A 288358-nucleotide genomic window follows, 5' to 3' on the forward strand; every position below is an offset into this window, starting at 1 on the left:
GTACAAAAAAAGTGTGTGTGTGAAATCATATGGGACTTAACTGCTATGGTCATCAGTCCCTAAGCTTACACACTACTTAACCTAAATTATCCTAAGGACAAACACACAAGCCCATGCCCGATGGATGACTCTAACCTCCGCGGGGACCAGCCGCACAGTCTATGACTGCAGCACCTCAGACCGCTCGGCTAATCCCGCGCGACGTGAGTGTGCATTCGAAAGGACTTGCAAATTACTTGCACGAGGTACTGTAATATTTTTAATTGTTTATTTTTGCTTTGCTCCACAACGAAGAGCAGACATTGTTACCTAGAACACACAGAAAAACATAACGTCGACACTATCACTTCACATTTATGATAAACATCAATGAAATTCATCATGATTAATAACAATAAATAGAAAAATATGTTGCAACAATACACTGCTTCAATTTTCTTGTCTTGACCAATCAGGATCAGATATTGTGAAAAATTAAGTGTTGAAAAAAATTTGTTCATCAATTGACCTTTAACAATTAGACGATAAATATTATTTTTAAAAATGTTACTAGAAAGAGTCACTGCAGAGAACTATCCACAAGTAAGGCATCAACTCTGTTTCTGTCCGTGTTAAGAAAACGTGAAAATCTCTCTTAAGTACGAACACCAAGGTTGGGTAAAATTTGTGCGAACACTGAATCACCAGATATTGTCTGAGTCATAAAGAGCCAAGTCGTACTTTAAAGATGTCTCAGTGCCGTGAGATCACAAGATACCAGCCAATACAGGGAGAGTTTAAACACAGTTACTTTTGTATATCCTGTGAGCAGCTGTCTTCACACTTTAAATACACTGTAAACGAGTTAGCACACCAAGTGATGCATACTTTTTTTCTGTGGTTATCGAGGACCCACAGTAAATTATCAGCTAAGTGAGAGCAGTAAACACTGTCACAAGTAGCCTTCCGAGGTGTTCGAAGTTCACGAAAAACGAGTCTGTCACACGAGATGTCTGTGGGGATGAACGTTGATCATCGACATGTCACCACACCAAGTGCTATAGATAACGTCAGAAATTGCCATATGACGAGTTCAGCAACCAATCTGTACAGTGCTTGCTCTGGACACTGTCAGCAGTCTTTAGGGGAACAGAACTAAGGTGCAGCATACCAGAGCCAGTTGCTCGTCAGATCGACGTCACAATTCATAGTCCACATCGACGATCTGGAGGCAACTTGCACCATCAATTAATCAGAACGAGCGCTGTATGTACTATCAGAAATAACCATCTCGTGGGTTCAGCAACAAATGAGCATACTGCATGCTCTGGACATTGTTGGTTGTATTCCATTGGCAGAGCTCCAGTGCACCGATGGTCAGGAGGAGGACCAGCTGATGCAGATGTCAACGGCAGAATTCAGTCCCAAGTCGACGACCCGAATTAGTCGAGCAGCCAGCAGAGCAACATTATAGACGCACTCGGAAACTGACATCTCAGGAGTTCAGCAGTGAGTGACTACATGTTCTAGCGACTGCCAACAATCTTCTGGAGCACAAGTCTGGAGTTCAATGATCGCCAGAAGAAGACCTCTCAGCTCCAGAGGCCTACATCAGCTACAACGTTCCACATCGACCATCCTTATATTGGTCAGCAGTCAGCATAGCACCACTGATGGTTAACCCCAAGTGCTGTAGACACAGTTAGATATTTCAATTTGAGAAGTTCAGCAACGAGTCAACACAGCAAGTGACAGTTGTATCGACTGTCATCTGGGGGGGGGGGGGGGGGGGTCAGGACTTGGGCACACCGATCACCGGAGGAAGACCCGTCTGCTGCAGAGGCCGACGTCACCACTCACGTCCGTGGTCAATAATGCCGAGGCGGTCGAGCAACCAGCAGAGGCCGGCCGGCGGCCTGGAGACGGTGTCCCAGATGGCGCGGATCTCGTGGGCGGTGAGGCTGCCCGTGGAGAGCGAGGCGCGCGCCAGACACGGCCTGGTCAGCCAGAGCGGTGACGGAACGGCGTCGAGGCCGGGCACGTCGTAGCGCGTCAGCCCTGCGGTGTCAGCGGCCACGCCCGTGGTCAGGACGTCTTCCAGCGGCAGCAGGGGCGTCTTTAGGGCGGCGCGCAGCAGCGGCCGCAGCGCCGAGCCCGCCACGGCGTAGCTGGGCCCCGACAGGTACTCGGGCAGCGCGTCCTCCGGGTACAACCAGCGCGGCACGTACCACTTGTGGTTGGGTGAGCGGAAGGGCGGAGGCCGGCGCAGCAGCCGCCCCACCAGCGGCCACCCCCGCTCCGCCGCCCCCGCCAGCACGCGGGACAGCGCGCGCACGTTGAGCACCACGTCGTCGTCCACCTGCAACAGTTCACAGATGCACTTGCTGGCGCTTGCTTCCATCGACGCTGAAGAATGGCAGGACAAGGTTTAACACATGGACAACGAATCTTACTGGCAGAGATATCAGGCCTACGTTGTGTTTTTATTGGCTTCACTACCTGATTAGTCACAATTGTCTGGTTAAATATTTTTATTTTACTAAGATGGTATCTGTTCTTTCGGACATGTCCGAAAGAACAGATACCATCGGTGACCAAGCAGCTCATTAGAATGAAATTACAATGAAATGAACACCCTTAGCTGCTTACAGGCCTTGACATACGTCAACGGGGACAGATGAAAACGTGTGCCCCGACCGGGACTCGAACCCGGGATATCCTGCTTACATGGCAGACGCTCTATCCATCTGAGCCACCGAGGACACAGTGGATAGCGCGACTGCAGGGATTTATCTCTGGCACGCCTCTCGTATGTCAACGCCTGTAAGCAGCTAAGGGTGTTTCATTTCATTGTAATTTCATTCTAATGAGCTGCTTGGTCACCGATGGTATCTGTTCTTTCGGACATGTCCGAAAGAACAGATACCATCTTAGTAAAATATATAGTTAAGGCTCACCGGCCACTTGACCATCTTCTTCTTCTGTGCGAATGCACAAACAGTGCCCAAACTCTTACCGGAATCGGCAACGCGCCGCGAGTAGTGAGTATAATGGGCGGGGGCACTACGAATGTAGTGCGGGACAATATGTTGAGAATGTGGGTTTCGCGGGAGGCGTGCCAGAGATAAATCCCTGCAGTCGCGCTATCCACTGTGTCCTCGGTGGCTCAGATGGACGCCGGCACGGTAGCTCAGCGTGTTCGGTCAGAGGGTTAGCTGCCCTCTGTAATAAAAAAAAACTGAGTTAATCGATCAACAACGAACTTAAACAGATGTCTTACGACGTCCGCCCCGAGCAGATACAACGAACAAAAGCGAACAAAATGAGATTAAAAAAGAAAAAAAAAAAACAAAAAAAAAAAAAAAAAAGATGGATAGAGCGTCTGCCATGTAAGCAGGATATCCCGGGTTCGAGTCCCGGTCGGGGCACACGTTTTCATCTGTCCCCGTTGACGTATATCAACGCCTGTAAGCAGCTAAGGATGTTCATTTCACTGTAAATAGTTTTATGTCGCCAGATTCCCTCCCCTACCCAACGAGTAGGTGGTGTAATAAGAGGGTCACTCCAAAAGAAATGCACACTATTACTACAAAAGAAATGCACAGTATTTTGTAAAAATACAGTTTTCATTCTGCACGTGTGAAAGTTTTACAGGTTGTATATATATCCTTCCCGCTTGTTTTCAAACTTAGTTCAACCTGTTCCCGTGAGTGGCGCCATCACAGCATGTCTTCAAGATGGCTGCTACACTTTACGTTCGTCAGAAGCAACGTGCTGTCAAAGAATTCCTGTGCTGTGAAAACGAGACATTGGAAACATCCACAAGAGATTGAAAAAGGTGTATGGAGATGCTGCTGTCGATCGCAGTACAATTAGTCGGTGGGCAAGCAGGTTACGTGATGAAAGCGGGCACGGCGATATTGAGGATTGTCCTCGCAGCGGCAGGCCTCGTACTGCACACACTCCAGACAATGTGCAGAGAGTTAACGAATTGGTGACTGCTGACACGCATCACGAATTGTCACGCTACGTCGGGATAGGGGCAGGAAGTATTTGTAGAATACTGAAAGTGATGGCGTTAAGAAAGGTTTGTGCCAGGAAGGTTCCCAGGATGTTGACAGTGGCTCACAAAGAAACAAGAAAAACGGTATGCAGCGAACTTTTGGAACAGTACGAGAATGGTGGAGATGAATTTCTTAGAAGAATTGTGACAGGTGATGAAACATGGCTCTGTCATTTTTCACCAGAGACGATGAGAGAATCAATGGAGTGGCATCATGCAAATTCACCCAAGGAAAAAAAAAAAATTCAAAACACACCTTCTGCTGGAAAAGTTATGGCTACCGTGTTTTTCGATTCTGAAGGACTCTTGCTTGTGGACACCATGCCAAGTGGAACCACCATAAATACTGATGCATATGTGACGACACTGACAAAACTTCAAGCTCGACTGAGTCGTGTTCGACCACATCGGAAAAAGCAGGATTTTTGCTGTTGCACGACAATGCATGGCCGCATGTCAGTCAAATAAACCATGGAAGCGATCACAAAACTCGGATGGACAACACTGAAACACCCGCCTTACAGTCCTGACCTGGCACCATGTGACTCATCTCTTTGGGAAACTGAAAGACTCTCGTCGTGGAACAAGGTTTGAAGATGATGACTCCCTTGTGTACGCTGCCAAACAGTGGCTCCAACAGGCTGGTCCAGAATTTTACGGTGCTGGTATACAGGCGCTGGTTCCAAGATGGCGTAAAGCAGTTGAGAGGGATGGAAATTATGTGGAGAAATGAAAATATTGTTCCTAAAGGATGTATCTACACACTGTAAAACTTTCAAACATGTAGAATAAAAGATGGATTAAAAAAAAATAGTGCGCATTTCTTTTGGAGTGACCCTCGTATCATCGGAACTGTCACCAGTCAGACAATGATCCATTAGCTATTTGCTCACACGGGTGGTGGGCCAGACCAATCCTCAGGATGATACCATAGAGTAAGTGATATGTGTACCAAGTATGGAAGAAATTACCGAATGAATTTTCCCTCTACAGCATGGTCACAAAGACACATTTCCCGCATATAATTACCAACATAAACTCCTAAACTTAAACAACATTAACAACAGTTCCTCAGAGGATTTACTTGATATATGAACCATCCAAATAATGTCTGTGCACTGTCATTCTCACAGCAAAGGATATTAAGCTCGTAGATTCCATGAAACGTTTTTCGGAGCCTTGCTGGGGTATTTTGTTTGAAAGCTTAACACCCAGTGTCTTTCGCGTCGTTAGTGGTGTTGTAGCGGTTTTGTAGAACGATACCATTTATGAGCCTCCCCCCCCCAACTGAATATCAAAGGTGGTGAAGTCTAGACTTCGTAGTAGCCTGGACACTACATGTGAGATATTCGCTGTGGAGGTTCCCAGCAGTTTTGATCTGCCACGGAGATTCCAGATGAACACACATTCATCTGCAGAGCGAAAATTCATTCTGGAAACAATCCTCGATACTCTGGTTTACCATATCTCTGCAGTATCCTTTCTTCCAGCAGCACTAGCCCACAAGGCATACTGGAGAACTTCTGTCAAGATTGTAAAGTAGGAGATGAGGCACTGGCGGAAGTAGAGCCGTGAAGGCGAGTTGTGAGTCGCACTTTGATAGCTTAATCTGTACAACACTTTTCCACAAAAGGCCAAGTTACCTGGTTTTGGAGTCTCTCTGGCACAAGGTTGGTTCAAATTATTTGATATATATCCTTTGCGTGTCATCTCTGCCTGTCCCACACCACTCCACCCCCACACTCATCCTTATGGGTCACTTGCCATTGGGCTACTGGAGCTGTCATCAATTAGTCTAGCAATATCAAAATGACCGATTCACATCGTTTCCGAAAATTTTAACATACGAGAATAATGTCTATTCGAGCTCCACTCCCAGCTGTGCTAGGAATGGCTTGACCCTGACGCCAGTGTGTTTTCCAGAAAATAGGTCGGGTTTTGTACACGGATTGTTGATTTAGCTCAAAGTAGTAGTTCTGCAACTTCGTCGCATATTCTTTTCATCAAAATAAAGATCAGTCGTCAGCTTCACAAAAAATTTTAATTCCACTTTACCGGCTTTAACAGATTAAACTGTCATCTTCAGAAGCCTCTATCAGATTTCTGATGACACACTAACCCGTTGGAAACGGTAAAGGGATTTTTTTTCAGCTGACGAATGATTTTTATTTTCGGGAAAATGAAGTTTTATGAACTTGCTCTAGGTGCTCTAGTGTAGAGCGTGCGTTTCACCACCTTGCCACCCACATCCCTACAGTTAGAGGCGCCAACGTTGTCTTACCCCAAATTTTTCGTGTGTAGTAAACCACATATACAGCAAATATGGATGAAATTTCTCCACAATTCCCAAAGCCACACTAAAATGTCACGTTTGCTACCCCACTCCCGCAAGGTCATGACTGTCTTAATTCTGTAGCGTATTTTCATGCAGTAAGTCACATTCTTATCAAATTTGGCTGAAATAGCTACAAGTGTTCCAGAGTTATAATTATATGTCATCACTTTCCCATTCCAACCCCCACAAATATCAGCGACAGGCATGTGTAAACCTACGTTGCCTCCTCACTCTACATCTACATCCATACTCCGCAAGCCATCTGACGGTGTGTGACGGAGGGTACCTTGAGTACCTCTATCGGTTCTCCCTTCTGTTCCAGTCTCGTACTGTTCGTGGAAAAAAAGATTGTCGATATGCCTCTGTGTGGGCTCTTATCTCTCTGATTTTATCCTCATGGTCTCTTCGCGAGATATACGTAGGAGGGAGCAATATATTGCTTGACTCCTCGGTGAAGGTATGTTCTCGAAACTTCAACAAAACCCTGTACCGAGCTACTGAGCGTCTTTCATGGGGAGTCTTCCACTGGAGTTTATCATCTCCGTGACGCTTTCGCGATTACTAAATGATCCTGTAATGAAGCGCGCTGTTGTCCGTTGGATCTTCTCTATCTATCAACCCTATCTGGTACGGATCCCACATTGGTGAGCAATATTCAAGCAGTGGGCGAACAAGCGTACTGTAACCTACTTACTTTGTCTTCGGATTGCATTTCCTTAGGATTCTTCCAATGAAGCTCAGTCTGGCATCTGCTTTACCGACGATCAACTTTATATGATCATTCATTTTAAATCACTCCTAATACCTACTCCCAGATAATTTACGGAATTAATTGCTTCCAGTTGCTGACCTGCTATATTGTAGCTAAATGATAAAGGTAAATGGGCATCTTTAAGGTTTCATCCAAAGTCACTAAGCACGATAGTCCAGAAGCAGTCCGGAAATTCAATAAACGAAGAAACAGGACAAGAAATTTAGTACCAACAGCAGTTTTTGTTAATGGCACAACGGTCACTGACCGCAAATATTTGCTAATTCAATTATCAATTTAGAGTGTTTTAGTTATTTTCAGATTATCTATATACAGAAGTGTGCATATGTTATAAAAATGTACCTAATGAGAGGCTATCAACTTGAATAAGCAGTATCATAATACACACACAGATTGCAAAGTTAGGAAAACCTAACTGTGCTCATGAAGTCAACAGACAAAGCTATTGAAATATGTATCCATAAATGGTATTGTCACAAGAATTAAAATAATGATAAAATAGTAATCAGACACGTCCCGTAATGTCAGGTCGTCGCTTGGATTCTGCGCCTACAACAGCAGTGCAAACAGCTGACTGTCGTGGCCGCTAGATGTTGAAAGAAGCATATCAAATCGCTATTTTGTTTATTGGACAAGTTATAGACTACTTGTAGGCATTACCTTTTATAATATTTACGGTAGTTCATGAACATACTTTCGTTTAGCCTAGGAGCGTTTACTAATTTTATTACTAGTTTTATCCTTCAGTTCCCCATTTTCATTCTCTCTTGACTCCATGCCGCCAGCGGTTAGTCGCATCTGGTTCTGGCATGCTCGCTAAGCCCGAGACTTTTTTATCGTTTGACAAGGTGCTGAATAACTTAACTGTATTGCGAACAGCACATACATTTATTTGCAGCTACATTCCAGAATTTAAACTGGTATCTCCATTTGACTCCTGTTATAACTCTAGCTTCATTTTAATTGCAATTTATGTATTATGTTTAGTCGTATGCGGGCGTAGTCAACGATTGCATTTTTAGCTTCGAGCCGTTGCGAACTGTGTTTGGCCAACGGCATCTAGCGGCCATGCCCCGTCACCTGATTGCACCGGTGTTGTAAGCACGGTATACAAGCAACGACACGAATTAACGGGACATGTAAGGTTACTATCTTATCATGATTTCATGTGACAATACCAACTGTCCCTGTTGATACATTGTGGACGTGGGCCAGCGGCTCGTCAAATATTTAACAAGCAAATATTTAACAAACAGCAGTACAAGTTAAAAAGTTATTTTATTTTTGCTACGAGTTTTGGCAATTCTATACGCCATCTTCAGACCCCGTATGCACCTCTAAAAAATTATCGATATTGGCATACTGGGGCTGTTTTTTGATGTCGTGAATTCTCAAGTGCTTCCTTCTAAGACGTGACTACAACTCAGAACACCAATTATAGATACATATTTTAATCTCTTTCTTTGCTAACTTTATGAAGACAAGTATTTTTTGCTAACTTTACGGTCTTCGTATATTATGATAGTGCTTATTACAGTTGATAGGCTACAATTAGGTACATTTGTATAACATATGCATACTTCTGTATGTAGATCAATCTGAATATGATCAAAGCTATCGAACTGTTAATTGAAGAAACAAATATTTGCTATCACTAACTGTTGTGACATTTATAAAAATTTCAGAACACTGGATCGCTGTCACCTTCACAGTGACCTGTAACTCCTCAACAACGGTAATATTAATAGCTGGGTTTGTGGTTGGACGTTTATAGTAAGTTTGTAATAGCAGAAAGTAGTAGCATTAGTTACTTTTGAATACATCGTGGGAGCAGACAGTGATCAATATTATTGCTAATAGTTACTATTAAAATGAGTCTTGATCACAAATTTATTTATTCTGGTGACCGGTTTCGACAGTATTTTAGTATTTTGTGCCGGCCGTTGTGGCCGATCGGTTCTTGGCGCTTCAGTCTGGAACCGCTCGACCGCTACGATCGCAGGTTCGAATCCTGCCTCGGGCATGGATGTGTGTGGTGTCCTTAGGTTAGTTATGTTTAAGTAGTTGTAAGTTCTAGGGGACTGGTGACCTCAGATGTTAAGTCCCATAGTGCTCAGAGCCAGTTGAACCATTAGTATTTTGTACGATTAGAATTTTTAATTATTTATTTATTTATTTATTTCTTAATGTTAATCAGTGCCAGGAATAAATAACGTACATGGGCAGGACAAAACGTTGTGGCAACACTGTTACATTTCATATCAGACTTTACGGACAGACCTTCACCGTATTACATACCCTCAATGTAGTCGCCCCGTACCTCTATCACCTTTCCGCACTGTGATGGAAGCTGTTGTACACAGTCAGCGCATCCACCTCTCTCGATGGCACTCAAGGACCGCTCTATGGCACGGATGATGTCTTCTGTTTTGTTGTAGCACCATGTAGGGGTTCCTTCACTTTGACGAACAGTTCGTAATCGCACTAACTCATATCAGGTGAGCACGGTTGATGTTCCAGTACCTCCCATCCCCACATACGCAGAAGCTCTTGCACGGGGTTCGCCGTGGGGCATCGTGAAGGATGATGGGATGCAGAGCCCAAAAGTAACATTGTGGTGCGCCCCAACAACGCGCCGCTTCACTCAGGATCCACACACATTGATCGCGTTTCCTAAACATAGTGGCCTTCCGCACTTTCACACAGAACACACTGCAACTTACTCAAAACCAGCCGTCTCCGCTATCTACACTACTTCAACTGACCTATCAGCTACAGACAGCGGGCATGCCATGTGCTGCCCAGCATGTTATGGCTGTGTTGCTACTACTTTTTATTCAACCCATGTATGTATACATTTTTTTAATTATCTATGAAGATGTTAGTCATACGACCTGTGTTAGCTTCTGTGATAACAGGTGAAATTATGAAGGTGAATAAATAGAGCTCGTCCTAAAGCTGAGTAACTCCAATCTTCTATGTTGTCAGTGTTATGGTAGAAAGTAGTGACGCTGAGCTGGTGTAAAGAATTCCCGGAATGTTCAAATGGCTCTGAGCGCTATGGGACTTAACATCTGTGGTCATCAGTCCCCTAGAACTTAGAACTACTTAAACCTAACTAACCTAAGGACATCACACACATCCATGGCCGAGGCAGGATTCGAACCTGCGACCGTAGCGGTCACGCAGTTCCAGTCTGAAACGCCTAGAACCGCACGGCCACACCGGCCGACCATTCCCGAAATTTTTACTAGTGTTCTTCCCCAGTATCTGAAGTACTCTATGGCATCACATCGAGTGGGATCATGGTAGACTCTTAACTACGATGTGTCTGACAGACAGAAGAGGTTAAGCAGATGGACCCTGTATGGTATTACAGACGAGTAAGGTAAGTGATGGGCCCAGGTTTCGACATGTGTTTCATTCTCTCTTCACTTAAATCAACAAGATCACATCTCTATACAGCGTAACTGCATGTCGCTATCACATACACAATACGCAGACAGAGATTACACGTAATTATAGGTTGGGGGATGACAACGGGAAATGATCTACCTGTTATTCTAGCTACTTATTATCGCATTAGGGTAACAGACAGTTTTAACTCTCATGTTGTTGTAGATTCAGACAATACAAAAACATTTTATCGTGCACAGGTGTCATCTTTTCATCCAGAGTCTTCCAATGTATCTCTGGCATCTGCCTTACCTGCGATTGGTTTCTTGAGCTCTTTCAACTTTGAATCACACCATACATATACTCCAAGCCATTTTATCACTGTGTGCCTCACATTATCACGAAAAGCATCATGAAACTTCTCATTCTTTCCACAACGTCATTTATATACATATTGTGAAAATCAATGGTCCTAGTACACTTCCTTGGAGTGAGACGGAATTTACTTTTACATCTTGATATCTCTCTTCATTAAGAATGGCATACAGTGTTTTGTTTGCTAGAAACATTTCAATCCAACCACACAGCTTATTTGACATTCAGTACAGTATTTTATTCATTAGAAGGCAGTGCGGAAATTTGTCGAACGCCTACCGAAAGTCAAGGAACATGGCGTCAACCTAGGTGACGATGTATAATGCTTTCTGGGTCTCATGGACGAACGAAGCGCTTGGAACCCCTCTGGATTCCTACGGAGGGGTTTTTTCTGTCTCCGGAAAAGTCATAATACGCGAGGGGAAAACATGTTCCACAATCCTACAACATACCGACGTCACTGATACAGACCTATAGTTTTTTGCGTATGTTCGGCTACCCTTCTTGAAAACGGTAATGACCTGCTCCTTTTCCCTACCACTAGGAACGTTTCGCTCCTCCAGTGACCTGCGTTACACTGCTGTTGGAAGGGAAGCGAATTCTTTCGCATATTCTATGTAGAACAGCACTGGTGTCCCGTAATATACAGTGGCTTTTCCCCTTTTCAGCCATTTCAGCTGATTTTATATGCTGTGATCCTTTATTTCGATATAGGTCATTTTGATGTATGTGCCACGATATGATAATCCCTAGTGAAACTTATGTAAAAAATGCATATAATACCTCTTCCTTCTCTCTGTCATCCTTAGTTTCGACGTCAGTATGGTCACAGAGTATGGACACATGGCCTTCGGTCATTTACTGATTTAACTTAAGGCCAAATCTTCTTAGGGTTTTCTGTTAGATCGTTGGACAATTTTACTTTAGAATTCGTCGAGTGTTTGACGCACGGCTCTCCTTACGCTACTTTTGATTTCGTTTAGTTTGTGAGGTTACGGCACTCTGAGCAGCTTTCAAACACGGTTGTCGAACCACGGTGGGGCTTTGCCATCCCCCACAATTTTTTCTCCGAATATGTATTTGTAAGACGCAGTGTGTAATTTTTTTGAAGTTTGTTTACGCTCAACGTACAGTCCTGAAGATGAATGTTTCATGTTGACCGCTCAGGTAAACAGAAATCCATTGTTTCTAGCACTAGCTATCCAGAAATATCTTCCTATTTATTTACATTCCTATTTATAGTAGTTTTCATTCGGACCTGCTGGTTACCAGCAGATCTAAGGTGTTACCTTCACGATTCGGTTCTCTGATTAGCTGTTCGAGATAATTTTCGGATGAGGCATTGAGAAGAATTTCACATGATTCACTGTCCCCCACCCCCAATGATTATAACATTCCTGTCCATAGCTCGTAAGTTGAAATCTGCTTCTAATATTATAACCAGGAAGTTTACTCAAAATCTTAAGTTTTCCCTAAATTTTCCGCCACTACTGCTTCTGAGGCAGTCTGTCTATAAAAGCAATCGATATCCATGTTTACTCCACCTTTAACAGTTATCTTCACCCAAAATTATTTCGCATTCGGAATCTGTACTAGCCTCATTGGGTATTATCGTGTTATTTACAGTTTTAATCACTCCTCCTCCACAGGAGTTGAACCTATCACTGGGATATACAGTCCAGTCGGAACTTGTCATTTCATTGTTCATGACTGGTTTCAGCAGCTTTCTGTTCGTACTACTATGTGGTCGTTATTACCATTTATAAGTGGGATTTGTTCTGGGCCTAGGGAAATGAGGACGTCTCTTACAAGTGTGGCCGCAGCCCCGGAGTGGAACGGACGAGCCGGCAGCAACGTACAAATGAGAACAAGCTGTAATCTCAAATTTGGCGCTGTTATCTATGAGGAAGTGTTACCTGATAAAAAAAATGTAATATCCAGTCATGTCTGTACGAAATAATCTGGTCCAAAGGTCGGTTTCTAGCTCATCATAAGGAAAATTTTAAAGTTGAACATATTTCAAAACTTAAAAAAATTGTAACCTTTAATCAAAGGATTAATGAATCACAACTGGTATCAGACATCTCATACAAATATCTGCGAGTCCACTAGGTGCGGAAAAGGATCAAGATTAGTAGAATATTGGAAAACTGACGTTTGCCTACAAAACAGCTTGTAAAACACTTGTGTGCCTCGTAATGGAATACACTTTAAGTGTCTGTAAATCAATGCAGATCCGAGAAGCCAGGGAATGTTCGGCGTATACAGAGACGTGCAACGTGAACAGTCGCCCGCATGTTCTGTGATAGTCTAAGATAAATCAAAAATCTCAAATCGGTATCTACTTAGAAAATTTGAAGAATATTTACCAAGCGGGGAATATTCAACTTTTCAAGAATAGCTTCCGCAGAGACCATGACACGAAAGAAAACTCACCATGTAGTCTGCGATTAAAAAGGCCTACGTATCAGTTTTATCCTCCTATACAGTTGACGACCGGGTTAATCCTGTTCATGATTTACTCCAATTTTACATCACAGAGAATCTAATGACCTTAAAATATAGTCCGCACAAGCTTTTATGAGAAATGTCTTTTGTGGAAAAAATTTCACTTCTCCAATTTCCTGTTAATCAACAGTAGCCCGCCACTTTCTTTATCCAAGGGTGAACTTGAGCAACTGTCCTTGCAGCGTGAAACAGAAAACGTTTAGGAACTCAAGGTACCGAAAGACCAACCAAGTACTTATCTTGAGTAATGAGTCATTGCTTGCCGTGCAGGTAATAAGCAATATCTATTTTTTCACGTTCGAGAGAATCTAAATTCTTACTGTTTGCTATTAAGAAGTAGTATTAAATCAAATTTATTGTTTATAAAATAGTGTATAAATAACAGTGGAGCACTTTTCCTGCTTTTTTCACACAGTCCATGTACACTTAACGCAGCACAGGTAGTAAACTCTTGCATATTTGACGAACATAGCAGGTCTTCTCCGACAGATACTTGGATTACAGCTATAGTATTGCATGGGCGGTATGAAGATGGTATGTCTGCTATTACATCATCAAGCTTTATCTTTTCATCGTGTCTTCAACATGTAGTAATGTGCGATTGAGGATGAGCTGTGTGGTCTTTAAACCGCTCATGAGGTAAAAATGAAGGTCGAAATATATGTGGAACAATACGCAATGTGGTGTTGGTGAAAACGATTCCTCGTATTTGGCGAAAATCCTCCGAGTTTCACATGAGAACAGTTTCAGTCTTGCCACATCTTATTCCATATTTTGGAGAAAAAGGCCTGTGGCTGCACTACGAGCAGTGTGATCGTTTCGAAGTTGAAGGTCTGAATCCAGAATTCCTGCCGTGAAAGTAGTAGCATGATACTGCTGCTCAACAAGGAAATTACCCACCACCACCACCTAACAACAGGTAACTGCTTAACCGCCCTGTAATATTCGCTGAGCTCGCTATAATCACGTAGGTGCTCTTACGCGTAAGACTGAATGCTCACAGCTTATTTCCATCTTAATGCTCTGAAATTTTGCATGTTACATGTCGCCTCGGGTAAATCGGTGTTTCGTGGGTTTCTCCTGTCTGAATAGAAGAAGATGAGGAGGAGGAAGAAGTGATTTTGTGGCGACACCAATTGGAAAAATTGTCTATCATTTCTCTGTACGCAGGGAAAATTTGTTACTTTGGCTTACATTCACAAGCAACTGGAGCAACCAGCTATTAAAAATCAGGAAACTGTAACGACAACTTGAACAGAGACAGCAGCTACACCCTTAGCAGTGTATTGAAACGGATGCTTGATGCTGATAAGCAAGGAAGAAATCAGCTCACCCACTGTCTAGAAAAATCAACATTGCTACCAATGTTCTACAGTCAGAGACAGTGACATAGCCTCTGGTATCATACGGAAGTTCCAGCACTCTGTGACATCTCTACGACATAATTCGACCACCTGAAGCACCTAATGAGATCCTGGTCCAGGATGTGAACGCCCAAAAAATGTCAACCTGCCGCCATGTCATCCTCTGCCTTGCGGCGTCACGTGGATTCGGTATGGAGGGACATGTGATCAACTCCCCGCTCTCCTCACCGTTTTGCAGACTTTCCACACTTTGGAACAGCTACTTCTCATTAAAATATCTCCTCAATCGGCATCACGAGACTGAGTCCACGACGTATCAATCCACTCACGAAGGAGGAATTCTTGGCAGCACCGCGAATCGATCCCGATCCCGAATCGTCCGCATGGACTATTTATGAATATTTTTGCATGACTTACACTACAGGGTGTTTAAAATGACTTTAAAACTTTGAAAATTCATATAAATTAATTTATAGTACCTACAGAGGTGACTGTAGTGTCAATTTGTAGGGAAATACATCAAGTTTTGTCTCGCAAAGTTTCCTAGTGCCGAAGTGCGGTAGTGGCAGTTCCGTTAAAGATGGCTGCCTTCACTGGACCAGAGTGTGCTAGCTATGTGTTTTGGTTTGAAGAATCGAAGTCGGCGACAACAGTTCAGCGTAATTGCCGTACCAAGTACGCTGAAGATCCTTCTAGTAGGCATACAATTTATAAGTGGCATAAATGTTTTGTAGAAACGGGGTGCTCGGTAAGACATGGCAAAGATTAGATTAGATTAGTACTTGTTCCATAGATCATGAATACGACACTTCGTAATGATGTGGAAAGTGTCAGGTTAATAAAAGGTTAGTTGGGTTTAAGTAGTCCTAAGTTCTACGGGACTGATGACCATAGATGTTAAGTCCCATAGTGCTCAGAGCCATTTGAACCATTTGATTAACAGGTGTGATGGGCTCGTCGCAAGAGCCAAATCTCACATTTGTCAAAATAATCAAAAGCCAATGTGTCTTTTTGTGTATTACTTCTTTGTACCCAAAAGCACCGAACGTATTCTGATATCGCATAATTACATCACCTCTTTCCACTTCATCAGTGGAAAAATTAGAAAGTACGTAATTTATTTTAAGAATGTTCCAGGTTTTCTCTTCGGCTGGACCCACAGCGTAGTGTTTCATAATATGACCTTTTATAATGAATAATTCCAAGTCAAATGCAAAGTAGTGTTTCTTCTTTACTACAAACTTGTTTCAGCTACAGCTCCATTCCCAAGCAAATCTCTAGAAGTTCCAGTTGGTGAGTCTTCTTTCATTTATAACAGCTGTAAATGTCACTTTACATATATACTTACGTCTAGTTGGAATAGGCTCCCATATTGCGCCAGTCAATGAACTATCGATTGTCTAGATGTTCCTAGATTGTTAAAAGTCAGGTAAATTCTATTTGTATAGAATTTCCTTCGTGAAGTTATTTTGACAGCTAGCATGACTGTTTATTCTCGTTGATGTTTTACCTTTACTGTATAATCTTTGCTAGCCAGTGATGATATGTTTCATTGCTATAGCTCTGTTATGATCACATACATACATTACTGGACTGTCAAAGACGTAGCTTTTACTGAAGCTTGACGTTTGGTGAGGAAAGATGGCGACATCGGGAAGTGTGCTATACCAACACGATTTTCTGAAACGAAATAACGTTGTAAGATTTACGAATTGGTTTAAGAAATTCCTGCAGTTGAGCAAATATTTGCGTACTAGTTGAGTTATGAGAAGCGCATCAAGTACGTATACACATGTTTTAAGCAGATTGCACTTTTCGTAAGAACACTCAAATGAAGAAAGACACTTGTTATCGACGACAAATTGCACGTTCTACTTATAGGTGCAATTTCATAATGAGTATAGTATTCGAAGAAAAGCAAGAAAAGCAGATGATGATCAAAACAGGATGAAAGCACATCATTAAGCTACGTCTGTTAATACTAGATAATTAAACTCCCACAAAAACTATTCAAATACTGCCGGGATTTCGGATAAAACAAAGTTTAGTGTCATTATTTAGGCTTACACACAGCGCAAAAACAAAAACGCGCAAGATGTTTCTAGTTATGTTTGCTCTGAAACATGTTCCTTTCTTTTTATCTTCCGTCTGCTGTACAAAAAATTACCGCCAAACGCGACGCATATATGAACCATTGTGTCAAAACTCTATGGGTAACGTAGTTTTATCAGTTTATTCCCATTTCTTACCAGTATTTTGTCTGCAAACAAAAAGCTTTTTGCACGTCGTTTGCGCTCGGTTGCTATTGCAAATTACTGGCTTCAGTGACACCAGTGATAAAGTATAAGATATTTCCAGTTTAACAATGTACGTCTATGTTGCCAATTTAGTACTGTATGTCTGTGGTTATGATTTGTATCTATGATTACCTTTTGTTTTTTGTTTACTGTCTACTTTTTATACGTTCTTCTTTTCCAAAATTTCAATAAAATTTTCTAGTTAATTTTCATCTTTAAGATTGGTTGGTTCATTAAAAATATCATTTGGATGACTGTGTGAGCGTATATATTTATAATTCTTCGAATATGTTCGTATCATGTCTTTATGTTCTGTGTACCGCTTGAAATGCGTTTTCGATATGTTTTTTGGGGTATAGGTAAAAGCTTAATTCACTGCTGTCGCTTTCTTGTGTGTTTTTTGAATCGAAATCTAAAATTTCATCCAGTTTGACCGCAATAGGATTTAATGCAGTCGTCACACGAAATGTATGTGCCTGCGTTGCTAAAGTCGGATATTTTGGTTTTTCCAGATCGAACATTCGTTTTTAGATTGTTTTTGTTCAGAATGCTAGTTTTATGGTAGTTATGTATAAGAATTAGTTTATTTCATTCGTTACGTGTTCCAAGTATATTGTCGGTATGTATGTCACTTTTCCTTTAATTTTGATTTCTTTTGTTACTTTTATGTCGAATAGTTTAGATAAAAAGAGAATAGAAGCTTTCGAAATGTGGTGCTACAGAAGAATGCTGAAGCTTAGATGGGTAGATCACATAACTAATGAAGAGGTACTGAATAGAATTGGGGAGAAGAGAAATTTGTGGCACAACTTGACTAGAAGAAGGGAACGGTTGGTAGGACATGTTCTGAGGCCTCAAGGAATCACGAATTTAGTATTAGAGGGTAGCGTGGAGGGTAAAAATCATAGAGGGTGGCCAAGAGATGAATACACTAAACAGTTTCAGAAGGATGTAAGTTTCAATAGGTACTGGGAGATGATGAAGCTTGCACAGGATGCAGTAGCATGGAGAGCTACATCAAACCAGTCTCTGGACTGAAGAAAAACAACAACTTTTATGTCCATTTGTATGGTTCGGCTTTTAGCTTTTGTGTGTTGTTCATACAGTTTGAACTAAATTTGGATTGAAATCCTTTTCTTGAGCTGTATGTTGAAGTATTGTTAGCTCATTTTGTATTGCTTAATGTTCGACTGGCAAATTGATTATTCTATTTATCATTGAATTGAAGTAGTCATACTTTTGCGATTCGCCTGACAAGATCTTCCATTAATTATGCTGTTTACGGTAGTTGATTTTTTGTAGATTTTGCAAGCACGATCGTTGTTACTGTTGCACATTTTAATATTGCGAAAATTTATGGGCCGGCCGAAGTGGCCGTGCGGTTAAAGGCGCTGCAGTCTGGAACCGCAAGACCGCTACGGTCGCAGGTTCGAATCCTGCCTCCGGCATGGATGTTTGTGATGTCCTTAGGTTAGTTAGGTTTAACTAGTTCTAAGTTCTAGGGGACTAATGACCTCAGCAGTTGAGTCCCATAGTGCTCAGAGCCATTTTTTTAGAGCCAGCCATTTGAAAATTTATGGATTTATTTGTTTGTTTCTGTTTTCAACCTAAGTTTTACTTTTTATGCAATTCGTGAGTTCTTGATGAATTTGTTCGATGTCTTCATCATATTCATTCATTACCACTTACGTGCCATCTTCATATTTATGGTAATATCTAATTGTGGTGAGTAATGGCCTTTGGGAGCCGAAAAATTATTCCTCCAGTGTGATGATAAATTTGTGGGCAACTGTACCAGCAACACAGTTTCCCATAGCCACTGCATCAGCTTGTGTGTACATTTTGTGATTAAATTCAAAATAATTTTCATTCCAAATTACTTTTAGCAGAGCTATGATTTCATAGGTTCCTGCGATTGAAGTTTTTCTAGGTCTTCGAAGGTTACCTTTCATAATTTCTATTTTTTCCTGTACGGGTTTGTTTGTATATAGCTTTGTACTATGAAAGGAAAGAATTCTGTGATTTTGTGGTCTTTGTATATCTTTTATGCCATGTGCTAATGTTCTTGAGTTCTTTATGGGATACTACTTGTTGTAGCCATATAGCTTGATAAGGAATGTGTTAGGTTTTTTCTACTTACAAGGTACGCTCGGCAGTGAGTACGATTTATAATTGGGCGATTTGAAGTTAATTCTTTGTGTCTCTTAGGTTCTGCGTGCAATTTTGGAGTACGTGGGTACATAATGATTGAAGCTTTCCTTTCCCTGGTTTGTTGGTATTATAATACAATGTTTGATGCATTTCTTTGCTTGTGCAGCATACTTGATGGGGTAGTGTGGCATTTCTGCAACGTTGTCTTCCAAAAAAGTAATTTTATTAATATATTCACTATCATTTATAATAACTACAGTGCTAACCTTATCCGATTTTATTGCTATTGCATTTGTGTTAGTAATTCCTGATTTATGCTGTTGAATGTATTATGTTCAGTTTGCGTTTGTCATATTATGTTATACTGTTGCGAAATAGCGGTCCAAGATTTTGGATACACCTGAAAAACCGAAGCACAATGCATCAAAAAGGCAACGCAAGTGCCACACAAAATATCAAATGGATGCTACGTACATCTTGGAAGAATGAGAAATATACATGCACAAAAGAAATTACCGAACGATATTCTTCACGAAAAAAGATCTATCTTAAACATAACAATTATCTAGAAAAGTTTATTGAAATTTTGGAAAACGAGAATGGCTAAAAAGCACACATTAACTGAAACAAAAGATAATCATAGATACCATCACAACAGAATTATAATATTTATGACTCACATCACTGACTAGCGAAGATTAAACATCAAATGTAAATCATCAACGATAATAAACTATCATTCTAGCTATCAGAAGAATTTCACTAACAGAATTCTGTAAAACTACAACTTTCGTGACACACAACAATCTAGCAACGTATAGATAAGTAATGAAATATGGACATCTATGCCATCTGGACGTAAGTACACACACACACAAACTGGCCTTTATATGCATCTGTTACAAATGTAAGTTGTCTCATCAACTGTAACATCTAGAAATTTACTTAAGATTGGCGCTATAGCCGAAACAGTTTGTAGCAAAAAAGAAAAAAAATACTAATTAAAATATTTACAGCTTACCTGGAATTATTCATTACAAAATGTTCTAAGTGCTATATCCGGGAGCTGACTGGTTCCATGTGCCAATAAGAAAATTTTTGTTGGTAGTGTCATTAATACAGAGGCACTACGTTTATCAGCCCTAACACAAGTACAGCCATACAGCAGTAATGTTTTAGCAAGTGAAACTGTACTTAACAAAAACCGTTTCTCACATCTCTTTTTTGCAAGAGAATAATACAACAATTACAGAAATTTACCCCAAAACTCCCTGTGATGTTGAGGGTGAAATGGCTTTATTTAATGTTTTCCAGACACATTGTTTTGTCTAGCCACTTTTCCAACTTTTTTCTACTTGTTTGAAACCCATATTATCTCCTACTACAGATATGTTTACTGATACAAACAAAAGCTCACATGCGCCCTTGCTTACTACACCAACTGCGCGTCAATGAAATGGTGAAGACCTTGCCGGCAGGAGTAGCCGAGCGTCTCTAGGCGCTACAGTCTGGAACCGCGCGACCGCTACGGTCGCAGGTTCGAATACTGCCTCGGGCATGGATGTGTATGATGTCCTTAGGTTAGTTAGGTTTAATTAGTTCTAAGTTCTAGGTGACTGATGACCTCAGATGTTAAGTCCCATAGTGCTCCGAGCCATTTGAACCACTTTTGAGAAGACCTTGACGCATGCCACTTTGAACTCCAGAGGGAAGCATTAGCCGGCACAAATACTGTGAGTCATCTAGTAGTGAATGTTTTAAATATTTTCTCCGTGAGTTCGTACTTCTAACGAGTCTGGGAACATGCAACAGTGTACCGAGAACACTACAGCACTGGAAACACTTTTCGTGAAGAAAACAGCACTTCCGTTTAGTACTTCCCTTCTTCAAATAAACACTACGACATCAATCGGTGGCTGTTTAACGCCGGACGTTAAGAAAGTTTACAGAAGACTCTTCAATTTAGAAGAAGACAGGCAAGAATTCCTTACTTTAAAGAAAACCTACAAAATAAACGGAACTTATTTTTTTAAACTAATTTATTCACATTCGAAGCACAAACATCCAGTCCCCTTCAAAGGACTCGCTATTTGCACTAAAACTTCTCTAATCTTCTATTTCATTTTTCAAAACACTTTTAAATTCATTTTTCGTGATGCCTGACAGCGACTCCGTCTTTTTCTTTCTCCATCTCAGCGAAACGCTTCTATTTCATGTGTCTCTTCATTCTAGGAAACAAAAACGTCGCAAAGCGAGGTCGGCGTGAGAAACAGGGGTCATAACAATTTTGGGCCACAATTGTCGTACAAACAGGGCTGTGCTAGCAGGTGAATTGTCATGATGGAAAAACCAGTTACACAAATTAGGCCCCTTCCGCCGCACGCTACTGTGGAATCTTTTCACGGCTTTCAGGTAGAAAGCCTGGTTAAGTATCCGACACTGTGGAAGAAACACTTAATCGGTGAGTCCTGTCATATCGAAAAAACAAATCTACATTCTTCTTAGTGTTTGATTTCACCTGACGAGTTTTCTTGGGACGAGGCGAACTTTCAAGTCTTCCACTGGTTTGATTGTTGCTTTGATTCAGGATCATAAGCATAACACCAAGTTTCGTCAACTGTGATAATTTTGGAAAAAAAAGGTGTGGATTATTTCAGGACTTCTTTCAAAGCACAGCATGCTTCCACGCAACCTTGTATTTGTTCTGCTGTCAGCAGTCGTGGCACGAACTTAGCAGCCATCCTTTTCGTTCCCAAGTCTTCTGTCACAATTCGTTGCACTGAGCTCCATGTCACTCCCGACAGCTCCAGAATTTCTTCAATGGTCCGCCGTCGACCTTGTTTGATGATTTCAACATTTCCATGTGTTCGAACAGTGGCACAACGAACAGACCTAGGTTTGTCATCAACTGACATTTCACCATTTTTGAAAGGGAAAAATGAGTCAAGCACTCGAGTTCTCCCGGTAGCATCGTCCTCTAAAAAAATGGTTCAAATGGCTCTGAGCACTATGGGACTTGACTTCTAAGGTCATCAGTCCCCTTGAACTTAGAGCTACTTAATTCTAACTAACTTAAGGACATCACACACATCCATGCCCGAGGCAGGATTCGAACCTACGACCACAGCAGCAGAAGCGCGGTTCCGGACAGAAGCGCCTAGAACCGCTCGGCCACAGTGGCCGGCTGGTCGTGCGTGTACTCGGTCCACAATATGTACGGCTCAGCGTGGTAATGCAGCCAATGCTTCGTGCCGAGTTCGGCGTAAAGTTGAGAATGCAGCATATAGGGGAAATTAACCACCATCAAAAACTTCAAAACGTTCCTGTGTCCAACTGGTGTAGGCCGCACGACGACGCCATTGTTAGTAGACGAATGACCGAATCATTCTTTGCATAGCTTGCGCGAAAATCCTGCAAGATACAAATAATATGACCGATACAAGTATCTTAGGGAAGTACAGCGTAAGATGCAATGGTAAGTAATGACTTAACACGAAAACTGTTCAGTCATTAACGTCGACTAACAATGTGCCGCCGCCGACTTTGTTCCAGCCGCGATCCTCGGAAGACACACCACACAAATTGAAAACCATATAAAAGTGACATTGTTTTTGTTAGAAATAAAAGGCAGAATAACTGACTCCATACTATATTAAGAAAACCTAATCATTTACATAATAATCTATACAATGAGCACAGCAGAATGCCGTCCGTACCTTCAGAGAGCAAGACAACGAAAGACAAATCTTACAAGAGATAAAAAACATCCGAAGTACAAAAACACCAGACGAACGAAATTAGTCTAGTTATTAGATGTAACGTTTTAGGAGTCTATACACACACGTAAAATTTAAAGTAAATGCATCGTTTACAGACTTATTTCAGAAACAGGTCACACATACTAAATAGGATGAAATAAAAAGTAATAATGTCTCCCACAAGTCCAACCCCTCGTCCAAGTCGTGGGAGATGGGCAACGGCACAAAGTAGGGGACTGCCTATAGGGGCGATGTACAGCGGGGACTTCGTGTGCCCCAGGACCTCTACGGTAGCTGGGAAGGCCCTATGGGAACCCTGAAACGTGACGGCTAACGGGTCTCTGGTGAAGCTGCGATAGGCCTAGCAAGCCAGTAGTGGATAAATCAACTGCTTTCAAAAAGGGAACATGCCTCGGATCACGGAACGGATTTACAGGAAACCGACCAAGCAATGGAAAAGGATTACGAGATGGTTTACGACTGGGCACCTTAAACGTAAGGACTCTAACTGGGAAGTTAGGAGGAAATTGGACATCTTGGGACTTGCTGAGACTAGGTGGAGAGGAGTTGGTGAAAAACCACTAAGTAAAGGATGTAAACTGTACTGGATAGGGAATGAGAGGGGAAGAAATGGAGTGGCAATAGTGGTCAGAGAGGGTCTGCAGGAGGAGGTGGAAGGTATCAATGATCGAATGATAAAAGCCAGAGTACGAGTGAAAGGAAAAAGCATTGAAATCATCCAAGCATATGCCCCACAGGTGGGGTGTACAAAACAGGAGAAGGAGGAATTTGAAGATGACATGCAAAAGCAGCTAAATGGAGGTAATCAGATTATAATAGGGGACCTCAATGCACATGTTGGCACAGACAGGAAAGGATTCGAGGAGGTAATGGGACCAGAGGGCTGGGGGAACCGAAATAGAGAAGGAAAATTGTTGCTGGAATTCTGCAAGAGGAATGGACTGGCGATCGCAAATTCCTGGTACAAGAAGAGAAGTAGCCACAAAATAACTTGGTACAGTGGAGACTGGTACCAAACTTCAGTAGTAGACTATGTACTAGTGGATAGGCAGATGATAAGCAGCCTCACAGATGTTAAGGTCATTCCATCTGAGGCCTTAGACAGTGACCATCGGCTGTTGGTAGCCACCCTGAGAGAGAAAAAAGATAGGAGGGCAACAGACATACAGGAGAAAAGGTTGAAGACATGGATGCTGAAAGAGGATGAACGGAGGACCCAGTACCAGACACTGATCAGGAAGAAGCTGCCAAAGGAAGATCAGAGAACAGTGGAAGAAGAATGGGGAGATTTTAAGAGGGCTCTAGTTGAGGCAGCTGAAACTGTGTGCGGAAGAACTAGCGCAAAGAGGAGAAGTAAGGAAACCCCATGGTGGAACAACATATGTAAAGAGGCAGTACTTCGAAAGAACAAAGCCTTCAGAGAATGGTTCCAGACCCGAACAGAGGAAGCTAGGGTAAAATATAAGGGAAGCAAGAAAGCGGCACAGACCATAGTAAGGGCGGAGAAGAAGAAGTGGATGGAAAAATGGACAAGAATGTTAGAAGAGGACAGTGAAGGGAACAAAAAAGTACTTTACACCATGGTAAGAAATAAGAGGCACGACAGAAGCGAGTGCCTGAGGATCATGGATAATAATGGAAGAGTTGTGGAGGAAATGCACGAGCTCAAAAAGATTTGGAAGGAGTACTTTGAAGATCTGTTGAATGCCGTCAAGCGGGTAACTAACAGCGATGGAGAACCTAAGGCAGCAGACGATTATAATAGTGGGGAAATTGATGACCTAACTTGGAATGAAGTGGAAGAAGCCATAAAGAGGATGAAAGGGGGCAAGGCACCAGGTTGGGACGAAGTAACAGTGGATATGATACGAGCAGCAGGAGAAGTAGGAACCCAGTGGCTATACAGAGTGCTGAGGGTGGTGTGGAAGGAGAACAGAATTCCTGAGGATTGGAAGAAAGGAATTATAGTCCCGATCTTCAAGAAAGGGGATAAAAGGAGATGTGAGAACTACAGAGGAATCACCCTGCTATGCCACTGTGGAAAAATCTATGAAAAGATCCTGGAGAAGAGAATAAGAAGCAGTATTGAAAGTAGACTGCAAGAGGAGCAGTATGGTTTCAGACCGGGGAGATCAACAACGGACCTCATATTTGCGGTAAGGCAACTGCAGGAAAGGCACTATGAGTACGGGAAGGACTTAATCATGGCCTTTTTAGATATTGAGAAGGCGTATGACAGTATCTATAGGGACAAGCTCTGGGATGTGCTGGACGCAAAAGAGATAGATGAAGAGATAACACGAAAAGTCAGAAAAATGTATGAGGGAAGTGAGAGTTGTGTGAAAGTGGGGAGGGAATGTACTGCATGGTTCAAGCTGGAAAATGGGCTGCGACAGGGAAGTGCACTTTCGCCTTTATTGTTTATTATTGTTATGGATGAAATCCTACAGCAAGTATCAGATGCAATTGGATATCATATAATGAAAGCAGTGCTTTTTGCCGATGACCTGATGTTATGGGGAAATTGCGAGAAGGAGGTGCAAGAGCAGTTAGATGTATGGGAGGCAACGGCAGCACAATATGGAATGCATTTCTCTGCAAAGAAAAGTGAAATAATTGTCACAACAAGGAAGAAGAATAGGCCAAATGTGGATATAACTTGTGGAGGGGAAAAACTACAAGTGGTAGAGAACTTCAAGTACCTGGGAAGCATGATTGAAAGTAAGGGGGGAAACGCAATGGAAATAAGTGAAAGGTGCAGAAAAGCAGGGCAGTTCTTCAAATGCATTAGGGGGCTTATTTGGAGCAAGGAGGTGCCACAGAAATCCAAGGGAATTATATACCGAACCTACTTTGTCCCCATATTGGCATACGGAAGTGAGACATGGGTAATGCACAAAAGCGACAAAAGTAGAATACAAGCTAGTGAAATGAAGTTCCAGAGGAGCAGGTTGAGTGTAACAAGACGAGACAGATTGCGAAATGTGTATGTGAGGGAAAGACTAAAGGAGGAACCAGTACAGGACAGGATAGAAAAATCAAGACTGCAGTGGTATGGACACATGAAGAGAATGGATGAGGGAAGAATTCCAAAGAGGATGTTTGATCTGCAACTGGAGGGGAAAAGGCCCAGGGGAAGACCAAGAGATAGATGGGTGAAGGGAGTGAAGGAATGTGTGACGAGAAGAGGAGAGGAGAGGAGAGGAGAGAACTGGACGAAGGTGGAAGAGGGGGAATGGTGGAAAGACAGAACACGATGGAGAGGCTTGTGTTCCCGACAGACCCAGCCAGTGGCTGGAAACTGTCCAAGATGATGATGATGAAAAAGTAATAATAGAAGTTGCTACTGAGAAATTCTTTTGCGAGTCGTTTGCTTAACAAATATTTCATTATGAAGAGATGTTTTGATTCATCGATGTTCACAGAAGGAATAACTACTAGAACTTTATAAAACAAATGAACGTTGGGACCCGATACCTGGAACTGAATGTAGCCATTACAGTTCATCACATGACTTCGATGAAATCCACGAGTTTGATTTGGGGGATGATTTAATGGAGGCTCAGATTTTGTAATTATCGACCCGAAGCACAGAAAACGTCACACACCGAATTACGATCGCCGTTTCATCCAGGATACGCGGAATAGCGGAACACCTTTCGAGAACACGAGAAGAATGCCATTCACAGGGATTTCCATTCAAAATTACATCTACCCAACTCCATCTACACACTTAAGTGAAATTTTATGAGACACTTACCTTGACGACGTAAGAGACTTGAGAGCAGTGGTCAGCCGTCCACTTGAGCATGAGCAGCGTCTTTACCGTGAGGTTGTCGTAAGTGTCCACCATGTCCTCAACCAGCATGTCGCCGTTCACCAGTGCCTCGGCTATTAGCTCTTCCTGCAACAGAACACAATGGTCAAGCGACTGTGTCACACTTCGTTTTTATGACCACATGTTTTCACAAAGGTCCGACAGTTGTGATACACTCTGCAGAAATTTTTTTTCTGATAGCGGGAAGTCGACGTAGAATGTATGATTCACCATCAACGATACTAACTGGCTCACACATATATTTTACACACATCCTTCTTCCCTCTGAGTGCCCACCTCTTCCTAGCCCCATCTCTGTCCAACTCCTCCCCCCTCCCCCACTCTGTACATCTCCTCCTTTCCTTCCTCCTTTTCCACCTGATCACTCTCCCTCTACACCTTCTACCTGCCTCCTGCCCCCCTCATCCCCCTTCTTTGTATATTTCCTCCTCCCTCTTTCTGTGACCATCATCTCTTCTTCTCCCTATCGATTCCGTCCCCTCACCTTCCACTGTCGATATCGTCCTTCTCCACACTCTTTCTCTTACCTCCTCCTCCTCCTCCTCCTCCTCCTCTCTGCCACTGTCTGTCCCCTCTCCCTATCTACGTCCTTCACCTGATCTTCCCCCCCTCCTAGCGATCTCCTCCTGCTCCTCTAAATGTCCATCCCCTGTAGCCCCTCTCTGTCCTTACCCATCCTCTCCTCGCCTATCTCTCTATCCATCTCCTGCCCATTCTCCCTACCCATCTTCTATTGCGCCCTTTAACTGTAAAATCCCTCCTCCCCTCACCCCATCTGTCCCCTCCCATCCCCTCTCACTGTGCCTCCCCTCCTCTCCCCTCATAAATCCCCTCCTGATCCCACCTCACTTGATCTCCCTTTCCCCCACTCCCTATACAACCCCCTTGCCCCCTCTTTTTGTCCATCCCCTCCTCTATCGATCTGAACCCTTCCTCTCCCATAGTCTACTACGTGTGTGGTACCTGCTAAAAGAGGTCGATAAAGCAGGCAAATACTAGTCCCGCAACACATGCTCGGGGTTGAAAACACATTTGTTGTGCCTGAGGTGTAGGCTGCAATTCAAACCAGAACAATAAGGTACGGCAATACTACTCCCACACAACACACCTGACAAGCAGGGCTGTCTGTATATGAACGTCAGAAAAACCATTTCTGCCAATATCTCAGCTCCTATGGGATCTAGGGGTTTCTTGCCTGCACAGTATTGATTCTCGTTGTTCAAGCAGTATATGTGGTAAATTCGGTAGAAGATTATTTACTGGTTCATGGTGAGATGCTGTACATAAAAGCTTACATTCTGTTTTAGACACACATGTACTAGCCTCTACTCCAACACCTCACTTGCATACATGTTCGACACATATATTGTACGCAACTCCTCCTGCCACCCTTTCCCTGCACACCACCTCCTAACCACTCTTCCCATACACCTCCACTACCTCCTGACCAACCTCCTTTTCTGCTCTCCTCCTCTGTGTCAACCTCCTCCTCCTCCTCCTCCTCCTCCTCCTCCTCCTCCTCCTCCTCGTTTCTCCTATCTATGCCCATCTCCTCCTGCCCCCTCTGCTTGTTCATCCAAAGCAGATTGACACTACTCCCACACAACACGCCTTCATTCATGGTAATCTACACATCAAAAAGCAATAGGAAATGGTTTTCAAAAATTTACAGCTACAGTCTTGGGTCAGGTTACCCCGGCAATTTATTGCGTATTATTGTCGAAACAATATAGTAGATTTACCAGAACCGACATTTTCTCCTGTCTTTAGCTTCTTTCTATTGTCCTGTTGATTATATCTATTAACCACCAACTGAACCTCGGCTACAAGAGAATTAATTACATGCCAGACGCGGTCGGGACAGCAGCTGACAGGTAGGTGAACGACAAACCTCACCACTTGCAGGAAAACAGAGAAATCGTCTGCAAAAGTAATTATTTTGCCACACCTCTGCAAATTAACCATCATTAGTATTCAAGCAGTCATCTGCAGCAGCCAACAACCGATACAGTTTCACTATGTTTATTAATTCGTTTGCAGTCAGTAATTCAGCTTGGGTCTTAAGGGAATGTGCCTATCAACTATGAGGCTAAATCAGAAAGACTTTGAGTCTATTTTCTTTTAACCAAATAATGGCTGTAAATGCGAAGTCAACATATGCATTCCCAGCGTAGTATTTTCTTGGTTCGTATCAGCCTTATCTGCCAGTAGATCCGCCGCACGGCGCTGCTGTCAGTTGTTAAAGATGGCGGTAGTGATACAAACGTCCACGGCGTTAGAGCGACGAATTGTGATTCGTTTTCTATGGGGCAAGGGGTGAACGCCCATAGAGATCTACAGAGAAATGCAGACCACACATGGGGAAAACTGTCTGGGATTGAGAACTGTGCGGCGGTGGTGGTGGTGGTGGTGGTGGTGGTGGTGGTGGTGGTGAGAGTTCGACAAAGGCCGTGTAGTCTTGCATGACCATGAGCAGTCGGGAAGGTCGCGTTCGCCGCTGACATTTCCTGGATGGATGCAATGGTGAAGCAGATCAGTGTGTATCCATCACGGCCATTTCCCAGAACTTGGCATATCGTATGGGAATGCTTAAGACTTCGTTCACGGATCATTAAGGTACTGGGAGGTTTCATGTCGGTGGGTGCCAAAGCAGTTGGGTGGACTGATGGAAAGGAGGCGAATAAGGTCTTCAGTGAATCATCTGGAACGTTACTCCAAGGAGGGTGAAGGTTTCCTGGGCCACATTGTTACTGGCGATGCAAAGTGGATACTGCATTTCACGTTAGAATACAAGAAACAGAGCACGGTGCGTAAACTTCCCAGTTCGCCTATGACAAAAAGTTCCGTTCAGCGCCGTCTGTTGGTAAAGTGATGTTAACGGCCTTCTGGAATAGCCATGGACCGCTCCTGCTGGATTTCATGCCACAACGTGCAACCATCAACGTCGACAGACACTGCTCCACACTGTCACGTCTCTGGCCAGCCATCAGGCGAAGGCGGCGAGGGGTTCTCGATGTCAACAACGTGATTCTGCTCCACGACAGTGGGAGACCACATGTGGCAATCAGAACTGCCGAAAAGCTCTGGCAATTTCACTGGAAGATGCTGGACCACCCACAATGCATTCCAGACCTCGCCCCCCCCCCCCCCCTCTCCACCAGTGACTTCCATGTTTTCGGACTGCCGAAGAAGTTCCTGGCAGGACAGCGATTAACAAGTAACGATGAAGCCAAGACAGCAGTCCAACAATGGTTCTGTAGTAAGCTGGACGAATTCAACTGCAGCTGCATCTCAAATTTAGCGCTGTGATGGGATAAACGCGTGAATCGGCAAGCGAACTATGTGGAAAAATAATGTAAGGTACATAGAATAGGGATGCAATAGGGCTCCTATGAATCTTGGGAGAAAGGTTTATTGAAAAAGGAAGAGACCTATATATGTGCTTCATCGATCTACAAAAGGCATTTGACAATGTGGTTTGGTACAAGCTGGCGACTATAATGAGGGAAAAGGAGAGTGGACTGGACAACCAAAAGACTTGTAAACTCATATCTTAATTAAAAAGTTTCAGTTACAGTGAGAGGAGAAAGTACAAACTGGATCGGACTAAGGAAAGGAGTAAGACAAGGATGCTGTCTATCCCCTACTCTTGTCAACCTCTACCTGGAAAATATGACTGACCAATGCTCATTAGATGACAAAGGCGCAGAAATTGGAGGAAGAAGAGTAGGGTGTATGAGGTTTGCTGATGACATGGTCCTTCTAGCCACAGGGGAAAAAGAATTACAGGATTTGGTGGACACCATTAAAACTAACGGAAAAAAAATATGGAATGAAAATTAACACAAATAAAACAAAAGTATTGGCACTAGGAGGAAATAAGGAAATAAAAATTATGCTGAATGGAGAAATACTGTGCAAAATTTTAAGTATCTTGGAAGCAGGATAGACACCGACTGGAAGTGCACCACAGAAATTAAAATAAGGATAGCAATGGGAAAAAGAGGCGTTTTATAAGAAAAGGAGAATTTTCTTCAGCGGTCTGGACAGAGAACTCAGGAAGAGACCCATAAAATGTCTTGCGTGGAGTGTTGTTCTATATTGCGCTGAAACATGGACTATGAGGAAGAAAGACAGAGAAAGGCTGGAGGCTTTTGAGATCTGGACATGGCGGAGGATGGAAAGAATAAGTTGGATGGACAGAGTAAAAAATGAAGAGGTATTGAGAAGAGTGGGAGAAAAAAGACAGTTACTAGATGTAATAAAGAGAAGAAAAAGAAATTGGATTGAGCATATATTAAGAAAGAATGACGGACTGATCAAAACAGTTTTAGAAGGTTATGTGGAAGGGAAAAGGAAGCGAGGAAGGAAGAGATTCGAGATACTGCAGGACAGGATGGACGGTACAACATACAGCAGCCTTAAGAAGGAAGCAATAGATCCTAGAAAATGGAGAAGCAAAGGACCTGCTAATATAGCAGATAACTGATGATGACATAGAATAGTATGTATATTTGTCATTACTTGCATGTATCTTACTTTGGCGAACAAAAAATACGGGCGAAGTCTTTCTGATTTGCCCTCGTGATTTTCTGATTCAGGTTTTTACATTTAGCACACACGGGATTTTGCAACGTGCCTTCTCTGGCTTACGGCAGAGTTTTGGCACCCACTGTGTGGAGAGGAGTCCCGCATAGAGCTCGGCCTACCTGCAGCCGGCCGTCGCCGGAGTGGCCCGTGACGAAGAGCAGGCGGCTGGAGTCGCGCAGCGCACGCCCCCACGTCGCGCGCACGGCGTCGCGGCGCTCGCGGTTGGCCACGGCGGACGGGACGGCGAGCAGCAGCTGAGGGGGCGGGCTGCCGGCGCACAGTCCGGCCGGCGGCGGCAGCAGCGCCGTGGGCTGGCCAGGCCGCACGTAGCGCGCCGCGTCGCGCGCCCCCTGCCCCCGCAGCCACTCCATACGGGCGCCAGTCCCCGACCCCGGCCCCGGCCCCCAGTTCTCGGCCTCCGTCTGGCGCAGTGTGTTCACCGCCACCACAAGCAGCATTGTGGACACCGTGATCATTCCTAAGACAAAAAGAGGTCGTAAATTTGTGCAACATGTTCGAATTTCACAAACGGATAATTCACAAACGGGTAATCTCCCACCAGATCTCATCAAATTATACCATAATAGTATACTTACATCAATAGTGGGTTACGGCTCGGGAGTCTGGGCACACAGACTCACGAGGGTGGTGCCTGCCATGACAGTGAGAAAAGTCGAGAAGAACGTGATAATGAGATCAGTGGGAGCATACAGGACTACGCCGGGAGGAGCCCTGTTAGTCATAATAGGGCTTTGCCCCCTGGACATCAAAATTCGGGAACAGGCCGCTTGGGCCAAGAAGGGGAACATAGAGAAAACAGAAGAGATTTTAGGCATCAGGGCTGGGTACACGGTTGAGATCGGAGTAAGAGGAGACCAGTTATGGGAAGAATCCTGGGAAGCTGAAGAAACCGGACGTAGAACTTTTGATCTTCTTCCGGATGTTGGGGAACGGATGGGAATGAAATACTTCGAACCAACCCGGGGACTATTCCACTTTGTCACTGGTCATGGATCCTACCCGACATATTTATGTCGATTCGGAAAAAAAGGCTACACCCGCGTGTGACTGTGGTGTTCCGGAGGGTACTCCTGACCATGTCGTTTACGAGTGCTCCCTTTTCAATGATGTAGCTTCAATGTTACGTGACCAACTGCCACACCACACCACAACATATACAGCTTACTTAGACAACACGACACTTTTCAGACCATCAACAAATTGGCAAACGTGGAATCACAGAAAGTTTTAAAGGAACATCTGAGAGACTTGAATTAGCAAGAATTTGAGAAATATTTAAACACCTATAGAGTCTGGTACCCTATTCCCATACCACCTGAGCGTGGACAGGCCGACTTCTACCGTCTAGAAATCCGCCGCGTTCGAGACTTAGGGGGAGTGGGGTGCAACGTTACCGATTATGGACAAGCACCGAACTTGACTTTAGGATAGGATTAGTTGTAGGACTTAGATTTAGGTACTATGTCTAGGAACCTGCAGCGACTAACATCTTGGCCTGCCCAGTGTCAGGGGCGCGCTCATTGGGTTTAGCTCAATGAGCAAGGCTCTATAAGTAGGTTTATACTTTTGAGTGACACATATGTAACGCTGTAGGCATTAGTAACTAGTTAATAGTTAGGTTTATTAAGTAATTCACATACAACCAAATTCAACTAGCTTTGCCCATTGCAATTATCCTGTAGCTCACTTTACTAATTAGTTACTTAAATATAACAAGATTTAGCTCCAATTGTAAACATTGTATCACCATCTGGACCCACTAATCATATAGGGTAGTGGGTTAAAAATTGTATAATTGAGATTTGGAAATACAGGTTTTTTTTTTTTTTTTAAAAAAAAGATAATCTACACTGGTATACATGCCTAACATCATGTAAGGCCCCCGCGAGCACGTAGAAGTGCCGCAGTACGAAGTGGTATGGACTTGACTATTGTCTGAAATAGGCTGTCCATAAATCAGTAACAGTATGAAGGGATGGACATCTCTTCTGAACAGCACACCGCAAGGCATCCCAGATATGCTCAATAATGGTCGTATTTGGGGAGTTTGGTGGCTAGCGGAAGTTTTTAAACTCAGAAGAGTGTTCCAGGAGCCACTATGCAGCAGTTTTGGGCTTGTCAAGTGTCACATTGTCCTGCTGGAACTGCCGAGTCCGTTGGAATGAACAATGGACATGAATGGATGCAGGTGATCAGACAGGATGCTTACGTACGTGTCACCCGTCAGAGTCGTATCAAGACGTATCAGGGGTCACACATCACTCCAACAGCACACGCCCCCACACCATTATAGAGACTCCACCAGTTTCAATAGTCATTTGCTGACACACAGGGTCCATGGACTCATGAGGTTGTCTCCATACCTGTACACGTCCATCCGCTCGATACAATTTGAAACGAGACTCATCCGACCAGGAACATCTTTCCAGTCATAAACAGACCAATATCGGTGTTGACGGGCCCAGGAGAGGCGTAAAGCTTTGCGTCGTGCAGTCATCGAGGGTACAAGAGTGGGCCTTCGGCTCCGAAAGCCCATATCGATGATGGTTCGGACGTCGACACTTGTCGATGGCCCAGCATCGATGTCTGCAACAATTTGCATTTCTGTCACGGTGAATGATTCTCTTCAGTCGTCGTTGGTCCCGTTCTTGCAGGATATTTCTCTGGCCGCAGCGATGTCAGAGGTTTGATATTGTACCGGATTCCTGATAATCGCGGTACAATGGTGTAGTGCTCAAAGGGCCAAAGGGCCAAAATAACCCCACTTCATCGCTACCTGGTAGACGCTGTGTCCCATCGCTTGGGCGCCGACCGTACCACCACGTTCAAACTCACTTAAATCTTGATAACCTGGCATCGTTGCAGCAGTAACCGATCTATCAACTGCACCAGACACTTGTTATCTCATATAGGCGTTGCCGACTGTAGCGCGGTATTGTGCTTGTTTACGTATCTCTGTATTTGAATACACACGCCTATACCAGTTTCTTTGGTGTTTCAGTGTATACTAATTGTTAGCAACATTCTCGGAAATTTCTTGGCCGCTTTACTTCTAATTTTTAAACGATAGTTTAATAGACTTTCAGACAGACATAGGACACTTTTTTTTTTTAAGTGTTCAAGTGTCTGTGTGGAAACTTTTCAGAATACGATATGTCGTAAACAACTCACATTATAAGCCTCCAACAATAGCCCTAACATTTTATTTTACCCTACTTTTAGTTTCTTAATGTCTACAGGCATTGCACCATTTGAAAAAAGTGTATGTTCCACAAAAATACGCTTTGTAAGTATTATTACAATCTGCTGATTGACTGATAATACGAACCACTGAAAACCATACATGACAAACATTACGAACCACTCAAAACCGTACATCAATAGCACTTTCCATTTCCACAATATCTGGTGTCTAAGTTTTAAGTCATTCAGCCTATACATAGGGGGTGGACCATTTTAATCCATAATGGGGAATAACGCGGCATAGAGATGAGATACACCAAAATGTTTTATATAATAGCTTTAGACGGCATAGAGTGTCACGCACTGCTACTGATGGCCGTGACCTGGAACATGAAGACTTTCAAGGTGATTTCGTAGTTAGTGTCTTTTTTTTAATGGGGACCATACCATTTTAGTTAAATCTGAAATGAGCGGCCCATTTTACATATAAAATGATGCTTTCTGAACAGAAAGAAAGTTCTTGTGGAACAAGTTCAGTTCGAGAAGGCAATGAAAATGGGTGAAAAACAATTTTGAAGGTGGTTATCAACAGCCATCAAGTAATGTATAAAATGCATGTTTGACCATCAGCTGTTTTCATTTTAAACCAAAATATCAACCAGTTTCAGTCTTGGACCATCTTTTCACGGATAAGGGTTAAAGTGTTTTAAGGTCAGTTGATCTTCTCTTCAGTACTGCTCTGTGTACATTTAGTATTGGTATGTTTGCTTGTAGAGAGGATATAAAATGTAGGCTGGCAATGGCAAGGAAAGCGTTTCTGAAGAAGAGAAATTTGTTAACATCCAGTATTGATTTAAGTGTCAGGAAGTCGTTTTTGAAAGTATTTGTATGGAGTGTAGCCATGTATGGAAGTGAAACATGGACGATAAATAATTTGGACAAGAAGAGAATAGAAGCTTTCGAAATGTGGTGCTACAGAAGAATGCTGAAGATTAGATGGGTAGATCACATAACTAATGAGGAAGTATTGAATAGGATTGGGGAGAAGAGAAGTTTGTGGCGCAACTTGACCAGAAGAAGGGATCGGTTGGTAGGACATGTTCTGAGGCATCAAGGGATCACCAATTTAGTATTGGAGGGCAGCGTGGAGGGTAAAAATCGTAGAGGGAGACCAAGAGATGAATATACTAAGCAGATTCAGAAGGATGTAGGTTGCAGTAGGTACTGGGAGATGAAAAAGCTTGCACAGGATAGAGTAGCATGGAGAGCTGCATCAAACCAGTCTCAGGACTGAAGACCACAACAACAACAACATGTTTGCTTGTAAGTCCTGTGTCGTATACTAATATTCATGACATGCTCTACAAATTATTTAAGTAATGACAAATGTAGTGTGCTAGCTTAAACCATATTAACCGTTATCCGTGAAGATGGTCCAAGACTGAAACCGGCTGATATTTGAGCGTAAAATAAAAACAGCTTACAGACAAACACGCATTTTTTTTTTTTTTTTTTTTTGTGGTTTTAGGGCGCACAACTTCAATGGTCATTAGCGCCCTGAAACACGCATTTTATACACAGGAAATGGACGCGGTGCCGGCGTTATATTGTAACAATTTATGTCAATAACAGTCTAGTTTACTTATTAAATTTGAAGCAGATGGCGTGACTATTAATTATCATTACGTATTGGTATTGCGACAGATCGTCGCACAGTCTGTTCTGGTGCTCTTGTCCAGCGCCTCTGGCAGAGCTGCGGTCGTGTAGAGCCAAAGTTCGACGATGGAGAGGTGTCGCCCACGTCTGCGTGCTGGAACGCTGGTCTTGTTTCGCCGCTAATTTGAGAGATCGTTCGTCAAGACTGCGACGCTATTTCCCTTTATTTTATTCACATAGCTACAATGGCTGGCTGCACTCCAAATGAAATCGTAGACGTGATTACCATTTTAGCAGACTGTCAGGGTGTTTACGTCCATGCGCCCACAACTTATGCTGAACGTTTTCCCAACAGATGACGGCGAAGTAACTTCACCATTCGCGATCTCACTGATACTGCCCGGCATGGACGGCTAGATTGTGTATGTCGACGTCATGAATGCAGGGAAAATGATAATCACGTCGTGGCCGTTCTTTCAGTGGTCCAGCTAAATCCTCACATCCGCTCACGGCAAACTGGATTATCGAAGTCAACGGCTCTCAGAATCATAAAGGCGAAGAGATTTCATGCGTACCACACCACGTATAGAAATAACGCTTCGGATGTTGGAAAAAAAAGCTTTGCATTTTACCGCTGGGCCCTGCGATATCAAGAGTAGTTCACATCAGTGGTGTTTTCTGACGACGCCACATTTACAAATACTGGTGAATAAACAGGCACAACTGTAATTACTGGTCGGATGTCCATCCACACCGGTACACACGTCCTGACAATCAACATCGTTGAGCCTTAACGTCTGTTGCGGAATTGTGAATGGCTATCTGACTGGTCTATTTTTTAGTAGTAATGTAAATCAACAATTTTTTAGAAATGTTGACTGACCATTTAACTGGCTTTCATGAGGACGTTGATTTATGGACCTGTCAAACAATGTGGGTGAAACTGGATGGTGCACCTCTACATTAGTCATGAATAAGGACATTTTCAAACGAAAAATATACACACCAGTAGATTGGTCCCAATCCGTGGCCCGCTTCTTCACCCTATCTAACTTCTGATTTTTATCTTTAATGATATTTGAAAAATAGTTGTGAGCAACGGCTGACAAGAGAAAACGTGATGGGACAAACCAGGAGAGCTTATGCAGGCATTCCACGAGATTTCCAGCTTTTCATTGTCACACGTTTCCTAACGAGAGTTAATTTGTCCATTGAAGCAAATTATGGTCATTTTGAGCACATACTCAATGGTTAATTGCGAGGTACAAAGTGAATCAAGCAGCGTGAGGAATGAGAGGCGTAGCGACTCAGCGACTTTTAAAGCAATGATCAAAGCTTTATTTACGTTTGTTCAGTTTTGCAGATATCAAAATTGTTGTAACGTATTTATTTTTGCCAATAAACTCGTTAGTAAAAACTTAGAAGTTCAAATTTCTCTTCGCTCTTTCGAAATCCGAAGTAATAAATAGGCGTTTCCATGAAACAAAACTCACGCTTCGAATGAGCTTCGATGATTGCCTTTAAGATCACGGTTGTTGGTAATGATAACCGACCCCTTATCCCCTGCTGGAATTGCCAAGTCCGTCTGAATGCACATTGGACATGAACGGATGCAGGTGATCAGACAGGATGCTTACGTACGTGTCACCCGTCAGCGTCGTATCTAGGCGTATCAGGGGCCCTTTATCACTCCAACTGCACACGCCCCACACCATTACAGGGTCTCCACCAGCTTTAACAGTCCCCTGCTGACTTGGAGAGTCCGTGGATTCATGAGGTTGTCTCCATACCCGTAAACGCCTATCCGCTCGATACAATTTGAAATGAGACTCGTCCGACCAGGGAACATGTTTCCAGTCATAAACAGTGAAAGGTGGCTACACTGAGCCACTGCGCCAGAGATTGCGCCAAAGAGTATTATTAAGCCGCCTCCACAGTGCTTGTCGAGTGCTCGTGGTAGTCAGTGCCTGTCGAGGACTCGGAGTAGTCTGTGCTGAGATGATGTAGCAGAGAGTGTTTGTTGAGATGTGCTAGTAGGCAGTGCTTGCCGAGATGTGATATTGGAGAGTTCTGGTTGAGATGTGATAGTAGAGAGTCGGTGTGAGATATAATGTAAGGATTAGAGTGATTTTCATCAATGTAAATGAGGTAACTAACTCCGTTTCTTTTTATTTCAGTGTCCTAAATAATGCGTCATTACAGGTTCAGTCAACAAAGCATCTGGCGTGTGTTCTTGTATTAGAGTTTAATTCTGCTTTCCTTACGCAATTATAGTATCTGTAATTTTCTTTTATCACGTCAGTAAAATTGGTATTTAAAAATTTGTCTTGTTGGAGAAGAACCGTGCCAGATGTGTACGTTGAGTCACACTCCCACACACAGAACAATTACACTTGTGCTTTGGTTTCGTAGGTTTCATAGTTGCTGGGGACTTAATTAATTAATTGTGTTAACGAAAATTTTCATTTCATTCTTTGTTGTTGTTCTTTGCAGTCAGATAGCGTAATAATACTAGTCAGGGCCAACCGATTGCGAAACAGCGTAATCGGACATAACAGCTACGAAAAATAAAAAGTATTTTCAAATTTATTTAATTAAGCCCCCATGCAACAGTACAATGTCGATGTAGACGGTCCCAGGCGAGGCGTAAAGCTTTGTGTAGTGCAGTCATCAAGTGTACACAAGTGGGTCTTCGGCTCCGAAACCCATATCGACGATGTTCTCTAAAATGGTTCGCACGCTGACACTTGATGGCCCAGCATTGAAATCTGCAGTAATTTGCAAAACGGTTGCGCTTCAGTCTCGTTGGAAGATTCTCTTAGCCTTATTTTACCGGGTTCCTGTTACCGTGAAATGGTTGTAAGGGAAAATGCCCACTTCATCGCTACCTCGGAGAGGCTGTGTCCCATCACTCGTGCGCCGACTATGACACCGCGTTCAAACTCACTTAAATCTTGAAACTTCCTGGCAGATTGTAACTGTGTGCCGGACCTTTGCCTTTCGCGGGCAAGTGCTCTACCAACTGAGCTACCCAAGCACGACTCATGCCCCGTCCTCGCAGCTTCACTTCTGCCAATACCTCATCTCATTCGGGCACTTAAATCTTGATGACCTGCCATTGTTGGAGCAGTAACCGATCTAACAACTGCACCAGACACTTGCTGTCTTATATAGGCGTTGCCGACGGCAGCGACGTATCCTGCCCGTTTACATATCCATCTATTTGAATACTCATGCCTATACCACTTTCTTTGGCGTTACAGTGTGTATTTAGCGATTGCGAAGCATTGCTGGGTTCGCTAATACACAGTATGTACAAGAAAGAAGAGGAGGAAGTAAGAACCTAAGACCAAGAAATAAGTTCTTGGATGAAAAAGAGTGTAATACTTATTTTGAAGAGATGCAAACTAAGTAAATGAAGTAGCTGTCGTGGTTGTTACAGTTTTCCTCGTAGCAGATAAAAGAATTCCTACCTGCCAATCTTCTGCCCACAAATCGTGGACACATCGGACTCTTGTTTTCGTACTGCAGATATTTCTGCTGCAATAATAAATGGTATTAGAAAGGGATAGATACAAACAAATACCATACAGGCAGTTAAAGGTCTCACTATGAACTGATCATCAATAATAGTTGGAAATGCAAGGCAGTCTTATTGTATCAGTCGGTGAGCTGCTGTTCTGCAGGAAAATTTAATGACTTAAAAAAAGAAAACCAGTACACGGGAATGGGGGTGGAGGTGGAGAGATGAATACGTTCCCAGGAGCTTTTCACCGGCTGGGTGGAAAGACTTCCTGATGTCGAGGTTGGTTACCTGTAGTGGCACCAGAACGACCGTCTGAGAGAACTGTCTCCCCCCGTATGTCGGCAGCTCAAATTGAAATGCAGCGGATCGGAGACTTACCGATTTACGCCGTATTGTAACTTTAACTTATTGATTGATATTAAAACTAATCCTCTCCCATTATCTGATGGTTCTGTACCTGGGCAACACAATGGTGGCTGTAGGTGGTTGAGGAAATTTTATTACCATTAATACTATAAAAGTGTATTTGTGTATGTTCCAAATCTCCTCCTAAACCACTGGGACTTGTCAGTCAAACCTGTTGCAAATATAACTTACTGTCTAGGAAGAACCATTGTGGCCTTGAGAACCTTCCCTGTCTCACAGGGGTGGGAGTTGAGAAGTATAGTACCTCACGACGCGCAAACAGCTCGAATATATTCATCGACTATTTGAAAATAAGAGCACGTTGTGACTTACAGCGAACTTTACATGTAATTTCAAACCTTTACGATACTTCCTCGCTGACACATCCCATCTAACGATGTAAGGGGGGGAAAAAAAAAAGTTGTCAATATAGTTTTGCTGCTCATGCAGTACAATTGCCACCTCAGGCATGAGGTTTTTACGTTGTTACATCTTTACTGCTAACTCTATCCTGAACACATTCTTTCAGACAGTATTAACATATACCACTGAATGTATGAACGTACCGGTGAAATTTATATGATTGTAGGACACGTAGTTCAGGAGATATGACGTCATAACATTGAGCTGCATGGAAAAGTAATAGAAAGGCCAAATTCGCTAGAGATACAGGTGAAATATGCGTAAAAATATGAGTGAAATACGTTAAATGTGTGTGAAATATATGTGACAAGTGCGTATGTGGGGAAAGTCGCAGGTAGGAAGTTCCTCCTGAACCCCTGGATCGATTTCAACCAATCTTCGCACACATATCACACATTACTTTGTATCTAGACAGAAATACTGTGCAGTAAGAACCAGCAACCTCCTATTGGGGTGAGGCTGATGAAGTGCAGGGAGAGGGGGAGATGGACAGATGGTGGGAGAAATGGACAGAGAAAGGGGGTAGGACGAGATGAACAGAGAGAGAGGGAGAGGGAGAGAGAGAGAGAGAGAGAGAGAGAGAGAGAGAGAGAGAGAGAGAGAGAGAGAGAGAGAGAGATGGACAGAGGGGGAGGGAGGGATGAGATGGACAGAGGGGGAGGGAGGGATGAGATGGACAGAGAGGGAGGGAGGGATGAGATGGACAGAGAGGGAGGGAGGGATGAGATGGACAGAGAGGGAGGGAGGGATGAGATGGACAGAGAGGGAGGGAGGGATGAGATGGACAGAGAGGGAGGGAGGGATGAGATGGACAGAGAGGGAGGGAGGGATGAGATGGACAGAGAGGGAGGGAGGGATGAGATGGACAGAGAGGGAGGGAGGGATGAGATGGACAGAGAGGGGAGGGAGGGATGAGATGGACAGAGAGGGGAGGGAGGGATGAGATGGACAGAGAGGGGAGGGAGGGAGGGATGAGATGGACAGAGAGGGAGGGAGGGAGGGATGAGATGGACAGAGAGGGAGGGAGGGAGGGATGAGATGGACAGAGAGGGAGGGAGGGAGGGATGAGATGGACAGAGAGGGAGGGAGGGAGGGATGAGATGGACAGAGAGGGAGGGAGGGAGGGATGAGATGGACAGAGAGGGAGGGAGTGAGGGATGAGATGGACAGAGAGGGAGGGAGGGAGGGATGAGATGGACAGAGAGGGAGGGAGGGAGGGATGAGATGGACAGAGAGGGAGGGAGGGAGGGATGAGATGGACAGAGAGGGAGGGAGGGAGGGATGAGATGGACAGAGAGGGAGGGAGGGAGGGATGAGATGGACAGAGAGGGAGGGAGGGAGGGAGGGAGGGAGGGATGAGATGGACAGAGAGGGAGGGAGGGAGGGATGAGATGGACAGAGAGGGAGGGAGGGAGGGATGAGATGGACAGAGAGGGAGGGAGGGAGGGATGAGATGGACAGAGAGGGAGGGAGGGATGAGATGGACAGAGAGGGAGGGAGGGATGAGATGGACAGAGAGGGAGGGATGAGATGGACAGAGAGGGAGGGATGAGATGGACAGAGAGGGAGGGAGAGGGAGAGAGAGAGGGGGGGGAGGAGCATATAGTGATATAGAAGATTGGAATACAGAATTCCCACTCTTTTCCTGATCTGATAGTTAGGGCCTGTGAACACACGCATTCTAAAGAGAAAACTTAAGGAGCTGCAAATTTAATATAAAGTAAAATATTGACTAGTGCCACACAATTTTGCTTTATATACTCGCCATACCACTATCTATACACACACATTAATTATAATTATATATTCTAATTTACTTTCATTTCTTTCAGTATGAGTTCATTCCTCTTAAATATTTTCTTTTTTCTTTTGCTTAGTTGATGATCTAAAACTGCCTGATTGGAAAATACAGGGTGTTACAAAAAGGTACGGCCAAACTTTCAGGAAATATTCCTCACACACAAATAAAGAAAAGATGTTATGTGGACATGTGTTCGGAAACGCTTAATTTCCATATTAGAGCTCATTTTAGTTTCGTCCACCTACGCTCAATGGAGCACGTTATCATGATTTCATACGGGATGCTCTACCTGTGCTGCTAGAACATGCGCCTTTACAAGTACAACACAACATGTGGTTCATGCACAATGGAGCTCCTGCACATTTCAGTCGAAGTGTTCGTACGCTTCTCAACAACAGATTCGGTGACCGATGGATTGGTAGAGGCGGACCAATTCCATGGCCTCCACGCTCTCCTGACCTCAACCCTCTTGACTTTCATTTACGGGGGCATTTGAAAGCTCTTGTCTACGCAACCCCAGTATCAAATGTAGAGGCTCTTCGTGCTCGTATTGTGGACGGCTGTGATACAATACGCCATTCTGCAGGGCTGCATCAGCGCATCAGGGATTCCATGCGACGGAGGGTGGATGCATGTATCCTCGCTAACGAAGGACATTTTGAACATTTCCTGTAACAAAGTGTTTGAAGTCACGCTGGTATGTTCTGTTGCTGTGTGTTTCCATTCCATGATTAATGTTATTTGAAGAGAAGTAATTTGAGCTCTAACATGGGAAATAAGCGTTTCAGGACACATGTCCACATAACATATTTTCTTTCTTTGTGTGTGAGGAATGTTACCCGAAAGTTTGGCCATACCATTTTGTAACACCCTGTATATTTCATATTTCCCACATTTTCAGCTTTCACTGACAAATCATCAGCACACTTCTCTAGTTTGGCAACTGCAGCTTCCTATCTCCTGTTTTTGGGTTTTTAATCTTTCTATTTCATCTTCTAACGCTTTTCTTTTAGAACATTGCATTTCTGTTTGTCTCAGTTTTTTTGTTCTTCTAGATATATTGTATATTTTTGCCTGACATTAACAGCAGATAAACGAAGTTCCTTGCTCACTTCAAAATTAATCCCCAGTATGCTTTAGGTGATCAGTTATTACACTCTGGGCAATAAATGTTTCACTTTTCGTATTCTCCACTTCTATTAATTTGTTTGATGAGAAACGACATTCTACCTCTGCTTGACCATGAAATAGCTTTGAAAGCTTTGGAGTCAAGAACTTACTTAACGAAGAATCAAGTCTTTCCTCTGAAGGACTGAAAACTTTGAAAAGAAAACAGATTACAGTAAACGTCTATGTGAGCAAGTATCATCTATCAATAGCCCTTCACACTCGCCTCTCTAATAACTTTAGCCTTCATGAAGTTTCTTAGTGTCAATTCCATTTTAGCATAACGATCAAAGCAATTTAATGTAATTTGCCTTGGATCTAAAGAAAGTAATCTTCAGACCATTAGAGTGTTAATTCGAGATTTTTTTAACGAGATTTTAACTAGTGAAATCCAAAAATAGTGAGCATCCACATGATCTTAAGGACATCTTTCTCTGAGACTTTTTTCTCAAAAAGTAAAATTTCTGCTATCAAGTTCCCTGAAAAGACTGAACTAATTTTATTAATTTCTGTATGAATAGATTTATCTTCCAAATCAAGTTCTTATAGTTAGTTTGCACAGGTCAGTTTATCCGTGCATTCTTCTTTTATTACATTAAATTCTATTACATTAAATTCTATTACATTAAAATTTATAAAATGGTCAAAAAAAGTCTGCTTAGATCCTCAGCACAAAAGGCAACATTGGATTACTACTTTGATACTTTTCTAAGAATGGAGTTAGCACTCTGGCAATACAAAAGAAAAAATTAAGTTTCACAGTAATCAAATTATCTTTGGTAGCTTTTTCTACTGCCTCATAAGACTCTGAACCTGGTTTGTTAAATTGATTGTTTTCCACACAAGAAACAAAATGTTTCAAATCCTGCCATATCTATAACGTCGTCTCTGCTGGTGGAACATTTTCAAGCCACTTATGGCCACAAAATTTACATGGCTTTTTCTTACTGGTTGAAATTTTTAAGAAACCCTTTCTATGTGATGGAGAATCCTTTAACAGCCAGTAAAGTGATGAAAAAAAGAAATTATCTAAATTCCACCCCCCTCTCCGTCCCCACTGTCGTTCTGAAGGTGACTAGAGGGGTGGTGCATTACTTAAGGTATTGGGTCCAAATCTTGTCCACCTGACCATTTAGTTTTAATGGCATTCAGCTGATTCGCTTACGGTAAATGCTGATAGGATGTCTTGTCGAAAACTGTGGTTGTTTTCCGTCCACATTTTCGCTGCACACTATATTCTTCCTCGTTTCTAAGGACCTCGTCGTCAACAGAATTTAAAACCCTTATCTTCCTGGAGTCACATTACCACTTCTAGGACGTTCTCGCGCTGACGTAACAGACCTCTCATGAATTATGTAACTCTTCTTTGATTTCAGTTCTTTTTAATCCAACTCAGAACGGGTTTTCTACGAGCAGTAGACAATATTGAGGGCGGTTATTTTATAGGTAACCTGCGTCGTTGCTGAACTGTAGTTGTGATGACATGATACCAATTAATAAGTGGCCTTCCTTGGACTTCCTTTGTGGGTGGTGAAGGTGTAATTTTACCTTTATTACAATCCTGATAATGGCACTGGGCTGCTTGTCCTTTGGCCTTTGCAGCATGTTGGAGGACAGCTACTTTGGTACTTCAATAATCGCCTGAGAGACACGGACCCGGTGCCAACGCTCAGGAGCTACTGATCCAACATATTCTAGCTGATGTGGTGCAGGTCCTAGGGTTTCTGTTTTGTCCATGAGCTTACACGTGTGTTGGATGATTATTTCTTGGATGGTTGGTTGCTTAAGTTCTTCATGTAGGTCACCGGTTCTTGCCCACCTGTTGTTCGTCTCACGCTGCTGTTCGTCTCACGCTGCTGTTTGTAGCCAAGTTAAATTCCCGGCACCCGCTACGCTCGTTGATGCTCTTGTTTTTCACACCTGTCACTGATATTCCGTGAAAGCAAATTCTCACCGTTTGGATGTGGTGGCCGATGAGATTTTAATAAACGGATTGCCGGACCTCAAGCGTTATTTAAATTGAAACAGCTGTCACAGTTGAATAGGTTTTATGACATCTTAACTTCGCTACATTTCATAACTACGCAGTCCTTAAAACTTGGCGTTTGCACCACGGTTACTGATCTGATAGTACACACATCAAAAAAGTTTTGCATCACCTCGGTTCCAAGAGTTCCGGAACCTGTACAGAAAATTGCAATAGAGATGAACACAAACATCACTTCCGCCCTTTTTATTGCTCATGAAAACGACACATTGCCTGTTGTACCACCATACAGCGAGACCTTCAGAGGTAGTGGTCCAGATTGTTGTACACATCGGTACCTTCAATATCCAGCAGCACGTCCTCTTGCATTGATGCATACCTGTATTCATCGTGGCATACTATCCACAAGTTCATCAAGGCACTGTTGGTCCAGATTGTTCCACTCCTCAACGGCGATGCAGCGTAGATCCTTCAGAGTGGTTGGTGGGTCACGTCGTCCATAAACAACCCTTTCAATCTATCCCACGAATGTTCGATAGGGTTCATGTCTGGAGAACATGCTGACCACTCTGGTCGAGCGATGTCGTTATCCTAAAGGAAGTCATTCATAAGATGTGCACGATGGGGGCGCGAATTGTCGTCCATGAAGACGAATGCCTTGCCAGTATGCTGCCGATATTGTTGCAGTATCGGTCGGAGGATGGCATTCACGTATCGTACAGCCGTTACGGCGCCATCCATGACCACCAGCGGCGTATGTCGGCCCCACATAATGCCACCCGAAAACAGCAGGGAATATCCACCTTACTGCACTCGCTGGACAGTGTGACTAAGGCATTCAGCCTGACCGGGTTACCTCCAAACACGTCTCCGACGTTTGTCTGGTTGAAGGCAAATGCGTCACTCATCGGTGAAGAGAATGTGATGCCAATCCTGACGGTCCATTCGGCATGTTGTTGGGTCCATCTGTACCGCGTTGCATGGTGTTGTTGCAAAGATCGACCTCGCCATATACGTCGAGAGTGAAGTTGCACATCATGGAGCATATTGCGCACAGTTTGAGTCGTAACACGACGTCCTGTGGCTGCACGAAAAGCATTATTCAACTTGGTGGCGTTGCTATCAGGGTTCCTCAGAGCCATAATCCGTAGATAGCGGTCATCCACTGCAGTAGTAGCCCTTGAGCGGCCTGAGCGAGACATGTCATCGATAGTTCCGGTCTCTCTGTATCTCCTCCATGTGCGAAGAACATCGCTTTGGTTGACTCTGAGACGCCTGGACACTTGAGAGAGCCTTTCCTGACACAATGTAACAATGCGGACGCGATCGAACCGCGATATTGACCGTCTAGGTGTGTTTGAACTACACGAGCCGTGTACCTCCTTCCTGGTAGAATGACTGGAACTGACCGGCTGTCGGACCCCCTCCGTCTAATAGGCGCTGCTCATGCATGGTTGTTTACATCTTTGGGCCGGTTTAGTGACATCTCTGAACAGTCAAGAGGACTGTCTCTGTGATACAACATCCACAGTCAACGTCTGTCTTCAGGAGTTCTGGGAACAGGGGTGATGCAACCTTTTTTTATGTGTGTTTCATTTCATGACTGTATTTGAGACAGTGCTCGGCAACAACTGATTTGCTTACAACTAGACGTCTGTCGTAGATGTAATACACACGACTTAAATGCAGCGGTTCGAAGCCTTACTGATTTACGCCATATTGCGACTTTCTTAATTTAAGTGATCGGTTGATGTTAGCACTAATCCGCCCCACTGTCCGATCGTCCCATATTTATTCAACAAATTGGTGGCTGCAGATGGTTGAGGAAACTTTATTACTATACATATTACAGAACTGTATTTTATGTGCTTCAGAAAGATGTGCGCTACAGTATGAACTTATTTTGGAAAAATAGAGTTTAAAAATTTTTGAAATCCTATCTCAAACGCTCGAGGAGGAGGAGGAGGAGGAGGAGGAGGAGGAGGAGGAGGAGGGGGGGGGGCGCTATGAAGTTTTTGCTCCAGTTCGGAAATATCGTAGATTCGGGCCTGTCTATCGTCACGAATCTTCGCGCTATCATACGATACACGCAAATGTAACCAACTATTGTCGGCTATCGTCGCGATTATTTGGGCTACGCGTACCAGCTATCGCCCTGCTGGCGGGAACTTTAGTGGGTGGCTTAGCACCCTAAGTATTCTGCTACTTGGACGGATTAGCGCTGCTCATATCGACCGTTGTGATCGGACCGATTACACATTCTCACAAGGGAACCTCCCCATCGCACCCCCCTCAGATTTAGTTATAAGTTGGCACAGTGGATAGGTCTTGATAAACTGACCACAGATCAATTGAGAAAACAGGAAGAAGTTGTGTGGAACTGTGAAAAAATTAGCAAAATATACGAACTGAATAGTTCATGGGCCACATAGGCAACATCATGGACAATATGTGCTCAGGAGCACCGTGGTCTCGTGGTAGCGAGAGCAGCTGCAGAGCGAGAGGTCCTTGGCTCAAGTCTTCCCTCTAGTAAGAATTTTACTTTCTTTATTTTTGCATAGTTATTATCTGTCCGTTCGTTCATTGACGTCTCTGTTCACTGTAACAAGTTTAGAGTCTGTGTTTTGCGACCGCATCGCAAAACCGTGCGATTAGTAGACGAAAGGACGTGCCTCTCCAATGGGAACCAAAAACATTTGATCGCAAGGTCATAGGTCAACCGATTCCTCCACAGGAAAACACATCTGATATATTCTATACGACACTGGTAACGGCATGTGCGTCACATGACAGGAATATGTTGGCGAATGGGTAAAAAGATTCTTCTACCTTGCCCGATTTAGGTTTTCGTGTGGATGTGATAATCACTTCCAAAAAAGTGATGAAAACATAAGAGTGTCACATAAACTGAAAATAAAATTAAAACTTTCACTCGATGGAAGAATTGAACCAAGGACCTCTCGTTCCGCAGCTGCTCACGTTACCAAGAGACCACGGTGCTCCTTCCTTCCTAGTGTCCTTGATGTTGCGTATCTTACAATGAACTACTCAGTTTGTATATTTTGCTTATTTTTTCCACAGTTCCGAGGTCGGCTTCTACTAGTTTTTCCATTCGTCTGTAAAGAATTCGTGTTAGTATTTTGCATCCGTGGCTTATTAAACTGATAGTTCGGTAATTTTCATATCTATCAATACCTGCTTTCTTTGAGATTGGAATTATTATATTCTTCTTGAAGTCTGACGGTATTTCGCCTGTCTGATACATCTTGCTCACTAGATGGTAGAGGTCTGTTACGCCTGGCTCTCCCAAGGCCGTCAGTAGTTCTAATGGAATGTTGTCTACTCCCGGGGCCTTATTTCGACTCAGGTCTTTCAGTGCTCTGTCAAACTATTCCCGCAGTATCGTATCTCCCATTTCATCTTCATCTACATCCTCTTCCATTTCCATAATATTGTCCTCAAGTACATCGCCCTTGTACAGACCCTCTATATGCGCTGATGACCTCGATGTTGAGCGCCCATAATGGAGAACACGGAAAGTGCCATCACCCGACTTCCCACAAACTTCGCTCACTGGAAGAGGAGTCAAAATAAACGAACACGTGCCTCGGCTTAACCGTAGATACTCGACCGTTTCTGAGAAAAGTTTTCGACGTAATTTAGATGCCCTTTAGATAGCGATAATATCGGCTGAAAGAGCGGCATAGTAACTAGCGTCGCGGTAAACAGTTACCTTTTCTACCGTTGAAAGTTACTACACGAATGTTTATCAAGATAGGGGATACAAGAACATTATATTAATCGTAAAATTAAAACTGGGTTTCACGCTAAGTGTTACACATTGATTATGTAGTACAGTGTGTCAAACTCGAAAGAGGCCCCACAAACATGTGTAGTAATTCCGCTGAAATTGCGACGTGTAATTTGTGGCGTTTAACGTGGCAGCACCGCACCCTGTAACATTTTTTAACGCTAGTGTGTTCCCGCGCGTCGCTGTGGCTGAAACTCAAAGTGTTCGGTGTTTAGTGACAGTGTATCGCTACTCTAAGACCGCAGGTTTCTTGAGAAACGATGTTGGGTAACTGGTTCCATTAAGTATGTCAGCAAATATATGCTGAACGTTTTGGTGACGTATATAACGCCTAAACGCTGGATACAAAGGTCACTGAACAATATGGAGAGCAGTGGAACGGTACTGGATCTGCACGACTGGGGACGGCAGCCATTATCGGAAGTAAAAGTGACTGACGTGAAACGACGATTGTTGGCTTCTCCTGCAAAGTCTGTTCGACATTTATCTCGGAAATGTTGAACGTCGCCGGCCGAAGTGGCCGTGAGGTTAAAGGCGCTGCAGTCTGGAACCGCAAGACCGCTACGGTCGCAGGTTCGGATCCTGCCTCGGGTATGGATGTTTGTGATGACCTTAGGTTAGTTAGGTTTAACTAGTTCTAAGTTCTAGGGGACTAATGACCTCAGCAGTTGAGTCCCATAGTGCTCAGAGCCATTTTTGTTGAACGTCACGGCGCACACGTCACAGAGCTGCGTACGAAGCCGGCATGTATCCCTACAGATCTGCAGGAACTGAATGTCAATGACAAACTCATTACATTTTGCCTTTGGTTTCAGTAATTTATTGCCCAGAGGAGAGGAATATTGCAGTAACATGGCTCAGTGATGAAGTGTGGTTCCATCTCTCTGGCTACGTAAACTCTCAGAATACACGTTTGCTGTGTAATGAAAGCCCACATGGATGTTCGAGTACCCCCTACATTCACAGAAGATTGGCGTGTTCTGTGCAGTATCACAGCGTCGCATCATCGAACCAATTTTTTTTTTTTTTCGAGCCTACTGTAACAAGTGCAGTTTACATCGAAATGTTTCGGAAATTTGTGAACCAGACAGGCGATGAAAAACTTACCCTCCGCTGGTACCAACAGAATGGCGCCACATTCCACAGGTCTCGAGTGACCGTGGCTGATGTCGAATCATTTTTCCCCACTGGAGTAGTTTCGGAAGGAATCTGCCCCCCCCCCTCCCACCCTCCAAGGACATCTGATGTAACACCACTTGACTTTTGCCTCTGGGGTGACCTAAAAGTGGTTCAAATGGCTCTGAGCACTATGGGACTTAACATCTGAGGTCATCAGTCCCCTAGAACTTAGAACCACTTAAACCTAACTAACCTAAGGACATCACACATTTCGAGTGGGGAACCCTATATATTACTCCTGGAAATGGAAAAAAGAACACATTGACACCGGTGTGTCAGACCCACCATACTTGCTCCGGACACTGCGAGAGGGCTGCACAAGCAATGATCACACGCACGGCACAGCGGACACATCATGAACCGCGGTGTTGGCCGTCGAATGGCGCTAGCTGCGCAGCATTTGTGCACCGCCGCCGTCAGTGTCAGCCAGTTTGCCGTGGCATACGGAGCTCCATCGCAGTCTTTAACACTGGTAACATGCCGCGACAGCGTGGACATGAACCGCATGTGCAGTTGACGGACTTTGAGCGAGGGCGTATAGTGGGCATGCGGGAGGCCGGGTGGACGTACCGCCGAATTGCTCAACACGTGGGGCGTGAGGTCTCCACAGTACATCGATGTTGTCGCCAGTGGTCGGCGGAAGGTGCACGTGCCCGTCGACCTGGGACCGGACCGCAGCGACGCACGGATGCACGCCAAGACCGTAGGATCCTACGCAGTGCCGTAGGGGACCGCACCGCCACTTCCCAGCAAATTAGGGACACTGTTGCTCATGGGGTATCGGCGAGGACCATTCGCAACCGTCTCCATGAAGCTGGGCTACGGTCCCGCACACCGTTGGGCCGTTTTCCGCTCACGCCCCAACATCGTGCAGCCCGCCTCCAGTGGTGTCGCGACAGGCGTGAATGGAGGAACGAATGGAGACGTGTCGTCTTCAGCGATGAGAGTCGCTTCTGCCTTGGTGCCAATGATGGTCGCATGCGTGTTTGGCGCCGTGCAGGTGAGCGCCACAATCAGGACTGCATACGACCGAGGCACACAGGGACAACACCCGGCATCATGGTGTGGGGAGCGATCTCCTACACTGGCCGTACGCCACTGGTGATCGTCGAGGGGACACTGAATAGTGCACGGTACATCCAAACCGTCATCGAACCCATCGTTCTACCATTCCTAGACCGGCAAGGGAACTTGCTGTTCCAACAGGACAATGCACATCCGCATGTATCCCGTGCCACCCAACGTGCTCTAGAAGGTGTAAGTCAACTACCCTGGCCAGCAAGATCTCCGGATCTGTCCCCCATTGAGCATGTTTGGGACTGGATGAAGCGTCGTCTCACACGGTCTGCACGTCCAGCACGAACGCTGGTCCAACTGAGGCGCCAGGTGGAAATGGCATGGCAAGCCGCTCCACAGGACTACATCCAGCATCTCTACGATCGTCTCCATGGGAGAATAGCAGCCTGCATTGCTGTGAAAGGTGGATATACACTGTACTAGTGCCGACATTGTGCATGCTCTGTTGCCTGTGTCTATGTGCCTGTGGTTCTGTCAGTTTGATCATGTGATGTATCTGACCCCAGGAATGTGTCAATAAAGTTTCCCCTTCCTGGGACAATGAATTCACGGTGTTCTTATTTCAATTTCCAGGAGTGTGTTATATATATATATATATATATATATATATATATATATATATATATATATATATATATATATGTATATATATATATATGTGTGTGTGTGTGTGTGTGGTATTTTCAGCGGTTGCAATATTTTTTGAATTCTCGTAGTAATTCTATTTTATTCTTACCGTTATTCTACAGGAAGATTCGATGCATTCCCTTGGATGATACCGATCGTAAAAATATTCGAAACACAGAAATTACGACCATTATAAGCATCGTGCTACGGCAGATTCGCCACAGTGACATTTCTTCGTACGAATCGTACTCTGGGAAGAAAAGTCGTTAATATTGCTGAAGATTTCCCGCGCTGGCAGTAATGTCGCGGCGATCCACACATAACGGAGCGCTTTGCCGAAAACTTGCGCTGGTAGTTGATTATGAATCGAAACAAACTACAGGAATTTCAGTGTAAACAATTTGAAATAATTTTCTCATTCATGTATTTTTTGTTTTTAAAATATTTAATCACCAGTCATACAGGTAGTAGATGAATAAGGGCAACGTTATTTCAATATACATTGGAAAACATTCGTGGAGTGATCTTCAAAGGACATGCGTGGATAAATGAAAAACAGAAATGGAAATTATCTTCGGGTTTCGAACATGGGACGCAAAAGCGTGAAGACACGACGCTAGCGACTATGCCACTGCTTGAGCTGCACATTTGCATATTTCCTCGTTAAAAGGCACACAAACTATCTCAAAAAAATTAACCGGCGTTTTCTCAGGAACTGTCTAATATCTGCGGATAAGCCTGGACTAGTGTCCGCTTAATTTGACCCTTCTTCCACTGAGCGAAGTTTCTAGGAAATCGTGTTATGGCACTTGTGCTCTCGTTGTAAGTGGCGAAGATACACGTTTCCGTTGGACACAGTAAGGGGAGAAGCTCATGCGAGATAATGAACAAGTAAAGGAAAGCTCCGTGTTCTGATCCTGATACGCCAACCGGGACCAACCGACCGACATGTCATCCTCTGCCAACGGTGTAACTGGATTCTTTATGGAGGGCCCTGCGGTCAGCGAGATAGAAGTAGATCACTGAAGGGCGCGACCGCGCGAAAGAGCGCAGTTGTTCGCCACGGACTTTTCCTAACGTTTTGCGTGCGATAGAGCAGACTGCTACATGACGTGGCGCAATGCCCATCGATTTTCCAACACAGTGCGCTGGCAGTGACGACGCTTTTGAGTCCGAGAGGACAAACGGCGGACCAGTCCAGACACCTTTTTGTAGTGAGATAACGCGTAATTCATTCCCAAGCAATCAGAGGTACTATACTTCGTTCATAGTACGAATACATCTGATGTAAACAAACACAAACGCGATCATTAGTCAGCTGCTGTAGCACTCTTACACTGATGTTACTACCCTCTTTGAAGTAGGTCTTATTATTATGTTAGTGCAAAGTAAATTTTAAGATATCGTAATGTATTAACAGCCATCAACGCTTTTCTTTATCACAATTTAGGCACGTAATTTTTATTTCAACATTCACAGTCTGTAAACAATAGCTGTGGTCTGGTTACTGGTGCTGTTAATACGTTCTGAGACATGGCTGGCGCTGCTTGCTGCACTGCAATGAAAAACGCACGTTGAACACTTAGAACGAGCTTTTATTGTTTTTTTGCGTGTTTATAGAGAAAATCCGCTTTGGAGTTTTCCGAGAAACTTCATACTGAATTTAAAGAATTTTTTGTTAATGAGGTATGTGGCTTAATTGGCAGCGTTGGAGAACGGTATTCTGATATTGTGGGGATTGCTGGTTTGAATCTCGCTGTGGTATATTTTTTATTCGAATTTTTCGTGCAGCTCTAATACCCACATCATTTACATTGTAAGGTGTGTGTCAGAACTCCCAAGACACTGATTAAATATCACATTGAGTACCGAAAACATTATAGCCAACTTAAGGCTCAGATATAAATACTAACAATCTGAGGGCGAAACAAGAGAGCGCGCTTCTAAGCATTGTTGTGAGACGCGGTGTGTGTGTGTGTGTGTGTGTGTGTGTGTGTGCGCGCGCGCGCGCGCGCGCGCGCGCGAGAGTAAAATTTCAGTAGTATTGGTCGTGAGCTCGGAGACAGTGTGTCACACGCTGCCCTCACGTCGGTGATGGCAGATTTTACCACACTCAAGGCCTGATTTCATTTATGTGGTCAGGAGAGATTTAGATGGCTTAACTACGGTTGAAGATGGAATTCAAGGTAAAACGCGCAAGCATAGCGTAAACCGCAATTGCAGGGTTAGGTTCGTGACGTAAGTCCGAGTTTGCAATAATCCCATGTTTTGCTTGCTCCTCATCCTCCAAATAATAATAATTATTCTCCACATCTAATTCATATACATGCTGCAGTTATTAAATGTTAATGTATCGTTGAAATTTAAATAATTTGTTAATCTGGCACTCAGCCATTATTGATACAAGGTCATTGTCAGGCGTTTCGCCATCGTTAATACCTGTCAAACTATTATTGGTCATGATGATTTCTGAAGTTTTTAAACAGACTTAATTTATGAAATCCCTTCTGACAAGCTATTTAGTAGTTAACAGGACCCAAGCTAACTCCATTTTATTAAATTCATTCTTAAGTGATAATAAGCTTTAGCCGCTGCTGCTGCGAATTGCTGTAAACCACTTGGAAAAAGGCAGTCATCTAAAGAGGTGAGTGTAAAACTTCCAAAAGGAAGACACTGACACGCAACATGTCATGTACCCTAATCCAGTAAATTCCGCTGCTAAAGTCTGATAGTTTAACCAAATGTTAAAAAGTTTTTCATGTAACGATCCGTTGAGGGCTTAAATGGCAGTGAAACTGACAACACACACACACACACACACACACACACACACACACACACACACACACACACACATACACCCGCGCGCGTTCTGCAGGCTAGATTCCCATTAGTGATAGCTCAGGTTGCTTATGTAGTCCAGTTTCACAGCAAATCTATTGTTGTTGTTGTTGTGGTCTTCAGTCCTGAGACTGGTTTGATGCAGCTCTCCATGCTACTCTATCCTGTGCAAGCCTTTTCATCTCCCAGTACCTACTGCAACCTACATCCTTCTGAATCTGCTTAGTGTATTCATCTCTTGGTCTCCCTCTACGATTTTTACCCTCCACGCTGCCCTCCAATACTAAACTGGTGATCCCTTGATGCCTCAGAACATGTCCTACCAACCGATCCCTTCTTCTGGTCAAGTTGTGCCACAAACTTCTCTTCTCCCCAATCCTATTCAATACTTCCTCATTTGTTATGTGATCTACCCATCTAATCTTCAGCATTCTTCTGTAGCACCACATTTCGAAAGCTTCTATTCTCTGCAGATGACGAAGAAATTGAAGAAATGTATGATGAAATAAAAGAAATTATTCAGATTGTGAAGGGAGACGAAAATTTAATAGTCATGGGTGACTGGAATTCGAGTGTAGGAAAAGGGACAGAAGGAAACATAGTAGGTGAATATGGATTGGGGGACAGAAATGAAAGAGGAAGCCGCCTGGTCGAATTTTGCACAGAGCACAACATAATCATAACTAACACTTGGTTTAAGAATCATGAAAGAAGGTTGTATACATGGAAGAACCCTGGAGATACTAAAAGGTTTCAGATAGATTATATAATGGTAAGACAGAGATTTAGGAACCAGGTTTTAAATTGTAAGACATTTCCAGGGGCAGATGTGGACTCTGACCACAATCTATTGGTTATGACCTGTAGATTAAAACTGAAGAAACTGCAAAAAGGTGGGAATTTAAGGAGATGGGACCTGGATAAACTAAAAGAACCAGAGGTTGTACAGAGATTCAGGGAGAGCATAAGGGAGCAATTGACAGGAATGGGGGAAATAAATACAGTAGAAGAAGAATGGGTAGCTTTGAGGGATGAAGTAGTGAAGGCAGCTGAGGATCAAGTAGGTAAAAAGACGAGGGCTAGTAGAAATTCTTGGGTAACAGAAGAAATATTGAATTTCATTGATGAAAGGAGAAAATATAAAAATGCAGTAAGTGAAACAGGCAAAAAGGAATACAACCGTCTCAAAAATGAGATCGACAGGAAGTGCAAAATGGCTAAGCAGGGATGGCTAGAGGACAAATGTAAGGATGTAGAGGCCTATCTCACTAGGGGTAAGATAGATACCGCCTACAGGAAAATTAAAGAGACCTTTGGAGATAAGAGAACGACTTGTACGAATATCAAGAGCTCAGATGGAAACCCAGTTCTAAGCAAAGAAGGGAAAGCAGAAAGGTGGAGTATATAGAGGGTCTATACAAGGGCGATGTACTTGAGGACAATATTATGGAAATGGAAGAGGATGTAGATGAAGATGAAACGGGAGATACGATACTGCGTGAAGAGTTTGACAGAGCACTGAAAGACCTGAGTCGAAACAAGGCCCCCGGAGTAGACAATATTCCATTGGAACTACTGACGGCCGTGGGAGAGCCAGTCCTGACAAAACTCTACCATCTGGTAAGCAAGATGTATGAAACAGGCGAAATACCCTCAGACTTCAAGAAGAATATAATAATTCCAATCCCAAAGAAAGCAGGTGTTGACAGATGTGAAAATTACCGAACTATCAGCATAATAAGTCACAGCTGCAAAATACTAACACGAATTCTTTACAGACGAATGGAAAACCTAGTAGAAGCCAGCCTCGGGGAAGATCAGTTTGGATTCCGTAGAAACACTGCAACACGTGAGGCAATACTGACCTTACGACTTATCTTAGAAGAAAGATTAAGGAAAGGCAAACCTACGTTTCTAGCATTTGTAGACTTAGAGAAAGCTTTTGACAATGTTGACTGGAATACTCTCTTTCAAATTCTAAAGGTGGCAGGGGTAAAATACAGGGAGCGAAAGGCTATTTACAATTTGTACAGAAACCAGATGGCAGTTATAAGAGTCGAGGGACATGAAAGGGAAGCAGTGGTTGGGAAGGGAGTAAGACAGGGTTGTAGCCTCTCTCCGATGTTGTTCAATCTGTATATTGAGCAAGCAGTAAAGGAAACAAAAGAAAAATTCGGAGTAGGTATTAAAATTCATGGAGAAGAAATAAAAACTTTGAGGTTCGCCGATGACATTGTAATTCTGTCAGAGACTGCAAAGGGCTTGCAAGAGCAGTTGAATGGAATGGACAGTGTCTTGAAAGGAGGATATAAGATGAACATCAACAAAAGCAAAACAAGGATAATGGAATGTAGTCTAAGTCGGATGATGCTGAGGGAATTAGATTAGGAAATGAGGCACTTAAAGTAGTAAAGGAGTTTTGCTATTTGGGGAGCAAAATAACTGATGATGGTCGAAGTAGAGAGGATATAAAATGTAGGCTGGCAATGGCAAGGAAAGCGTTTCTGAAGAAGAGAAATTTGTTAACATCCAGTATTGATTTAAGTGTCAGGAAGTCATTTCTGAAAGTATTCGTATGGAGTGTAGCCATGTATGGAAGTGAAACATGGACGATAAATAGTTTGGACAAGAAGAGAATAGAAGCTTTCGAAATGTGGTGCTACAGAAGAATGCTGAAGATTAGATGGGTAGATCACGTAACTAATGAGGAAGTATTGAATAGGATTGGGGAGAAGAGAAGTTTGTGGCACAACCTGACCAGAAGAAGGAATCGGTTGGTAGGACATGTTCTGAGGCATCAAGGGATCACCAATTTAGTATTGGAGGGCAGCGTGGAGGGTAAAAATCGTGGAGGGAGACCAAGAGACGAATACACTAAGCAGATTCAGAAGGATGTAGGTTGCAGTAGGTACTGGGAGATGAAAAAGCTTGCACAGGATAGAGTAGCATGGAGAGCTGCATCAAACCAGTCTCAGGACTGAAGACCACAACAACAACAACTATTCTCTTCTTGTCCAAACTGGTTATCGTCCATGTTTCACTTCCATACATGGCTACACTCCATACGAATACTTTCAGAAATGACTTCCTGACACTTAAATCAATACTCGATGTTAACAAATTTCTCTTCTTCAGAAACGCTTTCTTTGCCATTGCCAATCTACATTTTATATCCTCTCTACTTCGACCATCATCAGTTATTTTGCTCCCCAAATAGCAAAATCCTTTACTACTTTAAGTGCCTCATTTCCTAATCTAATTCCCTCAGCATCACCCGACTTAAATAGACTACATTCCATTATCCTTGTTTTGCTTTTGTTGATGTTCATCTTATATCCTCCTTTCAAGACACTGTCCATTCCAACTCCAGCTCCCTTATGCTCTCCCTAAATCTCTGTACAAATCTATTATGTAGTATGAAAAAGCACGTCTTTTTGTTTCTAATTACATATTGCACCCAAAATTCCAGTTTTCATTGCAAATAAAAATTCTTGATTACCGATCTTTTGATTCTGTTGTTGGTCGCCTCCTTATCAACGTAGCAGATGACAGTTCCGGCATTCAAATTTATTCCTTGGATTTCGGTATGGAAGAGTTCAGAGATAACCATGATTAAGTAATACCTTTAGTAGGTGCAATATTTGACCATTCGGTGAAATCCCTGCAATACCCTTTTACATCACAAATAGCTCACGCGGAAAATTTAAGTTACGCATTTACATCACTCTTGTTTTTAATTACAGCACTATGTTATCTAAGAACGATAACATGTTTTCCGTTTGGTCCTGTAACAAGCGTACTACCGTTGTTCTACCCGCAATTATTTCACTGCGTATAAAAATTAAATGACATTCGAAGCTATACTGTTTCTCTGCTCATCTCTTTTTACGTCATAGCTGCAGGTGTTCCTATCACCGAAAATTAGGTGGTCTAGCTGGCTGGCCACTGATATCGAAGTTAAATGCACCGGTGAAGCTGTTGTCCCGCTACATTATCGCAAAGTCGATGTGCGTGTAAAGCATATCATAAAACGTTTTATTATCGTACTTAACTGTACTCGATACAGCTTGGCTTCCGCTCCACGTGAAACAGAATCAAGTGAGATTACAGAATCTAGTGAGATTGCAGCAAACGCCAGAGAAAACGTGGTGTAACGTTTACATCATGTTTATTCTTATAATAAACGCAGTGTAGTGGCGCAATGAAAGATCGTGACACGATATTAGCCGCCCTCTGCTTGCCATTTATCGTTCCCTTCAAGTGTGTAACTATTCTGTCGCGGAAATTCGCGTACGTTTAGCGATTGATTCTAGTCTTACCCGACGGGAGTTCGCTTCTTCAACCTAGCAGACACCTCCACTAAAATTTTTTGCGAACATTTTTTCTTAGTTTCATCCGAATTCTTGTGCCTCTTTTTACGCTTTCAAATTCACATTTATGTAATTTTCATGTCAGGAACAGGATTGCAATCATCTAAAACTACCGAAAACACAAGGAAATTGCCGTTAACAAGAGAACAGCCCAGCGGAAGCCATTCACTAGATTAGTGGTTAAGTCCTGGTGATTGCCATACTTAAAATATTTGGGTAACAGTGCACTGTGATACAAAATGGAATATGTGACAACGGTTCTAAAAAGGTCGGATAGGAAGATAATTAATAAAGATTATAATAAAGGCAAAATCCATGACTGATCATGATGATGAAGTTAGTAATAACAAATGATATCTTTCATAGTCAAGCAGGAGGATGGCGATTGTCAAAATCTGATAATTGAGAGAACATACAGGTAGCGTTAATTATCGTTTCTCTACTGTTTCCTTCTTATCGCTTGCTGCTGGACTGAAGAACGAATTTATATCATTTACCCTCCGAAATGTGAACTGTTGCCAAAGGTGGCTTAGGCTTCAGACAGTGCCCGCGTTATCACTGAGTTAAATCTACACCCGCGTAAATACTCCACAAGCCACAGTAAGGTGCACGGTGGACGGTATCTTGTACCACTCAACAGCTAGGGGGAATGACAGTTAACTCGAATTTGCATTCCAGCCGTAATTTTTTTATCAATACTATTTCTGTAAAATTAGTGAGTAGTGTTCCGTCTGTAAAATTTGTGAATAGTGTTCCGCGAGAAGAATGTCGACTTCTGAGTTGCTATGATGTCTTCCTCTAATCCAACCTGAGTAGGATCCCAGACACTGGTACAGTACTCTGGAATGGATCTAAAACAGATGAAGCGGTCTTCCCAAAATTCACCCAACAAACCGAGGTAGACCACTCGCCTTTGGTACTATCGTCCTACAGCTTTGCCACATTACTCCCAGATATTTAATAAAAACGCGACTGTGACAAGCAGCAGACTGCTAATGCTGTATTCGAAAATTAAATGTTTTTCTTACTCATGAATTAACTGACATTTTTATGGATTCTCAGCTGGCTGCCGTTCATCACACCAACTAGAAATTTCGTCATCTTTTATTCTGAAGCCATTCAACAACCATGATCTTTCCGTACATCACAGCGTCATCAGCAAATGGCTGCTCACCCTGTACGTGGGATCATTTGTGTATAAACAGAGCAAAAGTGGTACACTCACAATGCCCTGGGTCTCTCCTGACTATATCCTTGTCTGATGAATTCTCGCCGTCGAGGACAACGTACTTTTCTATTACTTAAGAAATCTTCGAGAAACTCGCATATCTGGGAAACGAGTCGGTGTACCTTAACCTTCATGAACAGTTCGGAGTGGCGCACCGTGTCAAATGCTTTTCGGAAATCTGGAAATATTTAATCTACCTGTTACCCTTCATCCATAGTTCCCAATATATAATGTGAAAAAAGAGCAAGCTTAATTTCGCACAAGCGGTGTTTTCTAAATTCGTGCTGACTTGACAGAATCTTTTCTGTCTCAAGGAAATCTACTACAGTCGAACTGGGATTATGTTAAAGAATTCTGCAACAAACACATGTTAAGAATATTGGTTTGTGGTTTTGAGGATCTGTTCTTTTACTCTTCTTTTAATCTTCTTCTATACAGGAGTCACCTGCGCCTTTTTCCAGTCGCTCGGAACTAGGCTCTTGCCCAGAGATTCGCTATAAATGCAAGCTAAGAAGCAAGTGGCTAACAGCGTGAAGTATTCTCTCTAAAACCGAACTGGGATTCCATTCGGACCTGGGTAACTTATTTGTTTTCAGTTCCTTAAGCTGCTTCTCTTGTCTATTATTACGTCGTCCACGTGGGACTCCGTAGAACTGCTAACTATAGTACGTTTGTACGCTTTTACTGCGTCAATGATAACTTACACACGAAATTTAAAAATTTAGCTTCGTTTTGCTATCTTCCATTGCTACACTAGACTGTTCAACGAGTGACTGGATGGAAGCCTTTGACGTACTTTGCGATTTTACGTAGGACCAGAATTAGAATTTTCTCAGACTATTGGCAGGTGTCTCATTGTCACAGTGAGTCCTAAGGAAGGTAACTTACGAAGTGAAAAATGGGGATAGTTGTAGCTAATCTGTCGATTGACCTCCATGGCTCCAATATTTGAGTTGACTGTCACATATTAAGTGTCGGATTATTTTATTGAGATGACAAGGTTTTAATACCAAGAAGTTTCATTTTCCACATTGTTGTCAAGTTTATAGTCAGAGAGAGTATGCTTCGGTAGCCAAACTTTGTTTGGAACGTCTCATACTTTAGTGTCAAACGTTGCATTTCATAGTCCCCAGTTTGACGAAACGCTAGAATTCTAAAACAATAGAGCGATCAACTTTATTCTCAACTACGTAACTGAGGTAAGAGACTATACCGTAGTTACAGATGCACCAACTGAAAACTGAGCACCAAAGGTTAATGACTGTGGGATTTCATTTGGGTGACCTTCCTCAAGTTGCTTTCATTTTTATTTTATCTTACATAAGCATACAACCCGAAAGGCTTATTTTATTCATCATAAGCGGCTTTTTTTCGGAGTATAGCGTGTGGTTGTACAGTATATATTAGGAGAACATAATACTTTGTGTTCTTTTCTTGTTGTAAACGTAGAAATGTTTTTCTTAAGGATTTCCTCATTGGCTTTTGCCTTAAAACACAGTTCTGATTAGGAAAGCCAGGAAGAATGATCGAAAACATGGGTTTAAAAACCCGTGAAGGAAAGTAACCAATGTATGTGTGCAGTACAAGCTCGATTCCATCCACAGCTGACAATAGGAGCAGCAGTTCAAAAAAATTGTTCAAATGGCTCTGAGCACTTGGGACTTAACATCTGAAGTCATCAGTCTCCTAGAGCTTAGAACTAATTAAACCTAACTAACCTAAGGACATCACAGACATCCATGCCCGAGGCAGGATTCGAACCTGCGACCGTAGCGGTCACGCGGTTCCAGACTGAAGCGCCTCACTCGGCCACAGCGGCCGGCAACAGCAGTTCACAACACAGCGAGAAACAAGGAAACCTAATTATTCACACACATTTAGTTATTATGTTAAAGCTAGCCAGTCACTACACTAGTTACATAATCTTTTATGAAAATTGCAAATATAGAAATTTTTTATTTCACTAATCTAAAAGAGAAGTCCACTTTAAGAACAACAAACTATTAGTTATTGTAGTACATACATTCTTTGTTAAGCAAGGACTATGCCATTTATCTTTTCATTCATACAGACGCATGTATTAGGTTTTAAGGTTGGAAATAAGTAAGCCTATAAACATAATTGACTTCAAATGTAGCTTGTGAATTCCTGGCAGGTTTGAACACACTGCCAGAGTGGGACCTGAAGCCGCAAATGCTCGATGAACTGACCTGTTCCAGGCACACGGCTTGACCTAAAGCGTAACTTCCACCAGTATCTCCCTCCTACATTGCAAATCCACAGAACTTATCCTTACACACGTAAGATAAACTTGGGTAGAAAGGATACTGCGGAGAAATGGCAGATCAATAGCATAGTGGATTTTTTCCAAAATAAATTTTTACTCTGCAAGAGAATGTATGATAATCTGAAATTTTATGGTGAATTAAAACTGGGTTCTGGGCCGGAAATCGAACCCGGAACATCGTCTTTCACGGGAAGGAAGAAAGTACACTTACCCAGAGCATTCAATGGTTGAAAGAGGTTTCCGGAAAGGAGATTGGTTCAATAGAAAGTGGAAAATTGAAAGTGAGAAGCGGCGACAGCAGTACGTAACTTGTGCTGGTGGTAATAGTTTTATTCATTCTCAGAAATCTTTTACAAGCATATTGGACACGTCTTGGTATTGCAATCTAGGAATAAAATTAAAGTAAGAACCATGCTGGCATTTACCTTTAGTAATTTAAGGAAACAGAGAAAACGTAAATCAGGATAGCTGGAAGATTGGGGTCTCGACCCTCCATAATACAGTGCTGCTCTGTTTAAAACAGTGTAGCCTTATTCTGTTTGTTCGTAGTGTACAGTACAGTTTTGCTAGTAATTTAATAATGTTAAATGGTAGTGCTACACTTTTCTTTCATTTGTAACTGCCCGTCACTGTACACACTATACACCCATTGTTTCATGATTTAACACTAGATACACTACCAGTTGACTTCAGGGCCATGGCGGCGATGTCTTGTTTCCGTTTTGTGTGCCGCAACTTCCCATTCGCTAGCCTGAAATAGGAGTCAGACGTCGAGCTCAGAAAGACAATCGTAGTACTACACATTGCATTACGAGTAAGTATTTTTTCCAGAAAAAATAACGAAAAAATGCAATGTGAAAGTGTTAGTAGAATGTCAAATGTTTTATAATATTTATTTATTTGTGTGTGTTATACTTTTTATGAAAGCCCTACTCTGTGTTATCTCAGTAATCCTTCAACATAGAATTTATTGCCTAAGAAGCCCTTTCTAAGTATGTTCGTTTTAGCAATTTCTTTAATCTCCTACGGCATTTTGATGCACGTTTATTCCTTGGTACGAAATGCTGTTTTGAATTTTATGTTTATTCTCCCTTGGCAAATTGAAGTTCAGTCTAAAACTTGTTCCACGGCCATGGACAGGGCTGTTTGCGCAGTTGTTATCAACGGTGCAGTTAAAATTCATAGTGCTTTAAACATTTGAACAGCTATTTACAGTGACCCCCCTATGAACCATGGACCTTGCCGTTGGTGGGGAGGCTTGCGTGCCTCAGCGATACAGATGGCCGTACCGTAGGTGCAACCACAACGGAGGGGTATCTGTTGAGAGGCCAGACAAACATGTGGTTCCTGAAGAGGGGCAGCAGCCTTTTCAGTAGTTGCAGGGGCAACAGTCTGGATGATTGACTGATCTAGCCTTGTAACATTAACCAAAACGGCCTTGCTGTGCTGGTACTGCGAACGGCTGAAAGCAAGGGGAAACTACAGCCGTAATTTTTCCCGAGGGCATGCAGCTTTACTGTATGATTAAATGATGATGGCGTCCTCTTGGGTAAAATATTCCGGAGGTAAAATAGTCCCCCATTCGGATCTCCGGGCGGGGACTACTCAAGAGGATGTCGTTATCAGGAGAAAGAAAACTGGCGTTCTACGGATCGGAGCGTGGAATGTCAGATCCCTTAATCGGGCAGGTAGGTTAGAAAATTTAAAAAGGGAAATGGATAGGTTAAAGTTAGATATAGTGGGAATTAGTGAAGTTCGGTGGCAGGAGGAACAAGACTTTTTGTCAGGTGATTACAGGGTTATAAATACAAAATCAAATAGGGGTAATGCAGGAGTAGGTTCAATAATGAATAAAAAAAATAGGAGTGCGGGTTACCTACTACAAACAGCATAGTGAACGCATTATTGTGGCCAAGATAGACACAAAGTCCATGCCTACTACAGTAGTACAAGTTTATATGCCAACTAGCTCTTTAGATGAAGAAATTTATGAAATGTATGACGAGATAAAAGAAATTATTCAGGTAGTGAAGGGGGACGAAAATTTAATAGTCATGTGTGACTGGAATTCGTCAGTAGGAAAAGGGAGAGAAGGAAAAAAAGTAGGTGAATATGGATTGGGGGAAGAAATGAAAGAGGAAGCCGCCTTGTAGAATTTTGCACAGAGCATAACTTAATCATAGCTAACACTTGGTTCAAGAATCATAAAAGAAGGTTGTATACCTGGAAGAATCCTGGAGATACTAAAAGGTATCAGATAGATTATATAATGGTAAGACAGAGATTTAGGAACCAGGTTTTAAATTGTAAGACATTTCCAGGGGCAGATGTGGATTCTGACTACAATCTATTGGTTATGAACTGCAGATTGAAACTGAAGAAACTGCAAAAAGGTGGGAATCGAGATGGGACCTGGATAAACTGAAAAAACCAGAGGTTGTAGAGAGTTTCAGGGAGAGCATAAGGGAACAATTGACAGGAATGGGGGTAAGAAATACAGTAGAAGAAGAATGGGTAGCTCTGAGGGATGAAGTAGTGAAGGCAGCAGAGGATCAAGTAGGTATAAAGACGAGGGCTAATAGAAATCCTTGGGTAACACAAGAAATATTGAATTTAATTGATGAAAGGAGAAAATATAAAAATGCAGTAAATGAAGCAGGTAAAAAGGAATACAAACGTCTCAAAAATGAGATCGACAGGAAGTGCAAAATGGCTAAGCAGGGATGGCTAGAGGACAAATGTAAGGATGTAGAGGCTTGTCTCACTAGGGGTAAGATAGATACTGCCTACAGGAAAATTAAAGAGACCTTTGGAGAGGAGAGAACCACTTGTATGAATATCAAGAGCTCAGATGGCAACCCAGTTCTAAGCAAAGAAGGGAAGGCAGAAAGGTGGAAGGAGTATATAGAGGGTTTATACAAGGGCGATGTACTTGAGGACAATATTATGGAAATGGAAGAGGATGTAGATGAAGATGAAATGGGAGATAAGATACTGCGTGAAGAGTTTGACAGAGCACTGAAAGACCTGAGTCGAAACAAGGCCCCGGGAGTAGACAACATTCCATTAGAACTACTGATGGCCTTGGAAGAGCCAGTCATGACAAAACTCTACCATGTGGTGAGCAAGATGTATGAGACAGGCGAAATACCCACAGACTTCAAGAAGCATATAATAATTCCAATCCCAAAGAAAGCAGGTGTTGACAGATGTGAAAACTACCGAACTATCAGTTTAATAAGTCACAGCTGCAAAATACTAACGCGAATTCTTTACAGACGAATGGAAAAACTGGTAGAAGCGGACCTCGGGGAAGATCAGTTTGGATTCCGTAGAAATGTTGGAACACGTGAGGCAATACTAACCTTACGACTTATCTTAGAAGAAAGATTAAGAAAAGGCAAACCTACGTTTCTATCATTTGTAGACTTAGAGAAAGCTTTTGACAACGTTAACTGGAATACTCTCTTTCAAATTCTGAAGGTGGCAGGGGTAAAATACAGGGAGCGAAAGGCTGTTTACAATTTGTACAGAAACCAGATGGCAGTTATAATAGTCGAGGGGCATGAAAGGGAAGCAGTGGTTGGGAAAGGAGTGAGACAGGGTTGTAGCCTCTCCCCGATATTATTCAATCTGTATATTGAGCAAGCAGTAAAGGAAACAAAAGAAAAATTCGGAGTAGGTATTAAAATTCATGGAGAAGAAGTAAAACCTTTGCCGACGACATTGTAATTCTGTCAGACAGCAAAGGACTTGGAAGAGCAGTTGAACGGAATGGACAGTGTCTTGAAAGGAGGATATAAGATGAACATCAACAAAAGCAAAACGAGGATTATGGAATGTAGTCAAATTAAATCGGGTGATGCTGAGGGGATTAGATTAGGAAATGAGACACTTAAAGTAGTAAAGGAGTTTTGCTATTTAGGGAGTAAAATAACTGATGATGGTCGAAGTAGAGAGGATATAAAATGTAGACTGGCAATGGCAAGGTGGTGGTGGTGGTGGTGGTTGTTGTTAGGATGTTTAAGGGGGACTCAACAGCTAAGATCATCAGTCCCCCGGCAATGGCAAGGAAATCGTTTCTGAAGAAGAGAAATTTGTTAACATCGAGTATAGATTTAAGTGTCAGGAAGTCGTTTCTGAAAGTATTTGTATGGAGTGTAGCCATGTATGGAAGTGAAACATGGACGATAACCAGTTTGGACAAGAAGAGAATAGAAGCTTTCGAAATGTGGTGCTACAGAAGCATGCTGAAGATAAGGTGGTTAGATTACGTAACTAATGAGGAGGTATTGAATAGGATTGGGGAGAAGAGAAGTTTGTGGCACAACTTGACTGGAAGAAGGGATCGGTTGGTAGGACATGTTTTGAGGCCTCAAGGGATCACAAATTTAGCATTGGGGGACAGCGTGGAGGGTAAAAATCGTAGAGGGAGACCAAGAGATGAATACACTAAGCAGATTCAGAAGGATGTAGGTTGCAGTAGGTGCTGGGAGATGAAGAAGCTTGCACAGGATAGAGTAGCATGGAGAGCTGCATCAAACCGGTCTCAGGACTGAAGACCACAACAACAACAACATTTACAGTGAGCTAGACTACTGTTTTTGGTTATTCTTATGGCCGTTTTACTGCAGTTTGAAAATTATGTTCATATTTTGTGCATTTGTTCCGCGGAAAAGAATGTCATAGCTAAGAACTGAGTGCACATATTACTAGTATGCAACTAAAAGACACTAGCTGCTACACAGTGATGGCAAGATTCAAAGGGCATAACACGCTGATGACATTCTGTTTGGAAAGTATATTTGTGTGTTCACACCACTTCAGCTGAGAATCAATATTCATTCCTAGAAATTTTGGATTTGTTTCACAGTGAATAGTGGTGACAGATATATTTTACTTCCTTCTTCAAAATGAAATTCATGGCACTGGTTTTCGTTATGCCTAATATCACTTTACTGCTTAATGACCAATTGCCAAATTCTTTGAGGTATTATTTGTTTTCTATGCAGTGAGTTAGTTTCTTTCCCCAGTGACTATAACACTGCTGTCACCCGCGAAGAAAATTTTTTCTTCATAACTAACACTACTGGGAAAGTCACTGATGTGCAGCGTGCCCGCAGTTAAAAGTTCCAGTTTCAAAACACTTTTGAAAGAGAGCCACAGTTCAGAATGCAGCCAAATTTGAACAGCATATTGTTGACGCAAGGAGAAACGGCAAGGAACAAAAATAAAATAAAAAATAAAGTAACGATAATTTTAACAATAGATGGTACTCTAAATGTGTAAACGTAAATTATGTCGACTATAAATGACAGATTAATCACAATACGACGGCTACAGTTTGAGTTGCACATTACACCATCCGTACTGTTTAATATGAATGACCGCACAAGTTAAGCAGTCAACAATTGTATTATTGTTTGTTAGGTCAGCCGATCCACCATGTACCACATCATATGGGAAAAAATCGGTTATTTGTCTGGAGGTCAAAAACTTACATCCAGTTTTTAATTTGTCCTCGGGCAAAAAACGCATAGAAAATTACGTCCGTTTCTAATTGTCGTGAGACTCGCGCAAGACATGTACAGTGTATTCTCCACCGTTTTTGCCCCAAGTGTAAATGGAGAAACAACATGCTCCACAACAGATCGGGGTGTCTCTGGAGGCCGGCCGTGGTGGTCTAGCGGTTCTAGGCGCTCAGTCCGGAACCGCGCGACTGCTACGGTCGCAGGTTCGAATCCTGCCTCGGGCACGGATGTGTGTGATGTCCTTAGGTTAGTTAGGTTTAAGTAGTTCTAGGGGACTGATGACCTCAGATGTTAAGTCCCATAGTGCTCAGAGCCATTTGAATTTTTGTCTCTGGAGGTCAGGTTCAGAATGCGCTGCGCAATGCGTACCTTCAATTCAGCTACGTTCATAATCGGAGCATTGTGCGCAACGGCTTTCATACAACCTCCCAGCTGCACGTCACACGGATTAAGATTAGTTGATCCGGACGGCTATACTGTAGGGAAATGATGGCTGACAATTCTAGAATTTCCGACATGCCTATGCAGCAGACGCTGCACTGGCTATGCAATGTGCGAAGGAGCGTCATCTTGCATAAATATGATCCTACCCACACATCCACGGTATTGAAAGGTTGGAATGACGCTGACTCGAAACGGAATCTCCTAATAATTACCAATGGCGGTAGAGGTAATAGGACCCGCAGAACTCTTCCTCCCCCCCCCCCCCCCCCCAAGTAAATGGCGTTCCAAGTTGAACCATCCCGTCAACTCACTGCACCGTCACGTTTTTAGAATGAAGTGGTACTGGTTGATGTGCGTGCGGATTTTCCGTTGCCCATATTCTGCAATTCTGCGTATTGTCATGTTCTTGGAGAATGAAATGGGTTTCCCGGCCGTAGTGGCAGAGCGGTTCTAGGCGCTTCAGTCTGGAACCGTGCGACCGTTACGGTCGCAGGTTCTAATCCTGCCTCGGGTATGGATGTGTGGAATGTCCTTAGGGTAGTCAGGTTTAAGTAGTTCTAAGTTCTAGGGGACTGATGACCTCCGATGTTAAGTCCCACAGTGCTCAGAGCCATTTAAACCATTTTTTTAATGGATTTCGTTTGTCCATGGAAAGCTACATGGCATTCATTGACTACTTCCGTACCAGGAAGAAATTACAGAGCTAACGTTTGTCTTGCTGGCAGGTCAGCAGGAAACAAACAACATCGTGTTCTGCCTTACGGCATGTCCGGCCATGGGGGAAGCCTCGTCAGAGGTCCGCCGCATTAGCGCCTAGGGAAGTGATTCCAGTGGTGGAAGCAATTACTTGCTTGATATTGCATGGATAGCAAGGCAGGATATTTCGTACGATTTTATGCACAGTGCTCGCAAGCATGTCCAACGTTTGGGCAATTCTACATCAGCTCGATGTTTATACACCACCGCTCAACCGTACCTCCAATGCAGTCGCCACATTTTTGACAGACGTCGGATCAACTGCTTTCCTCCCTCTGCCATAATGCACTTCAAAAGAACCTGTCTTTTCGAATTTTGTAATCGTTATCTCCTGACTCAGACATTGGACCAGTGCCTTTTCTCATACCCTTGAGTGTCCGCAACTTCTGCAGGACTACTGGTGCAGTCATCGTTCTTGTATAAGATCTTTACCAGCAGCGCGCTATCCTTCATGGAGCCAGTCATGTCGGGCATCTATGACGCAAATTGAGGAACAACTGTGTGTCACGCATCTGTTGGTGTGCATATTCTGATGTTTACGGTGCCATCTATTGGTCGAATTTCCGTTAAAAAAAATCTGTTCCATGTCGTTTCCCCATGCGTCAATAATATACTATTCCAGTTCGGCATCATTCCGAGCGGTGGTTAACTTTCAACTTCGTTTTGAAACTGGAAATTCTGTTACGGACACCCTGCGTATCAGGAAAAATACTGAGCCTAATACGCAACCCTAACGAACTGATGCTAACGTGTAAAGCGTTTCTATATTATATATATATATATATATATATATATATATATATATATATATACAGGGTTATTACAAATGATTGAAGCGATTTAACAGCTCTACAATAACTTTATTATTTGAGATATTTTCACAATGCTTTGCACACACATACAATAACTCAAAAAGTTTTTTTAGGCATTCACAAATGTTCGATATGTGCCCCTTTAGTGATTCGGCAGACATCAAGCCGATAATCAAGTTCCTCCCACACTCGGCGCAGCATGTCCCCATCAATGAATTCGAAAGCATCTTCGATACGAGCTCGCAGTTCTGGCACGTTTCTTGGTAGAGGTGGTTTAAACATTGAATCTTTCACATAACCCCACAGAAAGAAATCGCATGGGGTTAAGTCGGGAGAGCGTGGAGGCCATGACATGAATTGCTGATCATGATCTCCACCACGACCGATCCATCGGTTTTCCAATCTCCTGTTTAAGAAATGCCGAACATCATGATGGAAGTGCGGTGGAGCACCATCCTGTTGAAATATGAAGTCGGCGCTGTCGGTCTCTAGTTGTGGCATGCGCCAATTTTCCAGCATGTCCAGTTACACGTGTCCTGTAACGTTTTTTTCGCAGAAGAAAAAGAGGCCGTAAACTTTAAACCGTGAGATTGCACAAAACACGTTAACTTTTGGTGAATTGCGAATTTGCTGCACGAATACGTGAGGATTCTCTACCGCCCAGATTCGCACATTGTGTCTGTTCACTTCACCATTAGGAAAAAAATGTTGCTTCATCACTGAAAACAAGTTTCGCACTGAACGCATCCTCTTCCATGAGCTGTTGCAACCGCGCCGAAAATTGAAAGTGTTTGACTTTGTCATCGGGTGTCAGGGCTTGTAGCAATTGTAAACGGTAAGGCTTCTGCTTTAGCCTTTTCCGTAAGATTTTCCAAACCGTCGGCTGTGGTGCGTTTAGCTCCCTGCTTGCTTTATTCGTCTACTTCTGCGGGCTACGCGTGAAACTTGCCCGCACGCGTTCAACCGCTTCTTCGCTCACTGCAGCCCGACCAGTTGATTTCCCCTTACAGAGGCATCCAGAAGCTTTAAACTGCGCATACCATCGCCGAACGCAGTTAGCAGTTGGTGGATCTTTGTTGAACTTCGTCCTGAAGTGTCGTTGCACTGTTATGACTGACTGATGTGAGTGGATTTCAAGCACGACATACGCTTTCTCGGCTCCTGTCGCCATTTTGTCTCACTGCGCTCTCGAGCGCTCTGGGGGCAGAACCCTGAAGTGCGGCTTCAGCCGAACAAAACTTTATGAGTTTTTCTACGTATCTGTAGTGTGTCGTGACCAAATGTCAATTAACGGAGCTACAGTGAATTTATGAAATCGCTTCAATCATTTGTAATATATATATATATATATATAGTGTCATTCGTCATCCACTCTACGTATAAACCTATGGCAGCTTAACTCTATTAGTCTGAGTCTGTAATTATCTCCTGTTGACTACCAGGTATTATTCTTTGTTGTTTTCAGTTGGATTCTGTGACAGTTTGTAAAATGCCAGATTCTTAACTTCGATCAAGATAACTATTTATTCATTCCACAAATTTATGCTTTCATTTCCTTTCCTGCACACAGATGCTGTTTGTACAGCGTGACACAGAATAACGGGAATGTCTGAAAGTAGTAGTGGCAGCCATGGGCAGGCGACAGCAATGCGGGTTCGTGCCAACGAGTGAGCAGTCCGCCATTTCAGTAATAATGGATCAGTGGAACGGGCAAAAGCGTGCTTTAGCCATAAAAATGGTTTATAAAAACAATGATAGTTTGGCAGCGGCGCAGAGTGAGTTCCGACGTTTTTATAATCGTCGAAACACGCAATAAAATGTTGCATTACTAACTTTGAAGAGACTGGATCTGCCCTCAAGAAGAAACTAACAGGACGACCAAGAAGTGTGCGTTGTCCAGCGAACATTGATGTTGTACGGGAGTCTGTGTTATGGAGCAAGCAGCAGTGGCTGGAATGTCCCGGGAGGGTGTTCGCAGAATTCATCATCTTGATTTAAAATTTCACCCGTAGAAACTACAGATGGGGTAACAACTGAAGGACAACGATAACCGGTTACGATCAGGCTTCTGTCAACAAATGATACCGAAAATAAACAATGACGATGAATTTATAAACAAGTTGTGGATGTCAGATGGGGCACATTTTCATCTCATAGGTTATGTGAACTACCGTTACTGGGCAAACACAAATCCTAATGACTTTCATTAGCGCCCTTTACACGCTAGTTAAGTGACAGTATGGTCATGGGATTATCGGACCGTAGTTTTTCGCAAAGGAGCAGGGAAACGCAATAACTGTCAATGCCGATCGTTAAGTGGAGATGTTACGAACTTTTGTTACACCTGCATTGAACAACTTTCCAAACGTTCAAGAAGCTTGGTTTCAACAGGACGGAGCGACATCACACACTGCACGCCAATCAATGGCATGTGCGAGAATTGTTTGGAAACTGTGTGATCTCACGATTAGGTAACATTACCTGGCCCCCTAGATCGCCAGGTTTATCCGTTTGTGATTTTTTTTCCTGTGCGGCTGCCTCAAGAGCAAATTCTACACGACTCGACGAAGACCCCTGGATGAGTTAAAACAGAGAATTCGGTATGCAATTCACAGTATCCCATCTGAGATGTTGCAACGATTAATGAGGAATCTCAACAGCAGATTTCACGAATGCACTGGAGGACGCCATATAAATAACGTAATTTTTTGAACATGATAAATGCTATCAATGTTTCGTAAACGGCAAAGTTGTAAGACTTCAATTACTGTGAATGCAATTTCTTTCCTTCGTCGCTTCTAGTTTTACTGGATTTTGGAAATGTTCCAGTTTTTCTGTCACCCTGTTTAAAGCTTATCATGTTATCTCATTCTTAGTTTATATCTTCTGTATCTTGACTGTCACTAGTACACATTTTATCTGTTTTGGTGTAATTTCTTTGCTGAAGTGTCTTATAACAAATGGACTTTCCACTGAAGTTTCGTCTTTAATTTCCTAGATCGGTGTTTCACTCATGGTGTTTTGACATTCTGCATCTACATGGATACTCTGCAAATAACATTTAAGTGCCTGGCAGAGGGATAATCGAAACACCTTCACAATTCTCTATTATTCCAATCTCGTACAGTGCGCGGAAAGAACTAACACCTATATCTTTCCGTACGAGCACTTATTTCCCTTATTTTATCGTGGTGATCGTTTCTCCCTACGTAGGTCGGTGTCAACAAAATATTTTTGCATTCTGAGGAGAAAGTTGGTGACTGAATTTTCGTGAGAAGATTCCGTAGCAACGGAAAACTTTCTTTTAATGATGTCCAGCCCAAATCCTGTATCATTTCTGTGACACTCTCCCATACTTCGCGATATTACAAAACGTGCTGCCCTTCTTTGAACTTTTTCGATGTACTCCGTCAGTCCTATCTGGTAAGGATCCCACACCGCGCAGCAGTATTCTAAAAGAGGACGGACAAGGGTAGTGTAGGCAGTCTCCTTAGTAGACCTGTTACTTTTTCTAAGTGTCCTGCCAATAAAACGCAGTCTTTGGTTAGCCTTCCCCACAACATTTTGTGTGTGTTCCTTCCAATTTAAGTTGTTCTTAACAGTAATACCTAGATATTTAGCTGAATTTACGGCTTTTAGATTAGACTGATTTATCGTGTACCCGTAGTTGAACGAATTCCTATTAGCACTCATATTGATGACCTTACACGTTTCATTACTCAGGGTCAACTGCCAATTTTCGCACCATTCAGATATCTTTTCTAAATCGTTTTACAATTTGTTTTGATCTTTTGATGACTTCATTAGTCGATAAACGACGGCGTCATCTGCAAACAACTAAGACGGCTGCTCATATTGTCTCCCAAATCGTTTATATAGATAAGGAACAGCAAAGAGCCTTTAACACTACCTTGGGGAACGCCAGAAATCACTTCTGTTTTACTTGATGACTTTCCATCAGTTATTACGAACTGTGACCTCTCTAACAAAATCACAAAATCACAAATCCAGTCACATAACTGAGACGATATTCCATAAGCACGCCATTTCACTACAAGCCGCTTGTGTGGTACAGTGTCAAAAGCCTTCTGGAAATCCAGAAATACGGAATCGATCTGAAATCCCTTGTCAATAGCAATCAACACTTCATGTGAAATATGAGCTAGTTGTGTTTCACAGGAACGATGTTTTCTAAACCTATGTCGACTGTGTGTCAATAGACCCTTTTCTTGGAGGTCATTCATAATGTTTGAACACAATATACAGGGTATCCCAGCTATCTTGTCCACCCAAAATATCTCAGCTATTGGAAAACTACTTTCACCGGTATCAATGTAGGGCTGGGGCCCAATGGAAGTACATATTTGGAAACAGTCTAAAACGTAAGCATGTGTGTTTTTAACACAAACTTATGTTTTTAAAATGGACCTCCTATATTTTTTCTTCAGCAATCCATAGCATGACAAAGCACATACACAATGGCGTTGATTGCATCGCAATGTTACGATTACATCCAGAGATATTAAGACGCGAAGTTGACGCTTGAAACACCCGACATGCAATGCTAGCGCACATCCTGAGGCTCAGGCGTGAACCCCATGCTGCCCGTAATCGCGATGTGATTGACATGCGTAATCACACTTCCATACTTATCAAGAGGGAATATTGCGATGCAATCAGCGCCATTGTGTATGTGCTTTGTCATGCTATGGATTGCTGAAGAAAAGATATAGGAGGTCCATTTAAAAAAACTTAAGTTTGTATTAAAAAAACACATATGCTTTCGTTTTAGAATGTTTCCAAATATGTACATTCATGGGCCCCAGCCCTACATTGATAACGGTGAAAGTCGTTTTCCAATAGCTGTTATTGTTCCAGAGATATTTTGGGTGGACAAGATAGCTGGGACACCCTGTATATTCCATAATCCTGCTGCATATCGATGTTAACGACATGGGCCTGTAATTTAGTAGATTACTGCTACTACCCTTCTCGAATATTGGTGTGACCAGTGCAACTTTCCAGTCTTTAGGTACGGATCTTTCGTCGAGCGAACGGTTGTATATGATTGTTAAGTATGGAGCTAATGCATCAGCATACTCCGAAAGGAACATAATTGGTATACAGTCTTGACCAGAAGACTTGATTTTATGATGTGATTTAACTTGCTTCACTACTCCGAGGATATTTACTTTACGTTACTCATGCTGGCAGCTGTTCTTGACTCGAATTCTGGAATATTTACTTCGTCTTCTTTTGTGAAGGCATTCCGGAAGGCTGTGTTTGGTAAATCTGCTTTGGCAGCACTGTCTTCGATAGTATCTCCACTGCTATTGCGCAGAGAAGGCATTGATTGTTTCTTGCCGCTAACATACTTCACATACGACCAGAATCCCTTTGGATTTTCTGCCATTAAGTTGTGCCTGTTAACAGAAAATAGTCGGGATTTATATCGGCGCATTCATTTACCTGTGTGTGTGTTATCGATGTGCCCGTGAGTGTGAGAGAGAGAGAGAGAGAGCGCACCTCACTTACCCGAGTCATGCATTAAGATATCAGTTGATTAAGGTTTTTGGTTTTTGTGGAAATTCTCCGTTCGCGTTTTTACCTTTTCGAATGATTGTTCATTTTGTGAAGCATAGCATTGTTCGGACCAATGTTACGGGTGAAGATCGCGAAATTTTATTCTGTCCTTTTGAATACATATTTCATTCTAAAATCGTTGCCTTGACATATCATTTCATAGGAACATTTACACACCTCGTCCCACTGTTAAAAAGAATACCACATTACACCGTGTGGTATGCAATGGTTTAATTATAGTTTGGAAATTTTATTTAAAAAACAGAGGTCTAGCATAGCCACTACCTGTTTGCTGTTGTGCTTCCGAGAAATCTGCAACAATGTTGTCAAGACGCGAGGTAAGTGGAAATTTTGATTAGGGCTAGATAGTTGTTTTACGTCAATTGCTCATTGAATATGAAGACAAGTTATATTCAGGCAAGTTAAAAGTTCAATCCACATTAGGTTCTGTTTAGTCAAAGGTTAGCATACGAGTTTAAGTTGGACAGAAGTTTGAGAGTACATAGTTTTAGTAAAGCGTAGACTTTTTATAGAATGGGAGGTAATTCTGGGTGAAATTTCATACAGAAACACACAGAGGGAAGCTTACACATGCAACGTCTTTAGAAAATATTGTGCTTAGCTATGAAGTCTATTATTTATTAATATCCTGTTGCAGTAGTCCACTGTATATCATTATTTAGTTTTATAAAGTCGTTGATCTGTCTTATCTTTGTTTCAGTGATTATAACAATAGTTTTTTTTTTCTTTCTTTTAAAACTTTAGTGCCAGGTTACTGGTGTTAGTCTTTTATTCCAAATATGTTCCCTCTTTTTTCCATTTGCCGTTCATTGGCAACTGGTCCATCCTGTTGGAGTGTCTGTGTGGAGTCCAATAACAAGTACATTTATCCATACCGTTGGTGATATGCTCATTTTGAGCTCTTCTTTTCGTTGAGGCATTTTAATTCTGCTCGCCTCGGTACTGTGTTGCCTCCTGTACTTCGCTCGCCATCGATCCATGTCCAACGTTGACGTTTCACGAACATCAAAAGTCGCTTTACGTGGACACTGTCACCTCTGTTTCCTTATCAATGCCAGAAAATTTAATAACGGTAATGGCAAGTCGTCATGCATGTCTGAAGACATTTTTCCATTAAAAGTCTTCATGTTCGGAAAAGGAACAATGGGTACTGCTTTTAACGCGGATGTCGCTGGAATGATCGATGTAGCACTACATTCCATATCACTTATTTCAAGACTCATTTAGTCACGCACTATAGCGGGTGATCCTGATAACTAAATGGAAAAACATCGAAGAGGCTTAGAGTTTACGTGTACAAGCAGAGCATCAGCAGAACCATCTGGAGAATGATTTCAGTACGGAAACAGCGTGGAGGAAGCCTCATCGGACATACTAAGTTCGGAGACAGATAAAGATAATGCGCAACTGTTCGAGCCACTTATCAAAAAACGATTAGACTGTTTCCTGAATGCTTCCACGAACATGTGGCAGTAGGCAAGTGTAAGGATAAACACATATGTAGAGAAATGCATGGTAAGCAATCTTGAGTAATCCAAGATTCCTTGCTGATTACCACTGGAACAGAATACTTAGTCCGCCTCTGTAGCTGCGGGTTCGATCCCCGGCTAGGCCGGAGATTTTCTCCGCCCATGGACTGAGTGTTGTGTTTTTCATAAGTTCGTATCGTCATAACTGACATTCCACTATTGAGATGGCTGTCTGCACAAATCCATAAGGCCAATAAATTAAAAACAGAATATGTACAAGGGCCCCATGGCGCTGTGTTTTTCTTTCATTTTTATTCCACTCGTCTTGATTTCTACCATTTCTATATTTTTCTGCTGTTGATAAGGTTTTAGAATTTAGAAGTAGATGTTTAATACTGTAACTTCAGTGTCACGTTGAAAGAAAGAGAGAACATATGGAACTGAATGTCCTATCTTGGAATCACCAGACGGGGGAGTTACTTGTATCAGCAATCACTAAATGATGTAATCTGAGATCTTAAAATTTTGTCTCCAACATCAACCAAGAATCAGACTCGTTTCGATTACGAGCATATTATAGCCAAAGGGAAAAATCCTCACATCTGAAAACCAAGTGAAAACGACGTGGAAAATTAATTACGGAAAATCAGCCAAGGTGTGTGACCAGACGGAAAAATCAGTCAAGGTGTGTGACCAGAAAGATTGTAGAACTCTTCACAACAAAACACACATTCCGCTATTGCAGATATAGTACGGCCCCTGATCGACGGTAGAGACTAACATAGAATTTTTGGTTTCTCCAACGAAACTTCTCTGTGCGACGATCACGCACTCGTATCTCCAAATTGGACAACTAAAGTTGAATGACATTGAGATCTGGTGACCGTGGTGACCAAGCAAGATACGAAAATTCACTCTCGATCTCACGAAACCAGTTCTGAACTATGCGAGCTGTCTGAATAGGATTCTTGTTTTGGAACACAGCATGTACCCTATCTATCTATCTATCTATCTATCTATCTATCTATCTATCTATCTATCTATCTATCTATCTATCTATCTATCTATCTTCATTCGTCCAAGGATCGTGTACAGCGTTTGTGAAGGTAATACAATGGAAATCAATGGGTCAAAATATACGACACGCAGCAGATGTAACATGCCTTTTGAGGATAGGGTAGATAGTCAAGGCCTTGGCAGACTAAGGCTTAGTGATCTACGAAAACGGAAAATCCAAGTTAGAATGACCGGATAGAGCAACTCCATACTCTAGAATTTGATGTCGCTTTCTTAACAGATACACTGCCTCATTCGGGAAGTCCTTGTTGTATAGTATTCCTTGACTTAAACGGTTTCAGTGACCATTGAGGGAACGAAAATTGTACTATGTGATGGGTCTGATCAGCCAAAATGGTTACATAATCCTTTGCAGTGATTTAGTGTTGTCGGGTAGCATGGAGCCCATGAAATTCGACGATAGGGATGCCCAAATCACCATCGAACCCGCGCCATATTTCACTATTGGACGTAAACTCTGCTAGAAGTTCCGTCTGTTAGTGGCACAGACGACTAGCTGTGTAATGGTTTATACATTTTTGTCTTTACAAAATTGTGAACGTTGTTTCTCATTATTTGTATGAATCATTTCACAGAAAGCTCTAATAACCACAAAACATTGACTGTGTAGTGTGAAATAAAACGCATATATAAAATTTTTTTGCGAAGATGGCAGAGCTGTAGTGGGTAGACCAAAGAGAGTGTAGGGCATCAACTAATTAGTTATACGAAAGTCTGCTTTAATTGTGGCAAGGGTAAATAACTTACGGACTTGTTTGATACAGCAGTGAATGCTCTATATCTTCAAGTGTTATTCCCGCCTAACACTTTTAGTTCCCAGCGTTCCCGATAGGTGGTGTGCGCGTGTGAATTCATCGTTCATCATTCAGTGTTATAACGGCGCAGAGCGTGCGTAGTGTTTTATATGGTTTCATGAATCAAAATCCGCTACTGCAGTTCAGAGACAATTCAGGACTAAGTATCAGAAGCGAACACATCAAAAACGAAATTTTATTAACTGGTACAATCGTTACACCGAAATGGCTGTGTATCATGTATGAGACGCCGGATCAGGGTCGGCCAGCAGTCTCTGACGCAGTAATTGAAAAAGTTAGACAGTCTTACATTCGTCGTCAACGAGGGGTGCTAGCTCAGAACTGGATATGCCTAGCTTTACGGAAGCACCTGTGTCTCAAACCCTCCAAATGGGAACTGTTGCAAGCTTTAAGAGAAAGTGACAAAGAAAAACGACCTGAGTTTGTGTAGATATGCTTAACAAAATGTAACCTGAAGATTTTTTTAATACAATTATGCTCAGCGACAGAGCCACTTTCCATACCTCCTGTAAGGTGATGTTCGGATATGGAAAGAGCTGAAATCACGTCACTTAATCGAATATGAGAGTGTCTCGTCGAAGGTAAACGTTTTTATTTACGCTGTAAGCTGTAATAAGATTGAGAGTCCTTTCTTTTTTGGGGGAGTCAACTGAATCGTATCTGGACATACATGAAAATTATCTAGTGCCTCAGTTACAAAGGATATTGACACAGAGCTTATTTTCTAACAAGATGGCGCGCCACCACATTATCCTCGTGAAGTTGTCGCGTATCTCGGTAGGAGTGCTGGCCGCTGTGACCGAGCGCTTCTAGGTGCTTCAGTCCGGAGCCGCGCTGCTGCTACGGTCGCAGGTTCGAATCCTGCCTTGGGAATAGACGTATTTGATGTCCTTAGGTTAGCTAGGTTTAAGTAGTTCCGTAGGACTGATGACCTCAAATGTTAAGACCCATAGTGCTTAGAACCATTTGAACAATTTTTTCGGTAGGAGTGCCCCAGGGAAGTGTGATAGGACAGATGTTTTCCTCTGTATACATGAATGATTTGGCAGACAGTGTGGGCAGCAATCTGCGCTGGTTTGCTAATGATACCGTGGTGTTCGCTAAAATGTCGAAGACGACAGACAAAATTTCCACTTGGTCTGATGACTGGCAGCTAGCACTAAATGTGGAAAAATATAAGTTAATGAGGATGAATAGGAAGAACAAACCTGCAATGATCGGTTACAGTGTTGCCAGTGTCCTGCTTGACGAGGGTCAAGTGGTTTAAATAACTGGGCGTACCGTTGCAAAGTGATATGAGATGGAAAGAGCACGTGAAAGCTGTGGTAGGGATTATTGGGAGAATTATTGGGAGAATTTTAGGAAAGAGTGGTCCACCTGTAAAGGGGACCGCATATAGGACGCTGGTGTCACCTATTCTTGTGTACTGCTGGAGTGTTTGGTCGGGTTGAAGGAAGATATCGAAACAATTCAAGGCGGACTGCTAGATTTGTTACCAGTAGGTTCGAACAATAAGTTCGTGTTACGGAACTGCTTCGGGAACTGAAATGGGAATCCTAGGGGGAAGGTGACACTTTTCGAGAAACACTATTGACAAAATTTAAAGAACCGGCATTTAAAGCTAGCTGCCTAATGATTGTACACCCGCCAACATACATTGCGCCGGCCGCGGTGGTCTCGCGGTTCTAGGCGCGCAGTCCGGAACCGCGCGACTGCTACGGTCGCAGGTTCGAATCCTGCCTCGGGCATGGATGTGTGTGATGTCCTTAGGTTAGTTAGGTTTAAGTAGTTCTAAGTTCTAGGGGACTGATGACCACAGCTGTTAAGTCCCATAGTGCTCAGAGCCATTTGAACCATTTTGAACGTACATTGCGCCTAAGGACCACGACGATACGCTACGAGAAAGTATGACTATACGGAGGCATATAGATAGTCGTTTTTCTCTCGCTCTATTTGGAAATGGAACAGGAGGAGAAATGACAAGTAGTCGTACAGGATATCCTTTGCCACGCACGACATGGTTGCTTGCGGAGTATCTATGCAGATATAGATAGTACCGATTTGGAGTGGGCTTGACAAAACAACCTGGCCACCATGTTCACCTGATTTAACCCCAGCGGACTTCTGTGTACGGGATACATTAAAGATGGTGTTTGTTCCTCTGCTTCCGGGAAACGTCGACGAGCTGCTACAACGAATAACACAAGCAGTTGTCACCATACATCAAGACTTGCTTTGTAGGATTTAGATTAAAGACGGGGCGTTTCTCGTGTTGCAGAATGTAGCCACACTGAACATTTGTAAATGAAACTTGAAGATATACTGTATTCAGTACTGGTATCAAACATTTCTGTAAGTTATATACCTTTTTCACAATTAAAGCTTACTTTTGTGTAACTACTTTATAAACATCCTATATTACTGTTAAAAGAGTATATGTAGTGAGTGGATGAAGGTCGTGTGAGGAAGAGCGCGCGGTACAATGCTTTGAGGACAGCACGTATTTTGTGTTTCTAATGGTTATTCCTTGGGATATCAGAAAGAGAGATTTGCCACTAAGAATTGTTTAACACGACAGTACCACTAGTACACCGAGGAAGGGAATTGGAAAATGTCCGTCTGCCACTACAGTTACAACGTCCCTGACAACAGCCCAGCTAAGTTCGACATCTTGTAACCTGCAGCTTATCAATAACCATTTCCATACTTCTTCCGACACAATTTCGCTACAAGATATCCAATGAACTTTCTTTTGATTGACAATTTTATTTCCCATTATCATAAAGTAATGTTGGTCATTACTTGATGTTTCTCACTTTAAGATGTATGAAGTGGCTTCAGAAGAATGGTTGGCCACTGAAGTAGTATAGTAGATTTCATTATCTGTACGTTATCAGTTTTATTAATATCAAAGTTGCTTAATGAATGATTAATAGTGTAGTTCCCCTGAATATTAATGTGAGTCGTAATAATAATAATAATAAACAATTATGATTATACCATACTGTCGTTCCGTAATTCAGTGCTACTGTATATTAGCAAAACTCACGTCAACGTTCAAATTAACATTGATATTCTTTTTATTTCAGTTTCTCATTTCCGTGCACGTAAAACTACCGCGTATACTTAAAAATTTCTGTTGTAACACGGCACTGAATATCCGATGCTCGCAGTTAATTTTCCATTTAAAGAGGATAATTAAATAGCAAATCATGACGCCCGCGCTTCAAAGCCAGCACACAAAGAAAAAGACATAAAATAGCGAAAACCGAAGAGTTCAAGTAAGTAATAGGATGGATAGAATTGACCATTGCTGGCAAAGAAGCCGTCACAGCTAGAATGAAGACTGTAGTGGTGGCCTGCTAGCTGACCAGAGGTTTTTCCAACATAAGGAGCCGTCCGAGTTGTTAGCGAACATCATTCTTTGTCTGGCCCTTCGAATTGAGGCACTGCGTACAACAGAATGACTCGCGATGTTCAGGAAAGGTCTGAACGAGAAGTTAAAATCCAAGGAAGTAAAGATCATAGGCCCAGGAACGGAGATGAGTTTAAATGGCGCCGTAACAACAAACTGCACTGGCGTTCGGAAAAGATACAGCTCCGCCACCCTCGAAAAGACGTTTGTATTCAACAGACGCAAAACGAGAATGATCCCGAATGCACTACTCAAATGGAGTGGGACCTGTTTTCTGATACGATGATGGAGATACGGTCAAGGCCCCGGTGTCAGCAGAGAGAGAGAGAGAGAGAGAGAGAGAGAGAGAGAGAGAGAGAGAGAGAGAGAGAGAGAGAGGGGGGGGGGGGGGAGGGGAGGGAGAGAGAGAGAGGGGGAGGGAGGGGGGGGAGGGAGAGAGAGAGAGAGAGAGAGAGAGAGAGAGAGAGAGAGAGAGAGAGAGAGAGAGAGAGGGGGGGGGGGGGGGTTCGTCCTTCAAATACTATGGCCTGTCTGATATTTTGTAATTTACCCACGGCTGGATAAATAAGGAACGAACTAATAAAAAGAGCCTTGGTTCATCCAAATTTATTAGAATTTTCAAGAAATGAGGATCACTAATGCAGACATCCAGGATCGTGACAGAAGTTTAAACGCGTAGACGTTTGCAAGGAATGCCAAAACTGAAGAGATTGGGCTGAAGAAAGAAAGCAGGTGCGCAGAAAAACGAACGACATACTGGACGAAGGTTGAAGAGAGAGACGCCTGAAAGAACTGTGTCCTCAGCTGACCAAATTTAAGGAAATAGATTTCACCTTTTTCATAGTACTTACTTAATATTGTAATTAGTGTTACTATGTTTTCTCCCCCGTTACTGAAATTTCTCCGGGTTTGTAAAGAAGTCCTTTCGGCTACAGCGTAGCGTCATTATCTCGTGAAAAGCGTGCAGGCCGTCGACATAAGCTGCAGCGTTGGTGTGAACAAATTTAGAGCGAATATATTTGAATATTTTAAGTGAACTTTGGCAAACATTATCATGTAATAAATTACATGATGCAGTAAGCCTCAACCTGCTATAAATAATGGCGATAAATTGGCGTACCTTGAAATATAGTTTATTGGTGAACAAATATTTGAAGAAAATGAATCTTCGATTGGTTGCTGCTTCCACTGAAGTCATTCTAGATTTTCTGACAGTCGCAGTATTCACCTACGTGCAGAATAGAAAGGGCAGAGGGATCAACACCTCAGAGGTGGATTGTTCGAGTAGACCTCTAGCAGTCTTAGCTTAGCTGCTTGAAGGAAGTATGAACAGAGCAACCTCAGGTTCTGCGAACAGGTCGCAACGCCATTCCAGACTAAGCGGAGACGAAGTCTCCAACCGCATTGGCGTAATGCCAGTAGCAAGGTTTCCTCGTGTCAGGGAAGAATGGCAGCATAATTTTTTCACGGCACAGTCAGTACTTACAAACGTAAGTCTTTGAGAACATGTTACACAACATGCCACTCACGAAGAACAGACCGAGAAGTTTGCTTAGCAACATTACCAGACAACCCATGTTATGAGACCCATTAAGCAACACCAAAGCACGTGTGTAATAGTTCAGAATGGCCATAGTGTTATTACTACGGTTCCTTACACAGCAACCGAGTGTTTAAATAGCATAAAACACTACGAAATAATTTGAAATCCAAAAGAAGTCAAAATCATTTGGATAATACGTTCACTATCCTACAAAGCTTGTTGAGAAGAATCAGTCAGTTCGAAAATAATAGCAGAACTCTACGATGTAACACCGGGCTCAGAAGCAGCCTCGAGTATCCGCCGTTGCACAAGTGGCAGCGTAGCAAGCATGCTAGAAATATTTGACGACATCCCTGTGAATGTAAGGTGCTAACAGATAATTTAAATTTAAAAAGCCAACTGCAGTTATTTCTCCTTGACATCTCCTAATCCATAGCCAACATTCTGAACAGATTATAAATGTACATGGTTGCATTACGTTTATTAAATGTTATTGAAGATTAGTATTGAAGTAGAAATCCACGAACGTAAATGGCCACCATGTACCTATATTTTCGCATAGAAAATGTATTTTAATTTGTAGACCTAATTGTACATTTCGTACAGCAGCGAGTTATCGAAAAACATCAACGATGAAACACGCAGATATTGAGTTAACATGAAAGAGATAACATATCGTAGTCTTAGATAACAAGAGATAAATGTGTGTATAGTCCTTTAACAGAAAGTCAAATCAAAACGAGGCCGATGGAAAAAAAGTAATTCGCTTTTATTTCGAAGGTAATCGCCTTAGCTGTTAACACATTTATTCCACTACTGTGAGACAAGATGATCAATGCCGTCATGGAAAAACGTTTGCGGTTGCCTATGGAACTGTAACTGCACTACATCGTCGAAAGCAAATCTACAGTCAGAAACGTCTTTCTTCAAGGCTCCAAAAATATGAAAATCGCACAGGGAGGGGTCATTACTGTATGGAGGTTGCTTACACTACGCTGCAGAAGTTTCGCTGGGGAGTACTTACACATCCTCCCGTTGCCTGTCTCTGCAGTTTACATATTTTTGAGGTCTTGAAGAATGACATTCTTGGAGTCGCTATGCTTTGGACATAGAGGTGCATCCCATGGATTCAATCATGGTTTCGTAGGCAACCGCAAATATTTTTCCGCAAAGGCACTGACCGTACTGTATCACAGTTGGATCAAACAGTTAAGGCGATTACTTATGATATAATGAACAGTTTACTTACTTTTTTCGAACTATAATTTTCATTTGACTGCCGCTTTTAATTTAAAACAACAGCTAGTTTTATGTAAAATAGCTAAAATATTCTCTTTTCTTTCTAGAAATAGTCTCCGAGGTCTAATTTTGTTAACTACAAAACCAGATGATTTTATTTGTGCAGGTTAACACCAAACATCCGCCACAGGTTCTGCATTTAACAAAATTTTCAGGCAGAAAGTAAATTATTGGATATAGCACTCAATGTTCCGAAACATATCTGCGAGATGGAAAAATAAATCAACTGGTTTCCTTAAGGCTGAACTTCTACGCCAATTTCCATCGCAAGTGCAGAGCTAAAAGGAGGGGCGTTTTGAAATCCACTCTACTGAGGCGAATTTTCAGACACTACTGCAACTTCGGCAAGAGGTTTCCTTGTTAGTCTGCACACCTGATAATACTTCCATAGAAGAGTTCCTAACACTTTATATACGATGTTGAATTTCTCTTTTTCAGAAACGATTTTCTTGCTATCGCCTGTCTGCTTTTTATATTCTCCCTACTTCGGTCTTTGTCCACTATTTAGCTGGACAGGTAACAAAATTCATCTACTATTCTTACTCACATCTCCAAATTTAATTCTCTCAGCATGGTCTGATTAATTCCACGACGTTCAATAACCCTTGTTTCACTTTCATTGGTAGTCATCTGATAAACTCTTTTCAAGCTACAATCCATTCTGTACAAATGATCTCCCAAGTCCTTTTCCATCTCTGACTGAATCGCAATGCCATCGGCAAAACGCAAAGTTTGTGTTTTCTCCCTGTACTTTAATCACCTATGACAATCCTTTGTTTCTTTTAATGCTTGCTCATTGTGCATATTGAGTAAAAGTGGGATTAGTTTACAACCCTTTCGCACTCCCTCCTCTTCTACTGCTTCCCTTTTATGCCTTTCGACTCCTATAACTGTAGTCCGATTTCAATCCAAGTGGGAAGTAACCTTTTCGCTCCCTGAATTTTATCTCGCATACCTTCGGAGTTTCAAAGAATGTATTTTAGCCAACATTATCAAAAAGCTCCATCTAAATCTACAAATTACATAAACGAAGATTTGCCTTTCTTTAACCTAGCTCCAACATCATTCGGAGGATCAGTAATGCGTAGCGTATTCCTACATTTCTCATGAACTCAAACTCAACGCTGTAACGTTGCATTATACAATAATTATATTACTTCACATGTAACCGGGACTTTCATATTCCAGAATAAATAACAATGATCGTACATCATACTGCAGAAAAGATTATATCAGTCGTGGGGACGCATATAGCATTTCGTGCGACGAAGGCGTTAGTGCTATGCAAATACCGCTTTAGTCATATAACGCACGCACATGGCGTGTTAAACGAAACAACTCAGAAACGCCTAACTGAAAAAAGCACTGTCGGAATCGAATTACTTGCATTTACTTATATCACCTACGTAATTTCCATTACCCGCGAAAGTGTTACACCCAAAATTATACTACGTTCGGTGTACACTGAATATGTAGATTGTGTGTGGAGTTATTGCACACATTACTTAGAGTAGTGTTATTAGCGAAATTAAAGTTAAGGAAAGTCATGTGACTCATCGTCGTCATGCACGAACAGTAATGTCACGTTCCCTCAAGCACTGTTCATTTCGTTAACAACACTACCATAAGAAGTGCGTGCTTTACAGCCCCGCCTAGTCTGTGCGTTTGCATCGTAAAATAAATGTAAGCTTGCTATCGTTCTGCATGTATAAATATCGCTTTGGTACGTTATTCATCTGTGACAGATGCACGTGTACACAGAATAGCATTATGACTCCTTCCATCCGACACCACCAATTACGTTCAGGCCAATTGAAATAGTGATTACGGTCTATTTCGTTACGCAAAAGAAAAGTGTCATAAACCGTTTGAATTTGTGATATACTTGCCACTAATTTAGCTTGTTTGGTGTACCGTTGACCTACTTTTGTGGCAATATATTAAGGAGGGAGGAGGAGTAAATTTTTCACATTTATTCCTGGTATACTTCACTAAATTGCCGCTGGTGGCCGAGCGGTTCTAGCTGCTTCAGTCTGGAACCGCGCGACCGCTACGGGCTGCCTCGGGCACGGATGTGTGTGATGTCCTTAGGTTAGTTAGGTTGAAGTAGTTCTGAGTTCTAGGGGACTGATGACCTCAAATGTTAAGTCCCATAGTGCTCAGAGCCATTTTTTAACTAAATTGCGATCTTTACTTGGCTGGTGCTCCGAAGTACTGATGACCCAACTTGTCCGTAATTAGAAGTATCACTACAGTTCTATCTCTCTCTCTCTACTTATGATGTCGCTCCATTGACTAGCGTGATAATGCCGCTGTTCACTGATTCTATGCCTTTCCGCTAGCATAACATTGCCCAGAGTTGCACATCACTGCTGAAGTTAATTTTTGGTCTATAATAGCTCTCCCTTTTAATACAGTTAAGACTGATAGGAAACAGTTACTTCATGAAACTTCAGGAAGTTTGGCCCCTGTATGTATAAAGCAGCCACTTTTTGGCACAAAAAACTTGTCACCAAGGTAGACTTTGCTTTGTTCGCTAGTTTAGAGGAAGTAGTATGTTATCTTCTAGCTGCTTCTCAGTTCATGTACGTAAATGCTGTTACCAAAACCGTCGTAACACTATCTTATTGCTCTCACTGATTCTGGTGGTGATGAAATAAGTTGTCTGATAAAAAGATCTCGACACTTCTATGTTACGTGAAGTCTAACGACAAAATGTAACGAGAGGCGGACGCACCAGTATCTAAGGATGCAGGAAGTAGTGTGTTGTCAGTAGAGAGCAGTACCAGCAGAATGCGTGGGTCAACACGGCACTGTGACTTCAAACATGGGGTAGTCATTGGATGTCACCTGAGTGGTGGTGGTGGTGGTGGTGGTGAGTGGTTTGTGGGGCGCTCAACTGCTCGGTCAATCAGCGCCCGTACAAAGTCCCAATTTTTTCACACTCCAATCTAGCCACTATCACGAATGATGATGGTGATTGTGAAATGATAAGGACAACACAAACACCCAGTCCTCGGGCAGAGAAAATCCCGAACCCGGTCGTGAATCGAACCCGGGACCCCGTGATCCAGGGGCAGCAATGCTAGCCACATCACCTGAGTAGAAAACATGATGTGTCCGCCGATGGCGGTACAGGATGTGTCCAGGTACCAAGGACTGAAAAAGCTTATTTATCAAAGAATAATAGCACGTCTACTCCGACACGGACAGAAACATAGCATAAAATAAGTCACTTCTTGAAACAGAACAGCAATCCTTCTGGCGGCTGAAGGCCAGTTAGACTGTCACAGAATCTAAGTTCATTAAACACACGCGTTATAAAAGTACAAGTCCCGTAGGAAACACAGTGTTAAAGTGCAAACCGAACGAAAAAATTGTATGTCCAATACGGAACATGTAGCCGTTCGAAAGTTAATAATTCACAACTCTGTCACGACAATAGAGTCCCCGCCTTTTTAGGCGAGGCGTCCACGAACACTATATCCACAGCTGGCAACTCCTGGGGTGCAAAATCAGACGTGAACGGCAGCCACGTTGTGGAGGTAGCTCTCAAGTGAGAATCCTGAGTGATGAAATCCTTGCGGAATCGGCGCCTGGCCCAGGAAACGCGCTCGGAGCGAAATGGTCTGGTCTCACCTGAGCGCAGCCCTGAATACCACTCGGCACTAGGATAGACCCTGGTCTATTTTCGAGCAGGTGTCTTGCAGGGGAAAATAGGTCAGTGCGACCTGGCTCTAGCAGCCATCGGTCGACTTCTGGCGGACGCTAAGAGCATGGCCGTCTGTCTTCTGGAAAATTGTTCCCTGTGTGTAAGGCACCTTCCCAGCATTGGTGTGATGTTTGTTGCTGACACCATAGGCATCAAGCCTCGCTACAGCAAAATCTAGTAGGGAAACTTCAATCTTTCTAAGGCTGCCAAAGTCTACTACTAAGTACAGGATCGTCTAGGAGTAGCGTCTTTGACTAAAAAACAGAACATTTTTGGTCTCAGATTCGCCAGCGCTGCTTAAACTTTGAACAACAGTCATTATCAATGGTGGACGAAAACTTCCCGCCAAAGAAGTCACCCTTTTCCTACCAACGGCCTTGTCAAAGAGGGCAGAGAGGCAGACAGTGGTTCAGGGCACTCTCTTGCCCTCAGGGTGGAAAACTGCCTCTAAGAAGTGGAATGGCACACAAGCTGTATGAACAGGACATGTGGAGAGCAACTGAAAAAGTGTCATGATATTCTCTCCATTGGCAAAGTGTTCTAGAGTAGTCCAACATTCGGATCTCTAGGAGGGAACGACCGGGTGGGAGGTCATCACGAGAAAAACATGGAATAACCAACGTCGGAATACCATTCCATGAATCGGAGCATGGTATGCCAGAAGTTTCAACGTAGTAGGAAAGCTAGAAAATCTGAAAAGGGAAATGAACAAGTTCAGTTTGGATATAGTTAGTGTCACTGAAGTGAAAAGGAAAGATGGTAAGGATTTCTGGTCAGATAAATACAGAGTAATATCAGCGGCAGCAGAAAATGGTGGATTAGAACGCTGTTGTAGGAGAAGAAATCGAAGGAAGGGTTTCGGGAGAATATTGGCTTGGAAATAGTGATGAGGGAGGGGAAAGACTGTGTTTAACAATAAATATCATATGGGAATAGCGAATATTCTGTTCAAGATTCACAAGTGGAGCAGGTATACGTGGGAAAGAGCGCGAGGCATAGGAAGATTCCAGTTGATAACATCTTTTAAATGGTTCAAATGGCTCTGAGCACTATGGGACTTAACATCTATGGCCATCAGTCCCATACAACTTAGAACTATTTAAACCTAACTAACCTAAGGACATCACACAACACCCAGTCATCACGAGGCAGAGAAAATCCCTGACCCTGCCGGGATACACTTGGACGGTATTTTAGTAATGATGAAGAGTAGACTGAAGGTCAAGAGACTCAGCGGAAGAATCAGCAAGGAATGAAATGGGATACTGCGGTCCTGAAGAATGATTACACGCCCTTGAAATTCGCTAAGGATGTGAATACTGTGATAAGGAATAAGGAGTAGGCAGTTCTGTTAAAAAGGAGTGAACGTCTTTGAAAAGGGCAACCACATATGCTGGACAGACAAGTGTAGGTACAAGGAAGGTAACTGCGAAGAAACCTTGCTAACAGAAGAAAGACTTCAACTAATCGACGAAAGAAGAAACTACAAAACATTCAGGGAAAGAAAGGAATACAACGATTTAAATAACTGAGAGTGAAATAAATAGAAAGTTCAAGGCGGGCAAAGTGAAATGGCTGCAGGAAAAATTTGAACAAATCGAAAAAGAAATGATCCGACTGAGTACTGACTCAGCACACAGAAAAGCAAAACGATCCTCGGACACATTAAAAGCAAGGGCGGTAACATTAATAGTGGAATTCCATTGTTAATCGCAGAAGAGAGGGCGGATAGGTGGAAAAAGTACACTAAAGTCCTCTATGAGGGGAGGACTTGATGTATTAGAAGAAGAAATTCAGGTCCATTTGGAAGACATAGGAGATCAAGTATTTGAGTCGGAGTTGAAAACAGTTCTGGAATGCTTAAGATCGAAAAAGGCAGAACGAATACATGACCTATAGGAATTTCTAAAATTAGGCGGGGGTGGGGAGTGGCAACAAAACTACTATTCAAGTTCGTGTGTAAAATCTATGAGACTGGCGACATACCATCGGATTTTCAAAAAGATATCATCCACACAATTCCAAGAATACCAAAGGTAGGTAAGTGTGAGAACTATGGCACAACCGGTTTAACATTTCATGCATTCAACTGCAGACAAGAGTAATACACAAGAAAACGGAAAAGAAAGTTGTGTAACTGTTAGATGTATGTTACCTTGGATTTAGGAAAGGTGAAGACACCACAGACGCAGTTCTGACATTCCACTTGTAAATGGAAGCAAAACTGAAGAAAAATCAAATTCATTGGAATTGCTGGAAAGACGGGTAATACATAATATGTACCAGAACCAAGTAGGAATAATAAGACAGGAAGACTGACAACAAAGTGCTGGGATTAAAAATGGTGTAAGACAGGGATGCAGGCTTTGGGCCCTACTGTTCAATACATATATCGAAGAAACAGTGGTGGAAATAAGACAGAGATTGAAGAGTGGTATTAAAATTCGTGGTGAACGGGTATCAGTGATAAGATTCGCTGATGACATTGCTATCCTCAATGAAAGCGAAGATTACAGGATCTGCTGAATGAAATGAACACCCTAATGAGTACAAAATGTGGATTGAGAATAAACCTAAAGAAGACAAAGGAAATGAGTAGTAGCAGATATGAGAATACTGAGAGACTTAACATCAAAATAAATGGTCAAGAAGTAGATTAAGTTTAGGAATTCTGCCACCTTGGAATCAAAATCACACGTGACGACCGAAGCAAGGAGGACGTACAAAAGCAGACCTGTATAGCCATGACTGCATTCCTGGCCAAGAGGTCTACTGGTATCAAACATAGGTCTTGATTTGAGTAAGAATCTTCTGAGACTGAACGTTTGGAGCACAGCACTGTATGGTAGAGAATCACAAACAGTGCGAAGACCGTAGCACAAGAGAATCGATGATTTGAGATGTGGTGCTACCGGAAAATCTTGAAAGTTAGGTGGACTGGTATGGTAAATAATGAGTAAGTTCTCCGCAGAATCAGAGAAGAGAGGAATATATGAAAAACACTGGAAAGAAGAAAGGGCAGGATGATACCGCATTCGTTAAGACAACTGGGAATAACCTTCATAATACTAGAGAAAGTTGTTGAAGATAAAAACTGTGGAGGAAGACCGAGACTGGGATATATCCAACAAATAATTGAGAACGTAGGTTGCAACTGATACTTTAAAATGAAGAGGTTAGTGCACCAGAGGAATGCGTGGTGGGCCGTATCAGACCAGTCGGACGACAGATGCCTCAAAGCAAAAAGAAAAGGGGCCTGCATGCATGCGACAGCATTAGTTCATAAGCGGTTACTTAAGGTTTATTACCATTTTTAGTACCAAAAGCTGAGGGGCGGATTTCAAGATGGCTGTGTTGAGCAAATGGCTGTAATTTTTACGACATATTCGTAAGATCGGTCTCTAACAGTCTTTAATATTGTCCAGATAAGTTATCCGTTTCCGAGATACAGAGGCTAAAAGCTAGCCTACTTGTACACGCAAGATACAGACGTGAAATCCGATATGAGCCGAAAACTTAGTTTATAAAGTGACGTAGCACAGAGAAATATTCTGTAAAGTGTGCCTGTTATCAGAAGTGTTCTGAGGAACTCTTAATACTGAAGCATATGTAAAACTTTTTATGCCTGTAAAACTCTGCCTGAGGTGTAAAATTAGTTTTGCGTTATTTTAATTTCATGTAAGTGAGCTATCGAAATTTTATTGACACGAGTTCTTTTCATTTGAGTAACATGCCTTGCTGTAGCAGAAACAGAAGAGAACCAATGGAAAAATACTCGTATCGGAGCACAAGAGACAAATGTGCTCCTGTTTAGAAGACTGGCTGCTGAAAAGTGGCGTTGCAGATGTCACATTCTATCTACCTCAGCACCTTTAAAATTTGCCCAAAAATTTCGGCATACAAATATATTCGCGATTTTTTATGACGAGGGAGGAGGAGGAGGTGGTAGTGGTACTGGGAAAGAGTCTGAAAGTAATAAATACTAGACGGTTGTAGATAGTAGTAGCAAAGAAGACAACGGCAGTGTGGGCGAAAGAGAGGGACACTGTGTGTAATGTCCACACAGCAAATACCCTCTACCACGCTCCAATTAATCATTTTCAATCAAACCATCCACATTCACTCACTTTGGAAAAGTTATCTGATCTGATTTTCTCGTAATATATGCGGCGACAGCTCGTCGACGCCAAAGTATTTTCTAGTGCGTTTATTCTTTGAAATAACAGAGATGCATATATGCGTTCTCCATGGTTGTTAGAGGGTAACTGCCAATGAACATTTGTGCCGCTAGCGGTTTGTTTTGAAGAGAAAGAGATTGTAAAAGGAAAATAATTACGGCGTGGAACCACCGGAGATCTGAACATGTAAGAGAGATGAATTTAATACACGATTTCCTCCATAAATAAGGTTTGTGACTTTTTTGTTCTGGAGTGAATGAACGAATGAGTTTTTTCTGAATCACTTGTTGATCACGTTGGCCCTGTAATTAGTGGGGAAGTTTCAGCTGTGTCGAAGAGAGCCTGCAATCACTGAGTCTGTGTTAAATCGTCCAAAAAGGCTTCGTACACATCTGGAATTCGCAATCTTTCGTAAAAGGAACAAATTGTCCAAACGATTGATTCTCCCGACTGACTGCAGTGTTTAACAGTAATAATAAATGTAAAGATCTCTCACAGCAAGCAAGCCGCTGATTACGAAGACGAAGGACTCCACCAAAGATTCCATTTGCCTGATTCCTTTTATCCCTATACCACGTAATGAAATCTTATATTAGAAACTATACATAGATAAAGGAGAGAGAGAGAGAGAGAGAGAGAGAGAGAGAGAGAGAGAGAGAGAGAGAGCGCGAATGAAAATAGAGATAATACTAATAATCCTCCATTAGTCTAATTTTTCGCCTGTCTTATCACGGATCAGCCGAGAACTGGGAGGGCCTTACTTTACTGTATAGATTTGTGTGTGAAGGTGAAGGTGAAGGGATCTTAAATGCAACAGATACACGTCTATACAGACAGGACATTACACAGAGATAGCGGCTAGCTGCATTCATCATCTATTCTTAGATAAAGAGACGGCAACTTATTATCCGAACATTTTAAAATGTTAAAAGTGGTAGTGGAACATAGTTGACAGTGGCAGAATGTGCCAGGAAAAGGGTGCAGGAGAAAGCCAGTGGGAGTGGAATAAAGAAAAAGTGGATGTGGTTGAGAGCCAGTGATAATGAGAAACAGAATCTACAACGGGTCAGAGGGGCAGTTTGGCAATTAAGCATTTTATGTCAGTGTCTGTAGCGAAATATCCTGAAATTACTTGTAGTCTAAATTTTAATCAGTACCCGAAATGGAATAATAATATAATATAAAAGAACATGTAGATATGTAGATTTCATGTAAAGGCTTTTGTGAGGAGACAAGATATTTTTAGATCAACATAATGGTCTGCACTATTGCAGAAAATGAGCCCATGACTGATATTAGTTACATTAGTTTCTTAGATCATTTAATGAACAATGTTGGCGTTCACACTTTATCACGTTCAGAAAAAAATGTTATGACTTACGGTTTTTATGCCATGGAGCGGCATCAGTGGCGCCAGAAAACAGCCTTTTTAGCGCAATGATTACTTTTATTTGGAAGTTTCCAACTTAACAGAATATTGAGCGGCAGCTTAATAGATTAAGGGATATTGCAATTACTAACAGTTGCACGCTGACCACGTACAGGTAGAAGATGAAAGATAAGTTTACTACAATTAATGGACGCAATCATCTTTGAGAGATCTGAAGGCAAGTAGTCGAACAAATACGTCACTCACTTGTTAGGGGCTCTGACAACCTCTCCGTCGAGCGCCCTAAAGTCCAAACACACACAAAATACAAACATGCTGCGGCTATTATTCTGATGACATCGCGCTAGAGCGGCCAGGAAAATCAATATAAAGTTTCCACAGTACTGACATACTGACGGCAAGAATCGTTCACGATAATAAAAAAAGCGACTAATACAATTAAACAGGCATATAGAAACTGAAAAACGGTTGAGTCCGTATGTGAACCCAATGGAAAACATTTGGGATGAATTAGAATGTCTACTTAGCTGCAGGCCCTAGCGCTCAACATCTCAACCTGGTCTTGTTTCGGTTCTTGAGGAAGAATACCTCATTTCAACACGTCGTCAAACACTCGTCGAACACCTCGGCTGTTGAAAACTTTGAAGTCACAAGCAGAATACGGTCTTTTAACTCAGAGTGTTTCGAAACTGTTTGCGTATCCCTTGTCTTCTGAAATCCGCAAAGATGGAAGTCGTATTGATTTAAATCTGGGTCACCAGAAACACCTCATACTGGCATCCATTGGCACTGTTCGCTCTTGCTGTGTCGTGCATGAAATGATCGTAGGGTTCTTCGCTACTTTTGAGTTCTCTGGTATACAGGGAATACCGAATGTCACGCAGTAGGACTCCACAACGCGATTCCTTGTATCCTTACGGTACAAAGATGCCCCTCTCTCCCCTTACGGTACAAAGATGCCCCTCTCTCCCCTTACGGTACAAAGATGCCCCTCTCCCACCTTTACGGTACAAAGATGCCCCTCTCCCCCTTTACTACGGTACAAAGATGCCCCTCTCCCCCCTTTACTACGGTACAAAGATGCCCCTCTCCCCCCTTTACTACGGTACAAAGATGCCCCTCTCCCCCCTTTACTACGGTACAAAGATGCCCCTCTCCCCCCTTTACTACGGTACAAAGATGCCCCTCTCCCCCCTTTACTACGGTACAAAGATGCCCCTCTCCCCCCTTTACTACGGTACAAAGATGCCCCTCTCCCCCCTTTACTACGGTACAAAGATGCCCCTCTCCCCCCTTTACTACGGTACAAAGATGCCCCTCTCCCCCCTTTACTACGGTACAAAGATGCCCCTCTCCCCCCTTTACTACGGTACAAAGATGCCCCTCTCTCAAAATTTCGTTCTGTGCATATTTTTTGGAAGAAAATGGACGTCAAAGGCTATTTGGCAACATTAATCACACGTATGACAGATATATACAAATGGTGCAAATGGCTCTGAGCACTATGGGACTAAACATCAGAAGTCATCAGTCCCCTAGAACTTAGAACTACTTAAACCTGACTAACCTAAAGACGTCACAAACATCCATGCCTGAGGCAGGATTCGAACCTGCGACTGTAGAGATATATACATTCAATTTGTGTAGTGAGTAGGGTTTTGCGGGTTCGTTTCTAAATCAGGGTATAATTTTTTTTTTTATTTCCTAACTGTAGACTGCATGATAAGGTAACCGACTTCTTAATCCTTGTAGCATGTCTTACACAAGAGACCTTCCAATTATTTTGCACCAATGCAGAAATCAGAGTACAGTCATTTTCACTTTTATGCAACGAATTCAGAAAAAAACATGATAGCAGCGGGTGGCTATAAGTTTGGACAGAATGGCGGTCGCTTTGAGCATCTGCTCCGAAGCCCACTGACGCTACTGGCTCTGGGAGCCACAGCTGTCATTCCCATGACTCAGTAACTAGAAAGGTTCATTTTAGGTGACCTAACGGAAGTGAAGGAGTGAGTTGTATACAACGTTCATTTATTAACATTCTTTTATATTTAAATTCTGATTTTACTGACAGTCATCGATACTTACTAGTAAGAGATTTATGCACAATATTCAAATTATTTTCATTACATCATTTTAACAATAGTAAAATCCTGAGGCAGTGCATTCGAAGCACTTCGTTCGCCAACAGTGAGAGCCAGACGGAGCGTTTCGGCTTTGTTAGTTGGAGTAGAGATGAGACATCTAAAGAATAAACACCAATATTCGGCATCCTCTGAAGTTAGTTAGCTGCGTGTCAAATGCACAAGAAATGCGCACAGGATCACGTTTGTTTTTCTTTTTTTTTTGTTTTCGTTATAGTGTTGTAACTACATATTTCTATTATCCATCCCATTCCCTTAAATGGCACAAAATACATCTATCATATCTCCAGATGTGTTTACTCATATTCAAGAATTCATCTATGGTATAGAAGGAGTTGTCAAGGAGGTATGATTTCAATTTGTTTTTGTAACTATTACTGCTATCTGTCAGACATTTTATTTCATCTGGTTATGTATCACAAAGTTTTATAGCAGCATATTTTCCCCCCTTTCTGTGCCAAAGATAGTTTAAGTAAAGGATAGTGTAGGTCTTTTCGTTTTTCTGGTATTTTAATCATGAATGTCGCTGTTGATTTTAAACTGTTCCATGTTGTTGAGAAAAAATTCATTACTGAGTGACTGTACTGTGAAGCAGTTGTAAGAATTCCTAACCTTTTAAACAGATGTCTATAAGATGAGCGACTATGAATCTCGCACATCATTCTAACTACTTTCTTTTGAGCAGTGAATACCTTTTGCCAAAGTGTTGAGTTGCCCCAAAATAATATTCTGTATGACATCAGGGAGTGGAAGTACGCAAAGTATGATAGCTTACTAATTTCTACATTCTCAAAATGGGCAATTATTCTGATTGCAAAAGTAGCTGAACGTAGTTGCTTTAGGAGATCAAAAATATGAATTTTCAAATTCAGATCCTCATCTATATGTACACCCAAAAACTTAGTATGCTCTACCCTGGCTACTGATTTCTTTTGATGTGTTATGTTTATTGAAGGAATTATACTTTTTGCAGCAGAAAATTGAATGCACCTTTTTTTTGTTTTTTTCTAGTTCAGAGCGAGCCCATTCGCAGAAAACCAATTAATAACTTTTCCAAAGACCTTATTTGTATCATTTTCTATCTGATTTTCTTTTACTGGATTAATAATTATGCTTGTATCATCAGCAAACAGTGTCAGTTCAGCATCTTGTTTCACATAAGAAGGGAGGTCATTCACATATATCAAGAACAGGAGGGGCCCATGAGGAAATCTTGTGGAGCACCTAATGTAATTTCACCCCAGGTAGATGAAGTGGCAAACTCCTTTTAATCACTTGAAGCATATAAAAGAGACTTTTTGCCTCCTGTTCTGGAGATATAACTTAAACTACTCATATGCTGTTCCATTTATACCATATAATTGTAATTTCTCTAACATAATTCTTTGTCCTACATATCGCTGTCCACGATTAATGGAAAGAAAAATATTTATGTTTCGAAATAATGGTGCAAAAAATTTAGTTCTAAAATTCAGATTGTTACATATGATTGCACGTATTATTGAACCTGTGAGGAGTTGGTTTTATGAATTACTAAAAAATAAAGGAAAGCCAAATTTAATTCTGAATTACCTTAGTAAAACTTTTATAAGATTGTTGAAACCTTATTTCTCCACATTATAAAATGACGCTCAGCATTTGCAAATATAAAATAAAGTTTTATTTAGTTTTTGTCATTCTCCTCCTGCAAATGAGGCAACATTTTTTCAGAGCAGCGGCGATCCCTCCTTGCATACAAGCTGAATGACCAAATGATGAAGTTGTTTAAACTGCTGGACCAGGAGTGGGACTGAGTGTTCTGCTTCCTGTATTTACACCCTTAAGGATTCTATTTTGACGCCATTTTTATCGATGAGCCCATAGCCTTCCGTTCCTGATGAAAACTTTTTCAGATGCTGCGACTTTAATCGAGGTTTTAAGTTTAAGGTGTTACCAGAGATTTGGAGTACCTTCCAACAATAATTGTATTTTTATCATCGTTTGATTTAATATGCTTCCACACTTGACTTTTGAGAGTAGTTTCCTTTTTTTCTTCACACTGCAAACTCACCAATATAAACACACAACGAAACGAACAATACAAACAAAACAGGTTGTGAGAATAACACTTCAAACATTTCAATCAACCATGCTTTTAAATGAGACGAGGTTGCAATTGCCCAAAATTTCTCTACGAACTGGAAAGTAAGAAACTACGTACCCTTCTTATGTTGTAAATATTTCAATATTAAAAGAAAGTAAGCTTGAGTTTTCTCTATTGTAAATTAGATAATGATAATGTTATTACTCGGTTACATCGCCACAATATAACCAAGTTACCGATATATCAACTTGATAAAATATCCATTAAAAACATCGGGTAACTGATTCGGATACATCGATCTTTCGATATGTTTCTGTATGACATTCCAACCCTCAGTTGGAGTCGAGCGTGCGACGTGGTTGGGTCACCACGCACTTACCAGTGGCTATGCGTTTCGGTGTAGGCAATGCCGCACAATGCAGAGCAAATAGTGTGAGCAGGAGTTATTGTATTGCGTGTTGCATATGAAGTTTCGTTAACTGTTTGGACATTGTTACGTGTACGAACAACAACATGTGACTGTGGTCCTACACTTAACATCGATTGTAAGCAGTGTGCAGCTTTGTCCGCTAACTTATTCCGTCTAAATATAGCTGATAGCACCCCTGAACATTAAAGTGGGCTTTTTATTCGGTTGTTAGAGTCTTAACACGCTCACTATTAACTTTCTTTATAGCCTCACGTCAACAACAGCTAGACATCACGACCTATGTGCTGTCACTGTATCATGTTGGTAGACAATAATTAGAACTTATGTGTCTTCTACAGTGATGCGGTAGAATACACATAGGATCCCTCTGCATTCGAAGTACAAATTTGGACATGTGCGTGTAATCTATAGTAATATCGAGGAGGGAACATGCAGGACCAGCGCTAAGACAATTAGTGTGAAAAGCATTACCGCATGTTTCCATTAGGTTGCAAAGGTTAACTAGTTTCCAAAAGAATTAGAGCCCACCATAATAGCTACCTATGTACATTTTGTCAAAGACACGCTCTCATATGTATTGAAAATAATATTACTAGTCTCTCTTACTAAATGTAGTATGTACGTTTAACGTCTCCACATTGATAAGTTTCGTAATTATTTATTTTATCTGATTTTTACTGTTTATGAATATTTCTAAGATGCCTGAGTAATAACTATAATGTTCAACATTTTTAAAAAATTATTTGTAGTATGCGTATCGTTTAACAAAATAGTGTATACTACAGCATTTTTTCGGCAGATCGAAATTAGAAAATTAAAAAAAATAGGCCTAGGCCCGGAATCAAACTCTTACAATTCGAGTATACTAAAGCAAAACTGTGCTCACCACCCGAACTTGGGCAACAAGGCTGTATTCGTTAAATTAAGATTCTTGTCGGACATGTGATTCCGGTGTTGCCAAATGATCATTCCTTGACATCCATTTCTGCCAAAAATATGCACAGGATGTAATTTTCTAAGACATTTTTCTACCGTCAGCATCAAGGAGTAGGGCTCCGGCTTCTATGCAGGTCTTTGTTCACTTTTATTCAGCTGAAACACTGTTCCCATAACCATCAGAAGGTATGGTTGAAATGGCTCTGAGCACTATGGGACGTAACATCTATGGTCATCAGTCCCCTAGAACTTAGAACTACTTAAACCTAATTAACCTAAGGACATCACACAACACCCAGTCATCACTAGGCAGAGAAAATCCCTGACCCCGCCTGGAATCGAACCAGGGAACCCGGGCGTGGGAAGCGAGAACGCTACCGCACGACCACGAGTTGCGGACTCAGAAGGTATGGTCGGCTGGAAAAATATCGGTCCAATAATGCTTGTGGCACTAGTTGCACACCGCGCTCTTGTTTTCACATCATCTTGAGTAGTAGTTCCATGGCCGGAGGGGGGGGGGTTACTATCCCCTGAGAGGTAAAACGAAATATTTCGAAGAATAAAAACAAAATGGCACGATTGTGTTCCGGTATCGAAACTAAATTATTTCTAAAACTTTTTACTATGATCACTATTTCGTAAGACCAATACTGATTACAGGAGATACCAATAATCAAATTTTTCCAAATACTAGCATTAACAACGTGGTGGAGGTTTCAGCTTTTGAAATAAATGTATGAACAATGTCTTTTTTTATACATCATATAGTCCATCTACAACACACATACTTTATACTTTGTGTCATGTGTGTACGATAGTAGAGTGTTGGGCTCCTTACTTCTGAACTGACAGAAGACTTGAGGCTGCGAACGATGTGTGTCTGACAACCACCACCACCACCACCACCACCACCACCACCACCACCACCACCAATAATAACAACAATAATTATTATTATTATTATACTCTGTAGGCCTCTACGGCAATGTAGCCATTACATTTTTACACACATACGTCACAATTTTACTATCGTACACACGACACACAGTATGAAGTATGTGTGTTGTAGATGGACTACGTGATGTATAAAGATGATGATGTTCATACATTCATTTCAAAAGCTCAGACCTCCACCACGTTGTTGACGCTAGTGTTTGGAAAAATTTAATTATTGGAATCTCATGAGCGTTCAGCAGCATGTTGAACTGTATACGCTCAACGTTGACGTTCAATGCACGGTCCGTGTTCCGACGGCTTAACAATGCGCTGAGCTTGAAGGGATTAGAGTTAAGATTCACCAGGTGTTAACGACTACAATGCTGCCGCGGTGGCGCGTCGTCGCGGCCAAGGTTGGAACAGCTGTCACGGATATCCTTATCAGCGGGCTGGGCGTGGGGGTGTGTCAACGGAGAGGCGGTGACTACAGCGACCTCCGGAAGCTGCAGTGACTAACGGTGGACAGTCAAGTGAAGTTGACACCCGACTTTCGAGAAATGTGTACAGTGAAGAGAGCCAGTGGCTGGTATACGTGTTGTAGATGTGAAGTATGTGTTGCAAGCTCCGATATTACTCGGTGTGGCCGTATGAGTACAAGGGAGTGCTTTTGTATTGTCTCTTGTCTCCATGCTGATAGTGTGTTCAACTGTTGTACATAGCTGTAAGTTTTCCGAGTTTTATGTAGTCGTAGTCGTCGTCGGTGTTCGTAGGCTTGGTAGCCCTGTTAACTGTAGCAGCAGTAAGATGCTGGTGGAGATCCTCGGTACGAGAGGTAGATCATGTTGTGATTTTATTCATTTACTAGCTTAGCACCCGCTGCTTCGCTTGTGTAGACTGTATGGTATGCAGATTCTTTATTGTTTTTCTTTAATCGAATTTTTACGCTGTTCACAAATTGCACCACCATCCAAGCTTTTCGCGGTAATGAAAGTCATAGAAGCATAAACTTTTCCGAATGTACTTCTGACCAAAAAGCGATTCTGCTAGCTGGAGTCAGAGGTCCTTATTATCTGTCTTTTGAATTCTTGTGGTGAAATTTCCAAAGAAATTTTCATCTCTATTTCTTTTAGAGTCAAATACAAATTTTCAAAGATTTAGCTTTAAAAAATGTTTGAATGACATATTTTATAAAAATTGTCATCTCCTAATCGCACCCTTAGGGGTTGAACTTCCTAAAAAACAATTTTTTAAATTTCTGGCCGAGAAACCAAATAATTTTCGCAGTTCTAACTACAAAATAGCCTTAACAGCGACCCATTTTCTAAAAACTTTCCAGCTCCTATTTCACTGGAATTCAGAAAAAACCTTAATAATCGATGCTTACGGCATAAGCTCAACCACGTTCCAAATTTGATGTTTCTATCCTTAGCGGTTTTAGCTGGGCGATGACATGTCGCTTAGGATACTTCCCTTTATGTATAGAAAATGAAGATTGTACAGTGCTGATACGATTGGTTGCTGTCTGCTTGTGTGCCTAGGAGTTGAAACACATTTGAGTTGTGTATATTTATGTATTATATTGCTTAAGATCTTTTTATTTATAATATTACTGTGTTATGGCAACTCTTACATATGTATTAGCTCTGGGTAGAATATTTTTGATTTATTGTTAATTACCCAACATTCTATTTATGCTATAGTTTGTGAGAAAAACTTTTGTTCATAAATGTTCTAATAACGAAACGAAAAAAAAATAAACGATTAAATGTTTTGTAAAATCATTTATCTAAAAGTGAGAAATAAAATAATTAGAGAAACATTTTACACGTATTTCATTGATGTTCGGAATCATGCCCCTTTTTAATTAGAAAAAGTGCGTGAGCAAGAACAATGACGACGGCAGCACTTTTAAGATAGACGTTACTTCTTGCGCTACTATCATTCTCTCTCCTGATATTTGAAGGATTCTCTATTGAAACGTTTTTAAGATTGATAAATTCTTGGAATTTTTTTTTACACCTTCGGGCATAGAAAATATCAATATGTCAAGGCCACATAGCAGCAGACTGCTCGGTCTACATTGCCCCCTGAGAAAAACCCCCAGTACACGTTAAAATTCTAAGACTGTAAGTCATACATTGAACTTTAAATTCTCAGGCGGCACGTCATTTGCTGTACATGGTTTGAAACAACATTCAAAGCCACACGAAATGATGTTCTAATTGCAACCTTACAAGCACTCATCTACATACTTTGCTGTGATCTGCAACCATAATTAGGTATCATTTGATAGGTTGTACATCGTATATATGAATATTTTAAGAGACTGACACTGTCATGTACACCTTGTATGTAATTGTTAACGCTTTTTCATGAAAAGCGACGGAGTGTCTTTATTATCATAACGGGGTAATGAATAATGCCTATACTAGGAGAGGTTGAAACGCCAGTGGAGATGAAACGGCAGGCGGAACTCACGCCATGGGTGGAAGGCCCGCACAGGTGTGTTGGTCCTGCTTAAACATAGGAAATAGGAAGACAGACGTTGGGGCACCTGAGAGCTGAAGCACAACAGAGCTGTAGCCCTTATAGCGGGCCCGGATGGATAACCGGGAACTCTGCAAATCTTGGATACAGCTGAGAGGAACGAGGAAGTGTCACCTTGGAAATAATGCAGGCTGGGTTATTTCCAAAGATTTTTACTCAGAAGCGTACCATTGTACGAGTAAGGGTATTCCCCCACAAACTTTCCGCGCTGGACGATAAAAGACTAGAATACGGTTTGTCGGCGTTCGGAAGAATCTGTGGAGAGGGACAATATTCCAGGGTTTCGAGAATATGATTCGCCTTCTGCAGTTACGAGAGAGAGGAGCCGAGTCTTGCTGGGAAGCCAGTGGTGGAGAGGAAGAGGTCTTCCGTTTTGAGCGCCCTTGTGTGATGGTCGCTCAATATCAACTTTGTTGGTACAGGCGGACTTGCTGTCTTTGCTCTCAGGAGAGTTATAGTTAGAATGGTAGGAACTGTACTATTGCGAACTTATATAAATTTTGGACTTCGGCGCCACGTTGGAATTCGTCGTTGAGTGCGCAGCGTTCAGTGATTGAGAGCACTACTTCTGCCTATACTTACGTTGAGACGTTATTTGAGCTCCATCCTTGTGGCTGGGAGTTCGCGTTCCTCGTCTGTAGAACACAGAGAGGAGAAGACAGTATCAGAGTATATTAGTCAGAGAACCGCTTTCTGCCGTCCTAGTGTTTGAAAGAGTTTTATTTTGTGGCTGGAGTTCTTCCATCGTCACAGACGTGTACGAGAACCATCACTCCAACGAACCAGACGCAATACATACAGTGATATTGCTAATTGCTTCAGTTTGTTAGGAATATAAAGCTAAACTGTTGTGGTCACGCTAGTTTATTTCCACTGAGTTTCACACCATCGTAGATCATCTTTGAAAGTAGTGTCTTCTAGTGTTTGGTATGTAGATGATGTCAGTCATTGCGCGTTATTTATGTTAGATCGTGTGGCCATAAAAAGGGGCAGAGTTGGGCAAATGATCAATTTTTAGTCAGGAAATATAGACAATTGTGATATAACGGGTTGCTTTTTAATCTATAATAAATGTATAATAAGAAACAACGTTTTTATCATTTAGTAATATTAGTTGCCTTAATAATTAATTTATGTTGAGGTTGTAATTTATATGTTAAAGAGCATTAAGAGAGCCTAATATCTGCTTCAGGGGGTAGTCAGGCACGGCCAAATCTTCATTTTAGTGTTAAATGCGCACATGCATTTTAATATATTTTATTTCTTATTTTTAGACAAATGATTTCACAAAACATTTGATTTTTCTTTTCAAATTTTATGTTATTATCAAGTTTTGTTTAGAAAGCATAAGATACAATATATTTAAAGATTTATTATTATTATTATTATTATTTCTTTACTTTCTCAGACGTTAAGTCTAGTTAAAAATGGGACGTGACGCGGACCTTGATCAAGCGTCACTTCCTTTTAACTGTACGGTATATGTTATATGTTATATTGCATTTAGGAACTTTCGGGTAATTGAACATGTATCAATAATTACGGATTTCTGTAATTGTATATATAAGTTTGGATGTAGCTGTATTGTATTGATGTAATGGTGGATATTGTGTGGTATGACTCCTGTAGTTGATAGTATGATTGGTATGATGTCAACTTTATTCTGATGCCACATGTCCTTGACTTCCTCAGCCAGTTGGATGTATTTTTCAATTTTTTCTCCTGTTTTCTTTTGTATATTTGATGTATTGGGTATGGATATTTCGATTAGTTGCGTTAATTTCTTCTTTTTATTGGTGAGTATGATGTCAGGTTTGTTATGTGGTGTTGTTTTATCTGTTATAATGGTTCTGTTCCAGTATAATTTGTATTCATCATTCTCCAGTACATTTTGTGGTGCATACTTTTATGTGGGAATATGTTTTATTAGTTCATGTTGTATGGCAAGTTGTTGATGTATTATTTTTGCTACATTGTCATGTCTTCTGGGGTATTCTGTATTTGCTAGTATTGTACATTCACTTGTGATGTGATCTACTGTTTCTATTTGTTGTTTGCAAAGTCTGCATTTATCTGTTGTGGTATTGGGATCTTTAATAATATGCTTGCTGTAATATCTGGTGTTTATTGTTTGATCCTGTATTGCAATCATAAATCCTTCCATCTCACTGTATATATTGCCTTTTCTTAGCCATGTGTTGGATGCGTCTTGATCGATGTGTGGCTGTGTTAGTTGATACGGGTGCTTACCATGTAGTGTTTTCTTTTTCCAATTTACTTTCTTCGTATCTGTTGATGTTATGTGATCTAAAAGGCTGTAGAAGTGGTTATGAAATTGCAGTGGTGTAGCCGATGTATTTATATGAGTGATTGCTTTGTGTATTTTGCTAGTTTCTGCTAGTTCCATAAAGAATTTTCTTAAATTGTCTACCTGTCCATAATGTAGGTCTTTTATGTCGATAAATCCCCTTCCTCCTTCCTTTCTGCTTAATGTGAATCTTCCAGTTGCTGAATGTATGTGATGTATTCTATATTTGTGGCATTGTGATCGTGTAAATGTATTGAGTGCTTCTAGGTCTGTGTTACTCCATTTCATTACTCCAAATGAGTAGGTCAATATTGGTATAGCATAAGTATTTATAGCTTTTGTCTTGTTTCTTGCTGTCAATTCTGTTTTCAGTATTTTTGTTAGTGTTTGTCTATATTTTTCTTTTAGTTCTTCTTTAATATTTGTATTATCTATTCCTATTTTTTGTCTGTATCCTAGATATTTATAGACATCTGTTTTTCCATCGCTTCTATGCAGTCGCTGTGGTTATCCAATATGCAATCTTCCTGTTTAGTGTGTTTTCCCTCGACTACGCTATTTTTCTTACATTTGTCTGTTCCAAAAGCCATATTTGTATAGTTGCTGAATACTTCTGTTATCTTTAGTAATTGGTTGAGTAGTTGATTTGTTGCTGCCAGTAGTTTTAGATCATCCATGTATAGCAAATGTGTGATTTTGTGTGGGTATGTTCCAGTAATATTGTATCCATAATTTGTATTATTTAGCATGTTGGATAGTGGGTTCAGAGCAAGGCAGAACCAGAAAGGACTTCATGAGTCTCCTTGGTATATTCCACACTTCATCTGTACTGGCTGTGATGTGATATTATTTGAATTTGTTTGGACATTAAGTGTGGTTTTCCAATTATTCATTACTATGTTTATGAACTGTATCAATTTAGGATCTACTTTGTATATTTCCAATATTTGTAGCAACCATGAGTGGGGTACACTATCAAAAGCTTTTTGGTAATGAATATATGCGTAATGTAGCGACCTTTGTTTAGTTTTAGCTTGATATGTCACCTCTGCACCTATTATCAGTTGCTCTTTACATCCTCGTGCTCCTATGCAACAGCCTTGTTCTTCGTTTATAACTTTGTTCCGTGTTGTATGTGTCATTAATTTCTGTGTAATGGCTAAAGGTAATATTTTGTATATTGTTGGTAGGAATGTTATGGGGTGATATTTAGCTGGGTTTGCTGTGTCTGCTTGATCTTTAGGTTTCACATAAGTTATTCCATGTGTAAGTGTTCAATAATTTAGTTAGATGTGAATGTGTTGAGGTGAACTTCTTTAGCCAGAAATTTGCTATTTTATCTTTTCCAGGGGCTTTCCAATTGTGAGTAGAATTAATTGCAAGGGTGACTTCATCTTGCAAAATTGTCACTTCAGGCATTTGTGGTATCATCTTGTATGTAATTGTTTCTGCTTGTATCCACAATGCATGCCTGTTATGTTGTACCAGGTTTGACCATATGTTGCTCCAGGAGTGTTCCATGTCTGTTACGTTTGGTGGATTGTCTATTTTAACGTGTGTGTTATCTATTGTCTGGTAAAATTTCTTTTGGTTTGTGTTGAATGTTTGGTTTTGTTTCCTTCTATTTTCACTTTTTTTTATCTTCTAAGTCGTTTGGCCAATGCTTGTAATTTCTGCTTCTTTTCATCTAATTGCTCTATCGCTTTTTGCTGTGAGCTTTTACCTAACCTTTTTCGTTTTGTCTGATATTTCATTTCTTATAAATTGTGTTAGCTGTCCAATGTCTTTTCTCAGTTTTTCTATTTTGATCTGTAGCCTGTGTTGCCATGCTGGTTTTGTGGGTTTCTTCTGTGTGTTGGTTGGTTCTGATCTCTGCCTAGTGTGTATATTTAGTGTAGTGAGTGCTCCTATATATACCAGTAGTTGTAACTCTTCCATAGTTGTGTTTTCATTTATTTTGTTGTGTAAGATTGTGTTGATAGTTTTTATTGTTGTTTCGACTTGTGGGTTATTTGGCGGTCTATGCAAGAATGGTCTAATGTCTGTATATGTATCTTTGTATTCTATATATGTCAGTTGAAATTTTTCTTCTATATCTAACATGTGTGTCACTTCGTGTTCTATTTGTGCTTGTTCTGGTGCCTGTCTTAAGATTTCGTTTTCCTCTGATTGTTTAACTGATGCGTGTTGTTTTTTGTTTGTTTGCTCTGAGATGTTTGAGTCCATTACTGTATTTTCTTCTTCTTCTTCTTCTTCTTCTTCTTCTTCTTCTGATTGCACATTATTTTGTTCCAGTATTTGTTGTACTTGTTTGATGTTTTCTAATTCTGACTGGGGTATCCTGTTATTTTTTATTATTACAAGGATCTGATCAGCTAGTCGTTGTTCTGTTAAAAATTTTAATTCTGGGTATCTGGTAATAAATGTTGTGCATACTTGTGATCTGTATCCAGTTGTGTTGGTTCCTAGGTTTGTTGCTTGGTAATAACAGAACATGAGGTGTCGATTAACTTCATCTGAGCATCTCAACCTCTATTTGGATTTGAATCATTTTCCAGTTGGCTAGCAGTATCGTTACCATTGTGGGCGGGCATAGTGTTCAAGCGTCGTCCCCGACCAGGACGGCGATTGTCCGAGGCTTCTGTAGTTCTGTCCTGAACCAACTAATCACACTAAAAGGGGGGTTAGCCCTATTAGTGGTTTGTTCTTTTCGTCGCCTTTTACGACTGGCAGAACATACCGGAGGCCTATTCTTTTCCCGGGCCTCCACGTGGTTTATTATTATTGTTATTATAGCGAGTATACAGATGAAGAGAAAGCAGAGGTTTCTATTTAGGTTGTGATCTGATATTTAGTTTATTTTTTTGAACACGAAAGAAAGAAATACACAATTTCTAAAGTAATAAGAATTGGAATTCCAACTATTTCAGCTCGAGATCGCGACCTTCATGGTCACCTATCATCGAAGAGCAGATCGATCGTAGCTGTACGAAGTCCTTCCGTTCTGAAGTGCTGTTCTCCGCCTAATGGCTGATGGCATCTCAAACGCGACTACTCTTAGATAATTTCTGGCGAAGGGCACCCATGGAACAGTTGATCTTCGTCATCGAAAATCACAAATGTAGGCCAAATATCAAAACCTGCTTAAAGTCACATAGATTTGACTAGTTACGAATATTCGTTTGCTCAAGTAGATTACACCTGTAGACAAACTAAGCCCTTGTAACTTTCGAGCATTTAATCGCACAGCTCGAGTAGTCGCTGGAATTTCGTGCTGTACTTACCATTGTAATTGCAGCTGATCTGCATTCTATGTTTACCAGGCATCACTGTTGATCGGCCAAGCTTGCACACCTCAGGTGATGCTCGAAACATTCTTTAGACTCTACCTAAGATAATCCCTGATATAGCAGTGCTATTGCTAGCTACCGACAGCTAAGCACGTTAAAAATCACACCAATGCAAATTTTCATGCGTGAAACAGCTAGGCTTTAAAAAGAGCAACTTTTTGCCACTGATTTGTATTCCTAGCGTCTTCTCGAAACGTTCTAAATTTAGGACTTCATATCGAAGGATGCCTTTTTGACAGTTGAATGCCACAATAAAGTAACTTTTTATGTGCAAAATGGCTAGATCTCCAAGGTATGAACCTTATGACAGTTTATTTACGTGGGCAGTAGCAATTGTTCGTGAAGTATTTCAATTTTCCTTGAGTCACTAAATTTTTGTTAATTAACTTTAATTCTTTCAAGTAATTAAATCATTTACCAAAAACTACGCGTCGCGCTCATAGGTCATCAGGTATACATTTTATAGCCCAAGTTTACTGGACTTTTTTCCCTGTTTTGGTCCATACCACCACTTCTGAAAGTCGCCTACCCGACAATTTTAGCAACAACAGTAGCAGTACGTATATTCCGCTGTCAGAGGTATCAGAACGGTTTTCGCTTATAACTTTCAATTCGTTAGTTTGCGGTACAGGGACCCTTACCTCAAATTAATACATTTATCCTTAACCGTCATCCTAGAAAGTTTGTAACACAATCATCGGATTACACTGTATATACGGGGGACACGAGAGAAGCCTCCGCGAAGGATGTGTCATTAATAACACATTCGAGCGTCCCCTGGGCAGCGGCTCTAAGCCGGCAGATTATCTCACACCGGAAGCATCACAGTATACGATGCTTCTGACACGATTAAATAAATTAAAACTGTATACACACACATATTTACAGGCGCCAGTGCCCATGATTTTGACTATCTGTAGCGTCATTGGATGAGGTTTCCGGACACGTGTTCCTATGCAGAACTTAATCTGCTAAGCCCCTCCACAACCTGGAAGTGTTTAATATGAATTGTGAAACACCTGTATATTACTGCCTGACAGGAAAAGTAAAGCGCATAGTCGAATGTCAGTATACCTTCGTACACCTCATCGGGGGTGTATGTAAATGAAAAAGTTGCAATTATCAGAAACAGCTAGAACGGCCACCAGACTGCATTAGTGCTGGTAGTTGTTAGTGCTGTTAGGCCTGGTAGGATATACAACGGGCCTCATAGCCGCCGTATGTTGAGTCATCACTTTGAAGAATACAGAGTGTTTTAGAGGGTCTAATTGTGGGTCTGCAACTGGCCCGGTGGTAGAATTGAGAGATATAGATTTGTGAGTCATTTGGGTGTGACAGTGGCTCAATGCCGGGCTGCAAGGGAACGTGAGAGCACATATACTTGTCGTAAAACTTCCAGGCGTTCGTATGTGACAGCCACAAGGGAGAACTTCGGCCACAGCCTTCATCAGTAAAAAGAGAGAGACACACCATGCATACACACAAGCTAGCACACCTCATGCACACATGACACCTAACTCCAGCATCTCGGGCGGAATGTAACTATCACGTGTGAGCAAGCAGCAATACGGATGGGGCGGGGAAGGTGAAGGGAGAGTGGTGCACGGGTGGTGAGACTGGGTTGATTTGGCGGAAGAGACCAAACAGTGAGGTCATCGGTCTCACTGGATTAGGGAAGGATGGGGAAGGAAGTCTGCCATGCCCTTCCAAAAGAACTCCACTGGTATTTGCTGAATCGATTTAGGGAAATCACGGGAAACCTAAATCAGGATGGCCGGACGTGGAATTGAACCATCGTCCTCCCGAATGAGAGTCCAGTGTGCTAACCACTGAGCCACATCGCTGGGTCGGGTGGCAAGAGAAACTAACGCTGTCTAGTGGAGTAAGTAAGTCTCTTAAAAGTGTAACCGAATGTTTATGACATTTCTTTATTGAAATATTGTTGTAATACATTATTTTAGTCCAGGAAGTGGTCAACTTGAATCAAGTCATGTCTGTAGAGCTTAAGAACGACGTGGGGATGGCCCTCACCCAATGAGAGTTGGACAGTGACGAAACACTGATGGAGTCAAGTGGAGATCGGGACTTTCAGAGTGATGAGCTCAAAGAAGCTATTCTAGTCACTTTACGTCGAGCTCTTGAGGAAGGTAGACCTGCCTCAGGTAACGTGAGTGGTTCAGTCGCATAGGTGATTGATTATGGGCGGTGAACAGCCACCACCAAACCTTAGCTTCTGAAGGGACTTTATACATCGAGAGGTCTGAATGCGTTCGGTTTGATTCATGGAACTGAGAATAGAGTATGAGTTGTGTATTGTGTGTGGAACGGGGGACCTAGAAACGACGGAGAGGCTTCGTCCCCGCCGTAGCCCTCAGTGCTACAGCAGTCCACTCACCCTACCACCGCCCCACACCGAACTCTGGGTTATTGTGCGGTTAAGGTAACGAAATCCAAAGGCGCGTTTTGGGAAGATCTTTGGTGTGCAGCAACATGTCCACTGCATTTTTTGTATTACGAAAGTTTGAACATGATGTCCAGCAAACACAGCACGTTCGTTTCCGAAGCACTGAAACTGAAATGGTGCTGCGTTTTTGTCAGCCAATCACAGTTCACGCCATCTGATCTCGCTAACCAATGACAACTGATATTGAGAGCATAGGACATACGATGTAGCCAGCCCATAACAACAGCTCTGTTGAGCAGCGCGGACAGACGAATAGAAAAAGTTAACGGTTCAGATTAATAAGCATAGAGTCTAGCTACAAGGAAAGCTAAGCTTTCACATAAAATATAGATTTTTTTGCATGTGTTACCCATTAAATGGTATCAAACAAATGTGCCAATAAAATTTTAAATAATGACAAACGTCTGGTCTTACGGGTCCGAAATTTTGCTACGTGGCTGCTCTTCAAAGTGTTAAGCTTTGAACGAGTCAAATGCTATGCGATTTAAGAAATTCATCGCTGATTCTCATACGTAACTTAATTCATCTTGCGTAAAACGAAATTTACTGTGAAAGTAAAACTTCTCAAACCACCATTCGCAATACTTTTCCGCGATCTGTTGAAAATGTAAACAGTTGTGGCGTCGCGCTCATCGAAAGTAGTTTATTTTTACGAAGGATTGCATCATCTTTGTCCTAAAGGCTTTGACACACTCCTGCTGTCGGCAGAAGTTAGTTTGCGCACTGTGTTTTGTTGTTAATGGAATATTTCCTTTGCAACTTAAGTTTTGTTTTGGTATTTTTCTCTCTTTTACGTTTAACAGCTGCCTACTATTCTTCACTAAAAAAATTCCCGTTTTTCCGGGAGATTATATATATATATATAGTGTGTGTGTGTGTGTGTGTGTGTGTGTGTGTGTGTGTGTGTGTGTGTGTGTGCGCGCGCCGCCCCCTCATCACTAAGTGTGCTTCTAAGATAAATAATAGTAGTGTAGAGGTTTTTATTTAGTCGCAGAGACAGACCTCGCGTATTAAGACATTCATAACGAGAGAGCTCCGTGCTTGGACAAGATTCATGACAGCAGCTCGCGTCGTCTTTTATGCTGTCCAGACGTGCTGTAATGTTGCCTTTGGAGCATCGCGTTCTGGGTAGCGGACTGAGGACTGCCGCGGATCTGTCGCAAAAGCTGGCTTGCCAACTCGGCACGTCTTCTGCGGAGACGCCGCGCAGAACCGGTTGTGTCTGCACGCGAGGCCTTGACGCTCGGAGAAACTGACCGAATGGCGCATCTCGAGGAACCTACGGCATCGTCTTAAAACGATAACCACTATGCAGCACATGGCGCGGAGAGATTCACTACAGTTGCTTTCATTTATGAAAGCATTAATCACGAAGGTTAGGAATATCTTTGAAGTTTTTTCCGCGAAGCTAGTAACCCCTACTTTTCAGAATTTCCCGCCGCGTTACAGTCATTTTCCTCTCTACATTACCACATCTTCAGGTGTCTCGAGTGCAAATCTATATTTTCTCATTGTCTGGATTCCTACAAAACTGGACAGACCGCAGCATTGTTCGAGTGCAAACAGTGAGAAAAATGAAGATTTTTGCTGTACACCTTTGACAGGAAAGCTGCTAAAAAAATCGTGACCGCAAATTCAGAAATCTGAGAATAACGTTAAAAAGAATTTACCACAGTCCCAGCATATAAACAAGTAATAAAGCTGCTTTATTTAAAACTAGCACCAGTATCGGCTATTTATGCCCATATTCATGTAAGTGTCATTTTGCACTGCGACTAGAGATTTTCGAGCTGAACAGGACCCTAAAAGGTAGTGAAAACGACATTCTCCGGACGATAATAGGAAGTTTCGGTTGGTCGCTTTGTCAGAGGGGTCTCAGCTGTCCATACGGTGTTCGGAAATTACCGTTAGAAACTACTAAGACTTGTAGAGGGGAGTGAATACAAAATAATTTGAACTGGAACCCATGTCCGGATACTTACTGTTTCCGTCCTATGGCCGTTTCAGTAGTAGTAGTAGTAGTAGTAGTAGTAGAGGGGTTTTTGGGCGCACGACAGCAAGGTCTTCAGCGCCGGCCGTTTCAGGTCTGTGGCCGTTTCAGGTCAGATGTGTAACGTGTCCACGTCTTCTGAGGGAAAGAGAAAAACTGTCAGAGTTGCTTGTCCCGGTACGCAACAGGGCAGACAGAATGACATGTACTATGTCAGAAGGTCACCTGATGTCACTTAACGTCGGAATTGCAAGTTTTAACTTACGAGACTCTTGTAGAGACAGAGGAAGATCTGCTGGCACGAGTTCTGAGCGCTGTAATAGAAACTGAAGGCACACCAGATGGTATGACGAGGGTGTACCAGAGCTTGCTTCGTAGGTGCAATTTCTGTAACACTGGTGATCGCCACATCGAGCCACTGTTATAATGCATCAGTACTGTTCTGTACGGACGGTCTGCTGTGTTCTTTTTGTTTTGGAATAATGTAAGCATTTAATGTTTAAGTGTTAATACAAACAAATATACTTAGGTGATAAAAGGATTTTTCGTTATGTTTCGTTTCGAATTTTTACCTAATTAGTTATACTGCTTCACGCCTAATCGAACGTCTCAAGCAGAAGCGGATGAGAAACATCTGGACTGAAATTGTGGTAGAAGGGAAACGGCACGTTTTGGGACATCATCATCATCATCAATCATCATCTAACAGTTCCAGTTTCGCGGGTACTAGTAATGAGCCTCTTTCGCTTCGTCCTGTCCAAATACACCTGTTCACGGAGATCATCATCCACTGTCCATCTTCTGATCATTAGATCAGCCTCAAGTCCATCCATCGGGTTCAAGGTCTTCCATGAAGTCTTTTCCCATCCACCTGTCTTTCCAAATTGATTTTGTCTGTTCTAGTTGGCTCCATTATCATCACAAATCTGACTGTAGGGCGCGACAGATTCATTTCCTGAACCCGTTAATATCATACAAATTCAAGGGTTCAGCTGGGTCTGGCACAGTAAATGAAGAGTCAGACAATATAGCTGTAGTATCGTGGATACTCAATGTTCTCTAATCAGCTCCCTAACGAGATTTTCCACATTCTCTTTCACACTATCGTATGTGATGTTTATTGCCGTACACCAACCAATATTGGTGTCGTTTTTTCAATAATTTCATCTGTGGGAGTGCTTTTGATTATTACACAGTGCTGGACCCCTGTTCTTTACAACACCTGTTTCGAAGAGTCTTAGCGGGATGCAGCACCATCCGGAATGCTGACTGAAGGTATCTGCAGTCTGTTCCCAAATCTAATTGACTGGGAGACCTAAATGTCAAATTCCTAGAACTTATGAGTGTCTGAAAACCTAACCAGTGTGAGTGTTGACATGCCATATTTTTTCATACATTATACACACATAAATGGTAATTACGCTGCTTGCCTGAACTATGTATGTGTTGGAGTGTAAAGTTACCACAGGCAGTATTCCGATATGTGCAAAGAAATGGATGGTAAGTGAACAGAAAATATCTGATAAAGGAGGTACATATTTTCCAATTTTTACATCGAAAATTGCAATTGCAACGCATGTCCAGCCATAGGGGTATGAAAGATTTTGTGTGGAAAATTATGTCCAGTCATAAGGAGGATATAGATTTATGTGGGAAATTTGTGTTCCCAGAACCACAGTTGTCATGAGGAGGCATTTCCAATACTTCACTCATTGTTCAATGTCACCAGACTGGCACTGCAAACATAATATTGAATTGTAATTAGATTGATAAGTATGTGGTTGGTTTCCTAGGATGACACTGCTTGGCTTTGGGAGGATGGCAGACATAGCCAGAGGCCAGAGTGATGGGACATTCTGGCTTAAGGTGTGAGCCACCAATGAGCCTCCCAAACTGGTCCTGCAGGGTACAAGGGTGCAGTTGACCCAACTGTGTACCCCTCTGGGTGGCTGAATAGCGAACTAGTACTCAGTATCTGTTGCGCAGCCTTGTGAGCGAGTGTGTTGAGAGTATTTACATGGAAATTTGAGAAGATTAAATATGGTGAGTTTTTGCACAGGACGATTATTCCTGCCCATGTAAATTGATCAGCTAACTGCTGGACAGTCACAGCGATGGTCTCTACAGCCACTGGGCATCTGATGCAGCTGGAGATGTGCGCCTCAATGTCAGTGTGGCTGGTGCAGGGTGCACGTCTCTAGTCCTCTCCCAGCCAGTGGTTTGGCTGCAGCTACCCGGCAGTTGGTAGACTCTGCAATGATGGTCCAAGTGAAGTGTATTAAGGCAGTCATTTTTGTAGTACCATGCATCTGCTCAGAGCTTTTAGCGGATGCATTTTTTAGAGTGTTATTTCAGAGATTACTGCAACTTCTGGTTTGCACACCACATGAGCCAGCCCTGTGTGCAGGCCAGATCCTGGCATGTGTACCCTGCAGTTGGTATGAAGACTTTGTTTTTTGATAGATAAGGGTTGTGGTGGTTGAGGACGGCCCTTGTGTAAACACGTGTTGGTGCATACATGATCCTGGATATATGACGAGTTTCTTTCCCTGCAGATTCCAATATTCTGTACAGTCAATCAATATGATGAGATATTTCCCACTACATATTCAACTGATGAATTAGAAGTGTCTCAGTATCTCCGGGGAACCGATGGGTTGTGGAATCGATGAAGTAAGGATTTTAACCTAACTGCACCAGTATCCACCGATAGGTTGTGTGGTGATGTCAGAGTGGAGGTACCACATTCGAGTTATTTCCCACCAGGGAGGAGCCTTGTCTCTGGCAAACTTACTAAATAAAGAATATGCAGTAATTTATTACTGATACTGATTTGAATTTCTTGTCTGAAGATCCTTTCTCTCCAGCACAAAGTCTTTTTCCCACCGATTTCCAGATGACCAAGGGTAGAGGTGAAGTGGGAGAGGGGAGGATTCTACAGAAGGGGAAAAGTAGCTCATAACTGAACAAGTGTCCCTTTTCCTAGAGGGGTGGGGGGAGGAGATGGGGGATGAGTGGGGTGGGTGGTTTCTCAGGACATGTTATCCCCAGGAGGTCATGAATCAATTAGCATAACAATAGATATCCCAAGGAGTCATAAACCACTTAGCAGAACAGGTTAAGGGATGGGTTTAATTGATCACTTTAATTAGTTAGCCTGTCAACTTGATATGAAAGTGTGTCAGGACTGGTTTTACCCTACTACTCACACAATGGTTCTTGAATCACTCTTCGACCAAGGAGAAGATATGTATCCTTGAGGACTGGGTGATTGGCAAAATGTTCCGGCTGCTGTTTACAGAAACTTGCCGACCCTGTCGAAAAATAATCGTATGCGTGTCACATTGAAGTATAGTGCAGCACTCAAAGTTACCTGTCCTATGAAATATGTAACATTTCTTGAAGACTCTTCATATATTTTACCTTTTGTGTTCCACAACTCTGGTCATACATCTATGATAACTGATAAGCCGAAACAACATGACCACTGCCCACCGCGACATTGGATGCTGTCTGGTGGCGATCCAGACATGTAACGAAAATATGGGGGGGGGGGGGGGGGGGAGGGGAATCATCCTAGCGAAGATATTGGCTGCAAATGGGGAAATCCATTGAGATAAGCGACTTTGTCGACGGCAAGGTTTTTATTATACAGGGCCTCTGAACGAGTATCTCGAAAACGGCAAAGATGGTTGAATGTTCACGTGCTACTGTCGTGAGCATCTACAGAAAGAACTAGAAGGGCAGTTAAAATACCAGTAGGTGCTAAATGCTTGCACATCCACGACTATTCACAGAACGTGGGGTTCGGAGGCTTCTCTGCTCTGTGAAATAGGATACTTCGTGATCTGCGACATCTCTGCCGAAAGATAATCGTACATTGCTGAACATGGAGCTTCGCAGTACACCATCCCTACGTGTTCACATACTGACCCAACAACATCGTCAATTGTGGGCACAGCACCATCGAGATTCGATCGTCGATCGTCGGAAACATGTCGGTTCTTTTAGTGACTGACAGTTTATCCTACACTAGGTCGATGGTCGTCTTCACAAACGCCATCGAGATTAACGGCGGCTCTAAGCGTGCAGCGCACCGTGGACGCAGGCTGTTGGGAGCATTATTATCCTGTGGAAGACTTTGTCCTGCGCTTATATGGGACCTGTGGTAATAATGAAGATACGCTGACAGCTACGAATCCCTTGCATCCCTTCATACTTTATGTCTTCCCGACGGCGATCTCTCCTTTCAGCAGGGTAAGTGTCCATGTGTCGGAGCCAGAACCATGCTGCAGTGGTATAAGGCGCATTATAGTGAACTCGGGTTGATGTCTCGGCGACCAAATTCGTCTGACGTAAATCCTAGGGAACCAATCTGGGTCGCTCTCGGTTGCCATCAGTACGTACGCCAATCAGCGTCCCTATTTTTACGCGAATTACATGACCTTTGTTTGGACATTTAATTCCACATACTCCCTAAACCTATCAACAAACTGTCGGATCCCTGATACGCAGACCAAGTGATGAGTTTCGTTCAAAAGACGGACAAAGAAGCTTCTAAGTAGGTGGTCATGATGTTTTGGTGCAGCAATGCATTTAGTTTATTCTAGGATTCATTTGTCCATTTATTCATGTAGCCCACACACAACTCGTGATCTCTTATTACGCTGGGAAACTTACGAAACCAAGCAAAATAGTGCAGTGCCACTGCTCGGACGATCCGGCACTGCAGCGATGTTGGCTTGAGAAAGAGGAAGCAAGGTCGAGAGAGAGGGGAAGCAGTAACAGACAAGGACAGAGGCAGAAACGGCCTTGCTGTACCAAATATCTCCCACAACTGACGCATAACTTCGACAACACCTATCTCGGCATCTACCTACAACAGCCTGCTCCATTAGCAATATTGCCTGACCATCCGGAAATATTGGCCTGTATTGTAGCCACACTACAGCAACGTTGTCGACAACGCTATTACAGCCACACAATGCGATAAAATATAGCCCGTGGACACGAATATTTAAGGATAACTTGAAAATTTGGAACCACAATCGTCGAACTATCTTACACTACTGCCCATTAAAATTGATACACCACGAAGATGACGTGCTACAGACGCGAAATTTAACCGACAGGAAGAAGATGCTGTGATATGCAAATAATTAGCTATTCAGAGCATTCATACAAGGTTGGCGCCGGTGGCGACACCTACAACGTGCTGACATGAGGAAAGTTTCCAACCGATTTCTCGTACACAAACAGCAGTTGGCCGGCGTTGCCTGGTGAAACGTTGTTGTGACGCCTCGTGTAAGGAGGAGAAATGCGTACCATCACGTTTCCCACTTTGATAAAGGTCGGATTGTAGCCTATGGGGATTGCGGTTTATCGTATCGCGACATTGCTGCTCGCGTTGGTCGAGATCCAATAACTATTAGAAGAATATGGAATCGATGGGTTCAGGAGGGTAATACGGAACGCCGTGCTAGATCCCAACGGCCTCGTACCACTAGCAGTCGAGATGATAGGTATCTAATCCGCTTGGCTGTAACGAATCGTGCAACCACGTCTCGATCCCTGAGTCAACAGATGGGGACGTTTGCAAGACAACAACCATAAGCACGAACAGTGCGACTACGTTTCCAGCAGCATGGACTATCAGCTCTGAGACCACGGCTGCGGTTACCCTTGACGCTCAACGACGAACCTGGGTGCACGAATGGCAAAACGTCATTTTTTCGGATGAATCCAGGATCTGTTTATAGCATTATGATGGTCGCATCCGTGAACGCACATTGGAAACGTGTATTCGGTGAACGCGAATCCATACTGGCGTATCACCCGGCGTGATGGTATGGGGTGCCATTGGTTACACGTCTCGGTCACCTCTTGTTCGCATTGACGGCACTTTGAACAGTGGACGTTACATTTCAGATGTGTTGTGACCCGTGGCTCTACCCTTCATTCGGTCCCTGCGAAACCCTGCATTTCAGCAGGATAATGCGCGACGGCATGTTGCAGGTCCTGTACGGGCCTACCTGGATACAGAAAATGTTCGACTGCTGCCGCGGCCAGCACATTCTCCAGATCTCTCACCAATTGAAAACGTCTGGTCAATTGTGGTCGAGCAATTGGCTCGTCACAATACGCCAGTCACTACTCTTTATGAACTGTGGTATCGTGTTGAAGCTGCATTGGCATCTGTACCTGTACACGCCATCCAAGCTCTGACTCAATGCCCATGCTTATCAAGGCCGTTATTACGGCCAGAGATGGTTGTTCTGGGTACTGATTTCTCAGGATCTATGCACCCAAATTGCGTGAAAACGTAATCACGTATCAGTTCCAGTATAATATATTTGTCCAATTAATACCCGTTTATCGTCTGCATTTCTTCTTGGTGTAGCAATTTTAATGGCCAGTAATGTATTTTGGCTACGTGCGCTTTAGACACAAATGCAACTGTGTTTTGTTGACTATTGAGATCGTAAGGCAGATTATTGGGGATAAAAACGGTAACATCGTTCTGTTAGCATCCTGGACAAACAGTGAATGAAACAGAAGCAGGAAGTATCTGGAGATAGGCTATATAAATCCTTACCAGGCTTTCGTGGTAAGATTAAACTGTAATACAGTGACCGTACTAGGGGCATGATCCATTTTACAATGCGCCTAGAATTACAGAGTTCACCTGTTAAGTTGTGCCGTCCTCAGGTTTCATTAATAACCCTCATGTCCGTACTGTCAAATAGAATTAGTTCGCACCTGCAGATGGACAATCCAATTACCGCATTCGTAACGCGGACTGCCTTCGTGCCTTCCGGACACATCGTGTCAACGACTCTCACCCACGAACTGACGCTTGACATCACAAACGAGACCCATATCGAGCACCTGTAGTGTAAGTTACAAACTTGGACAGATGCTGTGTGTTCTCTCTCTCTCTCTCTCTCTCTCTCTCTCTCTCTCTCTCTCTCTCTCTCTCTCTCTCTCTCTCTCTCTCTGTGTGTGTGTGTGTGTGTGTGTGTGTGTGTGTGTGTGTGTGTGTGTGTGTGTGTGTGTGTGTGTCTGTTTGTGTTTTTTCTGTGCGAATTTTTAGTTTTTACACAGCCGTTTACTGAAATCCTGGAAGTACATATGAATATTCCTGTATGTCTTAATATCCATCCCCTCTTGGAAAACGAAACGGCGGAAAATACTGTTTTCGAATTGTTACTTCTGGCCAAGACATTAATTAAAATAACCATACATTAATGTTTTTTACATGAAATTGCTAGTGAAAGGGCAACAAAGATTACCTCAGATAGCGAGAAGGGAAACTGTTGGAACGTTGCCTCAGCATCCTGCTACTCAGCTGATACCCCAAGATGATTTCTTGAGGGGAATTTGCCGAGAAAGGCTGCATCTCCATCTGTATTATGAATTTGTGATAACACAGTTTCTTTCCTCATCTCTCACCTGCAACATAAAATTATCTTGATTTAATACTTCGTTGCTAAGCATTTAAACATTTGATTATCCTGTATAGAAGTACACGAAATAAGTATTAAATTTTTTCTTGTAGGGATCGGCAGCTTCTTTTAGCTCATAATTTGTCAATCTTCGTTAGTTTATCTGATCTCCATGGTACTGCACTTTAATTACTCCTTATTACAGACAATACACAATATTCACTCATCTCGTTGGTTGTAATTTACATTTTCTGTAAATACCTCTTCACTCTATTAGTTTATTTGGCGCAACTGTATCGCAGTAAGGATGAAGTACCGAGAATGCTAAAACGAACAGATAGCAACCAATGTTGGACTTAGTAACTCTAGTATTATCGAGTTCGTCAGTATAGAAGGTAGTAAAGTGGATCTGCAGTCTGTTATGATTACCTGGATGCAAGTGTATTTGTGACATACAACATTGATGCTTGTGTATTTAACTGCATATTATAGCAAAAATTTGGAAAGCATCAGAAGGCGAAATGCTATAACTAAGTTTTTGATCAGTGCCAGAAGATCCATTTATATGACCAAAACTAATAGCAACTTAATAAAGTTTTTGACAATATCTGATGGTGTAACTGTATAAATATGCCTTTCGTGAAACACACAACTTTGGAGCACCACTCTTACGAAGAGAGAGAATTTGTATTATACCGTAATGGAAAAAGAATTCTGAAAACTGCTACCGAAATACTCTTAATTCATATATAACGTAATATACAAAATGCTATAGGCAACATTTATCAGGGATGTAGTTATAGAAGGGCGTTATACATTAACAGCCAGAAGCAGCCATTGTAGGATACTTCAGTGAAGTGTACTCACTATCAATTATACTTTGTGGCATTCTGCTCAAATTAATGACTACGGGAATTATTTTTACATTACATGACATGGATATTACGTGAAAGTATCAAGTTTGAGAAGTGTCACTGTTCTTTCTACTAAGTAACTGCTGTTTTCATGTATTACTTGATGCCAACTCTTAACTTGACTGCTTCCACGAAACACTATCAGTTAACTAAAAGCTATAAAAAATTTGCAGTTAACTAGAATTTAGATTCTGAAGTCCAAATACGTGGCGACAGAAAGAGTGATTACTAAGGAACTGTTTATTTTGTAATATCTAAAGATTTTTCTGTTTCGTGTCCGATGTCTACTGGCAAATTTCTGACAACTTCAGCAACACAATACAAAATTACATTCTGGACCCTACAGAGGGAGTCATAACCTGTGCGAAATTTACTTTTACTGTGAGTATTATGGTTGTCTATTTCACAGTTTATTCTAAATCCACTTTCGTGAACCCCCCCAAAAAGCATTTGAGAAGTTAGTGTAAAGATCGCAACGTTCCTCAAGTGACTTTTGTATGATGTTTGGTTATAGGATTTAAATATTATGAATGGATGTTTCTGTAGAATAAATATTGTTTCCAATTTATCTATCTTGGTAAAGAATTGTTTCGCAGTATGTAAGGTATTCTGGGAAGCCCATCTTCTGGTCAACACAATGTGAGAGATTTCTAGGTGCAAAGTGGTTAGAACTGAGCCTTTTTAGGTAACTTATCCACGTGCTGGTGTCACCTCAGTTCTTTACCCATCTGGATGCCTATAAATTTTAGAAATGGCGTTCCATTTAGTGTTTATCTATGTATCTCTGGTACCTATGAGCAATATTTACACTGAAACTTCCTGGCAGATTAAAACTGTGTGCCCGACCGAGACTCGAACTCGGGACCTTTGCCTTTCGCGGGCAAGTGCTCTGCCAACTGAGCTACCGAAGCGCGACTCACGCCCGGTACCCACAGCTTTACTTCTGCCAGTACCTCGTCTCCTACCTTCCAAACTTTACAGAAGCTCTCCTGCTGTGGGTACCGGGCGTGAGTCGTGCTTCGGTAGCTCAGTTGGCAGAGCACTTGCCCGCGAAAGGCAAAGGTCCCGAGTTCGAGTCTCGGTCGGGCACACAGTTTTAATCTGCCAGGAAGTTTCATATCAGCGCACACTCCGCTGCAGAGTGAAAATCTCATTCTGGAAATATTTACACTGATCAGTCAGAACATTGTGACCACTGACCTACTATCGATACAAATCCGTCCAGGCGACAGCAGCGTCACCTTGCTAAGAATCACTAACAGACACCCGCAGGGTGCATGTAGTATCAGTCAGCGTGCTGTCCACGTGTAGAATGGGAAAAGCGTGCGGTATCGCAGTCTGACCGAATTTAAACACACTGACGGACATGTAGGTGCGGTGACTGATGGCCTCGCGGGATTCGGTCTCCGAACCTTGACGGTGTCTGAGTTCCCATTCGAAGTACCTCAAGATGTGGTCATTGCCGCTTTCTAAACATATGGCAACGTTTTGGGTCACCTCGCGGGGAAGTGGCAACTCTAGCACCTCGGAAACTGCACGACTTGTCGAATGTTCGAGTAGTGCTGCGGTGATTGTCTTAAACACGTAGCGAAATCAAAGTGAAACCACGTCCAGACTTCATGGGGTTGGGTGGCCATCCCTCATTACAGATGTCGCATGTCACAGGCTGGGCAGATTGGTAAAATCGGAAAGTGGCGAAACTTAACATCGGACTGTATTACTAGGCAGAGTACAAGTATGTCTGAACATACAGTGCACCGAACACTCCTAATGATGTATCTCCGCAGCCGACGACCCATGCATGTAATAACGTCACCACCACGACGTCGGCACGTGACCATCGACACTGGACGCTGGCGCAGTGCCAGAGCGTTGTAAATCCGCTGTCTTCCAGGGGAACAGCACCTTGATACCCGTACTGCAGGATGGAGACAAGCTGGCGACTTCTCCATTATGCTCTAAGGAACATTCACATGGGCATCTGTGGGTCCAGTGGAGTTCGTCCAAGGCACCGTGACGGCCAAGGGTTATCGTACACTGGGTGGAGACCACGTTCACCCTTTCATCACAATCAGGTTTCAACAAGATAGTACAGTGTCACAATACTGGGAGGGTTGTGGAGTGGTTGAGTGGTTTAAGGAACACAGTGGCGAGTTCCACTTGGTGTGATAGCTCCAAAGCTCGCCAGATCTGAACCCGATCGAACATATGTGCGTTGTGATTGAACATCGCGTCAGAGCTCATCGCCCACCTCCCCGAAATTTAAGGAAACTAGTGACTTGCTTGTGCAGATGTGGTGTTAAGTCCCTCCAGCGACCTGCCAAGGCCTCATTGCTTCCATGACATGACGCGTCGCCACTTATCTGTGTCAAAGGTGAACATACCGGCTATTAGCTTGATTGCCAACATGTTCTGGCTGATCAGATGGTGTTTGGAATTGCATAACACGTCACTATAAGATTCAGAATTAAACGTTTTTTGTATGAACTAGTTGTGAAAATGTTTCATTTTTCTCTTAACTGTGGCTGGTGTGAATTACGTTGTGTCAGTTATCCGTATACTTTGAAGTGGTTCAAATGGCTCTGAGCATTATGGTACTTAACTTCTGAGGTCATCAGTCCCCTAGAACTTAGAACTAATTAAACCTAACTAACCTAAGGACATCACACACATCCATGCCCGAGGCCGGATTCGAACCTGCAACCGTAGCGGTCGCGCGGTTCCAAACTGAAGCTCCTAGAACCGCTCGGCCACTCCGGCCGGGATCAATATACTTTGAGTCATCAGTAATTGTTACAGTTGCTGCACTGCTCTCTGATAATTTTGGTAAAGCATTTGTGTTCGTCGAGATGAGGCACGGAAAGTACTGAACCTCGCAGTATGCGATATTTAATACTTCTTCCACTCTAGTGTTATTTCTGTTGTCGCTGTGTTGATATGATTCTTTTCATACGAGAAAGTACCTTCACGTTTTCGCTTACCTTGTAGAATTTTACTATACAGTCGATAAACTTGGCAAGATCACATAAAATACTAACAGGGTAATCTTTCGTGCATAGTTCTGCTAGAATGCGAGAGATCATATACTGTACTGCTGTACAGAAACCTTAACGGAAATGAAAATGAACAACTGTTAAAATGTTGGCAAAAAATGGATCAATATTAATTATAAACTAGTTTCAGAACAGGGTCCGCAGGTAGAGATTTCTGGCTGATCTCCTTTATAAAAGGGGGTTCTAATACTGTATATTTCAGTCTTTCAGGAAAATCGCCTTGATTCATGAACCACAACGAAGGGAACTCAAGGAGCGCTTTCCAAGTCTCTTTCATAGCCAGAGGAGCTTCTCATAATGATTTGTGTGGATTTCTAGATATGGAAGGAAGTTTCTACGAAAATGATACTCTTATGAGTAGGGGCAGCAGAAGTTCCATCGAACAGTTTGTGGTCTCCGTCTCCGTGGCGTTTCATGGAACCACGTCATGGCGAGTTGCACTGTCGATGGCAATCTGTGAATCGCATTAATATGTTAAGCCCGGTAAGCTACAGAAACTCCAAGGTTTTGTTTGTTATACACGTGAGGGAGTGCTACTTATTTCTTGCCTCTAATATAGATTAGTCAAAATGCCATAGCCTGTTGTTCTCCAGAGGCGAAAATGCGATCACTGGTCATCAAAAAATAATGTTTGAGTACAATTTGCGTCTAGTTAATGAAGGGTCATAGTATTACTTTGATTCAAATTTAAGAAAACTGAGGAAGAAGATAACCGACGGAAATGTTTTAGATTAAATTAGATACACTTTTCTCGAGATCCATAGTGATGCTACCCTGAAGTATGTAGAACTAGTAAAAATGTTTTATATTTTGAACCAATTTTCACAATACCGGTGAATGTAAAATACAGTTAGATACATCCAAAAGCCGAAGGATGAACTTATACAATGGGGCAGCCAGTCCACAATCAACTTCTACGGTTTTAGCTGTAAATTGAAATCTTTCTTCTTCATGTTAATCCAGTGTAATAAGGGGTCCGCTGTGCTCAAGATTTACCAAGTCATGGGATACCTCCAAATATCGTGTCAGACTTCCTTCGGCCGGTGGAGTGCAGCAACTCGACGTGGCATGGACTCAACACGTCGTTGGAAGTCCCCTACAGAAATGTTGAGCCATGCTGCCTTTAGCTGTCCATAATTCCGAAAGTGTTGCCAGTGCACGAATTGACCACTCAATTATGTCCAAAAATATTCGACGAGATTCATGACGGGCGATCTGGGTGGTCAGATCATTCGCTCGAATTGTCCAGAATGTTCTTCAAACCAGTCGTGAATGATTGTGGCCCTGTGACATGGCGCACTGTCATCCATCAAAATTCCATCGTTCCTTGTGAACATGAAGTCCACGAATGGCTGCAAACGGTCTCCCTGTCCGCGAACCTAACCATTACCTGTCAATGATCGGTGCATTTGGACCTTAGGACCCAGACCATTCCACGTGAACACAGCTCACACCATTATAGAGCCAGCACCAGCTTGCACAGTGCTTTGTTGAGAACCCGTACCCAAGGTTTCGTGGGGTCCACGCCACACTAAGTCTACCATCAGCTCTTATCAACTCTGTACTCATCTGATCAGACCACGGTTTTCCAGTCGTCTATGCTTCAACAGATTTGGTCTCTAGCCCAAGACAAGCACTGCCGTGCTGTTAGCAGAGGCAGCCCCTTGGTCATCTACTGCCATAGCTCATTAACGTCAAATTTCGTCACTTGTCCTAACGGATACGTTGGTCATACGTCCCACATTGATTTCTGCGGTTATTTGACGCTGTATTGCTCGTCTGTTAGCACTGACAATTCTACGGAAACGCCGCTGCTCTCGATCGTTCAGTGAAGGCTGTCGGCCACTGCGTTATCGATGGTATACTACTTGCCATTAAAATTGCTGCACCACGAAGATGACGTGCTACAGACGCGAAATTTAACCGACAGGAACCAGATGCTGAGAGATGCTAATGATTAGCTTCTCAGAGCATTCACACAAGGTTGGCGCCGGTGGCGACACCTACAACGTGCTGACATGAGGAAAGTTTCCAACCGATTTCTCATACACAAACAGCAGTTGACGGGCGTTGCCTGGTGAACCGTTGTTGTGATGCCTCGTGTAAGGAGGAGAAATTCGTACCATCACGTTTCTGGGTTTGTTAAAGGTCGGATTGTAGCCTATCGCGATTGCGGTTTATCGTATCGCGACATTGCTGCTCGCGTTGGTCGAGATCCAATAACTGCTAGCAGAATATGCAATCGGTGGGTTCAGGAGGGTAATACGGAACGCCGTGTTTGATCCCAACGGCCTCGTATCACTAGCAGTCGAGATGACAGGCATCTTATCTGCTTCGCTGTAACGGATCGTGCAGCCACGTCTCGATCCCTGAGTCAACAGATGGGGATGTCTGCAAGACAACAACCATCTGCACGAACAGTTCGACGACGTTTGCAGCAGCATGGACTATCAGCTCGGAAACCATGGCTGCAGTTACCCTTGACGCTGCTTCATAGACAGCGCCGCGATGATGTACTCAACGACGAACCTGGCTGCACGAATAGCAAAACGTCAGTTTTTCGGATGAATCCAGGTTCTGTTTACAGCATCATGATGGCCGCAACCGTGAACGCACATTGGAAACGTGTATTCGGTGAACGCGAATTGGAAGCGTGTATTCGTCATCGCCATACTGGCGTATCACCCGGCGTAGATGGTATGGGGTGCCATTGGTTACACGTCTCTGTCACCTCTTGTTCGCATTGAAGGCACTTTGAACAGTGGACGCTACATTTCATATGTGTTGCGACCCGTGGCTCTACCCTACATTTCAGCAGGATAATGCACGACCGCTTGTTGCAGGTTCTGTATGGGCCTTTCTGGATGCAGAAAAGGTTCGACTGCTGCCCTGGCCACCACATTCTCCAGATCTCTCACCAACTGAAAACGTCTGGTCAATGTTGGCCGAGCAACTGGCTCGTCACTATACGCCAGCCACTACTCTTGATGAACTGTGGTATCGTGTTGAAGCTGCATGGGCAGCTGTACCTGTACACACGATCCAAGCTCTGTTTGACTCAATGGCCAGGCGTATCAAGGCCGTTATTACGGCCAGAGGTGGTCGTTCTGGGTACTGATTTCTCAGTATCTATGCACTCAAATTGCGTGAAAATGTAATCACATGTCAGCTCCAGTATAATATATTTGTCCAATGAATACCCGTTTATCATCTGCATTTCTTCTTGGTGTAGCAATTTTAATGGTCAGTAGTGTAGTTAATGCCTGAAATTTGGTATTTTCGGTACACTCTTGACACCGTAGATCAAGTAATATTGAATTCGCTGACGATTTACGAGATGGGATGTCGCATTTACCGTCTGTTAACTCGCATAGTGCGGCAATGATCACGTAGAAAACCTTTACACACGAATCAGGCGAGTACAAACGACAGCTCCGCCAGTGATCCGTCCTTTTATACTTTGTGTACGCTATACTCTCGGCATCTGTATATGTGTATATCGCCATTCGACGACTCTTCGTCAACTCAGGGTGTTTAACTGTGTCGTGACACTTCCTGTCGTCGCAGTAGTGTGCGCTACCTGTTTGAATTTTGTTAAGTTCAATCTGTGTGCGATCCTGTTTTAACTGTTTGTGTATCTTATTTCCTGAGGCATAAATTGAGGACCAGTCCAGCATCTGCCTAAGGTTAGTGAACTTTCATGTAAAATAATTTCCTCTGTTTTATTTTAAAAGTTTGATGTTATCAGTGCCCTATTGTGAGTTAACGAAAAGCATTTCGATCTCTTAAGTATATTGTCGAAAGAGTCAACCTTCAGGAATTGTGAAACGAACCATGTCCTCCAGGACCGCGCACCCCACAAAGGGAGCAGATTCACGACGAGATGGGGAAAATCACAGGCGTCTATTGAGTCTTAAGCGCTGTAGTGTGCGAGTGAGACGAGAACCCACGTCATAGGGAAAGTATTAAATATGGCGGACCTAAGATCGGCCATAAGGGGAAATATTTATAAAAATTATTCAATTCTGTAGTTATTCGGGGAATCAAGCCACAGTAATTTTAATCTGCCATCGTCCATAAATTTTCAATGTGATCACAATAAAACTTTAATATTGATCATATCTGTAATATTTTAAGATTTACTGTCAAAGTGAAATTAACAAGTTTTGTGGCAAAAACCTGAATGCTAAAATCTGAACGCTTTGATCGATCTTAACGATCGACATTTCATATAGAAGCGCATCATTAAAATGACGAAACGTTGTAAATATCAACTCCGTAACTTTGTTTAAAAGATATACTAAATTTAAATTATCAGTATTTTCACTTAAGCGTCAGATCATCATTTCCTCCACATAAAACACATTGAACGAAGACAGCATGACACCTTATTGAATCATTAGGTACTAGAATATTTGTTGTAAAGTTTAGTGCATAATAGTTACTTTTGTTCCTTATTTATTTACCAGGAAGTACATTGGCGCAAGGCTACTGGCCGTGACATTCAAAGTTAAGAAGGAAACTATTTGTTTTATGTAAAAGAATTTAACGTTTATTATGTAGTGGATATTATTGTCACTATTTTGAACGTGAAAGTTGTCAAGCCTTGATTATTTAAATGTATTAAGATGAAAAGTAACATAGAATAAGCTATAGCCAATCAGATGGACGGCTTCAGGAAACGGAACTGCGCTAGTCATTTGAGCGAAGATGTTCAGCGCGCGGAAAACGCGGTCGGAGACGGGCAGAGAGGGCAGTGCTGGTCTGTACACAAATGGAGTCAGTTCGGCTGCAGACGCGACAGCGGACAGTCGGTCTTTAGGCAGCTAGGAAGTGAAACGACTTAGAAAATTTCGCGTTCTGTGGTATCGCGGGACTTAGTCTCTGAGCGGTGAGCAGCCGCGCGGATAGAGTAAACTAACTTTTCTCGAAGATTACGCGGTGGAATATTAGACTTTTATTTCGCGATGAGATTGTGAATGATCGAACTGTCTTCAATGGATATGAGCTCTAGTGTAACAGTAACTCTACATACGACCACTTTCGCTATTAGTTTGCTCTCTGAATAAACATTTTAACCGAATCGTAACTGTGTGTCCTACATCATTTATGGGTCGTCAATTTAGTTCCCAATATTATTATTACTGTTATTATATGTTATGTTAACCTTGTATTTCGCGAACTTGCCATCAGCCAAACAATTTAACCAAAGGGTCACAAGTGTAATTTAGGGCGTGTAATACGGCTTGTGCGGTTCATCCCCTAGACAAGTTTGAGCCAAGACATTTCGACGAAGAGGAACCACATGTGAGCCTTAACATCTTTGGGATGTTAACTCGCACACAATATAGTGTTGGTGGGAAAGGGATTGGATTGGTATATGTGGTACCTTAGTGCTGCGTATCGTGAACAATGTATTATGTAATTGTGTTCTAGTTGCTTTATGGTGAATTAAAGAACGACCAAACGTTACTGCACTTTAACTGTGTTACCGGTAGACCATTTTCCTCTCAGGAATTGTCGGCACTTTAAGAGTGAGCTGCTTTCAGTGCATGGGAGATTGCCTAAAAGTCACTTTGATAGTGGCCGGTGCATCAGTTAAACCATCCCACTGATTTGATCTAGGTGTGACTCACTTTATAGTCCAGAAAGCTACCGTGGTTCGCTTTGCACTATACGAGCTGATCTTTAGTTGTAAACTAAGATGTATTATTAAAAGAAATTTAAGTTAATTAGGATGTTTAGTAATTGGCCCATCTGTCAGAGCATGACTACGATGATACCTAGTCTGGTGACCAGACGAAACTACAATCGTCCGGCCACAACTGTAGGTTCTGTGAGTGCTCTGAGAGCTGGTTCATTAAACTAGAACACATGAAATGTGTGTTGACTATCACGTAAGCGAATAAAATATTAACTACTCGCTTCTTTGCCACATGAGTACTAGATAATTTACGATGGCCACGGACTAGCAAAGAATCACTTGGTGCACTAGTTAAGAAGCACTTCTCTTGAGGTACAATATTCAACACTGACCACACTACGAGTCAGTAAACTCCTGACAACGATGGCGGAGATTGTCATCGAAAGCTCGAGCATTTTATTCGAATTGACGCGGCCGGAAAACCGAGAACGTTTTATTCAACACTACAAGTTAATCTGAACCTTTAAATACTCGTTGGTCGTATACGATGATGTTGACTGCTGTAGCTGAGCTCACGAGCTGGGACTAGCTCCTCCGTGCTCGGATCTATATTTACCTCCTGCTGTCCGGTGGGGAGAGGAGTGGGTTTCAGGAGGACCTCCCATATACTGTTCCAGATTGCAGCGAGATCTCGCTGATTTCTGTGGTATCGATTCACGTTGACGTGAATTTTTTGAAAGAAGTAACAGAAACGTTGAAAGGAAATTAACAGTCCAGCTCTGTATCGGCTTATCACCATTAGAAAATAGGAAAAAAAACCGGTGTGGCCAGGTTAGGAAACCATTCCAGTATTCTTCTAAAAAGGAGTGGGGGAAACCATGGATAACGAATTGAAATGGTCATGCGAAGACTTTAAGCGCTTGCCTTTTTAAGACTAATCCTATCTTGGCCAGGGGAATTTTAAGTAGAATAAGTGACGGTAGATATAAAATTTAAATATCTGTGATAAGAAATAGTAATGATAATTTGACCGCACAGAACAATACTTAAGAAAAAAGGAATGAAGCAGCATAAGGACAGTTACAGGAAGACGAACAGTGTCATTAAATGACACGAAGAGCGAAGTTACCTTAATGATCTGTTTATTTAAAGCATTCTAGCAGCTGGTCGTGGAGTCAATTACATAATGGTCGGCTCTGATTTACTGGTCAGGCATAGACGCAAAGTTATTAAGTAAAGATGATTCCAGTAAGTGTGTAAAAGGATGGGTACAAAATGTAAGTCTACAAGGAATTCAGGCAGGTTCCTTGGTTACATTTTAGTTTGAATTCACGAACCCAAACAGGCTAGATCCTAAATTCCGATATAGCCGTTCGCGTTGTGCAGCTGTCACTGCCTAAAAGGTGACAACATTGCTAAAGCGATTTATGAAGGAACAAAGATGGATGGTCTCGTCCATCAGCGCGCTCTGCATAGAACTTCGTTGGTCAAAGTCTGCTTCTCGTGGACAAGATTTATTGCGAGCTCGTTAGAGTGCCTGGGACGTCGATATTCCCAGAGTAGTGGACTGAGGGATCTGAATGTTAGAACAGTTTGAGATTTACGAATTTTACCACACACAAAAAACTGAACAAAAATAAATACGAAACGAAGTGGATGAGAAGACAGGAAAAGATCGTATGGTAAGATCTATGAACAAATACTCGAGGCACTCAGGTAGTGTAATAAGACGGTTTAAAGATATAAAAGCTAGTGAGGCGTGTACCGCGAGTTTATTAAGTTCTTAAATTAGTAAGTGAAGAGAGGCTCTATTTGGTATTTGTGGCTTCCAGAAACTAAACGTTGTCATTACCGGTTTCGACTTATCACCAACACATCATCAGGGATCTGTTGAAAAGGGAAGGAACTAATGAGGACAGTAAAACACTCTGAGTGGAGAGCCGAGGGAGGGAGAGTAAGAACGTTCCTTATAAAGCACTAAAGCCAGTAGATTTTGAGATGAAGCACAAAATCGTCCAGGCCTCCCGTAGAGAGAGACGTTGCAAAGAAGTGTGGTGTGCCTGTCTTCACAGCAACTTAGGAATACAGAAAAAGCATCGAAACAATGTATGCGAAGTCTTGACAGTGAAATCTTAAGAAAAATGCCAGTTTCCCATTCACGCAACAGCCCATGCAAGATACAGAATTTCCACCTTGCACTGGGAGGCATGGCCATGAAACGGTGATCTGTCACTGAGCGGCACTGAAAATTTAGTGCGCCAGTGACAACGCCGAGAGGAAGAAAATTCGAACTTAGAGAGAAATGGGGAGTGAAGAGGGAGTCGGTGAGCATGAGGAAATGGGGGATCTTCTATCCATCGCCAACATCCGCCTTCCGAGACCGCGATAACGATGCTTCCACTATACAACACACGGCGACTTGTCTACGCAGACGTCGCGTCGGGCCCTCGCCATACACCCGCCGGCCCACCACCCAGCAGAGAGGCCGATTTGTTTTTGTAATTTTTGTTTTGTTTTCTGTGCAAAAGTCACTGTAATAACTGCAGTCATTTCATGTTTTATTCATCTAAACCGTATACTCTATTCGCTTATCAGTCCCAAATCTCATAACCTTCTGCGTTTGATTTCATTTAATTAATGATGTCAATTATCGACTCCCAGTGTGGGGCGATCTCAACAGTAATTTGCATGCCATGCGTGATACCACAAAGAATTCTCTCTCGATTCACTACATTTTTTGCTCTCAACTTGGGGAAGCCGGCCCGAGTGGCCGAGCGGTTCTAGACGCTACAGTCTGGAATCGCGCGACCGCTACGGTCGCAGGTTCGAATCCTGCCTCGGGCATGGATGTGTGTGATGCTCTTATGTTAGTTAGGTTTAAGTAGTTCTAGGGGACTGATGACCTCAGAAGTTAAGTCCCATAGTGCTCAGAGCCATTTGAACCATTTGAATCTCAACTTGGGGGCAATCTCAGTGATAATTTGCATGCTACGTGATATCACAAATCAATTCAGTACAATGTAATTCGTTAACTATGATTAAAACTACTTAATAACTAACAGATTACAGTAGTAGAGAATGGGCAGTGCTGACAGCCTGCAGGTAGCCATGCTTCGCGAAGCGCTTGCTCGTACCTACAAAAGAAGCGACATAGCAAAGACCATGACCCTGAGGAACCATCCTGGAATTTGGCTGAAATGATTTACGGAAATCACGGAAAACCTGAATTGGGATGGGCGGACGCGAGTTTGAACCGCCGTCCTCCCGAATGAGAGTCCCAGATCATTTTAACCGCAGCATGAAGAGGCCTGGAGAGCCGCTTACAATGTAAACAAATTTGCGCTCTCATGGTTGGAACTGAAAAGCGCAGTATACTACGTAATCGCAAGTGTAAGATTATAAATAACAACCTAATGACTGTTGGAGAAAGTCTTCGCAAGCCCACTAGAAACAGGGCAGACAACACACGCCTGTAGACATGATCCGCGAATAGCAAACTAGTAAACGGCGATCTTGAGTGCAAACTATAATCATAATTTCATGCAGCTCAACGGCCTGGTGCAATTCTTTCAACTGGACGCCGCTTCAGCGTCTTCCGTGTCGCTAACACACCCCAGTTATCGACCTGGGGAAAGGTGACCTACGGTTTAAAATGGAATCCCAATCACGTGTTGTTTATGGCGTCACCTCACATAGTAGAGAGGCACATAAAACAGCTAGGATGAAACAACTGTCAAAGTTGTGAGCCGGCAGAGAAAGGAACATCAACATTGGCCAGAAAACAGAGAGAAGAGACATCGTAACAGTTGTTTTGGTCTTCAATCCAAATACTCGTTTGATGCAGCTCTCCACGCTACTCTATCTTGTGCAAGCCTCTTCATCTCTGAATAAGTACTGCAACCCACATCCTTCTGAATATGCTTACTGCATTAGTTTCTTGATCTCCCTCTACCATTTTTAACCCCCACCCTTTCAACCAGTACTAAATTGGTGATCCCTTGATGTCTCGGGATGTGTCCTACCAACCGATCCCTCCCGCCTAGTCAGGTTGTGGCACAGATTTTTGTTCTCCCAATTCCGTCAGTACTTCCGCATTAATTACGTGATCTACCCATCTGTTCTTCAGCATTGTTCTGTAGCACCACATTTCAAAAGCTTCTATTCTCTTCTTGTCTGAACTGTTTATCGTCCGTCTTACTTCCCTGCGTGGCTACACTCCAGACAAATATTTTCAGAAAAGACTTCGTAACACTTAAATCTATACCAGACGTTAACAAATTTCTCTTCTTCAGGAATTCTTTCCTTGCCATTGCCAGTCTACATTTTATATCGTCTCTACTTTGGCAATCATCAATTATTTTGCTACTCAGATAGCAAACCTCATCTGCTACTTCAAGTGTGTCTTTTCCTAATCTAATTCCTCAGCATCACCTGATTTAATTCGATACATTCCATTACCCTCGTTTTGCTCATAACAGTAAGTAACTTGAAAGAGAATGTGTTATGAAAAATCAATTTGTTAACAACTCTATTTTTTCCAGATTAATAAAATTTTCAGGTACTCGGGTGTATACAAACGGTGTCCTTTAGAAACATAATGAAGAAGTTGAAAAATGCATCATACTTTACATCTGCTAGCTCTGTCGGTGAAAATGTCTAGAACCATACACAAAATTTTGGGGGAAGCGTGACGTAACTCATACGTAATTGATAAGCAGGAAACAGTAGCTGCCAGCAAGGGAATATCGTATTTCTTTTGGGGGATCTGTAACACCACTGCCAACAGGCATATTATGCGCCGTGCACAAGAATTCGCGAACAACAAGCTACGTAACGGCCGAGTTACTTCGATGGCACTGACCTCGCGACGCCAAGGCACGAGCGCTGGAAACAATGGGGACCCGCGATCTGCTGCGAGGCCTCCGCGCTGTAAGGTCAGACGCGGCAGCGCCAGTTAACATTCTGGCGGGGCACCGCTTTGTTCCTGACCGACTAGCGGCTCAGCCAGTCCGCGCTCCATCTGCATCCTTAAAACACATTTCCATGTCTACCACGGACTCGCATTCGGGAGAATACCGGTTTGAAATCGTCTTCGGCTAATCAGATTTATGTTTTCCGTGGTTTCGGAAATCAGTTTCGTCGGTACCGAGAAGCTCAGTTCACGAGATATATATAAGGCTGACTATTAAAATGACGAGCACCATGCAGACGTGAAGTATAGCACATGCTTGGATCTACATGTACATTTATACTCCGCAAGCCACCCAACGGTGTGTGGCGGAGGGCACTTTACTTGCCACTGTCATTACCTCCCTTTCCTGTTCCAGTCGCAAAAGGTTCGCGGGAAGAACAACTGCCGGAAAGCCTCCGTGCGCGCTCGAATATCTAATTTTACATCCGTGATCTCCTCGGGAGGTATAAGTAGGGGGAACCAATATATTCGATACCTCATCCAGAAACGAACCCTCTCGAAACCTGGACAGCAAGCTACACCGCGATGCAGAGCGCCTCTCTTGCAGTTGCTAAACATCTCCGTAACGCTATCACGCTCACCAAATAACCCTGTGACGAAACGCGCCGCTCTTCTTTGGATCTTCTCTATCTCCTCTGTCAACCCGACCTGGTACGGATCCCACACTGATGAGCATAATCAAGTATAGGTCGAACGAGTGTTTTGTAAGCCACCTCCTTTGTTGATGGACTGCATTTTGTAAGGACTCTCCCAATGAATCTCAACCTGGCACCCGCCGTACCAACAATTAATTTTATATCATCATTCCACTTCAAATCGTTCCGCACGCATACTCCCAGATATTTTACAGTAGTAACTGCTACCAGTGTTTGTTCCGCTATCACATAATCATACAATAAAGAATCCTTCTTTCTATGTATTCGCAATACATTACATTCGTCTGTTTTAAGGGTCAGTTGCCACTCCCTGCACTAAGTGTTTATCCGCTGCAGATCTTCCTGCATTTCGCTGCGATTTTCTAATGCTGCAACTTCTCTGCATACTACAGCATCATCCGCGAAAAGCCGCATGGAACTTCCGACACTATCTACTAGGTCATTAACATTTCAGCGTAACCGCACAAAGTTGTAGTACGTGTACATCTGCATCCACACTCACAAGCCTTCTATTCAGTCGGGCTCGCAGCAGAGAATACGTCATTATAAGACAGTTTGTAATGATTAATTCCAGGTAAGCCACTAATGTTTAATTAATCTCCCTCAAATACTGCAAGCTTGTTCAAATGGCTCTGAACACTATGCGACTCAACATATGAGGTCATCAGTCGCCTGGACTTATAACTACTTAAACCTAACTTAACCTAAGGACATCACACACATCCAAGCCCGAGGCAGGATTCGAACCTGCGACCGTAGCAGTCGCGCGGTTCCGGACTGAAGCTAGTTGAAAAGGTCTGCTAACAGGGAGCCCTTCGGGAAGGATGCTGGAGAGCCCCAAAGGGGATGGTGGGCATTGAAGTCTCCAGTTAACAAAAATGGTGCAGGTAGCTGAGCAATAATTTGCATCATGTCTGCCCTGATAACGGCAGACGACGATGGAGTGTAAACGGTACAAATGGAAAATGTAAAAGTGGGGAGAGTAATTCGGACGGCAACTGCCTGCAGGCCGTTGTGCAATGTGATTGGATCGTAGTAAATATCATCCCGGGCCAGCAACATAACCCCTGAATAAGCCGGAATACCTGTCACAGGGGGTAGGTCAAAATGCACAGAGGTGTAGTGTGCCAAGGCCATTTGATCGCATGGGCGTAGCTTCGTTTCCTGGAGGGCTACGACGAGCGGACGGTGCAAGCGGAGCAGCAACTTCAAGTCCTCTCGGTTGGAGCTAATGCTGCGAATATTCCAGTGAATAAGTGCCATCGTAAGAAGAAAACGAAAATGCAAGAAGGGGTCATCTCGAAGGCCGCTGAGGGCCTGGCTTCGAGCGAGCACTGCCGCCGCTATCAGTAGGCGGAGAGTCATCGTCCATTGGTTCAATAGGTTCATCGGCCATCTTGTTAAGATGGCCGGGAGGGGGAACTTCCTCCGCCGGTGAACGGCCGGTTGTTCGGCTACCAGCGGTGCGGCCAGGCGAAACGGATGACGGCCTGGGGCGGCAACCGCTGGGTGGCGCAGGAGAAGAAATGCGCCGTGGCGGGGAAGGAGAACAGTGCTTCCTATGAGCCTTCTTGGAAGGTCGTTTAGTGGAAGTACTGGTCGATGGCTGGGAGTTCGAGGTACGTAGGAAATCTGCACGGGACGGTTCCGTCTTGAAGGCCCGTGCATCTGACTTCTGGGTCTTCGTCTTGGCAGAAGCTGATGAAGGTGCTTGTGTCTGAGGGGTGACGGGAGGAAGAGGAGACGTCGACCGGGCGATCTTAGCACTGGCCGAACGGACGACCGTAGTGCTGAAAGTCAGATCGCATGCCTGCGTCGCCACCTCCCTGGTAGTCCGAGGAGAGGCGAGGACAGTACTGTATTTCCCCGCTGGGAGCAGCGTGGGCTTCCTACTAGCAAATAGCTTGCGAGCAGCTGAGGTGGACACTTCCTCTTTGACCCGAATTTCCTGTATACAGCGTTCTTCCTTGTAGACGGGACCGTCGCGGGAGGACGCTGCATGGTCACCCTGACAGTTCACACAACGAGGAGACGGAGGTGGACAGTCACCCTCATGGGCATCCCTGCCACAAGTGACACATTTAGCCGCATTGGAACAAGACTGGCGAGTGTGATTAAAACGCTGACACTGGTAGCAGCGCGTAGATGTCGGGACATAGGGGCGAACAGAAATAACCTTGTAGCCCGCTTTGATGCGCGACGGCAGCTGAACACTACCAAAGGTCAAGAAAAGTGTCCGGGTCGGTACAAGGCCATTGTTGACCTTTATCATGACCCTATGGACAGCCGTCACGCCCTGCTCAGCGAGGAAAGACTGAATCTCCTCGTCAGTCAATCCGTCGAGTGATCTAGTATATACCACACCACGAGACGAATTCAAAGTGCGGTGAGCCTCCACCCGGACAGGGAACGTGTGGCCCGAAGCAGTTTTTGTGCCTGAAAGGCACTCTCAGTTTCTAGTAACAAGTTACCGTTACGCAACCTGGTACAAGACTTGACAGATCCGGCTATGGTAACTACGCCCTTCTGGATAACGAAAGGGTTGACAGAGGAAAAATCCTTTCCGTCCTCAGATCGAGGAACTACAGGGAACTGTGGGGCAGGCGGTAGTACTTTTGTCACTGATGGCTGGTCAAGTTTCCGTTTTTGGGCAGAAGTCGAGAGAGAAGAAGAGAAATCCATTGCGGAGGAATCCCCCATGATTGCCAGCGTCTCCAATGGCGTGCTCCTTCCTTGTGGGGACCCTCTCAGAGGGCACTCCCGCCTTAGGTGAATGTTTACACGTCAGGTCACACCTCCCGTGAAACGGACGGAGGGACCAATCGGCATGGTCGGGAGGTGTCAGCTCAGGCTATCACCCCTCCCTGGGCCTGGCCTTTTCCAGGCGATACGTGCGTGTCTTACTTGTCTACCCAGAGCGGGGAATTACGCGTTACCCCGTTACCGGCTATGCGTGCGAACGCGTGGGTCGGCCTCCAGGCACGCACAGGGAGGAAGGAAGAAGAGGAAAAAGAAGGGAGAGAAAGGACAGACTGTCTCAGACGCCGAGGCGGAGACCAGAGAAGACAAGGAGAAGGAGAAGTAAAAGGCAAGGAGGAGGAGGAGGAGAAGGCAAGGAGGAGGAGGAGAAGAAGAAGAAGGAGGCAAGGAGGAGGAGGAGGAGAAGGCAAGGAGGAGGAGGAGAAGAAGAAGAAGGAGGCAAGGAGGAGGAGGAGGAGGAGGAGGAGAAGGAGGCAAGGAGGAGGAGGAGGAGAAGGAGGAGGAGGAGGAGGAGGCAAGGGAAAAGGGAAGTAAGACAGTGAGATGGATAAGAACAAAGAAAGGAACCAACCAAAGGAAGGAAGAAACCAGAAGAAGTGAAAAACCAAAATGACCGCAAATATAGGTCGTGGAACCGTCCGTCTCCGGACGTTGGCGCTAACTACCCCCTTGAGGGGGAGGGACTCCTTTTAGTCGCCTCTTACGACAGGCAGGAATACCTCGGGTCTATTCTAACCCCCGGACCCACAGGGGGGGGGGGTAAAGGAGGAGGATTACTAATGAACCATTAGCAGCTTTGTGTCCTATTCATTACAAAATTCCTTCCCTGTTCAACTGGCAAGGAGAGCGAGGGTAAATGTATATGCCACCGCGCGGGCCTTAATATCTCTCTAATCTCAATCTTCGTGGTCCTTACGGGAAATGTAGGGCGACTCGTTTTGTATTATCGCGAAATAGGGGAGATAGTGCCACAGACATGATATGTGCATTTGAGCGGCAATCATTTTTCGCTGCGACGGGATCTTCTCATGAAATTTCCAGTTTTCTCCTCCGATTGCGAAAACATTCTGTTGGCACCCACCTACATACGGAGAAATGATAATCACGATAAAATAAGAGAAATCAGGGCTCACATAGAATAATTTAAGTGCTCGTTTTTCCCTTGCGCCGTTCGGGAGTGGAACTGTGGAGACAGCTTGAAGGTGGTTTACTGAACCCTCTGCCAGGCACTTAATTGTGAAAAGCAGAGTAATCACGTAGACATACAATCATTCTCTAGTAACGCCATCTGCATTCTGCGTAGAACGTCAGAGTACTGTGTCTACTACACGAATACTCACTGGTTAGACGGCTAGTCTGACATTCTGGCAGGTTCGGTGCGGCGCGCTACGCGCCTTTTTTCGGCGGCGGGAGCAGTGTCGAGTCGCACCAGCATTGTTTCAGTACGTAAAGAGCGGGCATGCAGGTTGGTCCGTGCTGGGAGGTAGAGATATTGGTCGGACCGTAAATAGGGCAATCGGTTGCAGTAAAAGCTACAAGATGGTGTTGTGAGGAAGAATTACATTAACAAGTCGAGTGGCTATTCCTTAAGAATTGCATGCATCAAAAATGCACGAAGAGCGAGTGTTAGACTTTCTAGCCCGTAACTCACGAGATGTGGTCCCTCAGACCGCGCGAAAATTTTTTAACTGGCTCTCCGAAGTCAGTTCTAGCGGAACGCGTCTAGACTCCCCTTTCCTTCCTTGTATCGCCAACACTGTAATGTTTTGTTGTCAGTTGTATTATCTCCTTCGTTTGCTGATACTCGTTATTGACACGTATAGTGGTCTGGTACAGCGCACTTCTTGAATTAGGTACTTGTTTCCTTCAGTACAGAACAAAATATGTTCGCATGAATAAGTCAGTTTTTAACGATCCTAATCTTGATGAAGTTATTAATCGGATGATGGATAAAGCAGTCAGTGATAGAAGATCAATAAATATGCGAGAAAGATGATTTCACAACAGCCAGTGATCAGAGCTCTGCTAGTGACGGAGACGGTGATTCAAAGGAAGAACTTAGGACATTTATGGAGACGTGTGTCCCCAATACAGTACTTGAAGTGTTAGTTAAAATCAAATGAGTCTGAGTGGTGGCGAAGAAAAAATTGCATGTCAGTTTTGCAGACTTCATTATTGTACCTACTGAGGCAATTTTTAAGTACAAGTTTAAATACTGGAATTCAGTTTTACGTGAACATTTACTTGCTATAGAGATACTACCATGTTTCAGAATTGAAAATTCGGTTCCTTAACTGTTCGTTTATCTGTATTATTTTAAAAAACGCACAAAAGTGGAAAAGTTAAGTACAGCAGCATATTTAGTGAAATAAAATAAACAAGTATTATTTTAACAATAAAATTATTTCAAAAATATTTGCTGCATAAATTAAAAGTTTCAAATTATTTGTGCCATAATCCTTTGATTAAACATTTGGACCTCAGAGACCTCACCTCGTACTGTAAGTTACCTCTTGAGTAGAACAGAATTTACTAATTAGTACTTTCTGCAATTAACGACCTAGATGAGACTGAAATGAAAGTTTAACTGGTGTCGATGAAAGATTCGTCAGTTAAATAGGACTTCCCAGAATGAGCAATGATGAGTGGATGGCAAACGTGCGCACGTGGTGGGTTATAGTTGGGAAAATTCATTGCTGGCGACCAATAAACTAAGTTTATATACATACTATTCTCTTAATAACAGACCTTACTTACATGTAATTATCAAGTCGTCGACGGCTATTAATCACAGACACACCACGAATATTAAGTACACGATTTATTTCTGTACCGGACATGTGTGTTAAGTCGTCAAACTTAGAAGTCCGAATAACATAACAGGTACACGGTAATGTAATTAAAATTTCTAAGGGAGAGCTTAAAGTTAGGTACGATTACAAAGCAGGTTCATTATTCAGAAGTTGATTAGGATGTTCTTCGTCTGTGAGAAGATTGTGCATTGCTTCTTGTAAGATGGAAAAACCTAACTTGGCTGAGTTACGGATTCTTTAGCCGCAGGATCGTGGCTATCGAGACAGCGATTTATCGTTGCACGATATTGCTGCTCACGTTGGTCACGATCCTGATACTCTCTAGGAGTTTTGCGGAGCGTTTCGTCTTATAGTTTTATTTATTACATGTCAAAACCCACTTTTTTGTACTTCCTTAGTCACACTTAACAAAACAAAATCCATCACTAAGTTTAGAAAACAAAAGGACAACTCTAAATTTGATATTTTAAAGAGTCTTTGCCGAGACGCAGTTAGCAAAAGCGAAAAAAAAAATTGCGTTAATCCCTACGTCCATATCCATACAAATATACTAATAATATTATAAATGCGAAAGTAACTGGCTGTTACGCTGAACCGATTTGGATGAAATCTAGTACATAGATAGCTTGAACGCTTTGGAAGCAACGCGAAATATTAAACAATAATTGATTTTTGAAAAGCTATTTACCCTTTGACTTTTGGATTTTGTCATATTTACGAATTTGCTTTTACTGTCTCTCTCCCTCTCATATATATATATATATATATATATATATATATATATATATATATATATATATATGACCATTTAACGTAATGGAAACAACACTTACACAATCCTTTGTGTGTGTGTGTGTGTGTGTGTGTGTGTGTGTGTGTGTGTGTGTGTGTAACCCATGCTTCTAGTTAGTTTCAGACAACACCGTCGCATTTTAGCCGCCGAAAGTCACGCGTCTGTTATAGCTTCTGAGACGATTGAAGAATCACAAATATGTCCTGTAAATGCTGTGTGACAATCAAAGACGTCGTGCCTTTACATGTACAATGTGGGAGGCTCTTAGTGAGGTTTCATTTAATTATGATATGCAAGCACGGACGTGTGTTAGGAGGCAGACACGTTAGGGCACTTAACGTTATTGCATATACAAATGATATAAATTATTTTTATATCTTTTTCGCCAGTTTAACGCTATTTAATAATTTTACGAAGCTCATACATTATTTTAGTACCGTCACCATTATCGATCGTAACAAAACTACTGACAGGCGTCAACAATTCATGGTCTTTTGGTTAGCTTTGTTGACCCTTTATTACAGGGTCCCGGGTTAAGAGCTAGTAATGTCATACAAGGAAAATAATCGCCGTCCACCACGAGACTGAATATGCCGGGTGCCGTTGTAGGTACGTGACATGGGTAGTAAACCATGTGTGCTGATCATATACGTTACGGGACGGGAATGATGTTGTGTTTGAACCAAAAGTCCAGAAATTTTGAGGTTAATCATTCCGTGCTGCACAATGTCTTCCATTCGATATAGGTCCTCCGACAAGGAGACCATGTGGCAATTGGGAAACTCAAATATCGATCCCCAAAATAGTTCGACACACTTCTGAAAGATTTTTGAGAAAATAGACCTCTAAGTTTTCCAATTGTCTTAAATATCCTGCTGTAAAGTAACGTCAATGTTTCGAGATGCAGCGTGGCACTGGTGAAATGTGTGACGTGGATCCGATTCCCAGCTGGTGCAAATTTTTTAAATAAATCCGAATGTTCTACGAGAATGATGGGGAAAAAAATCACTAGTAATAGGTACTGCTAAACGCTATTTTGAGCCTTGTTTCGGTCATTATTATTTTTAGTTTTTTTTTATTCAGTTAAAGAGTTCCTGTATCGTTTAAATGTAAAATTTATCAAATATGCCAATTAATACGTAACATTTTATGAAGAATTCACAACTTATTTCTAATTACATATGGCACTAAAACATTCTAAACAAATTGTTAATTACAGTTTTTGTATAGAGGATTACTAATAATTATTGTTTACATTAAAAAATTACGAATTAAACTATCTCATCTTTATTTTAAAGTTCACGAAAATGCTCGTAGAACATGCACCTGTGTTTAAAAATTTACCGTGGCCAGGAACCGAACCGAGGCCACTTGTATTACAGACAAACATTGAGCCACAGTGCCTTTTGGAAAGTCGACCCTACTCCAGAGTATTAAAGATTCTAGGGAAATTTCAAAGTTGATTTTCTCCAGAATTTTTGAGAGTTGTGTCTAATTGCTATTGGGGATTGATATTTCAGTGCTAAACTTCACGTATCCTAAGTATAAGGAAGCACACAAAAAAAAAAAAAAAAAAAAAAAAAAACAGTTGCCACGTGCTCTGTTAAGTCAGGCGTGGCTAAACAGCGCTCCTGTCTAGGGCTTCGAACAAAGAGGCTTGTGGTGTGGAGAGGAGAGAAGGAACAGCAAAAGTCAGCAGCCAGACACCGCTACAGCGAGGCAGTCGGCGTGGCACAGTTTGCGAACAGTGCCAAAAGAGTGCAAGTGGAGTAGCCGCATCATTATATGTTCAATGTGATTTGCTTTACTTCTCGTACACTCTGAAGGTCATTCGAAGTGTTTAATGCTCCATCTCACTACGATTCGAAAAACTTTCACTGAACCAACATTACAACACCAGTCACGAAGACGACGTAGTGCACTTGTTTTCTGACGATCTAGAGTGAATGCTGGGTGAACTGAAGGCGTCCATTATGGAAAGAACTGAGTTCAGGGTAAATACAGCAGTGACAATGGCCGGCGTCACCAATTACACTCCTGGAAATTGAAATAAGAACACCGTGAATTCATTGTCCCAGGAAGGGGAAACTTTATTGACACATTCCTGGGGTCAGATACATCACATGGTCACACTGACAGAACCACAGGCACATAGACACAGGCAACAGAGCATGCACAATGTCGGCACTAGTACAGTGTATATCCACCTTTCGCAGCAATGCAGGCTGCTATTCTCCCATGGAGACGATCGTAGAGATGCTGAATGTAGTCCTGTGGAACGGCTTGCCATGCCATTTCCACCTGGCGCCTCAGTTGGACCAGCGTTCGTGCTGGACGTGCAGACCGCGTGAGACGACGCTTCATCCAGTCCCAAACATGCTCAATGGGGGACAGATCCGGAGATCTTGCTGGCCAGGGTAGTTGACTTACACCTTCTACAGCACGTTGGGTGGCACGGGATACATGCGGACGTGCACTGTCCTGTTGGAACAGCAAGTTCCCTTGCCGGTCTAGGAATGGTAGAACGATGGGTTAGATGACGGTTTGGATGTACCGTGCACTATTCAGTGTCCCCTCGACGATCACCAGTGGTGTACGGCCAGTGTAGGAGATCGCTCCCCACACCATGATGCCGGGTGTTGGCCCTGTGTGCCTCGGTCGTATGCAGTCCTGATTGTGGCGCTCACCTGCACGGCGCCAAACACGCATACGACCATCATTGGCACCAAGGCAGAAGCGACTCTTATCGCTGAAGACGACACGTCTCCATTCGTCCCTCCATTCACGCCTGTCGCGACACCACTGGAGGCGGGCTGCACGATGTTGGGGCGTGAGCGGAAGACGGCCTAACGGTGTGCGGGACCGTAGCCCAGCTTCATGGAGACGGTTGCGAATGGTCCTCGCCGATACCCCAGGAGCAACAGTGTCCCTAATTTGCTGGGATGTGGCGGTGCGGTCCCCTACGGCACTGCGTAGGATCCTACGGTCTTGGCGTGCATCCGTGCGTCGCTGCGGTCCGGTCCCAGGTCGACGGGCACGTGCACCTTCCGCCGACCACTGGCGACAACATCGATGTACTGTGGAGATCTCACTCCCCACGTGTTGAGCAATTCGGCCGTACGTCCACCCGGCCTCCCGCATGCCCACTATACGCCCTCGCTCAAAGTCCGTCTACTGCACATACGGTTCACGTCCACGCTGTCGCGGCATGCTACCAGTGTTAAAGACTGCGATGGAGCTCCGTCTGCCACGGCAAACTGGCTGACACTGACGGCGGCGGTGCACAAATGCTGCGCAGCTAGCGCCATTCGACGGCCAACACCGCGGTTCCTGGTGTGTCCGCTGTGCCGTGCGTGTGATCATTGCTTGTACAGCCCTCTCGCAGTGTCCGGAGCAAGTATGGTGGGTCTGACACACCGGTGTCAATGTGTTCTTTTTTCCATTTCCAGGAGTGTATTTGATTTCATTAATAATTTGGTAACAGATCTGGCAGGCAAGATTTATGGTATCAACAAAAATTAATCCTGTGGAAAAATCAGCTTCTGGTTCATAACATGGAATATTTACCTGATCTCTTAGTCATTTTGGACCAGACATGACTATGTTTCAATTAAACATTTCATCGCGAGTTCTCTAAGACATCCAGTATTTTGTGCTTTGAAGACATTTCCACTTGTTTGTCAGACTGTTCTCGTTTTTGGCTGCTGATGTACCTCACCATTGTGTCGAACTCGAGCTGCTAGACGCACTGTGTAGCAAACACCTGTCTCAATCTGTTTGTCCAATCCAGAAAGTTACAAGGTTCTTCTAAAATGTCGCCCCAGAAGCTATATCCTTGACCGAACAAAGAAGTCTGTGATGTTATTTCAGTGTCTGGATCAATGTAACGGTGCGAATCGTTCCTTTGCTGTTATGAAATTAAGGAAGTTCCGCCATGCTGGAGTTTAACAGATTTTTATCTGTTTAACACCATATGTTTGAATCATGAGCCATAGTTATATACATATAGAAATATTATATAACATAAAATCGAAATATGTGTATGGACTTACGAACATCAGAACTCAATGTTAAATGTATGTGAAGCTTTTTATAATTTTGCACATTGTATTAACAATGCCTATTGTACTTGCTAAATTAAGCTTAAGAGTAAAATTCTTGCGTTATAAATAGTTAAAAATAACTAGTGAAAATCCTGCTTATAAAAGCATGCTGCAATATTCGCCTCTTAGAAGTAGTCACACTGTGTTATAAACATGTCTTTCTCATCAGTAGGGAAAAAAATCCTAGGTTGCGAAAACAGCTTAAGCTTCATTGGCGCGTTTCGCCATTTTGAGGCATCTTCGAAATTCGTATAAGAACTGCAGGTAATTCATTAGTCCTAAGCAGTTGACAATTTGGTGTGCCCTTTGGTTTTCTTTTTCTACTGAAAATATAGCTAAGTTGCTGCCCCCATTGTCGTATAGTGGGAATAGTGGGAGGATTTATACGTCTTCCTAAGTGTCCCACGTATATAACCGTCTCACTCACACGCCTTTTCGATGCAGTCACATTCCCGCGTAACAGTGCACATATAGCATTAATTTCAAGCAAATAAATCTGCAAAGATGAGTTTCACTTTAATTTCAATACCTGGTCACTTCGCGCCCGCCCTGTAACTGCCAGTAACTCCAAGTAAATAACATGGTGGCTAAAAACGTCTCCTTAGAGCCGAGAAAGTGCGCTTGTAAAGTGTTACTGGGAACAGGGGAAGTAGTACAGATACGATGGTGGGCAGTTTGATACGGCGCCAGCATCACGTTTAACAATAACAAAATTATGTGACAAATGTGGGAGAGAAGGGAGTGTGCGTGATCTGAAGAGAGGACTGTGTCAGGAAAAAATCAGTAGCGGGTGAAAGAGGAATCTATGCAGTGGTGCAGGCTTTCACAAGATCCCCAAAGTAGTTCATACGGCGAGCCGCGCATGGACCAGGTCTAAGCAAATCAGGTGTTTATTGCATTGACAGGTGTACAGTACCTTACATGTTGCAGGGACGATCTGTACTAGCTGTTCAGCAACGGTACCGAGATGATTTTTCAACACGACATTGCATCAGCCCATTACCAGGGTGACGTGCGGGAATTCCTGAATGAAACATTTGTTGAGAGGTGGATGGGCCGACGAGGAAAAGCTGAGTTTCCACTCAGAAGTTCCGATTCTTTCTGAGGGAAACACTGAAGAACAGCGTCTGCACCGAAATTGGATGACGTGAGAGAGTTGATTGTGACTGAGTTCATTCCAGTGGCAATTATAAAACGTGTGTATATTTATTCTGTAGGTTTGCTGACGCTGTACTGTTGGCGATGTAGAACATTTTGAACGTCTTCAACGGCAAAACATCAGTAACCCCGTCACCATCTAACTGACTTAAAAATTATAGTTTTTGCTGTTTTTGTTACTGAAGTTGCAACAGTGTAAACACCTTTATGGGACCCCCTGTATTTTTATAGATTTCTCTCTGTATCATTTACTCTTGAATGGGGTTATACTTGGGGTGAAATGTAGATCAAAGTCAAGACAGCAGGCAGTATGTGCGGAGAAATTCGTAGATACGCTGTAAGTTGCGTAGCTATGGTTCATACAACACGCCAGCAGCCGATAGGTGCTGGCTTCGAATCCCCGTTTGCCCATCGAGATAAAATCTTCCCATGTTTGCTAAATCTATTTAAGGTAAATATCGGTAGCGCTACTTTGAGTGTCACTAGTGATTTAAAAGCTAATCTGCCAGAATCTAGTATCTGACCAGTACAGCTGAACTGTAGGATGTTTGTACAAATTCAAAAGAAGACGAGGCTTCCCAAGTCACAACGTTCTTTCCGCTCTCCTTGTTTCTGGCTTGTGCCTGGGCCATGTTTCCAAGAAGGAAGATAAGAGCAGGAACAAAGAGGCTCTTTCTCGAGCCGTAGGCTTTGTTCTGCAGAAAATGGTTAATGGCATCTGGCACTCTTTATCGCTCGATTCCTAAGGCCTCTGAGAATATCATCTTTACTAATTTCCAGAACTGTCGAAGGAATGACGTCAGCCATTATTTTCGTTCCTGTGTAATTTGGTTAATACCATCTCTACTGAACGTGACTTCACAAGTCTAAATTGTTGCTAAAAGAGCCCTGGTAAATTGAGGTATCCTCTGTATTGAACTGATTAAGTGCTACTGATACTGTTGTTTTTCACCTGTATTTAGAAGCCACCATCTTTGGTGTTAAATGTACATGTACATTCATCAACAGGTACTGGCCTTACAGCTGAAGCAACGGCTCGTTTTCAGCACTGTGTAAATTTTCCATCACAATAGACAAGTTGCAGCTACGCTTTTGCATCACCCTATTGCAGTATCAACCTCTACATACATATTCTGCAAACCACTACACGGTGCATGGCGAAGGGTGCCTTGAACCACCCTGTTCCACTCACAAAATACCGTGAGGTTGGGTGTGCATTCGTCATTGGCACCCGTGTGTTTTTCGATATCGGCTTCCGGCCCAGTCCTCAGTATTTACAGCCGAGCTTTTCGCCTTCTATCAGGCCGCGGAGGTCATCCGGCCGACACAGTCTTCCCAACTGTCTCTTCTGCCCAGACTCACTCAGCGTCCTCCACAATCTCTGTGCGCTGTACATTGCTCATCCCTTAGTGCAGCGGGTCCAGGAAAACTGTCACTTGCTCTTTCTTGGTGGGGCCAATGTCATGTTTCTGTGGGTCCCCGGTCACGTTGGTCTGCCAGGAAACGAGGCTGCCGGCCTCTTACCTCAGTCCGCGAGTACCTCTATTCCCTCCGATGATCTCTGCGTTGCCGTCTGTCAGGTGGTGATGTCCCTTTGGCATCGCCAATGGTCCTCCCTTCACGTGAATAAGCTTCGGTATGTTAAACCTCTCCTGGCGCCTTGGACGACCTCCTCTCGGTCCTCCCGCCGACAGATTAACTCGGCTGCGTATTGGGCACTGTCTTTTTAGCCATCGTCGTTTGCTCACTGGCACTTCTCCACCACTTTGTACATATTGCGCCCAAATTTTAACTCTCCGCCACCACCTGCTGGAATGCCCTTTTTTCTATCTTGGGTTTGCCATCCGATTTAACAATATGGAGAAAGCCATTTAATTTTTAGTTTTGGATCTCCATTTTTGTATGGTGTTTTTTAATCCTTTTACCACGTCTATTCTTTCCATTGGGACTGACATATAGTCGTTTCCCTCGTCTCTGTGTTTGCGTTCTGTAGTTTTGACTTGGGCGCGTATGACCCCGGTTGTTTTTTGCGTCCTAAAACAAAACGAAACAAACCACTTGCAAAAGAATCGAGGGAAATTCGACTGTTTATATACCTTCGTAATTTCTATTATGTTCATGGTCGTTAAGCGAAATGTACGTTGGCGGCAGTAGCCTCGTATTGTATTCAGCCGCAAATGCCTGTTCTCCAAATTTTCTCAATAGTGCTTCTGTTTCGAGAAAACAACGTTGGCTTTCCTCCAGGGAATTTGAGTTCACGAAGCACTCTGTAATATTCGCGCGTCTGTCGAAACTACTGGTAACAAATCTTGCAGCACGCCTCATAACTGCTTCGATGTCGTCCTTTAATCCAACATGGTGAGGCTCATAAACACTCAAGTAGCATACAAGAAACAGTCGCGGTCTCCTTTATGGGTGAGCTATATTTTCCAAGAATTCTCTCAGTAAACCGAAATCGACCATTCGCCTTCGCTATAACCTACCTTACGTGTGTGTTACATCTTACGCCCTACGCAACGTTACGCCTATATATTTTTCGACTTGACAGTGTCAACAGCATGCAAGTATATAATAGTGTATTCGAACGTTACAGGATTGTTTTTCCTGCTCACCTCCATTTACGCACATTTTTTCACAGTTAGAGAGAGTGTCATCCATAATACCAAACAGAAATTCTGCCCACGTCGTATCCTCTTCCAGTTATTCAACCATGACACTTTCTCAAACACCAGGGCGTCATCAGCAAATATTAGCATAATGCTGCTCACTCTATCCGTCAGACTGTTGTGTATACAGAGAACACCAGCAGTCCTTATCACACTTCCCTGGGGCACTGCTGACGATACCCTTGTGTGTGATGGACACTCACTGACCAGGACAACGTACTTGGTTCTATTACTTACGAAGTCTCAGAGCCACTCTCATATTTGGGAGCCTGTCCCATATGTTGTGACCTTCGTTAAAATTCTGCAGTGGGGCATTGTTTTAAACTGAAGTCCAGGACTTTTCAATATGTCTATCCTACATTCGTATTTAGCCGGATATCGCGTGACAAAAGGGCAATCTGAGTTCGTTGTCGATTGTTGAACGGTATGTGTGATGCCTGTAGTAGAACGTGCTTGTGTTGTACTGTCATGTTTAGCAGTGAGCTTTTTACTTGCGTATTAGATGTTTCTATCATTCGTCCAGGCAGACGTAATTTCTGGGACGTTTTAAGTATCTCGCACTGAGACACGATATTTGTTGTAGCTTTTTACCCTAATGAAGTACCAAGCTTGTTCCACATTTTTAAGTAATATTGCGACATTCATTACAATTACAAGGACAGAAGATATCGGACAGAACAGCTGGCAGCACTATACACGCATGACATTAATGAGGTGGAAAAAGGGTAGATAGAGTTTCTATGTGTTACTGGTACGTGTATATGGCGCTGGAAGTAGATGACCATCATGAGGAATAAAGAAAGCACATTTTGTACTAAATTGTTATTTGAAGGCGAAAAGAGCCAGAATGATTAACAACGTAAAAATACAAAGGAAACCTGCTGCACTTAAATGTTTTAATAGTTACTTTGCTGCCCATGGGAGTATTTGACAAACTAAGACGAAACGCATGTGAAAAAAGAAGTTATTTCTTATAGACGTAGCCTCAGTTACCTTGTGGTCTACCAGTAAAAAGTGTTTCACTGATTTAAAAAAGGAACATGTGATGTTTCTGCCATTTCGGTTTCCCATAGTCAGCATAGCCAACATATTCGTGGCTAGAGAATTCAGCAGTTTTATTGATATTTAAAGAAGACTTACGTATCGTTTATTTTTCAGTCACCGTTGCACACTGAATATATAATTTCGATATCTCTGGCCTATCTTCAGATCTAGTTTCGATCTCCCAGAATCACCTTCAGTGCTGAAGATGATCCAGGGAGACCGAAATTAGTGAACTGTAATAATATACAGCTGGGACTGAATATGTATTTCCGGATGTAGATTTAACTTTCGAGTATCTGTAATAATCTGAAGACAGTACAGTGGGATACATTACTGTCGAGCGGTCGTCCTACATGCTACTAGAAAGAAGGAAACTGTTTTTGTGGCTGGGATTCATAAGGATATAGGAGTCACGGCGACCTACGATTACTCAACAGTGTCATGGGGATCATCAGGAGAGCATCTGGGGCAGCAACATCGCTCTCCGACATGTGTACAGTGACTCTAGGATGGGCCAGCATTTATAGATACGTATCAGATGACCAGTCGGACATCTCACGGAGATTAACACACAGAGGAACAGAAAGGAAAATTTTGAAAAATACTGAAATAAAATAGTTTAATTTCAGAAAAAAAAGACTATAGTAGATCACAATTCCATTCTTAACTCGTACTTGGGAAGACCAGCATGGAACAAAAACTGAGCTATCCGTAGAAAATTGACGTAATTTCTAAAACGGTAACTCACAGGAAGATACAGGACTTCACAAGGGTAGGATATCGCCATGGGACTTGTAAAATATTATGAGCATGACTTGGTGCAAGTAATTGCCCATTACATGGCGATCTCTCTACGTGGAATTAGTAAACATTTAATAGCGCAATGTGATAACTTGGTGGCCTCAAGATAAAATTTCCAACTGGCCCAAAAAGAAAATAACCGATGTCCTACAACTGTAATATCAGCTCTCGAGTTAAGTAATCCATTAATACATGCAGCGATGTGCAAGCAAAGGTATATGATACGGGACGGAAGAAGATACGTCAACTCACAGCAGGCCTGGCCAAGATTTTCGCTCCCAGAGCACCCTCCCCCCTCTGCGAGAGCAGGCAATTCTGCTGGGCGCTCTGCCTTCCTCCACCACTACGCTGTTCCGTTAAAAGTCCATCAAATTGTAGCTCTGGCTCTACCAATCTCCTCAAACGACTTAGAATGGAGTCCACAGCTTCCTGGAGAAAGTTGTGTGGAATGTTTCTAAGAACTTCCCGGATCTGTGATTCCAATTCGCCCGACGTGCGAGATGATAAAAGGTCACCGAACCTGTGGTCATCAGCTTCGTGAGACGATTTTTTTTATTGTTTCCGAACAAATTGTGGCATTCCTTCCCTTCACCGTACGCGAACATCATTGCACACGAACGATGGAATTCCAGAACTGTAAGGCGGTCGGCCATCTTTGCTTTTGTTAATACCGACTCTGGCTGCCGCCGTTGGCACTACGTGGTATGAAATATCACTATCCTATTTAATGTTCTGTATGTCTGCACTATTCCCAATATTATTTCATTCATTAAAAACTGTATAGCCATTTAATGGCACATAGTTACTTCCCGCCCATCCTATAAAAATTAACGAAAGAAAAGCAAAGGAATGGCTACACACAGTAGTCATGAGAGCACCACATAATCAAGATTGTATCAGTTATTAATATTTCCTGAGTTATTAAAGTTCAAACAGTGTAAACCTTTCTGTCGGAGACACTGTATTTTTAATTTCCAAGAATGAAAGGATACAAACTGCAGAGCATTTAAACAGTCAATCTCAATAAATAAAATTCAGAAGCAGTGTTCAGATACGCCTAAGATCAGTACGTGCCGATGTGGTTTTTGGAGATGAGAAAGACCCACTGTGGTTCAGTAGCTTTATCACGAAGTCACTGCAAAAGGAATGTGAACTACTTCGCGGATTTTGGCGAAGCCCAGAGCTAGTTAACGAAGAAAAACTGAACGAAACCGAAATTTTGCAAACCGATCTGACAAAGCCTTAAGAAGTTTTGGTTTTATGTAAAGCCAGTAAACTGATGAAAATCGCTTGTTGTGTCGCTCCGTGACTATACTGGCACCGATAAGAAAGATGACAAGAGAAAGGCTGAAATCCTGAATTTGATATTCCAAATTGTTTCATCGCGCAAGATCGTAATACGGCTCCTTTCAGTCACTGGACAAACTCGGAAAGGGCAGATATCGAGAAGCGATCACAGAATAGATAAGCAACTAAAACCGTTCAGTAGCGGAAAGACATCAGGACTGCATGAGATACCCATGAGAATCTACAGGAATTATGCGAAAGACCTTGCTTGCTTCTACCATTAGCTAATTTTAAGGTCGCTGGAGCAACGAAGGTTACCCAGCGACTGGAAAAAATACAGGATATCTATAGATTCCAAGAATGTTTCTGGGGTAGACGGACATAGGCCTACATCGCTGACGTCAGTCTCCTGTAGAATTAAGTAACATCTTTTATGCTCACATATGTTTTTGGTCAACGAAAAATTTTCTCTATAAATATCAACATAGATAATGCAAAACTTAGCCATCCCTCCAGAATGAATTTCTCACTCTGCAGAGGAGTGTTGGCCGATTTGAAACTTCCTGATAGATAATTGTGTGCCGGACCGGGACTCGAATCAGTGACCTAAAAATTACCAGTCACCTGACAAGCAGAACTATTTCTTTCGTTATCTCTAATTCATGCACTCACCATTACACGTATACTGAAAACGATTTTTTGACTTATAGTGGCATTGTGGAACAATGAAAGCAATAATAATAATAATAATAATGTAAAACTTGCTCAAAATGTGACAAACAATTTTCCGAATTGCACAAGTTTCCGGATTACAAAGAAATTCATTAAGCTACATAAAAATTTGGCATGTATCATGCACAAAAGTATAAATTTGTTATTATGCATGTATTTACGTACCTCCACTCCTGCACAGTAGATGTTCATTTAATGTATATTGTACAACAGAACACTAGACTTTACAAAGATTGATAAATAACACGGCATTTTTGTATTCTTTCTCTAACTTTAAATTCGTTTATCGTTGTATGTATGTGTCCGCAGCTCGTGGTATTGCGGTAGCGTTCTCGCTTCCCGCGCACGGGGTCCCGGGTTCGATTCCCGGCGGGGTTAAGGGTTTTCCTTGCGTCGAGATGACTGGGTGTTGTGTTGTCTTCATCATCATCATCATCATCATCATCATCATCATCATCATCATCATCATCATATGTAAATACGTATTACTCTCGCGTTTGACTTACATTTCATTTTTGCCACTTTTCCTGTTCAAAAATGTTTATCCTACGCAATTTTTTGCACTATACAATGGTTGCAACAGCTTGGAAGGATGTGAGGGTGCTGCAAATTGCGTAACATCGTTTACGCATGCAATAGCTTCTTCAGGCGTGCTAATTTTTCTAGTTTCTTTCTCACACGCCTCGACTACCTTAATCTTTTCGTTAAATGTTACCGACACATGCTTCTTGTTCGACATCACGTTACCGGTATCACTTTAAGTGCACTTAAGGGAACTGAAACTGACAGGAGATAATGTACACAGTGCATTTATTTGAAGTGCTTTGACCTTGCTGGGTAAAACCGTTTTTTTAAGCGAACACCACCCACCTTTTTCACTGCGAATATTGTAGGCGAGTGTTCCTAAGTGCGCAACAGTGTGCTCCATCGCGCATCAGTAAACGAGAAAAGCCGACAAACGAGCGAACCATTTCCTTTGGTGTACCGACACTGCGCCCAATTTGATCGTTGTTGCACAAGGCGGCGCCGTTTGACGCCCATACTCACAATGCTGCACTGCGCCGAAAACTTTTCCTTGGTTTTGCATGCTCAACAGTGTCACGGCTGTACAGTCTGTGTTAAAAGTGGCGTCCTTTTAGATTCGTGAAAAACTAATGTATGCAATAATGCAGTCGTGCTGAATAAGCTCTTTTCCGCATTACACAACGAATTTTTAGTTAAGTCTTAAAATTTACATTCCGTTTCCGCGTTAGGTACGTTCCACTTCATACGAAATATCAGCGTAAAATAGTGTACTGAATGGGTCGGGACTGAAATACTTGTACAGTTTGGGCAAATTTCCGAATTACACACGTTCCACTTTGATCAAGTTTTACTGTAATAATAATAAACCAGTAATTGCCAGTATTCGTGATGTATTGGACGACAGGGTCCATAACGCTTGCCGGAGTTCTGTAGCTTTCCATTTCCATGGATACCGTTAAATCCGAGTAGCTCAACTGCCGGGTACATTATACTAAATTGGACGCCACTTCGACTTCTGCAAACCTAATCTATCACAGCAATCCCACTGGGGAAAAGACCTACAGCATAACGTGGAATCCAAATCACGTGTCGTTCCTGGCGAATCTACAATCACTCACTGGCTAAAGAAGGCAGACAAGAATTCCCATGGCGTGGCGAGGAGTCAGCAACAAAACTCAAATCATGGAAGACTGTGGTCACAAACACTTTCCTCGAAATTCCATTTATGCCATCAAGTGATGGACAAACTGCCTACAATCTACTGCAACACACATTTGCAGTTCCTGGTGCAATGACATCTGGTCAAAGCGAAGATACTCCTTCGAAATCATTGCATATGCTACAACAATGCGATGGTGTGTACCGTCTAAGCACGGCGTGAGTAACGTCTTCTACGAGAAATCCAGAGACTTTATTCTGCCTGTGCGTAGAGCCTCCCCTACAGCACAAATATCTCTACACTATCGCAGATCCCGCCGACGTCGAGTGCAAAACCGAGTCCCGTTACGAATGATTTTAATAATGCAAATTAAAGTAATATTAGGAAACGGACTTCCACCATGTTTTAAGTAATATGAAAGGATTCCGTCTGTAATAGGTTTCGTATGATGACAGTGATGTATATGTGAAGTAATAAATCCAAGGTTGTTCAGTGAATTGACGTGTTCAGCATTCTGAAGAGTAGGTGAAATAATTACTTCACGTTAGCAAGTGGGAAGCATAATTTTAAAAGGAGCGAATTCAGTGGACAATTTTTGAATTTGGAGTGACGTGAAAAGAAGTGTATTTAATGACTTGATAACCAAGAAATAAGTTTGACCTTTGTTTTGCAGTAAGTCAATGCTAATGTGTGATTTTAGGTTTTTTCAAGCTTTTGAGGGCAACAAAGGACTACCTGGAAGCAGAATATCTTTCTCTCTTAATTGAACCTGTAAATGAATTTACTGCGATTGAAAAGGATTCAAGTTTGAAATAATACTGCTCGTACGACTTTGATTGGAAGTTCAGATAGCGGTCGCAACATTATTACGCAAGTTCTGTGACTTTTTATTTGAGGCACGTTATTAGCATTCTGCAGTGCCGTTAACAGAAGGGAGTTTTATTACGGCAAATAATTAACACTTTAAATCAAAAGTTCGGAGATCGATTCAAGACGTAAACCAACGCAGTTGATGTGCTCCACGGTCAAAGAAATTACTTAAGCCTATTGTGTTGCAGTGCAATTTGAACCGGTAGCACTTCTGTAAGTAATAATGAGTATCTTACCAGTTAATGTTTCTACAGTGAAGTAACCTCCAAAAATGTCGCATCAAACCTTCACTGATGTCCAACCTGCCCCAGCTAGTGGTGGTTCTCAGAGGTCCAGTAACGCATGTTGTTTACATTCAGATTTCCATAATCTGTGAAGGCAGGTTACTTGGTTAAGGTAATTCTCTGGTGACAATTTATTGTCCTGATGTCACCTCAGAACCGAGAAACAGAATCCCATGCGTCTTCCGTAATCCCGCTGGTTAATCTGGTGGTGAAGTGATACATGATAAGAATGGAAGCTCTTTGCGCGCAGAAGCACTTTGTTTCTCTGCGGCTAACACGCGGATTACGGTCGACAGCTGTGTAAACATGCATCTCGTTCGCTGCACTCTTAGCAAGCTTAATCCTTACCGTCTGCACCGTATTTCAGTGACCCTCCAATTTTTTGCACATTCACTGAACTCTCATTCTTATTCTTATTAGACACTGTCTACCGGGATAACTATGTGCATGCAGTTCAACCTTTCTGTTCGTACTACTCCTGCGTTCTCCGTAAGGAAGTAGCGTATCGAAAGCCCTTGGTTTGTGAAACACTTATTTGCCCTCAAACTAACCAGCACTCCACTCACGTGGACGACAGACAGAGTGGAAACTGCATTTCCTCCTTCCCCTTTTATACTGCTATCGCGGTGGTGCAACACCGTTTCCTCCTTATCCGACATGATTTATTTCCTCATTTGGGTACGGAATCGCTAACTTCCGCATAAGAGAGCATTCGGATTCGTATTTAACACGGATAAATCCTAACTAGCGTAGCCAGTAAACTATTAAACTGATTTTGAAAAGTGAAACACCGTTGAATTCGTCTCTCTTAGAACTAAGATACTTGCGGCAGAAATTACTACAGTTCCATTTGAAAAAAGCTAAGTTGGAAGCGATAGCCCTGTAATTAATACAATCACGTACAGAGATTATACTTCTCTCAGTGATGACTTGTCCACAATTCATGTGGATCAAAACAGAATTATGAAATGTTAAACCGTTCTATAAATACACGATGTCCATAAATTATCTTTACAACTAACGACTTTAATAACTTTAAAACTATACTAGATATTAAATGGTTGACATACTATATGACTCAATGATTTGTTTGTATCTCTCAAATGACGCAATTTTAAAGCATGATTGAATTCGAAAACCTGATAAAATGAGGACGCCACAGCAGAAAGCTTAGTGTGCCACCTGGTTCATACAGACGACGTCCGATACCCAAGTGCAACGTAACTTTCGAACGCGTTATGGAAGGCAACCACCATCCCGACCAACTACTCGGGCTTCGCATACGTCACTTATGGAAACAGGTAGTGTTCTTCACGAAGAGGCAATGGTTCACCCATCTGTTTCAGACGCAGACGTCAACGTGCGCAAGGTGCAGCAGGCGTTTGCAAGGAGACCGACAAAATCTGTGCGTACGGCGTCCACAGAATTGGAAATGAGACCAACAATAGTGCACAATGTCTTGGATAAAAGGTTACGGCTATATACCTACAACGTACAGCTGTTTCTGGCATTAAAGCCATGGAAATAGACAGTTCCAGGGTCAATGTTGGGTGCGGAACGATGCACAATTGCATCATTGGTCCATTCTTTTTCCATCGAGTCTGCCGCTAACCGTGGTGTTTACCGGCACATGTTGCAAGAGTTTGCTGTGACACAATTGCGACACTTGCAACCTGATGTAATATTCTAGCAGGATGGTGCACCACACGATGGGTCGCTAAATGTCAGTCAATTTCTGGATGAAAAGTCTACGGATAGGTGGATTGGTCGAGATGGTTCAGTTCGATGGCCGCCACCGGCTCCTGTCTTTACTTCATTATTCCTCCTGTGGGATTTTGTGAAGAATCTGGTGTACCGAATCAATATTACAGACCTACGAGACTTTAATACAAGCATTCGCAATGCATTTGAATACGGTCACCGTAGAGATCTTGAGTCGTAAGTGGAGAGAAATGGAATCGTGACTAGACATTAAACGTGCCACTATGGGTGCACACAATCATTGTGAATGAGGAAACTAAACCTGAGTTGTCATACGTTGAAAAACATTTCTTAATATCTAGTATAGTTTTAAAGGTACTGACGTCTTAAGTTGTAAAGATAATGTATGGTATTTAAGATGAAAAGCTTACCTGAATTTTTTAGGTGGTTGTATACACTCATTCGAATAAAACATTCCATATTATTTTATTTACCACAGGTCCACAGGCATGATAAACATCTTGAGAGAAATTAGTTGGAACATAATCACTTCCCTTGCTTAACGTCATTTGTGAGTATGTTTGGGTTAGGTTCTAAGATGTGAATAATTTTTGTTAGTTACAGGGAAAAGTTTTAATTTTTTGTGTTGGTACACCAGTTGCTATGAATTTATTATCGATCGTCATTTTTGTTTTGCCAAACTTATGAAGCTGTGTTTGAGTTTATATAAATGAATTTTTCAGGTATGACTTGGTTATTTGTTGGCCAACTCTACTGTATCGTTTAAGCATGCCGGGCATATTTCCAAATGCTGAGTATACTCTTATGATATTTGTGAAGGGGTTTTGTAACTGAAACGCTGCTGACAATACGGTAGATTTCCCAACCATAGAGCACCATATATAAGAGTGTTTACCCGTGTTTTCACGGAACTGCGTGATACTGCTGCAGTGCCCAATAGTTTTTCATATTTCATCCGAACGTCGAAATAGAAGTGTGTTGATGAAGTAGAAGACATTCAGTCGGTAGATCGCAGTGCTCCACTAAGCATACGCAAAATTTCTCCTCGTACCACTACAAGAATATGGTGGACATTACGTGTGCATGGCTACTCTTCTTAGCATTTACGTCGCGTTCAGCACCTTCAAACAGAGAATGAACATACACAACTGGGATTTTGTTGCTGGCTGATCTCAAATACCCGAGTAATCTCACAACTACTGATGTTTTCATTTCTGACTGTCAGCAACCCACGTACCTTTGTGAGGACATGTTCAAGAACGCTTCTCTGTAAATGTATGTTATTTGATAGGCAATTAGATGACTGGCCCTGTTGTGCTATCGCATCGTCTTACAGGGAACCTTTCTGAATTTTCTGGGAAAAAAAAGTTTGGAAGAAGTTCCTTCGGTTACAAGGGTGGGTATGTTCTTCCCGCATGACGGGGTCCCTGAGAACTCCAGTCATCAAGTCGTCTTCATCACCATTTAATACTATCATTGCCCGGAAGAGGAACCGGCAGAAATGATCACGTGTCCTGGCACCTGGGTCCCCGAAAATTACCCTTCAGATTATTTGCCTGTGGGAATGACAAAGGTGAAGTCTAGTGAGAAGAAAATAAACAAGAGAGACCAATTGATCATTTTTTTATGAGTAGTGCTGCCTGCATGAAAGTACGAAAAGCTGGCCTTACGAAAGCTACGTGTGGTATTAAGAGAATTCGTAAGCGCATTGGAGTCTGAGGTGGAATTTATGGAAAGCAAGTTTGAACATAACCATTTCCGCTTGCTTAAGACGAGTATTTGTTTGGATTAAGTTTTATAAAATGTGTATGTTTGTAACCGATAAAAATTGGACCCATGATGCGAAGGAATGTTTGATTCGGATTACACCTCACAAAAAATTAACTGTTTCTCCTGAAATGAAATGATATGGCATTATTGGCCGGGAGACCACGTCTGAGGTTATTCGGCAACTTGAGCGTCGATGAAGGTGAGGTGAAATGAGAACTCTCTTATGTGTGGGATTTCAACGGCCCTTAAGAAACAACAAGTTGAGTCACCTTATCTTAGAAGGAACCCCCTTGAGTGCGAGGTCGCAAGTAGTCTTTAGTAAGGCTCATTTGAAAGTGTTGTGCTACCAATCATGACAGGAAAAAATTACTCACCACTTACATCAGTAGGGCGATAGAAAATGAGTGTGCGGGATGTGCAGAGATCAACGGTCTGTGGGACGTATGTATTACACTTCACAAAATTGTCATTGTCGACATTCAAGAAATGTTCAAAACAAACCATTAACTTGCACCATGAACACCGAATGAAAAATGTCGCGCCACAGTGATCACAAAAATTCGCACCCTCAAGATTAAAGGCAAACTCCTTGGCAGCTACAAACCGAGGAGGGCGTTGAGCTAGGCACACACACTTAAGAAATGCATGTAGAACCATATTTGTGTAACGGCGTGATGAGAACTGATGGAATGTAATGGCATGCGACCGAATGCGAAACGGTCTGTCGTGGATCTTAGCGTGAAACTGGCTGTCCTTTAAGGTGTAAAACTGCAGGTAGTGCGGTAATGTCTGTCATAGGCACGTAAAAATGAAAAAGAGAAACCATTCAGAGACTGAAATTTGTCCAGTGGTTCCAGGTAGTATGAACAGCAATGTCACACACTTTCCAGGAGCGATAGTTTGCTCTAAACATGTATGATTTTTTTTTTACAGACGAGGAATCTAGCAGAAGCAAGTTACTTTGGCCAGCTGTTGATCAAAATCAGTGCTCAATACCACAGTTTTAGTTCTCTTACGCTCGTTTTCCCACTCTTGCTTGCTATGACGCAAATATTCCCTACTGCCCTTACAGGGTGATGTACACGGGAAAGAATCGTCGGGGACGAAGCAATTTTCGCAGCACAATAATGAACTTCAGGTAATTTAACATCCTGATCAACAGTACGCAAAATTGTATAAGAATGCGTTATGGCATTGATGTTAGTCGATCTTTATACAACTGTCTTTGCGCCTCTAATTTCAAAGATTCCTTTCATATACATTTTCTCCTCAAATACCGATTGATTGGTGTTGAAAACACATTCCTTAATTAACGATGGGATACATTTATCTCGTCTACGAACTTCCGGGTCGATTCCCCAGTTTCCTGTGCATCAAGCTTAACTTTAGTTTGGAATGCCGTTATCTTGCTTCTTCCGATTCTGTAACAATGTTTGTAGTTATGCAACCATCCACTGCTTTCCTTGAAATCACTTATTATCGTTGCGCGCAATTTGGTGTGCATAATGTAAGAGGTAATTATCATGCACATCCTGTAAATTGTACGGAGCATCCCAGAAACGAGCAAAAACAGACTAACAAGTGCGCCTTGTTCTCCTCTGAATATCGGTAGGTTTTCTTACACACTACACGATCATATTGCTGCGGACTTATTCGAAATCTGTTCAATATTATTTTTTACTATGCTGCGGAAGATCTATGTACGTATTATGTCTAGTACCCGCTCCGTGGACATCGGTTGTCCTTTACTATGTTTCACAGGAGACGGAATGCGTGGTTTCCTGTCTGACAAGGATGATGAACGACAGGGCACAACACCTGTTTCAATATCACTCACTTGTCAAGCACGTATCGTCATTGTACTCCTCGTGTATATTGTCCGCACAATCGAGGGTATAAGACACCACACATTCCACTGGTTCATCTTGGAAAATATTTCATCTGCCACTTTTCTTACTCTGCGAAATTCCTTGGTTCCCTTTCTGACGAAAGGTCAACGTCGGCAACTGTTGTTTTAGACGCAACGCAATGTTTGCTTTATTTGTAGTTGCTATTGCTCTGTTTTGTATCAACATCACTGGTACGGTTGCACTGTAGTGAGTTAATCAAGTCAACTACGCTCCGTAGCCTGATGTGTTCATCATCGGGTACCTACAGTTCCCCTCCGTGTTGCCACTAGCGGCCAATAGTATGGCTGCATAGTAGACAATATGTGGGGCGTCGAACGCCGTAAACATCGTTGGCCTTTTGCGATGTCGCACTCAAGGGACTTCTTGTTAACATTTCGGAGACTCTAGACTGTGCTACAGTATCTATGAAACTTCACTAGAAATGTGGGAAATTCAAAATGAAAGAATAAATCAAGTAAATTCTATACCTCTCGAACTACTTACAGTAGCTCTAGAGAAAGGTAATATTCCGTGTAACACAGCAGCGCGACCGGTTTATTGCGGGAGATTCTCATCGCTTTGAATACTGGGCAGTAGCCGGGGGTTCGCCTGGATTTAACCACGAATCGCGACGGCGCGGCGTGACGTCACATCTGTTTCTGTACTTCTCAGGCCGCACTGGATCTCTGGGCTGCCTAGCCTAGCCTAGCGTTCAACCGACCCGAGGCAGCAGGCTCTTTCTTCCAGCTCGCTAAGATGGTATCTTTGCTGCCAGAATGCTTAGGGAACTACGAAGTAGTACAGCATACAATTAAAACTTTTAGATAAATCGTTAATGGTGTCGTTGCTGACGGTCTACCGTAAATCGAATGTCGTTATATTGTGTTTAGGATGTGTTAAAATGGATTACTCTTTTGTAAACGAGAGGCAGCAGAAAACTTACGTGCTCAATGAGAGGTACTGTGAGAAACTTATTTTTATAAATAATGTCGAGATTTTAAAGGCGTTTAAATTAAATAAAATATACATGGTTAATTGCACTAAAGAGTTTAATATAGATAACAGAGAAAATATTTCACAGAGCTTGATATAAAGAAGGGAAAGGTTGCTCGGACACGTCCTTGTGCACGTAGGAGTAGTTAATCCGATGATGGAAAGAAGTATGGAAGGTAAAATTTGTAGAAAGACAAACTTTCCCTTTGAATGAAAAGCCAGGCTGAGCGCATGAACGGGCACAGACGAACTGTCCGCCTAGGAGATGTTCAATACCCAGTAGCAGAGCATGCTGTCCAGTATAATTCTAGGGACCTAGGAACCTGCTACAACGTACGTGCCATTTGGCTTCTCCCACCCAACACCAGTCCCTTGGAACTGCGGAGATGGGAACTTGCACTCCAACACATCCTTTCATCCCGCCATCCCCCTGGACTGAACCTATGTTAACCAACCTCACTCCCATTTACTCTTCAGTCTTCTCCTTTTTCCCCTCTCCTCTTTAGCCATCCACGCATCTTTTCATCCTACATAGTTGTGTTTATCTTTATACTACATGCCTCTTTACTTCTGTATGCATCCTCTTTGGTTTGAAGCTGACAGTACTTAACAGTAGAGTATCTTTGGCTTCCCTCTGACAACCATGCCTCCATCCTTACTACCCTCCCTGTTTATCGTTCCCTGTTGCTTCGTAACCTGGGTTGTGAATGAATCAATCCACTTTCCCTTCTTTCCCTTTTTTCCCCTCTCTCCTCCCTGATGAAGGAACAAAGTTCCAAAAGCTACGAACGTAAATTTTCTGTTCTGTTGTGTATCTATCGGCTGTACTGAGCTGAGGTAAGTACTGCCAGCCCCTCTATCTCTTTGTTAGTATTCATCCCAGAACTCTTATCTCTCTCCCCACATCCACTACTGCTGGCGGCTCACCTCCAATTGCCCAACGCTACGGGCTGTTCACATCAAACTGCCCAACACTACACTAGCGAAAAACCTCCAACAATGAGTCCAACGGGCCATAGCCTGCAGACTGCACACAGCGCAGTCATCGATTTTAATACAGAGCGCTACGTGACGTCACCAACATAAAAACCTAAACAGCCTACGTACAAGACCAAGGTTTGAATAATACAGTAAGCAACTCCACACTGATGCAGGGATGTAGACTGCAGTAGTTATGCGCAAGTTAAGAAAGTTGATTAGGAGAGACCAGCGTTGAGGTTCATCATACCAGTCGTTGGACTGAAAGTGATGACAAAAGTAACTGTTTCCCCAGGATGTGAAAAACAGTGATGACTTACATTGAATACTCAGAAGTGTACAGGGTGTAAACGACAATGTTTACAACGCATCACAGTGGTGTAGGAAAAGTCGAAACGAACAATTTTATATAAGACACTTGTGATCTATTGAGCCGCCAAACGACGCAAATTGACCTACAAAAGCGATTGAAGTTACAGCGCATGCGCACTACACAAGACGTCATCGGTTACCATCGTTCTTCAGTACAGAAAACCTCTTGTACCTGCTTAAACAAATGGAAAATTGACATTTGTGTAAATTTTCTCTCTCAACTTTGTTGCATAATGTTTAAGAAAGTCTTTTCTTTCATTATGCACAAGGGAGGGTTAACATACTAATGCTAATGAAAGCCAGGGCATAAGAGGGCTGGAGGATATTAATCTCGCGAGGTGTGCTTGTGTTTTAGCTGAATATTGGCTTTTGTAAACCAACTTGAGATTGTCTCACGGCCTAATAGAGCACAGGTGTCATATCTAATCGTTCGTCTATACACCATTGTCGTACTTTCTAAACGACTATCGTTCACACAAAATAGAAAACAGAGTAAGTATGAAGCCCAACACATCGAGAATATGCACGTTCTTCGATATATTGATACTACATTACTGATGACTGAATATCAACGGCAACGAGAAACTATTGATTTTTCTAATGTATCTAAATATTACTGCCGTCTAAACATGCACGTACACACACCCCTTTTTAGTCTTCTGAAGTGTGCGATTTGAGTGGGTCGGGAATCTACATATTGACGGATCGAGCGAGATGTTACAGTAAGACCGCAGATTTCGAAGGTGAAAGTGCAGGCTTCTAATTTCTATAGGACCACAGTAATTTAGGATCTGCGTGGTTTCAGTGAGTGCGGTGTTCGCTCATCCCGTGAGACAGCACTTGACTCTTTTCCAACACATAATCTACTTACGACCAAAAGTCACAGGAAGGGTTTTTCCATTTGAAAAAGCCCAACAGGTTTACTAGGTGCACCGTGTGCCGCGACTGTTGACAGGATATCACAGCAGTCTGTTAAGGCAAGTTGCGTATTGAACACTGCAGCACGCTTAGCCAACTTAGAAGCTGGGATAATAACCCGTGCAAAACTAATGGATCATAGCATCAGTACTGCTAAGGGACAACGCCGGAATCCATACCAAAAGCAGGTGGCCTATACAACGGCTTCCAGGGGCAAAATATTTGATTTCCAATATTTCGCTTAATTATGTCCCAATTACAAAATTTTAAATGCTGTCATAATCTACTCAATATGATGTACAATCTCAAAGTTTAACACAGTAAGACAAGTATTACGGACAGAAACGCGTGAGCGCGCGCGCTTTGAGATATTACCATCGCGAGTGGACGTAGAATGGTATGGAGAGAAGCCTATCAGGAGGGGTCGCAGCCTGCCCTGACCGTGCTAGTAACGCCGAAGGAGATTTTGGTGTTAATCGAGGATTTTTGCTAATTTGCCTTTTTGTTGCAAATAGTTGTTGCTTGCACACTGGAGAGAAATTGTCAAAATTGTGTACGCATACATTGTAAGCAATATTCTCATCTTCGTTGTGACCTGATTTTTGATTATAGACATTGTGAAATAACTATCGTTTTTGCTAATCAAACTGTTCAAGGAAAGTAAAGACTGAGTCAGTGTACGAATCTTCAGTTTTCAGAATATACTAAATTAAAAGTTTCTGTTGACTCCTTTCATTTTTTACACTACTTAAAGTTTGTCGACTAAACCCCTCCTGATCATTTAATTTCCATAAAAATAAAACGAAGGAACAGTTGTATCAGTAGCTGTGAACATGCATTGTACCCTGCATGCATAAACGGCTGCAAGACGAGCTACCTGCAAGTTGTCTGTTGCGTGCAGGAGCATTGCAATGTAATTGTTACGAGACGTTTAAAATCGCAGTCAGATACTAGAGGATTGATTCTTTTGTGATTTATAGAAACAGTAATTAATTTCTGTTTTTGTACTCTATGAAAATATTGACATGTCCGATAGTAGGAGGTTTCAGAAAATGTTAGAATACTGACATGTCGGAATAAGGGTTTTTCACTACCCAAGTTGTAACGTATCAGATATTATGATAACGATAACAAAGTTTCACTAGACTGCCTTGCAATTTTTAGGAAAAGTATAGATCACGATAACATTGTTAGAGATACAGCGTTACACGTTTCCTTACGTTTTTCACCAGTATAATATTAATTACAATTTGTGAAATAAACTTTAAATATTTTTTCTGTACATGCATTAGAACTTCAGAATCTCGCAAGACGTTTTAATTTATTACTTTCTTACTACCGGCTCTATTCGCAACACAATTTTCAGACCGTATCCACACATACCACTGAATTGTCCTGCAAAATTATTTCATTGTACGACGCACAGTTCACGAGATGTCATGATCACTGAGATACGTGAAAAATAAGCTTTTGTTTTAAACGGATCGCAAACTACCCAGACCATATTCATCCGTTGTTTAATAATGAGAACCCTTAGCAACTTCCAATATGAAGCATAATTTTTGAACATTTGAGTTTTTGCTCGCATACGTGCTTAGCATCAAATATGTAACACATTACTTTATCTGTAAAATATCAGAGATTCGAAGATATTTTATATAGGGGAAAGCGATTCTTTAAGAATTCATAAGCTTACTCTTGTCTCCAATAATACAAAAATTAGGGTTTCTTATTACAACAGCGTCCATAGTGCCTCTTGATTATCGCAAGAACATCGTTCCCATAAGCTTAGACCGCTGCGTAGGAAAACCACACGTTCGATTAACGGATGTCACGCTGGCGCTTCAGAGTCATACGGAACGATCGACTGCTACAGAGTCAGAATGCCATCGACTTGAAAACTGCACATACAACCGTGGCGGCGTGTGAATGGTCCGAAAAATTTCTGGAAGGAATTGACACCATGAATCTTGCACGGCCGTCCATAAATCTTATGACCCACGAGGGTTATAGATATTTTCTGAACAGCACTTTGCAAGGCGTCACCGATATTCTCAATAATGTTCGTCTGTGGCGAGGTTGGTGGGCACATCGGAAGTGTATAAACTCTGAAGAGTCTTCCTGGAGTCACTATGTAGCAATTCTGGATATGTGGAGTGTCGCACTGTGCTGCTGGGATTGCCCAAGTCCATCGGAATGCACAATAGGCATGAACAGATGCAGGTGATCAGGCAGAATGCTTACATACTTCCCGTATCTAGATATATCAGGGGCCCCATACCACTCCAACTTGACACGCCCCACACCATTTACAGAGCCTCCACCAGCTTCAACAGTCCCCTGCCAACATGCAGGGTCGACGGATTCATGAGGCTGTCTCCATACTCGTAGACGTCCATCCGCTCGATACAATTTGATACGAGACTAGTCCGACCACGCAACATTTTCCTAGATATCAACAGTTCAATGTCGGAGTTGACGGACCTAGCGAGGCGTGAAGCGTTGTGTCGTGCCGTCATCAAGGGTACACGAGTGGGCCGTAGGCTCCAAAAGCCCATATCGATGATGTTTCGTTGAGTAGTTAGCACACTTGTTGATGGCCCAGCATTGAAATCTGCAGCAACTTTCGGAATGGTTGCACTTCTGTCACGTTGAACGACTTTTCTGTCGTCGTTCGTCCCGTTCTTGCAGGATCTTTGGCTGCTGTTGTATTCTGAACAGCCGCGTTGAGCCTGCTTTGTGGTGGGGAGCTAACGACGAGGTGAACCTATGCAGTCAGCATTATGAGTGGGCGTCCAGGGGAGCAATGCTGAGGAAGGTTGGTTGGTTGGTTGGTTGGTTGGTTGTTTAGGGTAAGAGACCAAACAGTGAGGTCATCGGTCTCATCGGATTACGGAAGGATGGGGAAGGAAGTCGGCCGTGCCCTTTCAAAGGAACCATCCCAGCACTTGCCTGGAGCGATTTAGGGAAATCACGGAAAACCTAAATCAGGATGGCCGGGATTGAACCGTCGTCCTCCCGAATGCGAGTCCAGTGTGCTACCACTGCGCCACCTCGCTCGGTGCTGAGGAAGGGTAAGGAAGATTGGGAACTGGTCGCTACCACACAGGCTATCATGAACCCTCCCCCCCCCCCCCCCCACTGGGGGGAAGGGGGGCTGCAAAAGGAGAGATCAATGGCCGAATAAGTTCCATGTGCCACTCTGAAGTGTATGGGGACAATAGAGTTGAGGAGGCAAAGGTGGAGCTGTACCAGTAAAATTTAGATGTCTTTACCACTACCAGTGATCACGTTACGACCTCACCAAAGGTTATGGGCAATGAAGTTGCAAAAGACTAGGAAACAAGGGGGAGGGCGGGGGGGGGGGGGGAGAGGCAGGAGTTGAGAGAGTACATCCTGGGACAAGACATCGTTGGGAAGGAAATTAACATTACAGATGGTAAAATCCTGATATGCTCTTACCTGAAAAGCCAGAGCCCCCAAAGGTGTATCAAGCGTCACAAGGTCACTGTACATCGAGTCCAGCACGTACATACGAACTCCACCCGATATCTTCTCGTAGTCAGTACAGTTCTTTGAATAACCTTGGTAGCTACGAAAGGCAGAGGTTTGAGTTGCTGGAAAACATGTTTCCTGGTTGGCAATACAGAATGCAGGGCACATGCTTAAAAGCTGCCATAGCTCAGCCAGGTGGTGGAAAAATCCGTTACAATTCCACTGGAGGACCAGATTGTCTGAACACAGTGGGGGCATGAACCATACAGGAGTGGGGGGAGGGGCGGATGGCAGGTTATGACCCATGGTCATGTGCTGGCACCATTTGAGATGTCATGGGATCCACTGACATAGGTTCTGCAGCACATTTCCTGGGAAGATCTGATGTCTGAGGGGCCATGAGGATCTCCACCTTGGGCAAATGAAGAGTACACGCTGAGTCCGGTGGCATGTGGACACTGGAGTTTTCTTGATCTTAGTTGCCTTCTTTTTGTCGTCCTTATCCTCCTCAAAAGATCAGTACTGGGAAGGTGTCCCTGAAGTGGTATCACAGACAGAGGAAGAACCAGAAGCCCAATGGCCAACAGCCTGTTATTCATTCAGTCACTGGTTGGCGTCAGGCTGTGGACCAGCGAGAACTGTGGAGGGTCCCGAGAGACCTCTTTCTAGCTACAGAAGCCACAGGAGGATGCCCCTCCAGCTGAGGGATGGTGACTGCTGTACCTGGCAGGTGGTGAGCCAATGCTCCCGAAGTGGGTGCAATGGAAGCACTGGAAGGGCCCTGACCGCCTGAGGGGCAGGTAACCAGCAGGCAGGTCTGAAGGTCCACTGTAAGAGGTGCAGTAGAGGAAAGAACCATCGACAGAGGGCAACAATGTTGCAGCTGTAGCCTAAGATTGTGAGCTGATATTTTTTTCTGCCTTCTTGTGTGAGCTTGTCGAGGGTCATATACTCTTGGGTTTGCTTCTCGCACTTGAAAATGGAGAGTGGCGCTCACCGCAGTTTACACAGATTGGCGGGAGGGGGGGAGAGGGGCGAGTGGCACAAGGAACATTGATATGCTGCAGACGTCCACAATCCCTGCAGACAGAGGTAGGAGTACAACAGCAAGACATACATCCAAACCTCTTAGATCTGAAGCATCTCATAGGAGGAGGAACATAGAGTTTCACGTCCCACCGGCAGACAATCACTTTGACATTTTCAGGCAACGTATCACCCTCGAAAGCCAAGATGGAAGGCTCCAGTAGCAGCTTTGTTTTCCCTTGGTCCCCTATGGACACAACGGATGAAGTGCACACACCGTAACTCTACGTTGGCCTACAGCTCATCATTCGATTCCATAGGATAATCACAGTGAAAGATGACGGACGCCCTGCACCATATTGAGACTCTTGTGGGGAGTGGTTGTCACGGGAATGTCATCCAATTTTTCACAAGAGAGCAGTGGCTGTGACTGGGCAGGAGATGACATGAGGGAACTGTTACACATCTTAGAGATGGCTGCAACTTCACCATATTTGTCTTCAATGTGTCCAGTAAAAAAATAAAGGCTTTGTGATCGAAAAGGCGTGCCACCTGGTCCTGGTACTCACCAGATATTGAGGGGAGGATTTGGCTCCTTGTCATCTTGTCCTGCATTCCTCCCATGGCGCGTGGCCAAGGAAGGAAATGCATTAGGGTCGTACCTCATTGCATCATACGAGGCCTTTCTATTTCCATTTGAAGAGACTGCTGGGCCGATGCTCCCATCAGCAGGAGATAGTTTAAGTCACTTCATGTTCGAACTCTCCGCCACAGTGCCACCCACTCCAAACGGGGGCTCTCCCCATGGGTGGCCCCAGCCACAGAAATGGCTAACTGGCCAGTAATCCATTGCAGAGTCCCTGTGGCCCATTCATAATGGGCACATACTCCATGACATACCTGAGGAGTGTGCAGAGCAGGTACCAAAAGTGTAGTCTCTGCATGGTCACGGGGCTACCATCATGCAGGTACTTCACGACCCATCCCCCCACCCCACCACAACGGCATGGCTATCGTACTGAGTTTTGGGTGTACTCCGACAAAAGGAAAAAAGTGTGCCAGCGTGAAAGGACACAGAGATGGAGCATGCACCACAGTGGGTAACCTTTCCCATACAACACACACTTCTGTACGATCTGGGAAGGATGGCAGGTCAAACCCAATGATGGGAACCATATAATCGTTATGGGGAATGAAAATAGCGCAGGGAGTGAAACTCTAAGTAAGATCAAAATTGTGAACAGGGTCCAGGCAGGGTCAGCACCAAAAGGACCATCCGATGGAAAGTCAGAGGAAGTAAGAGATAGTCTAAACGAAGGTTTTCACTAGAAGAAGTAGTGCTGCAAAGGCTGGGGACCCGTCGTAGCCAATTATATGCTCGCCAAGAAGTAGTGAGCCCCTAGGGGGGTAAACTTCCTTTCATGTCTTTTGCATTCCACAATATGGCCCACTGGACATAGTACATTTTCAATTGTCCACCTTGCTAAGATGTAGATGTGCTACCGCCATCTATCTCATCTCATCGGACTCGCATAGTATCTTATTCAGTTCAGAATGGAACGCTGGCCAGTGCAAGTGTGTACTAGGGCAGTCGAGAGGTTCTCCGTGTGCAGAGCGTTGCGGCTGTCACACGTGCCATACGCCATGGAATAACGCCCCATGTTCCAGACAGGACGAAAATATCCTGGTGGATGAAACGGTGCCATGATACGAGTTTTGTAGCCACTGTAAAATTTAACTGATCTGAAAGAACAGTCCGAACACCAAAAAATATCAGAAGAGACTGCGGCGAAGCCAACAGCAATCTGTCCGTTTACATTCCAGAGCACCGCATATCCCTTGCACGGCTTTGTAGAGACTTTTGAAACAAGATTTTAAGTCTCTTTGTTATGAACTGCATGTGTATCAACAGTTGCGACCGGGAGATAAAGAAAGTAGGCACAATTTATGCACCCCGCAGTTCGTTCACGAACAGGTCCAGGGTTGGATAAAGGTCATCATGAGAAATATATTTTCGACGACAAAAACGGCCAGACAGTGAGACATTACCGAGCAGTATGCGACCGTGGTTAACCATTTCTTCATTCCACAGCTGCAGGGACATTTCCTTATCAATGCAAATTGATTTCAGCAAAATCATGCAACAGCCTACATAGCCCGTAATTCAGTGACTACCGAGGCACCACGTGCCACATTGATTACTCTCACGATTCCATGATATAGCATGTCTAGGGGTATCACCTTGTCTTTCTGCCTCTTATCTGTTGGGTGGTCTCAAAAAAGTATCACGGTAACTTTACAATACTTATGACGTAAAAGCTGCAATCCGGTAAAAGATAAGCCTATTTCTCAAGAAATGATAAAGCTTACTGACCAGATTCGAAGAAAGGTTTCATTAATGGATTCCCAATGAATGGAAGCCGCGTACTTTAAAAAAAGAATTATAGTTTATTCAGTAACGGCAGTGCGTGTAACATGTATATGTAAGTTGTTGGTCTTCAGTCGGAAGACTGATTCGAAGCAGCTTTCCTCGCTACGATGTCCTGTGAAAACTTCATTTCCGAATAACTGCTTCAGCCTACATCCTTTTGAACCTGCTTACTGCATTCATTTCTTGGTCTCCCTTTGCAGTTTTCACCCCCACCCCTATACGTTTCCTTCAAATACTTTAATTGCTGATCCCTTACTTCTCAGAATGTGTCCTATCAACCGATCCCCCAGGTAACCAAGTTGTGCCACAAGTTTCTCTTCTCCCAAATTCTATTCAATAGCTCATTAGTTACACGACCTATCCATCTTCTCTTCAGCACTGTTCCTAGCATCGTATTTCAAAAGCTTATACTCTCTTGTTCTATGAACGATTCATCGTCCACTTTTCCTACCAAACAAGGCTACACGCCGGACAAATGTCTTCAGAAAGGACTTCCTGTCACTTAAATCTACATACGATATTACATATCTTTTCTTCAGAAAGGCTTTTCTTGCTACTGCCAAGTCTACATATTATATCCTTTCTATTTCTGACATCGGTTACTTTACTTCCCAAATAGCAAACAACTACTTTCAGTGTCCCGTTTCGTAATCTAATTCCCTCAGGATCACCTGATTTAATTCGACAACACTCCATTATCCTTGTTTTGCCTTTGTTGATGTTCATCTTGTATCATCCATTTAAGACATTATCCGTTCTGTTCAACTGCTCTTCCAAGTCCTTTGCTGTCCTGACAGAATTACCATGTCCTCAGCAATCATCAAAGTTTTTATTTTTCTCCTGGAACTTTTAACAACCCCTTTCCCAATCGGTCTATTGGACTGCGATATAGATGACCGTTTACATGGATGTGTAGTGTCTGGTCCTCCTGACATGTCAGAAAGAACAAACAACACGCGAAATTCGCAGCTGTCTGACATACTCAAATAGAAGATGGAAGGGGGAGAAAGAAAAGGAAATGGGAGGGAAAATGTTTCTGATGTCACCTGCATGGGTTACACGGAAGCAGCGTCGACGCGTGAAAACGTGTTCTCGGATCGAGATTCGAACAGGGGATCTCCTGCTTAGAAAGCAGCTGCGTTAACCACTGCAGGACACAGCGTTATCGCAACTAGGCGGACTATTTCGGCACGCCCCACGGGCGACCCACATTCCCAACGAGTGCGGCCTATCCGTAGTACCTGTCTATTTCCTTCATGCACGCTACTCAGATTCCTGCAGGTCATCAGTTACCAAAGTGGATCCATTGTCCATCGAGGCGAATCAATTATATCATTCCGAAAGAACAGACGCCACGCATTCATATTACTGATTCGATGCGACGGGCAGTGGACGCACCTTCAGCGTGGATGCAGAAGTATGTCTGACCCCTGCGGGAATCCCACAGTAGCGAGCATGGAGGAAATGGACAGGTACTGCAGATAGGTGGCTCTCGGTGGGAATGTGGGTCGCCCGCGAGGCATCCAGGATGAGCCTGCGCGGTTGCGGTAGAGGCTGAGATGAGTATCATTTCAACCCCACTGCTTCATTCCATAATTTGGAAGTAAACTGCGCCCTATTACCGGACAAAATCGCTTTTGGTTTGCCGATATGTACGAAGTAATCGTTTGCAAGTTCATAAACTGCTTTAGTTGTCGATTTTCTTATCGAATATACCTTCATGAACTTTGAAAAGACTTCCAGCACTACAAATACGTAGGCGAAATTACCTGAGGTCTTTGGCAGGGGGGCCATAGAGGTGTGTGCTCATTAACTATGGTACATCGTCAGGTCTTATGCTCTGTATACGACCAGTATTTGTGCAGTTGGTCACTTTCACCTTCTGACACTTATCGCTCGTCTTTATCGTATCTGTTATTCTCTTTAACATATTGTTAAAATTAACACCTTCAGCCATTTGCTCTGTACATTTTTGTAAGGAATGTGTCATTACATTGAGTATCGAAAACAATATAGCCAACTTCAGGCTATTCTTTGCAAAGGCTATTCTTTGCATTGTGTAAGATTCTGCGATTCGCCATGGAAATAAGTAAGCACTCAGATATCGATAGCAACAATCCGAGGGATAAACATGGGAGCGCGATTCTAAACATTGTTGTGAGACGAGGTCTGTCTGCGAGAATAAAATTTCAGTAGTGTTGTTCGAGAGCTCTGAGACAGAAGACGTGTCGCGCTGCCCTCACGTCGGTGATGGCAGATCTTACCACACTCGAGGCCTGATTTATTTATATGGCCACGAGAGATTTAGATGGAATTCAAGGTAAAACTCGCAAGCATAGCGTAAAGCGCAATTGCAGGGTTAGGCTCGTGACTGTTAGTCCGAGACTGCAATAATCCCAAGTTTTGCTTGTCAGTTACACCTCCTTATCCTCCAAATAATAATAATAATAATAATAATAATTTTCCACATCTAATTCATATATATGCTGTGGTTCATAAATGTTAATGTAATTCTGAAATTGAAATAATTTCTTAATATTGCACTCAGCTATTATTGATAATTGTAAGGTCATTGCCAGGCATTTCGCCATTTTTAATACTTGTCAAACTATTATTGGTCAGCCGGCCGGAGTGGCCGAGCTGCTCTAGGCGCTACAGTCTGGAACCGCGAGACCGATACGGTCGCAGGTACGAATCCTGCCTCGGGCATGGATGTGTGTGATGTCCTTAGGCTAGTCGGGTTTAAGTAGTTCTAAGTTCTAGGTAATGATGACCTCAGATGTTAAGTCTCATAGTGCTGAGAGCCATTTGAACCATTTTATTATTGGTCAGGATGATTTCTGACGTTTTTAAAATACTTAATTTATGAAATCCCTTCTGACAAGCTATTTAGTAGTTAGCTGGAGCCAAGCAAACTCCATTTTATTAAACTCGTTCTTAGTAACAATAAGCTTTAGCCGCTGCGTGCTGCACGCTGCTGCGAATTGCTGTGAACCACTTGGAAAAAGCCAGTCATCTAAAGAGATGAATGCAAAACGTAGGGCCAAAACAGAGACAATGACACACCACAACATGTCATGTACTCTAATCCAGTAAATTCCGTTGCACAAGCAAGATTCTGTATCACTTGTAAATTCTTACTCAAATACGCAGTCAGATAACTTATCCATATGTTTTAAGCTTTTCATGTAAGTATCAGTTGAGGGCTTAAATGATAGTGAAACACTCATACGACACGCACGCAGTGTTATGCAGGTTCGACTCCGATTACTGATAGCTCAGGTTGCTTATAGAGTCCATTTTCACAGACTTCTTGTAAGTAGTACAATTTCAGTACACCTTCGGATTTTTTTTTTTTTTTTTTTTTTTGTGGTTTTAGGGCGCACAACTTCAATGGTCATTAGCGCCCTGACTACTCTAAGAATGCACCGCGAGGCACAAGTTGACCACAACAACTAAAAGGGAAAACATGATAAAAGACAGACTGACAGGCATAGGATTAAAAAACAGCATCATCAAATGTCCTTAGCGAGGTTTGTCAAATTGATAAAACGAAGAACACGAGCAGCTGCTCGTGGGTCATCCGCTAAAATGGCATCGAAAGTATTTGGCAGGTTAAGATCGAGGCACAGTGTGTTAAGATCTGGACAGGACATTAAAATGTGTCTAACCGTCAGCAAGTGCCCACATGGGCAGAACGGCGCCGGCGCAGCCGTCAGCAGATGGCGATGGCTGAACCGGCAGTGTCCAATTCTGAACCGGGCTAAAACGACCTCCTCCCGCCGAGAAGGGCGTGAGGAGGACGTCCAAGCCACGGGAAGAGGTTTTAAGGCCCGAAGCTTGTTGTCGGTAAGTGCAGCCCAATCGGCATGCCACAGCGATAAGATGCGCCGACAAATGACCCTGCTAAAATCGGACGAAGGGACACAACAAGAAGCTGTCCGAGGCTGGAGGACCGCAGCCTTGGCCGCGGCATCTGCAGCTTCGTTCCCAGGGATACCGACATGGCCAGGAACCCACTTAAAGCTAACTGGAGAACCGACGTCCACCAGCTGGTGAAGAGAGCGTTGGATCCGCTGTACGAAAGGGTAAACCGGGTACGGATCACTGAGGCTCTGGATGGCGCTCAGGGAATCGGAGCAGATGACATAAGCAGAATGTCGGTGGCGGCAGATGTAAAGAACAGCCTGGTAGAGGGCAAAGAGCTCAGCTGTGAAGACCGAACAATGGCCATGGAGCCGGTATTTGAAACTTTGTGCCCCGACAATAAAGGAACACCCGACCCCGTCATTGGTCTTTGAGCCATCTGTATAAATTCCTATTGATGAACTTTGATCGAAGTTCAACAAAACGGGAGTGGTAGACTGAACTGGGGGTAACCTCTTTTGGGAGCGAGCTGAGGTCAAGGTGAACGCTGACCTGAGCCTGGAGCCAAGGTGGCGTGTGGCTCTCGCCCACTCGAAAGGTTGCAGGGAGTGAAAAATTAAGGTGGTGAAGTAGGCGACGAAAGCGAACTCCAGGGGGTAGCAGGGCAGAGACATACAACCCGTATTGACGGTCGAGAGAGACGTCAAAAAAGGAGCGATAAGACGGGTGGTCGGGCATTGACAGTAGCCGGCAGGCATACCGACAAAGCAGTAGATCGCGCCGGTAGGTGAGTGGCAATTCGCCAGCGTCAGCGTGAAGACTCTCTACGGGACTAGTATAAAATGCTCCAATCGCAAGTCGTAGACCCCGATGTTGTATGGAGTTGAGGCGGCGTAAGATGGATGGCCGTGCAGAGGAGTATACGAAGCTCCCATAATCCAGATTGGAGCGGACGATCGACCGATATAGACGAAGCAGGACGGTTCGATCTGCTCCCCACGACATACCACTGAGAACACGGAGGACATTTAAAGAACAGGTACAATGGGCAGCCAAATATGACACATGTGGAGACCAGCTAAGTTTCCTGTCAAATGTAAGACCTAAAAATTTTGTTGTCTCCACGATTGGGAGAGCAACGGGACCGAGTCGTAAGGACGGTGGGAGAAACTCTTTGTAGCGCCAGAAGTTAATACAGACCGTCTTCTCGGCAGAAAAACGGAAGCCATTGGCGACACTCCAGGAGTAAAGACAGTCAAGAGAACGCTGAAGACAGCGCTCCAGGACACGTGTACACTGCACACTGCAATGATGGTAAAATCGTCCACGAAGAGGGAGCCTCATATATCAGTTGGGAGGCAATCCATTATTGGATTGATCGCGATGGCGAAGAGAGCGACGCTCAAAACTGAGCCCTGTGGCACCCCATTCTCCTGGCGAAAGGTGTCTGACAGGACAGAACCCACACGTACCCTGAACCGTCGATCCATTAAAAAATAACGAATAAAAAGAGGGAGGCGACCGCGAAGGCCCCATGTATGCATGGTGCGGAGAATGCCCGCCCTCCAACAGGTGTCGTAAGCCTTCTCCAAATCAAAGAACACAGCCGCAGTCGGGCGCTTCCGCAAGAAGTTATTCATAATGAAGGTCGACAAGGTAACCAGATGGTCAACAGCAGAGCGGCGCCTACGAAATCCACATTGTACATTGGTAAGTAGGCGTCGAGACTCGAGCAGCCAAACCAATCGAGAGTTAACCATTCGCTCCATCACTTTACAGACACAGCTGGTAAGCGAGATGGGTCGATAACTGGAAGGCAAATGCTTGTCCTTCCCCGGCTTAGGAATCGGGACAACAATAGACTCGCGCCAGCATGCGGGGACATGTCCCTCAATCCAGATGCGATTATAAGTACGAAGAAGAAAACCTTTACCCGCAGGAGAAAGGTTCTTCAGCATCTGAATATGAATAGAATCAGGCCCTGGAGCGGAGGACCGTGATCGACCAAGTGCGTTTTCGAGTTCCCGCATGGTGAATGGGGCATTATAATTTTCACGATTCGAGGAGCGGAAGTTAGGTGGCCTAGCCTCCTCTGCCTGTTTGCGGGGGAGGAAGGCAGGGTGGTAATGAGCGGAGCTCGAAACCTCGGCGAAAAAGCGGCCGAAGGCATTGGAGACATCCTCAGGGGCCACAAGGACGTCATTCGCGACCGTCAAGCCAGAAACTGGTGAGTGGACCTTAGTGCCACATAGCCGGCGCAGGCCACCCCAGACAACAGAAGGAAGAGTAAAACTGTTGAAGGTGCTTGTGAAAGCAGCCCAGCTGGCTTTCTTGCTTTCTTTAATAATACGACGACGCTGAGCCCGTAATCGTTTATAATTGATACAATTCGCCACTGTAGGGTGGCGTTTAAAGGTGCGTAAAGCACGTCGACGAGCACGTAAAGCGTCTCTACATGCTGCAGTCCACCAGGGGACCGGAGACGCGACGTGGAGAAGAAGTAGGGTGAGGGATGGAATATTCAGCAGCAGCGAGAATGACTTCTGTGAGGTGTGCGACCTGACGATCGCAGCTCGTGAAGGTTTGATCCTGAAAGGTCGCCCTGGAAGAGAAGAGCCCCCAGTCTGCCTTGGAGATCGTCCAACTAGAGGAGCATGGAGAGGGGGTATGCTGCAGGAGATGGATAACACATGGGAAGTGGTCGCTCGAATATGTATCTGAAAGTACATACCACTCAAACCGGCGTGCAAGTTGGGGAGTACATATAGAGAGGTCTAAATGGGAATAGGTGTGAGATATGTCCGAAAGAAAAGTAGGGGCGCCAGTATTGAGGCAGACAAGGTTGAGCTGGTGAAAAAGGTCTGCTAACAGGGAGCCCCTCGGGCAGGATGCTGGAGAGCCCCAAAGGGGATGGTGGGCATTGAAGTCTCCAGTTAACAAAAATGGTGCAGGTAGCTGAGCAATAAGTTGCATCATGTCTGCCCTGGTAACGGCAGATGACGATGGAGTGTAAACGGTACAAATGGAAAATGTAAAAGTGGGGAGAGTAATGCGGATGGCAACTGCCTGCAGGCTGGTGTGCAACGTGATGGGATCATAGTAAATATCATCCCGGACCAGTAACATAACCCCTCCATGAGCCGGGATTCCTACCACAGGGGGTAGGTCAAAACGCACGGAGGTGTAGTGTGCCAAGGCAATTTGATCGCTTGGGTGTAGCTTCGTTTCCTGGAGGGCTACGACGAGCGGACGGTGCAAGCGGAGCAGCAACTTCAAGTCCTCTCAATTGGAGCGAATGCTGCGAATATTCCAGTGAATAAGTGCCATCGTAAGAAAGGGAAGGTAAAAAAAGGGGTCACCTCGAAGGCCGCGGAGGGCCTGGCTTCGAGCGAGCACTGCCGACGCTATCAGTAGGCGGACAGTCTTCGTCCATTGGGTCTATAGGTTCATCGGCCATCTTGGGAAGATGGCCGGGAGGGGGAGCTTCCTCCGCCGGTGGACGGCCAGATGTTCGGCTACCAGCGGTGCGGCCAGGCGAAATGGATGACGGCCTGGGGCGGCAACCACTGGGTGGCGCAGGAGAAGAAATGCGCCGTGGCGGAGAAGGAGAACTGTGCTTCCTAGGAGCCTTCTTGGAAGTACGTTTGGTGGAAGTACCGGTCGAAGGCTGAGAGGTCGAGGTACGCAGGAAGTCTGCACGGGACGGTTCCTTCTTAAAGGCCCGTGCATCTGACTTCTGGGTCTTCGTCTTGGCAGAAGCTGATGAAGGTGCTTGTGTCTGAGGGGTGACGGGAGGAAGAGGAGACGTCGACCGGGCGATCTTAGCACTGGCCGAACGGACGACCGTGGTGCTGAAGGTCAGATCGCATGTCTGGGTTGCCACCTCCCTGGTAGTCCGAGGAGAGGCGAGGACAGTACTGTATTTCCCCGCTGGGAGCAGCGTGGGCTTCCTACTAGCCAATAGCTTGCGAGCAGCCGAGGTGGACACTTTCTCTTTGACCCGAATTTCTTGTATACAGCGTTCTTCCTTATAGACAGGACAGTCGCGGGAGGATGCGGCATGGTCACCCTGACAGTTCACACAACGAGGAGACGGAGGTGGACAGTCACCCTCATGGGCATCCCTGCCGCAAGTGACACATTTAGCCGCATTGGAACAAGACTTTCGAGTGTGATTGAAACGCTGACACTGGTAACAGCGCGTAGGTGTCGGGACATAGGGGCGAACAGAAATAACCTCATAGCCCGCCTTGACGCGCGATGGCAGCTTAACACTATCAAAGGTCAAGAAAAGTGTCCGGGTCGGTACAAGGTCACTGTTGACCTTTTTCATGACCCTATGGACAGCCGTCACGCCCTGCTCAGCGAGGAAAGATTGAATCTCCTCGTCAGTCAGTCCGTCGAGGGAGCTAGTATAGACCACACCACGAGACGAATTCTAAGTGCGGTGAGCCTCCACCCGCACAGGGAACGTGTACAGGAGTGTGGCCCGAAGCAGTTTTTGTGCCTGAAAGGCGCTCTCAGTTTCTAGTAATAAGGTACCGTTACGCAACCTGGTACAAGATTTGACAGATCCGGCTATGGCATCTACACCCTTCTGGATAACGAAAGGGTTGACAGAGGAAAAATCCTTTCCGTCCTCAGATCGAGAAACGACGAGGAACTGTGGGGCAGGCGGTAGTACTTTAGTCACTGATGGCTGGTCACGTTTCCGTTTTTGGGCAGAAGTCGAGACAGATGGAGTGAAATCCATTGCGGAGGAATCCCCCATGATTGCCAGCGTCTCCGATGGCGCGCTCCTTCCTTGTGGGGACCCTCTCAGAGGGCACTCCCGCCTTAGGTGAATGTTTACACCTCAGGTCACACCTCCCGAGAACCAGACGGAGGGACCAATCGGCATGGTCAGAAGGTATCAGCTCAGGCAGTCACCCCTCCCCGGGCCTGGCCTTTACCAGGGGGTACGCGCGTGCCTTACATTTCTACCCAGGGCGGGGAATTACGCGTTACCCCGTCACCGGCTACGCGTGCGAACGCGTGGGTCGGCCTTCAGGCACGCACAGGGAGGAAGGAAGAAGAGGGAAAGGAGGAGAGAAAGGGAGAGAGAGGACAGACTGTCTCAAACGCCGAGGCGGAGACCAGAGAAGGCAAGGAGAAGAAGGTAATGAGAAGGCAAGGAGGAGAAGGTAATGAGAAGGCAAGGAGAAGAAGGCAATGAGAAGGCAAGGAGAAGAAGGCAATGAGAAGGCAAGGAGAAGAAGGCACGGAAACAGTAAGGAAGACTGAGGTGGAAAAGAGCAAAGAAAGGAACCAACCAAAGGAAGGAAGAAACGAGAAGGTAAAAAGCTAAATGACCGCAAATAGAGGTCGTGGAACCGTCCGTCTCCGGACGCAGGCGCTAACGACCCCCTTGAGGGGGTGGGACTCCTTTTAGTCGCCTCTTACGACAGGCAGGAATACCTCGGGCCTATTCTAATCCCCGGACCTGCAGGGGGGTCCTTCGGATTCGTCTTCCACTATTCGCTGATCGGTTTCAGGTAAACGCGACAGCACATCCGCTATGCAGTTGCCGGTACCTTTAACATATATCGGAATTAAATTACTGTAAATAGAGAGCCCATCTTGTCAGTCTTTCGTGCAGTGAACGATAATCTCTGAGCTAAGCGAGGGCCTTGTGGTCCCTGTGAATCATCACTTTTCGGTCTCACAAGTAACCTCTAAATTTCCCAAAACCCCTTACGACTGCGAGACCTCCCTTCTCAGAAACAATAGTTTCGCTCTTTTTTGTCATCGTCCGACTTCAACGCAATCGTCCGGTGTTCCTTGTTCTCTCCCTCTCCCACCTCCCGAAACAGTACACACCGGAACCATAGTTTCACGAATCCGTTCCTGTTTCAAATAGTAACGAAAGGTCAGGATGGTACAATATGTTACTCCGTAACAAGTCTCTTTTCGTTCTCTCAAATGCGGCCTGACACTCGTTAGTCGGCACAAAACCGTGTATTCTTGCGTAACAAGTTGATTAAATTTGGATCACTGAACGCTTGTCACTGGTCGAACTTGCGATAAAATCTGGTTAATCCTAGAAAACTTGTTAACTGTTTTCTAGTCTTCGGAGGTGAACAATTCTTTATTGCCTCTACCTTCTGTGGATCTTTGACGATTCCTGCTGTATTAATTCGTCATCTAAAATATCGCTATGCTCTTGCCAGGTAGCATTCGCCAACAGCAAGTCGTTCACGTACACTGTCAGTCTGGAGCTTCTGGCTGCGCCTAGTACTTTATCGAGTGCCCTGATAAAGATGTACTTTATCGAGCGCCATGATAAAGACAGACACTGATACGTTCAGTCTGAATGGCTCACCTTATATTGGTAACATCTGCATGCGAACACAGACGAATTATATTTCCTAGATTCTTCATCAACTGCAATCTGCCAGTGGCCTGCCTTGAGGTCGATGCTGGTTGTAAATTTTACAATCTGAAATCTTTGCAGTATCTACTCTATACTTTCTAGTCTATCTGTTTAAGGCTGAACAACTTTAGTCAGCGTACGAGCAACTATAACGATTCTGACACTACAATTTCGTTTTCCTACTACGATCAAGGGGTTGTTATAGGGACTGATACTTTTCGCTAACATTCCATTCCAGCATTTGATCTATTTCTAGATGTACTGCCTCCTATTTGGACTGTGGTATAGTGTACGGTCATACAAAGAATAGCAAGCGGCATTACATTTAATTTTGCACTGATTCAGCAACAAGCCTCGGTTTATTCGAAAACCCGTTTTTATTTCTGGTAAGTATATTATACACGTCTTGTTTCTGTTTAGGTTTAGTATATGGTACACCGTCGACAATGCTCTCTTAACTCTTCTTCCAAACTATTGTGAACATTTAGATTCCGCTTACTGAAGTATTCCATATTTCTGCCTAAACCAATCAGAGGGCAAGTAACAATGTGAATAGGTTGGTACTGACTACTCACATCAGCACCCGTTTTCTTAAAACTTTAAGCTCGGTCATATCTTTTGAAATGCACATTACTGTTTTATAGTTCCAGGTTACTGCATGGTATTTCAGTAAACAATCTACGCCAATTCTTATCTTGGTGCTCTAATCTGGCACGACGAGAAATTCATGTGCAAATTGTTGAGCTTGAATTCCGGAATAGACATATTTAATGGGCTACAGGTTTGCTACTCTTTCCGGGAGCACAGATTATTTTAGCTTCCATTATGGGCATTACTAATACTCTTCTTTCTTTTAATAAATCTAAAAAAATTTTCCGACAGAGCAATTAGCTTCGTCCCGGCATCAATTAAAACGTTTGTAGGCCATGCATGTCGACGGTCACGATTATTTGTCTACACTTATCTACACTACAGCGCCAAAGAAACTAGGATTGGCAAGCGTATTCAAATACAGAGGCTTGTAAACAGACAGCATACGACGCTGCGGTCGGCAACGCCTATATAAGACAAGTGCAGTTGTTAGATCGGTCACCGCTGCTACAGTGGCAGGTTATCAAGATTTAAGTGAGTGTGAACGTGGTGTTATTGTCGGCGCACGAGTGACAGCATCTCCAAGGTAGCGATGAGATGTGGGGATTTTCCCGTACGACCATTTCACGAGTGTAGCGTGAATATCAGGAATACGGTGAAACACCAAATCTCCGACATCGATGGGGCCGGAAAAAGATCTTACAAGAACGGTACCAACGACGACAGAAGAGAATCGTCCAAAAACCCTTCCGCGAATTTCTGTAGATTTCAATACTGGGTCATCGACAAGTGTCGCCGTGCGAACCATTCAACGAAACATCATCGATATGGGCTTTCGGAAACGAAGGCCCACTCGTGTACCCTTGGCGATTGCACGACACAAAGCTTTGCGCCTCGCCTAAGCCAGTCAACACTGACATTGGACTGTTGATGACTGGAAACATGTTGCCTGGTCGGACGATACTCCTTTCAAATTGTATCGAGCGGATGGACGTGTACGCCTATCGAGACCCTCAATCATGGGCCCTCCATGTCAGCAGGGGACTGTTCAAGCTGGTGGAGGCTCTGTATTGGTGTGGGGCTTGTGCAGTTGGAATGATATGGGATCCATGATATGTCTCTGAGAGGTACACGTACTTAAGCATCCTGCCTCATCACCTGAATCCATTCATGTCCCTTGTGCATTCCGACGGACTTGGGCAATTCCAGCAGGGCAATGCGAAACCCCCACACGTCCACAATTGCTACAGAGTGGCTGCAGTTCTGAGTTTGAACACTTCCGCTGCCCACCGAACTCCCCAGACAAGAGCATATCTACAACGTGCTGTTCAGAAGAGATCTCCACCCCATCGTACTCTTGCTGATTTATGGACAGCCCTGCAAGATTCATGGTGTCTATTCCCTCCAGCACTATCTCAGACATTAGTCGAGTCCTTGTCACGCCGTGTTGCGATACTTCTGCGTGCTCTTGGGTGCCTTACATGGTATTCGGCAGGTGTACCAGTTTCTTTGGCTCTTCAGTGTGTATATAGCCCATTTGAAATTACTTGATAGTTTACGTCTGACACGTGCAGCAACGGGCACCATTATCTCTGTACACTGATCAGTGTCTGTAGTCCATTAAAAATTATTTGACACTTGACACCTGTCACTTGCAGCGACAGTGTTGTCACATCGACTGATGGGTGCAGTTCTGTTACAGACGACACGCGGCGCATCACTTCACAAGTGCTGGTAACGGGCCTGCACACGTTCAATATTTATTGGCAATACTAATTTTTCATATCTTTAATACATACCCTCACACAGTCAGTATTATTTTCGGCGGACAACGTGACTTTACAAGGATATATGCTTGACATTAATCCATTCCAGGTGTGGTCCATACTGATGCGAAAATAGAAGTAATAAATTTCGAACTGCCACGATTTTTGGTGGCATTTTCCAGTCCCTTGATAGTGAATTTCTTAACTTCACTCATATTTCTTTTTACTTTCGCAAGCAACATATCCTTTCACTTGCTCCCAAGTGAGATCAATAGCGTCAAAATGGCAGTGATAAGGTGGCAATCTTATGACTTTGTCCATATTTATAAGCTACCTTGTCGATAGCATGGGCTGGAATCTGAGGCTTGTGAAGTGACGCGAGTTCTAGTAATTCTGCGTTTTTCAATGAATCATTCGCAGTAACTGTTGTCATAACCACTGAATGTCTTTCTTTAGAGAGGAGAGGAGAGGACTGGAGTCTTATCTTTCAAAACTGGATGGTATTGTGCATTGTCCATAATTACTGAACGGATATTCTGAACTTTGTAACAACGTATTTTCGAACCAGTTTCATGGTTCATTTTCTCATGCTACTCTGATGTTTTCTTTGATCTGAAAAGCAGTTGACAGCCTGGGATAAATCCGTGGTAGGCACCAGCACGCTAAAGAATAATTCTACCACCTTTCTCAGTGCGGGTGCCGCAACTTCCCCTTTGTCGTCACTCCAATCTTTACCTTTCGTAACAGTATGACCTGCATTCACCCATGTTTCTTCGATCAAAACAATGTCGTTTAAATTAATTTGTTTCACTTCACGCAAAATCTACTTAGCCATGCGGCTATATCTTCTCGAATCATCATTTACCGGCCTGAAATATTTTTGTATTTAAAGCCTAGACTGTGCAGAATCCCAGTCGCAACGACGATCTGCTGTCTTCAGAACGTTCGTTCGGGCTCACGCAGTGTTGTACGAAGCTTAGGTTATGTACGCCAATCTCTTACGATGATAATTGTACATGTGGCGCCGGATCGCATCTTGTGCTAAAGCATCCAAATTTGATACACGTTACTTTTTTTTCGCGGCGGTCCTGCTTCACCTCTTCATTACTAATACGAAGTACGGTCGGTTCACTAATCATAACCGCGGCTACTGTCCGCACGATCACTTTCGAAACCAGTAAGAGAGAGACCCCCCATTTGCCGCCTCTCTATCAAAGTATTATCGTACATTGCACACGAGTTATCGCGATTGTTCTTTGAACGCACTTCCTTTCCCGGCTTCCGTCTCTGAACTGTTTGCATTTCTGGATCCGGAGTCTGTCCCTTTTCTTACGGATTTCATCAGACGTGATAAACCACACGAAAAACAGGCGAGGCGCACGTTTGATACTCTACACTAGCCAAACAACAGGAATCAGCTGAGCGTTTGTTGCCTTTGGCAACGGCGAACTGTTCGGGCGTGACGATGGGCGCTCTCATTGGAGAAAACCAGCTCCAGTATGTGAAGTGTCAGTTGTCACCTAATTTAGAACTAACTACAGTTCTTGGTTTCCCATTAACAAGCCCTCACACCAAGGTTATTCCAGAAAAATTCGTCCGGCTCTGATAACAATAGCGGTTTATCTCGTGGTTTTTTAATTTTCTGTTCTTGGACTTTCTTGATTTCATCTGCCTGTCCTGTGGTTTTTGAAGCCATTTTGACCCAAACACTAACCTTTTTTTCAATTTCTTCGGTTAACGAACCTTGTTTTACAAACAATTCTCTGTCAAGTCAGGTAAATTTTCTTCGAAAAGGTGACTAGCATCTTCGAAATTGCTAGGAGAAATGTGCTCTGTGTTTTTAATCCTTTTCCCGAGCTCAGCAACCCACACCACTCTCGTCTGACTATATGTCAGCCTAAACGTCGTAGATGTTGTATCTACGTGGCCTTCAATTAGTCGTACATCATCTGCAAATTCGTCTTGCCTCTCTTCAGAAATTTCGCCTCGGTTTTCTTTAGGACCAGCATCATTGGGGTTGGATACTTCAATTGCAACGTTTGGACAAGCCTGCCATCTTCCGTACGGAACTGTCCGTTTTCCATAAATGCTAATTTCATGCGGGCTGAGAAGCGTCAAATACTGTGCTCTCCCTATTAGCACACTTACCATACAATCCTCTATAATTCGTCCGTCGTATATCCTATCGAACTGACCTAGCCACACCTTCCTCGCGTTCCGCGTTGCCCTGCGCGATAACTTTTTATCCGATGTCTCCTTTAATTCCACCAGCGAAATCACACTGTACTCGAGACTGCGGTACCGTTGTTGCTTTAACCCTAGGACGCCCAAGCCTTTTTCTCTAACTTGGATGCCAAGGGGGGGAGGGGGTTTTCGGCAAGCCCACAGGTATTTAATAAGTTTACTGACGAAAAATTACAACTTTCGAAATTGTTTATGTATTTTAACTAAGGCATCAGTTTATAAATGATGTTAATTGTTATAAATATTGGACTGAGTGAATAAAAAATTGACATATTACAATACAAAATACAGATGTGTTCATATACAATAGACTACTCTGAGTCTTCAACTTCAAGGCAAGAAACACACTTCACAGTTTTTTCTGAATGTGTGTTACACACATGTTTGTGACACTGTCCACAATACTGTTTTGGTTTACTTAGATTGACTTCTGCTTCTTTGTTTTAGCTTTTTTTACGCAAACATGGCACCGACCTTTCCCTGCAGGAGGCTGACGTGCTTCTGTTGTCACTTCTTTGATTTTCTTTTGTAGTATAGTATCCATTGTTTGAACAATTTGGTTACATAACCCTCTTGCATTGGCACTTCTTTCTTCTACCTGCAATTTCACTAGTTCCACCCCAGCTTGCAGAAGATAAAGTTTCCGTTTGTTGTGTTTCTCTTCATTCCATCTTGGATGTTGCTGGATGAATAAGGTGGTTGCATTGAAAGCACAAATGTCGATGACAGAGTAAAATACAGATAGAGGCCTTCTCTTTGTTCCCCTGTTGTAAGTGTACATACGCGCCATTTGATCAATGGGATCAGTTCCACCCTTAGTGGAATTATAATATGCATTTATCTCGGCTTTATTCTTCTCTCCTCCAACAGTGCCTTTATCTTGGTGCATTGTTGACAACATCAGTAAGTTCTTACTTGGTTTCGTTTTTGCTGTGTAGGACACCAAAGTTACTGGAGGCCTACGTGTTGGGAACTGCACTAACTTACTGCAAGTTTACAAGCTAAATAACAGCTGACTGACATCAACAATCACTTCCTCTGAAAGTAAACCGATTGTTGTGAATATCAAGAATACCAACCAACAAGAAACTAACTTGCATTGTTGTGGAGATGAGAAACACGAAATCCTACTAAGGGAAATTTCCTATAGCATGGAAGCCTAAGGGGGTGTTTGTTGGACCCATAATAAGTTTATTTATTTTTTCTTTCAAAGCAGGAATTTTCTGTAAAATATATTGACACTAACGTTTCATAAAATAGCCAACAAACAATAACTCAAAGGGAATATGTAGTATGAAAGTTACCTGGGCAAAAGCAGGAGACATAAAAAGAAATTGTTGGTTCAACGAACCACCCCCCCCCCCCCCCCTCTTGGGCGCCCTAGGGTTAACAGCGGCCGCTTCTTCCTGGACTGGACTGGAACTCTTATTTTCATCGTTATTATGGTTAGTGATCGCTTTGTCGACTGCCACTTCAACTTCTTTTAATGCATTACATTAATACTTGTTCCATAGATTATGATTATGGCCTTTCGTAATTATGTGGATAGTGTCATCTCAACATGACTTTACTTTACACAATATAATTTTTTTCCTTGCTTCACATCTAAAAATTCTTTTTTACAATTGCTACTTCAGATCCAAAAACTCATGTACTGAATTGCCTCCAGAGCCATGGATAATTACGGGACAGGCAATAGCTAGAATTTCAGCTGATTATGCCTATCCATTACGGATATTTGAGAACCGTGACTTAATTCCTTGTAAATAAGTTATACAAAACTGCAACCAGTCACTTTTTTGAATAATTATGTTTTATTCCATGAACTGACTTTCGAACCTTTTCAGGTTCATCTTCAGATGGTTTCTGGAAATTACATCATTATTTCTAGCATAATGCTGGGTGCTGGCTTGCGACAGTATGGGCAGCTTTTCTCGTTAGTGTCCATCTGTCTGCTTCCATTTTGATGTCCAGTTGCTATATCACTACACACACTTTCACACAAACTGCATTAATTTACACGTTTACAGCGAGACTCAGCCAGCATCCGGGATGGGGTTTACAGCTTCTTCCGCTTGTCCACTCCTCGCGCGCTCTCAATACTCGCTCGTTAATAAAGCCAGTACACCTACAGTAGCGTGATCGTAATTGCACATGCCTGCGGGAGTGTCCAAGAAACACTTCCGCACACTTCAAGACCCAAGATCTTGTGTGTGCTCTCTGCTCGGAGCGTGACATTACTGCCATGTCGTCGTTGCTATTAATACATTTTAATACATTTAACCAAGGAACTTACAATATTCAGATTATAATTACACTCAATTATTTTGTTGTTGTGGTCTTCAGTCCATAGACTGGTTTGATGCAGCTCTCCATGCTACCCTACACATTGCAAGCTGCTTCATCTCGCAGTACCTACTGCAACGTACATCCTTGTGAATCTGCTTTGTGTATTCATGTCTAGGTCTCGCTCTACGATTTTATTCCTCCACGCTGCCCTCCAACACTAAATTGGTGATCCCTTGATGCCTGAGAACATGTCCTATCAACCGATCCCTTCTTCTAGTCAAGTTGTGTTACAAATTCCTCTTCTCCCCAATTCTATTCAGGACCACATAATTAGTTACGTGATATATCCATCTCATCTTCAGCATTCTTTTTTGTTTGTTTTGGTTTTAGGGCGCAAAACTTCTATGGTCATTAGCACCCGGTCAGCAATGGGAACGAAAGTCATAAAATTGGAGAAACTAAAAGCAGAAGGCAGGCTTAAAAATCCACTACAGAAAGGGGTTGGTTGTCCGCAAAAAAAGCTTCAAATGACTGACGTCATTTCACTGGCACTAATAAACTTGAGAACGCGGTCGGCTGAGAGCGTGTCATCTGCTAAAATGGACGATATATCAGGCGATAGCTGTAGACGGGAGCGTAACGGATTAAAATAGGGGCACTCAATTAAAAGGTGTCTTACCGTCCACAGCTGAGAGCAGTGGGGACAGAGTGGGGGAGGACCGCCGCTTAAAAGACGTCGATGGCTGAAAAGACAGTGCCCTATCCGGAGTCTAGTTAAAATTACCTCCTCCCGACGACGCGTTCGGGAGGAAGAGGTCCAAGCACAAGGAAGAACTTTCATGTCCCGCAATTTATTATGGGTATGTGTCGACCAATACGTGTGCCATAAATGAACAACACGTCGACATAGAACGCTCCGTAGATCGGCGAAGGGAATCGATTGAATAGCTGGCCGAGGAAGAGAGACTGCAGCCTTGGCTGCAATATCGGCCGCCCCATTTCCACAAATACCTACGTGTCCCGGGAGCCAGAGGAACGCCACCGAGACGCCCCCCAGGTGGAGCAAGCGCAGACAGTCCTGAATCCGGTGGACCAGAGGGTGCACAGGATAAAGAGCTTTGAGACTGAGGAGAGAGCTGAGAGAATCTGAGCAGATAACGTATTGTATCCGCTGATGGCGGCGGATGTAGTGGACAGCCTGGAGAACAGCCTAAAGCTCCGCAGTATAAACCGAACACTGGTCAGGAAGCCGAAATCGATTTGGGGTGTCGCCAACAATATAGGCACTCCCTACACCTAACGATGTTTTCGAGCCGTCGGTGTAAATAAATGTGGCGTCAGTCATTTGTGCACATAGAGCAGCAAATGCCCGACGGTAAACAAGTGTAGGGGTACCATCCTTGGGAAGTTGAAATAGGTCATGGAGCAAGCAGATCCGGGGACGGAGCCAAGGCGGTGCTGTACCCCAAGTTGTCAAGAAGGTTTTAGGAGAGCGGAAGGAAAGAGAATGAAGCAGTTTACGGAAGCGGACTCCAGGTGGTAGTAGGGAGGAGGGGCGGCCTGCATACCCTACATCAAAGGAGGCGTCGAAAAAAAGGTCATGGGCTGGATTAGCAGGCATGAAAGACAGATGGCTAGCATAACGACTCAGAAGGACTGCTCGCCGATTGGACAGCGGAGGTTCAGCAGTCTCAGCATAAAGGCTTTCCACAGGGCTGGTGTAAAAAGCTCCTGACACTAAACGTAATCCACGGTGGTGGAGAGAGTCGAGACGCCGAAGAATAGACGGCCGAGCAGAGGAGTAGACTATGCTTCCATAGTCCAATTTCGAGCGCACTAAGGCGCGATAGAGGCGGAGAAGGACCACTCGGTCCGCTCCCCAGGAGGTACCATTCAGGACACGGAGGGTGTTAAGGGATCGCAGACAGCGAGCCGAAAGATAGGAAACATGAGAGGACCAGCACAGTTTTCTGTCAAACATAAGACCCAAGAATTTAGCGACGTCTGAAAACGGAAGGTTGGCAGGACGTAGATGTAACGAGGGCGGAAGAAACGCCTTACGTCGCCAAAAATTAACACAAACGGTCTTACTGGGAGAAAAACGGAAGCCGGTTTCGATGCTCCAAGAGTGGAGGCGATCGAGACATCCTTGAAGACGTCGTTCAAGAAGGCTGGTCCGTTGAGAGCTGTAGTAGATCGCAAAATCGTCCACAAAGAGGGAGCCTGAGACATCAGGAACGAGACAATCCATAATTGGATTGATGGCGATGGCAAACAGTACAACCCTCAGCAAGGAGCCCTGGGGTACCCCGTATTCTTGGGAGAAAGTACGGGAGAGAGTAGTGTTCACCCGCACCCTAAATGTGCGCTCTGCCATAAATTCGCGAAGAAAAAGGGGCAGCCGACCTCTAAAGCCCCAAGAGAACAGTGTGCGGAGGATGCCTGTCCTCCAACAGGTATCGTATGCTCTCTCCAGATCAAAAAATATTGCTACCGTTTGGCGTTTCCGGAGAAAATTGTTCATGATGTAAGTGGAGAGAGCAAAATGGTCAACTGCAGAACGATGCTTTCGGAATCCGCATTGGGCAGGTGTTAAAAGACTGCGGGATTCCAGCCACCAAGCTAAACGGTAATTCACCATACGCTCCAAAACCTTACAGACACTACTCGTGAGAGAAATGGGGCGATAGCTAGAGGGGAGATGTTTGTCCTTTACAGGTTTCGGAACAGGAACGACGATAGCTTCCCGCCATCGTCTGGGGAAAGTACTGTCGGTCCAAATTCGATTATAAAGGCGAAGGAGGTAACGCGGACTATGGGTTGATAAATGCAGCAACATTTGGACGTGGATACCATCTGGTCCTGGGGCGGAGGAGCGAGAAGAAGAGAGTGCATGTTGGAGTTCCCGCAAGGAGAAAACAGTATTGTAGCTTTCGCGATTTTGAGAGGAGAAAACAAGAGGTCGCACTTCCGCTGCACGATTCTTCGGGAGAAACGCTGGCGGGTAATTTGAAGAGCTCGAAATCTCAGCAAAGTGCTGACCCAACGAGTTAGAAATTGCGACGGGGTCCACTAATGTGTCATGGGCGACATTGAGCCCAGAGACCGGGGAGAAACTAGGCGCGCCTGAGAACCGTCGAAGCCGACTCCAAACTTCCGAGGAGGGAGTGAAGGTGTTAAATGAGCTAATAAAGAATTTCCAGCTTGTCTTCTTGCTATCGCGAATGACACGACGGAATCGCGCTCGGAACTGCTTATAGCGGGTACAGCTGGCCAAAGTAGGATGGTGGCGGAAAACGCGGAGAGCACGTCGCCGCTCACGTGTTGCATCACGGCATGCCTCGTTCCACCAAGGAACTGGGGGGCGCCGGGGCAATTCGGAGGTACGTGTTATTGAATGTTCCGCAGCTGTATGAATAACGTCGGTAATATGTGTGACCTCATCGTCGACGCTGGGGAAGTGACGGCCATCGAATGTCGCTAGAGACGAAAAAAGTGTCCAATCGGCTTTGGCAAACTTCCAGCATCGCGAGCGCATGTAGGGCAGTTGAGGCTGCAGTCTAAGGACACATGGAAAGTGGTCACTCGTGTGTGTATCATCAAGGGCGAACCATGCGAAGCGCCGAGCTAGCGGAACAGTACCGACCGCAAGGTCCAAATGAGATAAATTTGTCGTGGAGGCAGACAAAAATGTAGGGACCCCAGTGTTGAGGCAAACTAGATCTGCTTGGTGGAAGACGTCTAGCAATAGTGAGCCACGTGGACAAGGATGTGGAGATCCCCAAAGCGGGTGGTGGGCATTGAAGTCCCCAACCAGCAAATATGGGGGTGGAAGCTGACCAAGAAGATGAAGGAGATAAGCTCGTGCCATTGATGTGGACGATGGAATGTATACAGTACAAAGAGAGAACGTGTATCCGGAAAGGGAAAGATGGACGGCGACAGCTTGGAAGGAAGTGTTTAAATGGATTGGGTGATAATGGAGAGTTTCATGGAGAAGAATCGTGAGTCCTCCATGTGCTGGAGTGCCTTCAACAGAGGGGAGATCATATCGGACGGACTGAAAATGAGGGAGAACAAAGCGGTCATGGGGACGCAGCTTTGTTTCCTGAAGACAGAAGATGACCGGCGAGTAGGATCGTAAGAGGATCGAAAATTCATCCCGATTTGCTCGAATACCGCGGATATTCCAGTGGATAATGGACATAGGGTGAACAGAAAATGGAGGAATGTGACCAAGGTCGCTGTCAACTCAACGACTGCTCTGAGCTTGCGACCGACAGCATGGAATGGCGTTCAGCCGGAGGCAGAAGATCCTGATCCATAGGTTGTTCAGGAGCAGCTCCTGCCACCAGCGATCGGCCGGTTGATCGGCCGCCAGCAGTGCGCCTCGGCGACACAGAAGACGGCCGAGGGCGATTTCCGCCAGGTGGTGCTGTAGATGGGACACGCCTTGGCGGAGAAGGAGAGGAACTGGGTTTCTTTGTAGCCTTCTTGGAACTAATGATGTTTAGAGGAAGGAGGAACCGATGGTTGGGAGGTTGCGGTACGTAAAAACTCTTCACGAGTATGCTCTTTTTTCGAAGTCTTGGCGTCTGACTTTTGGGCTCGAGATTTAGCAGAACTCGACGAAGGGTGAGCCAGATAGTGGGCAGGCGAAAGTGGTGAGGTTGAACGGGCGATCTTCGCGCTGGCCGATCTGACGACCGTGGCATTAAAGGTGAGGTCGCAAGTCTGCGTTGCCGCCTCCTTTGTTGGCCGAGGAGAAGCAAGGACAGTGCTGTATTTTCCTTTCTGAGGCACGGTGGGCTGTCGACTGGCGAATAATTTTTGAGCAGCAAAGGTCGACACCTTTTCCTTTACTCGAATTTCCTGGATGAGCTTTTCGTCCTTAAAAACGGGACAATCTCGAGAGGAAGCAGCGTGGTCACCCATACAGTTGATGCAGCGAGGGGATGGAGGTGGACAAGCACCCTCATGGGCATCCTTGCCACACGTAACACATTTGGCCGGATTGGAACAGGACTGGCTGGTGTGATTGAACCGCTGACACCGATAGCAACGTGTAGGGTTCGGGACGTAAGGGCGAACGGAAATTATCTCATAGCCTGCTTTGATTTTCGATGGGAGTTGAACTTTGTCAAATGTCAAGAAGACAGCGCGGGTTGGAATGATGTTCGTGTCAACCCTTTTCATAACCCTATGAACAGCCGTTACGCCCTGGTCAGACAGGTAGTGCTGAATTTCTTCGTCAGACAATCCATCGAGGGAGCGTGTATAAACGACTCCACACGAGGAATTTAAAGTACGGTGCGGTTCCACCTGGACAGGGAAGGTGTGTAGTAGTGAGGTACGCAGCAATTTTTGTGCCTGGAGGGCGCTGACTGTTTCTAACAACAGGGTGCCATTCCGTAATCTGGAACAAGACTTTACAGGACCTGCAATTGCGTCGACACCTTTCTGAATAATGAAAGGGTTGACCGTGGAGAAGTCGTGACCTTCGTCAGACCGAGCAACAACAAGGAACTGTGGCAACGATGGAAGAACTGACTGTGGCTGGGACTCAGTGAACTTGCGTTTGTGAGCAGACGTAGTGGAAGGTGAGGAAACCATTGCGGAACAATCCCTCATGATTACCGGCGTCTCCGATGGCGCGCTCCTCCCTTGTGGGGGCCCTCTCTGAGGGCACTCCCGCCTTAGGTGATTGTTCACACCTCAGGTCACACCTCCCGACAAACGGACGGAGGGACCAATCGGCACTTTCGGAAGGTATCAGCTCGGGTAATCACCCCTCCCTGGGCCTGGCCGTTACCAGGGGGTACGTACGTGTCCTACCTGTCTACCCGGGGCAGGGAATTACGAGTTACCCCGTCACCGGCTACGCATGGAAGTGCGTGGGTCGGCCTTCAGACACGCACAGGGAGGAAGAAAGGGAAAGGGAAAGGAAAGAAGAGAGGTCTCAAACGCCGCAGTGGAGAAAAGGGTAAAGAGAAGAGGTAAGGAAAAGAGAAGGACAAAGGAAGGATGAAGACATACAAGCAAGGAAGGCGAAGAATGCGGTACATTTACAGGCGTCCGTCTCTGGACGTAGGCACAAACCATACTCCCAGAGGGGGAGAAAGGGAAGGAAAGAGCCAGAGGTGATGGGGTGGGGGGGGCGAAGATGGGGGCTGGGGAAGGATGCGGAAAGGAAAGGTATGCAGCCCGGAAAGGAACGAAGGCCACATTAGCTTGAGGTCCCGTGCTCGCTACGCACGTATCCACAAAGGAGTTGTGGATCCCCTGGGGGGGGTCAGCATTCTTCTGTAGAACCCCATTTCGAAAGCTTCTATTCTCTTCTTGTCTAAAATAGTTATCGTCCCATGTTTCACTTCCATACATGGCTACATTCCATATAAACACTTTCAGAAAAGTTCCTGACAAATCTATACTCGATGTTAACAAATTTCTCTTCTTCAGAGGCGATTTCCTTGCCATTGCCAGTCTACGTTTGATATCCTCTCTACTTCGACCATGATCGGTTATGTTGCTCCCCAAATAGCAAAACTCATCTACTACTTAAAGTGTCATTTCCTAATCTAATTCCCTCAGCATCACCTGATTTAATTCGACTACATTCCATTATCCTCGTTTTGCTTTTGCTGATGTTCATCTTATATCCTCCTTTCAAGACACTGTCCATTCCGTTCAACTGCTCTTCCAGGTCCTTTACTGTGTGACAGAATTACAGTGACCTCGACAAACCTGAAAGGTTTTATTTCTTCTCCATGGATTTTAATTTCTACTACGAATGTTTCTTTTGTTTCATTTACTGCTTCCTCAAAATACAGACTAATAGCATCTGGGATAGACTACAACCCTGTCTCACTCCCTTCGCAACCCCTGCTTCCCTTCCATGCCTGTCGGCTCTTTTAACTGCCATCTGGCTTCTGTACAAATTGTAAATAGCCTTTCGCTCCCTTTATTTGACCCCTACCACCCTCAGAATTTGGGAGATAGTTTTCCAGTCAAAATTATCAAAAGCCTTCTCTAAGTCTAGAAATGCTAGAAACTTAGGTTTGCCTTTCCTTAATCTACCTTCTAAGGTAAGTCGTATGGTGAGTATTGCCTCACTTGTTCCTACATTTCTCCGGAATCCAAACTGATGGTTCCCGAAATCGACTTCCACTAGTTTTTCTGTTCACCCATTGTTTATTAAACTTATAGTTCGATAATATTCACAACAGTCAGCACCTGCTTTCTTTCGAATTGTAATTATTACATTCTTCTTGAAGTCTGACGGTATGTCGCCTGTCTCATACTTTTTACCTATCAGGTGAAATAATTTTGTCATGTCTGGTTCTCTGAAGGATATCAATGCATACTTTTTTTAGGTTATGGTTTTAGGGCGCAAGACAGCGATGGTCATAAGTGCCCATTCTGTGGCCTAGTGAAGAGTAAAACAACAGGAATTTAAATCTGCACCAATGGGAGTGACTCAAGAAAGAAGAAAACTAAAAACCGAAGGAAATCTTAGGAAAGTGCTATTGAAGGGGGTTCTCCGGAAAGAGCTTCAAATGACCGATGTCATCTCACTAACACTTACAAACTGAAGTGCGTGATCGGCTGAGCGCGCGTCATATGCTGAAAGGGAAAATATATCAGGCGACAGCTACAAACGGACGTGTAGCGGATTAAAATAGGGCACAGATGTAAAACGTGTCTCACAATCCACGATTAAGAGCAGTGGAGACAAAGCAGGGGAGGATCGCCACTTAAAAGATGTCGATGGCTAATTAATACATAGTTCTGACGGACTGCACGACACAAAGCTTTACGCCTCGCCTGGGCCCGTCAACACTGACATTGGACTGTTGACGACTGGAAACATGTTGCTCAGTCGGATGAATCGTTTCAAATTGTATCGAGCGGATGGACTTTTACAGGTATGGACCCTGCATGTCTGCAGGGACTGTTCGAACTGGTAGAGGCTCCATAATTGTGTGGGGCGCGTGCAGTTGGAGAGATATGGGACCCCTGGCACGTCTAGATACGACTGACAGGTGACACGTACGTAAGCCTCATGTCTGATCACTTGCATCCATTCGTGTCCATTGTACATTCCGACGGACTTGGGCAATATCAGCAGGACAATGAGACTCCCCACACGTCCAGAATTCCTGCAGAGTGGCTGCAGAAAGACTCGTTTGAGTTTTAACACTTCCGCTGTCCAACAAACCCCCCAGACACGAACAATATTGCCTTGCAACGTGTTGTTCAAGAGATCTCCTCCCCTTCGTACTCTTAAAATTTATGGACAGCCCTGTAGGATTCGTGGTGTCAATTCCCTCCAGTACCACGTCAGACATTAGTCAGTCCATGCGACGTCGTGTTGGGGCACTTTGCATGCTCGTAGCTCCCCTACACCTTATTAGGCAGATTTACCAGTTTCTCTGCCTCTTCAGTGTAAATCATAATAAAACCTCTTAAGCAATTAGTAAGTAAGTAGGCAAAAGATATGTGTAGCGCAATATTATTGATCAGTCACAGTTATTAAGTTAAAACTGGTAATTTTGAATGAACACCCAAGCAAGAAAGGTCTGACAAATTTCTTACATAAATGTTATGGACACAAATTAAGCTCAAGGAAGGAGTGGTGGGTTACAGTTAAAATTAAGAGTCTGTGGAAATGGCCCAGAACGGAAATTACATTAAAACTTTCCTCAGCACACGAAATAAATACACAAATACTGGAATTAGCAAAGGAACTACCTCAAAATTTAATAACATCGCTCAAATATAGGCCTTTAGGCAGAAGGTTTAGAAATTTAAAGCCAGTACATCAGAGACGTAAGAAGGGAAAGGCGGAACTTAAAGGAGGCAAGCCGCCAAGGTGAACAATTCCACTATAGCAATAGCGGAAGCGTCTCAAATACAGCCGGAAGGCACGTGCAGGGCCACAACGGCAACAGGCCCTTGCCGTCGGCATCCGCCGAACTGTCGGCTTCACGCTTCCCAAGGTTAAAAGGCTCTGTTGACAATCACCACATATGAGAGATACAGGCTACAGAAATACAAAATACGTGAATAGCCACCTTCTTAAGATGATGTGGCTACAAGCCCAAAAAATTCATTGTAAAATACGGTAGCAAATATTACTCACAAAGAGACTGCCTGAAGGAAACTGACCTCAAATCACCAGTAAGGGAGTAAAAAAATAATTATAGTATCTCCAAACAATTTAGGTACACTTTACGCCAAAATTGCACAGCCAGGTGCCTACATGAATCATAGAACAAATAAGTGATTGAGCTTCGCGTTACAAGGAAATACTTAGTGACTAGTCTTTACAGACAGTGTTTCCTTGAATCATTCCTTCCAGGATTGACAACCATCAGGAACCTAGTGTCAAAACCCACATATTAATACAAATAACTCCCCTTAAAACAATTAAAAGGTAAAATTACGAACTCCACAAAACGTAAAAATATCTCAAACTCAGTGAACAGGAATTATGCCACACTGCTCATGACCATGTCAATAAAACTGAGAAAAGAACTTTGAACACTAAAGCTAAAACAGCAAATTATCACACACATGAGGCTAAAGTTTCACTGTACTGCGTTGATCATAAGAATAAACCTTATGTAAACAAACACAAACGCGATGATTGGTCAGAAGCCGAAGCACACGTACACTGGTGTTACGCTCTTGGAAGTAGGTCCTACTTATGAGATATATTATTACTGACTTACGTTAAATGAAACTAAGATATTCAAATATATTAACAGTCATCAACGTATTTCTTAATAACTTTTTAGCTACAGTAAGTAGCTTTTATTTCAAAAATCTCACACAGTCACGGCCTCTGCACTTTCGAGCTCTGATTGTCGCACTGTTAATGCGCAGTAAGAAAATGGCTGAGGCTGCTTACAGTTCCATAGTGAGGCACAGTTAAAAGTGCCGAGAAATAGGTTATTGTTAATGTTTTTCATAAATTTACAGAGATAATCGGCTTTGAAGGGTTCTGAAGAACTGTGCTAAGAGACTTACGATCACATTTTATGTATGCGGTATCGGTAGCGTAGTACATTGATAATTCACTGCAATTCATGATTGACTTGTTCTAGCCTTGCCTGAGTCATTTGTTTCTCGTTCAATTTGAAATACCTGCATATCGTAATCGTAAAATTCATCAGCATTTTCTTAATAATGCACATCATCTTGTTTCTAATTAGATATTGTATGGGAAATTGCTGTTATTTCAAAGATAAATTCTTAATTTTCGACATTTTATGAACGATAAATTCTTAATTTTCGACATTTTATGAACGATAAATTCTTAATTTTCGACATTTTGTGAACGATAAATTCTTAATTTTCGACATTTTGTGAACGATAAATTCTTAATTTTCGACATTTTGTGAACGATAAATTCTTAATTTTCGACATTTTGTGAACGATAAATTCTTAATTTTCGACATTTTATGAACGATAAATTATTTTAGGAGAAATATGAAAAACTAAAATGCTCTTTACTTGGACTAAAATGCTCTTTACTTGGACTAAAATGCTCTTTACTTGGACTAAAATGCTCTTTACTTGGACTAAAATGCTCTTTACTTGGACTAAAATGCTCTTTACTTGGACTAAAATGCTCTTTACTTGGACTAAAATGCTCTTTACTTGGACTAAAATGCTCTTTACTTGGACTAAAATGCTCTTTACTTGGACTAAAATGCTCTTTACTTGGACTAAAATGCTCTTTACTTGGACTAAAATGCTCTTTACTTGGACTAAAATGCTCTTTACTTGGACTAAAATGCTCTTTACTTGGACTAAAATGCTCTTTACTTGGACTAAAATGCTCTTTACTTGGACTAAAATGCTCTTTACTTGGACTCTGTCAATTCTTTTACAGCACTGATGTAGGTAAGTGTCGAAGAAACATGGAAAACAATCTTTTTCATTGCATCGAACACACCATACAAATGCAACATTTTTATGTTTGCCACTGTACTATTACAATAGGACTCCAACAGTACTGATCTGGAGCCAAGTTAAGGGATTTGGCCTAAGAAATAATAAGACTGTTGGTATGGCAGACGTACTGGAACTAAAGCACGCAGCTTTTTCACACGTCACTGCCGAACGCTGGCAGGATACAGAATGGCAAGTTATAAAATAAGAGGAGGAAATAGAGCGCCTGGGTGGCTTCGTGGATTCTGTTGTTGATCGACTCGTTATCAACGTATCAGTTGACAGTTCCAGAAATGAAACTTATTTCTCTGAGTCGCATAAGGGAGGAGCTAGCAGTTTACCTGACGAGTGAATGTAATCAATACCTTCGTTGGCTTCAGTATTCAACAGCACGGTGAAATTCCCGAAGTACGCTTTTTCATCACACACAGATCGCTCGGAAAAATTATCCCTTGTTTAAGTTACGAATTTTCATCACTCTTGTTTGTAATTACAATATTATGTAAGGTGAGGAGGAGAGCAGTTTATGCTTTCCGTCTGGCCACCTAAGAAGCGCGCGGTCAAAATATTACTTCATTCTTTTTAAAAATTAAATGAGATTCAAAGCTCTATGGTTTCTTTCCTCGTCTCTTTTTACGTTTCAACTGCAACTGTTCATACCATACCAGGTTTGTTGGACAACTGGCTGGCCTGTGCCGTCAAAGTTGAATGCACCGGTAAGGCTGTTGTCCCGCGTTATCACTCAGTATATTTGCGTGTAAATGTGATTGCCACTACCTAAACGAGTTATAAATCCGTTTCAGCACAAACAGGACTAAGGGACGAAGGAACCGTTGCCCGCGAAAACCCACGCGTGACACCCTAACGCTGCGCCCCTCCTGCCCGTTCTCTCCTCACAACCCACTGCAGGCCGTTTTCAAACTATCTACGCCAGCAATCGTGTACGAAAACCGCAAGTAAAATTTGCGCCTCCTACCGGAGCGCCAGTAGGAGGAGGCAGCAAGAAGACGGATGAAATTAACTGGAGCCGTCATGGCTAATGTCATACCCGACAGTCCTTCATACGAAGTCTATTCAAAAAATTTCCGGAAACCACAAAATTTTTCTATACTTACATTTTACATACTATGCATGGTCTCCTTCCAAATACTGTCCTCCACAACTGATACTCCTCCACAACTGATAGACTGCTCCACAACGCCGTTCCCACTTCGGGAAGAATCTTGGTACGCCATTTGCTGGATCACGCGACGCGCCCGTCTGCTAATTTTGTTTTATCTCTATCGTTGCAAGTCATCTCTTCAACGGCGTTTTCAACTTTGGAAATAAAAAAAAGGGCCGCAGGGTCCAGGTGAAGAGAGTGCAGAGGATTAGGCAGCACATTGATTTTGTTTCTTGTGCAATAATCACGCACCGACAGGGATGAACATGCGGGTGCGGTATCGTGATGGAAGAGCCATGAGTTGTCTCGCCCCATTTCAGGCCGTTTCCTTCTCACATTTTCTCATAGCCTGCGAATCATGTCTCGATAGCACTACCTATTAACAGTTTTGCTCGAATTCATGTTGAAGTCATGTTGCTCCGAAGTCAAAGAAAACTATCAGCGTGGCTTTTGACATTTTACCTAACCTGACGAGACTGTATTGGTCTTGGAGAGCCTTTTCGGACCCATTGTGAAGACTGACCCTTGGACTCAGCATCACCACCGTGGACCTAGGTCTCATTACCAGTTATGATTCTCTTAATGAACACCTCGTTCTCATTTGCGCGATCTAATAGCTCTTCACAGGTTGCCAGGCGAAGGTCTTTCTGGTCTTGACTCATGAGCTGTAGGGCGAACATGGCGGCAACACTATGCATTCCAAGATACTGGGTCAGGATTTCATGACATGATCCTACTGAAATGTGACATTCTTCTGCAACCGCTTGGACTGTCTTGGATGGCACGCACAATTTCGCTGACGTTTCGGACATGAGCCTCGTCGGTAGACGAGGAAAGGCGACGTCAACGAGGGTCATCTTTAACTTCCGTCTTGTCATTTTCAAACTGTATAAACCATTTAACACCGAGTACAGGTTAACGCTCATCACCGTAAGCATCTTGCATCATTTGGTGTGTCTCTGTAAAGGTTGTCTTGAGTTCCACGCCAAATTTGACGCAGACTCATTTCTCCCCTAACCCTGTCATCTCGCAATTAGCAAACTGTGCGACGCAACATTCTGCTCAGTACAGCACTGAACAGTAACTAACAGACACAGAACAATGGAACTTCGGCAGTTACACAAAAAACAAATGCGTGTGCAGGAATGCCAGCCACATTTCACTCCAACACCCTATTGGCGCAAAACTAATAATGTTCCGAAATTTTTTGAACTACTATCACAACAAGACTAGCACCGCTGTGCCTCTTGAAAACATGGAAAGAATGAAATAAACTCATCAGGTAGCCGCCATATTCGCCGGCGATAGTCATCCAGGGTAGAGCAAAACTACGGTTCAACAATGAACACACTGCGACGTCATTAATCGGCAGTTCATGCGTCCCTGGTCACAGCACCACTCCTAAGGCAGGCGTAGTCTTGTGGTGTGTCCAGCATACACGTGGGTCGGTAATTCCCTAGCCTAGTTGCTACTAGCCTCTGACTGATTGTGTGGTATGACACAGAATGTTCCATTACTTATTCTCAAATGGAAGATATAGATGGTGGTGGTGGTGGTGGTGGTGGTGCACTCAACATCGTTGTCATCAGCATCTGTACAAGTTCCAGTCTTCCGATTTCCAGTCTCGCCACTACCCGAATGATGAGGAAAACACAGGCACCCAATCCCTGGGGGGAGAAAATCCCCGACGCGTCCGGGAGTCGAACCGGGGACCCCGTGATCCAGAGGCAGCAACACTAGCCACAAGACCACGAGATGCGGACTGGAAGGCATACGTTTGTGTTTGGTGCCCAATACAAGGATCTGCCTTTGTGGTGGTCATATGTGGTCGTCCGGAACCTTGACGTGGAGTATGCCTGCACTCCCTTGCCATTCAGTTCGGGCCACTGTCACACCCGAATGCCCCACAAATCTAGATGCAGCATGACTGGACCACCCAGCCAAATGGAGAACCCTTAAACACTGTCAGGTGCTGACACCACTGCCTCACACGAATAGGAGACATCTCTCTGCCCTTCACAGTGATCAACATTGACGCTATTCACTCTTCTTATAAACCACACCCTACCACGCCTTGTTAGCAACACTAAATACGAGCAACACTAACGCATTGGTGGTAGTTTTAACTGTCACAGATGATTAAATCTCTTACTTACATACCCGGTGATAGTATGTATGTGTAGATCTATATGGATGCTCTGCTAATCACACTTACGTGCCTGCCAGAAGGTACATCTTGTGGTTGCAGATACACTGACATTCGACCATATTGTCGAGAAACATTTATGTCAGGCACTGTACAGTAAAAATTGTGATGCATACTGTGTTATTCAGAAAATTTGATTATATAGTTATCTGTGGCGTCCCTAAGATGTCATAATTCCGTTTTTTTAACAGGGAGGATTTGCATTGTTCATAATGGACATATAAAAGCCAAACTGATAGTAGGCAACCGTATCACACTATGTGGACCGACACTGCCCTCGCAGTTGCCGCCAAGAAGCTAGTGCGCAGATTCACTGCGATCTCTTTGAGTCATAACTTTTAAGAAGCATTCAACAGCTGTTCGAATGGCGTCGCTACAGTGTACACCCATTCGGCTTATAACTTACCTCAAAACAGCCACACTTGCCATTAAATGCCTTAAGTGATAAGGAACGCGGTGAAAGAGTCAAATGACCTTCCGGTGTCTTTGAACTAGTCAAGACAAGACGCCATGTCCAGTCTGGCAAGCAAATGAAGTCAACGGCCAGAACGCTGGTTTACTTTCACTATCATTACGCAGGTGGCAGTACTTCGCGAGATCCTGCAGTCAAAAGACTATTGGGAAAGAGGTTTTCAATAAAATAATTACTATAGTAAAAATTAATTTTAAAATAGGCCTAAAACGTTTTCAAATCTGCCTAAATTGTATAAAATAATTTCTCATAAACCTAAGCAAATCCCCATACAGGTAGTCCTGAAAATTTGTGCTTGTGAATTTTTAATAGCTTAGACAATTTTTAAAATTTATAACAAAGAACATGGAGCACATGCAATATATCTGTTGCATGGCTAGTTGATCTATTGTCTATTGCATGTGCCCCAATTTTTCGTCATAAATCTTACAAGTGTTACTAGAACCTGAAAATCTGTTTCAGTTGTAAATTTCTTTTATTACCACGACCGGTTTCGGGTTCTTATAAGCCCATCCTCAGGTGTCGCAACTGTGCTGTGGTCCCCGAGCGCCGCGGTGAAGTGTATCAGGCGCGGTGTGCTATCTATGAGCGCAGAACAGACAAGTATTGTCGTAGCTGTTAAAAATTCACAAGCTTAAATTTTCACGACTATCTGTATGGGGCTACAAATCTGTATGCGGCTAAGAACATATTTTATACTTTGACTTACGTCATTAAACATTTTTTCTGCCTTCATCCATGTATGAATATGCTATATTCAGGGTGGTTCAGGAAAAATGTCAATTTGTGAGGTGATTCTACATGTGAAAATAAACCGAGGAAGTCCTATGAACATGTGTCTGACTTTCGATCATAACAGAACTGGAGCGAGTTTATGCAGATCCGTGAGTGAATATGGAGGTAAGCGTGAATATTACTTACCGAAATAGTGGGACAAATGACTGATCCATCCTGTAATAGGTGTGGGGATACTCCAACACATGGCGGCACTGTGACGTTCCACCTAGGCAACAGCTCCAAGCGTACCGACTGTGGTGGATTGGATCTGTGAGCAGTCTTGCGGCTGTGTGTATGTGTGTTCGAATTGTTCAATTGAGCAGATCCATTGTATGCATGAATACCAATATGCTGCATATGGTCATTCATGCAGAGATGTTTGTGCAGGGGTACTTTGAAGCCAGTGCCCTTGCAGCTGTTATAGAATACCAGAGACGTTTTCCTGATCGAGGAATCCCTGTACCATGGTATTTCCCAAGGTTTTTCAAACATTAAGTAAATCTGGAACATCATCAGAATGTGAAGGCGTCTAGCCAGCTGAGGAAAGGGAAGACATCGTTGCGATGGTTCAACTGAGTCCCACCACCAATACACGGCATATTAGCTATCAACTCAATATTCCACAAACACAAGGGTGGCGTCGTTACATTCCGAGAGCTTGTATGTATTCCATGTGTCGCCTGTGCAACACCTGCATTCAGGTGACTCCTCACTAACAAGGGAACCTCCCCATCGCACCCCCCTCAGATTTAGTTGTAAGTTGGCACAGTGGATAGGCCCTGAAAAACTGTACACAGATCAATCGAGAAAACAGGAAGAAGTAGTGTGGAACTATGAAAAAATAAGCAAAATATACAAACTGAGTAGTCCATGCGTAGAATAGGCAACATCAAGGATAATGTGAGCTCAAGAGCGCCGTGGTCCCGTGTTTAGCGTGAGCATCTGCGGAACGAGAGGTCCTTGGTTCAAGTCTTCCCTCGAGTAAAAAGTTTAATTTTCCATTTTCCGACAATTATCAAAGATCAGGCAATCACACATAATTAACTTCGCTCTCCAAAATTCCAGGACATGTTCAGATTTGCTTGGACATATACAGGATTTGACGGTCTACACACAGAAAAATATGAAAACGTTAAAAATATATGTTTTGACAGAGCACAGGGAAAACTGTGAGACTGTGAAACTGTGAAACTGTTGCATTCATTTGTTGCAGTTTATGTGACAAACTCTTACGTTTTCATCACTTTTTTGGGAGTGATTATCACATCCACAAGAAAATCAAAATCGGGCAAGGTAGAAGAATCTTTTTACTCATTCGCCAAGTGTACAAGTTAGGTGGGTCGACAACATATTCCTGTCATGTGACACACATGCCGTCACCAGTGTCGTATAGAATATACCAGACGGATTTTCCTGTGGAGGAATCGGTTGACCTATGACCTTGCGATCAAATGTTTTCGGTTCCCATTGGAGAGGCACGTCCTTACGTCTACTAATCGCACGGTTTTGCGGTGCGGTCGCAAAAAACAGACACTAAACTTATTACAGTGAACAGAGACGTCAATGAACGAACGAACGGACAGATCATAACTTTGTGAAAAGAAAAAAATTAAAATTTTCAGTTAATGGAAGACTTGAACCAAGGCCCTCTCGTTCCGCAGCGGCTCGCGCTAACCAAGGAACCTTGGCGCCCCTCAGCTCGTGTTGTTCTTGATGTTGCCTATCTTGCACATGGACTACTCAGTTTGTATATTTTGCTTATTTTTTTCATAGTTCCACACAACTTCTTCATGTTTTCTCGATTGATCTGTGTTCAGTTTTTCAGGGCCTATCCACTGTGCTAGCTTATAACTAAATCTGAGGGGTGTGGGATGGGGAGGTTCCCTTGTAAGCAAACAGCGATTTTGTGAATGGTTGTCTATACACAGATACGTTGTCCACTACACTTTATTTATAGGTGAGTCTACATTTACACACACTGATATCATGAACACTTGCAGTTCTGATACACGAGCGATGGAGAGCGTACAAGACACTAGGAAAACAAGATACCAAGTTAGGTTTCGGAGGTTGTATGGTATGTTATGGTACGGTATGTATGATTTACGATATTGTGATACGGACTCTGTCTCTGTCAAACCACATAACAACCGCAGCATTGACATTTCCTGATAGAAGACCCAACGCGCTTCTGGAAAACGGGACATTAGAGCAAGGACAATAAATGTACCTGCAACATGATGGAACACTGAATCACTGTACCAGACTAGTATCCCAGTAAATAGAATAACATTTCTACAACGGTGGAATAGCGCGGTGGCGAACCATTAACATGCATGCCAGACCATCCGACCTAATCCAATTAGATTTCTGTCTATGAGGCTGGTTAAATGCGGATGTGCACGCTAGAAACGTGGATACCGACGCTGTTGCCCGAACTTAAGTCCGTCGAGATGATTATCAATATACAACACAACACGCCCTCCACCGTGTTGACAAGTCCACTGAGATGGGTGGGGGACCTCCTGACCACCTCTTGTAAAATGTGTCACTTGTCCCATCATTATTGTCCACCGCAGCGCCTACAAAGCATTTCCATACATAATATTCACACTTGTCTTCAATATCATTCGTGGATGTGTGCAGTCAACCCATACGAAAATCCGACATACGATGGTACTTATCTTATGCCACTGGTAAGTGGATGGCTACAAATGAAATCTTCACTTGTTCAAAAATTTTATTAGTATACTCTGCTTACAGTTTCGTAGATTTCTAGATAAATCAGTGGTGTAATAAATATTCTGTCAAACCAGTGGCACCATTTATACGAGGATTGTTTGGAAAGTTCTCTGAACAGAATAAAAAAAGTACTTACATCACTGATACTTTTTTTATTTTTCAATGTAGTCTCCTTGTATATTAATGCATTCGTCCAATGTTGTTCCAGTGCCTTGATCCCACTCAAAAATGAGTTTCCTCCAGGCCTGCAAAATAGTTGTCAACTCTGGCTATCAATTCTTCAGTGACTCTTCGTCCACCAAGAAAAATTTTCTATTTTTGGGAGAGACGGAAATCTGACGGAGCCATATCAGACGAATAAGGCGGGTATGGCAACAATTCATGCCCTACTGCGTGTAATTTTGCCATGGAGACGGCAAATGTGTGCAGGCGCGCATTGTCTTGTCGCTGCACCCATCTAGCAGATAATTTTTCCATTTCTAATTCTTCAGTTAAAATGTGATACAGCCTTTCAGCTCACGTATGGCAGTCTTGAGTAATTTCACGCACTTTCTATCGACGATCCTCCACGACCATTTTGTACACTTCTGCAATGATTTCTGGAGTAGTGACACATCTTGGCCGACTATTGCGCGGATCGTCATCTTAGCTCTTCCGACCAAATTTAAATTCATTTATCCACTTGGCAACAGTTGAATATGAAGGAGTAGTGTTCCCCAGTGTATCCTGGAAATCGGGATGAATGTCCTTTGCTTTAATACCTTTCTTTACGAAGTACTTAATCACTGCTCGAGTCCATTTTTTCCATCTTCGCAAATCACTACGCGGGAACAACAGAGCCAAGTCACAGCCACAGCTCTCTTCCAAGAGATCCGATGTGGCACGTGTTTACAGGCAACAGTCCAATGAATATCACGTGAACAACTCGTTGCGCTAGCACTGACCTCTCGTGGTGATTCCGAGAACTGTTCCAACCACCCTCGTATGATGATGCTTTTCGCAATCCCTGTTGTCTCCCCCTATCCCCAACCAACTTGAGTGTGTATTTCATGTAGTACTTAGGATGGCTTTGTTGATTCACGTATTTTGACCTTTGCGTAAATTCTGAATATGACTGGTTTGTTATTGTCCCAGTAAGCTGTTCCCCCACCCCCTCGTTTTTTCCATTTCCTGTTATACTTTGTTCGCCTTCACTATCGGCCCATAAATGAATACATATACAATTTTGAATTATGCAGAAAATTAGTTCCTACGAATCCTTCATTCTATTCTCAATATCAGTTGAGGTATTACATGTCATGCACATTACTCGGTAGACTTTCCCGCGTCAGTGACGCAAGCTGCAACCCTCTGTCTCCAGAGGCCTCCATATCGTAGTATGTAACATGGCACTGCTTAACGGGACTATGTCAGTGCGTGGTAAGTTCGGTCATACATGATGCACCTTCTCCTTCAGCATGAAAACGCCAGAACACACGACCGCTGCGACGTCTGCAACAGTCGAACTACTTTGGTTCGTTGTCAGATCATCGTCTATATAGTCCCGACTTGGCCCCATCCTGTTTTCGTCTGTTTTGTTAGAGGAGAATAAGCAGTACAGACCGAGGTGAGATTGTGTCTCCATAAATACAAACCACCTACTGTGATGTTACCAACAAACCGGTCACTCGTTGGGAGAAATGTGTTCGTTCCTAGAGTGACTACGTTAAGAAATAAACATGTAGAACGAAGATTAAAGATGTAGAATGTTAATAAAGTTTTTTATATAAAACGAAGTCTCTAAAAGTTCTGAAATTCAGAGGCATTACTTTTGAGCACGCCCTTGGATTTAGTTTTACATATACGTCTTTGTTGATATTTATTTACATATTTCTAGTACGATTTTGTAATTAAGTTGTCGATTTATTTCTGAGGACGCCTAGTGACGCCATTTTACTCTCACAGCCACGCAATCTGGTGGTGTATCTTGTTAGCTATGTTCTAAAACAGCGACTCCATCAGTTGAGCACTACTGGTGGGACGAATGCATGTGATGTCATACTTTATATGAAGGAAATTTTGTTTGGTATGATTTTTTTATTTATGAACATTTTTGTAATGCCTTCAGTATTTTTACTCTTAATGACTTCTGGAGGTTACGCTTGTGTCTATGACATTGTATTCCGTTTGGAAGACATTCTGAAAATAGGCTGCGCCTGAAACGTCAGTATAAAGTCTGTTGACAACAAGTGACCATTTGAAGCTACCCATTTAGTAGCGATGTAAGAAATTTTCCCAGCCTTGCAGTACAAGAAACAAGATTCACAGATCACAACTGTAAACAGACTCTGAAGACTACAGAATCTTCAAAGGGAAACCTGGAGAAAGGATTTTGAAGAAAAAAAAATTCACCTTGAAACTGTGTACTCTCTACGTACAACAATAATAAATTCCTTCACTAAGTTCCACTCCCTATTGCGGATACTATCACTTTAACCGTCCAAACAAATTTTACACATTAATCAATTGCCACGCTGTAATCAATGACGACGGTATAAAAATAAACACAAAAGAAGAAATATTCTACAGGCAAAATTAAGACAAAATAAATAAAAGCCAACGAAAACATGGAAACGCCGAATGTGACTTTAATGTTAAAATAGGGAAAGAAAAATTATTTTTAATTGTAGATAACTGTCCTGCACTTAAAAGGCCAAACCAAAATAGTATATTGCTAACAGAATTCTACGAGGGCCTTCAATCGAACTATAGTCAATCCACTTTTAAAAGATCGAAAGCAGATAAAAATCGAGTTTACGAACTACAGAACTTAGATAATCATGTGGCAATATCCAGACCAAAAGAAGGAAATTATGAAAGAGTCAAACTGAATTAATATCGAAACAGATTATTAACCTAAGATAAAAATCAGAAATATCTCTCGAGCATATATACAGAACAAAATCGACGAAAGACTACCTTATATTCAAATAACAACTAGAAGAAACTTATTGATGACTCAACGCATACTTCCGGGAAAATTACGGAAGTTGCAAAGGGAGTGCTCCCTCTACGAATATCTCACAACATCGATAGTGAAACGCCGTGATGAAGCCTAGAGAAAAGGACGCTGGCAAGGAAAAACGGTACAGTATAAAACACAAGAAGATTATCAAAACGTCAAAGATAGGAGAAGTCCTTTCACAAGAACAAGTAGACATTTAAGAAACATTTAAGAAATATCCATCTCCAAGTTTCTGCACGAGTCAAAGAAAATGGTGAACTAAAAATAAATACAGACAACTGTAAACTTCTAGCTGACTACTTTAAGAACGCAGTCGAAAAATTCCCAAGCTAACTGACAGTACGGAGATGGCAGGTCAGTCTCTTCGGATATGTGGACAATAGAGTAACTAAAACAATCTTCCAATATTTCAATAATAAAAAGAACGAAAGTCATTGAATCAAAGATACTGTGAAGCCTCTAATTAGTGGTAAAAGTAATTACAGTTATATACGATGAACAAAGAATATTTATCCTAAGTCGGGTATTGGAACTTAAGATTTCTCTGTGACAAAGATTTCATGAAAAAGGAGAACACCATGTTATCATTGTCTTATCGCTTGTCATTTTGATCGTGTTGCTTATCTAGTGGCTTTTTTACCATTCGATGTATTGATGCTTCCTGTCCGTTCATGTAGGTTTAATTACAGTAAAATAATAATTCATGTGTTGAATCTTAAAAATTTATTCTCGCTGTGAAACAAACTTTTCCTCTTCTTACCATTTATGTAAATGTGGCCAGTGCTTTGTATGGGTGGATTAGTTTTCTCTACATTCTGAACACGTATTTCAAAGTTATTTATGAACTCCGATATTCAGTTAACACAGCACGATTATCTTTGACATTTGAAAATTTATCTTTTCGTAAAACCACACTAGCTTAATCTGGCATTCACTCTGGTTTGAGCCTTTCGACGTAATATTTCAGAACCAAAAATATTTAATATCCATACCAGATATAATTTTTCGTAGCAGTAAAATGTGTCTATGATCTCTCTAATTCTTAACATCGCAATACTTTCACTTACGTGAAGTATATATATTTCCGTTGTTAAATGTAGGAAGATAAGTTCATAATAATAACAGGTATTTATTCTTGTTTCCCAAATAGTTGTTTGAGGAGATTTTTTGATTTTCGTGTAATAAAATCAGGCACGGTCTAGTTTAGAATTACATAGAATGGAATAAAATAACTGAAGACATTTGAAACAAAGAATTATTCTTAACCAAAACTAAAACAACCGAAGTTTTTCAAGGAAAAAAGGTAAAGTGGAAGAAGCTTAAGTCAGTGAAAAAACCAACAACACGTCGGGAGAAAGGAAAGTACTAGGAAGACACTCTGAAGAACCACATTGGAAATAACTTATTTAGAGTAGTGGTTCGACGTAGTTCATAATTACCTGGATGCAACGCAAGATAAACTCAAGTAGCAGCTACTCATGCATTTGGGCTCTAGCTACATATAACAGTCCCAGTCATTTTTTAAGTATATGTCATTCACCTACATCATATTATAAAATAAAGTAATATATTTTTATATGAGGAAGTGATCTAGATCACTGTTTTCATTAATCTTTCAGACGAACCGTGGTGGCATATCGAGAATTTATTTCTTTGGTAACAACCGTTCTTGTGAAATAATATGAATGTCAATAACGTGAGAAATTATGGATTACTGTGACAACTCTAGAATGCTGCCTGTTTCCAAAGGGGCGGTCATCACTATGGTAAAGCTGTGTTCTGCTGTTTGCCGATCTCTCTCTCTCTCTCTCTCTCTCTCTCTCTCTCTCTCTCTCTCTCTCTCTGTGTGTGTGTGTGTGTGTGTGTGTGTGTGTGTGTGTGTGTGTGTGTGTGTGTGTGTTTTTTTTTAGAGCAGGCTGGATTCTGCACGTAGCCAAGGAGCTCCCCGAACGAGGAGCTAATATGGTCTCTGCTGTCGGGCACATCGCACATATGAGCTAGTGCTGTTTGGTGTACCATGGAGGCCATTTCCGTCAATAGTGGACAGTTACAACGACGCTCCGCAGCGGGGTGTTACAGTTAACTTGAGAACTGTGTCAGACAAAATACTTACTCGTGTACCTGGCTGGAGTGAAACATCGTTCCCTTGTGTCTAATGCGTCTCTAACACACCGATTGTATGATGCTCCACACCTTTCGTGTACTTCATAAATGACATATCCTTTTTACGTAAAACAGTTATAAACAGCGTACAAAATATGTATTCTCAACCCATCATCAGGAAGCTGATAGATTATACCTAAGACGAAACTTAGATAATTATAAAACCCAGTCATCACGTCCAATAAGAAAAGTAATCATGAATCTGAGTGCTCCTTATAATGATGTTCATCACGCACCAGTAACAACATGAGCACAGGTCATTAACTGTTAGAAGGAATTGGAAAAACCAATTCTAACGAAAGGCTGTTACGCTAGGACGCCGTCGGTCAGGCGCCAATGAGGAAATGAAAATTACCTCGTACAAACAAGCATGTACATAAATGTTAAGCAGTTTGTAGCACTAGAAGACCAAACCCTAGTCGTGAAAAATTCCTGTAGATTAAAAGCGCATACAAATCCTGGACCCTTAACTATGAACATTGCCTTTCGTGGATAATGCTCATACCGACTGAACAATCCACGCACGATTCACGACCCGCCTCCACAGTTTCACTTCTACAGTATCTCTTCGTCTTCGTCTTCGTGTTCCGGTCTGGCACACAGTTTTAATCTGCCAGGAAGTTTCTTGACAATACAAACTCCAATGCGGAGTGAAGCTCGTGTTGCCTTTCAGTAGAAAAGGAGTTGTACAGAAATATTCACTCCGTAACTCAGCTCTGCACGTTGGCACGGTACCTCTGATGAACCACCACACGCGCCTCGGATATACCACTGGCTGTCGACACTGCCTCTTTCAGACCGATTAACGGCCGTAACTCAAGATAATTTTCCTTACATTTTTATTTTCAGAGCGTACTAATGGCGTGAATTAACACTTGTTCCACTTCTGACATGTGTAACTTTAACAGCTTGCCTACCTGGATGTGTTTAACGGCATTATAAGGAACGTTTCCGTTATCTGATAAAAAGTTTCCGGACACCTATAGCGAATATTAATATGCGAAGATGATTTTAGGTGAGGGGCGCTCAACAAGATGGTCATAAGCGCCCTTACGAAAAGTCAGCATGCCAGTCTCATGGGTGGGGACGAAGGCTGTTCCCACATGCGGAGCAGTTTATGATGCATTGAAGTCTGCCTCCCTTCCCCACCAAGTTATGTGTGTGGCCTGACAATTCACAAAACGTCACCATTCTTTTAACTCTGTAATCAGTATCGGTGAGGATGGTTGGCATATCTCCATCGAGACTGAGGGCTGATCTGATATCAGAATGTAAGACATTGCCAAAATATACCGAACCGAAAGTGGCACACCAAAAACCACCTTGAGTGGTGGATCCTCCCACCAGAGGAGGAAGCCATGTGTTAAAAGGCTATGTCCGATGCACAGCCTGGTAAGCAGAACCACCTTCCAGAGGTGAGATGAAGTCCGCCATGCGTGTGTGGTCGGTTTGAGCGACCGCAGTTTGTTTTCTTCCACCTTAACCATTCAGTCTCCCACTGACGCATGATGCGTTTGTCATAAAATGAGATGACGGCGTGCAACAGGCTGGGATACTGACGGGCACCACCATCACCACATGCTTCCGTGGTCGCTTTGCCGGCTATGTCGTTTCCCTGTATCCCAATGTGGCCACGTACCCACCAAAAGATCGCCTCCTTGCCACTATTAACATGCTGTGTGTCCACCGTCCACTTTAACTCTGCTGGGGACACTTACAGCAAGGTGTCAATGTCCGTGGAGGAATGGCAGCCCATTCTTCCTCAAGAACCTAAAACAAGCGAAGGTAATTATGTTGGACGCTGGGGGCTGGAGTGAAGTCTACGTTCTGCAGTAACTCAGCACAAAGGCGTTCCATCGGGTTCAGGTCGAGACTCTCGGCATGCCAATTCACATTTCAGGACTGTTACTGTTCACCAGCTATTGCCCCAGAAATGGAGGGCCCATTTTCATGCTGATACCAACGATCATCACCTCTGAACTCTTCCTTTACTGTACTGTACTCAGTACACATTGTTGTAAAGTATCTTTTCGCATTTAGCATTTTGTTAGGCGTAATAAGACGATGCCCTAAACACGAGAAACACCTCCGCCAACTCATCCGTACAACACTTTTGGCATTACACACGATGACGTCTACTTCCATGGGATTTCCACAGGGTATAGCGTGATTCGTCACTCCAGATCACTCTTTTCCAGCCGTCAACTGTCCAGTGCCGTTCGTCTTTACACCACCTCAAACGTGGCAAAGCACTTAGCAAAGAAATGTTTGGCTTATGAGAAGCTGCTCGACCCCTTCCTTATTACCTCCTCCGTACAGTAATTGATCTAGTGGTTCCCACTGCCCCTGCGTCAATTCAGGTATGACCTAGTTAGCCCGACCCCCTGTCTCCACCCCTCAACCGCTTCCCCCGCCGTCATCAACGTAAACGTCTAACTGGAAACGAATTTTCCTTGAAAACCTTTAATTTTCAAATAATGAAAGAAATGGTACTTTGTGTGTGTGTGTGTGTGTGTGTGTGTGTGTGTGTGTGTGTATGTGTGCTCGCTCGCTATGGTGAATGATGAAGCAATTTCCGGTGAATAGCGAGTGCTACATACAACTCAGTAACGAAAGCTAACTGTCCACAGTGGGGTAGACACTTGTTACTAAACGTACTTTCTCTGCACTATTACTCTCCCTAATAGCATTTGCTTTACCCACACTATGCATCCCCATTTAATATCCACCTTGTTAAAATGTGTGCATTATAGTTACTGTTTGTAAATCGTTTGACTGTTGGACCCCTACTTCTGAAGTGTAACACGTAGCAAGACTTCAGGCTCTTAACTCTCGGTGTCTGACCACTCTAATAACAATAATGATAATTCTGTGTACAGCACTGTAGTGTTGTGGTGCCAATTAGTTCATACATGTGTTTCAAAGAAAGTAATGAAGCAATTTTTGGTCTGTCGCAGGAACTATCTATAACTTGCAGAAGTTTTTTATGAGATATTTAGCCTTTGTTATGGATGTCTTACTGTTGCTTTCATTTGTGTACAGTTCAAAATACAAAGTATGTGTGTAATCATTCTGTGTGAGGTGCCTGTTACCTCTAGCGCATGGTGTCATGCGTTAACGCTAGTCTTTGAGGAAAAAGTAATTATTAATGACTTATACAGTCAGTGTTAAAGTCTTGCAAAACTGTGATAATAGTAATGAAGTTCCGAAAGTAATTAAGTTTCATGACTGTCAGTCACACCATTTTGGTTTTTCCCCCTCCTTAGAAAATCTCATCAGGAGGTAATTACTCCCAGGTTGGAAACCACTACACCACCCACACTGCTGTTGGTATTACTGCCTTTGACTGCACGCCTAGAGTACGCTGTGTGAAACTATTTTTACAGTCAAATCATTATTTTATATGAAAAAAAACAAGGTTTCAGAGAGACGAGCGGACCATTGCGCACAGGTAAGCCATGAACTTCATAAACATTGTTCATATTCAGAGTCGGGTACAGTGATTGTCAGAGTGCATTTACGAGAGTATAGAAATTCAGAGGTTCAATGCGAGTGAAATATTTTATGAAAGTGAAACATTTTGATTTCAAACAGATTTAACAGATAAAGTTATACGCGTTTTATTCAGTGATCATTTGTTGTGTAATTACAATCATATTTCTGGCACAGCAATTTTTTTCTGAACTAACGAAGATTCGCAACGTTCATAGCAAACATTTAACAAAAAGTCATTTTGTTATGGAATCAGATACCGTACTTAAATTTTATTGAGAACGCATTTCTTTTTCGCAGTCTTATTGTTTGTTCGTGTAGCGCCAGTTTCACGTATTTCCATCTCAAACGAAGCTTCAGATATTTTCAGTCAACATTTCTTAAATGCTCAGCTTTCCAAAACGTTTAACTTCACAATTATATAAGTATTAAAATAGTTTAAAGGATACTTTCACAATGACCTAAGCAAAGCAGTGGTAGTTCGTTGTCAAGCATTAGTAGCATATGAATTGTCTCAGCAAATTCTAGATACGTCTGTGCCATCGCAGTGCAGCTGAGTTGTTACACGAATACTGTGGTATGGTAGAGGAGTCGTACGTATGAAATCATCAAGCACTAAATTAACAACTCTGAGCTGATTGTGAGGTGCTGCGTAGAAAATCAACAAGCGTAGCTTTCTTGAACCTACTATTGTTTCGATTCTCGGCTGCTGGTAACTGCGATGGACACACCCTTGGAGGAAGTTCGTAGTGCATATTATCGTTTTTGTACCACCAAATGCAACATACTGTCCGTCCACGTAGGCCTTTACTCGAGGTGATGTTTTTTGTTGTGGCTCAGCCATTAATTTCTTCTTATTAAGAAGTTAACATAAAGGCATCTTAACTCGGCACCAGTACCGATATTGTATACTGTATAGAAATGTAATGTTTCCATAAGGTGAGTTCAACAGCCGTAACGCATTTTATAAAATGCTTTTTAATCGTCAGCTGTTTATTTATCCCATTAGTGATCTACTGGTTTCGGTTACTAGCCAAAATCCAGGATGTAGGGTACAACGGATTAGTTGAATGCATCCCAAATTCTTTTGAGGCTTAACAATATCGAAATTATCCAGTGAAACTTTACAGACACCTGACAATTTCTTAGATTACTGACAGTCATATCTCATGTCAAATAGACAGACGTCACGGGAAAAACAAAATTAATTGTTCGTCTTGTTTTTCGTGTGATATCTATTTGACATGAGATATGACTGTCAGTATTCTAAGAAATTATTTCAGGTGTCTGTATGACTTCACTGGATAATTTTGATACTGTTCAGCTTCAAAGGAATTTGGGACACTTTCTACAAATCTGTTGCACCCTTCGTCCTGGATTGTGGTTCATGACCGAAAACGGTAGAAGACTAATGGAACAAATGAACAGCTGATGGTTAAAATGCACTTTATTAAATGTAAAGGAATGCTCTATGAGGGAACTGACAACGCGCGAGCAAAAATTGGGTACTCCTACACTACTTCTGAACCTTGTTCATTTAACACAAATGTCACGCGAGGATTAAATGGCTACAGTTCATCACATGTGTCACTTCATGAATGTGGAAAATCATTCACGCCAGAATGATTTTTCTTGATACAAGAAAATCCTTCTTTGACGTGGTTTTTCCGACAGCACTCGCTGTCACACGATACAAATATTTCGAGCTGCCTCCATTCCTTGCGCCACTATTGAAACCAAGCGAAAAATGCGTCAGACCTTTCTGCCCTTGTCTGTTTTATAACGCTTAAGCAACAATCATACGATTTAAGTAAGCAAAATCCAGTTTGCTCAAAGACAAATACTAGAACTTCAAATAAGAAAGCGACACCTGATAAATACAACCACAGCAATCAACGCTTCTGTGGTAATTACTGTGTGTTCACTCTTTTTATAGAATTAGTTCATGCGGAAAACCCAGTTGCAATAACGAACTGTTTTATGCTAACAGCGAGAGGCAGAAATGTGCAGAAGGCGTGTAACACCGAAAATGCAGTAAATATTTGTAATTTAAATGCTTTTTTTAATAAGTACAGACATTGTTTCACAGTATGGGTACATTTAGGTCTGTTTACGTTTCATTGTATTTATCTGTCTTACTGTGAAAGTTTTAAGCTCTGGGGAAAAGCCAAAGGAATTGTTGTTTGCATCGACTAGAAACGATAATAGCAGTGCCTGCGCGTTGTAAAATCTTTGGGTAGGGAGATCGCGCGGAGAGAGCGAGAGACGGGTTCCAGGGCTTGTGTACGGAAGATCTGATTAATGAACTTTATTTAAATAATAAGTTAAATTCAAGGCGATTGTGTCCTCATTGCCCCCAGACATTGTTACCAAGCAGGGTCCTTGTTCCTTTTTTCCTTATATGCTAACCGAAGTTTGAGAATCTATCACTGGATAAAATCCAAATCTAAAGAAATGCACAAATTAAGAGTGCAGAAGTTATAGTTATTTTACATATAACTTGGAGCACATGGCTGTTTGGTTTGGTACGTATTGTAGTATTTAATTCTGTTCAAGTCAGTAAAAAAAAACTCAGTTGTTCAGACAATAATATGAAATACAATTTGAAAATTAAGTAACTGCAAAGTAAAAAGTGCTTGCCTTTCTCTAAATTTCTTTGATGACGTTATGTTGAGATCTCTGAAAGTCATTGCCCACGTAACTAAGTTCAATACTAACATACAGTTTAAGGGGATATTTTCAAATCATTACTCGATTACCTTTTTCAAAATTTGACGAAAAACTTAACGTAAAAGTGACTTCTCAGTTTTCTTTATCATCACATACTCAAAATTAGTGTCAAAAAACGTGACAACCTTCAGTTGTCACGTGTCAGTGTCTAATAATAAATGTTTTTCTTTCCCATCATCTTGTACAGGATTTTGGATGTAAATCGCCCTAGTGGGCTGGCGACCGTAACTATTTCCTTTTCGTTCATTAGTGTATTCATGATCAGTGGTACCCCTTTTCTGCCAAGTGTTGTTCGTGAGTGAATGCACAAAATAACTGTCATTTTTCCTAATTGTAGCCCTGTTCGGTTTAATTACTTTTTTGTTTTTAGTAGACTTTTCTATCAGGAAGATCGGTAGTACACTTTCCCCCTACTTATCGGTAATACTTCTTCAGGAAAGATAGCGTTATCCAATTAGAAAAATTCCATTAAGTATACACGCGATCCACGGTCATATTTTATATCGCAAGCAGGATAAGCCGATTAGTAAGAGGGAGGGTACAGGTGCACCGCACCGCGATCGCCTGATCTACATCTGAATCGACATACATACTCCGCAATAATGGCGGAGGTTACCCTGTTCCACAACTAGTCGTTTCCTTTCCTGTTCCATTCGCAAATAGAGCCGAGGAAAAAACTGACTATGCGCTCCCGCCCATATGAGTCCTAATTTCTCTTATCTTTGTGGTCCCTACGCGAAATGTATGTTGGCGGCAGTAGGTTCCTTCTGCAGTCAGCTTCAAATGTCGATTCTCCAAATTTTCTCAGTAGTGTTCTTCGAAATGAATGTCTTCTTCCCTCCAGGGATTCCCACTTGAGCTCCCGAAACATGACCTTAATACTTGTATGCAGATCGAACCCACCGATAACAAAATCTAGCAGCTCGCCTCAGAATCGCTTCGATCTCTTCTTTGAACCCGACCTGGTGCGGATCCCGAACACTCTAGCAGTGTCTCAAGAACAGGTCGCACCAGCGTCCTGTATGCGGTCTCCTTTATACATGACCTACACTTTCTTAAAATTCTCCCTATAAACTGAAGTCCACCATTCGCCTTCCCTACCACTGTCCTCAAGTATTCGTTCCATTTCATATCGCTTCGCAACGTTACGCCCAGGTATTTAAACGTTATTGTGTTAAGTAGGACGCCGCCCGCTGTGGTCGAGCGGTTCTAGGCGCTTCAGTCCGGAACCGCGCTGCTGCTACGGTCGCAGGTTAGAATCCTGCCTCGGGCATGGATGTGTGTGATGTCCTTAGGTTAGTTAGGTTTAAGTAGTCCTAAGTCTAGGGGACTGATGACCTCAGATGTTAAGTCCCACAGTGCTTAGAGCCATTCGAACTATTTATCAAGCAGGACGCTTCTAATATTACGGGCTTGTTTTGCCTAATCATTCGCATTAACTTTTCCTAATTTAAGAACCAGCTGCCATTCATCAGATTAACTAGAAATTTTGTCTAGATCATTTTTCATCAACCTACAGTCACTTATCTTCGACAACTTCCTGTACACCACAGCATCATCAGCGAAGGAACGCAGATTCCTGACCACCCTGTTTGTCAGATCATTTATGTATACAGAAAACAGCAAACTGTCCTATCGCACTTCCCTGGGCACTCGTCATGTTACACCTGTCTCCGATGAACTCTCGCCGTCGCGGACAAGATATTGGGTCTTCCAGCCAGTCATATCTGGGAGCCTAATCCGTACGCACGTATCTCCCTTACCAGCCTGCAGTGGAACACTGTGTATAATCTAGATATATGGAATCTGCCTGTTGCCCTTCATCTTTAGTTCGCACTATATCATGTGAGCGAGGAGCAAGCTGCGTTTCTGAGCTTTCTGCTCTCTAGGAAATTTACTATATTCGAACACTCAGTATGCTCTAGCATACTGTTGCAGACCGATGTTAAGGACTTTGGTCTGTAATTTTACGTGTTCGTTCAATTGCCGTTTTTATATACGGGCTTGTGCACACATACCGACAACTGGTTAATGTGCCCAGCATGGAGTGTGGCCACCTCTGGCAGCAATACAGGCCTGACAACAACAGGACATGCTATGAATGATACAAATCTCATGTTGAGGCAATAACGCCCATTCTTCATGCAGCGCTCCTTGCAAGTCAGAGTGGTTGGTGGATGCTGACGTCTCCCTACCGCATCACAAACATGCTCTAAGGGATTCAAATCGGGAGAGAGAGAGTAGGCCAGGACATGCGTGGAATATCTTCCGTCTCCAAGAAAACATCAAGCACCAATGCTCTATGAGGTCGAGATTATCGTCATTCGATAAGGAGTCTGAGCCACAGCACCTCGCAACTACCGTACATGATGTCAACATAACCCCTGCCCATACCATTTGGGATCCTCCTCGATATGTCTCTTTCCGTAATGTTTGGGTCCGAAATCGTGTTCCACGTGCCCTCCAGATGCGAATCCGTCCAGAATCACTCTTCAGACCAAATCGACACCCATCTGTAAAAAGAACATTGGCCCTCTGGGCGACCATTAAGGTGGCATGGTGATGATTCCACTCTAGACGTTCCCTTCTGTGAAGACGTCTATATAGACGTCTGTCAAAAAGCAACAAAAAAAGGAAGTGTGGTGACTGGTTGCGACGGAAGAATCGCGTACGGCCCATGTTAATTTGCTCATTGAAATACGATGTTTCTTGCATCTTACGCGAAATTATTAACGATGGCACGGGAAAGAACAGAGAACGGAAGCATGGTACTTAAAGATGAAATTACAGCTGAAAAAGGAGGTGACATATTCCTAGTGACAGGAATGTCATTTGAGTGATGTTTAATATTTTAATATAAGACAACGCCAGCAGTACAACTGTAATGAAAACCTGCAGAAGCAGCATAGTTTGAAATGGCAAAACTGATGCGGTACCTCCTAGTATCTTGACCGACCTCCTTTTGCCCGGGGTAGTGCAGCAACTCTACGTGGCATGGACTCAACAAGTCGTTGGTAGTCCCCTACAGAAATTTTGAACCACACTGCCTCTATAGCCGTCCATAATTGTGAAGGTGTTATCAAAAAAAATGGTTCAAATTGCTCTGAGCACTATGCGACTTAACTTCTGAGGTCATCAGTCGCCTAGAACTTAGAACTAATTAAACCTAACTAACCTAAGGACATCACACACATCCATGCCCGAGGCAGGATTCGAACCTGCGACCGTAGCGGTCGCTCGGCTCCAGACTGTAGCGCCTAGAACCGCACGGCCACTCCGGCCGGCTGCCACGATTTTCCAATTGAGTCCAACCGATATGGCCATAAGCCTAGTAGAAGAAGAGCTGCAGGCGATGTTTTGCTGTTAGCAAGGGCACTCGCGTCGATCGTCTGCTGCCATAGCCCATCAAAGCCACATTTCGCCCCACCGTCCTAACGGATATTTTCGTCCTACGTTCCACATTGTTTCCTGATCTTATTTCATGCAGTGTTGCTTGTCTGTTAGACTGACAACTCTATACAAACGCGACTGCTCTCGGTCGTTAAGTGAAGGCCGTCGGACAGTGTGTTGCCGTGGTGAGAGGTAACGCCTGAAATTTGGTATTCTCGGCACGCTCTTCACATTGTGGACCTCGGAATATTTAATTCCTTACCGATTTCCGAAATGGAATGTCCCATGCGTCTAGCTCCAACTACCATTGCGCATTCCAAATCTTAATTCCTGTAGTGTGGCCATAACCACGACGGAAACATTTTCACACGAGTAACATAGGTAGAGATGATAGCTCCGCCAATGCTCTGCCCTTTTATACCTCGCGGACGCGATACTTACCGCCATCTGTGTATGTGCACATCGACATCCCACTACTTTTGTCACAGTGTAGATGTTGTCCAATAACATATTTAGTTAATTTTTTTTTACTTTTTTGTATTTCATGTTTAATATTTCATGTGGCATGAAAATGAAAGCTACTGTCGAGCAATATGCAAATATGAACTAATAGGTATAATCTTAAATACGAGGGGCATTTAGTAACTGAAGAGACGAACTGATATAGGAAAACAGTAATTTTACAAAATGAGACTTTTACTACATCTCAACCTAACGCCCACCAATGTTAACACGCTTGATCCAAGGATAAACCAGTTTTTTATACCAGTTGCAAAGGAGTCTGTTTGAGCACCTTTCACACAAATTCCTTGACCTTGTCGTTGCTGAACGTTTTCGGCGTAATGCCTCCTCGAGGGGACCCGATCACACACCCTGAAGTTCTGATTAAAAACTGGTCATCTTCCCTTCCGTTGCGTTCTTTCAATTCTCTACCCACTCTAGTCATGTTTCCCTGTGGTGTTTTGTTAACTCTTCCAGGAACCAACTTGTACATTTTTTGCTTTACTTTAGCTTGTTAGTGATATCATGAACTGTGTCAACACACACTGCAACTGTTTTTGCTGTATGCTTAACTGTAGTACGTAAGTCTTTACGAATGTTATTAATGCGGGCTTCAAGCGAAGGACTTCAACTGGCCGCCCGCGATGTTGTTCGTCAGTCACTGACACTCTACTGTTTCTCAGAACTGTTCTACCAAATTATAAAAATTTCCGCGGATCAACCTACAGGGAGAAAAAACGGTTCACTGAATGTTGTTCGGCTAGTGTCGAAACTTCAAATGGGTTCGCCATCGTTAAATGCAACACTGACGTCATAAGCGAAACAATTTTCATCAGTCAGCTTTCTTAGCGCATCCCAATAATGCCAACCTACAGTTACGAATGCGCGAATCACCACCTGCAACTTCCATTTCTACATCAGTTTCTCTAATTATTGAATGTCACTCGTATATACAGATTTAGACTGATCAGCTGGAAGCTGTGTTGGCCGTGGTCGACAGGCTCCAGGCTGTTGCCCTGGGCCGCGGTGACAAGGGGACACCCGACGCGAGAGCTTTGGCGCCTCTGGAACCTGTAGCATCGTCTGGGATATCTGATGCCACTGCGCCCTCGGATTCGGACGTCCCTGCCGAGCGACACTTGGCTGACGGTGATTGGCGAACCGTGTCGGGGTCGCGAATCCTTGGGCAGAAGGCGAAAGTTGGTGCTGGCCGCAAGGCTGTACCCTTACACTTCTGTAACAGGTTTGAGGTATTGCCCACTGCTGGAAGTAATTCTGAGCCAGCAAGAGCGGTCTCTCCTGTTGCGGCAGTGGCCGGTCTTCCTGAGAGGTCTGGACAATCGCAGAGGGTGGGATTCCTTGCCATTGGGAGCTCCAATGTTAGGCGGGTGATAGAACCCCTTAGGGCTCCTTCCCAGCTAAGGACGGAAAGAAAGTCAACGTGCATACCGGGGGGGAGTCATCCAAGATGTGGAAAGGGTCCTTCCGGATGCCATGAAGGGTACAGGGTGCAGCCAACTGCAGGTGGTGACTCATGACGGCACTAATGACGTGTGTCGCTATGGATCGGAAGAGATTCTCTCTGGTTTCCGGCGACTATCTGAGTTGGTGAAGACTGCCAGTCTTCCTAGCGAGATGAAGGTAGAGCTCACCATCTGCAGCATCGTCGACAGGACCGATTGCGGACGTTTGGTACAGAGCCGAGTGGAGAGTCTGAATCAGAGGCTCAGACGGTTCTGCGACCGTGTAGGCTGCAGATTCCTCGACTTGCGCCATAGGGTGGTTGGGTTTCGGGTCCCGCTAAAAAGGTCAGGTGTGCACTACACACAGGAGGCAGCTACACGGGTAGTAGGGGCTGTGTGACGTCCCAGTTCGTAGTGATAGGCGGTAAATCATCGAGTAGAACATAAGTGATATCTGGCGTTCCGTAAGGTAGTGTCCTAGGCCCTCTGCTCTTCCTGATTTACATAAATGATCTAGGTGATAATCTGAGCAGCCCCCTTAGATTGTTTGCAGATGACGCTGTAATTTATCGTCTAGTAAAATCATCAGACGATCAATTCCAATTACAAAATGATATAGAATTTCTGTATGGTGCGAAAGTGGCAATTCGCACTAAACAAAGGAAAGTTTGAGGTCATCCACATGTGTACTAAAAGAAATCCGATAAATTTTGGGTATACGATAAATCGCACACATCTAAGGGCTGTCAATTCGACTAAATACCTATGAATTACAATTACGAGCAACTTAAACTGCAAAGACCACATAAATAATATTGTGGTGAAGACGAAACAAAGACTGTGCTTTGTTGGCAGAACACTCAGAAGATGCGACAAACCCACTAAAGAGACAGCCTACATTACACTCGTCCGTCCTCTGCTGGAATATTGCTGCGCGGTGTCGGATCCTTACCACGTAGGACTGACGGAGGACATTGAAAAAGTGCAAAGAAGGGCAGCTCGTTTCGTGTTATTGCGCAATAGGGGTGAGTGTCACTGATATGATACGCGAGTTGGGGTGGCAGTCACTGAAACAAAGGCGGTTTTCTTTGCGGCGAGATCTATTTACGAAATTTCAATCACCAACTTTCTCTTCAGAATGCGAAAATATTTTGTTGACACCCACCTACGTAGGGAGAAATGATCAGAATAAAATAAGAGAAATCAGAGCTCGAACGGAAAGATTTAGGTGGTCCTTTTTCCCATGCGCCATTCGAGAGTAGAATGGTATAGTAGTATGAAAATGGTTCGTTGAACCCTCTGCCAAGCACTTAAGTGTGAATTGCAGGGTAACCATGCAGATGTAGAGGAGGGTGTACCAAGTGTAGAAGTATGAAACCGGAATTTCCTATAGATAGTGCTAGCCGTCAGTGTAGGCCGCATCAGCAGTGCCATCTACTTCCTGTAACAGCTGACGACGAATGTTAACACACAGTATCCCAAGTTCCACACATCGGTATCTGTTCCAAACCCGTAAACATGTCGAGTTCTGTGCCTACTTACTACGATTTGCCGACAGCATTGGTTTTGTGTTATCATTTAAAGGAAACTGCTGCAAAATCGCACCGAATACTTGTCGAAGCTTTCAGCGAACATGCTTTCGGGAAAACAGCGTTTGGAGTGGTTCAAAAAATTCAAAAGTTGTGATTTTGACGTGGGAACCGAAAAAGTTCCAAGACAACGAGTTGCAGGCCTTATTGGGTGAAGATTAAACTCAACACGATCTCGCGGAACAATTGAATGTGGCACAGAAAGCCGTTTCTCTTCGGTGGAAAGCTATGAGCAAGGTGCAGAAAGTGGAGAAAATGGGTTCCGAATGAAAGACAGCAAGCAAATCGAAAGACCAGTTGCGCAAATCTAAAGGCCACTTGTGAAATGCTGCTCGCCTGACACAAAAGAAATTCGTTTCTTCATCGAATAGTGAAGGGTGACGAATAACGGATATATTTTGAGAATCCTAAGCGTCATAAATCATGGGTGAATCCACGCAAACACCATCGACATCCACTGCAAGACCAAATCGCTTTGGAAAGAAGGGTGGGATCAGAAGGGTGTCTTCTATTATGAGCTGCTACAACAGGGTGAAACCGCTTACACAGATCGCTACCAATAGAGAATGGTCGATTTAAATCAAGCATTACGTGAAAAACGACCTGAGTATAGAAAAAGGCAACACAAAGTCATATTGCTCCATGATAACGCCCCACTACAAACAGCAAAACGGGTCAGGGAAACGATCGAGGCGTTCATTTGGGAAATATTAGGACATGCGGCTTATTCTCCACAGTTTGCTCCGTCCGATCGTCTATTTGCATCACTGGGACACGCTCACACTAAACAACGCTTCAGTTCGCATGAAAATTGACGAAAATGGCTCGCTTACTGGTTCGCTTCAAAGATTTTTGCGTTCATAGCTTGCCAGAGAGGAGGGAGTAATGTATGAATAGCAATGTAGATTATTTTGAATAAAATGTATCAAAAAATATACTTAATTATTGCACCCAAATTCCTGGTTCATACTTCTACACCCGCTAAGTACTGCTACAGCTGGATGTCCAGAGTCAATCATTTGTGATAATTTCGTGAGATTTATGCGAATTTACACATTATGTGTTATTGTCTAAATACGATGCACTGTTCGAAGTGGAAGCAGTTTTCCGCAGCTGCAATGCTAAATACTGCGTGATTTAACACGCTGAGGTGCAACTATTTTAAAATGAAAGTAATGTCCCAGAGGATAATTTATCAACCACATTCTTAAATGTTACATATAATCGTTACTGCACAGACATGATACCTAGCAATTCTGTATTAAGATGCTTTTAAAAGACTCCATCTGAGGAACTAGGGTTTTGTTGTGTTTTAAATTTGTAGTACCCTAATGAACCCCAAAACCCAATTAGGAAAGACTATCATGATGTAAAGTACGGGAAAGTTATCCTGACAGGTACGATAACTCTGTCGATGATATAACACCAGAAAGTCTTGATAAACACCAACATTAAGTATTACAGAGTGTGTTTTGGTAGAAAGGAAGAAGAAAGAAAGGTCATCTTTATTTATTTCCCAAACATCTAAGTAATAACTGCAAATTAATACCATGAAAGTTAAGTCCAATGACATGTCGGTCAGAAATAGCTTATGTGGAAGAGAGTTGTAAACGCAACAAAGAAATTCAATGCGTCTACAATACTCCTTCACAGAAAAGGTAAGTCGCTTGCTAGCTATCGTGCTATCAAGTCATACGAGAGCAGCTCTTGCCATAGTTGAGCGAACGGAACGCGACGAGGTTGTTTTACTTTCAAGAGTCGTTGTTGTGTGACGTAGACGCACGGATTTTGTGAACTGATATTCAGACTGGAGACTTGAACTGAGAAAGTATGCTGACTGTGTATACCGAGTTGTTGGACTTTATTAACGGAAGTAGGCAATATCGGACTCAACATTCATATAAGTGAACTTATAGAAAGGAATGAACAAAGTTTCAAAAGACTATAATACACGTTTAGTCTCGAGTAGGGGATATTGACACGAATACATTAAGAAGATACCATTACGCCGAGGGTTAAAGCTGTCGTAATTGTCACGATACTTGAAACTAACAGAAATGCCAGTGCTAATTAACCGTGTGTGCGTGTGGCGTGATGTTTATAAAGTATTTAGCGAAAAGGAACAATAAAATTGCTCATCAAAAGTGGAAGTTCAACGTGTCGCCTCCATCATTCTATGAATATTTTGTAATTGCTCATCAAAATTAAATGAACAGTGACTATTTAACTTGGAAGTAAATTCGTGGACTGTTAGTTGTGACAAGGTAGGTTTGGACATACATAATATTATGACGCAAGATAATTAAGACCGTCAAAGAGTATCTGTGGATCTCGCGTCATATAGAGCGAACAATTTTACTTAGCAACGAACGAACAACGACCAATACGATCTGCAATTGAACTTTTTCCTCGCTCTTGGTGATGTGGATGAGGCATGAGGGAAGATTCATTAATTACTGCACTGAAGTGTTAACCGGGGGCCGGCCGCGGTGGCCGAGCGGTTCTAGGCGCTGAAGTCCGGAAACGCGTGACTGCTACGGTCGCAGGTTCGAATCCTGCCTCGGGCATGGATGTGTGTGATGTCCTTAGGTTAGTTAGCTTCAAGTAGGGCACATAATTCAATTTCAAACCATAAGAGAGAATCAGAGTGCGCAGTTCGCATTAATAATGAAACTGTGCGGACTCGCAATCAAACTTTAATCACTACGCGAGGAACGCTTTCTTAAGAGCTTTTTCAGATCTTGTCTCTCGTTAACCGACGCTGACATCCATCATCGCACATCGCTTCTCGACCCCACCGACCGAGTCTCAGCAGTAGCAGCTCCACGGCGTCGGCAACACCAGCACGCGGCGGAGAGGGGACGTCGCAGATGATACGTGTGGATGGATATACCCCCATTCCAGCATTATTTGGAGGCCAGACAACGCCATTTCCTGGTTTCAGACTAGAAGACTTAGACCATTATTTTGCTGGACAGCATTAAGAAACTGATTGTTTAATCAGACGAAACAGGCGAACACTTGTGTGTTTCGTATTAGGGGGGACGGTAAATGTTTGTTTCGATAAGCGAGTATGTTATGTCTGCATGTAAGATGTAGAAACGTACACACTGCTTAGTGCAGCTGTGAAATGTTCCATCCAAAAAAATTAATAAATAATAGAAAGACGTTTTTAAGCTTGCTTTTCCTTTGCTCTTGCTAAAAATGATTATCGTCTCGTCTAATCGTATTGTAGAAAGTAAGTGTTGCCGTCATCTATTACCGTCATGACGATAAAAGTATTCTTGGGCTCTTGTTTTTTCCGCGCTTATCACTGCTGATAACGCATGGCCCTCTCCATATTTCCTGAGTGAGACATCAACGTAACAAAATCATACCAATTATTATGAAGATACCTCATTTCATCGACACTTCTGTAGCTACGTCGCACAGTTGGCCAGAATCCTGAATAGTGTACGTAAATAAAAGTTCGGAGTTAACGCGTTTTAATTAATATGATGGCCAGGGTAATGTTGGTACTATGGAATCCAGGTCTTAGAAGCCACTAGGTGTTTCCTCCACAGGTTGAATTTCAGGTCCGAGACGGCATTCATTTGAGAGCCGCGCGTCGAGCTAGGAAAGTACTGCGTTGTTTAGATGATACATTTGTGTTCAGTGAAACCAGGCCTAATTTTTTTTTTTTTTTTTAGATGGAGGCAAGCACAGAAATTGTAAAATGAGAGCGAAAAAAAGATGAGTTTTTGACACTAAAATTCCACCTTCCTCATTCCATCATTAAGTATGTACTAGTATCTTCGCGGGTCAGCCTCAAAATCCAGCGACTAGCCGCAACTCCGGCTTTGACGGTTTCTAAACTCTGTTATTTACACTGAGAAAACAGAATTGAAAATATGAGTAATCACGAGTAAAACACACATACACACGCAAGCATACAGCTGTTATATCTACAACATCGGTAATACACTATCACAAAATTAAAATATAATGACTACAATTCTGCCAGTCAGTCAGCTATCTGAAGATTCGCAGGAATCACCTAACAAGTTAGGTAGGCAACACCGCCTAACCTTTCCCCGAAAGTCTTCTCTTGTGAAAAATATGGACATGTTCCGGAGACTTCTGGGAATACCCATCCCTACATTTCTTCTTTGCGGACACTATCTCCGAGGAAAGTCAGAACTTTGCGTTGGACGCTGTTGCCCCCTTGGTACCTGCTGTAGAGGATTACGAGAATTCTGAAGATGAGGATGGTGAGGTACAAACGTCGGTGAGGAAGACGATGGAGGAGGAAATGAAGATGAACAAGAAGTAGAAGAGGAAGAGGCTTAAGAAGACTAATATTTGTAACTAATATATGTTTTCTGATATAAAGGTAGTAGCAGAGGCAGTTTTGCAATAAAGTTCACCGTTAAAACTGTTACGTCTACTACTTTGCTTCCGCCGTTTTGCAATAGGTAACAATAGCGCCAAGTTGTGGCGTAGGTAGTAGGTCGCAAGTATAGCACAAATTTAAGCATTTGTAAAAATAACACCATTAAAATGATATTCGATTTGCGATTACATCATGAAGTTATACAAGATTGAATATGTTATCTTACGAGCCCAATACTCTTCATTCACGGGAAGTTTTAATTTTCTGCATTAACATAAAAAAACCTACCGCTGAAGCTAAAGAAGGGTAGGGTAAGATCTACGGTGAGGCTACTATTAGTTAAATAACGTGCAGAGAATGGTTTCAAAGCTTCAAGAACTATTTTGACGTCGGAGTCCGGCATTGGGGTGGAATAAGGGTTTCCGAAGCTTCTGCAACCAACAGAAACTATCACAGGAGATCGTTATCGAAAGCAATCTATGGTTTTGAGTCGATTGCTGAAATACAAACAGCAATAATACAGCAATACACATGTAAACGTGATTATGCAGCACGACAATCCTTGACCCATTGTCGCGACACCCGTTAAAACATCCTTGGAAACGTTCAAATTGGAAGTCCTACCCCACCCACCGTATTCTCCAGACATTGCTCTCTCTGACCACCACCTTTTCCGATCAATGACACACGACCTGGCTGATTAATAATTCCGGTCATATGAACAAGAGTAAAATTTGATCCGCCCAGGGACCTCCTCAAAAGACGCCCAGTTCTGCCGCCGCGGGATTTGTACGTTGCCGGAAAAATAGGAGAAAGTAGTGTCCAGCGATCGCCAGTACTCTGAATCGTAAAGTTTTGGTAAATTTTTCCACAAATTTTCTCGAACGTCGAGAAAAAGCGGCGGAAGCAACGTTGTTCACCTATAATAAATGTTCACCGAAAACATTTTTGTCCACATCATTAATTTTTTCTAGATTCTTTTCGCCATTTTGGATACGTCATTTTGCAATTTTCAGTTTTGAAAGACAAGTCGTAGTCGGAAGGATCAGAAACCCCATTATACCAGTTTTTGGCCATATTGGAGCAGATTTTGAAATTTTGGCCAGGTTTCCAGGGTTCTGGCCCACTGTGCGTCGTCAGGTGTTCCACAGAAATGTTCGGACACGTAAAACACTTCTCCAGTCTTCGTAACGTGTCTGCCCCTTCCAATGATAGGACTTCTCGCGTATGCACACCTATGTTAGAACACCTATAGATTCCCTAAATTTACGATATGCGTAACCACCATTGTGCGGATGGCCTACGCTTGGTCGTTTTAATAACTTCCGTACTGATAGTTACCCTACAAAGTTCGGAAGCAAAGTAAGCACAGGGAGCTGTGTTTCGACAACACGACGTTCACTCAGCTCTTCAGGGACGGTGATACGGGCAAAGGAGTTGGTAAAGGGGCAGGGTACCCATCCCTTGGAACCAAGTAAATCCTTCCTTGAACCATGTGTGTCCGCATGTCTCCATGTCAACCTATTTCCGGATTCCTGTCGTATTACTTGCAACAGTGTCTTGTTTATTTTCCTATTGTTTCATCACCGGTCATTGCGAAGCTGCAAGAAAGGAAACGTACGGTAAAATACAGATGTAATGAAATTCCCTTTACAGACTGCGGACACGTTCCTTACGCCAAAGCAAGCAAACAATTTCTAGTAAACATTAGGTCTAACATACTTTAAGAGCCGTGAGCAATTTTTGATCTTAGGTGCTTTGAAAACATCTGTCGTTCTGCAAGCTCCCTGCTTTCCACATTTTAAGAGGAGGTAGTATGGACCAAGATATGAAAAAAAAACAAGCAAGCATGGGTTCTAAAATGTATAGTTCGTCACCGTGTAAAACACCTCTACTATGGACTAAATGCTCGAATCTCTTAATTTATGCATTTTAGAGCACATGTTTACTAGACTTTTTTCTTATTTTGATGTAAGGGTGTGTGTTCAAATGTGTGTTAAATCTTATGGGACTTAACTGCTAAGGTCATCAGTCCCTAAGCACACACACTACTCAACCTAAATCATCCTAAGGACAAACACACACACACACACACACACACACACACACACACACACACACACACACACACACACACACACACCCCCGAGGGAGGACTAACCTCCGCCGGGACCAGCCGCACAGTTTATGTAAGGAACCTGTTCTCAAAGTCAGTAAGCGGAATTTAGTTACACCTTGTACAATCCTCACAGCTGGTTGCGTTGGCTGACGTGGCTTGACCAGTGGCCAAACACAACAAACGAGCCTCTTCGTACCAGTGAAACTTAAGTCACGTGGAACTGTACTTCGAGACAGTCCTTCCGATTCTCTCATAATTTCTTTTCATACACCTGCACTCAATTTCAATCTTAGTGACCTCCAACAGAATCCCCTTTTCTAGATTATACTTACCTGCTCATTCTCCTTTTGCCACTCCTCGTTTTCGTTTTCGAGCATTATAAAACTGTGCCCCCATGTGAAGGCTCTGATTTGCAGACGGTGGTGCCACCGGCCAGAGATCTTTCGTCATCCCCTCCTCCGCCACAACCAACTGTTTTCGTTCATGAACGCGTCTGTGGGACCAAGCGTTCAGAATATTTGCTGGCAAAATCTTGTGACAGTGTGGCGCATCCGCAGGGTGAAACTCCCACAAAGTAGTGCAATATTTGTAGAGCTGATTAAAAACCCATTGCTCCTGATACCAGGGTGTTAAAAAACCCATTGCTCCTGATACCAGGGTGTCTTTTTAATGCTTCACACTCTGAAACCAAAGTTTTATGAGAACGTACACGTTTGTACTTGCACCCCACGTGTCATTTGTTGTTTTTCCTCCACACGCACTTCGTACCTTTGCTTGTCACTGGCTCTGTCCCTACTGTATCACTATGGTATACGATTGAAGAGTTCATCCAGTACCAGCTGCAGGTTGACCCTAACCTTTTGCAGGAACAACAACATTTAACTTTCAATATTTCATGTAATTACTGACAATATTGTTATGTTTTCCTCGCACGTAGTTTGTTTCTTCAGCGGATACAAGAGCGAAGAACAGATGCTATTTATCAACAGAGAATTCAGCTATTAATTGGTTCTACATCTAATATCAAATAGTAAAAATAATACACAACTTTGTTGCTGAAGTTGCAGCGTCAGTCGCTAACAGATTTGAATGCAGAAATATATACTGTTACAAAAGATTTATAAATGTCACCCTTCAATACAGTGCCTATTCGGAAAATATAGAGTCCTGAGTTATTCAACACACAAAATGGGGTCAGTGCATGAAACTTCGCGCGGAAGTACACCTGCCACTGGAGCTCCGGAGAGGGGATGCTTGCATGTGATTGGCTGCGACGTAGTCGTTCATGGCAGCGCCTTCGTGCCGCGGTGGCGGCTGTAGGAAACACGGCGGCATGACTGGTGGCGCTCGTATTTAAAAGTGCGGCCGATACCGCAAATATAAAAATTTAAAATACTTTCAATCTATTCAATAACAGATACAATTTTACGTTAATGGTTTAACACAATAAGTATTAATATCAGAAACTGTGCCTATTTACGTCTTGCCTCAACTCTATTCCTTCAGTATTTTAGAATGAGAGAGATCACTTCAATCTTTTAGAAATTATCTCGCTGACACCTCCCACAAACCAATAAAAAGGAGAAACTTTATCGCTTACAACAGTTTCGTTGTTCATGCAATAACACTTCAGCATCTACCACGACGTTCTAGTAACTATTCGCAACACTTTTGCAGACGTATACCACTAGATGTACTTGCAAAATTAGTTCAGGGCATATGACATAAAACACTGGCATGCGTGAAAAAAAATTCTTTTCAACTTTTTCATTACTCTGAGTGAAAAATCCGAACCTGATGAAACTAACACAATTAGTATCTTAGATCTTCGACCAATAAACGTTTTACATGCATAAAGACACATACTTAACATATTACCTGATTTTTAAGTAATTAGGCGTTTGAAACTGTTTGTACATGAGAGTTGGATTCTTCACAGAGTCGGGGTGTCGGTTCCTGCTGTTTCTTCATTTGCAGATATCTCCATGCTACCATAAGACCTTTACAAAATCAGAACCGATAACAACAGTATGATTTCCACTCCTAACTTTACCATCACTGCCCATCAGACATTTCACTCCCATCAATTTTTGTTTTGTTTTGTTTAGTTTAGGGCGCTCAACTACTAAGGTCATTAGCGCCCAGTCACAAACGTTAGTGCACTAATAGCGTAGAAAACCACAAGGGGGCAACACCAGAAAGTACTTACAAAGACGCAGATAAACAAAAGAGTTAGATCTTTTTGTACAAGTCCGTCAATGTAATAAAACTAAGGATACGAGCAGCTGCTCGAGCGTCATCAGCTAAAAGTTCCTGTAAGGTAGACGGCAGACACAGGGCAACACGAGGGTGAATAAAACGGGGACAGGACAATAAAATATGGCGCACCGTCGATGGATAACCACAGGGGCACTGCGGGGCGGGGTCACCGGACAACGGGTAGCGGTGGCTAAATCGGCAATGCCCAATCCGCAACCTGGCCAAAATGACCTGTCATCGGGAAGGGCGCGAGGTGGTCGTCCAGGCCGTCGGGATCGGTTTGATGGCCCTAAGCTTATTTTCATAGAGAGGACCAAGCCTCATGGCACAATTATGAAACGCGCCGACAAAGAACCCCACTAACATCAGTTGATGAGACACAAAAGGAAGCTGTCCGAAGCAGGACAGCAGCCTTGGCCGCAGCATCAACAGCTTCGTTGCCAGGCACACCACACGAGGGAGTGGTCCGAATATGGGTTACGGAGACTCTGAATAGCGCTCAAAGAATCAGAGCAGATGGTATAGGGAGAATGACGATGGCGGCGGATATACTGAAGAGCCTGATAGAGAGCAAAAAGCTCAGCTGTAAAGCTTGAACACTGGTCAAGGAGCCGGTATTGAAAGGTATCATCCCCAACGACAAAGGCACATCCGACGCCAGTAGTAGTCTTGAAGCCATCTGCGTAAATAAAGACATTATTAGCGAGCCTCGAACGAAGTTCGACAAACCTCGAGCGGTAAATGGGATCCGCGGTCCTCTCCTTTGGGAGCGAGCTGAGTTCAAGGTGAACGCGAAACATAAGCCTGGAGGCAAGGTAGCGTCGGGCTCTCACCTAATCGAAAAGTCGTAGGGAGGATTAAATCAAGTCGCTGAAGCAGGCGACGAAAGCTAACTGTAGGAGGTAACAGGGCAGAGACATACAGCCCGTATTAGAGGTCGAAAGAGTCGTCAAAGAAGGAGAAATATGACGGGTGGTCGGGCATTGACATCAGTCTGCAGGCGTACCGACAAAGCAACATATGGCGACTCCCATCAATTATTTCACCTTGACTTAATATTACTATTACCGATCGGGGGATTCAAAACTGCATTTTCATGCTTGGAAAAACATTGAGCAAATCGTTTTAGCACGTTTCCCACTTAGCTTCTTCACGCCGCCCATCATTTTCACGGATTACTTAAAGAATGGCTAAGACGCGCACTGGTGAAAACTGACGACTAAAGCTATGTCACCTATTACACGAATCGAAGCGAAGTACGACTATGCAGCAGCTGCGACCAGTGGAATCAAAGTGTAGTGTACACGGGACCAACGTAGCCACGCTACATTGGCTAGCTCAATTCAATGCCTCCATCTGTTCAGGGACAGCCCCGCTACAAAGGGTCTTGTCCACATTACAAGGGGCGGTTTTGCTTGAAATGTGTCGGGAACTAGCCTACGCAGATCTATCAGTTTCGCTTCTACTTCTAAACAGATTGGTTCCAGAACACAGTGAATTTTTTTTTTTAATCACAAGGCGTTCTTCAGCATTGTTATGCCTGCTGCAGCTGATGCCAATTACAATTTCTTATGCATGGATATGGGGTGCCAAGGAAGAACTTCTGATGACTGAGTCTAAACATATAATACTTCACGGAAAAAAATCAAAGGAATATTGAGTTTGCTTCAACACACATTTCCAGGGAGAGAAAACTTCGTCCCGTTCGTGTTTGTAGTTAATGATGCGATTCCTGCCTATCAGATGAAGCAATACTGTAGCTCCAACAAACGATCAGTATCATGTGCTGACAGTATATTCAGTTACCATCTAAGTCATGCACGCCGCATTATTGGAAACGTTTTTGTGATATAGAGAGCGAAATTTCGGGTTTTACTAAAACCTATTGCACTCTATCACAGTAAAGTGGAAACTGGTTCTTGCAAGTATCTGTTTTCGTAATTTTTTACGATGGCATTCAGAAACAAATTACACTCCACCTGGCGCTTTTGACGGGGGAGATTCTGATGGGAACTTTATACTTGGAGCGCGGAAATTAGAACAGCAAGAATCACAACTTCTGGGACTACGAACTGTACCGAGGAGATCTCCAAATGAAGTGCAGGAGATCAGTATTGACTGTAGAGATTAATTTGTGCCGTCTGAAGATTCAGTGCCTTGGCAGGCTACATGATTGTAAAAGATACGCTACATTTTTCTAATCCTTATTCTGTTTTTTGTAAAGAAATGTGATTTTAAGTTCATGACAGTTTTTAATTTTGTATTATCTTACCATATATTCTACAACAACGCTACGAATATCTCTCAGTTGACTGATAGGAGAAAAGTTTCATACCCAAATCATACCAAGTTTTAGGGGAAGTCCCACTCTTTCTACTTCCCTCTAATTTATTATGTTCACGTCGAGCCAACTTCCGTGTCTAACATTTCCGCATTTGCAATGTTGCTTCAGACAATGTCGTTTGGATGGGATTCGAACATTGTGTCAATATTGTGTCACTTTACACCCTCAATTAGAATGGTAAAACTACCGTAGGCCACCGTAGATTACAATTTTCCTAGTAGCCTTGGTCAGTTAAGATCGTAAACGCGTTACCTGTACGTTAGGTCTGTTGCACAGCTATCGGTCGTTACATTTCAATCACTCTGCGTGTGCGATCAGCGTCTTTCTAGATATTCCCCTAGAAACAGGAAGCGGTGAACAGTCTAGAAACGGAGTGAGGATATACACACGGCCATGTAACCAATTGAACGTTCTTGTACTACATAGTTATCCTCCTGTATGTTACTTAAAAATATACAGTATTTATAGCAAAACTGAAACTACCAATGTTTAATTCATGTTTTATTCGAAAAGCATTGATTTGTAATGTGAATCAGAGGGATGTTATGGTAAAAAGAAATTACAGATTTATCACAGAGCGTTGGAAATTCAATTTCCTCAAAAACATATAAAAATAAAAAGGGAGCAAAACAAGAACATAGCAAAGATCGCGTCAATATTTTGTCGAGCTCATATAGAACATTGTTCGGTTATTAATAAATAACTTTTACTCTTATCAATAATAACAGGAAACTTGCCTTTGATCGCGATGGATAACGTTCTATTGAGTTCAAAACAACAATAATTGTAATTTTTTAACTTTTTGTGTATAAACTGTGCTTGTATCCAAAGTTATTTCTTTGATGAAGCGTTGAAGTTAAGCGACCGATTAATTTTTATTACTTATAAAATTATTGCAATTTATATTTTGTAAGGATATAAAATACACAATAGTATAACACTGAAAGATGTGCGGTTCTAAGTATGTGCAAAACGAAGAGGAGTAGTCGGTCCCTAGCTCCTCTCTCACACATTCTTTTATGTTTCTCTCCCTGCCAGTACTGCCTGTAATCCCACTATTTACTACAGCGTTCATACCCTGTGCCAAAACTACCGAATCTTGGTTTTGCTAGAGCCAAACTCTGCCTGCATTGTTGCAGGTTTGAATCGCAGCAGTGCAGATTCAGACTCAATTCACCCGCGCTACAAAGAGTTGCAACAATGAGGCCCGGTATAGACTAGCCTTAATCGCCCTCCAGTGAATACAGAACTAAAAGCCATATTAGAGATAGTGTTGATTTGCCAACCAGTTTTTGCAAATTACATGCATGTTTCTCTTTTTGTAACAGTACCGAAAATAAAAGCTCCGATCTCGGCTTGGGTCTATGCGTAAATTCAGACCCCTGTACGAATACGGGGGCCGTGGTACGCGGACGAACTGTCTAAGCCCATACTTCATCTCTTAAGCCTGAAGGTAGATACACACGGTAACTACATGCTTGACACGCACTCTTGCACAAACTTGCTAGCGAAAGCATGTTTGAGCGCCGCTAGAATAAACTGACGGAAGCATTAAGATTGTACACACAGCTTGATAGATTGAATTTCGATTGTGCATGCTTGGGCGTGATGCTTGTGTGAGCATTCCGCTAAATTACATCCTGTACGAAGGTTGTACTGTAATGTACAACAAGTAGAAGAACATAGTGTTACATGGAGGAAAAGAGAAGAAAAAGCATCTATACTGTTAGTTTCCGTAGCGTGTCTAGCGCAAATAGTTAATATGGGACTAATATCATCGTGTCTAATCACTCTTTACTCCACACGAAACCTTTTCTTTTTTGTTTTTCGTGACAGGCAAAATGGCTCCAAAAGCCAGCGCGTCGTAGTCTGAGCTTGGCATTTTCTGCTAAACAAATTGGTGCTTATACAAGTGTGCTTCAATGATGTGGAGACGTGACGAATTTGTGCCTGCTTGCGCAAGCATGCTTGCCCACGCCTGCTTGTCAAGCATGCAATTACGTGTGCATCCCATCAATGTAAACAAACGCCCGCCCAACGATTGGCCGTCGGGTTCAAAGCAACTACACCGGATATGACGCCGCTGGAAATGTATCTTACATATGTTACTTATTTCGTCGTTATTCTAGAGTAAACGACAGCGAGGTACGGTAAATCACTGAAAGAATTCACTGCTTATTGCTAATCATTCTTGTGTCAAGTCTCATCTAACAGTCACATTTTCTGTCCCGCCAACAGGATCATGTTGAGTTGGGTTCATTTCATCATTTCGTTTGTATACGGTGTGAAAAGAAGTAAAGTTTCTTAGTTTTCGGCACTGGAACATGGGTGGGTTAAACCGCTAAAACCCAACGAAAACCAGACTGGAAAAAATTGGCCCTACCAAAACGACCAAGTTCAGAAATAACATTGGGGATTACTGGAGTTTCTGCGGCGAGCGTATGACGTACGCGGAAAGAACTCAAAACTTCGATAATACACTTTTAGATTACAGATGTCTTAAGCAGATGAATTATCTCATGATTGCGACAGATTGTCCTGCTGGTCATTCTCCCCTGTGATTTCAGCCTTTTCTTTGATGCACTGAGTAGCATCTTACGGAGTTTGTGTTTTATTTCATTGTCGTTAAAAATTTATTAAATGGAATATGGTGGTGTAGTGTTTGTCCTGCTTCTCATAGGTTTTACGAATCACACACAGCGAACTGACGTTCTCCTTAACGATTGTTACTATACATTAATACTATAGCTGCAGCAAACTCCCCTATACGGGGTTTGATTCCAGCGACGGGGACAGAAGCATACTGCAGCTGCAGGTTAAATGCGACCGTAAGCGTGTTCAAATGGTTGTAGGTTGCAGCAGAGGTACAGAATTTAAGAGAAATGTAATGTATTATTCATGGTTGTAGTATCTGACGATAACTATTTTATGTTTCGCCTAACATGATGGTATGAACACCTTTATGTGAGAACGTGACATTCCATTATGGGTGTGTTGTTAACATTTACCTCAGTTAACAAATTCGTGATAGTTTAAACCTTTAATGTTACGTATGTATTGTTTTATTTTGTATATATGAACCTGTTGATCAGACCACAAACTGGTAGTATAAAGTATTTTACCAGCAGCCCAAGGCGGTAATATGACAGTTTTCAAATATACACGGTGTTTCTTATTAAAGTTTAAAAAAACCCCGAAGCGACATAGATGCCCCTGAGGCAAGTAATTTAAGACATTTGGCGGGGGGCGGGGGTCGCAAATGCCGATAAATACCCCAAAAGTGGATAAAAAAGTTGAACATTTGACGCACCAGTTGAAGTCGCCGAATGTGCAGCAGTCGGGATTGAGGGTGAAGGAATGACTGAGCGATGCAGTATTTACATCCGAGCAACAAAATTTCGAACACCTTTTGTAAATGTTACCTATTGTAAACGTAAAAGTTACAGAATTATTGCCCTTGCTGTAACCAAGTAGAAGCTGTTATTTTATGGTTCTTTCCTTTCGTCCCATTTTTTGTTTATACATTATTTAGTAAAGAAAACGTTGGTCATTTAGTGGTAACAGTTCGGAAGCTTATACTTATTGTGAATCGACACTGTAGGTTTTTGTTTACTGTACCAGCGGAGGCCGCGACTCCGGCGAATAAAGTAATGTCTCAGCTCAATGTAAACAAATGTCTAACTCAATGACAGACATAATACCTTCCAGACGCAAGATTTGAACCCTGAGTCCCACGTGCTGAAATCGCGCACGTGGGTCCAGAGCCACGCCGGCGGGAATACTTGACGTGGGTTGGGCTGGGGCGATAAGGTGCGACAGACTGATAGGCTCAACTGCTGCACATGCGGCGAGATACGTCATGTCGTGACGTCATATGTGCAGCATTTGTCGCCCACTTTTGAGGTATTTCCTATCATTTGCGACCCCATGTGTCTTAAATTTATATTAATCGTCTCAGCAACATCTACTTCGCTTCAGGAGTCTTTAAACGTTAAGAAGAAGACGACGACGACAACAAAAACAACAACATCGCGATGTAATCGCTGCAAAGCTGCAGCATAAATGTGTCGTAATAACCACATGTGAGAGCGCGCTAAACTGAAGATGTGCCGCAGGACACAAAGTAACGGCAAGCGTAGCGGAATGTTTAAATCCGTATGAATACTGCGATGAACAGACGCTAGTGACGCCTATCCTACTGGTTCCAAAAGCCTACCTTCGGCACAGCGCCTGTTCCATGCCGCGCACATTGCTTTGCTTGCTCAGTTGCGCAACTCACCTGCGAATGCCACCGCCGGCATCCGCCAAGCGCCGCGCCGCCACTGCAGCCGCATCCCGACGTGGAACCTCCCCCTCCGTCACCAGCGACTGCACGCCGCATACTGCCGAACCAGGCGGAAGTTTCGAACTTCGCGGCCCGGCGCACTCCCCTCCGCAACCCGCTGCCGCCGCGCATGCGCAGTGCCTCTCTCACGCTTCCTGCACACTGACGTGGCTCCGTGCAAGTCTCGAGCAACTTTCAGTAGCGTTTCTACAGTGGCACGGCGTCGGTGGATTTCGCCGATCCGTTCAGATCAGTACGCCGCGACGCGCACCTCCACAATTTAGACATCTCACCGCCCCAACGTGCAGACTTCGGACGACAATCGGTGGTGAAATTCAAATCGGTTTGTTTTCTTTGTTCGACGTGACATGGACTGTGATAACCTGGTAAGTTTAGTCCAAGAAAGGAGTATGTGGCATACTGAGGATGAAAAATATCATATCGGGCATATAGCTCGGGAGTGAAATTACAGCTTTAGTGGAAACCACAAGTAGGCAAAAATAGTTATCGGAAATTTTAGGCGTAAATTATAACCTCAAAAAATAAGTTATTCAAATGAGAAGAGTGGCGTATGTTATGCTTAAAGTTACGATAGTGAATCCTTTTTGCGTTTTGACAGGTTGGCATTAGCTGTTTACAAATAATTATTGCTTCTTAGTGCCGTTTTTATGCTAGTAGGGTGGTGATCCTGTTACGTGGGGTGGTTTGCAAATGTAGTATATGTTTTTCCGCTTTTCAGTGCTCCGGGTGCTCAGAGTACCTTAATCTAACATTTATATTTTATATTTCACATGTATACTGAATGACACTCATTGAAGGTTAACTGGCACATGTCTATCGTACTGAATTTATTGGAAGTTTTGCAAAGCGTTCGCAATCTTGCTTTAGGTCATCGCGAATCCTCTCGAGTACGTAATGGAACGTTTCTCTCTTCATGTCATATATTTGTAAATCCTGTGTGATTATTCCACTAACTGTGGAAAGTGTGTACAGGATTCGTGACGTTCCTTTCGCAACAGATATAGCTCCTTTACGTGCGTTACGGGTCTTATTAGAGTTTTTTACCTCGAACTGGAAAAAAAAAAAGTTTGCATAGAATCGCTTTTTATCAAGTTCAAATGTATGTCACATATTAAGGCGGCGTAAAACTTTTAAGCTTCTAATCAGTTCAGTCAAAAGATACGGCCATTTATGTTACACATTTTGACACTCGAAAACCCACTCATCTGGGCATTTTTCGTTGACCTGGAATCATGAAATTTGGCAAGAAGCAAGGTTTCACAATAAAAGTAAAGGAAAAAAATCCGAAATAGTTAATTTGCAATTATATCACAAACAAAAATTTCTTGTGGTTTGTTATCCAACTTTCAGATTGAAATTAAAACGTTCTCGGAAGTCTTGGAATCCCTGTAATCGGTATCTTATCAGCATCAAGGTCGATGATAGGCAAAAATCGCCAATATCATCGATCCCACGAATGGATAAACTGTCATATATATATATATATATATATATATATATAATCACAAGGCCATTGTTTTACTTTTCCAAAAATGTTCAAATGCGTGTGCGTTCCTAAGGGACCAAACTGCTGTTGTCATCACTCCCTGACTCCGCGCGGCTTCCTTTTCAATAGCAAAAGCCACGGTGCAGCTCTCACACTAGAATACAGAGGCGGCACAGCATCCACCCTGCCCGAGGAGGCTAAAATCTAACCTCTTTGATATCTCTGACGAAGGAAATCGGACGCACCCAGACCAAGCTGTCAGCCGATGTTATCGGGTGACCTCTGGTGACGGCGTGTGGCAACCACTGTCAGTCGCACTGTGAACACGTCTTGAAGGCCGCAGGTCGTGGTCTGGTGCCGGCACGGTAGCTCAGCGTGTTCGGTCAGAGGGTTAGCTGCCCTCTGTAATAAAAAAACTGAGTTAAGGGATCAACAAAGAACTGAAACGGGTGTCTTGCAACGAACAAAATGAGATTAACAAAAAAAAAAGTGCTAGCGTTGCTGCCTCTGGATCACGGTGTCCCCAGTTCGATTCCCGCCCGGGTTGGGGATTTTCTGTTTGGGAACTGGGTGTTTGTGTTGTCCTACATCTACGTGATTACTCTGCTATTCACAATGAAGTGCCTGGCAGAGGGTTCAATGAACCACCTTCATGCTGTCTCTCAACCGTTCCACTCTCGAACGGCACGCGAGAAAAACGAGCACTTAAATTTTTCTGTGCGAGCCCTGATTTCTCTTATTTTATCGTGATGATCATTTCTCCCTATGTAGGTGGGTGCCAAAAGAATGAATCATCATTATAATCATCATTCTGACAGTGGCTAGATTGGATTGTGTAACAAATTGGACTATGTAAAAATTGGGACTTTGTACGAGCGTTGATGACCCCACAGTTGAGCGCCCCACAAACCAAACATCATCATCATCATCATCATCATCACAGACAGCTTAAGCGCTGCGGGCGGCCGACAGCTTGGTCGCAGTGCGTCCGATCTACTACGTCAGTTTATGGCGGCAACATGGATGTCAGAACATATTCCATCAAGTAGGTTGGAATCTGTTCTAAAGTGGCGAGTGCTGTATACTCTTTCCTCAGTTACTGGAATAACCAGACAAGTTTTACGAACATATGAGGTGAAGAGGAAAACATTGCATGCATTATATAATTCAGGTAATTGCTGGTGACAGTGAAAAGCAGGACTATAAACACTCAACACAACTTCACATATATTAAGCAAAACAAACGAATGTCAGTTAACGTCACTGTCTGTCATTCAGAATATGTTTGATGGTTCTTGTTGTTGTGGTCTTCAGTCCAAAAAATTGGTTTGACGCAATTCTCCATGCTGCTCTATTCTGTCCAAGCCTCTTCATCTCCGAGTAGCTACTGCAACTTACAGCTTTCTGACTCTGCTCGCTGTCTTCATCACTTGGTCTCCCTCTACGATTTTACCCCCCCCCCCCCCACACTTTACTCCAATGCTAAACTGGTGACCGCTCAGAATGTGTCCTAACAACCAGTCCCACTTGTATCACAAATTCCTTTTCTTCCCAACTGTATTCAGTATCTCCCCATTAGTTACGTGATATGCCCAAACTAATCTTCAGCATTCCTCTGTAGCAACAAATTTCAGAAGCTTATATTTTCTTCTTGTCTAAACTCTTTATTGCCCATGTTTCCCTTCCATATATACATTAGCTATGCTCCATACAAATACTTCCAGAAAATATTTCATAACACTTAAATCTATGTTTGACGGTAACAAATTTCTCTTCTTCAGAAATGCTCTTCTTGACATTGCCAGTCTACATTTTGTATCCTGTCTGTTTCGGCCATCGTCAGGTATTTTGCTCCTCAAATAGTAAAAGTTTCCTACTATTTTATGTGTCTCATTTCCTAATATAATTCTCTGAGCATTGACTAATTTAATTCGACTACATTTCATTATCCTTGCTTTGCTTTTGTTGATGCTAATTTTATATCCTGCTGTCAATGCACCCTCCATTCCGTTCAGTTGCACTTTCAAGCTCTTTGCTGTCTCTGACGGAATTACTATGTCATTGGCAAACCTCAAGCTTTTAAATTTCTTCTCCCCGAACTTTAATTCCTACTCCAAATTTTTCTTTGTTTTTCGTTACAGCGTGCTCAGTGTACAGATTGATTGGCATCGGGGATAGGCCTACAACCCTGTCTCACTCCCTTCTCAATCACTGCTCCGTTTCATGCCCCTCGACTCTTACAACAGCCACCTGGCTTCTGTACAAGTTGTAAATAGCCTTTCATTTCCAATTTTTTACCCCTCCTACCTTCAGAATTTCAAATAGAGTATTCCAGTTAACATTGTCAAAAGCTTTCTGTAAATCTACAAATGCTATAAACGTAGTTTTGCCTTCCCTTAACCTATCTTCTAATAAAAGACGTAGGGTCAGTATTGTCTGGTGTGTTCCTATGTTCCTCCAAATCCAAACTGACCTCCCCCGAGGTCAGCTTTTACCAGTTTTTCCATTCTTCTGCAAAGAATTCGCGTTAGTATTTTGCAACCATAACTTATTAAACTGATAGTTACGTAATATTCACACCTGTCAGCACCTGCTGTCTACGGAATTGGAATCTCGTCTACTCCTGCGACCTTGTTTCGACTGTCTTTCAAACATAAATTTTAGAATAAGATAGTTTGAAAACCTAAAGCATTGAAAAGTGGGAACACGTACATAATATTTGCAAAGTACTCATATAACAGAATTCCTACGCTACTAGCGTAACACCAGGAGTAAGTAGCAATAATTCGTAGAGAGCTAATGCCCACCTATCACAACCCGAAAAAGATCCATAATCGTAACTTTAAACATCGAAATTGACATGCGCTTTCGATCTCATCAGAACACATGATTTTTCAGGGTTATTATCTCGGTCTAAATTTTCCTACACAGATTCTGACTGCTTGGTATGGTTCATTTTACGCATAGATACGTGGCTGAACTGGCTAGACAATCACAGAACGTGCATTATGTAGCGTTGAATTAATTATCACTAAATTTTTATTATGGTCGATTCTTGTGATTTCCAATAAAGTAGCTAATTCAGACCACATATTCTAAGACAGTGTCTATTGCTATCTTATACTCAGGATGCCACAAACTCCTACTTTCTTGCTCTAAACTTACAAATTTCACACAATAATTATTTTCGTTTGGGAACGTCATGTGATTCGATAAAAGTGATTCAAACAAACTGACCTGAAATTCGCCGACCATCGTCCGAAGTATGTACGCTACCGCTTACACGGTTTATGTGGTAACTGTGCGCGTGGTTCACACGGCTGCCGCCTGCACAGCTCGTTATATACAGCAGCGGATTTCCTTGCTGCTGACGGTGCCGAGCGGGTGCTGAAGCAAATGTCCTGTTTTACCGAAGGTTTTGACGTTTTTAATCGCCTGAGAAATGGAGCGAAATGTGCATTTGGCGGATATAAGCAAAAACGGTGGAGGGGACTTGTAATCCACGTGTGAAGTTATTTGCCTTTTAGAGGTCAGGTCTGATCTACTTATACACACTTCAAAATAAGTTTTGCGTCACCTCCGTTCCGAGAGTTCCGGAACCTGTAAAAATCGGAATAGAGATCAACATAAACATCACCTCCGCCCTTTTTATTGCTCATGAAAACCATACATAGTAAATAGTACCACCATACAGCGAGACCACAGGTAGTGGTCCAGATTGCTGTACACACCGGCACCTCATTCCAGTAGCATGTCCTCTTGCATTAATGCATGTCTGTATTCGTCGTAGCATACCATCCACACGTTCATCAAGGCAATGTTGGTCCAGATTGTCCGCTCCTCAACGGAGATTTGGCGTAGATTATTCAGACTAGTTGGTGGGTCACGTCGTGCATAAACAGCCCTATTCAATCCATCCCAGGCATCTTCGATAGTGTTCATGTCTGGAGCACAAGCTGGAAGTCATTCACAAGATGTGCACGATGGGGGCGCGAATTGTCGTCCATGAAGACGAATGCCTCGCCAATATGCTGCCGATATGGTTGCACTATCGGTCGGAGGATGGCATTCACGTATCGTACAGCCCTTAGGGCGACTTCCATGACCAATAGCGGCGTACGTCGGCCCCACATAATGCCACCCCAAAACAGCAGGGAACCTCCACCTTGCTGCACTCGCTGGGCAGTGTGTCTAAGGCGTTCAGCCTGACCGGGTTGCCTCCAAACGACGATTGTCTAGTTGAAAGCATATGCGACACTCATCGGTGAAGAGAACGTGATGCCAATCCTGAGCGGTCCATTCGGCATGTTGTTGGGCCCATCTGTACCGCGCTGCATGGTGTCGTGGTTGCAAAGATGGACCTCGCTGTGGACGTCGGGAGTGAAGTTGTGAATCATGCATGCAGCTTCTTGCGCACAGTGTGAGTCGTAACACGACGTCCTGTGGCTGCACGAAAAGCAATATTCAACATGGTGGCGTTGCTGTCAGGGTTCCTCCGAGCCATAATCCGTAGGTATTCACTGCAGTAGTAGCCCTTGGGCGGCCTGAGCGAGGCATGTCATCGACAGTTCTTGTCTCTCTGTATTTCCTCCATGTCAGGACAACATCGCTTTGGGTCACTCCGAGACACTTGGACACTTCCCTTGTTGAGAGCCCTTCCTGGCACAAAGTAACAATGCGCACGCGATCGAACCACGGTATTGACCGTCTAGGCATGGTTGAACTACAGAGAACACGACCCGTGTACCTCCTTCATGATGGAATGACTGGAACTGATCGGCTGTCGGACCACTTCCGTCTCATATCCGCTGTTCATGCATGTTTTGCATGTTTGTTTACATCTTTGGGCGGGTTTAGTGACATCTCTGAACAGTCAAAGGGACTGTGTCTGTGATACAATATCCACAGTCAACGTATATCTTCAGGAGTCTTGGGAACTGGGGTGATGAAAAACTTTTTTTGATGTTTGCAGAACTGAAATGTTGTAACAAATCACCGCAAGAAACTAGTGCAGCCTGTAAAAGAGCATTGAGTTTGCTGTCTGGTCTGACGATAAATATTCAACAGCTACTTGAAGAAAGAGTGCAGAAATACACAGTGAAAGCCAAAGGTGTTTGAGCTTCTATATCCATCCAAAGCAATTTTGCTGTTAACAAATTGAGAAAGGCAAATAGGATGGCTGAAGCGATGGATGAACGCAAGGCACGCTTAATCTGCAGTGAGAAAATGTTGTAGTCAGATTGTTTCAAAGTATCTGATAGATTAATAAGTTAAAGATTGCAGCATCTTGCGAATATAGTTTGAGAAAATTAAAGACGATAGGAAACTAGCTAAGTTCCAGATTGGGCGAAAGAAAATTCTCAGATTTAGCTAACTTGTTTATAGAATACAACGCAACTGATAAATGTGGCTTCTGTAACATGATCGAAGAGTTTACTTCGCTCAAAGCAAGGAAATGCAAAGTAAAATCTAATGAAAGCTTAGCTGCTGATAATGGATATATTCTCAAGTCCCATTTCTAAACACTTGAGAAACGCAAATAAAATCAGTTCTTTATTGTATGTCAAATCAAACCAAACACACAGAAGTTGTCATTAACAGTGAATTACAGATTTACTTTTAATTTCATTTTTTATTTCGCTTGTTTTTGATATGAAGTAAAATGTGAGTGGTAGAAAATGACCACCAAACGAATTTATACAGATAGGAAAGGTTTGAAAAGTAATCTCAGTCGACATCGGCCCAAAGAAAAAATGTCATCTGTACAGTGCTGGCATTTCAACATAAGAAAACTCAGGTTGAAATTTTAAATCCTTGTTTTTTCAAAACAACACTTTTTAAGTTGGCGGGAGCTAGAACTCATGAAATATACAAGCAATTACATTATTCCTTTTTGTACCTTGAGAGTTGGCGTTTCCTCTACTGTAACACTTAGGATTTTTGAAATATATTTTAATTTCGAATTTTCGGACATGCTTTTATAACGAAGTTTTTCGTCGAAAAACATTGACTTTCATTTTAGAATATGCTACTTTGTCAAAAACCATTTAAAAAAACATATGCCTACGTAATACTTTGGACAATATCATCGGTTTTAAAGCAGTTCTTGGAATTTTGTACCATACTTAAAATTGTGGCATTCAGAGCTTTCACGTACCATCCTCAGGCTCCACGAAGGCCATACGTCGATGTCGTGTAGTATCTTCTGGGTGCAAGTTTCTTTTACATATGTAATACAATCTTAAGGGTGTGCAATAACGGTCAGCTTTGTAATTCTTCTGTTATTTTATTGTAAAAAAATGGAGAATATCGGTTCCAAAATCGAGTGTCACCTGGTCTGCCCCCTTAAATCTACCTACAAAATAAAGAAACTTGCTGAGTATTGGACGCAGCGTTGGCAGTTTTGTCAGAGGTGCAGGGGCACCTCGATCACCGAGCGAGGTGACGCAGTAGTTAGCAAACGTGACTCATATTCGGGAGTATGACTGTTCAAACCTGTGTCCAGCCATCCCGATTCAGGTTTCCCATGATTTCCCTAAATCGCTGCAGGCAAATGCCAGGATGGCTCCTATGAAAAGGCATGGCCGACTTCCTTCCCTGTTCCGATGGGACTGATGACCTTGCTGTTTGTTCCCCTCCCTCAATGTCAACCAACTATCACCTCGGTACGAGTCTGTGGCCAGCACACAGGTGAATACCATCTATGCTGAAATAGATCAGGACAGGATGGGCAACAAGACACATGGTCCTGTGTTATCTTGTTGAAAGATAACGCGTTGGAGACTTCAAAAAGTGCCACCGTCTTTAAAGCGTCGGCTGCTGTCCAAATTGCGGGATATTGAAACTAGAAGCTGTAAAGTGTGCTCAGTGGCCACTTTGCTGATAGACAGCGACACTCCACACATCAAACTTCCTGGCAAATTAAAACTGTGTGCCGGACCGAGACTCGAACTCGGGACCTTTGCCTTTCGCGGGCAAGTGCTCTACCAACTGAGCTACCCAAGCACGACTCACGCCCCGTCCCCACAGCTTTACTTCTGCCAGTACCTCGTCTCCTACCTTCTGGCAGAAGTAAAGCTGTGGGGACGGGGCGTGAGTCGTGCTTGGGTAGCTCAGTTGGTAGAGCACTTGCCCGCGAAAGGCAAAGGTCCCGAGTTCGAGTCTCGGTCCGGCACACAGTTTTAATCTGCCAGGAAGTTTCATATCAACGCACACTCCGCTGCAGAGTGAAAATCTCATACTGGGCTCCACACATCGTCGCAATTCCCATGTTGATGCACGTCTAGCTGCAAACATGCTCATTTCCTGAGATAAGGTAGGGGAAGTTGTGGTATAACTGGTAGCTACGGTGAAAGTTAGATAACAATAACAGTTTTCATTGCTGGGACTTCAAATTTATTTCAGTGAAAGATAAACAAGACGTGTACAACATATGTGAGTAGTAGGGAGTTGGCGTTTGTAGCACAAAAAATGGTTCAAATGACTCTGAGCACTATGGGACTTAACTTCCCCTAGAACTTAGAACTACTTGAACCTAACCAACCTAAGGACATCACACACATCCATGCCGGAGGCAGGATTCGAACTTGCGACCATAGCGCCTAGAACCGCTCGGCCACTTCGGCCGGCTTTGTAGCACACTTTTGATATCAAAGTGATTTGCAAATTAATTAAATTGATAAATTAATAACCCCCACCCCTGACCACGCCCACCCGTGCCCCAGATGTCATGTGTTTTTCCCAGCTGCATGTGTGCCTCAACTTCCTCATCCCCCCCCCCCTGCCCCCGGCTGTCTGGAGGGGAAAAATGGTGGAAAAAGGACTCAGCCTGTTCTATGCTGCTGCTGCTGGAGAGAGGAAGGAGTGTACTTTATTTATTTTTGGAACATTTCATTCATGGACGGATTTCACGTAGTTTATTTCTTACGTTGATACAAAACACTCGCCGTGACGTACTTGGGGTCACAATACACAGTTTACAGACCTGGGGCCGGCCGAGATGGCCGAGTGGCTCTAGGCACTACAGTCCGGAACCGCGCGACCGCTCTGGTCGCAGGTTCGAATCCTGCCTCGGGCATGGATGTGTGTGATGTCCTTAGGTTAGTTAGGTTTAAGTAGTTCTAAGTTCTAGGGGACTGATGACCTCAGAAGTTTAGTCCCATAGTCCTCAGAGCCATTTGAACCATTTTCAACAGACCTGGAACCTACTCATAAATCACCGAAATAACGCAGTACACTGATGTACAGACACCTTCACTATGCATAAAATTATCAATATAATGCTTGTATAACGCTCTACAAACACACTCACAACACTTTAAGAACCGTAATAATGCAGTGCACAAACACTTAATACCGAGCGAGGTGGCGCAGTGGTTAGCACACTGGACTCGCATTCGGGAGGGCGACTGTTCAATCCCGTCTCCAACCATCCTGATTTAGGTTTTCCGTGATTTCCCTAAATCGCTTCAGGCAAATGCCGGGATGGTTCCTTTGAAAGGGCACGGCCGATTTCCTTCCCAATCCTTCCCTAACCCGAGCATGAGCTCCAACTCGAATGACCTCGTTGCCGACGGGACGTTAAACACTAACCAACACCACCACAAACATTCAATGCATGTAGAAACAGTTTCAAACTATCGTTAAGAAATTCAACCACGATGTATCAGCGATCTGTTTCCTAAAGAGGTCCAAGGTGGAATGATGTCCGACTGTATCAGGCGCACACGCCAGCCCTGCCTGTCCCACAGGCAAGATGCGTCTGGGCGCGCACGGCTGGAGAGGGTGGTAACTTGTTTACCTGGCCACGACGCTTCGCCTTTGTACCCGTGGGTTCAGCATGGATTAGTGTCAACACTAGGAGACACGCTCCTCTAATTGATACGCATGCCAGCCTGTCCCACAGGCGAGACGCATCTGACTGACGCTCGTGATGAGAACGACGACTCGTCTAGAGGTTCTATACCTGACAACTCTGACATGGTCTAATTGCCGAGCGAGATGTTTTCCCGGCGACCTACCCTTGCAGACACAATTAAAAGGTTGTCATTGTTAAGCTGATAGCCAATTCTTCCTCTGGCCACACTATAGAAAGCTTTTGAACTGCTTTCAGAAACTGTTTACGAAAATATCCTAGAATAATGCGGGACCCATTCTTCCTAGCGATCCAGATGAGACAGCCTGTCCATTACACATCGCTCCTTCCTGTAAATCATAAAGTACTGCAGAAATAGTTAACAATCACTTTTGTTGTACGAGCTTTCGTGACATCTCAGCTTGTCTGCACGGAAATCCCTGCCCTAACAGGAGGGCCTCTTCAAAACATGGACCAGCACACGTTATTAACGTCTGTGGAGACCTGCCTTCGAGGAACAAAAGCATGACACAGCTAAAAGGTTGTCAATGATAATCTGACAGCCAAATCTCCCTCTAGACAGACGCATGCTATAGAAGTCTTTTGAACTGCTTTCAGAAACTGTTTACGAAAATATCTCAGAATACCGCTGAATGCATTCTTCCCGATGTTCCTTAGGAGACATCACGTGTTCCCTTCCTGGAAATCGTGGCGTCCTGCTGTCAACATACGTCTCAGAAACGTTAAACGTTCTCACCGCTAAAAGCCTTCATCATGTCTGTGCACTCACGCGAAAACACCATTAATCATACCTGCCTTCTGCGAACACCTTGAGTCAAAATAGCGCTTTGGGGCCAGGAGTTCAGCAGAGACCGGAAATCACGTGACCGGAAGTGCAATCATGTTGGACCTTAGAGTATAAAACAGGGCTTGACAGCCGCAACTGATCAGTCTTCCGCGGTAGTTGAAAGTGTCAACATGGATTCTTCCAAAGTGCTAAACATCCCTCAGCTATGGTAAACCACTTAGCGAGAAGAATGTAAAAGTGCTTACATCTATTACAGAATCGTTTTGCGAGGTGCCGGGGCAAGCAGTACATTTAACACTAAATTCTTCTAGAATCTGCATATGTAAATGATGCTTTAAGCGCCCCCTATTCTAACTCCGACTTTTGCTGTTGCACATGGATTAAAAAATATACGCGAACTGACTGTAATCAACCCTGCAAGTGGAGTAGAAAAGAGTTTGTCACCTGCAATAATTTAATTTGATAAATAAGTTAAATAAAGGAAGGTTTCATTAACGTAGTGAGAAATGATGGGTTGCTCTACCGTTTAACAGAATGAAAGTTCTGTCCAAAATAACAATATGATTTATTAAGACTAAACACAACATAATAAACAAAAACACATGAAACATTTATAATACATCAAATTGGCTCAAATTGGATACTCAAACAAACGCTGTGAAGGTGAAGTTGTCCCTAAACTAGATTGTGAGGTTTATGACGAAGTGGTATGTGGAGCCAATTCCTTGCCACTCAAATCTTAAGAGAGACACACAGCTAACCCCACATTAATTGCTGCTACCCAAGACAGAACAAAATTAGAAAAAGACGAACAGGCGCACTCTGCTGAGCTCTGATTATCACCTAGGAAAATCCCTATCTGCCGGTGCTGCGGACATACATTACCAAACTGTCTTCTTAACTACCAGAACACGATCTGGCGTACCGGAGGCGATGGCTGGTTGCTTTGACGTCGTCGACCGAAAAGCGAGAGCCGACTACTCTAGAGCACCCGTACATGCCGATCACCGAACATTCCCGCCCCCACGACAGTGGCCATGGTTAAACGTTCCAATCAGCAACTCGAACACTGGCGGAAAATTCCACTCCATTGGCGGAACACTACCATTCCACCAATGGAGATTCTTGGCGCCAATTTCTGCGCTGATTTTGCTACGTCACGGAGCTATGCCCTGAGCAAGCCAATCACAGTTACTATTTTGCAGAAAGCGCGGGAATTTTCCCGCCACAACTGCCTGGGTACACAAGTCATTCCCACGCCTCGCTGGTAGCCCGCCAGAAAGTGTTTTCGCTAAGTTTCTGCGAAGTAACGGAACCTCTAGCCCAGCCGCTACTTCAGGCCCCTCCGGGCGTGTCTTTTGACAATGTCGGCGTCTGGAAAGCATTCACTCGACTCCCTCACACCCTTTCAAAATCAGCAGAGCCCGCCTGTCACCGGACCACCCGGGTGACGAGAGACGCTGCGTGGGAAGTCCGTGTGTGAAGGAATAGCAACTTTCCACCGCATGCAATTAGAGAGGAGAATCGTAAGATAGAAATATGAGAGGGGGCTCATGCCACCTCTCAGTTTTGCGATAGCATTATGGTGATCAACATCTGTGACCAAGTGGACTGTCAAGAGCAATTAGAAAGAGGACGGTCTGTAATGTTAAAGAAGGAGAGGTGTAGCTCATTTAACCATTATCTACGTAGTAAATTCTCCAATTTCGTCACTGCAAGACAGGGTGTAAGGCGAAGCTGCCTTTTCTCCTACACGGGAACGACGGTGTCACAGCAAGAGGGACACGAGAGAAAATCGGCAAGGAGGCACTGGAAACTATTTCGAAGAAATATAAAAATCCTGTGGTTATGCCGTATAAAGTGGAATTATCTGACGTTAAAATGGATGTTCTAATGGAGGAGCTCCCTGGAATATTACAACAGCTACGTGTAGACGACTATTAGCTTTTGAATTTGAACATAACGCAAGACTTCACTGGAATTTTCAACAAAATGGAGATATGCGACTTCTTAATATCAACCCAGGACTTCTGCATGGAAGGAGATCACCAGCGAAGCAGCAGTGTCCCCCCAGGGGATCCACAACTCTTTTGTGGATATGTGCGTAGCGAGCACGGGGCTCCGAGCTAATGTGGCCTTCCTTCCTTTCCGGGCTGCATACCTTCCCTTTCCGCATCCTTCCCCATCCCCTGTCTTCACCCCCCCCCCCTCACCTCTGGCTCTTTCCTTCACTTTCTCCCCCTCTGGGAGTATGGTTTGCGCCTACGTCCGGAGACGGACGCTTGTCAATGTACCGCATTCTTCTTCTTCCTTGCTTGTATGTCTTCTTCCTTCCTTTGTCCTTCTCCATTCCTTACCTCTTCTCTTTACCCTTTTCTCCGCTGCGGCGTTTGAGACCCCCTCTTCTTTCCTTTCCCTTTCTCTTTCTTCCTCCCTGTGCGTGTCTGAAGGCCGACCCACGCACTTCCATGCGTAGCCGGTGACGGGGTAACGCGTAATTCCCCGCCCCGGGTAGACAGGTAGGACACGTACGTACCCCCTGGTAAAGGCCAGGCCCAGGGAGGGGTGATTACCCGAGCTGATACCTTCCGAAAGTGCCGATTGGTCCCTCCGTCCGTATGTCGGGAGGTGTGACCTGAGGTGTGAACAATCACCTAAGGCGGGTGTGCCCTCGGTGAGGGCCCCCACAAGGGAGGAGCGCGCCATCGGAGACGCCGGTAATCATGGGGGATTCTTCCGCAATGGTTTCCTCACCTTCCACTTTGTCTGCTCACAAACGTAAGTTCACTGAGTCTCAGCCACAGACGGTTCTTCCATCGTTGCCACAGTTCCTTGTTGTTTCTCGGTCTGACGAAGGTCACGACTTTTCCACGGTCAACCCTTTCATTATTCAGAAAGGTGTCGACGCAATTGCGGGTCCTGTAAAGTCTTGTTCCAGACTACGGAATGGCACCCTGTTGTTGGAAACACACAGTGCCCTCCAGGCTCAAAAATTGCTGCGTACTTCTCTGCTCCACACCTTCCCTGTCCGGGTGGAACCGCACCGTACCTTAAATTCCTCGCGTGGAGTCGTTTATACACGCTCCCTCGATGGATTGTCTGACGAAGAAATTCAGCACTACCTGTCTGACCAGGGCGTCACCGCTGTTCATCGGGTTACGAAAAGGGTTGACTCGAACATCATTCCAACCCGCACTGTCTTCTTGACATTTGACAAAGTTCAACTCCCATCAAAAATCAAAGCAGGCTATGAGATAATTTCCGTTCGCCCTTATGTCCCGAACCCTACGCGTTGCTATCGATGTCAGCGGTTCAATCACACCAGCCAGTCCTGTTCCAATCCGGCCAAATGTGTTACGTGTGGCAGGGATGCCCATGAGGGTGCTTGTCCACCTCCACCCCCTCGCTGCATCAACTGTATGGGTGACCACGCTGCTTCCTCTCGAGATTGCCCTGTTTTTAAGGACGAAAAGCTGATCCAGGAAATAAGAGTGAAGGAAAAGGTGTCGACCTTTGCTGCTCGAAAGTTACTCGCCAGTCGACAGCCCACCGTGCCTCAGAAAGGAAAATACAGCGCTGTCCTTGCTTCTCCTCGGCCAACAAAGGAGGCGGCCACGCAGACTTGTGACCTCACATTTAGTACCACGGTCGTCAGATCGGCCAGCGCAAAGATCGCCCGTTCAACCTCACCTCTTTCGCCTGCCCACTCTATGGCTCACCCGTCGTCGAGTTCTGCTAAATCTCGAGCCCAAAAGTCAGACGCCAAGTCTTCAAAAAAAGAGCATTCTCGTGAAGAGTTTTTACGTACTGCAACTTCACAACCATCGGTTCCTCCTTCATCTAAACATACCTCCAAGAAGGCTACGAAGAAACACAGTTCCTCTCCTTCTCCGCCACGGCGTGTCCCATCTACAGCACCACCTGGCGGAAATCGCCCTCGGCCATCTTCTGTGTCGCCGAGGCGCACTGTTGGTGGCCGGTCAACTGGCCGATCGTTGGTGGCAGGAGCTGCTCCTGACCAACCTATGGATCAGGATCTTCTGCCTTCGACTGAATGCCATTCCATCCTGTCGGTCGCAAGCTCTGAGCAGTCGTTGAGTTGACAGCACCCTTGGTGACGTTCCTCCATTTTCTGTTCACCCTATGTCCATTATCCACTGGAATATCCGCGGCATTCGCGCCAATCGGGAGGAATTGTCGATCCTCTTACGATCCTACTCGCCGGTCATCTTCTGTCTTCAGGAAACAAAGCTGCGTCCCCATGACCGCTTTGTTCTCCCTCATTTTCAGTCCGTCCGATATGACCTCCCCTCTGTTGAAGGCACTCCAGCCCATGGAGGACTCATGATTCTGCTCCATGATACTCTCCATTATCACCCAATCCCCTTAAACACTTCCTTCCAAGCTGTCGCCGTCCGTCTTTCCCTTTCTGGATACACGTTCTCTCTTTGTACGGTATACATTCCATCGTCTACACCAATGGAACGAGCTGATCTCCTTCATCTTCTTGATCAGCTTCCACCCCCCTACTTGCTGGTTGGGGACTTCAATGCCCACCACCCGCTTTGGGGATCTCCACATCCTTGTCCACGTGGCTCACTATTGCTAGACGTCTTCCACCAAGCGGATCTAGTCTGCCTCAACACTGGGGTCCCCACATTTTTGTCTTCCTCCACGGCAAATTTATCCCATTTGGACCTTGCGGTCGGTACTGTTCCGCTAGCTCGGCGCTTCGAATGGTTCGCCCTTGATGATACACACTCGAGTGACCACTTTCCATGTGTTCTTCGACTGCAGCCTCAACTGCCATATATGCGCTCGCGACGCTGGAAGTTTGCCCAAGCCGATTGGACACTTTTTTCGTCTCTAGCGACATTCGATGACCGTCGCTTTCCCAGCGTCGACGATGAGGTCACACATTTTACCGACGTTATTCTCACAGCTGCGGAACGTTCAATACCACGCACCTCCGAATTGCCCCGGCGCCCTCCAGTTCCTTGGTGGAACGAGGCATGCCGTGACGCAATACGTGAGCGGCGACGTGCTCTTCGCATTTTCCGTCACCATCCAACTTTGTCCAACTGTATCCGATATAAGCAGCTCCGTGCGCGATGCCGTCGCGTCATCCGCGATAGCAAGAAGGCAAGCTGGAAATTCTTTACTAGCTCATTTAACAACTTCACTCCCTCCTCGGAAGTTTGGAGTCGGCTTCGACGGTTCTCAGGCGCGCCTAGTTTCTCCCCGGTCTCTGGGCTCACTGTCGCGCATGATACCTTAGTGGACCCCGTCGCAATTTCTAACTCATTGGGTCAGCACTTTGCTGAGATTTCGAGCTCTTCAAATTACCCGCCAGCGTTTCTCCCGAAGAAACGTGCAGCGGAAGTGCGACATCTTGCTTTCTCCTCTCAAAATCGCGAAAGCTACAATACTGTTTTCTCCATGCGCGAACTCCAACATGCACTCTCTTCTTCTCGCTCCTGCGCCCCAGGACCGGATGGTATCCATGTCCAAATGTTGCTGCATTTATCAACCCATAGCCTGCGTTACCTCCTTCGCCTTTATAATCGAATTTGGACCGACAGTACCTTTCCCAGGCGATGGCGGGAAGCTATCGTCGTTCCCGTTCCGAAACCTGGAAAGGACAAACATCTCCCCTCTAGCTATCGCCCCATTTCTCTCACGAGTAGTGTCTGTAAGGTTTTGGAGCGTATGGTGAATTACCGTTTAGCTTGGTGGCTGGAGTCCCGCAGTCTTTTAACACCAGCCCAATGCGGATTCCGAAAGCATCGTTCTGCTGTTGACCATCTTGTTGCTCTCTCCACTTATATCATGAACAATTTTCTCCGGAAACGCCAAACGGTAGCAATATTTTTTGATCTGGAGAGAGCGTACGATACCTGTTGGAGGACAGGCATCCTCCGCACACTGTTCTCTTGGGGCTTTAGAGGCCGGCTGCCCCTTTTTCTTCGCGAATTTATGGCAGAGCGCACATTTAGGGTGCGGGTGAACACTACTCTCTCCCGTACTTTCTCCCAAGAAAACGGGGTACCCCAGGGCTCCGTGCTGAGTGTTGTACTGTTTGCCATCGCCATTAATCCAATTATGGATTGTCTCCTTCCTGATGTCTCGGGCTCCCTCTTTGTGGACGATTTTGCGATCTACTACAGCTCTCAACGGACCAGCCTTCTTGAAAGACGTCTTCAAGGATGTCTCGATCGCCTCCACTCGTGGAGCATCGAAACCGGCTTCCGTTTCTCACCCAGTAAGACCGTTTGTGTAAATTTTTGGCGACGTAAGGAGTTTCTTCCGCCCTCCTTACATCTAGGTCCTGTCAACCTTCCGTTTTCCGACGTCGCAAAATTCTTGGGTCTTATGTTTGACAGAAAACTGTGCTGGTCCTCCCACGTTTCCTATCTTTCGGCTCGCTGTCTGCGTTCCCTTAACACCCTCCGTGTCCTGAATGGTACCTCTTGGGGAGCGGACCGGGTGGTCCTTCTCCGCCTCTATCGCGCCTTAGTGCGCTCGAAATTGGATTATGGAAGCATAGTCTACTCCTCTGCTCGGCCGTCTATTCTTCGGCGTCTCGACTCTATCCACCACCGTGGATTACGTTTAGTGTCTGGAGCTTTTTACACCAGCCCTGTGGAAAGCCTTTATGCTGAGACTGCTGAACCTCCACTGTCCAATCGGCGGGCAGTCCTTCTGAGTCGTTATGCTAGCCATCTGTCTTCCATGCCTGCTAATCCAGCCTATAACCTTTTTTTCGACGCCTCCTTTGATGTCGAGTATGCAGGCCGCTCCTCCTCCCTCCTACCCCCGGGAGTCCGCTTCCGTCAACTGCTCCATTCTCTTTCCTTCCGCTTTTCTAAAACCTTCTTGACAACTTGGGGTACAGCACCGCCTTGGCTCCGTCCCCGGATCGACTTGCTCAGAGACCTATGTCAATTTCCCAAGGATGGTACCCCTACACTTGTTTACCGTCGGGCATTTGCTGCTCTATGTGCACAAATGACGGAAGCCACATTTATTTACACCGATGGCTCGAAAACATCGTTAGGTGTAGGGAGTGCCTATATTGTTGGCGACACCCCAAATCACTTTCGGCTTCCCGACCAGTGTTCGGTTTATACTGCGGAGCTTTACGCTGTTCTCCAGGCTGTCCACTACATCCGCCGCCATCAGCGGATACAGTACGTAATCTGCTCAGATTCTCTCAGCTCTCTCCTCAGTCTCCAAGCTCTTTACCCTGTGCACCCTCTGGTCCACCGGATTCAGGACTGTCTGCGCTTGCTCCACCTGGGGGGCGTCTCAGTGGCGTTCCTCTGGCTCCCGGGACACGCTGGTATCTGTGGAAATGAGGCGGCCGATATAGCAGCCAAGGCTGCAGTCTCTCTTCCTCGGCCAGCTCTTCAGTCTCTTCCGTTTACCGATCTACGGAGCGGTTTATGTCGCCAAGTCACTCATTTATGGCATGCGCATTGGTCAACACTTCCCCACAATAAATTGCGGGAAGTGAAAGCCGTTCCTTGCGCTTGGACCTCTTCCTCCCGAACGCGTCGTCGGGAGGAGGTAATTTTAGCCCGACTCCGGATAGGGCACTGTCTTTTTAGTCATCGACATCTTTTAAGCGGTGATCCTCCCCCACTCTGTCCCCACTGCTCTCAGCTGTGGACGGTCAGACACCTTTTAATTGAATGCCCCTATTTTAATCCGTTACGCTCCCGTCTACAGCTATCGCCTGATCTATCGTCGATTTTAGCAGATGACACGCGCTCAGCTGACCGCGTTCTACAGTTTATTAGAGACAGTGAAATGACGTCAGTCATTTGAAGCTTTTTTTTGGGGGACAACCAACCCCTTTCTATAGTGGACTTTTAAGCATTCCTTCTGCCTTTAGTTTCTCAAATTTTCTGACTTTGTTTCCATTGCTGCTGATTTTAAATTTCGTTTTTTTCCTGTTTTCTACGTCACGGGCTGGGCGCTAATGACCATAGAAGTTTTGCGCCCTAAAACCACAAAAAAAAAAAAAAAAAAAAAAAAAAAAAAGCAGCAGTGTGGTTGTGGACAACGATAAGACAGTTGGAATAAACTGTCTAACGTGGTTAAGCTCCAACTGTAATGATATATAATAAATTTATATGCCAGATCGCAAGTCCAGGAGAGAACAAATATATTGGTAACCACATTACAGATTTTATAAAGTGTCCAGACAAGCTCCTACAAGAAACTTTTAGGTCTTCCTTGGCTAAACAGCATGGCATTACCAGGTTGGAGGCTACAATATACAACTAAAGAATGGATCGTATATTCGACCCTGTGCACGAGTGTTTACGTGTGTTATACACCATAAATAGAATTTACAATGTGCTCCACTTTACTCTGTGCCACTTGCTTCCATGTGGCGTCAATTAACGGATAATGTACAGAATAACTGTTGTGTTTAATAACGTTCTGCAGTTTGTGTACTGGGTAATAAGAATACCCGAAAATTGGCAGGTGTACAAGTAAGTCTTCCAGATACTCCAGACAGAGAAAAAATTATCAGCTATGTTCTGTCTGCTTACAGTTTTAATTATCTATCTATAAACTAAGTGGAGATCCTTACCCGTGACTCGAATAAAGACAATATAAGTATTATACAGAAGTGTTACGTTAAAGCAGGAGTAACTTATTTTTCTGTCTATAACACTGTTCTTCACAATACCTTCCGATATAGATATTGCGGAATTGGGACTGGTTGACACGAGCAACGTTATTCAACAAGTCCTAAGAAAAAGAGTAAATGTATCACACAGACTTAAACCATTTCCCATTAAATAAATTAGACATTCAAGTACAGTTAATGTGTTATGTACACGGAAAAGGAAACTAAAAATGGAAGACATCGAAGTAAAGAAAAGAAAACTAGAGTATACAGAGAAGGCAGCTGCTATAAAGGAAGAATATAAGCTTCAAATGGAGAAGGAAGAGGCTATAGGGGATGTGCACACCAGGTTTACATATGGTTTTAACGCACATTTATGGAGAAATCTAGTTACGACTGGGGAATACAAGATACTAGCGTTTACTGTAAACAGCAGTGGTAAGTGGCCATATGTTGGAGTACTGGCAGAGAACGGCGGACTGGAGCATGTTTACTATGTTAAAGGACACAAGAAAAATCTGTTTATCAAACGCCATTCCTTCCTAGACGTGCTTAAAAAGGATGGATACATTATATCGAAATGTGGTGGGCTCGATGTCGTACACTTAGCAACAGAACAACCGTTTGCAGAGCTTAAAACAAAAGAATAACAACCTTTATTGACAATCCGTTTGCAAAAGTTGTAAACTTAAAGTTCTGTACCGAAACACCGCAAGAATGTGCAGCAGAAGAACTTGCAGCTTACACCTAGGAGGATGGGAGTGTTATAACAACAGTATCATGCAGGAAATAAGAGGAAAAATTAAAGTCCCCCAATCCTCGCATTTAGAAGAACTGCCAGAAGGAACAGAACTAATTGTTAAAGCCATAATAGAGGTAGTTTACAGGAAAAAAATTAGATGTATACTGGAGTTCGAAAACATACCTTCTCTGTATTTGTCAAATTACTGGCTGCAGAAAGAAACAGATGATACAGATGTGGATTTAAGTTATAAGTTAAAAATAAAATTGGGCTTTATTAAAGCTATACCTTACAAAAATAAGGAAAGAGTTGTTTTTTGTACGTAAATGTAAATGTAAATGCAAAAGTTAATAAAGATTTGGTACTAGAATATTTGCTTGTCTTATTCGCTAATCTACCAAAATTCCTATATACAATGATCCATTGGCATGTATTTGGGTTGTGGAAAGTGGGTAGTCGGATGACCTTGAAAAGTACTTGAAACTAGGTAATTGTAAATATAGTGATCCCCCTTTCGTACCTATACACAAGAAACATGTTAGCCACTTTGCACTTCTCCGTGTTTAAGCACAGTTTACATCCTTGGAAAGCCTCGGTGATGCAATTCTTGCTGAGAATTATACCAGCATCTTCTGTATATGCTATGAGTGCAACATCTTTAAATACAAATTGTCTACACTCATTGTCGTAGAAACCTTGAATGTCGACAACGACGTTCACACTGAAAGTTGTCATTGTGAAATGCTCTGGGCATGCCACAGGACTTGGTCATTTATACAGCACGCTGCACAACATTCGTAAGTGGGCAATAGTTAATCACATGGTCATGTATAACTAGAGCATACGCTGCAGTGTGTTCTGGGAAATTTGATAAACATTCAAATTCGATTCATACATCTATCGGTCCTGATTTAATCATCTCATTTTGCTTAGAACAGTCTATCACGATGATTGGTGCCAGCTTCTTGAATTTCCGTCGATTGAGTAGGCATCCTTCCTCTTCAACACCTTCATAGTAAGAAGCCCGGAATCTTGCATACATCTCAAATGCTAGATTGTATACATTCCGATCCCACTATAGCAGTAAATTGTCATATGGATAGAATTCAAGTAGATACTTGTATAGTTGAGTGGTCAAACCATTACACTTCTCTCCTGTCTTGTGGCTGGCCGCTGTGGTCTCGCGGTTCTAGGCGCTCAGTCCGGAACCGCGCGACTGCTACGGTCGCAGGTTCGAATCCTGCCTCGGGCATGGATGTGTGTGATGTCCTTAGGTTAGTTAGGTTTAAGTAGTTCTAAGTTCTAGGGGACTGATGACCACAGATGTTAAGTCCCATAGTGCTCAGAGCCATTTGAACCTGTCTTGTGTTCGGATGTAATCGCAACGACACCACTGGTGTCGTGCGGTGATCAGCGCCCCTTTATCCTAGCTTCTACACGTGCTGTGGAAATCGGGATAAGCCTGTCAAAATATTTCCAAAACGAGTAAATATGTTGATCTGCGGTTTCCGCTAAACCGTAGAGGAAAATGTGGTGAATTTTCTGTCACTCGCAAGTAAATATTTATACAGTAGCTGCTCAGTTGCGACAACGAACTTTTTTCAGTGGAAGTACACAGGGTGATTGTGTGATGATGTTACAAACTATCAGGAATGACGGAGAGGGGTAGACGTATCAGTTTCAGGTAAGGCACCCTGGTCCGTAACCGACTGAGTCGAAAGCTATAATCGAAAATCTTTCTGAAATATCTGAGAGTGGAATACATGTACAAGTACTGTTGTTGCTAAGATTGTAGTAGTAGTAGTCGTAGTAGTAGTAGCTTTATTCATCCGTGGATCTCTTTTTACAAAGATATAGGACACGTCAAAGAATTTACAAGTTTAGACCAATTTAAAATAAGCTAATTCGTATATACATGTATTTACAGACTTCTTGTTAGATACAATCATTAGATTTACTCCTGGTATACAATACTTTTTTAACAGATAACTTATTAAATAATGTAATGCCACACTGTTCACTCATATCTCACTATCAGTCACTGCACACACTATACACACATTGTTTCACAACACTTCACTCACACACACACACACACACACACACACACACACACACACACACACACACACACTAGTGATCTCTGGGCCATTTTCCGTACCGCAACTTCCCGTTTGCTATTATGAAAAACTGAGTCAGCATCCCTCCACAAGGAGTGAGATGTTAAGCTCAGAAAGTGGAAGAGATGTTAGTATTGTGCTATGCGTAGCTTGGGGGTAAATATTTCTAAAAAGGAAAAAAGAAGGAAAAAAAGCATAAAGTGAAGGTGCTATGTGGAATGTTGAATGTTTTATAATCAATGTTGTTATTATTTATTTGTATAACTTTTTTTACCAAACCCCTACTCTGTTTTATCTAAGTAATCCTTCAATGTATAAAATGTATTGCATAACAGGCATTTTTCAGCTGCCTTTTTAAATAAGTATATTTTTGCAATTTCTTTAAATCTTTTGTAATTTATTGTACATTTTCATTCCTTGGTCGAAAATGCTGTTTTGAGTTTTATGTTTATTTTTTCTTGGTAGCATACGCAGCTTTCAGCGCTGGTGGTATGGACCAAAACAAGAAAAAAATGTCTAGGAAACATGGCTCCAAAATTGATACCTATAGAGCTATGAGTGCTTGTTCATCTTTGATACTGTGAAACACATCTCTTCTACTCCAAGCTCTTTGGTTTAAATATATTTGGAGGCAGTATCACGGACCAGAACACGGAGAAAATGTTCATTAAATATGGGCTCTAAAATGCATACTGTAAGCGCTGTGGGCACTTGTTCAGTGGAAGAGATGTGTTCCACAGTAACGAAGACGAACAAGTGCTAATAGCTCTTAACAGCAGTGTTCGTCCAACTGCGGCCCACGGGCTGCATGCGGTCCAAAACAAGTACGTGTGCGGCAGCCGTATTTTGTGATAAAACTATTCCACCATATTTATTCCAACACAGGTATTCAACATCTCAAAACAAAAATTCTCCATAGCCTTTTAAAATTTATTCTGTAATAATGTTGTTATGATGTATATTCTTTGTACTGTGCTGTATGATCCTTGCACGTAATAGTTTCCAGACACCATCTTTGTCTAGAAAGTGTGACATTTACATGTGACGTGTTACGACAGTGAAAGGAACCTATGACCACTGGAGGTATTGTATTTTCTTTGTTCTATTTTTACCGTTAGATATACGTTTAGTTTTTTGTCAAAAAGCCCCAAAACAATGTTCTGAAATAGTGTTTTGTTTCTCCACCAGACAGTGCCACAAGTTCCTCCAAAAAATCGTAACACAGCACACACATATGTCATACTAACAAATGTTACTCCTCCTAATGACGGAGGTTTAAACCTTTGAACGGCGTCGTGGAGATAATAAACAACGACTGGTAACAGTAAACTCGTTGTTTCATTCGATGGTTCTAGCAACTAACAGTTGAAACCAAAAATCTCAACTAACGTTATGAGTGTCTTACGAGAGAATTTTTCTTCCTCAGTAACAAACAAAAACCCTCGCAGAGACAGTTATATTTTAAGATGTTCTTAATTTTTATTGACGTTGGTGAATCCGGTCGTGAGCTAAATAAAGCTTGGCGCTTTCGTCCAGGTTAGAGTGGTATGTAGCCTGGCCATTGCGGGTAAATAGGCGTGAGAGGGGGAGAATATTACCGTTTGGCTTTCAATGCTGACAACTCACGATGGTGCACAACTAGCACTGATCCGATGCTATGGTGTAGCTGTCATACGGAAATAATATGGATTCGTGAATGCGCCTTACAGAGAAGGCCATCTTCAAACTTGAAAATCAAGTTAAGGCTGCTGTAATACAATGCAATGAGTGAAAGAAAAACTACATACAGAATTTTTAGTAAACATCTGTGATCGTGTCTCATATTCCAGTTAATTTTATTAATTAGTATAACATACTAATTTATGTACAGGTTAGCAATGAATAGTAAGACCAGTAGGACAAAGTGTGGTAAAGCGGAAAGGACGGAAAAAGAGGGGCCATTGCCTATTTTTTCTCCTGAACAGTGCTGCTGCCTGTCGAGAAGCTGTCGCACATTATTGTCAGTGAGATCAACAGAAAAAGCTTGCAGTTATTTTTTAGTAAAAACGTATCTGTTTTTGAGTCGTCTGATATGAAGTAAGCCGGCCGTTGTGACCGAGCGGTTCTAGGCGCTTCAGTCTGGAACCACGCGACCGCTACGGTCGCAGGTTCGAATCCTGCCTCGGGCATGGATGTGTGTGATGTCCTTAGGTTAGTTAGGTTTAAGTAGTTCTAGGTTCTAGCGGACTGATGACCTCAAAGTCCCATAGTGCTCAGAGCGATTTGAACCATATGAAGTAAGTCATTTATATCATTCTTATTAGCTGACTTGTATGGAGAGCAATGATTTTTTTACAGTATCAACGTTTAAACATCTTTTTGCTTACAAATATAGTTGCTTCTATTTTTGCTTCAGTTTGATAGTTTCTCCTCTGCATCATTATGCTGACATGGCGTCCGATCGGGAAAAGTGGCCACACAACTCGTCGGAAATCGTGCCTAAGTATTTACTCTGACAAAAGTCAGTTAATTTCCAAAAATAACGCATAACAGAACAGATAAAACTGCCTTTTAAACCCTTTCATATACTCATATCTGACGTTCTATACCTTTGTGACAATTCTGCATTACACTGAGGTGACAAAAGTCATAGGACGACATTATGCACATCTACAGATGGCGATAGTATGGCGTACGCGATGCATAAAAGGGCAGAGCATTGGCAGAGCTGTCATTTGTACTCAGGTGATTCGTGTGAAAAGGTTTCCGACGTGATTATGGCCGCACGGCAGTAATTAACATGCTCTGAATGAGGCATTGTAGTTGGAGCTAGACGCATGGGACATTCCATTTCGGAAATCGTTAGGGAATTCAGTATTCTGCGATCCACAGTGTCAAGGGTGTGCCGAACACACCAAATTTCAGGCGTTACCTTTCACTACGGACAACACAGTGGGCGACGGTCTTCACTTAACGACCGAGAGCAGGGGCGTTTGCGTAGAATTGTCAATGTTAACAGATAAGAAACGCTGCGTGGAATAACCGCAGAAATCAGTGTGGGATGTACGATGAAAGTATCGTTTTGGACAGTGTGGCAAAATGTGGCGTTATTGGGCGATGGCAGTAGACGACTGACGCGAGTGCTGTGTGCTAATAGCAAGGCATCGTCTGCAGCACCTCTCCTGGGTTCGTGGCCATATCGGTTGGACTCTAGATGACTGGAAATCGTGGCATGGTGAGATGAGTCCCGGTTTCCGCTGGTAAGAGCCCATGGCAGGGTTCGAGTGTGGCGCAGACCCCACAAGGCCATGGATGTTCGGCTACTTGGAGACCTCTTGCAGCCACACACGTCACGCTCCCAAACAACGATCGAATCCTTATGGATGACAATGCACCGTGTCGCAGGGCCACAGTTGCTCGCGATTTGTTTGAAGAATGTTCAAATGGTTCAAATGGCACTGAGCACTATGGGACTCAACTGCTGAGGTCATTAGTCCCCTAGAACTTAGAACTAGTTAAACCTAACTAACCTAAGGACATCACAAACATCCATGCCCGTGGCAGGATTCGAACCTGCGACCGTAGCGGTCTTGCGGTTCCAGACTGCAGCGCCTTTAACCGCACGGCCACTTCGGCCGGCTTGAAGAATGTTCTGGACTGTTCCAGCGAATGGCTTGGCCACCAAATTCGCAATTATGGACGACTATAGAGACCGGATGGCTCAATATTTCTACAGGGGACTTCCAGTGACAAAAGGAGGTCCGACACGATATTAGGAGACATTCCCGACTTTCGCCACCCCACTGTGATTATGCTATATTATTTAACGCAGTCTCTGTTGTGATATACGAGGAATCTCCAGTTCCGATCGGTCGCGAAATGGAAACCACTGGGAAAATCCGGCAAAGCTTTGCACAGATGTGTTGGACAGTGTCTCTAGTGTACCCGTCGATCGTGTCGCGTCACTCTTTTCAGAGTGAACAGTGAGCACTTAGAGATACGTATGGAATAGCCTCTCCCACCAAGTATGGGGGCCTGCTTAGAGATTTCGCCTGTGTAACTGTCGAGCAGTTCCTTCTTCATGCCAATTCTCGGCCGCACACTGCAGGGGCAATGAAGACACTCCTGCAGCGTTTCCTATGAGAAGGGTTTGATCACCCACAATACAGTCCGTAATTGGCTCCCCTTGAGTCTCATCTCTGCTCTCAAGAGCTGCTGGATATGAAGACAAAATTTTTCTACAGACAACGAGGTGCAGACCAGTCCAGATAACTGGCCGAAAGCACAGGCGGCTGCTTTCTATGACACGGATATTGGAAAGTTGATACAACTCTACGACTACCCTCGAAGTAGGAGCGGCAGCTAGGTAGCGAAATCGGTGGAAGGTGTATCTAACTGTTGCAAATAGAATGTTTCTGGTTTTCACTGTGGTTTCAATTTAGTCACCGATAGGAACTTACACTACCGGCTATTAAAATTGCTACACCAAGAATAAATGCAGATGATAAACGGGTATTCATTGGACGAATATATTATACTAGAACTGACATGTGATTACATTTTCACGCAATTTGGTTGCATAGATCCTGAGAAATCAGTACCCAGAACAACCATCTCTGGCCGTAATAACGGCCTTGATACGCCAGGGCATTGAGTCAAACAGAGCTTGGATGGCGTGTACAGGTACAGCTGCCCATGCAGCTTCAACAGGATACCACAGTTGATGAAGAGTAGTGACTGGTATATTGTGACGAGCCAGGTGCTCGGCCATCATTGACCAGACGTTTTCAGTTGGTGAGAGATCTGGAGAATATGCAGGCCATGGCAGCAGTCGAACGTTTTCTGTATCCAGAAAGGCCCGTACAGTACCTGCAACATGCGATCGTGCTTTATCCTGCTGAAATGTAGGGTTTCGCAGGGATCGATAGAAGGGTAGAGCCACAAGTCGTAACACATCTGAAATGTAACGTCCACTGTTCAAAGTGCCATCAATGCGAACAAGAGGTGACCGAGACGTGTAACCAATGGCACCCCATCCCATCACGCCGGGTAATACGCCAGTATGGCGATGACGAATACGCGCTTCCAGTGTGCGTTCACCGCGACGTCGCCAAACACGGATACGACCATCATGAAGCTGTAAACAGAACCTGGATTCATCCGAAAAAATGACGTTTTGCCATTCGTGCACCCAGGTTCGTCGTTGAGTACACCATCGCAGGCGCTCCTGTCTGTGATGCAGCGTCAAGGGCAACCGCAGCCATGGTCTCCGAGCTGATATTCCATGCTGCTGCAAACGTCGTCGAACTGTTCGTGCAGATGGTCATTGTCTTGCAAACGTCCCCATCTGTTGACTCAGGGATCGATACGTGGCTGCACGATCTGTTACAGCCGTGCGGATAAGATGCCTGTCATCTCGACTGCTAGTGATAAGAGGCCGTTGGGATCCAGCACGGCGTTCCGTATTACCCTCCTGAACCCACCGATTCCATATTCTGCTAACAGTCATTGGATCTCGATCAACGCGAGCAGCAATGTCGCGATACGATAAACCGCAATCCGACCTTTATCAAAGTCGGAAACGTGATGGTACACATTTCTCCTCCTTACACGAGGCATCATAACAACGTTTCACCAGGCAACGCCGGTCAAGTGCTGTTTGTGTATGAGAAATCGGTTGGAAACTTTCTTCATGTCAGCACGTTGTAGGTTTCGCCACCGGCGCCAACCTTGTGGGAATACCCTGAAAAGCGAATCATTAACTTATCACAGCATCTGCTTCCTGTCGCTTAAATTTCGCGTCTGTAGCACGTCATCTTCGTGGTGTAGCAATTTTAATGGCCAGTAGTGTACTTTCTTGACAACCCTCGTATTTGGCTTAATACAAAAGTCCGATTGTAAATTATCTGTTGCAGCCACTTCTGTATTCATTCAGGTAGCAGGACATCAACATGCCTAGAAAATATGCCTGGTAATCACAAAAACGAGCGTGGGATCCTGTCATTGGCCACAGTACCCACTCTGGAGCGGAAAACTGGGCTCAGTGTAAGCCTTCAGAAAAACGCACGTAGTTCTTATATAATGTTTTCTTTTTCACTTACAAACGTTTGGTGTGATAGCTTATAATATGTAGATTCAAAGTGTGTAAGTTATAAGCTTTTATCTATAACCACGGTTTGGTGAAAACTTAATTCCCCTGGTGTGGCCACTTTCCACTCCCTCTCTCCACCTCCACGACCAAGCGGCATCCAATCCCATTCGACCCGAAATGTCGCCCCTGAATGTCAATATTGCCTCTTAAGTAATAAAATTTGAGAAACACTGTCTTAAGGTACATATTTTAGATCGGCCAGTAGCCAAGGTGCAGACAGTCTGTGACAACACCATACACAGATCTTGCTCACTTATTAATACGCTGCCGGAACAGCGGAATGTCACGGCACCCACAGTCAGCAGAAGGCAGAGGGGTGAGTAATGTCGGCCAGCAGTGACCCGGAAGGCTGGAGACGTCGTGCGGAGCCAGCCAGCCGAGCACCTCAGCGTGGCACGGCCTGTGATCACGTGCGTGTCAATTCACAGTCTGTCGATGCCTCTCCCACAATTGTTTGAACAAATAGACGTTCCTATCCTATCCCACTGCATACACATGACGACGGCAGTTGTTTGGCAACCATGCAGTTTTAAGCTTAAGGCAAGTGGCCTAAATCTGACAACCACGCAGGCTGCGCCTGGCGCTATCTCGCCATTTTAAACTGGGCTGCCATTATTTTAAACTTAGGAGAAGTGGGGAGTTCCAAGAAAATTACTTTGGAGAGCACTACATATGGCAAACATAAACCCTTCCTTGATTATAATAATACAACAGATGTATAAAGATAACATTTGCCAAGTGAAAGTTGGCAATAAACTTTCACAGAAATTTATAACTCCCATGTCACCATCATTATTTAAAGCCTGTATAGATATTAGCCTTAGAACATGGTCTCGTAAATGTAATAGTATGGGATTAGATATAAGAGATAGAGTTTACCTACATCGTTTATTGTTTGCTGATGATCAAGTAGTCGTAGCACAAGATCGGGAGGTTGCTAACTATGTGTGCAATCAACTAGCAGTAGCACACAAAACTTGGGGTTTGAAGATTAATTACCAAAAAACAGAATACTTGACTAATATTCAGATGAGCTGTACATTGAAGGAAAGAAAATCAAAAAGATAAACACTTTCTGTTATTTGGGATCCATTTTAGAAATCGAGGGAAAATCAGAGTCAGAAATCAATAAAAGAATTAGTAGCGGACGGAGGGTCATTGGGATACTTAACTCAGTCTTATGAAGCAGGAATGTAATGAGCAGAACTAAAAAATTAATATACAAATCCATATTAGAGAGTGTGGTTCTGTATGGTAAGGAGACATGGACAGTTAACCTGAAGCACATTAAAAAATTACAAACTCTAGAGATGGACTTCTGGAGAAGATCGGTAAGAATCTCCAGGAAAGAAAAGATAAGGAACACCGAAATAATAAGGAAAATGGAAATAAAAGAAAGAACATATGACGTAATGGATAGGAAGAAATTGCAGTAGTACGGGCATGTACGACGAATGGAGAAAACCAGAATACCAAAATTGGTACTGGAGTGGGACCCGGAGGGGAGAAGAAGCAGAGGACGACCTATGACCACATAGCTCCAAAATGGACAGCACACAATGAGGAGAATGGGTGCAGAGGAAGAGGGCACACCAGATCGAAACACCTGGAGGAATATTTTGAAAATATAGTTTAAGAACGTTTATTCTTTGTATTGTAATTTCCGAGTAAATTATTATGTTAGGGATAAGCCTCTATAATTAGGAAAATTTCAAAATAATAATAAATAGAAGTGGAGAGTTTTTTAAATTCCCACCATTTTAAACTTACGACTACTTAGTTCAGCCAACACAGACTTTCGAGTTTCCTGTCACTTTCAACTGCCCAGGTGAGCTAGTTCAGTCATTCTCGATTGTGACATCGGAAAGGTGGGGGGAGGAGTGGGATAAATCTGGTAATTTTGAATTAAAACATTGGGTTGTGTCACTAAGCGATATAAATGAAAATATGGCAACAATGCAGACTGTGCCGATATCGACAACATACAATGTTCGTCACTGCATAATGGAATGCTACTTGAGCTTAACTACACCACGTGCTTAACAATATATGATAGACGATTATTATACGCAGTGTTTACCATTGCCACAGGAGTCGCAGTTTCCCTACAAAGCTTGCGTCGGAAGCTCAGTGCAGTTGATCTGTATGTCAGACGTCTGATAGTGGCTATCCACACACTACTGTCAGAGAATATCGTGCTAAATAGGGAGGTGGAAATAAACACGCAGGACCACGAATGAATGGATGAATGGGGACTGCAAGATGAATTTGTGTTCCCTTCTGATGGATACTTCTCAGTGTGGAAAAACATTTACATGTGCACTTAACATGCTACCATATGGTTCGTAGGAAAAGGTGCATGGTTTACCACTTTTGTTTCTCTTACTTAATATATTCATAGTTGGCAAACAGAATGAATGATTGGGATCTTGGAGCCCTGCTTACTATGCGAGATATGCAGTGCTTCCTACCTAACTCTGCCACATCACATATTTACGAAACGAAACAAAATGTGAAAAATGCAATTGACCAGGGATACATCTAAGTCAGCGGTTCACACCATGTGTAAAACTGCACAATCCATAAACGTAAAGAAACATCACCTGCAACGCAAAGTTACGTTTTTTTTTTAAAAGGTACTTGTATGTTTTCTTTTTCTGCGGAAATGAAAACTAGAGGTACAGTTAGTGACGGCAGGCTTGTTTTCACTCTTCTGGACCTCACACGTTCTTAAATACGCAGACTTTAAGGGATGGCAATGGCCCCACAGTTTCTGTCGTAATATGCAGAGCAAGGTTTGCCTGTAGCGAGTTTCATGACAGTGCAGACAACCCGCATTATAGCATTACCACAGATACTGTGGCATAGTTTCCATTATTTAAAGTCTGAGAATCTCCAAAAGGTATAGGCTTTAGAGCAGTGAAACCAAGTCTGCCTTCACTAATTGTACTTCTAGTTTCCATTTTGGTAGAAAAAAATACGCATGTACCATTTTAAAAAATATAACTTTGTGTTTAATGTGATGTTTGATTGCTTGTAGCGATTGAGCATTCCTGCCAATTGTGTGGCCCCTGACAGGTGCATCCCTAGCCAGTTGCATTTTTGACATTTTGGTGGTAACATATGTGGGAACCTCTGAATGTGGCTGGAAGTAGTATGTTTGGTAGCGTAATTTGTAATGTCGGTTCTTCGATTTTTGTGATTGTGGTTTTTAGCGATATAGAACGTCAATTTCCTAACCTTTCCTTTTATATTTCATTTAGTATTTCTGTGAAAGGCTGACTCAGACTAAACAAACCCAGGACTAATTGTGGAGACTTTCTCTGAATCTTGTATATCTCTTTCGGTCCCAGGTCAACAAAAATCCTCAAGAATTGAACTAAAAATGATTCCATAACAAAATCCTTCCGTTCAATAATTTAACATCGACAGTAATTGGTAGCTGGTACAATCATAGGAAGATAACACACTGAAGTGCCAATGAAACTGGTATAGGCACGCGTATTCAAATCAGACACATGTAAGCAGGCAGAATATGGCGCTGCGATCGGCACCGCTTGTATAAGACAAGAAGTGTCTGGCGCAGTTGTTAGATCGGTTACTCTTGCTACAATGGCAGGTTATCAAGATTTAAATGAATTTGCACTTAGTGTCATAGTCGGTGCACGAGCGATGGAATAAAGCATCTCCGAGGTAACGACAAAGTGGAGACTTTCCCGTACTACCATTTCACGAGTATATCGTGAATATCAGGAATCCGGTAAAAGGTCAAATCCCCGACATGGCTGCTGCCGGGAAAAGATTTGCGAGAACGGGACCAATGACGACTCAAGAGAATCGTTCAACGTGACAGATGTGCAACCCTTCCGCAAATTCCTCCAGATCTCAATCTGGGCCATCAACAAGTGTCAGCGTGCGAACCATTCAACGAAACATCACCGATATGGGCTTTCGGAGCCGAAGGCCCACTCGTAAACTTGATGACTGTACGACACAAAGTTTTACATCTCACCTGGGCCACTCAACACCAACATTGGACTGTTGATGACTGGAAACATGTTGCCTGGTCGGACGAGTCTCGTTTCAAATTGTATCGAGCGGATGGGCGTGTACGGGTGTGGAGACAACTTCATGATTCCATGTGAGCAGGGGACTGGTGAAGCTGTTGGAGGCTCTGTAATGATGTGGGACGTGTGGAGTGGAAGTGATATGGGACCGCTGACGCGTCTAGATACGACTCTGACAGGTGACACGTACGTAAGCATCCTGTCTGATCGCCTGCGTTCACTCATGTCCATTATGCATTCCGACAGACTTGGGTAATTCCAGCAGGACAATGCGACGCCCCACCACGTCCAGAATTGCTACGGAGGGGTACAGGAACACTCTTCTGAGTTTAAACGCTTTTGCTGGCCAACAAACTCCCCAGATACGAATATTATTGAGCATATCTGGGATGCCTTACAACATACTGGTCAGAACAGACCTCCACGCCTCGTACTCTTACGTATTTATGGACAGACCTGCAGGATTCGTGGTGTCTTGTTGCGGCACTCCTGCCTGCGGGTGCCAGTTTCTTTGGCTCTTCAGTGTATTAAGAGATGGGTTTGATGATGTTCAGTCCATGCTGCAAGGAGACACTTTGTGCGCGGCATCGCATTATTGACGGTGATCAGAGGAATACTGTTGACTCCTCCCACGGTGTACAGGAAACAAATCTTCCAGTTTTCAGAGGGTCAGTTGATTCATACGTCCTGTCAATGGACAATAATATCTTCCCGCATTTACCCGCTCTGGTGAATGACTTTTCATCAAATAGATACATGTTATTGTACTGGTCATCATTCTGAAGACTGTGTGATACAGCTCACTTTGCTACTTTATCCTACGCAAGCGTCATCATCATCATCATCATCTCTACATAACTACTACAATCGAGATCTATTTGAATCTGCTTTCTGTATTTGTGCCGTGGTCTCCCACTGTAATTTTTACACCCCCCCCCCCCCCCCCCCGCACAAACACACTTCCCTCCACTACCAAACCGACGATTCCCTAGTGCCTTACGATGTGGCTATCCTTTTATTCAAGTTGTCCTATTACCTTATTTTTCCACCATTTAGACTCATTGCCTCCTCTGTAGATATTCTATCCCTCATCAGTTTTCTACAGCCGCACATTTCAAAAACTTCTAATCTCTTTTTCTGTGAAATTTTTATTGTCGATGTCGCACGTCTGTACAAGGCCACAGCAAAGGCAAATACTTACAGAAAACACTTAAAATTATATACAGTTTCAACAAATTCCTCTTTTACAGAAAAGTTTTTTTGTACTATAGCCACCAATGTATCATTTAATTCGACTACAGTAAGACATGACAATGTCATCGGTAAACCTCAAAGTTTTTATTTCTTCTCTCTGAACATCAGTTCCCTATCCAAACTTCCGCTTCTGTTCCTTCATTGCTTGCTGATTGTCCAGACTGAATAGCCTCATGAATAGGCAATAACACTATCAATCTCTTTTCAGCTATTGCTTCATTTCCATGTTCTTCTATGACTATTATAACTGTATCCTGGTTTCAATACAAGTTGTGAATAACCTCTCGTTCTCTGTCTTTCAGTCAAAGTTGTCAAAAACTTCCTCTAATACACTGAAGAGCCAAAGAAACTGCTACACCTGCCTAATACCGTGTAGGGCCCCCGCGAGCACGCAGAAGTGCCGCAACACGACGTAGCATGGACTCGACTAATTTCTGAAGTAGTGCTGGAGAGGGAACTGACACTATGAACCCTGCAGGGCTGTCCATAAATCCGTAAGAGGACGATGGCATGGAAATCTCTTCTGAACAGCACGTTACAAGAGATCCCAGATATGCTCAATAATGATCATATCTGGGGAGTCTGGTGCCCAGCGGAAGAGGGTGATTGGAGCCAATTATAGACGTGCGGTGTGTCGCATTGTCCTGCTGGAATTGGCTGAGTCTTCCGGAATGCACAATGGACATGAATGGGTGCAGATGATCAGACAGGATGCGCACGTACGTGTGACCTGTCAGAGTCGTATCTAGACGTATCACCGGTCCCATATCACTTCAACTGCACACTCTCCACGCCATTACAGAGCCTGCACCACCTTGAACAGTTCCATGCTGACATGCGCGGATCATGGATTCAAAAGGCTGCGAGCATACCTTTACACATCCATCCGCTCAATACAATTTGAAACGAGATTCGTCCGACCAGGCAACATGTTTCTAGTCATCAACAGTGCAATGTCGGCGTTGACGGGCCTAGGCGAGGCGTAAAGCTTTGTGTCGTTCAGTCATCAAGGTTACACGAGTGGTTCTTTGGTTCCGAAGCCCATATCGGTGATGTTTCGGTAAATGGTTCGCACGCTGACACTTGTTGATGGCCCAGCATTGAAATCTATAGCAATTTGGGGAAGGGTTGCACTTCTGTCACGTTGAACGATTCCCTCCAGTCGTTATAGTTACTGTTATTGAAGGATCTTTCTCCGGCTGTAGCGTTGTCTGAGATTTGATGTTTTACGGAATTACTGATATTCACGATACACTCGTAAAATCGTGGTGCGGGAAAATCCTCACTTCATCGCTACATCGGAGATGCTGTGTCCCATCGCTCGTGCGCTGACATCATCACCACGTTCAAACTCACTTAAATCTTGATAACCTGCCATTGTAGCAGCAGGAACCCATCTGACAACTGCGCCAGACTCTTGTTTTCTCGCATAGGTGTTGCCGACCGCAGCGCCGTATTCTGCCTGTTTATATATCTCTGTGTTTGAATAGGAATGCCTATACCAGTTTCTTTGGCGCTTCAATATATATCGCACGAACTGTGTAAGTTGCTCGTCCTTTTTCCTCGTAATACTCCAGCACATTTAACTTGAAGGCAATCAGGTTTTTCCCAGGGAGACGAGCTACAAAACAGCTCACGCCCGGCAGAATGACGAAACCGTGTGCTTACTGACCTTGATGTCTCTGTAATTAACTGCCACACAAAATTAATTATTAGTGATGACAAGGATTATCTGCAATAAAGAACGATGTCTGATGACGTACTTTATTAATCTGTAACCGTCAAAAGGCGCCTATGTCCTTCTCATTCAGACATATAATTCACAAATGAAAGTCGGTTTATTTCAGACAATTAACAGTTCGTTCATTTTGGTTCAGTCTTAATCTGATTATAAGTCTACAATGTTGGCTATAAGTTATTCCATGTGAAAGTATCCAGACCAACAGCCGACATTCATATGAACTGTGTAAATTGACATCTGACTCCGTAAAATTTCCTTTTGCAATGTGAAGGATTATCCGATTTACATGTTCTAATTCATCCTTATATATCAAATGACATACAGCTTCATATAACTGATTAAACGCTTCCCATCCTGAATTCACACGTCTGTTTTCCGCAGTTTTATGACCAGATGTTAATGGAGCCGATGTCAGCTTCTAACTCGATAACGCTGCTCTCACTCTTGTGTTTCATAATGTGATCATGAACAGCGCGACACGACAATTCAACAGCCATAAGAGAAGACGTGTAACAGTAACGATGACATGAATATATGGTCGTGCGGTAGCGTTCTCGCTTCCCACGCCCGGGTTCCCGGGTTCGATTCCCGGCGGGGTCAGGGATTTTCTCTGCCTCGTGTTGAGTGGGTGTTGTGTGATGTCCTTAAGGTTAGTTTGGTTTAAGTAGTTCTAAGTTCTAGGGGACTGATGACCATAGATGTTAAGTCCCATAGTGCTCAGAGCCATTTTTGAACATGAAGATAAGGCTCACCAACTAATAACTCAGCCCACGCATGGAAACACATTCTCGTTTACTGTTCTGGGGGAGTCCACGCCTCTGTTCTGAAGGGGCAGCCACCTAAGTTTTGCGGTGGCCTACTGACCTGTGCACTTCATCTATTATAAATGAAACGTTCTCTTTCGGAAACGGAGGCGCGTGCTCGTCGGATGCTCTGCAGCTTTTCTTACACAATTAAAAAAAAAAAAAAAAAAAACTTGTTGGCAAAAAAATTATTCTCCCACAACTCATGGCGTAGTTCGTCAGCATCATGATGAACTGCGTATCATTTAGTTAATGGTCATAGTTATTGTGATATCTCGCTATTAAGTAAAACGCTGTGCGAAATTCGAGTAGTTCGCAATGAGAAATGCAGGTCACTATGTGTTTGCGTTTGGTCGCCTTTAAAGGTCACACATTGCTGAATCTGAAATATAGTTACCACACTGTATTTCTCTTTAAACTTGAGGTGAGATCTATACCTGTCCCCAGTTAGGAGAAAATGGATTGTATGCTGTACACTCACTTCCGCTCGAGCGCGCAGACGGTACAGTGACAGTGGAATAATCGGAATCCTTAAATCTCATAAACGATTCGAGATATCGGAATGAGTTTTTGACAAAAGATAGCACAGAAAGCACAGAGTATTCTATACAAGGTGGGGCAAATAAAGTTGGCCTGGACCATTTGTGGCAGCATTAACGAAGTAGGAAAAGACCTAAAGTTACTTCCAACAGAATGGAGCAACTACACATACAGACGGCCACACAGGGCATGTGTGGGGAGAGCAGTAGTGGTGGGGGTTATGGACAGGCGCTGTAGGAGAAATGCGGAGCGCTGGAGGGGAAGCGCCGTTCTAAACTGAAGCCTATGCTCACATTTTTTGTAAATATTAAGTGGGGCCCCTCCATGCCCATACTTGCACGGCCGCGTTTATTATGCCAGCACCGTGGCACGAGGACACTGCCACGAACGACTACGCCGCTGCCAGTAAGATCCAAGCACCACCTTCTCGGAGCTCCAGAGGCGGGTACACTTCGAATGTTTATGCACTGACGCCATTTTTCTGTGTTTTTCAGTTGAATAACATTTGTAGATATTCATAATGCCCGAGGTTTGACCTCTCCTGTACAGACATTGTATTGAAGAGTAAAAGATTTATAAATCTTTCATATCTTTATATTGTTGTTGTGGTCTTCAGTCCAGAGACTGATTTTATTCAGGTCTCCATGATACTCTATCCTGTGCAAGCTTCTTCATCTCGCAGTACCTACTGCACCCTACATCCTCCTGAATCTGTTTAGTGTATTCATCTCTTGCTCTCCCTCTACGATTTTTACCCTCCACACTGCCCTCCAATATTAAATTGGTGATCCCTTGATGCCTCAGAATATCCCCTACCAAACGATCCCTTCTTCTAGTCAAGTTGTGCCAAAAATTTCTCTTCCCTCCAATTATATTCAATACCTCATCATTAGTTATGTGATCTACCCATCTAATCTTCAGCATTCTTCTGTAGCACCACATTTCGAAAGCTTCTATCTCTTCTTGTACAAACTATTTATCGCCCACGTTTCACTTCCATACATGGCTACACTCCATACAAATACTTTCAGAAACGATTCCTGACACTTAAATCTATACTCGATGTTAACAAATACCCCGAAGAGCCAAAGAAACTGACACATCTACCCAATATCGTGTAGGGCCCCTGCGAGCACGCAGAAGTGCCACAACACGACGTGGTATGGACTCGACTAATGTCTGAAGTAGTGCTGGAGGGAATTGACACCATGAATCCTGCAAGGCTATCCATAAATCCGTAAGAGAACGAGGGGTTGGAGATCTCTTCTGGACAGCACGCTGCAATTTATCCCGGATATGCTCAATAATGTTCATGTCAGGGGGTCTGGTGGCCAGCGGAAGCGTTTAAATTCAGAACAGTGTTCTTGGATCCACTCTATAGCAATTCAGGACTTGTGGGGTGTCGCATTATCCTGCTGGAACTGCCCAAGTCCGCCGGAATGTACAGTGGACATTAGTGGACACAGGTGATCAGAGAGGATGCTTACGTATGCGTCACCTGTCAGAGTCGAATCTAGACGTATCAGGGGTCCCACGTCGCCCACACCATTACGGAGCCTCCGCCAGCTTGAACAGTCCCCTGCTGACATGCATGATCCATAGATTCATGAGGTTGTCTTTATACCCTTACATGTCCATCTGCAAGATACAATTTGAAACGAGACTCTTCCGACCAGACAATATGTTTCTAGTCATCAACAGTCCAGTGTCGGTGTTGACGGGCCCAGGCAAAGGATAAAGGTTTGTGTCGTGCAGTCATCAAGGGTACATGAGTGGGCCTTCGGCTCCGAAAGCCCGTATCGATGATGTTTCGTTGAATTGTTCGCACGCTAACACTTGTTGATGGCCCAGCAATGAAATCTGCAGCAATTTGGGCAGGGCTGCACTTCTGTCACGTTGAACGATTCTCTTCAGTCGTCGTTGGTCCCGTTCTCTCAAATCATTTTCGGCAGCAGCAATATCGGAGATTTTATGTTTTACCGGATTCCTGATATTCACAATACACTCGTGAAATGGTAGTGCTGGAAAATCTCCACACCATCTCTACCTCGGAGATGCTGTGTCCCATCGCTCGTGCGCCGACTATGACACTACGTTGGAACTCAAGTAAATCTTGATAACCGGCCATTGTAGCAGCAGTAACCGATCTAACAACTGCACTAGACGCTTGTTGTTTTATACAAGCGTTGGCGACCGCAGCGCCTTATTCTTTCTGTTTACAATGTATTGGAATGCATATGCCTATACCGGTTTCTTTGGCAGTTCAGTGTATTTATACATTCAAATCTACTGTTAGCAACTGACGCTGCAACTTCAGCAACCAAGTTATATGTAATTTTTACTATTTGATATTAGATGTAGAATAAATCAATATCTGAATTCCCTGTTCGTGAAGAGCATCTGTTCCTCGCTGCTATATCCACTAAAGACCACACAGCGTGCAAAGTAGTCATAAGAGCTAGATGTAGCTTACAAGTTATGCGAAATAGGCATTTGTGTGAGTGCTTCAGTTGTAGAACTACACATCCCCTACTGTGCTGTGCCCATCTGCAAGAGAACCCCAACCACTACTCTCGTCACCTCGTTACTGCGCCATCTGTGGAGCCTTGGGGGGGGGGGGGGGGGGGGGGGGGAAGTAATTTTGTACGCTCTCTGGAATGGAACAAGTGTGGAAAGCGATGAGTAGAATAATCGTAGCCTGGAAGCCAACTCAACCGACCATTCCGGACTGTTGATGGATTTACCATTGCTGGGGAGATTCCCCGTTTTGTACCTTTATCTTTTAAAGTGAATATTTTTTATTGCAGACCTCATCAAATTGCATGTGTAATGGTAATGCTGCACGCCTGATGTCTTATGATCAAGCTTTAGTACTTCATTCTATAGATTCCCGACATCCTGTTCAGGAAGTATGCTCTCCTTTGTTTTCGAATGCAAAACCTATAGATGCTGGAATACAAGGGAGAGGTATGCACAATAAGGAGCGTTCTGATGGGTAACAAGTTGCGCTGCAATAGTGACAACGTTGCACTAGGCGATTCCATATTCCATTTTGGATCGCTCTATAGGCAGAGGAAGGACGGAAGAAACTAAACTGAAAGAGACATGAACGTTATTTATCGCTGGTTGCCGTTATCTAACAGCAAACGCAGAAGATTCTGCAGGAATTTAGTGTAGCCAGTAAGACTAGTGCCCGTGTTAACATTATAAAAAATAAACGTATTCTGAAGGAGTTGCAGCAACCAACGACAAAGCTAAGCACTATCATACTTCATTACAAACATATATTTACAAACTTTAGGCAGATGTCATTATTCAGTGACTATCAGTATCGCAAATTAATAGATAAATGATGAAAGTATAGGAAACCTACGGCAGTGCACGGATTCCATGAGAAAAGGCCTACATCAGTGATTACAGAGAGAAAACATTCGATTCCTGCATCAAGCCTGCCGTCATCTACGTCTCACATACCTGAGTGGTTTTAGGTTATTTACCTTTGCCCAAATCTCCAATGTTTGTAGTGCCTTCCGTACGTCTTCTGTTACTGCTGATCCTTTCACCATGTCGTATGCAAGGGTAATTATATTCCACAAACACTGATTAAAGCCGTAATCGTGATCAGTAATCTCTGTTCCGGCAAACAAACTGTTAGCTGCTTGGGCGATGGCAATTACTCTACTTGCCCTAGAGAAATGGTGAGCTGAATGATGAACTGCAATAACCCACTGCTTGGCAATTTGCCTTCTTACCTTATTAATTAAGCTGCACTAGCAAATATTTTTTTCGTCCTCTTTCAAAAATGCTAATCACTGTCCACGCAATGGCGCAAGACATGACAGTGCAACTTGTTACCAAATAGATTTTTCATTTAACCAATGAGGATAAGCTTCAGTGAAATATTTGTAAATGAATAGCAAAGTATTCTGAACTTATATTGACTCCTTTTAATGACACAAAAGAAAACTTGAACTAAAAGAACAATTATTCTTTCTCATCATTGTCTTTCTCAGCATTGTCATTAATCACAAATTTTACTTCTACGCAATATTTAGATAACTACTCGCCTAGCGCTTGCCACAAGATAAACTCACTGCAATTATCTTTTCCTAGATGAGCCGTCTCTCTATACAGTCGTATCAAATCATACTCTGTCCTTAATTACACGCCATGGAACATTTAAAATAAAGATCTGAGTGCGGAACAAATAGTTTGGTGAATACATATATGAGCGTAACAATTTTACCAGATTATCAATAAATGAAGCAGCTTTTTTCCCCGCATAGTTGACGTAACAAATACTGCAAATTATCCAAGTATCATTTTAGGTGACTACAAAACCAAACTCCTTCATGAGATTCTTTATTTAACTAGCAAGACAATCTTTTTCAAAATAATAAAATATTGAAAATAAATTAATGACAATTCCGAGTAACGTCACAAGAAGTGAAAAAATAGCTAATATTGTACTGCAAGACGAAACAAAACTTAATAGATAATTTCAAAGAAATACGTACATAAGTTTGAATGTACATGTAAAACTGTGAACTGATAATGAAATATATTCGATTAGTGACCTAAGTTCTTGTTTTCTTTAAATGAGTTTTTCCTCTTTTTGTGTACAAAATGGTCCATTATTTCAGAAAAATCAATATTTCGTGCTGTTTCGTTTCCTGTACAACTTATAGATCAGCATCTTCATCTATACTCTGTGAATCACTATTAACTGCGTGACAGAGGATGTTTTTCATTGAACAACACATTAATGTCTGTTCCTGCCCCAGTCACGGAAAGCACGTTCTTGTTTCCATTTCTCCAGTTAAAATTTTTCAACATTTCTATTCCTTTCGACAATAGGGCCACCATTCTCCTAGTGATAAAATTTCGTAACCAGAAAACCATCGTAGAACGTAAGTATTTTTTTAAAAAATTAGCTTGGAGAAATGAAGCCCATCTATTGCAACAGACATGCGTTCTGTTAGATGCATCGGGACCGATTTAACTTCTTATCAGCATGTGCAGGGAACAGGAGAGAAACACTGTTGAAAAACTTAAGGGCTTCATTTTTAAGGTCTTCTTCACAGGCACTAGATATGAAAAAAAGCTGTACTGCTGTGTATGCGTCCTTAACATACTTCGTCTTTAAAATCAGGTACTAATTTGCGAATAAATGTTGTCAATTGTTGGACAAAGAATTGTTAATTTAAGCCCAGTTGCTGGCTCTGTCCACTTCTCGTCCCCGCAAAGCTGGTCGAAGGGCTTTTCTAATGCTTTAAGGGGGAAGTCCTGTTCGAAAATTTAAAAAAACCAATCACAGTGCGAACCAGATAGTCAATATGTAATTTCAACGACGTCCTAACAGGCAATTATATACTGTACGTGCTCGAACTTGAGATCGGACGAGCCTGTTACAAATTCAGAACAAAAGCTGATGAAAAACGTTTCGAGCGAACAGAGCAACAGATGCCCGAAGCTGCCAAAGAGGCCTGCATGCCTACCTTAGTCACGAAGAAGATGGAGGAGACCCTCCTTTTGCATCTGGAAAGATCGCTGTATGGTCCAAGGATCATTGAGTATGGGTATGTTTAAAGTAGCCAATGAAAAAAAAAAATAACGCGTTTTTCTCGAAACCGTGTTTTTCATATTGACGGGAAACGTAACTTAAGAACGGTATATACAATTTTGATTGGATTTTGATGCCTAAATTCTAAATTGATTACAAACGGCACTGTAGTCGGGCATCCGCAGCTGTAGTACTACATTTTATACCAATAACTCCGCAAACAGCTGTATTTTGAACCAATTTTACTAACGCACTACCGGTTTCGTGGCTTGTAGTCACATCATCAGTCGCAGACCATGTTTTAATCTTTATATGCACCGATCGATATGTTGCAGTGGCAAGAAAGACACCGGATTCGCATTCAGGAGAACAGTGATTCCAGTCCCCGTACGTCTACCCATATCGAGATTTTGCATGATTACCTCTCAAATATCTTGAGGCAAATGGCGAAATGATTCGTTTGAGAAAGACACGACCAATTCCCTTACTCATCCTTCCCATACCCAAATTTGCACTCCATCTCTAATGATATAGCCGCTGACAAGACATTAAACCGAACTCTTCGTTCTTTGCTCGTGACAGCGCCGTTCATAAGAAGTCGTATTCAGCTGCAGTGTCTATGGCCTTACACTGAAAGGCCTCTGGTGATTTGTTACATATAGTGGTTTATATGGAATCGGAAAAGCGCAATATCATGTTTTTAAGAACTATTGCTACACTTCGTTCGCTATATTTTTTTACTCTTACGAATTGTGTTTGTCAAAGCCATAAGAGAACGTCAATCTCTATATATAAAAGAAAATATCTTGACTGACCGATTCATCATCGCGCAGCCCAAGCCTCTAATGACAGAATCTTGAAATTTTGAGAGACTATTGCTCTTATACTGTAGGCATCGTTTAAGCAGGGACTTTTTGAAATTCCAAGCTTAAGTGGGGGAAATAGAAGATAAAGGGTTTTTCAAAAATATATTACTTTTATGGCAATTTTGAAACTAGAAGTGCAAAAATTGGTATTTGATTTTTCGCCCAGAAATAAAAAAATAGAGGTTTTCAGGGTGAAAAAGTAGGTGAAAGATTTTTGATAATAAATCATTATTAAAGAACTGTTAAACCATTTCTAAAGCTACACCAATGAAATTTGGCATTTGACTCCTCGGTTAGAGATAAAAAAATTCAGTTTTTAAGGGGGTACAATAGGGGAAGAAAAGTTTAATGACGAAAATGGTTATTTGTCAGGCAATGAAAGTTTATGTGAAAGTAACACCACAAGAACACAAAAGGCAGGATTAGTCAAAAACACCGACCCCAGCAACGAGATTCCTTTTTGTTCAGTAGTACATTCGGAAAAGGTCATGCTTCTATGACTTTAATTAGGATTAAAAGTTTTGAAGGTGTTCCAATTTATGAGCTAAATCAAGGAAACCTCTTTAACAGTCACCAAGACAAGTCTGCTTTAGCGGAATTGCACAAAAAAGAAACAGCTCGTTAAGACATTAATTTTTCAGCGGATGTAATATATGTTCATAAAATTAATTTTGTTGTAATTACTACGCAAAAGCGAGCTAAGAAGCGGCCGCTAAGGTTGTGAATCTCTGAGTGTATAAATAGCTTCTTATCTGCCAGCCCAGCACGTTGGATTTGGTGTCTTTATCTTTCCCTAGGCAGTATTCACGGAAGAAGCTTTTAAACCCTCCGACCGAACCATACTGTGACAAGCAACTATGTAAACTCAACTGATCAGAAATATAGGACTGTTTCTTGATTAGTCACTTACCCTCTACAGCGGCTTTTAAGGAGTAAATTTAAATTGTAACTTGATTCTTTTGTGCACATCATTGTATACGCCACTCATGATAGGTCCTCCGTCATAGCCGTAGCCTAAACACTGACACACATGTAGTACTTTTCGTTCTACATGGTCACTCAACCATAATTCGTATTCTAATGCACACAGGTCTTTGCCTTAGGGAAATTATTCCTGTATGTTTACACCAGAATAACTCGCTTATCATTGGACAGTTTCCATAATTATGTTATGAATCTTTTCCACGTATCCTCTTTTTAGAGTATACAAACATTTCGCGACGTGACGAAATTCTCAACAATACAGGGGTCCCTGCAGCGGCCCACGTCGTTGCTTAGAAACAGTTTGAGACAAAGAGGCTCGCGAGCAACGTGAATGTATCCGAGTGTAGCCAGAAACTCTTAAGAAAATCGTGAATTGAGACGAGGGCGCGCAGCAACGATAACTGTCAAAAGGTAAGTGATCAGCAAACATTATGAGTTCTGCCAATCGATGCCACGTAGACCACAGACATCGAACCGATTGCACCTTTCTGCAGACGCATAACATAAATTCTCACAGGCATGTATATTTCATTAATATATGAAGATCTTCAACACTGCAGTTATACTAAGTGTAATTGATATTGCAAGTCAGTCATCAAGATTGTTTATGAAGATGTCTTTGAGGCAGTTTATGTTGGGGGGGACATAAATCTTAATAAATCTTATAATTACAGGAAAATGAGAAAACTATAAATTATACGTTGTGCAACGAAGTTTCCGTGCCAAGTGATATTTGTATATTCGTATGGACATTCTTCGACAAGCCGAGTATTTCAGTGTGGAGTCGAAAAATACACCTTTTGCGCGCACATTGTATAAGAAATAATATGTTTTCACAACAATTTCTAATGGTTATATATATATATATATATATATATATATATATAAGGACTACTGTTTCTCATTAATTTCTTATAAACTAATGTCCGCGCAAGCTATATCATTACTCGTTTCTT

General features: G+C 43.1%; 1 protein-coding gene and 1 non-coding gene across 2 annotated transcripts; both read right to left on the minus strand.

Moving 5' to 3' along the window:
- Window positions 1-263: 263 nt before the first annotated feature.
- Window positions 264-242841, minus strand: LOC126412578 (beta-1,3-galactosyltransferase 5-like). The gene is made up of 4 exons (XM_050082228.1): window positions 242735-242841; window positions 31567-31925; window positions 26780-26923; window positions 264-2338 (listed from the first exon to the last, which is right to left on the minus strand). Exons 1-4 carry the CDS (start codon window positions 242787-242789, stop codon window positions 1829-1831), a joined length of 1068 nt encoding a protein of 355 aa, XP_049938185.1. The 5' UTR covers window positions 242790-242841; the 3' UTR covers window positions 264-1828.
- On the minus strand, window positions 2668-2741 carry Trnat-ugu (transfer RNA threonine (anticodon UGU)). The gene has a single exon. It is a non-coding gene; the product is annotated as a tRNA-Thr (tRNA).
- Window positions 242842-288358: the final 45517 nt, after the last annotated feature.

Source organism: Schistocerca serialis, chromosome 7 (assembly GCF_023864345.2).
Source record: "Schistocerca serialis cubense isolate TAMUIC-IGC-003099 chromosome 7, iqSchSeri2.2, whole genome shotgun sequence".
In the NCBI taxonomy this organism is placed as follows: Eukaryota; Metazoa; Arthropoda; class Insecta; order Orthoptera; family Acrididae; genus Schistocerca; species Schistocerca serialis.

Coding starts and splice junctions, on each gene's coding strand:
- LOC126412578 (XM_050082228.1), bottom strand. CDS start 242,789: ATGCGGCTGCAGTGGCGGCGCGGCGCTTGGCGGATGCCGGCGGTGGCA. Junction 31,926..242,734: donor GCCGGCGGTGGCATTCGCAG/GTGAGTTGCGCA, acceptor TTTTTGTCTTAG/GAATGATCACGGTGTCCACA. Junction 26,924..31,566: donor CCGGCGACGGCCGGCTGCAG/GTAGGCCGAGCT, acceptor GTTCTGTTGCAG/GAAGAGCTAATAGCCGAGGC.